The sequence below is a fragment of the Harpia harpyja genome, chromosome 2 (genome assembly GCF_026419915.1).
Source record: "Harpia harpyja isolate bHarHar1 chromosome 2, bHarHar1 primary haplotype, whole genome shotgun sequence".
In the NCBI taxonomy this organism is placed as follows: domain Eukaryota; kingdom Metazoa; phylum Chordata; class Aves; order Accipitriformes; family Accipitridae; genus Harpia; species Harpia harpyja.
In genome coordinates this window covers 40,914,444-41,202,801 of record NC_068941.1, presented here as the reverse complement: position 1 = coordinate 41,202,801, position 288,358 = coordinate 40,914,444, and the positions used below count along the sequence as shown (strand labels likewise).

The 288,358-nt window shown below is 43.6% G+C and overlaps 5 protein-coding genes and 1 long non-coding RNA gene across 11 annotated transcripts; 2 read left to right on the top strand and 4 right to left on the bottom strand.

Moving 5' to 3' along the window:
- Positions 1-80,304: 80,304 nt before the first annotated feature.
- On the bottom strand, positions 80,305-114,183 carry LOC128152572 (uncharacterized). Its single transcript, XR_008238699.1, has 3 exons — positions 114,084-114,183; positions 82,739-82,812; positions 80,305-80,493 (listed from the first exon to the last, which is right to left on the bottom strand). It is a non-coding gene; the product is annotated as an uncharacterized LOC128152572 (long non-coding RNA).
- A 3,047-nt stretch (positions 114,184-117,230) lies between these two features.
- On the top strand, positions 117,231-121,705 carry SFRP2 (secreted frizzled related protein 2). Its single transcript, XM_052777706.1, has 3 exons — positions 117,231-117,906; positions 118,575-118,655; positions 120,090-121,705. The coding sequence occupies exons 1-3, from the start codon at positions 117,414-117,416 to the stop codon at positions 120,392-120,394; spliced, it is 879 nt and encodes a 292-aa protein (XP_052633666.1). The 5' UTR covers positions 117,231-117,413; the 3' UTR covers positions 120,395-121,705.
- A 2,755-nt stretch (positions 121,706-124,460) lies between these two features.
- Positions 124,461-156,698, top strand: RNF175 (ring finger protein 175). The gene is given in 10 exon segments (XM_052781005.1): positions 124,461-124,679; positions 140,390-140,424; positions 142,229-142,373; positions 150,183-150,337; positions 151,228-151,264; positions 151,267-151,340; positions 152,968-153,088; positions 154,804-154,937; positions 155,781-155,880; positions 156,561-156,698. Coding segments are annotated over 10 exon segments (1,158 nt in total).
- Positions 156,699-159,640: 2,942 nt separating this feature from the next.
- On the bottom strand, positions 159,641-169,052 carry LOC128137061 (toll-like receptor 2 type-2). Of its 2 annotated transcripts, XM_052777693.1 has the most exons (3): positions 168,104-169,052; positions 167,815-167,994; positions 159,641-162,460 (listed from the first exon to the last, which is right to left on the bottom strand). In XM_052777693.1, exon 3 carries the CDS (start codon positions 162,450-162,452, stop codon positions 160,101-160,103), a length of 2,352 nt encoding a protein of 783 aa, XP_052633653.1. In that variant the 5' UTR covers positions 162,453-162,460; positions 167,815-167,994; positions 168,104-169,052; the 3' UTR covers positions 159,641-160,100. The 2 variants fall into 2 exon arrangements, with proteins under 2 accessions (XP_052633653.1, XP_052633644.1); XM_052777684.1 differs by having other exon boundaries at positions 167,815-169,052.
- A 458-nt stretch (positions 169,053-169,510) lies between these two features.
- Positions 169,511-177,882, bottom strand: LOC128137044 (toll-like receptor 2 type-1). Of its 4 annotated transcripts, none has more exons than XM_052777671.1 (3): positions 177,592-177,882; positions 174,119-174,250; positions 169,511-172,278 (listed from the first exon to the last, which is right to left on the bottom strand). In XM_052777671.1, the coding sequence occupies exon 3, from the start codon at positions 172,270-172,272 to the stop codon at positions 169,891-169,893; it is 2,382 nt and encodes a 793-aa protein (XP_052633631.1). In that variant the 5' UTR covers positions 172,273-172,278; positions 174,119-174,250; positions 177,592-177,882; the 3' UTR covers positions 169,511-169,890. The 4 variants fall into 4 exon arrangements, with proteins under 4 accessions (XP_052633631.1, XP_052633613.1, XP_052633621.1 ...); XM_052777653.1 differs by lacking the exon at positions 177,592-177,882 and adding an exon at positions 174,347-174,581; XM_052777661.1 differs by lacking the exon at positions 177,592-177,882 and adding an exon at positions 174,450-174,581.
- A 16,510-nt stretch (positions 177,883-194,392) lies between these two features.
- Positions 194,393-277,791, bottom strand: TMEM131L (transmembrane 131 like). 2 transcript variants are annotated; one of them, XM_052777626.1, is made up of 35 exons: positions 277,632-277,791; positions 277,134-277,204; positions 269,832-269,875; positions 241,527-241,598; positions 240,471-240,594; positions 239,291-239,407; positions 237,159-237,269; positions 230,829-230,906; positions 228,770-228,923; positions 226,429-226,487; positions 225,961-226,069; positions 224,907-225,012; positions 224,102-224,255; positions 223,281-223,451; positions 222,910-222,979; positions 220,833-220,950; positions 219,938-220,079; positions 218,832-218,941; positions 217,109-217,181; positions 214,834-214,976; positions 214,059-214,201; positions 213,538-213,724; positions 212,321-212,506; positions 210,590-210,739; positions 209,414-210,030; positions 206,915-207,069; positions 205,475-205,599; positions 203,863-204,020; positions 202,763-202,948; positions 201,599-201,677; positions 200,434-200,519; positions 198,984-199,104; positions 197,264-197,352; positions 196,282-196,424; positions 194,393-194,805 (listed from the first exon to the last, which is right to left on the bottom strand). In XM_052777626.1, the coding sequence occupies exons 1-35, from the start codon at positions 277,753-277,755 to the stop codon at positions 194,527-194,529; spliced, it is 4,854 nt and encodes a 1,617-aa protein (XP_052633586.1). In that variant the 5' UTR covers positions 277,756-277,791; the 3' UTR covers positions 194,393-194,526. The 2 variants fall into 2 exon arrangements, with proteins under 2 accessions (XP_052633586.1, XP_052633594.1); XM_052777634.1 differs by having other exon boundaries at positions 200,434-200,516; positions 219,938-220,076.
- Positions 277,792-288,358: the final 10,567 nt, after the last annotated feature.

Genomic DNA, 288,358 nt, shown 5'->3' with positions numbered 1-288,358 from the left:
CTTCCTCACGTGGCAATGCAGAAAAGGCTGGGAGACTCTTTCACAAGCCTCCAAACCACCCTGGTTGCTACGTACTGCTCGGTCATTTATAGTCCCATTGCACAGATGGAGGTGAGGTAGGTGTCGGGATCTAAAAAGCATGTTCTGTGTTTGACCCAAACCATTTCCACCAGCCTCAGGCTCTGTCACCTCTAATGCACAGAAATGTATTTCTCTATAAGTGTTTCACTTCCATCCATCCTTTCCAACCTCCCAGCCATGATTACTTACACAGGAGTTTTAGTTTTTAACTGGCAAAACCTAATTGTCTGCTGTTTCACACTTGTTTCCGAGATGTTGTGACCACAAGGCAAAAAAGAGGACAACTCATTTCGGAAATTAATGGCAGTCAGGGAATGAAAATACAATTTCCCAGCATATCCCCAAGCAGTGCGTATCTGACTTCAGTGACTTTTAGATGAGTCCTTCATCTGAATGCGTCTTTGTTGGGGTTTGTACATTAACCACACACTTCGCTGAGTTTTACTGTGCAAGAATAACATTACCAGATGTATATTCTACCTTCTGATAGCATCCTGCAAATGATTATGTAGTGAATTAAACACTCACTTAAAAGACTTAGCTTTGTGGTAATGAGTTGCTTGTCAGAAAACGTTTATGATAGGACTCAGTACAATTCACTGTCCATTGAAGAACTACTATTAAACCCCCAAACAGCTGGCATTTTTCACTATCATTGCACCCTCCGCAGTTGAGATGTTAATGAGCGATGAGCGACTTCTCTGCAAGATCCATTTTGTCACTCCTGTGTTTTGCATTCCCTGTGAGGGAGAGGTGCACCGAAGTGCTTTTGAAGTATTATTGCAACCTCGCAGTAGGGGTGAAGAGCAGTTTCACTGTGCATCTTGGACTGGCCTTGCCATCCGTAGCTGTGTGCCACAGCCTAGCATTAGGATGCTCAGTCCTTTGGGGAGCTCCAAGGCTGGTCTCGCACCCAGGACAGGTTCTGCCCACCAGAGATGCCGGGGGGTGGGGGGGCAGGAAAAAAAGCCCAGTTCAAAGACTTTGTTTTGTTTGCTTTGACGAAGGGATTGAGAAAGAGAAGCTCTCTTGAGCAGCACATAGTTTCACAAGCATTTCTCATCAGCCACAGTGGAAAATGATAACAGTGGAATTCTCAAAATAAGATTAATTTTCGTGATATTTCACACCAGGAAAGTTCTTGCAGAATCCTCTGTTTATTTCAACATCACCCTAGTAAACAAACTGAATCCTCACAGAGGTTCATAAGGCCAGTTTCTCTGCCAGAGTCCACAGAGGGTACCTCTGTCCCTTAAGAAAGAGGCTGACTAAAAATGACAGAAAGGAAGATCCTCCAGTGATACCCACTTCCAAACCTGCTCAGCTCTCAGTGTTGCTCATTCTTCATTCCCCTTCATCTCCCCCCTCCCCACTCCCTCTCTGTCTGGATAAGAACTATGGGACGTGATAAAGACTGAAGTGCTAAGGTTTTATACTCACTACTCTGAAATGGAGAAGGATTTCCACATGGGTGTTTGAAGTCATGTTACAAAATTTTCTACTTGGATACTTTATCAGTATGTGTAACACTTTTCAGCTAAACCCCCCAAGGGCTAAGTAACTCTAAGGTTACTTTGGCCATGATGACCTACACATACATTTGCAAGGGTGCATTTCTCTAAAAATTAGTTTCTTCTCTCCCCACAAAAACTGCTGCCTCTGTGGAAATGTTATTGGTCTCCGCTGAGCAGACTTCTCCCCATCTCCCTCTGACCCAGACAGAAGGCAAGACTCATTAAGCAAATGGGCCTGGCTTTAATGGATTTGATGAAGAGGAACTGTCCATTATGGATTTGGCAATAACAGCACAATATATACTGTAAGCACATCACCATTTTCCTTGGCCTAGGGAAGCTGGGTTCTGATTTTTTTTCATTTATTTAATCACAAAATGTTTCTTTAAAATTGAAAGTTTGTGTTGCTAGTCTCTCCTTTTTAACAGCCTGTTTTAGAAGAAGTCACTGTACACAAGAAGAAATTCCCAAACATTTAGCATAATAGGGGCTTGCGAACTACACAAACTGCAGATTTATTTTCAAATACCCACTGAAAAAATACCCCTTTTGTAGTACCCCTTACATAACTCCACATAAATATTTATATATGGCCTATATTTTAAAAACCCTTATCCTTCTGTCCCAGAATCTTTCAAAACCAGCTGAAGTGAATGCCTCCAGAGAGGTGACCTGTCCCAGCTGAAGCGCAGCCATGTCCCTGCTCTATCACTTAGGGGACAATGGCACTTTGTGGGCCAGTGCCCAGGAGGACCGTCCCTACCCTGAAGGGGCTGCCTGCTACAAAGCTTCCCAGGTTTCTGCATCCCACGCACAGCATAATTTGCAACTGGACCCTTTTCCGTGCGAGACACTTATTTTCCCTCAGAGGGTCCTTTGGCAGCGTACGCAGGGAGCGTGTGGAGCCAGTGCTCGGCCGCCTCGCCGCTTCCCACGTTTCGGGGCTTGTAGGCAAGTGGGAAGGCAGTTGTTGAATTTCAGCGGGCTCTATCAGTGGGCCACAGACAGGGAGGAGCGAGCCCCCGTGCTGCCTTCCCACTGGCAACCTGCCCCGGCCCAGGGCAGGGAGAAGTTGCTCTAAGACAGGTTTAATGAGTGTCATTGCCAATTTATGGCCATTCCTTCATGTCCTTTGCTTTTTTTTAATCAACACTTTGAAAAGGCAGCTGTGAGGTTATCGTCCCATAGAACATTATTAAAGTCTAGTGGAAGTATTCGTTTAGTACCGGCAAGCTGGGTATTTCATATAACGGCTACGTTTTCATCATACAGCATGTTATTAAGTGTGTTTTAAAATTGTGGATCCCATTTTACCAGTTGTATAACATAGATACTTGCCTGTCCAAGCAAAGCAGCCCAATGCATCGGTCTATTGAGGAGACATTTATGTGGGCAGGGTGCCCGCTGGCCTGAAATCTGCGTTCAGACATCAGTTTTCTCCAAGTCCGAGGGATTTCTCAGTCGTCCTTTTTAAAGAAGTTTTTATGGCAGTTTGTGCTACCAGAGAAGCATTAAGGGGCCGCTCAGGGCTGAGGGAGGAGAAAAGCAAAAGAATGGAAGTGACCACTTCCAGCTGGTCATGCCCTCTTCCCGGGGGACTTGGAGGAATAAAGGCTGTTTGTCCGAGCAGCGCTGCTCCAGGCTGTGTGCTCTTGTGCTGAGGTGGCTGCGGATGTTAACCCCAGAGCTTGCCGGGCAAGCAGCATGACTAAACCTGACTCCTTTATCTCCAACCGCAGATCCCTGCATTTTAGGGGCAGGTGGTCTGACTCCTTTTCCAGCTAAACCACTGTCAGTTAAACAACGAAGCTTTATGTATTTGCACCAGCAGCATCCCCGCTGTTGGGAGACCACTGCGGCTCGCCATCCCTCTCGTCCCAGGGGCTCCTTCCAGTGCCTGGCTCACACAGGGTCAGCAGGCAGGAGCTCACCGCACTCAGTATGGGGGAGCCGGAGACAGTATCGCGCTCTGTGCGTTGCAGCACATTACGTCATCGGGACTGCGATTCTCAAAACCCCTCACGCCAGCAAGAACAAGAGTATATTTTATTGCCTTGATGAGCAAAGGCAGCCCTTTGGGTTCAGAAACTCACAGGTGGCTCCACAAGAACAAGACCTTGCGTCTTAGCATCAAGCCCTGTACAGCTGGGACTCCATAAACTCCTTCCCCTGAGCAAGGATTAATAGTGATTCATGCCTGTGTGTATACTGTTAATGCGTGTGAGTAGGTTTTACTGAAGCTTAAAGGAAGTATGTGCCAAAGTACACACAACAATTCACTGACGGTCACTTTATAAAAGTTTATAATGAGATAAATGAGAAAAAAACACGTTTCCTTTAATTAATAGGCACAAAACTTTAAGCTGAGAATTGATCAGGTACTTTGAATGTGTGAAAAATGCACACTGATAAAAGAAAGGCTCATCTCGGCACCACTAAGACATTTGCATGCCCTGAAACCCCAGCCTCAGGCCCTGTTTCTAGGCAGATGCATTTTTCCAAGGCTAAACAGACAGCAGAATATGCTGCTGCACCACCCTCTGCTAAATGGGCTGTTATTCATCCTGCTAGAAATGTTGTGCTGTGCACTTCTCTGAAGGGCACCCAAAGAATCCGCACTGATCTCTCAGCCTAGTAAATTCAAAATGACACACTAACCCCAGTACATCACTACAGATTCCCCATCCTTTTCCAGGAAATGTGGGGGTGGGGAGCAGAGGAAAATACTCCAGCTTACTCTATCTTTGCAAACCAGTATCGTAATGATGAGCTACTGTCTACCAGAGCCCAGCTACCGTACCTCAGAAACCAGTTCCCAAGGGGAGCTTGCCTGTTCCTCTTTATGCACCGTGTAGTGCTGCATATTGCCTAGAGCCTCTTGAACGGGAGACTTTCTGTCCTGTAGGAAATTCCAATGCAACATTTGCTTTTATCTGCAACTGGAACAAGCTTTCCAAATGTCTGTTTCCCACAGAGGGGAAAAATCTAAGAGAAACATGATTTGAAAAAGTCAGAATAACCTATGACACTACCATGGACTAGTCCACAAAAGCAAGCGGCTCTGATATGGCTTTAAGTATAGCTTTAGATCCAGGAATAAACAAAAGTCTGGTGGCACAAGACCAGGAGGTGTATCCTCACATATCCTCAGTCACAGGCAGTTTCACCACAGCAGCATTTTAGCTTCAGCACGCACAGCCACTGCCTCCGTTGTACGGCCAGGACGTCAGGATCCGCAGTAACCAGGTGGATTTGGCAGCTGACGGCATTTACAGCAACGCGGCATTTTGGGGCAAGTGCCGAAGGGCGCGATGTCTGAGGTTCATCTGGTATGCTCCTGCATTTTTCCCTCTTTTAGCCACGAAGTAAGTGATGACTTTAATGTTTGTCTTTATAAAGTGAGTAGGAGTTATATTGGCTATACTGTTACTTGGCAGTCTTAATGGCACTACGCTCACGATTAATAAGGAATAACTATCTTGCAATTCAGCCATAGAATGAAAAGGGAAATTTCGGTAGCAGTAACCAAAGAAAATGTTGGCAGTGGGTGCTGTCTTTGGGCTATTTTTGCCTAACCAGACTAATCTGAATAGATTTTTTAAATGGTTCAAGCATATAAATATTCAAAGCGATGGCAATATATTTTATTAAAACCAGTACGTTACTTGCTAGGGCAGAAGGAAATAATGGCTCAAGGGTCTGGGAATGGGAGATGGAACCGTTTACGTCTAAGTCACTCTTTCACATCCAGCCAAGGTCAGCAGTAAACAAGAATCATATCGTTACCAGCTGGTGGCCCACAGAATGAGAAATAAATTGATAGTGTGAGTCCGGTTTCCATTAACGGAGGCAAATATCACAAAACCAGAACCAGAAGTGGAACTAATTGACACCGCTGCTGGCTCTACCTGGGAAGTTAAGGACAGAGCTGTGGTGGAAACCTGACCACCTTCTCAGCATGGCGGGTGGTCCCACCAGGGCCAAGGCGGAGCCCGTCAGGCAACGTGCGCTACCCTTCTTCCTGTCACGATAGCACGGTGCTGCGCCTTTCTCATCTGGGGCAGCATGCCCAGTATCCTGCATGAGCCCCGCAGAGATGCTAAACCCAGAGACCTCCTCCCAGCAGGGCAAGGAAGGACCCCCTCGCCCCCCTGTCTTCCCTGGGAACCGTATGCTCGTGGGACAAATGCCTGTGACCGACAGATTTTCATTGGCATTTACATCAGTAACAGCCTCTTCCTCCACCTTCCTATAATTATATGTCCGCTTGAAATAACAAAGTTTTGAAGTATAATACATGGGCTTGGACTGAGGTGGCAGCTGATGTTTATTATTATTTTTATTGTTTGTTTCTTCTGGATTTTCTGGTGTAATTAATTTATCTAGCCATAATATTTTAAAAACACAATCAACTGTCATTTTAATTTGAAGCCAAAAAATACAGACTCATAATATATGAATGCTTAAAAAATGATTACTCTCTTTTTTAAATACCACAAAGAGAACGTCAATTTAGCATAATTACATTAAAGAACAGTGCCGGGGGGGGGGGGGGCGAAGAGTAAAGACCTGGCAAAAATAAAAAGACTGCATGGGTCAATGGTCGCTTGATTACAATGTACACATTACAATATGCATGTGTATATATAAGCACATACATGCTTGTACCTAAACGTATATAAACCAGCATGCTTTAACACTTAGTTCCAAATTTATACTTTACAAAATGGTCCTTTCATAGGTATTAAGAGAGCATGAGATCCAGAACTACAAAAGGCAGTGTGCTGGTTTGTTTTTACTTTTCTCATATGACAGGCCAAATATTGCCTTTCTTGACGTTAATATCTGGAAATTTGTTACACAAGTAAGGTAGGGGGAAAAAATTAATAAATGGGACTCATTAAAGGTATTGCCAGAAAAAACTTACTAGATTTGGCCAGGCCACTGATTTAATCAACATTTTTTCTTATTGAAAGCAAATGTTCAAGTACTGTGGAGTTGAACTGGCTAACTGGGGAGTTTCAAAAAGCGGAAAATGAGTCTGTATAAATCTGCATATACCAAATATTAAATGGAAGATAGCTCTGTCTGCATATTCTGGGAAAAGTAGAAACAGGGACAAAAGGCAGAATAAAGCTCAGATGTCTGTGAAACGGTGCTCTCTGAGGAAGGAAGCAGCAGCTCTCCTTTTCTGTTTCTGGGCTGCTAGGGTGGTTGCTGGAGGCTGGCTACACCGTGAGGACAAAGCCACTGTGAGACACTTTTCTCTCTCCCCGACATACTTGGATTTATAAAAGGTTTTCCTCCAAGAGCTGGAGATGTACGCTGAGCAGCGGTCGCCATGGCAAACGCTCCACGCAGGAAGGCAAAGAGCTGCCCAAGGTACCCGGCTGCTCGGTGGTGGCCGGCTCAGCCGGCTGTCTCCGCACCCCATCACCCGCCCTGATGAGTCCAAGGGCGCTCGCAGCATCTTGCTGGAAGAGGTGACTGAATCCCAGCCGTGATGGATGTGTCTGGGGGCAAAGGGAGAAGCAACCGAGGTGGTAGGGGTGGTTTTCCCCCATCAGCCTCAGGTATTAGCACTCACGTGCTCCTCTCAGAGCTGGTGCCTGGCAGGGAAGTCCTGGTGGCTCCAGCTCCCTGAAATACCACCTGCAGCATGCGTGCACCTTTATGCACCTAAATCAGGCCTTATAGCGCTGGGGAGACGGGGTTGGCAGTCCTGTACATCAGCTGGGTGCAAATGTTATTGTCGTCTGTGCCTGTAGCAGGGAACCTCTCCTGGCTTTCTGCACCAGGGCCAGTCTACACCATTTTCTCTTTGCACATCAGTGCAGGAAAGAGCAGCATGTAAGATAAGATGAGCACTTCTGTCTCATTTCATTTCCTTGCCTGATATTCAGCAGAGAAACTGTTCATGCCATGCGATAACTGGCACAGCAATGGATTGAAGCAAATAAAAACACTAAGCAGAAGCTATGTGAAATGCCACATCTACAAGCAACCCCGTACAAGGTGGCTGTGCAAAGCTAAATATTTTCCTTACCCTTCTGTGCATGCAATCTGCACCTTGAGTCAACTATGCCACCTTGCTATAGACAAAGATTTTGTTTTATGTACAGGAGTCTTAAAAATAGCCTTCATCTTCCGAACCCCTTTCTACAAATGCTCCTCCACTTAGCCACAAGCTGAAGCTAATTTTCACACAACATCTGCTGTAATCAAAACCATCTGTGTGGCTATAAGTTAAGGACAGAGAATTTATGGCCCATGTTCTTCTCATCTGACACCGGGAAGTTTTGTGTGCATTGTCTGTAGGTCTGCATTAGCTATATGACTTCGGGTCCAGACACCCACACCGTTTCTTTTTCAAAAACACTTTTTTTTTAAAGTCAGCAAGGAATGCTCATTACCATGTTGCTTAGGAAGGAGTAAGCGATGCCAAGCTGACTCTAGCAGAGATGCAGGCTACTGTGCACAATTAGTTGTTAGGCACTGAACAGGCCTGTCATGATTTTTTGATCATCCAATGTGTTTTATAAAGGTTCCTCAGCTTGGACCAGCTTTCCTTCACTATAGGTAATTAGGAAAGAAAAATAAACGAAAGCAGGACTCCTTTGGCTGCAGGGGAGTGCTGTGCTCAACATAACCCCCTCAGCTGTACAGTGCCAGAGGGAGCTGCTAACAACACTGACAGTTCAGGGAAGTGATTTATGAAGCTTTTCTTTTGTGAAAAGTTGGCATCTAGACAAACTATACCCCCGCTGCTGCCTGGCAAATATAAAACCTGAGAATATTCTATAAACAGACCATTGTGCCCAGTGACTCCTCTTAAAAAGCATGATTAGAAAGCAAAACAGTTTGATCCATGTTCACTTAATATATGTATCGAGGATTATGGTACAGCAGCAGAAGAGCAAGGCACACATCATACCACCTGGTACAGGAGAAGATAAGTAACTATTTATTTACTTAGATATATTCCTGAAATTCTCCCCTGTGGAACATGTATTGCTGAGCTAATCCACTGTGTTATACTGAACACATTTTTCTTACAGTATGCCACTAATGAACAGTTTCTCTGCCGGTCTGATTGCGGCAGTGACAAATCTCTGTCCGTATAATTTCCTGTGTCCCATTCTTGTCACTTTTCAAAGAGCAGCAGTGTGCACAAACTTTGCAGATTAGTACAGTGACATGCACAAACTCATATATCTCTTACACAGTTTCTAATGTCCTCATCCAATTGCTCATAGATACTATGCACGAACAGTGTCATTAGGTTAATGGGTATTAGTGGGTATTAGTGCTTGCTTAGACACCACCCCAAGGAGCAGCCCATGCCCTCAGGCAGCAGACCATTGCGCTGTATTTGTGACATTTTAGAGTCAGTAAACTATTTTTAAGTAATCATTTGCTGGGAAGCTTAAAATTTAAAAAAAATCTGATACTGTATTTCTGTATTCCACAGGAAGGATGCAGTCCAGCTTTGTGGTCAGAGATAACGTAGCACTAAGGAGTTCTGCGTTATAAGAAATCCATTTCCATGCAAGAACAACTGCAGAGGCAGATGAGGAAGAGTGCTACATGCACCACTAAGCTATTGCAAGGCTGCTCATAATTTGGATGAAAAACAGTAATGGGGCTTTAAGGCAGCTTAAGAATGGGCTAATGTATTTAACCTACAGATAACTCAATCAAAGCTTTCCAGATCCTGCTGGAAAAGTGTGCAATATACTTAATCCAGTGCAAGACATGTCATCTCTGCAATGTCCACGGAGGTGTTTCTCTGCTCAGTTGAGCTGTTTTCACTAAGGTAAGTGGACTGCACCTTTACAATCAGCACTGAATCCACACACGTCTCCAGGCACGAGTTAAATTCCCCTTGGTGGCTGGATCCTGCTTATGCCGAGGGGATGGAGAATGATGAGAATATGAGATGGAGAGGGCATGGAGAGGATGAGAGCAAGTGTGGGCACGCTCACACTTACTTGCTTGGCGGCTGGGCTGACATAACACTAGCTGAGGAGCACCTCTATTGACCACGCTGGCATGAGGTCCCTGAGTGTCTCATGGCAGTGGTACCAGGCACAGTGGGGTCCTGCTCATCCCTTTTGCTAGCATGCCCCAAGCCGGTCAGGAGGCAGTGCTGGCCGCAGTGCTGCCTGGGCTGGACTGCACGGCCAAGGCTGGACCCTCAATAGCCCAGGCACTGGAGGTGAGGTCTGTGAGACAGCTGGTTTGGATTATCGTCCATCCGCGTCCCTTTGCCAATGCAACCCAGAACTGAACCCTTGTGTTTGTTAAGAGGAGAAAAATACAGGAATAGCATTACAAAACCTCTCACAAATGAAGTTGCAGTGACTCCCAGAGGGCTGTTTCACGTCACTTCTAATTCGTGAGTCTCTAGTTATTACTGGATGCTCTGGCTAACAAGGCACTGGACAACATCGGACAAGAATAAGGAAATACCTGATCTCCAGGGCTGGTGGTAACTGCTCCTCCAAAAATGTATTGAAAGGCATCTATAAAAGAGCAATAGTTGCTGACTTAAAAAAATAAAAGGTAATGATTTTGAGGATGCGTTAATATCAAATCCCTTCAAACTTTATAGCAAATGAAGTAACACCACCTTTAGAATATGGAAAGAAGGTTTCCTCATGGCACAAAGGAGGACCATAAAGAAATACCTTCTCTGGGGACCTAATTTAGGAGGGCATAATAACCTTTTTCCTACCCCATCACAACATTTGTCACCAAAATCAGATATAGAGGCATGTTTGGCTGGAAAGCAACAGGAAAAGCAAAATGAGAAATTAAGGTGGGCATTTTGGATGACATCCATAGTGGGATACCGTAGTTTCAGGGTGCTGTTTTTGTCAGCTTTGCACCTGTCCAGCCTGGGAAGCTGTGCAGACCAGCCTGATTAACATGAGTGAGTTTAATCAGGGCTCGAGAGGTCACCTCCCTGCCAAAAATCTGGGAGGTTTTTATAACCCACCTATGCCATCACATCAGCTAAATAAACTCTCCCTGCTCTTTCTGGAGTGGTGACAACATTTATTTGATCTGTTTGGCACCATAGATTAAATACAAACCTGCACACTAAAGGAGAGAATTTTGTTTCAATTACATTTTAGGTGAGATGGAGCAAGAGTAAGAGAGAGAGAGAAAGAGCAAAATCAAATAACCAAGGTGTTACGTTAGAAAAAAAGTCCTTTTCCTTGGCACAAAGTAATTGGAAGTAGAGCCAGGAAATTATGATTCTAATACCTACTCTGTCATCTGATTCCCTGTGTGGTCTTGGGCAAGTCCTTTAACCTGCCTGTCTAATTTCTTCAACCTGGTAGATGGGGGCAACCAACCACAGAGGAGTTTGATGAGTACTAGCAGATGTTTTCACAGCACATTGAAAAAATGCGAGAATCCATGGATGTGCTATTATTACTCCCCAGGAGTACACCTTAATGAAATGAATCTGAAATGGAAAAATTGTATATAAGATGCAAATAATGCTCCTCTTTCTGCAGTGGGCAATTTTATTTTATTTATTTTTAATTGAGTTACAAAAGCATCCTTACTAAGAATTCTTGCTCTAAATCTGGCTGGGAAATAGCTTGTTGCAACATTTTATCATCAGAAATTTCTGCTGTTTTGACTGGATCCCTGAGATCTGTGTATGTTTCTGTTTCTTAACTACTGGAGTATGACATTAAGGATTAAGTTGCTGGAAGAAAATACTAGAAAATTTGAAATTTGCTCAAAATTTGCTCATTCAGGATGAAATTCAATTCATCCCCTTCAAGGTAGACATGACTGGAGGCCGCATTCTGTCTCTTTGCATTTCTCTCTTCCTTCTACCAGTTTTGATAATAAAAGGCCCTCCCCAGAGGCCTCACGTAAGAGAAACGCAGGAAGGCTGTGCACATGGACAAATGGAAGATATAAGAAATTAAAATGGGTAGTCAGAAGGAAGACATGATGAAAACCTCCCCAGCTTTGCTACTTGAGCATTCAATAGCTTTCACTGCAACAAGATAAGCCACACAGCAGAAAGCTTAAATAAAGCAGTTTGATAAGTTAATATCTAAAAGTAGTGTCCTTTGCTCTTAGTCAGTACCTTACTATGGGTCTGATTTGCAAAGATGCTGACCATTTGCCAGTCTGCAGAGAAATACACGGGAGCTGAGAGACACTGAGCACGGTCAAAAAGCAAGCCCGTTGCCTAGGTGTCTCAGTTCAATGTGGAAATCCAACTCATGGTGTCTCTGCTTGAAATTTCTGCCTTAGATTTGCTTTCAAATGTCGTCTATGCTAACTCTAACTTTGGTACAAATCAGCAGATATAGGAATTTCTTACTGGCTCGAGATACACTGTAAAGTCCATTTCCAGCAGCTGAAGAAGGGGGTAGGATTTCTTGCAGTGTGCAAGTCAGGGGGTGACAGTACAAATTCAGGCTAATGGAGCCAATGCCGTTCAAACTTCAAACATTTACCATCCCCTGGAACAAGTGTTGCTTTAGACAAGTTGCACAAGATGATAGAAGGAAACTGGGACTTCACTGCCATTCTCAAACAAAGAGCGTATTCATTAGGAAAACTACCTCCTCTGAAGCACTTACACTGGCATATGTTTCCTATGGACAGCAAGGGCTTCAAATCATATCCTATGTTACTCATTTACATATCACATTAACCAGTGAAGACAGCAGAAATCTAATGTTACTTCCTAACCAGCTCAGGATCTCTCTGCAGCTTATTAGTCACCTCTTCCCTCAGAGGACTTGTGCTGCGCTGCATGGTTGCAGTTAAGAAGCCACCAGATGGTGTAGAGTCAGCACTCCAGCTTTATACACCAAAGCTCTCTCTTTTTTTTTTAAGCAACAGGTTATTTTATGACAGTCCAGCTAAATGAGGAAGAAAGGAGCCTCAGTTCGGGAGAGGAATGCATGTGTTGAGTGCATGCGTCAATCAGTGAGGACGGTGCCACCGAGCACCTGTGATGGGGCTGTTTGGTGTCCACGCAGATGGGCCAGAGGTGGAAAGAGCTCACAGCGAGATACCCCAACAGCACAGAACTCTGCATAACCTGTGGGCAAATGCATCTCACCACTTACCTTGCTAACAGTCCCAGGACCGTGCAACCTTGACTACCCAAGTGTTGGAAACGTGGCCAGTAAAGAAATTGCACTGTCATTTAATGACAGCGGAGCAGCTCAAAGTGGCCACAGAAACCAGTAACAAACTTTTAAGGAGGGAGGTCTTTCAAGGGAGCCCACTGATTTCTTTTCCTTAGAGGTCTCTGGGAAGAATTTAATTTCTTTGCCCCCTGGAAGAGAGTTGTCATGAGCAATAGTTTAAGTTTTTATGTGACACCGTGTTGGTTTCATTTAAACCACTTAGCAGCCCTGCTTGAGGCATCTGCTTGTGAAACCGACCCTCTGCTGGTGCTCCCAAATCTCCAGAATTCATATGCTGTTGTGCCAGCACACTGAACGGCTTCCCAGCTCCAAAAATTGTGCATTCACAATGCCTGAAAGACAAGCAATTTCTGTAGCTTGTCAAGTAAACTTGATTCAAGATCATTGTAGTCTAGTAGTGGGTTTAGGATATATGTCAATAGCTTTTGTTTAGTGCAGTTTAGTTGGACCATCATATATGTGATTGATGCATTGGGAAGTAACTTTGGGAGAGCTGAAGCAGATATCCGTTTTGGAACCATTTAGATAGGTGATCAGTCCTGTTAGAGCCGATGGGTTTCCTTAGGCAGGTAACTTTTTCAGGATCTTTCAGGATCTTCCTTTTTTCAGGATCTCACCATGGAGGGGGAGCTGGTGACTTCACCTGGAGCTCCACATCACAAAATGGGCAGTGTGTAGCCAGCTGCATTAGCAAGGAGTGACACACAGGTGAAGAATAAAATACCATGGCAAAGCTTTTCAGGGAAATTTACACAAACTGTGCCTAAATTAAGCTTGATTTAAGGTCACTGCTATTAGCCTCTCGCTTTATCAAGCAACTTATTTTAAAAATATGTTCTTTTTATAATACTTGGATATCAGAACTTTGTTTTTTCAGCAATAATCTGTTTTCTGTGTTGGGATTTTAAATTAAAACCTTTTGCATTGTAGTTTTTCCACTTAGCAAGTGGATTATTGCCACTTAAAACAATGAGAGGCAAGTATTATCCCTTGTGTTACAGAAGGATCTGAAAAAATAAAAAAGCAACAGAAATATGCCAACTTTTGTTTACACATGTGTGCATATCAAAGGTTTTCTGATGTAGGCACATGAGAGGAGGGCTGGGAAGAAAGTGCCAGCATGATTGATTGCATTTTCCTGTTCATGGTCATCTGTCTATGTGACATACATACAACAGTACATATGGTTAGCATAGCCCTCCTGACTCACTGTGAGTATTTCACACATATCCAGCTCAAAATCAAAGCTAGAACTCCTTGCACTTGTTTATTTTGCTGGGGTAATATATAGGGAAAGGTGACCCAAAGAAAACAAAATGAATAAAACCAGAGAATTCCATTTTCACTCAAAACTCAGCAAAACCCAGACAAAGTTTTCTGAGGCGTAGGGAAGATGAGGGAGTACTGTGGCCACCTGACCCTTTTCCCATGGATGCTGCCATCTCCATCATCAATCCTTTAACTTCTTACCTATTTTTGGAAACTGTTCTCACACTGAATTTCCAAAAGTTGTTTCAACTGTAACAGAATGAATGAAAACTGAATTAGGTCCAACAACTTGTCCTTTATACTGGTAATATATTTGGAGAAAGGACTGTTAAACCTTTTGTCTTGCACAGAATGAAGCACATTGCCCCTGCTACACAACCTGCCATAAATAACCACAGTCTTTCAAAGCTACTTTGTCCCCTACCTCGAACATTTTTCTCAGGTTTATATATCTTTTCCCAAGACTGCAGGAAGTATTGAAATCACCTTGAGAGATGTTTTTTTGATAATATTTCTGCTCCAATGCGAGGAAAAAACCAAACCAAACCAAACTAAAAAAAAAAAACAAAACAGAAAAGAAAATGGGAAAGATGGATCTGGAAATTTTGCTGCCTAGTTTTTGGCTTTAGATGTAGAGTTCTTGTAATTTTCTGAAGTGTAACCATACAAGATCTCTCCTCTTTCAGGGCTTTTTGGTTTCTTGAAACACAGTGGCCTTGTTTTAATACAGGAGCACTCAGACATATGGATGGTTGTTGCATTATACATTTCCACTGTTGATCCAATATTTGCATCAGCTTATGGACATGTCATTTAGAGAGACACCTCAGTCTCCTAATGGATATCATTCTGACTCTGGGTAACATGGCAGTCCAGCAGTGTTAGATTATACCCAATATCAGAATGTGGTGACTGTCTTCAAAATACACCTGTCTTTTTGTTTCCAGTTTTGTAATTCATTTATCAGAGAGCAGAGGACAGAAGATTTTGTACTCAGAGTCCCTAGGTCCACAGATGTCTGTTTTGCCCAAATACACATGAAAAAGTTTTTTTTCATATCTCCTTTTACATTTTATTTAATTTTAATTTAGTTTAAATTAAATTAATTTAGAATCAATTTAATAAAAAATAATTTTATTTTTTTATTTATTACTTTTTAAAAAGCTCACTCACACCCTGTTATCAAGAAGTATGTTAGACCCAAAACATAGCTCTTGTTTCATATGCAGTATGAAGAATAATAACTATTTTAAGAATAAAACTGATACTTGAACAAAATTCCGTTATACAATACTCCCCTGTTGGGACAAGAAAATAAGCCATAACCACAGCCTATCCACTTACTTTTTCCATTTCTAGTCTCTTTCTGTCTAAGGAACGTTGTCGACATTTTGCAGAGAGAACAAAGTGCCAGAGAAAGAAGTAAGAGGAATTTGATGGCTATCTTTCCAGCCATGTATTTTCTTGTCTGGTTATCCCCAGCTGTTTGATTCAGCTCTGTTTGGGAGTTCACTGCCTACTACCCTGTACAAATATTACTATTTTTGGTGCATGCTCTTAGGTGCGACTCCCATTTCCCAGGATGCTCGGTATGATAATGGGGATCTGTCCTACCTCTTCCTCAATATGCTTGGGCCAGAACCTCACAAGACACGTTTTGCTGTGGCTTTTAGTTCATACATACCTTCACTGCAGATGTCTCCCGCTCAAGTGCAGCAGCAGCATTAGCTCTCCCAAATTTTGCAGGCTCTTGTCTCATCTTTTCTAAAAAGAGAACAGCAGATTATCTTGACAGCCTTATTTTCATGTCCCTTTCCTCTTCCCTTTCCCCTTCCCTTTCCCTTACAAATATAGTGGACGTGCTTGTGGCAAGAGTGTTTGCTAAAACTGCAAGCTGGAAGATAATTCTGGAGACTATTTGCGGAGAGCACAGGGCTCTTACCCCACGGTCACAGGGATATGCCACATGGCTGATCACAACCAAGCAGGTTTGATCGATGAGCTCTTAACAAGCTGTTCAGGAGCTCTCCACAGACCACAAGCTGCTTGCAGACATTAAAAGGGGATGGACTGTCAGTGGGTAATACCAAGTGCCTGTATTTTTTGGAAATGCCAAATGAAAGCCCTTGTTTTCCTTCAAAATGCAGTTTTGCACTTGGCACCCCTTATACTAAGATACACAGCTGCAAAGAGTCTTCCTCCTCTGTGTGATGTGCAGAAAGGTTAGAAACCATTATTATCCTTGTACTAAAGCCTCATCTGCTTCTTCGGCGAGGGCACAGCAGCCTCCCAGCTGTGTGGCACAGGGGGTCCTGCGCTCCCTCCGCTACACCAGCCCACGGAGCAGCCCCAAGCCAGGGCAAGCTCTCTCTCCCTGCGGATTTGTGGCAGGAGGATGCACTGCCCTTCACACGCCGAGAGGCTTGGGGCGTGGGTCTGCCCAGAAAGCGGCACTTAGGACGGCCAGGCAACTCACTTAGTGAGTCACCAGTTCTTCTGGAAAAAGGCCCACCTGCTTGCAGGCAACTCACAAAGAAAGAAGGAAAAGAAAGAAAATTGCTGAATAAAGTCGTCCACTCAGATGGTTTTCCCAGCCTCAGTCATAACCTTCCCTCACCCAGAATTTGTTGCTGTAACCGAAATGTCACCGACCAAGCCATGGGTACACTGCATGTGGGAAGAGCAAGACGTCCTACAAAGAGGGGACGGGTGAGCACCCTGTGGCCCTGCAGCGGGCGCATACGTGTCTGCAGTGCAGACAGGGTCTGCCTTGAGGCCTCTGCCTTTCAAGACAGTCTGATAGGAAAAAGGTCCTCAGATCCCCCCCAGAACTCTTCTTACACTAACCAAGGAAAACACACGTAATTAAATTAAGGCGCTTTGTTTTTATATCAGTACAATTTATAAAGATACCAGTGTGACAGTTTCTAGGCACAGATATAGCGTTCATATTTTTTCTGGATGTAGCACATTGTTTTCTCAGCCAGAAAGCTGTGCTAGGGAGACTCTTGGGCACAAAGCAATGCTCCAGGCCATCTTCCTTGGTAACAAGAAGGGGTGGTATCTGCCCTGAAATTGTGTTTCTATCTAATTAAATTCAGCAAGAGTGCCTTCTTTAACCAAAGCCAGTCACATGGAAGTATTTGGAGTGGGGAACGCTGATATCTGATACAAAAGTTCACACCAGCTGTCATGCCTTTCAAAGATGACAAAAAGTTCAATCAAGCCATAAGCTGGACCGTTACATTTTGACAGCATATTTCCTGCATCCAGAGCCTCTGGTTGTAACGGGCATGTTTTCAGCGCAGAGCCAGTTCGCTTTGGGTGTAGGCCACTTTATGGGTGCAGTTACACACTGATGCAATGTGACGCTTAAGTAAGTTGAGAGCAAGATGTATCTCTGTTGCCACTTGCAGATCACCATGACACTTACGAGGCATTGCTATGGTGGCAGACTTTGCTGGCAAGGGTCTCCATACCTCCTGCCTCAATAGCATAAGGGGTTCTTCCCTTCCCATACTTTTCCCAGCAACACTGAGCACTGTCTTGTTCTGTCCCCTGTGCTCCCCAGTGGCTTTTTTTTTTGTTGTTTTTTTCTTTCCTGGAAAAGATGTGGAAATGAAAACCAACAATCAAGCAATAGCATCCTGACCAGTTTCAGATCACATCTGCAGCTGCAGGAGTGGGAGGTCCATTGGGGGGTAGCAAGTGGAGGAAGAAGGTGGGCTGAGGCTGATGCGCTACAAGCATAGAACATGTCCAAGGGAGAAGGCATAGGTAGAAAAAGCTTGCAAAGCACTGACAGCCAAACCGGTTATCTTGAAGTTTCCTCTTCAGATCCGTGGTCTCCTAAAAGGAAGGAGAGTTTAATTTGCTCTCGTCTTGCACCACAGGGAGATGATCCTGGGGACTGTGAAGCACCCTCTCCAGCGACCCATGTGGAAAGGCTGCTATAGCGGCTGTGTGAAAACAGCACCTCTGAGCCCAGTGAAGCACCCATGTGAAGTGGCAGTGGGACTACACTGGGGCTGGGGGCAGCCCATGTTACCTCAAAGCCCTGGGAGGAATTTCTCCTTCAGGACAACCCCGTGTACTGTGGGTCAAGCCAACACAGGGCAGGTGCCTCCACAGGCTGCCCCTCTCTGGGAGAAGGCAGGTATGTGGGCAAAGAGGTGCCCCCTCACCCTCAGAAGGAGAAACACCCATTTTTCTGGAAGACAGACGCTTGGGTATCATACGGTGCCTGCAGGCAGCCGCCAGCTGAAGTGCTGAGTCTGAGCCTGGACTGGCAGCAGAAATGGCCCTGAATGAAGGCAGAATTATTGCTGATGTCATTTATAAATTACTATCTTTGATGTTTAACAGAACTGGACACTCTGTAAATTAAATTAGTATTTGTTCATGGATTCATAAAGTGCAATCATTGTCAATTAGAGATTATAGCAATAACCCATAGGGGGTGCAGAACAAATGGGATTTGGCTTTAGTTTTTAATTTAGGGGCAGACTGCCATGTCCTTGTTCACAATGAAATAGTGACTAACTTTACAAAGATAATGTGCTTTTATTAGCACGAAGGGTCTTTGGAGTAGAGGCCTTGCAATCAGCCTGGCTTTGATATTTACTGAAAATAGAACTATTTCATGTAGTCCTTGAAATATCAGCAACTAGGAAATTGTGCTTGATTTCTTTTGCTACAGAGAATGAGCTGACCCAGTTGTGTTTTGGGCTGGTCAGGGTTAATGTTCTTGGTTGCACTGGGACTGAGCCTCTGCCAGATGTCCTATCTATATGACCTTAAGAGAAGAAAGGGCAGCAAGGATTATTTTGAGACAACCAGCTTTCTCATAAAGTAAAACTGGATGATCCCAATAAATGTATGTCACTTAATTTACAGCCTCCCACACTTGCCTGTCAGAGCATACTGTGATATCGTTTTGCTGTGGGAGTGTGTTGCACAAAATCTAATCGTTTCTGCTGAGTTGAGAAACTAATAAAAATAACTCAGGTACACATTTTATGTGCAATGTTTATGGAGTGACCTAGGCATATTGCTCCTAAAATTGTAGCCACTAAAAAACTAAGGTCAGGCTGAAAAAAATGAGGACTAGAGGTAGAAGAGAGGACCGTCACAGTATTCTTCCTAGACTACTTTGTCTTTTTGTCATTGACCTGCTGGAAGCCACTGGGTTGCTTTAGGAGAAAAGAACCTCTTAAAAGCAAAGTCCCAATGATCTCAGATCGAATTTACATTGAGCAAAAAGCAAAGCATTTGACTTTCCTCTTAGAGTTCAGCATCACACACATGCAATCATCCACCTGTTTCCTTAACTAGCTTTTAGCTAGGAAAACAAGAGCAGTGAAGTGGATTTTGTCAAAGACCACAGGAGGACTATAGAGCATTGTGTACCAAACAGCAAATATTTGCTTCAGTATTACAGTATATGCTTTGGCTTACAAGAGCAAAAGAGAGTATTTGAGTAGAGACCAAGGCCCATGGTCTTGGTGGGAAATAGAATTTCACCCGTGAACTGGCTTGGTACTTTGGCCACAGGCCAGAGGAGGCCAAGGAGCAATGCTAGAGGGTAAAACTTTCAACCCCCCCGCTGAAAACAAAACCACCTTTGGTGCTTCAATGAGTGTCTAGTACACCCACCTAACTTATAAGGCACCCAGCAATTTTAACAGCTGTGACCCTAAGCCTCCCTGGGACAGCATGCTGTCTGCTTAAGCCATGAGTCCAGAGACATTAGCTTGGGAATAAACTTCACATTTTCCAGGCTGGCTGGACTGGACTCGTATTCAACACACTCAGAGCCGAGGAAAAGGAGATCAGATATTTGAACCTCTGCAGACCTATTCATTGGCTTTCACTGGAAATGCTTTTGAAAAATATAACCATTTTATGACATGCTGTAAGAAAATAATACAGACGAGACCTTTTTTTTATCGTGAAAACAGATTGCATTAGGAAAGGAAAGGTAGATAAAGCTCTTTATGCCTCTTGTGCTTTACATATAGGCACATAGGGTGGGCCTTTGGCTTGAGACTATTTTCTCCTCCCTACATATTCTCTCTCTAGTGCCTGTGTTAATCCAGGGCTAGTGAAGAGTTATTGTCCATCTGAGTGAGTTGGAATGTCTTGCATCAAGACCCATATCTGAGAGCCTTATAAAAATGTCATATTGCATGCTCACCTAATATCTTGATCCTAAAAGGCTCCCATTTGTGGAACTTGAAATTCATTAAAAAGTCAATACATCCTCATTCATATCTTTAGTTGTTGAGAAAGAAACGTGTGAGGCACATTCTGAGTTTGGGGGTTTTTTTGCTTTTATTCGGTTTGCTGGGATCATGATGAAACACATCACTCATGTACCCCATCCATCACCTCATCATCAAAGTATTCATTTGGTCTTCTCTAATTGGGATCAAATTTTTAATAAGGAATTTGTACCTGTGTAAAGATAAACTCTTAAGCTCTGCATTTGATTTTTTTCTGTGTTTTCAAAGAACTGAAAACATGATTCATCTTTTTCTGCTTCTTGCAGATAATTTGATACAGGGTATTTTAGAACATTTCTTTTGTATTTACATTTTGGCACAAGTATATCATATTGTTACATTGTTCACAGTCTTTCTCTTGTCACTGCCAACTTCTTTTGGGGAAAATCAAAGAAAAGCTGAGACAAGATATATCAAACCACAGTCATTTGGCTGCCTAATATTTTATTGCTCCCTTCTTTCTTATTGGTTTCCAGTTCTCAATCTTGTCATTTAGTGCTTCTAAATAAACCACTTTTTGTGCTAAATAATTTTACAAGCAGAGCTGTTTGAGGATATGCATCACACTCTTCTTCATGTCACACAAGTTAAAACACTCTACAAAGCCACGCAGTGGTTGACTAATGTTTGGAAGGTTTCCTTTTTATGATGGTACATTCTAAAAAGAAAAGTGAAGTGATTTTCACTGAGCTTTCATAAAAACAAAGGATATTTGTAATGTAACCATTCTGGGATTCTAGGACTTTAATTGTTGAAGCCTCCTGCCTCTAGAGAGACTCACAAGAAATGAATGCAGTTGCCCTCGCACATCCATTTTCTCCAAGTGGTCTTACCTATAATTATGTCTGTGTGTATTTATATAAAAACAATCAGATCTCAGGGAAGGAAATTGCTTATTCACCCATATGTCTCACCCACAGTCTTGCAGCAGTCTTTCTGTTCTCAGGGCTTTCATGCATTCAGTGACATCTTCAGTGAACTGTTCGTGCCAACCTGACTTATTTCACAAGCATCAGCCAGAAAAATAGTCACTCATAAACCTTAAAGAGAGTCTCTGCTATGGCTTGGCTTACGTTGTTTCTCCATAACATCCAGCACAGCATAGCTGGTTTCCTAAGGAACAGTTCATTTCTGCCTGTGGTCCCTATAATGAATAGCCAAAGCCCACTCGAACTTATTCTAAAGATAGAAGGTCTGGTATTTTAGGGGAATAGAAAAATCCCTACAGTGAGGGGTATCTCTTCAGAAATTTAGGGTGAAGCCATATGAGATGTGGTGAGCCAACCTAGGATCTCGTGGCAGCCCAAAGATTTTGCTCCCTCCCACCATCTCCTTTGCACCCCTTTTCCGCATCACGCTCCTGTGGCCAAAAAAAGTTAGCTCAGATATTTCTCTGCGTTAGGAAGGCTTTCTGCCTCGAACTCTCCAGAGGCTCACAAAAGGTCCAAACACACGGGGTAATTTTGGGGCAGCAACCCAGTGAAGAATCAAAATGCCTTTGCTATCAGGAAAATGCTGTCACAGATCTGCTGGTTTGTGATTCCCAATGTGATGGGTTAACCCTGGCTGGATGCCAGGTGCCCACCAGAGCTGTTCTATCACTCCCCCTCCTTCTCAACTGGACAGGGGAGAGAAAAATATAACAAAGAGCTTGTGGGTCGAGATAAGGATAGGAGAGATCACTCACCAATTACCGTCACGGGCAAAACAGACTCAGTTTGGGGAAAAATTAACTTGATTTATTACAAATCAACCGGAGTAGGGTAATGAGAAATAAAACCAAATCTCAGAACACCTTCCCTCCACCCCTCCCTTCTTCCCGGGCACAACTTCACTCCCGGATTCTCTACCACCCCCCCCCAGCGGCACAGGGGGACGGGGATGGGGTTTACGGTCAGTTCATCACACGTTATTTTCTGCCGCTTCATCCCCCTCAGGGGGAGGACTCATCACACTCTTCCCCTGCTCCAGCGTGGGGTCCCACCCACGGGAGACAGTCCTCCACGAACTTCTCCAACGTGGGTCCTTCCCACGGGCTGCAGTTCTTCACGAACTGCTCCAGCATGGGTCCTTTCCACGGTGTGCAGTCCTTCAGGCACAGACTGCTCCAGCGTGAGCCCCCCACGGGGTCACAAGTCCTGCCAGAAAACCTGCTCCGTGGGCTCCTCTCTCCACAGATCCGCAGGTCCTGCCAGGAACCTGCTCCAGCGCGGGGTTCCCACGGGGTCACAGCCTCCTTCGGGAACCCACCTGCTCCGGCGTGGGGTCCTCCACGGGCTGCAGGTGGATATCTGCTCCACCGTGGACCTCCATGGACTGCAGGGGGACAGCCTGCCTCACCATGGTCTTCACCACGGGCTGCAGGGGAATCTCTGCTCCGGCGCCTGGAGCACCTCCTCCCCCTCCTTCTTCACTGACCTTGGTGTCCGCAGGGTTGTTTCTCTTACATGTTCTCACTCCTCTCTCCAGCTGCCGAATACCGCCGTCCCAACTTTTTTTCCTTCTTAAAAATGTTATCACAGAGGCGTTACCACTATCGCTGATTGGCTCGGCCTTGGCCGGCGGCGGGTCTGTCTTAGAGCCGGCTGGTATGGGCTCTGTCGAACACAGGGGAAGCTTCCAGCAGCTTCTTACAGAAGCCACCCCTGTAACCCCACCCGCTACCAAAACCTTGCCACACAAAACCAATACACCCAAAGAGGCAAGAGGGCACCATCAGGCATCTCCAGTGCTTCTTGATGGCAGTTCAACAGTGGACGCAAGTTGGCTTCATGTGTTAAGTAAATAAGACTAAATTGGACACAATTCTGAATGTGGTCAAAGCTCCCTTCTGAATCAAGCCATTCACGCAGTCTACATAGTCAGTCCCCTAAGGACCTCATTAGGCATTATTCCATTTTTTAAGCTATTCCAATACTATCTTTTTTCGGTTATTCTCCCCTAGAGACTGGATGATACTGTTTGTTTAGCACACATAAATTTTTATTTTTATTTTTATTTTTTCTTGCTTCTATTTTATTATATGCCTCTATTTAGCTACAGATTTAGTTCTAGTCTGACTCAATGAAGGTCTTTTTTTTTTAAATCTTTATCTTACACTACTGTCCCATCATGATTTCATCTACTCTCTTAGGAGTCATTTCTCCTTCATGCAGGGCAGTACTACAGCACTTCTCCATGCAGCAAAACAGAGTCAACCCTCGCTAAAGGCCCCCAGGGTTGATGAAGTTTTCAGAATCCCTTAGATGGGAAAATGGTCCTGAATGGGAGGGTGAGCTCGCACTGCCGCATGAGGCATCTGAGCATGGCCTCTCGTGACAGACGATGTGATACCCACTTCCATAGTGAATCCCTGGGGATTTTAATGTCCCTGAAGCTTTACACCGAATTTCGCCAAAACGCTTTGTATCGGCCTAATCCTGTCCACATTTGGGAGAGCACTTCAGCACACGCTTAGCCCGAAGTGTGTGCTCAGGGCCATTAAAGTTAATGATGCTTAGGCAGATTTCAAAGTTAACTGTGTGTTAAGAGCCTCTCTGCAGCGATGGTTTCCAATGGTTTGCCTGGAAGAAACTCCATAAAATATAGCTGGATTGAACTGCATATTGTTTTCACTGTGGCAAATTTGTTTGCCATGAAAACATGAATGGGGAAGTGTAAACCTCTGTACTAAATACTGCTAGTAGAATGATTTATACACAGTATTAAAAAAATATTGTTGCAATAGAATAGATTAGTATAAGCTCTCTGGGGAGAGACTATGCTTTCCTTGGGTTTTGCACAGTGCCTGGCATATTATAGATGCCAGAGTTAACAAATAGTTATTAACAATAATAAAATACTTCTACTGACAGAGTAGACACCATTTCTTTGTATCAACCACGAGTCAGACAGATAAATATCAGACAGATAAATATAAACCTGCTCAGATTAACTCTTTGTGAGTCAGTAATTTTTTTAAGATGGGACCGCCTCTACTTTGTATCTTTTTCCACCCATTACTCTGTCTCCCTTCAGTGTAAATACTCTTTTATCAGCCCAGAAGAGCTATCTGCCTGAGTCAAATCAACCAGCCTAAGTACAAGAGCATCAGCCACTCCTATTTCGCTATAGGAATAATGTAAACCAAACCCAAGTGTCAGCAGAGCACAAGCTGTGACAATTAATGGTTCTATGGCTCACATTGGACTTTTTTGCACAGCGTAGTTCCTAGACCTTAATTCGTTAGAGCTGGGAACGTCTTGTCGCATGTTCACTGCTTTACTGCCCAGCCATGAGACGTGTCGAAAACTCCACCCTTTCAGAAAGAGGTGACATCTGAGAGGGAGAGGGCATGTGCTCTCAGACTAATACTACCAAATTCAGGTGAAAAAGGCAAATTTTACTGAGTTGCCAACTGCAGCAAAAGTGTTGCACCGGGTCTTGCAAGCATGTGACAAGGCTGGAAGCGTCAAAACCTGACACACTGAAAATGCACTATTACGAGGTTTGAGGTGGAAACTTGACGTGAAATCAAGCTGACTTGTTATGATGTGCAAACAAGTCCTGTTCCAACTCTTCGGTTTTCTGTTGCCAACTGTTGCCAACATGACCAACGCCTGCACCAGCCCAGCCCTTGGGAAATGCCTGTGTGAGGCAGAGAGGCAGCAGCAGCACAGCACGTGGCAAGGATACCTTGAGCATGTTCTTGACTTGCTGCCCTGCTGTGTCACCTCGGGCAAGCTGTGCCATTGCCTCACACCTCTGCTAAAAGGATGATAACAAGACTGAAGCTATTGCAAGGCAGAGAAAAAATCCAGAGTTTAAAAAATAGACATGTCCCATGCCTGCAGTCCCAGCTGGGCTCTCTTTGTTCCCTTTCTGATTTTAGCACATCCAAAGCACATTGCATGTTTTCAAGCTACTCTTTCCACAGCCACAAGGGCTAGAAACTTGTTTTTAAAAAAATAAATAAATACGAAAGCTAGGATTCCAACCTAATCAAAGCGCTCTGGAGGTTAAGACAATAAAAACAACAAGGGAAGTTATGTGAGCCGCCAACGCAGCCAGCGTCACAGTTGTGCCCCCACCACCTCTAGCTGCCTGAAGAGACAAGCGCTGAGTTTGTCAGGCATTCGGCCTTCTCAAGAGCCCAGAAACGCTCACATGTTTTGAGGAAAACAGGATTATTTTGATGAGAGCTGCCAGAAACTAAAAGGTTCATACACGCAAGGAAGACTGACTCTTCTATTTACAATAAACTGGCCCAGCAGCTCCCAGCCCAGCTCCTAAGGGCTGTCCAGGGCAAACGCACAAAGAGGTTTTTTTGGAAGCCTCCATGTTGTCTGGCTGCCTCCAGGCAGCTGTCCTATATTTTCTCAACAGGACCCTCCCAGCCAAAGCAAATGTCCCTGGCCAGAAGTCAGGCACCCAGTGGTACCTTGGGGACCCGCCACTAATTGTGCACACACACCCATGCCTTCCTCTCCACAGCTCCTCTCACAGCTCCCAGCCCATCGCTTTTCTCCTCAAAACGGCACACGTCTGCCTTGCCCGTGCTGCCAGCATTGCAAGAGGGAGAGGTTGCAGGAGAGCAAGCTGTGCCTGCATGTAGCAGGGGTGTAAGCTGCAAGAAAGGGGCAGGGCTCCTCCACAAGCGGACTTGGCCCATCGTGTTTGCCTTCTGCCATCTACACCGGCTTTAAAAGCCATTTCACAAATAAATACATTAGTATGTGGAAAGTTGTCCTTAATAGAGTGTGTAAAGTGTTTTGGCACAGAAAAGGTGTGTGATAAAGTGCATTCCAAACCCCAGCCCTGAATTAAGTATTTAAGAATGTCTTCCAATGGGGAAAAGGGGTGAAGAAAAAAAGAAAGAAGCAAAAAGAAAAGAATCAAAGCAGTTGGCAAAGGCACAGATGAATCATGAAACTCTACGAGGAGCTGCCAAAGTTTCAAAAACACTCTTAGGTACAATTTACTAAACCAACCAAGTAAAAGGTGCTCGTAAATTACGGATGTACGCAGATGTTGGTGGACTCCAGAATTAACTCTAAGCCTATTAAAACTTTAAACACTCAATGTGCTTGACTGTCAACAAAGGTTTTAAATAGTGTTGCAGTTTGCAGATCACCAGGGATTCAAACTTTCCCAACTGAACACCTTTAGGCTGAGGGCTCAAGGGCTGCAGCCTGCTATGCTTTAACGGAATGCAAACCTCAAAAACGTGGAACGTACCTACAAATAAATCATGTCAGGGAAAGGTCCAGCAGAGCGGCTGAAACCATGACATGTCACATATTTAAGACTGAGATCCTTCTATGAACATTTAAGATGTTTTGGACGCGGCATCTGCTGAGATGTTTAGTGCATCACAAGGTACCTCAGTAGGGCACAGACTGGGGACCGCCCCCCTCTTCTGCTCTGTGTATGGAAAAAGGGTTAAACTTCCAGGAAAAAAAGATTGAGTCTCCCCTGGTGGTGTGCTTAGAGACCCAATCTTGTGCTGAAGCCACTTCTGCTCTAATGACAGCCCCAATTTCACCTGAAGTATCTCCCTTTAGGGATGGTCTCTGAAGAGGATGAAATTATTAGAGGGGTGTTATGATGTAAAAATCATGCTTAGAGCATCAAAAAAATGGACTATCATCTATTCCACTAACCAAAATTACAGCCCTAAAATCAAGGACCATTTCAGAAAGGAAGGAGGTGCACAACAAACCAGATCTGTAGTTTTTAGTGGGCACGAGCAGAGAGGCTCAGTGCTGATTTACACCATTTGAGCCATGGGCCTCTGGGTGTCAGCGACTCTACCAAGGCTGGCTCTGTCCTAAAGACAAAAAAAGGAGAATTAATGCAGGTACAGTATTGCCTTTTTTTTAACGAAGTCCACCCATGCTTTTGGGGAAGGGTGAAGCAGGAATCCTCCTCCCTTGCAGATCTTAGCTTTCAAACCTTTTTTTTTTTTTTTTTGCCATCTGAACTTATTAAAACCCTTTATACACTTATAAATTCTTCTGTGGTACATGATATGTTTAAAGCCAAAATAATAAAAGAATGAGAGTGTTTCTGCCCAGACATCCTTAAATATTGAATGCAAATTTCCTGATAAAAATCCTGAAGAATCACAACATAGTCTAGTGTACTATAAATTAGGCTAAATCAAATAAATCAGACTATATCATCCCTAGCGGCTCCTGCACAGTCTTTAAATATATTACCCACTCCTCATCAGTCCATTCCACTCAATAACCAGCTCTGTCTTCTGTCCCCAGGCCCGCTTCATTTTGAACAATATATTAGCCTTTGTAGTATAAAGGAGAAAGAAACTTCAGGAAGAAGATAGGCCAGCCGACAAATGAATCTCCCATGGCAGCTCCCTCAGACATGTAGGATGGATGGCTATTCTGAGCGGTCTGCGTCCCAAACACATCCAGGACAGTAAATCCTTCCCCAGCTGGCTGGCTGGCGGCTGGGAGCAGGAGTAGTCCCTGCCTCCGCCTCCCCCAGTCCTCACCCTCCTCAATACAAAGGCTTGCAGCCTCTCCAGCTCCTTTCAGAGGGCATATTTCATGGCAGACCTGGGAAGAGCAAATCCAGAAGCTCAGCTTCAAGGGAGAGGGGTCTCCCTTGGTGGGTCTCCCAGCATTGGGTGGCCATGGCCATTCTTGCCCAGGAGGTGGCCCTGGCTGGGCAGAGCCAGAGCCTGCATTTGCCATCCTCCCAAATGACTCCCAGGGCCATGCCAGGGCATGTGCTGGAGAAGGTGGATCTGAGCATCACCTCCCATAAGCTGCCCCTAGGAGGCTGGAAGATGGCAACCAAAGGTAGCCGTCCAAAAACCTGCTCCTCCCTGAGGTGTCTTAAAAGCAGGGACACTAAACTGCCTGGCCCCTTCCCAGGGTACAGGCTAGTGTACAATGTGGCTGAGATACAGGGTCACAAGCTGAAGGCTCGTGGTGCTGAGCCAAGGCTTCGCTTGGCCTTCCCCCGAGAAAAGAGCAAACGGCCCTGTGTCTAGCATCATAAAACATCTGGTAGGGCTATCAGGAGGAAGACTGCTGAGGATACAGTTTAACAGAGCTGCTGGGATTTTTTTTTTTATTGCATTTATTTTCACGAATCATAATAATAAAAAAAGGAAAAGTTGGAGTCCACTCAATTGAGTTAATGCTTTCGGAATTTTATTAATCAACGTCTCAGCATTCGTAAAAAAATGACACCTTTTAAAACCAGTGGAGAGGAACATTTCCAAATACTTCCAATCAAAAGAAATTATTTTAAAACTCACATTACATGTATTTTTAAACCAGCCCCTCAGGGAGATGGGTGTGAACTCTGAATTATCCCAATTAACTTTAGTGCCAGAGATCAAGGCCAGAAAATGCAAAGTCAGCTCTAAGCTTTCTGAGTAGGTTGCTGAGGGTGCTACAATGCCGGTAAAGCAGCGATTGTGCACAGCGGAGCTTTTTCATGCCCTGTGCCTGGGTCTGTTCTGAAGCACCACTAAGAAGAGATCCAGCATGGTAACACAGAGCATGGGGCATGGCAAATAATAAAACGGCACAGCCTGTGACAGCCCCGGTATTGACTAAATAAAATCTGCCCGGTGAGGAGAAAATGGAAACCAAATTATTTTAATGCCCATAAAAAGATGTTTACTGACCAAGCAAATGCATTCCTTTTGTCTGGGTACATGGTTAGCATTCACTTAAGGGCAGTAGTTTCAGTGCTGAATTAAGACGCTGTATTTCATGCCCAGGGCAGGGGTGAATACCAGCATTTTCACTGTGAGCCTGTGAGTAAGAGAGGGGACAGAACATTAAAAGTGCAAGCACCTTGTGATTCCCTGTGGGTCTTGTCCTCTCTAACTCCAAATGCCAGATAATACAGCACATCCTGTTATTTATGCTGGAGATGGAAAAATTAGCAGAAAACTCTAAATTTGAAGCAGCAAAACTGAAGCCCAAGGTCATGAAGGAATTTCTTCCAGGGCATAGACACAGCCAGTGGGAGATCTAGGAAGAAACCAGAGTCTTTACCCTTGCTAGCTGCATTTAAGAAGCTGTTTCCCCCCTCTTCTTCCAAAGCTTAACTTCTTTCTTTTTTTCAGTCTCTCTTTCCCTGCTATCTGACTGCTTTGCTCTTTCCCTCAGAGGTTCAGTCTCCTCCTCATCCCATGCACCTTTCTCCTCCTGCAATATCTCCTGCTTGGTCCTGCTCCCCCAGCCAACAGAACTCATGAGAGTTCAACCTGTCCTTCTCCAGGAAGGAGCAGCATCTCTGGCTCTCCTGCTGCCTGCAAGGGCAGTGCAAACAGGAAGGTAATAATAATGAAATGGATGTGGAGGAAAAGATTTGGTGGACCTGCCCCAAGTTCTGAGGGTTGCACCATGCATGCAGCTCAACCAGGCAGGTGAAAGAGTAGCTCTGATCTGTTGGGTAGGAGGGGAGCACAGGTCTGATCATGATCAAGGGACTTTTGGTGGACACGACATAGTTACTCTCACTGGAACATGACCTCCCCAAAGAAACAAAATAGGATGCAGGCCATGTCTTGCAGCAGCTCTCAGCAAGGTCCTGCCTCCCAGTGGCACAGCTGTCCCTGCAGGAGAGCTAGCGCAGTGTGACTGCACTCTTCTGAGCCACTTCCAGCAGGTCCTACAGAAACCAGACAGCCATTCAGAGCACTGACCCGATTCATCTTGTGAAATCAAATGGTGAAAGAGAGGAGTTGACAGAGGGGAGTGGTTGTCATCATCCCCATGAGATACAGGAGCTTTTTTCCGACTATGAATGAAAGAATAACATTCAGAAACTATTGAGGCTCTTCATTCATACACATTTAAACAGATACTATTGAGCACTATTCATGCCACAAAGGTTTATTTAACCAGAAGACAGTGAGGGTACAGGAACCAACAAACACAGGGTTTGAAAGTTTTCAAGGGCGCTAAGTTAAATTCAGAATAATGCCCTATGAAGGCTAACTGTTGTGCTCTTCACAGAAGTCCATTGTGAGCAGAAGTGTTCATGTGAGCAAACGTTACTGTGCAATGCTCGACATTTAACGTCACACAAAGACCAGTCCAAGAGTCACTCAGCTACCTAGGGCAAAAGGCAAGGTTTTTCCACAAGCCCCCATTCTTCAAAACAAGTTTTAGTGCGACAGGAAAGACTTGCTAGGGTACTGTCTGCAGCAGCAGCCAAATAGCCGATGATCCTTGGAGGGCCAGATTTCCGCTGACCATGTTGAGCCAGTTCTCAAACCCACTTTGCAAAGGGAACTTCCATTTGGAGGGAGTGGGAACCTACTTGCTTGGCAGCTGGTGCCGTTCAAGTAAGTGTCTGGGAGTAAAGAATTCAATAATTCAAAAAGTTGTTGGATCTTAACCAAATCCTGTTGACTCATCTCTCAAATTATTCAGCAGACTGCAATATTTACAGTACATTGTTTTAAGAAGATTATGCAAACTATATGTCTTTGTCAGATAAATTATTCACAGTGAGTCATATGACCCTGCTGTCATTCATAAATATAGCTCCCGACCCAGTTATTTCTTCTGTTGTCTAACTACTGCTTCAGTTACCTCAGGCTTTTGAGAAGCTCTAGGCTTCAGCAAAAATAATGCAGCCATTTCAGTTGACTTAGCTCTGCAGTGTCACAACTCCTTTGCCAGTGAGTCTCAGAGAGCTTTACAAGGAGGATTAGGATTGTTACCTTCATTTTATGGAAAAGGCAGCAAAGCCATGGTAAAGGCAGTGTCCTATCCAAAGATGAACAGTGGTCAGTGATGGAGCCAGGAGCACAATCCTAGTCGAAGATGCTCAGTCCTGTACTGAAATCCATACTTTTCCATTTAAGATGTGGCTGACAGCTCGGCCCCTTTGGCAAACGGCTGTTTGTGTTTTCAGGTGTCTGAGCTGCTATTAAGCTGTCAGGTTGAGACTGGAGTCCCACAGGAGGACGCTTGGGGATCCCAGCATCTACTAAGACCAAAGTTCATGATGGTCTGGCCACCCCAGAGAGCCCCAGACACCATTTGAAGACATTCAGGTCAGAGAGGCACGCAGAGCCTGAATCCAGGGGGAACTGTACATGGAGATACCTTTGCCGTGGCATATAACAGAAACCAAGCAGACAGCTGGCATTTGGAAAAAAAGGCCAGATCCATCATAAGCTTTCCTTGGAATGTTCAAGCTCTAGACTAGACTAGTGCCAGAAAGAGTAACATTAACATTACAAGGAAAACCACAAGAATCAGGGTGTTAATGGCTAAAATGCAGGTCTTACCAAATCGAGGAAGGAGAGGCAAGGAAGCAGAGAGAGAGCAGCAGCTGTCAGTGCATAGTCTTTGCAGAGGGGGAGAAATGCAGCCAAACCTTAAAAAGCTTCATTTATGTACATTATTGAAAGAATGTAACACGGAAAAATGGACTTTTCCCCTCCGAGGGGAGAAGTCTTTGGGGAGGTGGTTGATGCCAAATGTTTTTACTGTGCCTGATACAAGGTTTTGGCAGGTACCGCTACACAAATGGAGCACACATTTGTGCTCATTTAACAAAGGAGGAGACACCTCTTCTCCATGGGGATTGGAAGTCCAATGGCTTTCGTGATTTGAATGAATGCATTATGGTTTTGATGGTGTAAAGTGTGCAAAGGTTTACATAAACCAAGTTTTGATCAGAAGGAAAAAAGCAGGGGTAGAGGCTCTGCACAGGACTGAAAAAAACCAGAGTGCTGGCCTTAAGCTGAAAAATTAAAAATACGCTTTGTGTGTAATAGAAATAACATTCCTAGGAGAAAAATGAACACAGCAACATGGCCAGAGAGGTACGAGGACTAAGACCATCACACTCTAGGTATGCCAGCAGAGACGGGTAAAAAAAGGACAAGCATCCCTCAAAACACTGAATGAGAAAAGGAAATTTATGCTTAATCCCACTACTTGACCTGAGAACCTGAAAGTGTGTCTGTGCAGATAGAACCATAAGATGCTGGTTGCATTAAAAGGTCTGAGGTAGTTAATCAGAGGACTGTATCGAAGAAGTTCAGCCCTGAGCTGCTAAGACAGTAAGTAAAAAAATGAGAAACCCTTGGACTCTTCCATGAAGGGTATCAGTGAGGTCCTCCTGAGAGCGTGAGTTTATATCTCACGGATGCTGATAAAAATGTCAGCATGTTGTAACAAAGAGCAAGGTTTTGACTATGGTATTTGGGTGTCAAAGGTTTCATGTCTTCATCTACTGGGGGCTCGTAAATAGCTGGAAAGGACATTACGCCACCTGCTGCCACTGCTGAAAGGAGCATGACAAACTTGCCCTGGGAAGAGCAGAGGGGCTTTTTTGTTATTAGGAGAGAGTATTTGATTTGTATATCAAATAAAAACCTAGAAGAGAGATCATAGTCAGAAACACAGCCTCTAGAGCAACAGTCGGAAATGCAACAGTGCAAAGACCAGAGGTTGGTGATGTTGCAGTGACCTCCGGTGAAGGGAACAGCTACCTCCTCCTGCATGGGTTACAGTGCAGGCCAAGGCGCGCGCGAGAGAGATCTTCCTTTTACAAGGGAAATCTCCCTCTCGTCCCCAGTGAGTCAGGGAGGGGAGATCAGCCAGGCATCTTGGGGATGCTCTTTTGTTACAGATTTTCACAGGGACGTGGGACTTGCCCCGCTTTTACACCTCAAGCCCCAGCCCTGGGAACTGACCCACTCCAAGTTCTGCACCTGCAGAGTCCACCTCCTGGCACAGAGTATGCGGGGGCTGAGTGCCTCCTCGTACAGCTCAACAACACTCATCCCTGGAGAGAGGATTAGCAGGAGACAGCACCGCTAAACAAGGGGCTGCTCTGCGCTCTACCTGTACTAACCATGGCACTTTTCACATAAGAGTACCTGACCACAGGCTGCACCAGTGATCTGGAGTTTTAAACAGATTGCAGTGAAATCCCAGACACACAGCTGCAGGTTCCCTTTATACCAGCGTAATGGCCAGTGAGTGAAGCTACCAGAGTAATAAAGCACCTGTCGGTAAAGGAGGGACAGAGGTAACCAGATCGATATTTAGTACTTTTAAATTATAAAATAACAAGAGAGATATATGGGCTGTCAGCTGCAGACATTTTTTCGAAAAGAAATGAGAAATCGAGATTGCCTATGCTATTAGAAAGTGAGCTCAGAGGAATCAGAGACTTGCTGGTGCATGAAGAAATATTTAAGAAGCCAAACATAAAACACAATAGGTCATCGTGAAAGCTGCTGCACTGTACTGGAAGTGATGCCGTAGGTACCTGTCCATACAGGAAATCAGGGGTGGTTCTGCAGGTGTGTGAAATATCCATCCCAAGCACCTTATCCAGACCTTAGGCAGGAGGAAGATGAGGACTGCGTCTATGGCATTTTTGATCAGAAAGGATACCTGCAGCAGCCTGAGCTCCCCACAGCACTAAATGGTTTTGCTGGTGTTCATGGGGCCACACTCTGAAGACAGGAGTAACCAGAACCTCAGATGTAAATTGTATGATCATGGTTACTTAGATTGACGAGCAAATTATAAGCTTTTCATATCCTTTCTAATCTCAATACTGTTTGCTAAATGCCATTAGTACATTGAAGCTTAGCTGGAAAAGGACAAGGTAGGGAACTGTGCATTTACAAGTCTCTGGCATGACCTGGTTGGACTGACCACTGTCTTACACAATAGTGAGCATTTAAAAGCCAGGCACTAAAAGAAATCAGCTCTCTCAAACTTCATGGCCTCAAGGGCTTTTTGACCAAACACAGAAATGCCAACTGAATTATAGGAAACTTTTGTTATTGCACAGTCCGTGCACATACTTCTGGGGTCTACTTGCTTCTCTCTGTTGTCCCTAAAGGGAAGGCTGCAATACATTCAAAAGAGAGATGCCCTTTGAGAAAAGATGACGCCCAGAGACAGCACAGCTGTTTCTTCATGCAGATATCCCACCAAATATGCAGATCCCTAAACATTAAAGGAGTATTAAATATCTCCAGATCTGGCCTGATCTGGTCAGAGGAAGTCTCCAGCTCCTTTATGGCAGGCAATCACTGGAAGTCTATTTTGTTACTTGCTGCTAGAAAAAATACTCCCACTAAATTAAGTCTTGTTTGACAGGACAGTTGATGTTTCCATCACCGAAACATCAGTTGAGGTTTTGACATAGTTGAGGTTTCTATCACTGAAAGATGTGTCTCTGAATTTGCAGTTTCCTACAGACATTTGTAGAGCCAAAAGGCTCCCTGTCTCTATCACACAAGAGTAGGATGTATGAAAGTCTGTTTCCCACAGATGCCACCACTTTTGCAACACACACACACACACACACACACACACGGAAAGGAAGCACTCCTTCAGTTGCAACTGTCTGTTTTCCTTTACACAAACAGCAAAGTATGAGAGAAAAAGGAGTCCTGGAGGGTTATGCTGGTTTCACATGGGTGATCTGAAACCATAGATGAGCTTTCTTTGTCAAAATAGTAAAAATGTTTATTTCCTGTTTGCAGTTGCTTTGAGGGAAATTTGTAGCATGGGAGCAACAGTGCCCGAAGCCGTAGCAGACGGGTGCTGTGCTGAGAAAGGGGTTGTGTGTTCCCATCCCTGTGGAGTCATGAGTGGGCACAGATGTTGAGGCTTCCCTTTCCCTTCCTTTCCATATCCCTTCTTCCCCAGTCAGCCCCTCCTTGAGAATGCAAGAAGATAATTTGCAGAAAGAAAGATGCATTTTCCCCCCTTTGTTTGGATATAATAGCGCATTTCTCTTTCATCGTTTGAAATATGGATTTGTTCCACAGAGTCCATGGAGATTCAGAACCAGAAAATACCACGCCGTGACGACGGCTGATGGTCTATGTCTTGTGCGTGCCCGTCTCTGCCGGGCTCTAACCTACGCTGATACTTCATGTGCGGGCAAAGGCAGCAAGACCGCTTTCCTCAAGTGGATAGCAGCTTTATTCTGGTAAGACATGCCATTTAAAGCAATGTTAAAGACAACTTTCTGGTAGCTAGTTTGTGCGTGTATAAAAAATACAACAAACCAAATAAAATTCTTGGTGTCCAGCACAAAGTTAGTGGATCTCAGACTTGCTGGCATTTGCTTGTGGACTGAAGAGGGAAATATCTCTGTAAAGTTTCCATTGATCTATAAAGCAGAAACATCTGCTGGAAGTGTTGTCCCAGGCCGTCTCTGACTGCAGTCAGCAGGAGGCGAGCCTGCGGTTAATAAGCCTTCTCTCTCCCTTCCACAGTAGATGTCATTGCAATGAGTATGAAGCACAATAAGAAAGTTTACAGGATACAGGCTAACTCAGCCAGAAAATACAAAACACAAACATGGAAAAAAAGCATCACTGAGAAGACTGTCAACAGCTTTCAGATTAGTGATGTACTCCTGCCAAAGTGAAAACAGAACCACTGGACCAGCTACCCTGAACCAGCCCTGGGACTTGCCTCCGTTAAAAATGCTATAAGGACCATTTTAAAGCTCTCTTCTGCAATCCTATATAAAAGTGCTTGCAAAGCTGGGATTTAATCGGTAAAAGGCTGTCCTCTTTGGCAGGATTTTCAGAGAGTTTAATTCAATTTGCAGTGTAGTTTATGCCATATACCCACACTGAGATTTTTAATTTCCTCAGTGATGCTAATCGGTACACGCTTCCAATGTGGCCAACAGCATCCCACAGGTACCAGAGGAGTGGAAACTCCCCAGCACAGAGATGAGCCTGGGATTCACCACTGGTGGCAATATTACAGAAGTCGAGCAAAGTTTGCGCTCCCTTGGGCAAAGTATCTGTTCCCCCAGGCTATTTTTCACAACAAGATTGCTGGTTGTTTCTACCTACAGGAAACTTTGGGGGGAAGCCTCCAGCATTTCGGCTAGATACCTGCCCGGTGAGGCCGACGCTGCTCCCCCACTGCAGCTGTCAGCCCCATGACGCGGAGCTCCGGTGGGTCCTCCACCACCCCGCCGTGCCGCCTGCTGCAGCCTCCTGCACCCTGCGCCGCTGAGCGCCTAGCGCTTCATTTCCCCTGCCTTTGGGAAAACAGAGGGGGCAAAGAGAGGGTCAGTTATCCGCACCTGCAGCAGTCAATGAGCCCTAGACTGGCTTGTGAAAAAGGCTTTTTTCTGCACTGGAGGGACCTGTTAGTACAGCCCTCTGGCCAGCACATCCTCCTGTCTGCCAAGGCTGAGGTGGGTGCTCAGTGCTCGGGGAGGGCTCAGTTTGGACAAGCAACCCGAGGCAAGCACCCCAGCAAGGTCCACCTGCGGCATGGCCGGTGCTGCTGCCCCCAAGGGCTGCCGGGACCTCCTGAGGCTCTGCCACCCCCAATGCCCCGACGCCTCGAGGTCCTTAACAGCCTCTGGGTACCTGTCCTGCAAATGTCGCCGCTACAGGCATAGCCAGTGCTTCTGTGAGGCTTAGCATCATTTCCCTTCTCCCAGGGAAGAAAAGTTAGCTGGTACAGAGAACAGCCTTTTTAATAGCAGGAACAACAAGACTCTTCTTATTATGCTGTGCTGGTTATAGCATGTCACTCTGTCATCACCCTATCATTGCTCTGCTGCGCACACCACTTACTCTAACTTTAATGGTGTTACACTTACCAAGGTTATAATTACACATTATAGTGCGGCTTTCCTACGCCGAAAAAGGACTAAACGTACAATTACACAGCTCATAAATAGAAGGACGCCGTAGTACTGCATAAGCGCACATGCCCACATAAAACCTTTAATTTCGGTTGCAAATAGATTATAGAGATTTTACAAGGATGTTATTCTGACTGTGGTAATTGTTAGCACCACCTCTTGGTGAAAACCTCCAACTGCACGGGACTTTTCCCGGCAATGCCTCTCTTTCTTTACTAGGAGTGAGGACTATGGTTCCTGCAAAACCAGCCATTAACTAGAAAAGCGTCATGAAAAAAGGATTTGCTGGTTGTTACTGTTATTATTGTTGTTCCAAATATTTAAAGATAAATATCTGAACCTATGTGTACCTCTTTAAATTATTTTAGGATTTAGAAACACTTACTGACCCCTAATAGTCAAAGACATAGTCAAGTGAAAAAGCATGTGTGCCAAATTCAGTGACCTCTCAAAACTTTAACATTAGAGCTAAAGAGAAAAACATATGGCAAACACAAATGCCTAGACACCTATTGATACTAAGATTAACCGTCACTGTGACAAAATGAGACCTAAGTGCTTTCTTTCAAAAACACCCCTCATTGGAGTCATAAATACCAATCAAAGGGGATCAGAGGGCAAACCTCATCTCCAGTCCCTAGAGGGTTTCTGAGAGCAATATGCTGCGTGTTGTCAATGTGAAAAGTCATGATGAAACTAGACTCTACCAAGAGGATCTCCCACATATTCAAAGATTTGTAGCACTCAGTAGTTAGGTTAAAATAAAAGCATATTGAACAGTAATGATCTTTCTTAGGTACTCACTTGTCTAACAGCATTCAGTTGGGGCCATCCACATCTGAGGTTTCATGACCACACAAAACTTTTTTCCTCAAACTGCCGTGCCAAGAAAACCATGTACATCCCACCATATGTGTTCAACAGTGTCCTCGCTGTTGTCGGGCCATTAGCAGCACTGACTGGGAAGGCCTGGGTGACCAGCTCCAGCAGGCCTGTGCTGTGGTCATGGAGGATGAGCTGGTGCGAAGGGAGGGGGCAGAGCCTGCAGGCATGGAGGCAGAGGGGCTCAGAGGCACTCAGATCCCCCGTCCTGGAGGACAGCACCAAGATTTCCAGCGAAGGGAAGCCATTGCCCTTAGGTCTTTCCATGAAAAGCTCCAGGGCAGGCCAGGCAGAGGTATCTGGGCAACAATCTCAAATGACAACTCCAGTCATCCTATGGCTGCGTGTCTAACATCCACATGTTTTATAGGACTCGGGTAGGTGGCTAAATTTCATTGTTTAGCAAGTGACCACATTGGCAAAACATTGAGCTATCTGCCCACATGTGTGGATTCAGTCCATAGCATAAGAAGAGCGATATGACATGTTCAGTCTCATTTATGGAGGAAAGACCAAAGAGAGGAGAAAGGACAAGGGGCTGGAAGGAAAGAGAAAGAAAGGGAGAAAGGGAGGAAAAAAGAGAGAAAGAGAGAAAAAAAGAGACATAGAAAGAAAGAAAGAAAGAAAGATAGAAAGATTATGCTATTCATTCCTTTGTGCATTTAATTTTCAATTTTAATTGTGCAGAACAGGCAAATAGAAATGAATGACTGATGTTTTTGGAAATGTATAAAACATGAAAAGTATGCACTTCTCTTAATGTAGCTTTTAAATTACTTACAGCACACTGTTCTTATTGCTTATTGTGGTGTACAGAGTCCTGTGATCTACAAGGGGCATGAGTTTCAGGAATGGAAAGGGGTCACTACAACCTTTTCCTTCCTTCTTTTTCTCACATTAAAAAAAAAAAAAAAAAAAAAAGAAGAGGAAAAGATCTCAGTGTCTCTTAGCTAAGATCTCCTAGCTTTCCCTATGTTTTCTAGTATCATATTCCTGTGTATTACTCCAGGAGGGAAATTCCCATATCTTACATTTTCTACTTGGCTACAGTTATTGCATCTTTCTCCCTCTTGGTTCCAGCAACAAAAGCATCTGTTTGTAGGCTCACACAGGCAGAATTAACAAGAAAATACACGTATATACTGGGCCATTTTAATCCTGATCATGGATAGGAACATACACATGCATAGATATGGTCAACTTCTACCTCCCTTATTCATTGAGAAGTCCAACTGGAAGTACTTAACAGAGGGATATGAAGAAAGTGTGCAGGATGTGGGTCTGGAACTTGGAGGTAGAAGAAAATTTTAGTTCTGAGGGTCAAACAAGTTTGTGATGCCTTTTGTATAATAGCAGCAGCTTAAGTCAACATTTTCAGGAATGATTTTCAGTTCTAAGTGCTTTAAAATGAGACTGAGGCCTGACCTTTTTAAAGGGGCATGATGATTTCTTAAAAACAGACTCCCTGCTCTGGTCAAGTAAAATGCAGGGCAATCAATATCAACTCTCATTTTTTAAAACCCCACATTTTTGCTATCACAGCTCTTGGCTTTTGGCAATGCTATTGGCTGTGAAGTCTCAGCCGAAAGTGTGCACACTCATGACTTACCCACTTTCCTGCACGGGGTAAATTAACAGAAGGAAATGGAAGAATTTTACAGTATTTTTTTGCAACATGAATTAATTCTTTGCCAGGGAAAACAATGGGCAAATGCACATGCATTTGAGGGCCTCATGCCCTGGCTAGCTATTAGCTGACATCAATGAAAACTCCTTGCGAACCCTCACACTTCCATTTTATGCTTCAGTGGGACAGATTTCTAGTGGAAGAAGGACATCCCTGGGGGGATACAGGGGAGATTCAGTCAACAGAGGCCTTGAGACCACACTGGTGGTGTCCACTCCATCAGGAATGGAGGGAAGTAGGTTGGGCAATAAAAGCTGAGTAAGGTCCTCTCAGACTTTTAGAGATTGGAGCAGGACAATAAATAGGTAGAAAGCAGTCTCCCGAGTCTGAAGGCAGAGAAAGAAGAAGAAAGTCCCTGAGGGGAGGCACAGGACAGCGTTCAGAAATGAGAATTGGGAAAGAACTGGTTAAAACCAAATAATGAGTGACTGGGTCACTTCCACTCATGGATGAACATACATGCCAGTAAGACCTGTAGTAATTTGCAATGTTACAGGACACTTGAGGCACTGTGTTTGTTGCCAATGGTTCAGAAATTAACTGTTCAGTAAGATAGACCAATGGCATTGCTACATCAGCCAAAACAACACAAAAGCACTGGAGGAAAGAGGCCCACTAAGCTCATCTCCCCACTACACAATGCAATACAGCTCCTTACGGTGTCTAGGGAGTCACAACACGTTCAGTTCAGTGCTTCCCAAGCAAAGAGCTTGAGCAGACTGTCCAAGCCCTGTCAGAAGAAATAGCCAAACCCGCTGAATGGTGTTTACCAGTGGTTATAAGGCCTTAACAAAAACAGACGAGTCAGCATATCCTTTGACCTAAATCAACGAAACAAAGTGCTTGAGAGAAGCACTGTCCTATCCGCAGTGGACGACATCTTTCCAAGATGAATGCCCAAGTTTTTTCCCCTTTTAGATGCCGCAAATGGTTTTTGGCAGATGCGTCTACACCCAGATGGCGCCAAGTTAACTACTTTTATTATGCCTTTTGGATGGTAATCTTCCCGCAGACTTCCTTTTGGCATCACTACTGCACCCAATATATTCCAAAGGAAATGACAAGGCTACTGCAGCACCTGGAAAGGGATAGTTGCTTGTACAGACAAAGTCCTGGGATATTGCCATTAAGAAGAGAAACATGATAAAAGCCGGCCTAGATTTCCAGAGACACTTGGTATTTGGGTCTAAAATGCAATAAACATTGGGCTAGCTGAACTATTGAGACAACGTGCATGAAAACTAGGCATAAGGGCAGACTGAGAAAAGGTAAATTGGCCTAAGAAAGTAATAAATAAATGCAAACTCCTGAATCTATGTCAAAGTGAAATGAATGCTGGGTTATGAATGGCAATAATATACCCTTGGAATGAACTCCTGGAAAATGAAAGCACCTGATATTTGAACATAATATGAGAATATGTTTTCAACTGAGCGGAAGCCCTACCTGAAGCACACTAGTGCTCCCTTCCCGTAACTACTTGCAGCCTCCTGCTATAACTGCGTTGCAGATTACTGAATTATTGCAACCTGGTCAGACTGGCGGGGCTGCTACATACGGCTCCCGGACATTCGCTGATGATATAAATCACTCTCTGTAGACTGAGGAGTGTCTCATTGTAAAAGAAGCATGTGAAAAATGTATTAAAAAGCTCTTCCAGAGAGTCATTTCAACTTTTGACTGACCACAAACCACTTGTACCCCTGATAAATAGGAAAGACTTGGATCGTGTGCCAGTGACTTGTCAAGCCCTACTTAGGGCTTAATTAGGTACAATCCACAGACATAATACAGTATTGTGCCTGGCACAGCCTTGGTAGTTGGTGGTACCCTGTCTAGATACCTTGCGAATGTGACAGATGTAAGATTATTGCAAATGGCTGAGGAAATTAAAGCTTTATGAGAGAGGTCTGCAAGCCTTAAAACCAATGTCTGATTCATAATTATAACACATCTGACTGGCTACTACCAAAAATGTGGAGCTGCAATATTAGAGTGTGGGAAAAGTGACTGCCTTAAGTACATTAGAAACATACCAATAATAACTGGACTCTCATTCCAGAAAGAAGCAGCATTTCGGAGCCAACATGGTTATCCCAGCAAAAATATCCCCATGGTACTTCATTAGTGAGAGTTATGAATAAGCCAAGATGTCCGTTTAGTGGTCTGCTACTGGTAGAAGACATCCTGCTGCCGCAGTGTCCTGCTGATGGCTGAGATACCTGCCTCTCTCCTGTAAGTTAGGCACACCAGGTCCTCACGAGCAACCTGCTGACCCAGTCCTTGCCCACCTGGACTCTGCTGTGTTATGGCAGTAGTACTGGAGCATGCAGTGGAGCAACACAATTACATCCCATTTGTTTGGGGTTCTCTTGGTTAGGTTATTATCCTTAACACAATGACTTCTAAACTGGAATGCCCTTACTCAAATGTTTTAAGGCTTAAGCTTTCCAGCAAAGCATTGTACATCTCTATCTGACATTTTGTGTCCCCCTTCCCTCTCCTGGAATTCTTGCTTTCAGCAACCACATCCCTGGTTTTTGATTCCTGGAAAAAATTCTCATTTCTCATGGTGTCTTGCTCGATCATTAATGTTGACATGCCAAAAGCTTCCCACCGAGATCTTGTTGGCTTTTTTGGCATCCCACTTCTCCACATCTGGTATTTTATATAGCTATCCATAATATTATAATTCTTGTGCCAGTAGCTTGTCCTCTTCATATGCAGACCATATCTCTCACAGATTTCTCCCCAAATGGGTGCCTTCTCTGCTACATTAGCTCCTCCAGCCCCAAACAACCCAGCTGTCTGAAAGCTCTACGTTTTTCAGAAAACATAAATCACCGAGTCCCAAAATATCTGACAACCTTATACATAACAAAATTCATTAACAGAAAGTAACACACTCATAACTTGTGATTGAAGGCCAATGAAAATGACATAAGAAACTTTCCTTTCCCCCATGCTGTTGCAGCTTAAGTAGCATCCAGAAACTTCCTAATGACTGATGCCCACCAAAACAGGAATTGATGCTGTTTGTCAATGAATTATCAGGATTACTTTATATTTATGTTAAAGTGAGCTTCCATTTGTAGACCTTAAAGTGATACTGCACACCAGTCCCTTACAAATCAGGAGAAAAACCCAACAGTCTCTGAATCTCAGGTTATATGCCATTCTTTGTCCACATCATAAAAATTTGCCTTGAAAGACTGATGAAAACTACAAGAGAGGGATAAAAGAAGAGGGATCCCAGAACAGAGGAACACCATCAAGGGGCCATAGCGATCTTTTTCCATATTCATCAATAATACAAAATATCTTAATCTATAGAAGGCAATTGGATATGATCATAACCACCTGCTCTTATTCAAAATAAGATAAAAATTAACAATTATAGGCAACTTAACATTCACACTCATTCTACTAAAATTTTACTCATAGATAGTCTCATTTCATTCTGTGTCTTTCATGCTGGTATTTTCTGATCCTGTAATTTCTGTCCAGCCTGTTAGAGCTAGATTGAACCAAGCTGCCAGTAACAGCTACTCAAAACTAGTAAACTAATACTTTTACTCTTATCCCACCCTCTCTATGACAGTTATTATATGCTATCTCCTATATTATCTCACACTGCATGTTGTCCTACCAGAAAAATTTATTCACAGGTCTACAGCTGTCAGAGTGACAAGTCTATGATTTGTGAGACCTTACAGTGAAAGTGATTTTTTTTTCCCATTGTCAGTGTTAAAAGCAAAATCAGGTAAGTTTTCTGGCCAAACGTCACAATCAAACCCCCCCACCACCACCCCAAACCAAAAATCCCCACAGAGCCCCAACCCTCAAAGCAAGCAGCTAATGAGTCTTACAACAGAATTATCATTAAAAAGTCACAAACAGAAAGAAAAACTTCACCAAATGTTTGAAAACTTCAGCAGAGACTGCTCCCAGCCTTTGTCAGGAATTGCTCAACACTAGAGCAGGTCAAGCTCTGGAAAGCAGAAGTCTTTTATCTCCAGGCATGTGCACAGCTACCTGCATTTTAAGATGCCTAAAGAGTGAAGTGTCCAACTTATACCTGGGCTTTTCTGGGAGTCAGGAAGTAGGTCTTTTCTTACCTGTCTCTTGGAAGAAGGAAGAGGATTCTTCTTGCGGAAGAAGATTCTTCTTGCGGAAGGCAGTTAAGCACAGGAACAGACTGTCCAGAGATGCTGCAGCATCCCTGCTCCCTGAGATGCAAAGCTTCACCAAACAAGGCCATGGGCAACCTCATCTAATTGTCAAGTCAGCTCTGCTTTCAGCATGGGGTTGGAGCAGATGACCTCCAAACATCCTTTCCAATCTATGTTTTTCTATAGTTTGATGTTTCTAATCACTCACTAAATAAAAAATTAAATATTCTGCCAATGAAATGGTTCTGACATGTTTCTTCTGTGATACACTGCACCTCTGCTTTCACCACATTGAGATAGCAACATGACAGCTACTGATGGTTCTGTTTTGCTTACAGGAAAACATTTCTACTTATGCAAAAATGCTGTTCCCATCATTTTAGCATCTGTGTGCTATTTGGACAGGTTTTAACGGTGAACTGTGATAAATGCCAGTGCTTGCTTCACCAAAACCTTAAATTAAGTCTTAAGTTGTAAGGATATGCTTATCCCTGCATTCTCCTGCATATTGCTTCCTTGTTTTGTAGGTGGAGAACTAAGGGACAAAGGAAGCCTGTGGAGAGGTAGGCAGCTGAACCTTTCCTCCTGAATCTCAGTCCATTGCTTTCAAAACTCTATGGGCATATATAGTCTATGGGCAACTTCTTCCAGACATAAGAGTTTCTTCTTGTCGATACAACAGCTGATCTAAAGTATTCAATGGCAAAAATATACTGTCATCCAAACTGCTTCTGATGCACAGCTTAGTTCATGTTTTTTATAGCACATTTTGAAATAGGACACAACTGTACGCATTTACTTTGGTTGCTGCTTTATAAAGACACCTCTGTGAAGGAAGAGTGTCGCTTTCATTACAGGCCACTGGAAGAGCCAATTATCTCCAAGATTTCTTATCTGCTGGGGGCAAGGATGAGACTGAAAACACAGACAGCATCAGGTGTACGCTGACCCTGGGGACTGTGCCAAAGCATCCAAACTGTGCACCCGCTCTGCTTCCAGAGGTTCAGCGCCAGCACACCCCCAGGGAAGAGCTAGGCTGCTGTGCCAAGAGTCTTACACCTTTCCTGCCTCTCCCCATAGGGTCTCTGGTCCCCATGGCACACATCCTGCATCCCGTAGACCCCAGTGACCTCCGCTTATCTGCAGAATTTGTAGAACTTTCTGGGTTTTGTAGCCAGCCATTATTTTTGTTTGACTCTTGCAGCAGTTGCTAATAACCTCAGCATTACCTTTCCCAGCTGTCACACAAGCTATATGCTCTAAAATGTTATCCGTTTCAATAAGAAGGCTATCCCAAGGACACAGATGTTGAGCAAGTATCTAACTGCTTAGCTTTCTACTGGACTACAGAGGTTGTTTTTTGCTAAACTGCCAAAAGCGGAACAACAAAACTGCTTGCCAGATCCTGCTCACTTTCTGTGCAAGTCCCTCTTCATCTGTTAGAGACTGTTCAGCTCCAGTCAGGACAGGGTAGAAGAAACTGGTCCTTCTCTTCAAACATGATTACCCCATGGGGGTATGTACATATGTCCCACCCTGAATGTGTCACATCCTCTGTCACACCACTGACCATTGATATACTCATTCAGGTGAAACGCCAGTGCTCAAAACCAGTAAAGTCCCTAACTACCCTTGCGGCAGTGGAAGCAAAGTTTCCAAATACTTGCAGGGCAAAGATGGGTGTTTCCAAGGGCATGTACAGCAGTCATGTTCCCGACTGGGTGTTGTGCTTGAAAAAAATCTGTCTTGCATGTGTGAGCAGCTGGGGCAGGGCATGATCTCCCTCCAGGGACATCCTCTCTTTGTATTGTTTTCCCTTTTTAAGAGTACAAGTGTTGGGCAGCCGCCTGCAACTGTTGCTGTGTAGAATGAAATGAAATGAAATATAGTGTTATTAATAAAAGAAAAAAATAACTCGCACAATAGCAAGATTTAGTTAGGTTTCTGAAAAAGGAAGAGCAAAGAAGCAGTTCTCCTCACATCTCTAAGGCATTCTGGGGTGAATATTTAGCTCATATAGCTCTAAGGAGCTTGGCAACATATACCTAATTTCCAGTGGGACAGGCAGAAAGGCCAGTGAGAAGGGATGCTGACAGGCTAGGAATGGAGTAGCAATGTGGTATTTTAACAAAGATGAAAAGTGTTGCTCTACGTCTGAGAGCAGCTTTGTTAACGCAGTTGCGTTTCTCAGGCCACATAGCTGAACCATCAGTGGGTTTGGCTGTGTCACCTTGGTATAAGCAAAGCTTGATGAAATGTGAGTAATTTTTAAAAGAAAGCATTTCTGTGGGTTTGATTCTCTGTTTTGTGGTCATTGCCTTGGAAGGAACGTTAGTCATTTTGGGCTTTTGCACTTGCATTAAAAAAAAAAAAAAGGGGAAAAAAAAAGGTGGGAGATACAGAAGGTTTTAGCAATGGCTACCAGCTCGCTGGGGGCCCACAGCCAGAGTCTTGCTGACCCACAGGGACACCTGGCCTGCCGGTGACCAGCTGTGTGGGGACAAGGGGACTGCCTGCCCCGGAGCTCGGTGCTGGCTGCCCTGCTTTTCCACCTCCTCCCAGCCAGGAGCTGAGCCAAGGGTGAAGCCTCTGCTCAGCTCCCACGCCTGAAGGAGCCCAGGAGGGCATATGCTCGCTGCCCCCACCCCGCATCAGGGGTAGGCAGTCTCCCTCCCATGCAAACCTGGGTGCTGGGAACGGGCAGGAGACAGTGGAAATCAGCCAGCGCACGGCAGTGAGACAAGCACTTAAAGTCTCACCAACATCTACGCCCTGTTGAAGGAAGGCACCTACCTCCATCTGGGTTCCATGTCTGTCCATCCCCCTCTTAGAGCTGGTCCACAGATTGGTCCTGTACAACCCACTTTTGTCCAGAAGAGTTGACCACCGAGCAGGATGGGGAGACTCATCGTTCCTCAGCCCAAAAGAAAACAACTCTCTGCCACCCTGCAGATGCATCTGCCCCAGGGTTAAGGGCCTGGCAGCTCCCGCCTGTGGCCATACCTGGCAGAAACTCACCTTTGAGCTTGCAGAAGTCTGTCAAATCCAAGGCATTTCAAGAGCCTGGGTATCTTGGACCCTGAAAGCTGTGGGGAGGTTTCCAACAAAATTCTGATTTGCTGAAAGATTTCCAACCAATCCTAAGTGTGAGCTGTGTAGCTGTAAGTTGAGAAAAAGAAAAAAAAATTAGCATGGTCTTATTTGGTTTGTAATTGTAGGTCAGTTCCTGTTATCTGCTCTAAACAAATATTTTCCTTTGTAAAAATTCTTGAACAATAAAAAGATGCCTCTATCCCCCCCAAATGCAGTGTAAGCTTTGTAGCTAACTAGGAATGGGATCTGTAACATGTATTATGCCATTTGCTACATTCCAGAAATAATTTTCCAATAGCCTTGAAACAGAATGGGTGCAGTGCATATAAACAAACAGAAAGCTCTTTGGGGCTTGATCTTTAAAGTTTTACCTTCCAATTCTTCCTGCAAAGTGGTATCTCTGGCTCTGGTGCTCCTGCAATGGACGTGCAAAAATTCATATAGTTAGCTTTGTAACTGCCCTAAGCCATGGTTTTGATTCTCATGTGAGCCTTGGCTTGCTGATCCCTCGGTTTTAAAAAGTCTGCTGGGCTATACTTTTCCGACAGGTTGAAGGCTCACAACAGAATCATTTTAAAGGGCACGATTGCTTCATGGCACTTAGACTTGTCTCACAATAACACAACACCTTTCCACGAAGACAGCAGGGATGACAGCATCTGTCCTATGTACCCTGCATGTCCTGAGCATGGTGGCTCTGCTGAGCGAGAGATGCCTGAAATATCTATGGAGTATAAGATCCTGAAGCAAAGACCACACTCATCCATAGCTCAGGTGAAATCGTTGGCATCACTGATAGCTTCTTTTCTGTACTGTTGTGTCCACTGTAGTTGCTGGTGGGCAAAGCTGTGGGCAAAGCAAGCTGTGTGCTAAGGGAGGAGCAACCACGGCTCTCTGTCCAGAGCCAGAGCAAGGGCCACCCCAGGCTGAAGACGTCAGTCCAAGATTTAGGTCTCACTATACGCTAAGAGAGAGGTTTCTGTCCTGCCATGCTGGTTGTTTACATGCTCTATCCATAGGCTTAGGAAGCTGTCCCAATCAAGCAGCTGCACCCACAGCAGCAATAGAGGGAACATGTCTGTCACAAGTCATTCACAATTATTCACAACTTTTTCTCAGTCCTTAAGGTGGAAAGAGATTGAGGAAATCAGTGAAAGGTATGAATAGGCCCATTTCAGTTACTTTTCTCAGGTTTCCTCTCTGCATCTGCCTTTTGCTTACTGCAGATACTTTGATAGCAAGCCACAGAAAACACCATGGCAAGTACTTCACCAGTACTGGGGAAACTCTCAAGGGAGGGGAGAAGAAATAGGTACGAAATTGTTACTCTTTTTGCTCTCTGTGTTTATTTATTTTGGACCCATTGGGCTAGACCGCAACTAAAACTTTATGAACCTAATAAAATTCCCAACATTCTCAGACATGGGTCGTGATGTTTATATATTAGGCAGAATACAAAGGTGTATTTATGAGGAGATTGGAAGTACTTAGAGATGCTTGAGCTCAGGCAAGGCATAAAGCACACTTAAGAAATGTTTTCAAACTTAACACAGGTACAATCGAGCTAACTGGTGCTCTTCCCGCCTGGGAAGATGAAGATAAACCACATGACACATCAAAATCAGAAGCATTTCGGAAATGCTGTGCACCTCATCACAGAACCGTCCCACCTCCTCACAGGTGGTGGAGTACAGGGCAATTTAATTATTTTTCAATAGAAGTTATTTATTTATTTGCCTAGTTCTGCTATGGCTAAAATATGAGCTCTTTCATTTTGGTAGTGGTGGTAATTATACACACTAATAAAGAGAGGAAGGTTACAAGAGTAAACATCTCTTTTCCCTTCTGTCCTCATAAAACACACGGTATTCCCTGATTCAATAACCAAGTTATACTGTCTGACTCAAGTCGAGGGATAATGGGTCTTGGCAACAGATTAGGCTTTCCATCTTTATAAATAAGAAAAAGCTAGAGGGAATATACGCTGGGATTTATTTCTGCCAGGAGCAAATAAACAGTTCTGTCAATACACAGATAATCCCACTTCCCCACTTCACCCATCCCTCTCTTGTCTTTGGCCATCTCCACCCCACCCCCCAGAAAAAAAAAAAAAAAAAGAAAAAAAAAAAGAAAAAAAAATGTTATGTGTTCATTCTCCTCCTGTCACGCATGATTTTTTTACTGATTTCAGCATTAACTTTTTTGGATACTTCCTGTCACTGGAAGACCTCTCCCTCTCCCTCCCCACAAGAACAGCATACGTTTTCAATTTAGGTTATGTTCCCAGCAGATGTTGCAGGACGTGAAGGCCTTGCTTTCTCTTTCATTAAAAAGGCACTTGTAATACGTTTTATTGTCTTGGACGGAAAAAAACATGTATTGCAATGTTCAAAAATAAGTCAATGTGATTTCATAATCTCTATCTTAAAAAAATAATAATTGGTTAACAGAAAAAAAATAAAAACCAAGGCCTGTGTTGAATATATAGCCCTGAAGAGTATTTGTAAGCATCCCTCCAAAGGATCCTATGGAAGGAAAGGTTTAATATCTCAGGGACAGCTCTCCAATTCTAATGCCCGGTCATCCCAAAAAACACTTCTTGTTATTTTCATAATATTTTGCATGAAAATTTGGAGTACACATGAGTGCCTTTGGCTCGCCACATGGCACTCCAGGCCATCCTGGGTGCATATGGCTTTATCTGAAGTTAGACCTGTTAACACAAACCCTTCTGTTCTCAAGACATGACTCCGACACCCTGCATGGAGCCTGAGGTCTGGGTTAGAGTGTAACGTCCAGATACACCACTTGGGTGTTTGCTGCTGGCTGGTGGCCTGGCCAGGGACACATCACCCATGTCCTTCTTGCAGCAGGAGGACTAGCTTGAAATGGACCAGAGCACCCAAAACCTCAGTGCTTTGAACTGTCCTAAGAAAGATGGACCAGAGCAAGTGAGCTCCTGTCACCCAAGAGTAAGGCTTGAAAGGAAAAGAATAAGGCAGGCTGCATTAAAAATACCCAAGGAAATCTAATCAGAAACTCAATATACCAGCAAATGGTATGCTACGGTCTCTGAAGATTCCCTTTAAAAATCTTTAAGCCTACGCACACTAGGAAATTGCTATTGGTAGTCTGTAGGATGCTCACAGTGTCACAGAACCACCTTTTATCTGGTTTTGCAAATACCTACTGCTAAGCACATATATATATATTTGTGTGTATGTGTATGCATCTGTGTGTGTATACTTTACATACACTCATATTTACTTATTCTATCCTTTGTGTCGAAACTAGGAACAAAATGAGGTTATACCCTACGGCAAAACATACACAAACATAATGCAGAATCACCAGAGCTGCCAAAAAATCCCCGCTGTAAAGAGAAGATTAAGTCTAACAAAATGGAGAGCAAACCACAAGTTTCATACAGAAAGCTTGTTTCCCATACAGTTAGATTTTATCATTCCGTTGTTTCTTCCTGTATTATGGAAGCAATTGTTTTTTACTAAAGCGTAGGTATGTCAGAGCCAGAAGCAATGGTTCATCTAAACCTACATTTGTGACAGTAAGTAATACAGACGAATTGATATCTCAGCATCTATTCCCAACCACATAAATCCAGCCAGTGGCTATCTCTCAGGTTTCCTCATTTTCCATAAATTCGTCTATCTTCCCTTGAGCTGATATGCACCGCTTTTTATTGCTGACTTTGGAAATTGCTCCATAATTTAAAAATTCTTTGTGTAATAGAAATTCAGCTTGAATTATAACTGAGGTTGGTTGTTTCCACCTGGTGTATTGGGTTTCCTGATTACACACAGTAACTTTCAACTTCTCCCTTTCTGTAAGCACTTACAGAAAGCACTTACTGCTTTAGGTGGCTGGTGGTACCCCGGGACCAGCGAGGAGAGATTGGAGGCAATTTTGCACTGCGCTTGCCTCCTCCTGGCCATGGGCTGCTGAGTGTGGGTGCTGTCCCCGTGGTGGGTCCGTGCAGGCTGGGTCCTGCCTTCCTGCCTGCTCGTGGCCCCCAGCAAACAGCAGCAGTGCTCAGCAGCATCCTGCTCATCCCCGAAGCCCCCAGAATCACTCCCCAGTGGTTTGCTTCCTGTACATTGACTTCTTTCCAACCTGGGAGCTTTCTAGGCAAGGGAAACCCAGCAAGGGACACACCGAGCTCTGGTCAGCTGAAGAAATGGTCTCATTTTGACTGGGCGCTTGCCACCTCAGCAGGGGGGGCCTTCTGGGCCAGCATCTGTGCCCTATGGGGCATACCATAGCCACGCTCTGCAAGCCAGAAGAGATGTAGTGTCCAGACGATTGCAAGTGTGGGGCTGTCCCAGCAAAATTACTTCTTGCCGTAATTTTCCAATTCACCAAGAAGCAGACGTTTCCTCAAATCCTGGGGAAGTCCTGGCTCTCAGCTGGCAGCACCGAGCTCCTGAGCCACGCAGGTACCAGCGGCCAGCGGCATCCCCATGACGTTGGGAGCACTTGGGATTTTAGCTGCTGGGACTCCAGGCCCTGCAACCCTCAGCTTAGACTCACTTTCCTTTCTGCAAATAACCTGTTTCATTTTATTTTAGTTTCACAATTAATCACAGCAAAACCAAGCCTGAAAATCCTCCCCGTGGTGTAACAAGCCCTCTCCGCACCACTCCCGGTACCTGGCTGTGATAATCACCTTCAGTGGGCTGCATCCTGCTGTCACCGGAGCAGGGCTGCCCAGCACCGGTCCCGGTGAGCGCATGGCAAGCGGTCGGAGATGGAGCTGGCGTCCTTCACTCACACTGCCACCGGGGTCTGCCTGCACACCGAGGGACACCGTCCTGCAGGAGGGAGCCGGGTGGGCTTCTCCCACCCTTGTGGCATTGGAGGACATGGAGAGCAAAACCGAACTCAGTGCAGCAGGAGCAGCCCCAGCCCCTCAGCACTGGCCTGCTGCAGACCCACCAGCACCTCAGGTGGAAAAGCAGCCGGGGAGCAGAGCTAGAATGTGTCAATGCAGTGAGAGATGAGATTTAAATAATCTGTGTCAGAAGTACTGCTTACAAATTTCAGCTTGTAATAAATGATCAATGTGCAGACTAAAATATTCCCACTCTGGGGATTCCTTTTTTTTTCGGTTGAAATTTTTCCTTCTTCTGTAAATGCCAGTCATTTATAGCCCAGGAATTAGCATTTTCTGATATTTCTCTATGCCTTTTCAGGCTGCGTGTTGCTGTGCACAGCCAACCTTCTGTCTTTTCTTTCACACTCCTCACACTTCTTGGCACTGACACCTCAAAATAACTATTGCCGCTATACACGGGCTCACCTCTGCACGATGAAACAGTAGCACGAAGCAATTGGCAATGCTCATTCTGCACACTTTTCACAAACCCCCCCCAACCCAAACACCCAGCCCTTGGCCCCTCTGCCACTGCCAGGCAGAGCAGCATCAGCCCCAAGGGCAGGCTGGGTCGCACGAGCCTGGATGGGGCAGACGGCCCCAAGCAGCAAAGGAGGACGGTGAAGACAGCAGCCGAGGGGCTCGGAAGCGCAGCAGGGAGCAGGAGCAGCCATACGCTGGGACAAGGAGAGGCAGCCCCAGCCACGGGGATGGCCATCCTTCCTTCTCCAGGCCTGGGGAAGAACCTGCAGGAGGGCAGCCCGGTTCAGGGACCGGGACAGTGGGAAGGCAAAAGGTTATCCTGAGGATACGGCGGCTCCTCGTGGGCAGAACATCTGAATTGAGCGTATAAACATCCCATGCTTCCCAGCACGGCTTTAAATTAAAATAAACCCATTTTGTAACACTGCCAGAGAAAGGCTGACTGAGAAATTTATAGTCCAAAGTATCCAGGAATTCACTCTCTATTAATCCGTGAGCATTTATTAAAAATATAAAAATGAAATTAAAATGGCCATATTAGGAACATTTGATGCCCTTTGTGGACATGTATCTTTTATTTTCAGGACAAAATTTCTTTTCTTCCAAGAAGTCTGATGAATTCAAAGGTGGGAACTTGCTAAAATCATCCGCAATGGTATTGTATAGCACTGCTTTTGCTCGCTGTTAAGTAATATTCTGTAGTTCCTCCGTTACCTCAAGAGGCTGAGTTGACTGGCCTGGGTTAAGCCAAAAAGCCAAAAATAGAAATAGAAAACCACAAAATATTGTAACAGATATTCAAAAATCATAAATCTGTAATCAGCAAAGCAGAGAACCTCTGTTAACATCTTTTTCACGTAAAACAACTATTTGTTGAGGCATGCAAATAAGAAGAGTTAATGAGACCAATTTAAAAAGTAGTTTTTGCAAGCCCAAGACTTTTGGATTACTTGTATAAATATCCAGATTGCTGAAAGCCGGGCTTTTCTTAGGAATCCCTTAACCTTTTGACATCTCTATGCCGCGCACTTACATCCCTTTGAGCTGCATCGGTCCTGCCTGAGAGGGGCAGCCTTCCCAAGGGACCAGTCATGCATTTTCCATGAGCCGGCCCCCACACAAAAAGCAGCTCTAATCCCAGAAGCAGGGACCATCGGCCGCCAAGCGTGGACCTCTGCTGGGAGCCGGCCATGCCGTGCCAGGCTGCTGGGGACCAGCACCCAGGGTGGGCAGCACACCCAAAAAGTGTTGGGGAGCAGGGTGCTGTCCTCCAGCACGGGGAGAAGGTGCAGGCGGTACGAATGCCACGGAGACTCGGACACACGCGCCTTGTCCTGTCTTTCTAGCAAGCAGCAAAACAGCTGAAAGGGGCACCGGGATTCACTTTGGCCACAGTTTTTAGCACAGTTTCGCACTGCTCTTATAATTGGATCAATAAAATAAATTGGCCACACCGATGTCAAAATCTTCATGTGCTTCTTTTTTCTGAGACATTCAACTGCTCACTGAAAATGAATGACAGGAGAAAAGCTTTACCATGTGCATTGCCCTGTAGGAAAAACCATCAATGTTTGGTCTTGGTTTAGATTGTTTTTTTAATACTGCCCACAAGATGTTATCACTTTGATTTTTTTTATTATTATTACTACTTTCATTTCTAAGCTGGTGCATCTTCCAGCTACTCCTAAGCATGTTCTGTGGTCTTGCCCTAGGGTACAAGATTTCACCTCTTTCCTGGTCTTTTAGGGACTATCAATGAACATATAGAAACTATGAAATAATTAACCTGTAGATCAATCTCTTCTCGCAAGTGCATGATGAGGTAAGCTGTAAGCTCAGAAACATGTGCATGGTTCCCAAAAGATAAATATGTCTTTCTGTGTGACATATACTTGACAAATACCCAGCATGTCTGAAAAAAATGGCTTTATAGATGCTTCCATATGAATCCAGAAGTTTACCTTTAGACTCCTGTTTTTCAGTTTGCCGCAACACATATGTTCACCCTGAGAGTTACACAGCATCTAACACTACTGCAGTCTTGGCAGAAAAATCCTTGTTGATACTTATATCACTGTAAAATCCATTCATGCTGAGTGAATTAATTACTTACTAAGCTGGCAGTTTTTAAGATGGCACAAGATAAAACCAACCAAAAAAGCCAAACATAAAAAGCCAAATATAATCACAACGTCTGTTGAAATGTTAAAATAAGAATGGGATAATGTTTGCAGTGTTGAACCTTGGCCCTTGGATGAGTTTCTTAGTATTAGATTTCAAAATGCATTGGTGCCTACAGATTCATACAGGTTTCTCACAATGCTTTTCAACATGCATATCAGCCAGTCCCAATAGTCTAAAACCTCTCAGACCAACTCTGGAAACTATTTAGCACCTGAATCCCATTTATTTCCACATAAACGTCTCAGTTCCTTAATCATAATTGGGAAAACTGTACTTGTCTGCCTCTCAGGAATTATTTAATAAATTCTACATAAGATTTCTGAAGTCCGTTAGATACGATGGCAAGGGGAGAGCCCAGAGATATCCTGGACAGATCAAAGTGAAATGAGGAATTAAGTGAGGTAGATCAGCAGTGACAAGATGAGCTTTGCTTTGGCTCCTGGAAATAGACAGACAGATAGACAGCCTGTAAACACACTACTAAAAGCCTCAAATTACAATCCATAATTTGTAAAACACAGCTAACAGCATTTTCAGTGTGCATACTGAAACAGACTCAAAATTATTCCTAATTCATGACACTGAAATTTTCCTTAGTGCCACTTATGAGCTATCAAATTATTTCCATTATTCACTGGAAGAGAAAAATAGCAAAACTCAGAAATTCATACCAGAAGTTATATTTATGGAAATACTGTCTAATTTTTGGAGAAAACACTTTGTACCAGGTCATCAGTTCAAGACAGATGGCCTCATAAACCTCTCAGCAATGCATAAAACCTAAGGTTCTATTTGATGGGTTCCAGGAACTGCATTTCACACAGATGACTTGAGTGCTGCAGCAGAGGAGCAGAGGCCATTTACTGCCTAGTAATGGGATGTGAGCTGAATACACCCATCACCTCCGCATGATGCGGGGTGAGACCAAAACGGAGAGCAACCAAGAGCTGCTGTTGCCACTGATGTGCCACACTACGGCACGCTGCCAGTGGTGAGCTGCAGATCCATGAACTCCTAGACTTCTTAAATAATTTTTTTGCCATTTGCTCACCTACAAGGACTGAGTGGTGATGCTGAAACGAAAGCCCAGGGAAGCAGCACGCTTCACGGCATGCTACACAGCAGAGCCTGAATTTATATACCTGGCCCTGTCTGGTTCTTCAAACATTCGGAGGCATCCCTTCTCTATTATTACCATACACGGTAAAAGCATCAGACTTTGCATGACATATACTCATTTAGTGGCATTTTACAAGGGAACGCTGCTTACTTAGGTCAACATATCTACAGCTGAAATATTCACTCATATCTAAGAGATGGACGAGCTACACAGTGTTGAAAGTTTATCAATCTTTTCCAGCTTCATACTATTTTGGGCATATCAGTAAACAAGTATCACCCCCCGTGCCGCCACTCATAAAAGCGTAGCAGAAGGCACGGTATAAATAAATGTGGCTACCATATGGTACGTTGCTTTTGCCATTGTGAAGCAGGCACAACAAGCATTCTGTCATCTGTCTGATTTGGAAACCTCTCTATTATTTAACAATACCTGGTGTGCACTAATTTTGCACATAAAAAATAATCTCACACTATGAGACATCACTCTAAGTTTTAAAATAGAAAGCACACGTATATGTGAGAGGGAGAGAGAGAGATCTTTCCACATGTGAACAAATTACTGCCAACAGGGCTACGTTGTAATTTTGGACTGGGAAGCATGTGAGGGTTTTGCTAATATTTCACTCACATAAGTGATTCTGCTATTTTAATGCAGAGAAATTATGTAGCTGGAGCTTGCAACTTGTTTATTCATTGGTTTAGAAATATCTTGGTGTTGCTATAGATCAGCTGCCACTGGAAAGCATTAATGATGTTACTGTTTCCTTCCTTAAATAAACATAAAACTAGTATGTACACTTGTCCAATTGGTACCACTCAACCACTTTTTTTTAATATATACTACTTGAATCCAGCAATTTTGCTAATGATCTCTCCATTTTGCTACGGAAAAATTCTTTAAAGTAACTTTTTTGCTGAAAATGTTTCTCAGCATGCAGTTACAGCCTCACTAATATTAAGTTATAGGTGGGACTGGTGGCATTGCCCGTTACTGACTTCATTTGACTCTTCCTTGTATTCCCTACCTTTAGACGTTTACAACTGCCCAGGCCAAAATCTCCCATGTTACAAATCTGTTCGAGGTTTAATTACTCAAAAAATGCCTGGAAACCCTCTCTGAAAAAGTACAGCTTGCAGATGCTGAGGGATGCCCTGCCCCAGGTTCACCTTGCTCTTGCTCAGCAATGCTGCCCACAGCTGGGATGTAACAAGACCGTGCAACCATGGTCTCCAGGAGCCTGGTCTCCCCTGCCCTTCTGGTGCTTCTTGCTGGACTCGGGCACTGAGAAGGAGGAATCCACCAGGCTTCAAAGCAGAGGAGCACAGCTGGAAGGAGAAAGTCCAGGAGGAAATATTTCCAGACAAGTAGCCTGCAGAAAGAAGGTGGTGGGGAAGTAAAGCCAGGAAATTATGCACAGAAGTCTCTGTTCAAAACGTGTTACTGAGGTTTCCCCAGAAACACTGCTGAGGACGTACAGAATTAAAATCATCCATGCTATTTAATTTTGGCTTTTGCAAGTATATCTTCCAGGGACAGATGGGCCCTGAATGCCATTACCACACAGTACATTTTTCTCTGTCTCAACACGCAGGGCAGATAGCACTACCTGATGAGCAGCAATAGCAAAATGTCTTGTTCTTCAGTGTCTACAGCACCACTGGACTTCTGCACCTGAGCAAGGAGAAGCGAGCAGAGGTCTGAGCAGGCTGCCAGAGCTCTCTGAGGATGGGGACAGGCTGATTGCCAGTGATCTCCCCAGGCTTCTGCTGGCAGCGGAGAAATAGTGAACTCAGAAATTTTGCTGTTTTGCAGATCCTCAGGGCGCTTATGGGCCTTTCTCCCAGCCCTGACTCAACCCCCTGTTCTTCAGCTTGTTTTCATCCAGGACTGTTTCTTCCACCTCCTTGGCCAGACCCTTCAGGCTACCTCAAGCCAGCAGTGCCCACCTTCTGGGTGCAGACCTAAGGTCCTGGGGGGCATGGGCATGGCTGCCAACACAGCCTCTGCTGGACACCCAGTCCACCCTCCCCACGTCTACTCCTTCTCCAGCCTACCCTTCCTTGCACCCTCCCCTCCGAGGCACTCCTGGTCTCACCTGCCTCCCGTTTAGCCCTTGTTCTCTTGGGTCACCTCCTTGCACAAGAGTTTCCAGCTCCTGCCTATGCCGGGGGTGGGTGGGTGGGTGGCTGTCTGCGTGCTGCCATGGCTGAATACTTCTTGCAGAACACAGAAAGGGGAAGAAACATCAGGACATGTATTTCTATTAAAGCAACGAGTATATGAGATAGACAGAGACTATGGTTTCGTGGCCATAGGATATACATGCCAAGTTTTGCTCTTCCAGATGGTCTCCGTGTACATTTTTTTTCATCTGGGAGATGCTCTCTCATGATGGCCACATGAAAGATGGCAGACAACCAGACAACTGGGTGGAAATTCAGTGTGGGATCTCAGGGATGCTCCAGAAGGCTTTATGAGTTCAGAGTCGTGAATACCATAAACGTTACAGCAAGTGGCCCACTGACACATATTTGAAGTAGTCAGAAAAATTATATCCCCACAGTGGCTTGTGACTCATTCTGTAGCCATTGCTGTGCTAGGCAGAAGAGTGCTCTTGCAAGGCTGTACAAGCCTTGGTAGGAGTGACATTTTTTTGGATGAAATTGTCAGGAGTCCCTTGCTTAGAGAGGGTACCACCATCCTTCCCCATCGTCTGTTTCTTTGTACACTGGACACTGTCAGATGCATGCACTTTCATCTGCTGGTTTTTAAGCACTCTTGGCTTTGAGACATCTTTATTCTGTTTTAATCAGTAGATGCTTTACCAGATATAATTATGACCTGAAACCCCTATGTGCCTGCTAACGTTGTTTGAAAAGGAACTTGAGTATCTGCAGTGTGGGGGGTTTTGGTTTTAGCTTTCTCTCCTCTCAGTGATTATCAGGCTATTTCACATTTGCCCAGGATTCCACTAAAATACTTGTAAATGCCCCTCCTTGTCCCTGAATTGCTTTGCCTTGCCTAGCTTTAACTCATCATGGCTTTTAAGTCTCATTTTTTCCTGCTAGCAGTAACTTAGAGAATGTTCTTGTGTAGCTGCCACCTCTGTTTTCCATTTCCAGAACAGTTCATTTGTTAACCTCAGATTTTTTGAGCAGTCCCTTGTGAAGCCACATTGGCTTTTTTACTTGTTCTTTGCGTACCTTTTTTCAGAGGAATTTTAATCCATTGCACCCTAAATTCAGATTTCTTATTAGAATTCTCCAGCTTGTTTGCACACCCTTGGATCTGAGGTACTTCTTCTCATTGTATCCAGCCCACTAAGACCCTGATTTAACTAAGCAGTTAAGGATGTGCTTAATTTAAAGAATGTGTATAATCCTATCCCTGTTCAACAGAACACATATATCAATGGCTGTGCCAATGGGACAAAAGCACATGCTGAAAGTTACTGTAAATTTTTAAAAACTTCTATTCTTGAAATCTAATCCTCCAGTACTACTGCAGCACCTTCTGGCTCCTAAACAGTTTTTCTCTATTAAACAAAAGGAGATTTGCAATACTCTGTTGTTTTTATCCTTTCATTTTCATAGGACTTGTTACCTTCTAGGTTTTTAGGTCACAGCAGTTTTTTACATCCTCTAGAGAGAAGTAACAGCATGTTTTACTATATTGGGATGACAAGCCATCATGCTCTTGAAAAGCAGGAGACCCCTTATTCAGAGTAAGCAAAATAAAGCAGACTTTTTAGACCTCCAATTTCTGACTGGTAGGATTTGCATTTGTGGAGGAATCTGCAGATATCAGCTGCGAAGGCTCAAGCTTACATCTCTCCCTACAGGGCTCAGGCTGAGAGGCTGCACAGAGCCCATATGCGTTCAGGCCATGCTTTAGCTCGTCTCTCTAGTTAGGTGACTTTTTACCCTCCTGCAGAAAGTGACACCTACCATGCACACAGAAGTGTGTTTCCATGAGATGAAGGAGCAGGGAGAGGCTTCCCACCTCCTGGGGTAATTTGTCCCTTTCTCATCATGAGAGTCAAATGAACCATCCTGGAAGAGCAAAGCTGTGATTCAGTAGTATAGTACTGTCCTGGTGAATTTCTGTTTTCACCTCAAGATTCTAAAAATAGTCATTTTTGCTCTAGTGGCCAAATGCAAATTGAAAAGAAATGGAAAGGAAGTGACATGACCGAGCAGCAAATCTTCTTTTTACCGTTCAGCTTTGCATCATAAATTAAAGCTGACAAAGTAAAGATAATGCTTAAAAACTTTGCACCTTGAGGCAATCAAGTAACTCGGCATCCCCGCAGTCAATCAGATGCAGTACTTACAGCTTCACTCACTGTCTCCTAAGAAATATGTTGGTTTGCTTCTTGGCTAAACTGTTGACTTGGGATGGAACATGATTTCCAGGCAAAAGGCAGAACAGAGCACAGACCTCTTTGATTCCTGGCTTGGTGTCCTGTTGTTGGCTTAAACAAAGTTTCAGTTTAAATTTTTGGGGGTTGTCTTTTTTTTTCTTTCTTTCTTTTTTTTTTTTTCTTTTGTAGGTTTGCCTCATGTTTCAGTATTATCTGTTAAAAATACTGTGCAGCTTAATGCTATCACCCACACCCCAACAGCACTTTAGCACTTTATCACTTACTCCCTTTCAAGCAGAAGAGGAATTTTTCTTGGTGTTAATGGAAGTGCAGTCAAGGGCTGTGGGGGACCCCTCTGAGAAGAGAAGCACATACCATACGCTGAGGTTAGTTTAAATCAGGTTTGCGGCCTTTTTTAAACACAAAAATAAAATATTTTATTAACATCGGAAATGATCCAGAAGAATCTGCAGGCTACAAAGCAGCGTAATAGCCCTCAGATGGTACAATTACCCAGACAACTGGAAAAACTTGCAATTATACAAATACGGTATAGCATTGTGAAGCTGATAGCAACGTAGGAAGTTACAGAAAGGTATTGCTCTTCTAGGGAATAAAGGGTGAGCATGTTGCAATCAGCAGCCAAACTTGGATAACATGATATCTAACATATTAAATAAAGATGTTCAACATTTCTTCATAACAAAGTAGAGGAGTCATAAATCACAAAGTACTGATTCCTTTGGGTACCACAATTCTACAAGTATGAAGACAAAGAATATATCAAGTTTCATTCTCATTCTCATTATAATCTCCACGTAGTAACCTTGAGGTCAGAGAGAGAGGTGAGAGCCTATGGAGGTATGCCTTCAATGAGGGAGAAGTGATTTTGCTTTGAATTGCTTGGGTTTCTTAAAAGAAGAATCTGCCGCCTGAGTAATTGGGAGCATTTTGCCTCATAGGGCTGAAATAACAGAAAAATTGGTAATACATTAAGTAATTTGAAGATTATTTTGTAACCGAGACTGCCCTTTAAATTTATCCACTTTCCCTATCAAATCCTCCCTTCCAAGAACTAATTACTGAGTCATTCTCTTCCTGTGTCATGTAAGTACTGTTTCTTTCCATCTTCAGGGGGGTTTGTGTTTGCACAAACCACTCCTGTTTCTCCACACTAACACACTTTAGCTACTAAAAAAACCCGAACCGTAGAAGGGATAATTCAAAGTGACCAGACATCTTGTGTCAGAAGAGAATTAGCAAGCTCTAATAACTGTCTGGGCATTTATTTGCTATCATTTACCTGATCATTTCAAAGTACTTTTGAGCCATTAAAGCTTTACAACATCCCACGAGGTTGGTGTTTTTAACCTTCTTTCACAGACAGTAAAAATGATACAGAAATAGCTTAGCCCCTTGTGCTGTAGGTCATATGGGCAGTAACAGAGAGGGGTCATAAACAAGCTGACAAGGCTATAATGTTCCAGCCATTAGACAACACCACCTCCTTCTGGAATGAAAAGTCAGTAACACGGCTCTCCGCTGCAGGGGAAAAAAAAAAAAAAAAAAAAAATCACTGCAACTTCTTGCAAACGATTACAAGGCAGCCTTCCCTAAAGCTGGAGAGCGAAAGGTCAATTATGAAATACACCTTATGAATCACATAGTGTATATTTCTACATTAGCATAAAACCAATCAGGTGTTTAGCTAGTGTTCTAAACAATAGAGAGGGATTCATGAAAGAAGTGCCTGTACCTTGGCATCTGCATCTCCCAGGAGCTGTGCGGGTACAAAGAGCCTGCGTTTGCAGCAGGATCAACTGGAGCACCAAGAAACTGGGTGGGAAGGCTGCATCGTGTCGGCACATGAGCAAGCTTTCATGGGCTGCTCCATCTCAGGTCCACAGCGAAGCCGCACGCAGCACCGGCTCCTTTACCTGCTTGCTGGTTGGGTCTTGCAGCCTGCGAGGCTGCCTCCAGTACCCAGGCTGAGCAGTTCAGGGGCAGGTATGCTGCCGTACGTATAGCCACCTCGTCCATCTGGTGAAATGCCATGCGTGGTGGGGGGAGGAGGTTCTGAGAGTACATCTCAGAAACTGCTTCTGAAGTTTCAGCTCTATGGGGAGAAGACTATCCAAGCAGATTGCATCCAGCACCCGGGATATATGGAGCTGAGATCATTACAGTGTCGTGACGACCACAGCGAATGCTGAACAGAGTCCAGACCGTTATTGCATAAGACTCGAGCGCTTTCCTGGCAGTGACTGCGAAGAATATGAAAATGTTGAAACTGAATTTATTCTCAGTTTCAACATCATCTCTCAGAAAGAGTCAACCGGCAATGGAATTTCAAGGGGGAAAAGCTCCTATAAAACTAATGGCTTTTTACTCTCTCTCTCTCTCTGTCAGCAGATGATAAATTCCTGGTGCTGGAGGTGCATCTGAGCGACTTAGAACAGAGTTCTGGAAGTCATGAAGAAGCAAGAGAGGTTTCAACCAAGGCTTAATCATTCTATTCTCAGCCCTTGCTCTGTCCAAAGCTCTGCTGATTAGAAGCCAGCAAGAATTTTTCCTTGAAAAAGGCAAAGGAAAATATCAAGATAATCTTGGTTTGCAACTTGGGATCTCACATTAACAAGAAACTGAAGCAAGACAGATTAAAAGTAACATTTTTTTTCAAAAAGTCAGATGCCTGACGTTCAGCACCTAAATCTGTTTTTTGAAACTTGTGTGTCTACTCCCAAAGCCAGCATAAACTGGCTGACTGGGGCCTCTGAAACGTATGCTGCATAGGCTGACACATTAATTTGGAATCATGAGTTTAATTAGACTGACCCCAGTTAAAAAACTTTCTCTAAGTGACTCACCAGTGATTACAGAAAAAACAAGTCCTACGTCTCCTCTCTCCCCGTTGCTATGTTCTGAACACAAGAGCAAGCAAACCTATACCCCCCCCCCCTCCTGCAACTCCTCAAGTCACAGAAAACTGCACCACTTCTGGAAATACATTCCGCAGCCTAACACTAACTTGTGCTAGTCACTGCAAAGTAGGTCTCGACAATCTAGAGCAGAACAATGCAGAAAGAAGCTGATTTCAAAATACTTCCTGAACAACAATTTATAACAAGTACCTGCTATAAACCTCCTGCGCTACAGCTGAGAATACAGAGGTGAAAACATATTAATACTTTATCATCATTCTCTATAACTTTAAAAAGTATTAAGTATACAATATAGGTCCAGCATGTATGCATATAGATCAGATTATTGAATTTCTTATATTTAAATATTTTTACCATTTTTTAATAAGCTCCCCTCCAAACATCTGGAAATTTTAATTTTTAAAAAATCAGTCTTTTTAGCAAATGGTAGAACAGCCAAAGGTTTCTTGCCAATCAAAACATTCCCAAATACTGATTTCATTTTTTCCAAAATTTCATAAATATTTTCAAAAAATCCTCATGATCTTTTTTTTTTTTTTTTTCCCCTGAAATGGAAAAGTTTGGTTCAAGCAGCGCTGCAATTACAGAGAAAGACAGGAAAGACAGCCCTGTTCCTGAGGGAGACATTGAACAGTCTTCATATGCATTAACCATTCCCTTTCTGCGTTGCCCTTCATCCAGTCCATACTTTTGATTTTTGCGGTAGAAAAAGCAGGTGTCCCCCAGAAAAAAATTGCCTGATGCACCTCTGGAGTAGCTCTAGCCAACATATAGTCTTTACATAGAACTTGGTTGACATGCTATGGAAAAAATAGCTTGGGATCACCTAATTAAAGACAACTTAATAATGTGAGCAACCTTTTTTTGGCGTAGGAGGTTACATAAGGATGGCTCATCAAAGAAATTTGTACCGAAGTCTTCATTTCCTTCACCTTGCCCTTTGTGTTGCTATATTTTGTCCCATCTCTGACATGCCATCCAGAAGGTCCATCCATTTTCCACAGGATGATATTTCAATCCTTCCCTTGGCAGACAACGACTCCCAACTGGTTTCCTCAGCCCGTGCTTTTAGCATGCTGGGACTTCGGGTGACAAAGTTATCAATGGCACAATTAAACGGGAACGCTTTCCAGATGGCAGCTCTGTGGCCTCTTCTTTAACCTGTTCCTTACCACTTGACAGTCTGCTTACAAATCCCCATCTCCCTCAGGTTATTTCAGTCTTCCACACAGCTCAGTGGCACTGAAGTCCTGCTAGATTAAATCTCTACATTTCACTTCCTTTGAAGAGGAATTACCTTGTTAAAGAGAAATATCAGTTAACCTGGTACAATTCACCTTTGAAAAACTCCTGTTGCTTTTATTTTTTCCATTTTCTACTTGCCTTTCTATCTCTGTTCTCTATTGTTTCAAATCCTTGCATACTACTGAGGTGACACTAATGAGCTGCCCAGATTATTTTTCCCTTCCTTCAACAGAGGGTGTTACAGGCATTATCCCCCAATCATAAAGTGCTACCTTTGAGTTCATAGATTATTAAAAATCCTTTCTACCAGACTTGCAATTTCCTCTGCCAGATCTTGGACTATTATGAGATGGACATTATCCAGCCACTCTTCCATTGCAAACACATTCATTTGCACTTCTACAGTTACTCCTGACTACCTTTGTCCCCATAGTCTACCTTACAAAATATAGCCTCATTATAAAACAAAACCAAAGTATTCTTTAGTTTGAGGTCATACTTGGACTACCTTTATCTTCATTCCCTCCTTATTTGTCTGGGGGCAAGAGGGGATTTTTTTTTGACACCACTTCTAACCAGGGTGAAGAAGTATATTAATTTTGGAAATGGTCTCGTCTCCAGGGACAGATCTCAACACATGCCTTTTAAGGGTTCAGATAAGCCATTGATGGCATTGTGTTATGTGGCAGGAAGGTCCTCATACTTACAAATACTCAAATCTGAAGCTTCTTTGCCTGGGAATTGCACTGGCTGATACAGCAGTAATCATCTAAAACCAATATTTGGTCCAAAAGAGAAAGGAAAACCATTCCCACATTGATTTCAGCTTCCAATATATTTGTCATTTTGAGTATCTATGTCAGCAAAGACTGACCAGAAACTGTTTCAATGACTAGCTTACCTTAGGTGCTGCAGCATCCCCAGAAGGGCTCCATCCGAGTAGAATAGCCCCATCTGGGGCTGACGTGCCTGGGCCAAACCCAGTGTTTCTGCAGAGCATCCCTGGCCTTGCAGCTCACCTGGAGCACACCCTACACTTCCTGCAACCTGTATAGCCCAAGCCCACCCATCGCCCAGCAGACAAAACAAGTGCACACAGTAAATACAGGAAAAGTAGGGAGAGTTTAAGGATTATTTTATGTTTCTCACAGGGAGAGCCATAGGCAGCTATTCATTAAATCCTCAAACCCCTGTTCCAAGTCCTTCTGGCTTGAATGGATAAGGAAGAGCCTCCCTTCTCTGTCTGAAGCTCCTTCCATCTTCACCATGCCAAAACCCCAGATCAAGCCTCATTTAAGCAATATACAAGGAGCAATTTCAATCCACTTAATATGTGCAATCAAATAGCTCACTGCTCAGTATATTCCAGAGTTTGGGAATGCTTATGAAGCTGCCACAAAGCTTTCAGTGCACTGCAGAGCTCTGCTTTGAACTGCCAAAGAAACTGGAGGTTCTTGCCATAAAATTGAAGTCCAGTGTGTCACAGAGTGCACATTGTTTTGTCTAATTTGAACCTGGAAACAATTTTTATGCTTTTTTCAGAACTGGTGAGTAACCATTGAGCGACCAGATTCATGTCTCTATGTTAGTACTGAAAGAGATTTTCACAGTGGGTTTGGCCTTCTAAGAACCATCCACCCCATGATGCCATGTCCTCTCCTAATTTCCACCTATTAAATTTCATTAAAGAACAGCTGAAATGGAGGATGCTTTTTCCTCACATCACCCCTCTGAGGAAACCTTTTCTTTTAGCTTCCACAAGGATTTTATGAAAGACTGAGAGAGAGCAAGGCGTCCCCATGACAACCTCTGTAACACATTGGTCAAAATGGTATATTTTTAGCCGGTGTCCATAATTTTTTACATTTAAACTAAACGGTATGTCTGTGAACTATATTCCCATGAGAGCTGCCTAACCTGGCAGTGGCATGATGGTGTTCCCAGGTGCTACACGCTGAAGCAGCTCTAGCAGCAGACCTTTGCATCGGGATGCCTTTGGTACAAGGCATGCAGTACATGGAGTGCTCCTGGGCTTCTAAGGGCTTTAACAACATACAGACATGAGAAATGTCTTCTGGGGCCAGACCGGCCATCCACCTAGTCCTATTAATCTATCTGTGACAGTGGCTTTTTGTAAATAAGTGTGTACAAGTATCAATGCACTAATATATCTGGCAGAGCTTACTCAATTCCTGTTGTTGCAATCATTGCAATAGAGCACTCTTTTGGGATTGGCAATGTACACCTTTATATCATGATCCATACAATCCTAATGACCAAACAAAATAAACTTGGTCAGTTTAATCCCTTGAGCTGTCCTCAAAGAGTCTTTCTGATTACAAACAATGAGCAGGCAGCACCTCTTCATTAGGAAAAATAGAGAGAAATAATAAATGAGCATACAAAACCCATGGGTTAAACTGGCTTATTAAAATGTATTAAGCCTGGCTAGCATATGTCATCAAGCAGAGCCAAGAACATGGCTCTAAGTGGGCATGGAGGGAGTCTCTCTTTTGCTAGTCATCTTTGAAAGAGAGAGAAACCCACCAAAGTAAACTGTATGGGAAGGAAGAGGGAGGTCCCCACGCACCTCAGAAATCCCCTGGGGCTGCATGGCACGGCTGTGGCTGGCCTGAGGTCTCCTGGAGAAAGGACACCCTGAAGACTTCTCCTCCCGTGGTGCACCCCATCTCCCCTCACCAACACCTCTCTTGGGGGTGCAGTACAGGCAGAGGTACAGCCCCAGCTGTCAATCGGAGACATCAATGGGGTCATGAGGCAACCTAACTACAACAGCCACCAGGCAACACAGGAGTATACCCAAATCAAAACTTTTTTCTTCTTTTTTTCTATCAGTCCCTTTTTTTTTGTGAAATACTGGTAATTTCCAGAGAAAGCAGCCAGTTTTCTTGGAGGTAGGTGTTTGGCTGAAAATGAAGTACTTTTTGTCAAAAAGTAGGTTTAGTGAGGAATACTTGACCAGACCTTCTTCCAATTTCCTGCTCAGAAAAGCCTGTACTGGCCTGTGGTCCCTCTCTTCTTATCCCTGGACTCGCACGCACCGCCAGAACTTGTGACTGGGAGGGAGCTACCTCTCACACTGCTTTCTAGCTTTGGTCTTGTCAGCAGAGAGGAAAAGAGAGATGGAAAGGGAGACAGTACTCAAAGAAGGCAGAATCCATAGAAACAACAAATAATGAACACAGACAGACAACTTAGAAGTGAAATACTATAAAATTATATTGTCAGATGTTCTCAAAAATGGCCCACAGTGGAGAACTGGCTAGTCACACAGAGCTGGCTCTCCCTAGTCCCAGCTATTAAACTGTTATGAAGCTAAAATTGCATTAAATAGTTTCCTAACTTTACTTTTCCATGTATGTAATAACTATCCACACCACAAGGGTGTTTCACAACTGCAAATTGGGAAGAGGAGATATACACAAGAAACTCTGTATTAAAATGTGATCCATGCTATGAAAAACAAATGAGAACCCTGGATCTGACCTAACTGTGGAGTAATTTCAAGTGATAATAAGATACCAATGATGAATTTGTTAAATCTGGAGTACATGTGGAACTCATCTGAAGCATACAGCTGAAAAATAAATACACTAATTTCAAAAGTGATGTAACGTGACATTTTGTCCATAAGCAACTAGTTGAGGACAGTCTAGCCTGCAATTATATTTCTGTAGACATAAGTTTGGTAAATGTTTTAATACATGTTAATATTTCTTATTTACATAATAGTTCAGCAAGACAGCATTCCCCTCTTCAATTTAGAGACACCAAAAGTCACACTGCCTGGTACAGCAAAGGTCTACCAGCCCTAGAAGATACGTAGACACAGTGTATTAGTCTTTTAGCTCAGAAGAAAACCAAATACCAAACTCTTTTCATATACATCACAATTATTTTGAATCGATCGTGCATTTCTAATATGAGCGTGTTCAGAAAATGCCTAGATCCAATCCTTACTGTAACCGTGTTGCCAACAGGTCCATAGCAGAACCAAAGAAGTTAATCTTCTGAATTCTTTTCCAGCACGACATTTCTATGATTTCATCCCACCAAGTATGTGCTGCCTTGTTCTGAATCAAGCTCCAATGTGCCCAGACTGTCCTTCCTAGATTCTGTCTAATCTCTTCTTGAAAGACCTCAGTGACAGCAATTCGGCTACTTCCCAACAAAATCTGTTCCAAAATCTAAGCCTTCTGGATATGTCTACAGAGTATCTCTGTTTTCCATCTATTATGTATTTTGTATTTATAGTTCTTTGTAGTTCTTTGCAATTTTCATTACTGGCATTTCTGGACAAGGTTTTGCAATAATTTATCCCATTCTTATACACTGATTTCTGCTTATTCACTGGATAAGGAACTTAGGTCTCTAAGATGGATTTCTTTTTTTCTGTTCCCAGTGCTAGGAGCTTACAAGTCAGGTGTAGAGATGCTGAGCACTGAAGGACTGATGGATTCGGATGTAAGTACCTCTAGTCAATGAGACTCATCTAGATATAAATCTGTTTCAGAAGAAGGTACAGTTTGAAGTGAAAATAGGAATAATTCTATGATAATCCTATGGTTAGATAAGCCTTCAGTGGCTAAAATAGCATATCCCTTTGCGTTGGTTAGCTTGCAGAGAAGGAAAACTAGATGCATCCTCCTCATCATCAACAGTATAATTACTGTCAGGGTGCTTGCTGCAGGTTTTGTTTCTAACAGGTTTTGACTTTACATAACTCGAGAGCATTTGCCCACTTAACAGAGACTTCATTTTCACTGTACAGCAAACAGTTGAAATATGTGTATGTTGCCATGTCATATAGATAATGTCAAAAATCAAAACATTTTCTATTCCTTATTTTTTGCTCCATCTCCAGCGCATCACTCCTTTTCTTTCCCATAACCTAATACTAAAGTCTGAAGTCCAGGTAACAGTTAAGCTGTACTTTTATGCCAAACACTGATAATCTATCAATAAGAGGGGAAGGGACAGAGATTTACCAAAACAACAGATGACTAGTGACTCCAAAGTACTGTGACAATGAAAAAAGGGCATTCTAAATTTTCAAGCACTTTTTGGAAAAGCTATTTGGGATTGCCCCGTGGAGAAATCAGGAAGCAGGAGGCATATGTTACACTGCAACCTTTCACAACACAACAGCCTAAGGGCAGTGAGAAGATTTTCATACTGCTGAGGGCAAGCGGTCCGTGAGTCCTACGGTAAAATATTCTGTGTCAGGAAAATGACCTCAATCTTTGACCTCTGCATGATTCATATTCTTTCAAGTTAATACTGGAGACAAAACATATGAAAATAAAGTTGTGATGGGTGTTTAGCTGTAAACACAGGACTGTCTGGTCAAAAACACATGTAATTTTTGTTCCCTTTCATTTACCTTTGTCTTCCTGCACGTAGTGTTACCACTGAGAATTAAATCCCTAGTAAACTTCTGGATAGGTTTTCAGGCTACTCTCAGTTTATTGAGTATTCAGATGGATATTTAATGAACGTGGGACCCACCCTAAAACTCTCACGAAAAATTATCCTTTTAATCTTAATTATTTAACTTATAGCAAACATTTTCTTAAGTGTGCTTTTAGAAACTGAAAACTTGATCAAAAGAAATATTTCTATTGATTTCACAAACTAGGAGACATGTTACCTTTTTTTTAACATCATCTTTAAAGACTTACCATGCCTGTATGGCAATCATGTAGGCAAAAATTTCCCAACCAATAAATATTTGATAAGCACAGCCGCTGTAAATATCTGGTTGCACATTTCTAAAGAACATCATAGAAGACAAGCACTGTGTTGCTCCACCACATCTGAAAATCTCTCTGTTTTCGAAACATTATCACTTCCTTCCAAAAAAAGAACAGTCCAAAACAAATTATAATTCCAGTCCATATGCTGATAAGGTTTCAGAACAAGCTGATTTAGCACTGACAAGAAAGGCAAACAGCAAGTCGGACCCTCATCTACACCAAGTCTCTTTTATGCTAATTTAGCATTGTAAAAAAAGCCCTTTCTGATGTGCAATTTGTATTTCCACCCATACAAAGACCGTTTTACCTTGCCAGAAGAGTAGAAAGAAGCCCTGGTAAATGAAAACAAGCCCAGCATTTGTATATGAAGTGTAAGTAAGTGTCCCCTCTCTTCTCAGTCAATGGGACAAAGTTTACAAGTAGTACCTATTTTCATAACAGGAATCCCACATGCACACTCTTCTTTACATAATTGCTTACATTTCTATTATTATGTCATATATACGGGTAGGACTCAACATCCCACATGCAAATGCCAACTTTGCATCTTCAGTTACAGCAACTGCATGTCAAAAACCAGGCCTGGGCTTAGTATTACCCCTGGATTTCTATGATCCATACATCAGAACTGTAAGCCTGGTCTTGAGTGTCACCACTCTAAAATACTTCCTGGCATAACATCCCAGCAGCTACCAAAAGCAATATGAGTGCACCAAAGACCCCACCTAGAGCATGTGAAGTTGCTTACTTCTGTTTAAATTTCACAAGCATTTTCTTAGTGTGCCCAGGTCTGCAAGATCTGTAAACTCCTCATGGAGTTCAGCAAGTACCAAGTGCCTTGGGTCAGGACGCCTACCCAGCAAAATGCACCATCCTCCCCAACGGGGGGGATTAGCCCCTGCAGACAGGGCCTCTTGCAGGAGGCCCGCTGCAGAGAGTCTTGAGCTGCCCCATCCACGCTGGACTCCTTACAGTGCTGCCTTCTGCCACACAGTCACAGCCACAGTGAGGTGGACAGGCTTTGCACGCGTCTAATAAGTCAACGTTACGATGGGAAAAATTCACCCAATGCCAAGAGCTCCAGCAAGACCGTATAACACTTCATTTGTGTGCTAAAAACTCAATAGGGATTTAAATGAATTAGATCCTTGTCCACAAGACAAAGTTAACCCTTGCTGAATAAACATTTTTTTATTAGTGGATCAGAATTAGATAGGATATGTTTCTTAAAAAGCAGTTTCATTTGAATGTCAATTAAATGACTGACACACTGTGTCTTCAAATGTTTCTTTTTCATAACTTCTTTCTTCTTTTTTTTTGTTTTATGAGTGCAGTGCTCCACCAGGGTCTTCTTTTTTCTCTGTGTAGCAAACCCAAAGATAACTTCTAAAACCAGAAGAAATAAATCAGAACGCTCGAAGTCAAGGCTCTCACTCCAGTTTGACTTGAAACAGAGAAAACACATTACAAAGTACAGCAAAAGTTTGCCAAGTCTCTTTAATGACCCAGAAACTGATTATGATGTACTGAATTTTGCAAGTTAGTAAATCTGTCCACATACACAATAGCAAAACAAAAAGTTGGGACTCTGTCACCAACTGGATTTTCTGTTCAGAATTACACAGATCCAGCAGCCTAGTGACTCCTGGGGAAATCTCTTGGGGGTTAACTGGATGAAACCAACAGGCACAAGAAGATATTATCCGCAGACACCAGCAGATGCATCCTCAGTGGAACATTTCTGCCAGCCGTGCTGCAGAGTTGTCTACGGTCACCCCTGGCCCTCAAAAAGCTTTGGTGAAACTAGAGGGCTAAAGCCAAATCTCCATCCTGGTGTTTGTGCCTGCCTCCTCCTCTTGCCTGTGTACTCTTGTCAGTGTCCTTGCATGTGAAAATAATTGTGCTGTTTCGTGCTCCCTTATGGAGCAGTCAAGGACAAAGCCACGAAAGTTGCTCTCAGATGTATCATCTCTTTTTTCATTAGCACAAGGCATAATTAGGACCTGACCCAAAGCCATCTCAAACCAGCTGTCTATCCATTCAATCCTCTGGGCTTTTGACCAGCACAGGTTCCAGGTTGGCATAAAACACAGCACAATTATTTTCACACGCACATACACTGACAAGAGGCCACCATCATTTTAAAGATGTACATGTTGTGCCTATCAAGGCCAAGGGGTCTTAACCGTAAGAAATGACTAAATTTGTGTACACAGGAGGAGGCTGGAAAATGAAATTACATTTGCTACAGAAAATCCATCTTTGTTTTCCAAGCTGTTCTTGCTTTCATACTCAAGTGTTTTGTGCTTCCCTCATCAGTAACCACCATCACTTGGGAATGGCTGTGTCCTTGGGACACACAATTCATGGTATTATGGCTGCAGCTTCTATGTGTCTTCCTGGCAAATCTCTGTCTTAATTGTACTTCTTTCCTAAAGAAATGTGCTTTTAAGTCAATCAGGGTTTGCAAACATCCCACCAAGCCAAGTGAAGTCCAAGTGGGTGAAAGGCAGTTTTATTTTCCTGCTACACATTTTCCAATCACACCTATTTTTATGTTAGCAGGGGAAACCTCCATGATTTAATAACTACAAGCCATTTAACAAACATGAACTCAAACAAGCACTTGTAAAGAACAAAAACAAATGCTTCACTCTGAAAGGTATGTTTTCCTTTTAAACACTTCTTCCGTTAGAATAGAAACATAAATTTAACTGATTTTTACATTATTTTATTTTTTTTAACAAAAAGTTATTCCCTCCTCTCCCATCCCAGATGGCTAGATGTTGACTCAGTGCAAGGAACTTGGGAGGTTATACAAACATGAACCTGGTTTGACAATCCATTATAACTTGGCTAATGGCCCTCCGTCACCAATAATCAAGGCTCTGCTAACACTTTCATTCCTTTCTTTCTTATTTTTGCTGAGTACATTTTACTCTGCTCAGCTGAATCACCAGGATTTCTTTTCTTTCAAGAGGGCCCTTTTTTTTAAAGCCTCTCTCTTAAGGGAAAAATATTTATTTGTCAAATGAAGCCCTTGAAGGACTTTGCCTCTTGCAGGTGAATTTGCAGAAATGCAAGTTTTCAGAGCGGTTTCAGGCATAATTTTCTCTCTGCTCCCCCCTTTTCAAATGGCAGCACTGTGCAGGGAAGCGGTGCCCAGCTGTGGCACCTAACCCTGTATGTCTGCACTGCCCCAGCACTACTTGATCAAAAATCCGAAACTGAGATTTGACCCTAACAGAGATGCCAAAGTCCTGAGTCTGCCCCATACAAAGTTCCTCAACCCTAGTGGAAAACCTCCAAACAAAACAATCCTGCTAATTCAGATTTCCTTATCAGCTTCTTTACAGGGGGCCTGAAATATCAGTTTTAAAAGGATATTGGGGGTTTTTTTGATTGGTGGGGGGCACAGTGTCAGCCTGTGGGCTCAGCTTCTCCAACCACCCAAGTTCAGGCTCTCCCAGGGGAAACCTGGGGATCCCACCGGGACGCGCAGTGGCACGGTGAAGCAACAGTCCGGCCACTGACTCGCGAGCTTGCGTGGATCCCTGCAGAGAAAACATAACTCCACCGTGGCCTGTCGGTACAGGTGTCTCCAAAGAGGCTTCGGCATGGCCACAGGCTCTGCTCTTGCCCTGCTCCTGTGCAGCAAGGAGCTGTGGCCGTGTGAGGGATGGGGCTCCCAGGGACCGGCACCCCAGCACCCGTCTCAGCAAAGGGGCCTGCCGGGGGGCTGACCTGGCACACAGATCACGTGCAATGCCGGGGGGACGCATGTCCTGCTTCTGCCAGGCAATACGTCTGCCCTGGCTGGTTTCCAAAGCATGTCATACCCATGCATCTATCAGTGTGCTGCACCACATGCTGAGTTGAGGTAAGTAAAGCTTGGCAAGTTTGCATCTCCCTGCAGAGTATCGCTACTGCAGGCAGGAGCACCTCTCAGGCTGGGTGAAACATAACGAATGGGGCCCTCTGACTTCTCCCAGTTGGGGTCTCTTTGATGAAGCAAAGCAGGACTGAATAAATAAACTCGTCTTACCCAGCCTCTGTGGGAATCCAAACATTTCTGAAGATTTTGTCATCTCAAGTTGAGTACAGAAGTGAGGGTAACATCATTGAAAAGATCCTCAGGGAGTAAAGCTCTATTTAAAAGAGAAATTACTTAGGAGCTCTGGAACTTAGTCCTCCCAAAGCCCTCAGACGTAGGGTCTTAAATCACTTACGTGCTCTCAAAGTCTGGGAATTTAGGAGTTTAAAAGGGGTGTCAAGGCCTTCATCCAGCCAGTAAACTTTAAAATTGTCATATTTGGACCCTCTGCAGCATGAGGTTGCTCTGGGCAGGAGGTGACAGCGCTGGAATGGAGCTGACGGGATGGTGGTCATCTCCTGGAGACCAGTGTCACCAGCAACGTGGCAGGCAGAGGGCAGCATGCTGGCAGGGCTGGGGACCATGCTCTATGGGGCTGTCAGCAGGACAGGACAATGTGGTGCGGGCCCGCACGCCACAGCATGCTCCTACCTGCTGGGATGAGCGTGGGGACGGCCAGCTCATCTCCCACCGCAAAATAACAGAGAAAAGACCTACCTGCTGAGGCAATGCTAGCGTGCCTGCCTCACCTCCGATGCCGCAGAGAAGGAGAGGGGCCCAGCTTTCAACAGCGGGAGCATCCTAAAGCACTCACAGAGCCAAACATGTGAGCCAGGGAGCCAGGAGACATGTGGAGGGAGCCAGCGGAGAGAGCAGCATCCAATTCAGCAAATCCCTTAAGCATGTGTTTAAATGCTTTCCTAAATCCGGACCACAGGGCGTCCGCACAGATGGCCCTCACTGATCCTGGGATACCTGCTAGTATCCCATGAAGGGACAAGGAGGTGACTCGGTCCCCTGCAAAAACAGGCAATGGAAAGTAAAGACAGCATGGGGACACGGGCAAAGCCTGCAGCCCTCTAACAGAGACGATCTGCATCCAGAGGGATGCTTCTCGGAGCAGTTCACTTCTCCAGGCAGTCACATTGAGTTATTACCATACAGTATCTTTTCTCACTTGCCATGGGGTTTTTCATTTTTTTTTTCTCCTCCTTTTTTTTTTTCTTTTTTTTTAACTTCACCTAATGTTGTTTATTTCAAGTTTCTCAGCTCCACTCTTGACAGTGGAAAAGCCGTATCCTACATATGTTCTGCAGATTATTGGACCCACCTCCTCCTCCGAGTGTTTCAACAACAATCAGTTGTTTTCTGTGCAGTGAGAGGGATTACAGCCCTGTGGTATCTTTCTACATTCTTTAAAATCTTCTCTCCTCTCTGGGGAAGAATCTGTTTCTGATGTTAATGTGGTGCTACGTCTTTGTGAAGTGTTCTGATCCTGCCTGCTGTCACCACAACATGGTGATAAATTAAGAGTTTAATTTCAGTTTAATTTGCACATGCAGATTAACAAAGGCAGAGGACAGGGCATGGAAGGACAAGAGCAACTCTAATATCTCTGCCTCACTCAGCTCATGTGCATCTCTGGCGACTGTAACTGCTTCGTCCTAGTGTTGATACACAAAAAGCAAGAAACCTGAAGATTTAATAGAGTCAATATTATTTTGACTCAGATATTATGGAAAGAGAGAGTTTAAGAAAGACTCCTTGCCAACAGACTTAACACAAATCCTTCTCATTTGTTTTAAGTTTCTCCTCTTTGTTCTTAGTACTGCAAGAAGGCACAATGATGTGCTGCATTTTTGAAGTATGCCCTTAACCCCACTGAGCTGAAGGGTGGTGGATAAACAACTATTCCAGCACTTCGAGTGGATGGAAACAGAGGTGTTAGCAGGCTCTCACAGTGGAGGCACAAACCCTCCCAAGGCGCTTTGAAGGAGATGATCCCATCGTTGCCAAAGGCACGATGCAGGATGCAGTACCTCCAGCCATGGTCATGGTCACCCTTGCCATATGGACAGCTGGCCTTACAGACCTTTGCAAAGGTACTGAGTCACTGTGGGGACACTGTGCCTCTAAGGCACCCCATTTCTGAGTCCCTTAGAAGAAAGAGACGAGGTCAGAAAATGTTATAAAGAAAAGGATTGGAGCAGAGACCCCTCAGATCTTGGCAAGACAGTTTAAATTGACTAACGGGTTAAAAATGGAAGACCCACACTTTGGCTGTAATATATAAAAATGGTGCTAGGCATCAGGAACTTTTCAAAGAGTGCTAATTTATAGATGCTTTTCTAAGGAGGACAAGTGAGTATATTACTTTTCCTTTAAAGTGCAGCTGCAACAGCAAACCACACACACTCTGTAGGTTTTATAACCTTGCTAATTTTCCCTAAGTCTTGGGAGCTATTGGTGGTAAGTATAAAGGTATTTTGTTTCAACCTAAGAAGAAAAAGAAAACTGAAAACAAAAGAATTTGTTTTCAGAGAACAGCTAACAGCCAAACTAAAGAGATACCGAGTCTGATCTCCACAGAACAGCCAGCAATGCCAGGGAGACTGATTTATACCACTTACTCTTGATTCAACTAAAGGAATTGGGGTTTTATTTTTATTCCTATTCATATCAATGGGGAAAATGGGCACATAAAGCATGCAGGGACAAAATGACAACCTAAAGGAAATGCCGGATGAATCAGTAACCCTTTTGGCTGCATACAGAAAATCTGTAGCCATGACAAGAGAGATCCTGGGAGCATTGCACTAGATGAGGTACTTGCGTGAAGAGGAATCAAGTCCCAGCTCTGCAACACATTTTCTTGCTTTCACGTTCCCATTTGTAAAACAGGGAGCTATAAAACCAGTTCATTGGGATGTGCAAGAGGCTCAGATACTGCACTAAGGAGAAGCGTGTAAATGCTGAGACTGAAATCCTCATCTTTCGATTCCATCACGATCTAAAGTGCCAACCAGCCATTTTATTTTATGCCAGCTCTTAGAGCTTTGAATGTTGCTTTTGTCCCACAGGAGAAGGAAACCACATTTTTTGTGGCATCATGTCAGAATATCTCATCATAAGGGTACCAGTCTACAGTGGAGAAGACCTGAGTTCATCTTCCCATTTTACCAGCTTTAGGGGTAAAGTTTTGATGTGAGTCAGGAAGAAGAGATCTTTGACCACAGGTTTGCCTAACTGCCTATGCAGAAGGGGTGGAAGCAACTTTCTCTGCAACTAAAACATTTTCTGGGGACATAAAATGAAGAACTTCTGCCCAAACTCTAACCACAGTCCAGATTTTTAGCAAAACATTTTAGCCATGCCTTAATATGAGAGGACAGGTAGCGCAGAAAGGTTATTTGCCTGTAACAGCCCAAAAACGGAACTGAAGATTTTGCTCTCTCCCAATTCTCTGGACTTTTGTCTTTGCTTGATGGTCTAAGGGAAAAAATCCACTGTCAAACCCCTACAGAGGTCCAAAATCCTGCTCATGTTCCAAAATCACTAGGAGAGCTCACATAATAAAATATTTGCTGGAAAGGCACCAGGGCATATTAAGCATAGAGAGGCAGCCTTAACTCTCACTTTCCATACTTTCATGAGCCTGAGTCAGAACCGTAATGTTATTTGAACTATACCTATATGTTGGATTTAACTTAAAGCATTTCTTCACCCGTCCAACACCTTTTTATTTACTCCCGTATGTTATCCCATATTATCTCATTAGTTACGTTATTTTAGCTGCACTTAGCATGCAGGTGATATTGCCAAATCGCTACCTAGTCATAAAACTATGTATCCTTTTATTGTCATTGGAGTTTTCCAAAATATGCACTAATTCTACCATCTCAAGATATATTTCACCAGTTGAAGAGTACATTATTAAGCATTTCATTACCATAATAAAAATGAAAATGTATGAACAGAAAATCATAGATATTTTGTGTCCTATTCTCATTATTCTAATTTTCATTTGCTTCTGATTCTATATATATCCTGGTTAACAAACGTCACACGAGAGTTTTAAAACTAAACAGTCTGGAAACAGGAAAAGGAGTTAAGTAAGTTCATAATGGCACCCAGAGATCTGCTAAAATAATTTTTAAACTGTTCCCGACCAAGCTATAAAAGTACGTGGCTAGCTATACTCACCAGCACAAGGGCAAAGATATCATCAGCTCGCTAATACATCTTCCATTTTAAGGCCACCAGTGGTCAAACAGAAGAGTCAGCCTGTTGGGTTTGTTGCATAAGTAGTTACTAGCCACAGCACCGAGCAGAGTGAGGAAAGAATGTTAATGGCCAGGAATGAGTTTGTGTTGCAATGAAGGAGCAGCAACAGAATGAAGGCTATATGCTGTTTTGTCCTTACACTGAGAGATCATCCTCTGGCTCACAGGGAAAACACAAGACCCAGTAAAGTTCTCGAGACTCTCCTGCTTTCCACCTTGTATTACTGGTGTGAGGCCAAGACTTTTCAGGTGAGTTCAGCATAAAACTTCAGCAAACAAAAAAAAAAAGACAGTTATAAACTTGCATGATGAAAGTTGAGAGAGCTGTCTGGAACTTATATAGTCATTTGCTGAATTCAAAGAAAAATAGTTTATCGTTTAAACCTTTACAAATGAAAACTTTATATTTTGGAATTAGTCAGCACAGCCCACGATTCATGGTGGCTACTTCCTTTCTTAGACACCGAACATGAAAGTCTTTCTGAACTTCTATATATTCCCTCCTTCTGAAACTAAGCGCTGCTGCAGCATACATGAAATAGGTTTCCTAATCTACAGCATTCATGTTATATTCAAAAAAGACTAGTTGATAAAAGAGGACCACATAACATTGGGTGAGATGGCAAGTAACAAATTTGCTGAATTATTTCACAGAGAACAAGATTTTCTGTCTGTCTCATTGCTGAATTTTCAATCACGATTAACTTATTTAATAGAACTGGTGAAATAATAGGCAAAAGTAAACCACATCAGCTCCTTTGATTCATTATAGGCTGTATGGAAAAGTCACAATTTGCCACAACCCTATGAAAAGTGGCAGTGAGACTAAGCTGCAGCAACTGAATTCACCAAAGATCAAAGTAAAAATATGAAGCAAGTATCTTGCAGTGTTAGAGTTTAAAGTGTGGGTTTTTTCAAAATAATTTGCAAAGATAGGCCAAACGTTGCTGGTCTTAAAACAGTGTACATCCAGTCTGCCAAGTCAGTTCTGCTGAGCAGCAACAGATAGGACAGGATCTTCAAGCTCACAGCAGCTAACTTCAGGAGCTTATTTCGGCTCTAATGAACCTTCCCGAGTACATACTATGCACTGGAGTATGTACCCCTGAAACCATCCACAGCTGTACACAGCACCCCTACTTCCAAACAACTAAATAAAAAGGACAACCAGCAGGGCTTATCTTCTCCTTCCACCAGAGATACATACCTTACAATTAGCATGCCTATGGTTCACGGGGCTGGGGTGGGGGGGGACAGAATAACAAAACACAACAAAGATAATTCTGCTCCCAGAAGAGTGCTGTTCCAGCAGCACCATCATCTCCAGGCTCCAGCAGGTCCATTGCCAAAAGCAGACCAAAATCTTGCCTGTCACCTAGGCACAGTTTTGTGAAACCACGCATGCCAAAGCCTAAGAAAGATTGTGCAGAAAGTCAAACTGCATCTTTTCTGAGGAAGAGTTACTGGCACATTGTGTATGAATACATAGCTGTAACACAGAAATCTATGCATGTGTCCTTCATATGCAAACAAAACCAGTACAGATCTTTGTTACCAGTCCAAACCTGCACCCTTTTATGTACATCATCTCCAGCCACGCAGAGAAAGTTCAGCAATTATCCTCAAGTGAGGAAAAACATACGGTTCACACGCATTCCTTAAACCCAATGAGAAACAGTGCTCTGCAGTGGTTACTGCACTAGGACTCAGCTGAATCAAAATCTGTATTTGACTTTCCTACAGAGAGATCATGGGATCTTGACTATCCATTTCCTCCCTAATTTCTGAAAACAGAGGGTATGGATGCCAACTATACATTGAAATGTGTAAAAGCTGAGTGTTACAGCTATTTGTGTGTGGAATGCAAATCTTAAATACTATTAATTCCATAACTCTAACCATGTAACTCCATGAACATTGACTTTCATTAACACAGCGTGGAATTATATTCAGTGTCAGGGTGTGAAAGTCTCGTAAGAACCCTAAACTACTGTAACTGATAGGTCATGCCAAAAGAGAAGAATGTGTTGGTGATGCCTTCTAAATGATAAATCTTCAATTCTTCTTACTGCAACTAATACCCAGCATCACTTGCCAGTTGTTTCAGAGTGTTACATTTCTCAAAATGAAACCTACACCATAAAAGTCTGGTCAGGTGAAGCTCATTGATGTAAAGCAGCCTGCATTTTCTGTCACAGAATTACCTATTAGACCTTGCAATGTTTCAATTATATATTTAACTCTATACTAATCTATTTCATGAATAAGCAAAGAATTAAGATATTGCATAGTATTTTATTGTCAGCTGTCACATAAATTACGATTTTTCTGCTCCACAAACACAAACAATCCAGAGCTGAATGTTTCTTCAAGACAAGGTCAGCTGAAGAAATACCTTCTTTAGGAAGAAAGTGGATAATGCTCCTTTTCATCTGCTTCTGAAACTCCAGTCACCTTCTAGCTTGCATGGCACGAGAAAATACTTCTGAGAAAGGTTGCTGTAATATAAGAAATGAATGCTGGGAGACTTGGAATTGTTTAAAAGTGAAATAAAAATGTAGATATCAAATTCCTCAAAGCCACAGGCTTCAGCTTAGAGCTGGTCAAAAGCCCACTAAAATTAATATGAATTTACTGATTTGCTTTAAGATCTGCCTTTCATAACCATTGTGCGTGTAATATGAGCACAACCACATTTTTGATTCAGTGGGATATACCCCATTTCTCTTACCAGTTCCAGGAAAGGATCAGAGATATTACATGATGAATATGCTGCACTTAGCTGTGATTTTATTGTCCCTCTGTTTCTGCTGCCTTGTGGAATGTGCAGAGAAGCTGGTTTCTGTGATGAGGAGAACAATCCAAAATGAGTAGGGAATAGAAGTTAAACAACTATTATTAAATTCAATGTATATTCATAGGGCTCTTGTTTCTATCTAGTCCCTTGAATATTCTGGTTCAGCAGACACCCCTAATGTGTCACTAGTCTGCTTTTTCAGCAGTGCAAACAGAGGACATCACCACTGATGTAACTGGGTGTATGTCACCTAATTGATCTGGGACAGCATACTCTATAGATTTAGTATATGACTCTGTATGTGTTACTGGGTTATTACTGAAAAAGACATTAATCACCATGACAGACACAAAGCGGCACTATTCGCACTCTCTGAACTGAGACATCAAATAGACCCATTGCTAATTAGAATGATGACAGCCAGGAATTAAAGTTAAAAGCCTCTGTTTTTTCCCACTTCTTAAAATTATCCCTCTCTGTCCCATCCTTTCCCTTCTCACAAATCTGGTAGTAAAACATTAGGCAGTCTCTTCTGTGATTCTGCTAAACAGTTTCTTGTTAACGGACACATAATAACGATGATAAACGAGAGAGAAGAAAGCGGTCATTAAGCTATTAGAAGCTGAATGCACACCGTTCGAGTACACCCAGCATTTATCTTGCTTTAGCTTGCTTTCCTAAGCCAGGAATACAAAACGATAGAGAGCAGAAAATGTAAATCATCAATGATGTAATAGTGACCTGTGCGATACCTTGGAAGGGCTTAAGCATACATGAACATTTTCTTTACAAAAAACCCCATTGTCCTATCCTGACATATGAACGCCTGCTTACTTTCTTCATGGCTTTCCAGAATACATTAACCCTGTGTATCACTTAACACTACATAGGCCCTCATATCTCTGTCTGAAAAGATGCAGCGATATTTTCCTGCATGTGGCTGTGCAGCCAGCAGGTTTTGACTTATGGGGGATGGGACTGAATACTAAGAAATGTGGGGGGTTTTAAGTTCTATTTTTTAAACAACTTGTAAGAAACACTCGGCTATACTACCAGTGAATTATTCCTGGTGTTGGTAGAGAGAAAATGTAAAAAAGAAAAAAGGCAAAAAAGAAAAGTGCTTCCAGAGTGATTCGTCATGGGAACCTGGTAAAATCTTGTGTAAGAAATGCACCTAGCAGCATATAAAATTACTCTGGATGATTTGTCTTTGGCTTGCCAAAAGAGGCATGAAGATGACAAGGAACTTGACACATCCGTACCTGGAAGCTGCAGACACGGAGACCGAGCAGCATGGGAGAGCTTGCTGGGAGATCTGAATGCCCAAGAAGAGCAGACATGGGCAGAGCTGCCCTAAAAACCAGATGGTATCGAGAGGCAATGAGCGAATCCAGAGAAACAGCTGAGGTGAACCCCTTTCCAGAGATAACCCTTTCCCTGTTTCGTTGAGTAGGTTAATGAGCTGACAGATGGTGATGACTAATTTTTTTTTAAAAGGCTTTATTGGGGAGAATTTGGAATGTTAATTTCTTTCCTGTTTTCTGAAGTTTGAGGTTTGTGTGTTTGTCAAGTCATGCTTTGAAATGATCTTTTATCAAAAGTGGTTATGCTTGGGTTTTTTTAGACAAAACATTTTGATAACATGCTCTGAATATGTTTCAATAACCATTTCAGAACAAACTAGCACTGACATTTTCAGGAAGTGAAGTGTTGGAAAAACCCAGCTTTTCCCACAAGTATTGTTTTGCTGTGAAAGAAGCCCATGCTGGAATGAAAACATATTTCTTATCAAGCTTCAAAATGCTCATCTGGTAGTTTGGGGGGTTCACTGTTATTTGAGATGGTGATTCATTAGTAGAAGAAAGATCTACTCAAACAGAAAAGGTATCCCACAGAAAAAAAAGTTCATGAGTATCAGAGGTAGTCTGCAGCAGTGACTTTCTTACCTTGGTTAAATGTTCACAGGAGGAAGTCAGAGCAGAAAAGTGATGTCTTCAGTCTTTTTGACCAAAGGCAGCACCTGTGTAGAATTAAATGGCTTGTTAGCGTACATAGTGTATCATCTTCTTAGAATATACCTGGGTAAATAAAGAGTTACAACCTAGCTGCATCTATAATTTCATTGATGTTACTTTTACAAGTCAATATTGAATTAACTGCAGGCTGACAAAAAGACATAACAGAAGAAAAAGAATTTATCTGCCTTAAGTTAACTTAATATACAATTACAACAATATAGTGAGAAAGAAACAGTGCTTTACAATGAAAACATTCAAATAGTTAAAATAACAATGCATAAATTTCTGCATGAAGAAACCAAAACCCTTCACAGGTAATCTTGGACCTAAGCTATGAGTACAGGGCAGAGAAGTGAAAATATCCACTACCAGGACATTAATAACAAGGGAAGTTCAGTTTTAAAAGAGCCACAAGAAGAAAAACATGAATAGCTCTTAATGCTTCTCATAGCAATGAAACAGCCACTTAAATGGAAAATGAAAATTTAAAAAACAAATGGAGTGTAACTTTGATTAAGGATTTGTTTTTCAAAGGCATTCGTCTACGTTATACGACTGGTAGACTTCAGTCCCTGTAGTGCAGCATGTTCATATTCGAGCTCAGATTTTAGGGAGTACATGATGTTTTGATTGGAAACTGGATATAAGGCGACTCCTTCAAACAATAACCAAAATAAAGACATTGACATGAGGAATTCGGCTGTGGTTTCACATGCAGCCCAGGCAGTCTGGCAGCTCACTGACCAAGGCAGGGTTGCTGCTCTCCTCCCCCCAAACTTCCTTGCTGCTGCCCCAGCCCCAGCCTTGCCCCCATCCCAGGCTGCCCTGCTGCTCCTTCCCTCCACTGCCATGACTCACCAGAAGGCAGAAACCAACGCAAGATTTCTACTTTGGTTTATTTTTTCCTTTTGCCTATTTTCTGGCCATTTCAGTGAGTTAAACCAGCTAACAGAGAGGCCCAGCAAGTACCAGGGGGAGCACTGGGAGAACACATGGCACGGAGGAGGTGCTGGGGAAGGAGCTCCTTCTCCCCAGGTCGACACCGAGCTCAGTCCACTGAGGTCAACAGGGAGGGTCCCACTGACTCCAACAGGCACTCAATTGGTCCCACATTTGGGGGAGGAGGACAGATTCCTATGTGAAGCCCATCTTCACTCTACATGTGCTAGTGCACACCTACGTAGGTAGCTGTACCTGGCAGCCAGTCTCCTCTTTGGTGGTACGCTGTATGCGTCTGTTCGGGAGCAATGGTGCTTGTACCAAATTCATCATAAGGAATAAGCTATGGAAAGTCACAACAAGGCTTACATCCTCCTCTTGTCCACAATGTTATTTATCTAGAAGACCGATCCTATACATCTTTTGGCTCATTCCCTGGTTGTCTGCACGGCCAGGTAAAGACTTTGAGGTGCAGCAGGAGTCTGGCCGCTTTAATTTAGGCCAGAGCAGCCCCGCTGAAACCAGAGCCCATCCTTCATTTCATGGAGAATTTCAAGATGCAGAAGGTTAATTACGGACAGCGGCAAGGTGAGAATGAACAGCGGTGGCACCCGTCAAACCGTAAGCTGTGCTGGATTTATAAACAGGTCCTGTGCTCAATTAATGCTCTCGCCTTTGGCACACAGAACAAGTTTGCTCAAGAGCAGAAAAAGACTGAGTAATACAAAGCTGCACACTGCAGCACTTTATTCGTTTTTTCACATTGAACCGAGGACCTAATTAGTTTTGTTAGTGTAGAACTAATAGCACATTTGTTATAACGGCTGTTTCTTTCCTAAACATTTTACATAAAGCTCACAAGTTTGATATCACAGTATGCCAAAAAAAGTGACAAATGCTTTCCCTGCTCTTGAGAAATCTTGGTCTAATTGGGTTGTTCATTTTTCTGCCTAGATGCTGAACTGGAAAGACTGTCTTGGTTAGAATATATGATACCAGAAGTATTTATTCTTCTGGGTTTGAAAGTGCTCAGGAACAAATCCGTTCTAAACACTGATTTGTAATATTGAAGTACAGCAACTGTGCTTTGGTTAGATGTCCCATAGTTATTTGTAAAGCTGAGGATACTAAACAAGATACAAATGTGTCCATTGGTTTAAATAATCATGGGGCTGGCGAGGGGGAAACTCTACCAAAATAGTGATGTGTATTAATTACATCAGTAATTATATAGTATAGACCCCAATGTTCAAGGCCTCTTTTCCTTATTTTGCTTTGTACAGTATTTACGCCACCAAGACAGTAACTAACAAAACCAGCTTCCATTCCTGCTTGCTCTTTCAAAGATTTATACAAATATTTTCTGCTTGTAAGAAAACGCCTGCCTGTGGCAGCCCTTTTGCCCCAGCCTTCAAAGCTCCCTGCAGTCAGGGAGGGCACAGATATGACGAGGAATACATAGCACATATCTAGCCCAGCGCTTCTGCATGGTCACATTTGCTAATCACAGTACTCAACTCTAATAACATATTTGTCCGAAGACTTCCAGTAACGTGCTGGTGTTATTACAGCAAGAGGACACACTGCTGTAGATCATGCAACACTCGACAAATATTAACATAAACTTCACCACCCCGCCACCGTGAGCCCCTCTTTGCATGTGGCTATGAAAAGCCTAGAGGGGATGAAGTGCTTCAGGCACAGAAAGAGCCTAGCTGAGCCAAGTCTACACACTAGCCACCATTTGATTGCTTGACACCCCAAGCCCTTTTTTAAAATCACATTGCTGATGTTATCTGAGTATACCTGGGGTGCAAGCAGCAGGCGTGGCTCCTGTGTCTGACACAAATTTACAGCTGAATAGGTCAAAACCCAACCAAATGAAAATTAACAGTTGGCAACTTTTAAAAAGTGAGTTAAAGGCTCTTTGAGAAAGAGGAAGGAGGCACACACACCCACCATAATGATTGAGGCCAGGGAAAAGAAAGAAGCCAGGAACCGAATCTCTGTGCTCTGCTTAGGTGTCCTAACAAATGGCTGCCTTAATGTGAAGCACGTAAGCCCTCCTTCGTGCTGGACTGCAACCCAGAACTGTTTCCCCACGTGCACCCATGTTTTCCCAGCTGAATGCCCTGGACACTCAGTATCAAGTCACACACTTGTGACACCACCACCCCTTCAACGCAACACGATTTATTTTACGTGACGTGGCACAGCTTCAGGAGAAGGGGGCTGCCAGTCACCCTCCCCACGCTGCGCCCCAGCACCCCCTCTCCCCTGTGGCTACAGCTTCATTTGGCTTTGAGGCACATTGGTTTCCTTCCTGAAAGCAAAATGCTCCTATGAACATGCAACATGATAGGCATGCTTAAAAACACCTCCTAGACTGAGCGCCCCAGGAAAAAAAGCCTTGTCTGGATATTGCACGGGACAAGGCATGGAGAGGTGCTAAACTGCTCACTCAGCAGTGCACGGCAGAAGAGCTTCACGGTCTGAGCGGCAGCCCAGCTCCTGGTGCCACGGAGGTGCAGAAACCTGAGCAGGCGTCTCGAGTCCCCGACTTTGGCCTCAAGCACTGACATTAGGTTCTGGGCCTTTAAAAAACAGTCTTTAGGAACATAAATATACAGATAGATTTTTTTTATCAAGATATAAATTTTCCTTAGAAGGGTTACTTTGTTCTTTTATTATCTGTACATGAACTATGCGGGGCATTTGTTTAGGATCTGTAAAAATCTGTTTCCCATAAGCAGCTTGGCATTCTCTCTTTATTAGCTACAACATTCATAGAGAAAACATTGTACTATCAAAAAGAATCATTATTACTTTAACTTTATCACACCGGGTGATTACAACTGAGATAATTAGAGACTAATTTGAGAGGAACCGAAGGGGAAGTGGAAGCGGAGCTAGAAGTTAATCAGAGTGTGCCTGTATTTAAATCAGGAGTGCATGGAGATTGATTTCTAGCAGATTTTTGCAACTCAAACAGCTCTCCTTGAAGGACATAAGAAGGGAAAAAAAGTATAGAAAGAGATGGAGGAGAGAGGACTGGTGAGCGCAGTGTAGGGAAGAGCACATTTGACTTGCTGGGCTGGAGTCACCTTCCACGTGTGTGAGGCTCCCAGCTCAGACGGTGTGCTGCTCTCTCCCTCTCAAAAGCCAAGCGTGAGTCAAGCCCCGGGACAAGCAGCCCCTGAGCAGCTCCATGCAGAGCGTGCTGAAACGGGCTTTGCCCACCAGCACTTCCAGGTGGGAGCCTGTAGCAGAGCTTTCTCAGGAGGAGCGGGACGAGAGGCCCTGCCCTCGGCTGGAAGGATGAGTTGGAGCCGAAGCAGCAGGGCAGGCAGATGATAATCCTGCCAGTGGGAAAGCTTTTTTTTTTAAAAAAAAAAAAGAAGAAAATACAGCTCTGGCTCTGATATTAGGGGAAGGCGATAACTCTGAGGCACAGAAGGGGTCATCTGAATCAGAGCAATGGCTGCTGGAGGGCAGATTATGTCCTGCAAGCTCTTTCCAGAGTTGGCAGCTCTGAGGACAGTGCAGGAGCGAGCAGGAACAATCTTTTCCAAGCTCCCTCACTGAGTATGTCCAGAGAGCAGGCTGCCTTACTGAGATCCTGAAGCAAACTCTCACTACCACCCCTCTGGGGAGAAACAGGGAGACATCAACCCATGCCATACTAGTCAAGCTACGCTGCTTCCAGCGCCCTTGCCAGCTTGAGCATCTCCTCATAGCTCTGTGTCACGGCACACACGTGTACCCCTTTGCTTAGCCCAGCATAACCCACCACAAACATCCAGCCATGGCAGCTCCTGTGCCACCGCTGAAGCTTGTCTGCCCCGCCGTGAGATATGGTAGGGACTAACTCCTGGCATTCTTGCTTGCTGTTGAACAGACCTCTTAGAAAAGCTTGTTGCTGACCTTTGCAGAGGAGTCCTTCTGCCTCTGCAGGGACTTTCTGAGCCTGCGGAGGAGAGGAGGGCTCTGCAGGCACAGGTGGCACAGCAGAAAGCATCGCAAGCTGAGCTGGGTTTCACAGGAAATGGGGGATGCAGGACCATTTTTTCTGCCTGACTGTGCACTAGGGAATGTTTGGTAGTATATTTTTTTCCACCACAGCCCTCTCAGAAAATCCTCCTAATGGGTTGTTTGCTTTGCCAGAACACCATATAACGGGTCAGTGCGTGAAATAAGCTATTACCAATAAAAGCACTCTTATGATAGGATAAGGGAAATTTATGGTAGGGCTTTGGCTTGTATGGCAGTGCAGCTAAGAGAAGAATTACAATGGAAAAAACAGTGTTTGCTACACTTGACAAGTGAATAAGGCAGCTCTTGGCTCCTGTCTGCTTCCTCTAATAGTATTTCAAAGGGTTTGGGTCTGTAGGAGCATTGGTGCCCCAGTTAAGGGTTGGGGAACCCTGCCCTGCTGTCCGTCATCCCAGACTCTGCCGCAGGAGCAGCACTCCCACCACCGACATTTCAGGTATTCTCCCAATTACTGACCAAAGCCCACAGAAAGACAGGATGTCCTTGTCTCCATTGCGAGGAGGTTCAGCAGATAGACTTCAGCAAGGTGGGAACCAGGGACTTTTTCCTTCCAGACCCAAGCCCCATGAATCTCCTTTCTCCAGAAGAAAGCCTTCCTGTGCACGCCTGCTGTCTACAGGTGACGCAGGATTTTGCTGACTGCTTGACTTGTCTAAACACAAAAAGAACAAGGGCACAAACTGATACACAAGTGCTAGACACACTAACGTCTGGCAACTGCCCCATCTCTGTTTTCTTGCTTCCTGTTTAATAGGCCCTTTAGGGAAGTTTATTGCTGATCTGTGCTAGAAAATTACTCATATAATTGAAACATCAGTGTAATATTGTTTGCCCAGTATAACTTTTTCTTCAGGAATTTCTGGATGCAATTATCCCTTGTGACTAATAAAAACAATGGCTTAATTGCAAATATATGGTTAGAAATGTCATTTTATGTTTAAACATAAAATGCCTGTTGTCTCAGCATTTCAGATCAAACAGACTGTCCTTCCTGGGAGCAGCCAAGGGAATTTGAGGAGCAGAAACAAGGTAGGAGTGACAGAACCTAATTATCCTTCCCTCTGGAATTTTGCTGAGTAAGTGTTTCAGACCCTACCTACTGTTACAGTCCTGAGATGCTCCTAAGAGAGTCTCAGATTCATCCGAACCCCAAGGCACCTTTAAACCCACCAGCAATGCAAGCGATGAGCCTCCGCCAGATAGGGGTCTAAAGGCACCTCTGCCCCGCCGCCGTCCCTGTGCCCAGTCCCCACTCCCACCTGAGCAGGAGCAGGGCCACAGTATGACCATGGGAGCTGCTCAGCATTTGTCCCCGGGTTTCCAGCAGGGAATGAAAAAAACTACCCTGTAACTGTTTGGTTGGGCCATTTTTATTTTGCAAATTTTTGGATGAAATCCTTTTGATTTTATGTCTCTACATACATATACCAAAAATTCTACATACACAGAGATGTGAAAACAAGGAGGAAGAGGAGAGTGAATATTGGGTTTTGAATCCCTATAAAATCCCCAAATTGCTCCTTTTTAAATACTTGCATTATACTAAAAAGAAGAAAACTGCTTTACAGTCCCATGTTCTGAGAAATATGAGCTACTGGCAAAACATGACCGAGGCTCAATAGTTTTCAAACCTGGTACAATCTGCACAACTTCAGTAGAAACCAACCATAAGGTATTAATAATTTCTTTTCAAAATAACATTAAACAACTAGTGCTCAAACAATCCCAGGAAGTGGCCTAAAAATGGAAAGGTCGGGTACTCAGCCGTTAGCACTAAACATGAGAGTCCTGAGCTCATAAAGTGAACAAATCATGTCCTTCTGTCCCCCTCTACATGAAAGAGGATTCAAGATGAATAACATAACACTGTCCACATTCACTGAAATGGAAGAGAATTCCCACATTATGTCATCAAAATGTTTACTTATTAATTTAGAGAGTTTAAATATAATTCACTAATATTAAGATAGAAAAAAAAAATTTAAAAAAAAAACCCAAAATCCGAAACCTCCCAGACCTCTAAGTACAATAGCTGTTTTGAACTCCCTGTGAGATCACTGGAGTCTACCCCTGAAGTGCAAGGATGTTCTTTCCTTACCACAAGCCGAGGCAAAACTAGACAACATAGGAACTATAAGAAAACTTGGATCCCAGTTCTCATGCCCACTCACAAATGGTTCCTGTCTTTGCAAGAGGAGAAAACGGTCTCCTAGCTCCAAACACCACAAACCCGGAGGAAGCCCAGAAACACTCTGAAACTTTGCAGCTGATGTTATCCTTTAATTTATCATGCAGTGCATTCACTTTGGGTTTTGAATGATTTACTACCAACACAGCTTAACTCTACGAAAGTTGAAATCAACGTATTACCATGTATTGAAACAATTTTGGCCTTCCATTAGTCTTCAGACAACATAACTGTAAGCATTGGCACCAACTTCAGTGTCAGCAGAATGCACATTTCGATATGTACTCTAAATTAAATATGTACGAGAGCCTGAGAACCACAATGACAATTACTGCACCTTGGAATGAGACTTGGAATATTTCGTCTGGCAGAGTTCAAAAGACTTTTCAGCTGGGAGCAGCTGCAGCTTGGTTAGCGCAAGAATGGATTGATTGCAATTCATAACTTGGAATATGTATTAATGCAATATTCATGGAAAACTGCGTGTGCAGAGCTCCATATGGCCAGTGGAGCTCTGAAAGCATTTTGCTTCAGGGAAGAATCATGTCACCAGAATGCATTTGCCTTTACTCTCTCTGAGTTAGGAAGGAAGGAAGCTATTTTCCTTGCTTAGCTGGCATGCAGGTTGTGGAGTCTAAAACTCCCTTCACCCCTACCCAAGGAGGCTGGAACAGCCCTGCTGGTTCCCAAAGCAGGGTCTGGGGTTTGACTGCCTCCTTATTTGTGCCCTGCAGACTGCTTGATGCATTAGCTCTATCTAGAACATCCTCACAAATCCCCTGAGATGGCTCTCAAGATCAGACCTGCTGTCAATATAGACAACAATCAGGACCTACCCACAGTCCAGGTGGACTCTCAATAGTAAAAGGGCCACCACACATCAAACACACCTGGCAGCTTTGTACAGTATGAAGAAACACTTTGGTGACTGAATAAGCCAGCAGACGCACTCAGACAGGCTTGGGCAGATGAGATTAATGGAAAGAGAGCAGGCAGACTGCAGCACTCACAGTTTTCTATCAAAGGCTGAATAGAGCATTGCAACCTCCCTTACGCTGAGTACCAGGGGGAGGCCAGCCAAACTTCCACACTTCAGTTGTTTGGCACCTGCTTTCTTGTTGCTCCGGTGCTATTGAAGATCTTAAAGTCCAGACTGAACAGTATATCTGGCAGATCTCAGCTGGGGAGACCAAACAGAGGGGACAAAAAAGATGTGATGCCAAATCACACTTCTAGCTGGGTCCCCATTCTTCACATGGCTTTGTTTCAAAGCACTTCAGGAAAATATTAAAAAAGAGGATTTGTCCTAGATCACAGAATGTTTAAGGTTGGAAGAGACCTCTGGAGGTCATCTAGTCCAACCCCCTTGTTCAGGCAGGGTCACCCAGAGCCAGTTGCCCAGGATCATGTCCAGTCAAGTTTTGAATGCCTCCAAGGCATTCAACACACAACCTCTCTGGGCAACCTCTACCAGTGCTCAGTCACCCTCACAGTAGAAGAGTTTCTTTTTGTGTTCAGACGGCACCTCCTGTGTTTCAGTTTGTGCCCATTGCCTCTGGTCCTGTCACTGGGCACCACTGGAAAGAGCCTGGCTCCATCCTCTATGCACCCTCCCTTCAGGTATTTGCACACATTGATGAGATGTCCCCCTGAGCCTTTTCTTCTCCAGGCTGAATAGTCGCAGCTCTCTCAGCCCTTCCTCACAGGAGAGGTGTTCCCTTTGTCGTCTTCGTGGCCCTTCACTGGACTCTCTTCAGTGTGTCTGTGTCTCTCTTGTACCAGGGAGCCCAAAACTGGACACAGCACTCCAGGTGTGGCCTCGCCAGTCCTGAGCAGAGGGGAAGGATCACCTCCCTCAACCTGCTGGCAATACGTCTCCTAATGCAGCCCAGGGTAGCATTCACCTTCTTTGCCACAAGCACACGTTATTGGCTCCCCAGATCCTTCTCTGCCAAGCTGCTTTCCATCTGGGTGGCCCCCAGCGTGTACTGGTGCCCAGGGCTATTCCTCCCCAGGTGCAGGAATTTGCACTTCCCCTGGCTGAACTTCATGAGGTTCCTGAATAAAAGATGCTGTGCAAAGATGCTGCTGTTGGAATGAGTAACCTCCATTTGCTTTGCAAATTTGGATCACTGTGGTAGGCTTCGTGCACTGAAATTGTTCTCCTTCCAACAGGGTGAAATACTGCAGCTGCACTAGTACATGAGGCATCAATTTAACATTTGAAGTAAATAATACTCTTCTGAAAAGGAATATGCTTCTGCAGGATGACCTTGCAAGAAATGCAGAGTGGAATTACCTGAGTTTGAACTGAGCCAGGATACTGGAGCATGACACAGGTTACCACCCTCACCCTGGGGAGATCAGAATTAGTTAGAACAATTAGAAATGCCTTTGGGAGATAAGCCTTGACCAGACGAGACCACCTCCCACTGCTCAGCAGGAGGGATGCTGCTCTGCAGCACCTGCAGCTCACTCCATGCTTGCACATGCCCAAAACAGGAATCTCAGCCCTTCCAAGAGACATCAGCCCGCAAAGACAAAGTAGCATGTTAAGAGGAAAAGCGAGTTAATAACAGCAGCAGGGAGACACCTAATGCACTTCCCAGGCACGTATTTGTGGGGAGATAGTTAAGCAAACCGCAGCCCATTTGAAAATGTGGCCTAGTTCCCATCATTTCATTTCTGTCAGGAGGATTGTGCTAAACACACACTTTCAAAGACTTATTATAGGCATGATACCACCCAACATACAATCCCTTTTAATGACTTGATTTCCCTGTACACTACCGAGGCTGTTGTCTTTTCCCTGGGTTGGTTTTACTGGGTGCATGGTGCACCTTCACACTTTTCCCTGGTATCACTTAATCTCTTCCTACTTCTCTATCATTTCTGTATTTTCTGATGGCGTGCTAGCACACTGGGATCACCCACTTGGTTCAGAAGGGGCTGTGATCTCACATACAAATTTCCAGTAAAACCACAGTGTAGCTCAGGGAAACAGGAGTGTGCTTAAAGCAACTTGTGCAACTCGCCAGAAATCACACCAGCTATTACATGAAGGAAGGTGCAATTATTGCATGTTGTTGTCTGACTTACAAGAATTTGGAGGAGCATTGCTCGAAGTGAAAGAAAATCAGTGAAAGATCCCCCACCGATTTCAGAGGGTCTGCAGTCCAGCTCTAGGTGTTCAGCGCTCAAGGTTGATGCTTCCCTGAAGTTCTTTTCCAGAGGTTAAAAGTGGTTTTGGGGAAAATAAATCTCAAATGCTAGGACTCCTGTTTCTCCTCAGTGTTTAAGAGCTGTACATTTGCAGCCTTCACAGAACAGCCAATATTCATGTGATGCTCCTGAAAACAAACTTCTTACTGATTTGTTTCTTGCCAACAGCCCTGGCTGATAGAGGTTGTGATAACTTGCTACACACTTTATTGTGATCTTTAAGTTGATCGTTTTCCTTGCATCATGTCCTCCAGGGCATACTGAAATCATCTAGGATCTGGCAGATCTGATTTGGTGAGACAAAACGATCAGACTTGATGCTAAAGTGCATTCTGGTTTGTGTGTCTTCTCATTCTTTGCATAGCATTGTTTCAAAGCATTTTTAAAAACTAGGGTCTCTCCTAGATCCATGGATTAAAAAAAATCTTGTGCCTTATCTTCTCAGGACTACTCTACAACTACAAGCTTGCCTCATGTGGGAATACGTCACAAATAAATAATCAAGCTTTCTAGAAGTCAAGGCCATCCTCCCCCCCACCACTTTTTTAACAATATGTTGGAGGCTCTGTTTGTTGTCTTCTTAAGGTCATTTTCCCTGCACCCAGGTAATTCTTCCCCCAGGAGCTCCTGTGGTTTTCTGCACGCTGCATCTTCCGAAGACTTCCCTTTCCTAACAGCTTCAGAGCTCTTCAGGTGGGACAGGGCCATGTAAGGTTGTGGCAGATGACCCAGAGGTGGTAGAAAAAGAGCTAGAGGCTGCTGGGAGCTACAGGGTGAGAGCATCCATCTGATCTCCACCAGCAGCCGAGGAGCGGGGAAAACCTGCACTTTCCTGAAGTGCCTAAACCTCTATTTCATTGTCAAAGACATATGAAGAGCCTGCCTCTGTGGTACTGACATCCAATTCAGAAAGCAAAAGGTCACCAAAAAGCACCAGTATCACCCTCACACAAGGCAAAGATCGATACAGCCTGAAGCACAGTCTCTCTCTCCCTCTGTCTCTACCACCCAGAAATTCAGCCAAATGAAAAGCAAAGCCTTCCCTCCAGGAAAACCAAACAAAAGCCATGTGTCTTGAACCCTCATTGTGTCCAGACAGGCACAGGGAGTCTGCCAGAGCAAACAAGTTCCAGAGTCAAAGGATTTCCGCTCAGAGCTCTCTGCAACCAGTCCTCCTCGGCCCGGCCCCGCGCTTCCCAGCCAGCTCTCACTGCTCAAACCGCGGCAAAGAGGCCTCCCATTACAATGACACATTTGACAGCTTTGCCAAGAGCGCTTGGTGAGGTGCCAAAGAAAGAAGCAGTGCACTTTCCTGAAAAAAGCAGACACGCTGAGCAGGAATACTTGAAATGCTCCTTCTAGTAAACCTGAATGGCCAAGCGCCCATGCAAAGAAGCGTTTGGGTTGTTATCCCAAGGGAGAGCAGAGAACGGGCTCCACCGGGCTTCTCCCTGTCCAGAGCTTGCCTTCCCCTTCTCAATGGCGTTCAAGGCATCTGCACTGAAGAGTGACCATGTCCTTCTGCGCTTGGGCTCACTTCGAAGACATTCTTACCCGCTGAATTTCAAGCTAACTAATACCCTGCATTTGCCTTGCCTCAATTAGCAGTGCTTCAGAGCCCCGGTGCTCAACACAGGGCTTTCACTAGGTCTCCTCGTTACCCAAGCGAAAGCCCTAAGGCTGGCTCCAGCTGATCCCACAGTAAGGAGCGCCACAGCCACCAAGATTTCACAGCCCACATGGAAAAGCACCATGAGAAAACCGGAGATGCTCTTGAGAGGACACACGGTATTTGGGCAGCATCATTAGGGAGATTTCCGCTATGCTGAATGACACAAAGATAGCCATTTGACTCCAAAGAAGGTGTCACCCTGAGGCACCAATCCTGAGTAAGGGGACAAGGATTCAAAATAATCATACTTTTATGTGTCTAGACAGAGACAGAAGCCACAGCCCTGTCCAGGTTTTCTTACTGTGGGGAAAACCGCAAAGAGGACCAAATGCCATTACAGCCACTAGAGCACTTCTTCCCACACCCCACAGTGAAAGGACGCTTTCCAGAGGCAGAGTTTTAAAGGTCTTATGGAGCAAAGTGGAACAAACACCCATACACATGCATATGGGTGTATGGAATGTGCATATGAAATGCATGCATCATAAGGTCTCCGGCACCACTTTAGTTCTAAACTTGTATCTTTCAGAAAGGTTTTAATAGCATGACATAATCTAAGGCATGTACCAATGCCATTTTTAAGACAGTTGACTTCTGTCTGGTTTACACCCTCTGATTTTACACAAAGAAGTCAAGCATAATGGAAGGCTCTTCTTCCATTGCTTTTATGTGCCATATCCTTTCTTTCTGTTTCTTCTTTAAAACACATTGTTTTTTTTTTTTTATGCAGGATTGTGCATCCAGAGCCCTGCAGATGGAATGCATAATTGAACATTATATTCCACTCTTGAGAGACATACCATAAAATTAATATTTGAACCATATTCTTGCTGATCCAGGGGAAGAGAGCAAAATAACACAAATAAAATATTCTAAAGCAATTTGTGGCCTATCTACAGAATACTTTCCAGATATTAGCATAGTAAGAGAAAGACTTAACATTAATAAAAGGTGGGTTTTAATTCACAAGCAGCATCATACTGTGCTGGATTGCTTTGGGTAATTTTGCAGTTAAGGAGTCAGAGTGAACAGGGTTTGGGGTGATGGGGAGAAAAGAGAGAGTGAGAAAAGACCAGATTTCAAGCAATGGTCCCTATCCCCCCTCTCAGCCCCCAACACAAACACACAACTGTGCAGTGGGGAAACACAGAGCAAGAGGCTGCTAGATATCAAACCACATTGCAGATGGGACCACAGTGGGGTCAGCGTTTCACAGCATGGAGGTCCTGGCTTCATGAGAGGCATTTGAAATGCTCAGGGCAAAAGATTAGAGGTAACATTTGATGCAGTACTACTCTAAAGCCAAACAGAAAGAAAAAAAGAGGAAAAAAAAAAGGTATAAACTGTATTCAAGAGACAGTCAAGGTCAGGGAAAACAGAAAGGGGATGGCCATTACTAATCAGCTACTTCAGTCATTACCATAGCCATGAAACTAAGATATGAATTTGGAGTAAAAAGTGCCTCATATGGGGTTGTTTTGCCCTGGGATATTGGTGTGAACAAAGAGATGTCAAGTCATTAAAGTTTGAGCTGATGCCAGACAGTCTCAGATTTCAGAGTTAGGATCCAGAGTTTCTATTTGTGTCCAAAACTTTTTCTAGAAGTAGGAATAATGAATTTGAACTTTATCATAGAAGCGCTGATGCCTGGTCTTGATACCTGCTGGCATCCAAAAACATCTGAGTTCTGAATAAGCTGTGGTTTAGTGCATTGCTGGGGCTCCATTTTTCATTTTCACCAGAAGTTAAGGTTTTCCTTAGTTAAAATGTTGAATTCTGGTATTCGTGGCTGCAGAAACACATCTTTAAAAGCATACAATAGGCAAATGACATTGTTCTGCAGTTGTAAACACACAGCTTAAAATGGTGGCTGAAACGGAAATTTGCTTTTTTACTGGGCTGACATCTCTGCACTCCATAAATGGACAAGGAACAAAGAGAAGGTGAATTATTTCATCCTCAGAAATAGCTAAGGTGCATAACCATGACCAGCAATTGCCAGAGTAATTAATGCTAGAAAAGGTCCAGGCAACAGGTACACCTACACCACCACATCTGCAGTTCAGATGTTTATTAGTCACAACTTGACATTAAAAGGCCTTCTAATTGGCAAGGGTTTATTCCCTCTGTTCTCAGGAAGTTTATAATTGCGAGGGCCATAGACACAACACGAAGGATGTCTAAGTCTCCCGCCCTTCCTTATGTATTACAGAAAGCATGCACTGTAGTGCAGAAAGCAGGGTGGCAGTGAATAAAAAGCAGGTGAGCTCCCCTCTCTGTTCTACAGGAAAAAAAGAAGGAACCCCCCCGCCAATGCCCAGATTAGGTGTAAAACCTGATTTATCACACATAGCCTTGATTACCTCTTTGTGATTCTCTCCGGTGACCAGCAGCCAGCTCCAGAAAGCATTTTTGCAACACCGCCTGACACACTCCTGCTCCTTTACCCTGTGTGGGAGCCCACCGGCACCCCGCTAGTCCTCCTGACGGGGCGCGGGGGCTGCCCCGCAGCCACGGCGGGTTAGGGCACAGGTGCCCTAGTAACGTGGCGCTGGGCCGCACCGCATGCGCGCGCAGCCGACGAGCACACACACGGTGCTGCCCACACACAGAGCCGCGACGCTGTGACCGGGATGGCGCGGCGGCACCGGTTTGTCACCACCACCCCGTCACCTCCCTCGCTCGCCCTGGCGCGCCAGGCCTGGCCACCGCTGCCTGAGGAGAAAGCACCGTCTGTTGCAATGCCAGGGATGTTCTGGCAAGAAACATTTCCAGAGAGCTGCACATTTGAGGAGGCACTTATAAAGCCCAGACCTCTTTGTTTAAACTCCGATTGAAGACAGACCCATAAGCTCTGTATATTATTTATTAGTTATTGTCTTCTTATTTAATCCCCTTTGGAAAGGCAACAATAGAGGAGTTAGTTCTCCATTTTTTTCCCAAGCTAGTGATGTTATTCCTTTACTTAGAAACAGAAAGCAGAGTGTACCGTACATTTAACTACCAGCACAGACGGGTTACTGTGACCCACCACATTTGTCCCGTTCCTGACCCACTACCGGTCACCATTCGTGATGCATCGGTCACTGGTACATCACTTGGGAACATGGGCCTTTGCCCAACTACCTGAGCTCAGCAGGTGCACCTCTGCCCTCAAGCAAAAGTGCACCTTTCCCGATCGCTCTTGAAGAACACGAGCAGTTTGGCGCTGGGAAACAAGCCTCTGGGAGGCTGCAGGTATCTCGCCCCATGTGCACCACCATGCTAGTTTGAAATTCTCACCTCCAGGCCAGCCTACAAAGGAAAACCAGGAGTACAAAGGGGTGCTTGCGAAAGGAAAGGAGATTATCGCCAACCTAAGGGTGATCTGCTCGTGCTGTCATTGAGGAGCACCAACACTCCCACCAGGTTCAGAGAGACTGGGTTATCAGTGACGAACAGGAGGAGGCCTCTGTTTTTCACCATCAGCTTTCTTAAAAAAAAAAAAAAAAAAAAAAAATTAAACACACAAAACCCCCACACACCACCACTACTCTCTCATGCTAGGTAAAAGCCTATTAAACAAGTAGGAAGATCAGCAGACTTCCACTCTCCCTTCCACACTGAAGCAAACTGCCCTCACACACAGGGTTAGTTTAGGCACATCTGCTGAGATTTTTGTTTCGAAGAGACATTTGTTTTCAGGGAAGACGTGCATAAGAGTCACACTGCACCCTGAAATCAGATTTTACTCCTTTAATGGTGGGCTTGGGCATCTGGAGTGTATATGTGCAACAGCTAGCCTCCAGTTCAGCTTGTAAAATCTTTTTGTGGGGGGTAGTGACTTTCCTAGTATTTTTCATGTTAGAATAAATTAACTTAAGTGTGCATGGAAGGTAGGAATACATATGACTGAAATGAAAAGTCAGGCTAAAAATAGCACTAAACCAATTGCATTGTTCATAGTGAGGGAAAGGAAACCTGGGGGGAAAAAAGAAATATATTTAACAGCTGTCTCAACATAATGTCAGATTTATTCAAGATTTCTAAAATGGTCTTTGACAAGCCTTGACTCATTGTGTAGGGCTGGAAAGGGTATTGAGGGTGGACTATTTCTTGTGATTTATAAGAGACCACTGTGACTAGTTTGAAAAACCTGCATACAAGTGCAGTAAATTAAAACAGAAGCCTACATAAGACGTGTACCTTACAGACAAAAGGCTTAAAGCATTCTTCAGTCTGAATCACCAGAGTGTGGTTTGCAAAGGGAAATCAGTTTCAAGAATTTCTGCTAGCCAAAGATGTATTGTCCAATATTTAGAAGAACTAATTTCTTCCATTAGCACATTTTGGAAATTAAAACCTAAACTCATGCAGCTATATCATGCTTCCAAAGGCACTGCACTTGGACTATGTATCAAAAACTGCAGAAGTTTTCAGTGGCTCATTAACACTGGATCACATACTAGTCCCATTTATCGAAAAGGTTGCATGGCACATACAGCAACTTCTACGTGAGTACAACTTAAAAAGCACTAAAGTTTGCATGTGCAGAAGAGTGGAAAATGAAACCATGTGTATTTGATCAAAGATGGACGTGTTGGCCTTCCCCTTAGCTCTGAGAGATAATTGCACAAATTTTCACATAAAATTCTAACATTACCTAATTCATCAACAGTACCTTGCACAGGCTGTACCATAAAGAAAACACTCCAGACATCTTCACGGGAAGCAAGGGGGAAGTGAAAACCCCACAGCTAGAGGTGCTCTGCATAAGAAGTGTATTAGTTTCACAGACTGAAGAGAAGTCAGATTGTGATCTTCCTTAAAACCCTGGTTTTCCTTCTCCCTCCAGGCAGATACTCGCTCACATTCCCCTGCAGAGTCCAAGAAATTACTGAGCGGAGGTTCACTCCGACTCCCACAGCCCTCTCCAAGCCCCGTGAGTAAATCAATACAGGCAGCCCCTTTGGCTTCTACCAAATGTCTGCAGAGGTACGTGATCTACACCGAATAGTTTGGGAAAGACATAATACCTTTCCTATGAAGCTCTGGCACCGATTTGGATGGCCAGCATGACTGAACATGCAGAAGGGCCACTTCTCCTTGGAAGGGCAACACAGCACTTGAGATTAGGCCTGCAATCCTTAATTTTACATCATCTAGGGTACGCTAGAGTAATAGCTGGTGACATCCTACTGCAGAGCAGATTGGGGGAAAATGGCATCTTATGAATATGCTTTGCTTCCCGTTATGTTTTCATGATGCCAGCTGGCGATTTGTATAACACCCACCTCAAATCACATAGGGGAACTCAGGAGCCAAAACCCTCCTGTGACAGTTACTGCCCAGACTACATGACAACCCTGCAGCCTCTGTGTCACCATGCAAATCTGGGGGATCAAAACCAAGCAAACCTCCCAGAAACTTCTACACGGAGTTGTAACACCCCTTTTCAGTGACGGGGCTTTATTAGCTGGTGCTTATGGAGGAATGACCAGGAACAGACTAGCTGGTACTCTTAATAAAGGCTTGACAGCTCTTCTTTGTATAATAGAGTAGTTAATACACTTTGTATAATACAGCCAGGAAGGTATAGGCAAAGGGCTGGAGAAAAGGGAAGTCAGTCCAAAAGAAAAAGAAGAAATTCACAAACAGGAGAGGGAGCTGAGGCTTCCAGCCCCTTCATCATCTCCTGTTACACAGCTCATAACCAGAACACCATGTTTGGACCCCTTCTTGCCCGATGTGACTATTGCTATAGGAATTAAATATTTTCTTGAGTGCACCTGCTCCCATTTGCCTCGCACAACTACAGTCAAAAAGATTTCTGTATTAAACCTTGGGGGAAAAGATCCCCGTCCAATATTAAGTCATCCATGGCTCCTCCCTTATTCCACAGAAACTATCCAAGATAACACTTCAAAACTTGAGGAGTTATGACTGTCTATAGCAACTTCTCCCCTTCCTGTCAGCTAAAATAAAGGAGCCTGATTTTGAATTCCCATACAAACCCATGTAAACCTAGCTTCAAGTCAGCGCAGCTCCACCAGAGAAGAATTGCTGTAAGAGATTATAATCAGATGCAAAGTGTCTTTTATCTGCCGGACTTCCTACATGTTGCTCTGAAATGATGGGTCAATTATCTCAGCGCTATGTTCTTCCTGGACTGAATGAGATAGTAAGTTGAGATCTCATCAATCACTCCAGCTCTTATTGCTCCTGCAGAGAAAATTGTTATGGCAACAGGAGGCTGAAACCTAGGTTCACAGTAACTGAACAGATGGATTCCAAAAGTCTGAGACGTTCTTGCAGTGGAAAAGCTGATGAATTACAGAAGAAAAACATATGCCACTTATTTAACCTTCTGGTTTTCTTTGATTCATTGCTAGGACAAGCAAACAAATCTTAAGAGAAAAAAAAAAAAGGAAAGAATGAAAAAAAGTAAACAGTAATGCAACTATCATTTCTATATTTCATGCAGTAGTGATTCCTTCTATGCCAGCACACCAACTTCCCCTTGACCTTCCCACCTCAAAAACCTAGATTTTACCCTGATTTCTGAAAGGGATGGGACTTACATAGTAGCAGAGAAGGTGTCTCCACTTCCTCCCCCTAATTTTTTTTTCCCCACTGGCCAATTGCGTTAAAATTTGACAGAAGGGTAGCAGCCCAAGAGACTACATTTCTATATGAAGATTGGCAGCTAAGCAGGGGACAGAAACCCAAAGCAGTGTTCCCATGGTTAACAGCAGCTGCAGGAGCCTCCACACTTGGTCTCTTCCTCCCTGGGCAGAGGGAGGGCAGGGGACACTGGAGGCAATATGCAGTCGAAGGGCCTGGGATTACTGCAGGGGATGTAGGACACTTGGTAGGAAAGCCAGTTACACCACTCAGGAACAGATCTCTGTGTATGTTTGCACCAAAAATTAAAATGCATTTCCTCCCCACCCCCCGAAATAGAATAGAAAAAGTTGTGGAGATGCACTGTGATGAAGATGAGTATGCATGCCCTGTGGCTGTGCAAAACAGGAAGAAAACAACTTGTGCATTCAACCTTTCCTCTGTGTGTATGCCCTCACACATGCATGCACACAACCAGAATACGTGTATACACACACAGCGCGCACATACACACATATGTTCACACACACAGGGGAACAGTTAAACACAGGAATTATTGCAAGTATACCCATGCACATAGACAAAACCTGGGATTTCCTGCAAAGCTTGAGCGATTCAGTGTAATAAAAAAGGGCTCCTTGCAGCAAAGCACTTAACGAATGGCAGACTGTGTCCAAAGGGTGCCATTACCCAAGGGAGCCAGGGGATTTGGCTGGAGTGCACAGTATGAACAAATGGCCTGAAGATTTGTTAGGGTAAGGACTGGATTCAGCACAATCAGAAGGCTTCATCTCCTCTGAAGCCCTATATATTTCAGCCCCAGAGCAGATGAAGCTGCAGCATATTTCCATACTTTAGAAGTAATTTTTTTGAGAGGACTCTAATTTCTGAAAACTACTGTACCCTCCCAGTATTTTCAGAGTCAAGTTCTCCTCTGAGGCCCACTAGCAAAAAAGCCTGAACTAATACCTTTCATTTAATTTCATTATTAATTATCTTCTTGTACACCAACCAGGGAAAATTGAAAAACCTAACAAGAGACAATGACAACTTGCTGTTCTAAATGGCCAGTAGAGATAAATGATGGCTCTGACATTGGCTACCTTCTAGAAATCATTTTTTCACTTTCCCCTATAACCCATAATTTGAAGTATTTGCAACTGCTCTCGCCTTGAAGAAAATATATTATTTACAGCATATTTTCTATTCTGGGAGCTCAGAATTCTTCCTTGACTCCAGCTCATACATCACTTTTGTGTCAAACTCTGACCTCATCTCTATTTGCATTCCCTACTCTGATGGAGCAGCTATTTCTGATTACAGACTGGCAAAATAAATCATAGAAAATTGGAATTCCAAGGAAAAGAACACTTCATGTTTCGTCATGTTGTTGTTATGAGACAGGCGGGCTTTTAGTGTGATTGTTTTATTTTCACCAGGGGATGCTCAGCGCAAAGTTTTATGTGCTCTCAGAATACAAGCCCATGTACTCGTGGTGTTCCAAAACCTCAAAACCCACAGTCAATTATACTGCTCAAGAATGGTGACTCTAGATTCCTGACAACCAGTTTCTCCTGAGGTACTGCTGGCCCCATCTGTCCCATACAGCCGTACTCCTCCTGGCTTTAAAAATGCACTGACTCACAGAATGGTTGCAGTTGGAAGACACCTCTGGAGGTCACCTTGTCCAACCCCCCTGCTCAAGCAGGGCCACCTAGAGCCAGTTGCCCAGGATCATGTCCTTGCCTAGTCAGGTTTTTGATATCTCCAAGGATGGAGACTCCGCAACCTCTCTGGGCAAATTCTGCCAGTGCTTGATAGCCCTCACAGTAAAAAAGTTTCTTCTTTTGTTCAGACGGCACCTCCTGTGTTTCAGTTTGTGCCCATTGCCTCTGTCCTGTCACTGGGCACCACTGGAAAGAGCCTGGCTCCATCTTCTATGCACCCTCCCTTCAGGTGTTTATAAACACTGATGAGATCCCCCTGAGCCTTCTCTTCTCCAGGTCGAACAGTCCCAGCTCTGTCAGCCTTTCCTCACAGGAGAGATTTTCCAGTCCCTTCATCATCTTCATGGCCCTTCACTGGACTCTCTCAGGTACATCCATGTCTCTCTTGTACTGGGGAGCCCCAAACTGGACATGGTACTCCAGGTGTGGCCTCACCGGTGCTGAGTAGAGGGGAAGGATCACCTCCCTCAACCTGCCAGCAATACCTCTCCTAACACAGCCCAGGGTACTTGTTAGCCTTCCTTGCCACCAGGGTGCATTGCTGGCTTACAGTCAGCTTGGTGTCTGCCAGGACCCCAAGGTCCTTCTCTGCCAAGCTGCTTTCCAGATGGTCAGTCCCCCGTATGCACTGGTGCCTAGGGTTATTCCTCCCCAGGTGCAGGACTTTGCATTTTGCTTTCCTGAACGTCATGAGATTCTTATGGCCCATTTCTCCAGCTTATCAAGGTCCCCTTGAATGGCAGCACAACCGTCTGGTCTATAAACCACTCCTCTGAGTTTTGTATCACCTGATGTGATGATAGACTTTCTTTCAAACTTGCTGAGGGTGCACTCTGTCTCAGTGACCAGGTCATTAATGAAGAGGTTAAACAGAATTGAAGACCAAGGTGAGGAAGGCATTGAGTACCTCATGCATTTCTGTGTCCTTTGTCACCAAGTCCTCTGCCCCATTCAGCAGCAGACCCATATTTTCCCTTGTCTTCCACTTATTGCTGATGTACCTGTAGAAGTCCTTCTTGTTACCCTTCATGTCCCTTGTCAGATTCAACTCCAGGCAGGCTTTGGATTTCCTAACCCCCATCCCTGCATGCTTGGACAGCATCTCTATGTCCCTCCGGGGTTACCTGTCCCTGTTTCCACCTCCTGTATGTTGCCTTTTATGTTTGAGTTCAGGTAGAAGCAATTTGTTCTTCAATGCAGGCCTCCTACTGTCTTTGCTTGATTTCCTGCTCATCAGGATCGACTGTTCTTGAGCTTGGAGGACGCGATCCCGGAAAAAAATTACCAGCTCTCCTGGACCCCTCTTCCCTCCACGGTCATATCCTATGGGATTCTTCCAAGCAAGTCCCTGAACAGGCCCAAGTTTTCTCTCCTGAAGTCCAGGGTTGTGGTCCTGCTATTTGCCTTGTTCCCTCCTCTCAGGATCCTGAAGTCCATCATCTCATAGTCACGGCAGCCAAAGCTGCACCTGACCTACACCTCCCCAGGCAGCCCTTCCTCCTTTACAATATGAGGTCCAGCAGAGCATCTCCTCTCATTGGCTCCTCAGTCACCTGCATCAGGATATGGCCATCAATGAACTCCCGAAACCTCCTGCATTGCTTGTGCCCTGCTGTGTTGTCCCTTCAGCAGATATTGGGGTGGTTGAAGCCTCCCGTGAGGACCAGGGCCTGTGAACATGAGGCTCCCTCCAGCTGTCTGAGAGCCTCACCTACTTCCTGATCAGGGGGTCACAGTTAAAAATATTATTTACTACATACTAGTTTGTAGCTTGTAACATTTCCACAAGTGTTTCTGTACAATGGTTCTTCACTGGAATATGAGAGAAATAAAACCTAATGCAGGAAATACCTTATCTCTGTGTAGTCAAGCCCATCCTCTTTTTTCCAGTCACTTCATCTGTGGGACTTGCAACTTGCAAAGGACAACCAATAATTAAGAACACATTGTGCTGAAATCAATATATAGTAAGTCTCAATTTGGGATACCCAGACTTATACCTTCAGCAGCAGTGCTTGATTTATGGATGCTCGGCTTGAAGATGTTTTGCTCCTAAGCTCCCAGCCACCACATGAGGACTGCAGTGCATAAAGTCCCCTCCTCCAAAGGAATATGTTTGTAAATACTGAATGGCATCACCCACGATGCACTGCCAATTTAGGGAAGGGAATAACTTTTAAAAAACAGTCCTGATTTGGTACCCACAGATGGGAAGAAGCTGTACCTTGTTAATGCCATCACAAGAAGTCAGGTCCTTTTTCAATTTATGTAAATCTAACACCAAAAGTAACACATAGCTACACATTTCTATCACCTCCAATTTAAGCACATAAGAGTAAAGTAACTGATGAGTGTCAATGAAGTAACAACTGATACACTGCCTCTTCTCACCATGTGCAATACCAACAGCATGATGCTACCAGTGAGTGACCCAGGTTCAAACACACATTATGGCGCAAATGCTCCTAAAATAGTTCCTAAAAGCAGAGCCATGTAAAGTAGTCAGAATTTGTCCCCTCCTTATGAAATTAGTTCTTCCTACGCAAAAATCTGACTATGTTTAAAAATAATAAACTGTAAGCAGCAAGGTGACACCTTCCCTCATAGGCAGAAGACATACTGTCCTAAAAGGGCAGAACTGAGGGGTTTTTGCTTTATCTGTGAACATTTGTGCAGCCGAACCCGAGCCTTGCTTAGACTGGTAACAGGGCTGAGCATCCCTGTGTGCTGGGCTAAATAATAAGGTAAATTCCAGAGCTCAGTGCTGGGGCCTTGGGGTGCCATAGGGGGTATTAGTGAATTAACTCTAACAATGTCATAACACCCTTTACTAGAAAACAAAACATATACAGAGATATGCAACAATTTGTTCAAAATCACACTGAATTAAGCAAAGTTGAAAATAGAAGCCAGGTTTTTCCCAGCCCCGTGCCTCTTTCATAGAGCCACTCCTCTGCTTTCCCAGAACAAGGCAAGCTAAAGAGGGAGCATATGCACACATTGCTGTAAAGCAGAGAAAAGTAGCTGGGAACTGACGCCATTAAATCAGTGTGATCTCATCTGCTTAATGTATGAGGCAACATATGAAGGGAAACCTCAAGAAACTGCTCAATAGTCATCATTCTCCACAATCAAATAGCCAAAGGAAAATCTTCTGCTCAAGCACAAGATAAGTATACACGGACATATTGCAGATACAGTTAATAATGCTAATACGTCTTCTACAACAACAAATAGGCCAGAGATGCCAGATGCTTTTCTCTCTTCTTCACAAAATCAAGACGTCTAGAAAAAAAAACCCCAAATTCAGAGACATATCCCAAAAATAGTGGCAGGCGTTTCAAATATGCAGCTAGCTCCTATGGCTATAGGCACAGCTGCGCACTGCATAGCATTACAGAATTAAAGCTGTTACCTGCACACATTCTAAATGCATAGCCAGCATTAATGACACAGGCCATCTAGGAAGGATTAAGGATTAGTTATCATTTCAACCCAATGAAAGAAGATCTATATTTCTCTTTTAGACACGTAATTCACAGGAGAATTGTGCTTGCCAACACTCTGAAAAAATCTTTCAGAATTCTTGCAAACCCACTGTGTTATGATTTCATCTCATGAAATACAACACCTTTACATTAAACCTCATAAAACTAAATCCTGCTGGATCTCTTCCAGGCGTGGAGAATAAACAGCTATATCAGTGATGCCTAGAACAGTAAAATCTGGCCCACTGTCATATGGCATGTTCCCATTTACAGAGGGGAGCAGGTCTGCAAACAGCTAATTCACTTTGCTATTACAAAATCCTCACATATGATGAATTTCTCACATAATTGGTCTAAGAAATACTTCAAGGGAAAAAAAAAGAATGCTTTGAACACCATAATACATATTTATTTCTACTAGTTGGGGTTTTTTTTAACCTATTCTCTGCATTCCCCTCAATGAAGTATGTGCTGCGGAGCTGCTCTGGTTTTTAGCGAGCAAGAGCAAGTTTAGTTGCATCTGGAATTCTGGTAGATAGCAAAGGGGGGAAATTTGTTGTCAAAACAGTTCAAAAGCACAGATGAATATATCCAATGAGATTACTTTGTAAAGCCCCATTATTTTCCCTTTGCGGTCAGAAGTTACACAGATTCCTTTCAGTCTTGCCGGTCCCACCCAGAGCATGAGTAAGAAGGATATTAAAATAACCAGTACAAGTACGATTATACCAGGCAAAACAGATCTAATGCAAAAGCCCTCCTCAGGAACTCCGGGCAAACATCCTCCATAGATACAGAGACCAGTGTATGGCCAAAGAACAAAACCCATTTTCTATGTGAATTAGGTTTTTCCCTGTCCTCCATGTAGAGCTACGCTTTAATCCCCAAATCCGGGCAGAGGCTGGCACGTCTTCACGCAGGAACTGCAGTTACAGACCCAGATACACAGATGTCACACGTTCCTGCCATCTTTCCAATCACTTAGCCGGCTAATTACGTCTCAGGCGAACTGCAGCCGGATCATCTTCAGTGCCGAAGCACATTCAGTGCAAGCGCAGGAGCCAAGGCTGATGATACCACCCCTCACCAGGGCCTGAATTAATTTTCCTCCGTTTTGACCACAGCAGTCTGGATTTTAGTAGCCATGGCTGGAAGACGGTATTTCTATAGTAAAAGGGGGAGGTTAACAGCACCGTAAACCACCCGTGGCCAGTGACACAAAGCAGAGGAGGGATCCCAAGGCGCGCGGGGAGGCAGGCCGCTGAGGTCTCGGCCGGCAGGAGCCTCAAGGGAAGGGACAAGGTTCCCCGGGAACTGTCAGGGCGTCCTTTTTGAACTAGAGAAACGTCCCTGTTAAGATGGTCGATTAGATGATATAACGGCAGGGTGAGGTCGCTGAGCCCGGCACTGGAAATAATTAGGAGGGGACGTGCACTTGGAGGGTGGTAGATTGCACCTGCAAGCTCCCCGTCAAGCAGAGGAGTGTGCAGGACACCCTCACCACCCGGGGGACATCACGTGCCCGCTCTTCCCCCGGGGTAGTGAAGGCTAATGCCCTAGGAAGGCTCTCCGTGGATTTGGGGCTATCCCGACCAGCAAGTGACTTCTGTTGGAAAACTGCCGTATACATAACGTCTCAGCGTGCACCAAGGCTCGAGGCTGGGAGGAGGGAACGGTGGCTGTTTGCACGCTTGACCACATAAGATGCTCTAACTCTCGAGCCGGCTAATGCCTCCGGCCCGAATTAGCCGCTCTTATTAAGGGCACACGCAGGCTGACTGTGAAACACAGCGACAGGTGAAATCCAAGTGTCCACAGGGGCCTATCATCCTTAGGGGAAGAAAGGAAAAAAAGAACAAAACACAGGTGACAGAATACCGGGCTAAAGTGAAACTCTGATCTGACCTAGTACTACCATTCTTAAGGGTTTATTCTGATATTTCAAGCAGCATTTTCAATGCAACTTGTGCCGAACCAGATTAAGGTAACACAACTTGGTTTCAGCTTTGTTCATCTTTTCCAGTGTGAACACTTCCAAGCTCCAAATGTGTAACTCTATACATCGTTAAGTAGCAATGGACACATGTCTGTAAATCGTGGTACCTTCATTTTCAATGTTTATAGAACTACTCAAACCAACATAACTTCACCATTTACTCACAGATGTAAATATTAATTCTAAGATGACCCTAACACACTTTCTGCTACAACTTGCAGGGACTAAACAAACCTTGTTTGCCCTGAAACCTTATGGGAAAAAAAAAAATTACACAAGTAAACCAGAGAATTACATTCTCACCTTTTTTTCTAAACATGAATCTAAGTTTTCCCTGCAGGGGGTCAGTCAAGCCAGCTACATATTGGTTGGGAACATGGGTTGCAAGACACTCACTTCCCTCAAAACTAGCACAGTTTCAACCAGACCAGAAGACCAAGCATCGACTTGGATGCCAAGGTCAGATCCATGGCTAGGTTTAATTCACTGTCAAGTCTCAGCTTGCAGCACTTTTGTACTCAGTACAGGAGCATCTGAATAAAGCTGCACAATAAAACTGGCAAGCAAGCTTTCTGTCTCGCAAAGCTGCTGCTCTAACACATCGCAATCTCTCGAGAAGGAAATTAAGATAATAAGGTAGGAGAAAAGCACGATTCTTTTTCCCGATACTTACATCGCGCCTCCCTTGCTGCAGTATAAATGCCATGTGTGAACAGCCCCACTAACTCACACAGAAGTGCCCCTTTGGTCAGGAGCAGGATTTCTGCCTCCGCAAAGCCGCAATGAGCTTTGGGGTAGGACAGCAGCCTTCTCTTTTGCAGACGAAGAAGTCAAGCTGGTGCACGGCAAGGAATCGCACCCCTCCTCAGCATGCTGTTAGCCTGCCTTACCCACACCCCTTCCCAGCTACCGCCTCAGCCACGATGGTTCATGGTTCAGCTCACAAACTATTTGGGCAGAGTCATCACGTCTAGTAAAGTGCTGAGCCCTATGGCTCTGACCCAACAGGCTTGCAGAATATAAATGTTAACTACTAGACCGAGCACTACTAGGTAGGGTTGAAACTTGAGTGAACCAAGCCTCAGGTTGGAAAAATGTTGTGAGGAAATCTGCATTTGAGCAGAGGGAGGCTGAGATGGATTAGTCACATAGACAACGGAGAGCTGAGAATATTGAAATTGAGAGAAAAAAATTAATAATTAAAGGTACATGAAAAACCCAAAGTAATAAATAAATATACTGGGTAGTTCTAAAACTTACCTCAGCCTATATTACATGTAGGCATTTCAATGTACTGAGAAATTAAAAATACATGTGGAGAAGAAAACTGTTTAAAATGTATTTCAGACAAGGGTTTCCTTACGAGCCTCTCCAGGTTTACTTTTCTGTGACAAGTCCAGGAAGGCAAAACTGTAATTTTCTAGTTTGAAAGCAGAACAGTAGAGGAAAGAAGAAATTGAAGATGATGATTGAAAGTTTGAGTATATTCCTTATTGAATAAATGTTAAGTGCTGGTTGTTGCTGCTTTTTTCAATCATTTCTGAACTTAGTGAAAACTGCAGATGTAATACCATCATAAGCCATGTCACTCAAACTGCGTCTGGGTCAGGTTCTTCAAGCATCTGGATTTTTTTAATATTTCGAAATACCAACTTTAGAGTCTGCAAATATATTTTAATTACTGATAACTTGCCTACTAGTTTGATTATTTAAACCACTTTGTAATTTAACTCCAATCCAATACAGAGACTAATTTGTTGATTAGGTCAATCTGACATCATGATCAGATTGCTTCATTGCTTTATTTTAAATCACGCTTAATAATATTTTAAATAGTATATCTTTGGGCAACAGGCTCTCTTGATTTTACTTTTAAAAAATGTTTTACTACAAATTATTATTTTAAAATATTTTTTCTTTACAAGTAACAGGTGTCCAAACCTTGAGGCCATTAGACTAGCTATCTACCTGCAAACCTGACCATTTCTCTACAAGAAGCAATTAGTTCTGAAGATGAGTTTCAACACCTGCCTCTCTCATACACTCATTTATAGTCATTTTCTCTGTTAAGCACTGCAGAAGCAGAGAGGTGGCTAATTTTTGCCCATGCACCTGGAGAACTATGTGATCCCACAGCACATAGACCCACGCCAAAGCTCACCAATGTCCACAGTTTTGGTCACTCATCAGGGGAAGTACTGCGGCAACCTTGGACGCAAATGGCCGAAACCTGCCTAAGTCCTGATTTGGGGAGTAAAATTTGGAGCTAGACCCCTCATGACCGGCCACAACAACAAAACTCTTGCTGTGGCCAATGATGGCAGAATTTCTGCCCTGTGCCACCCTGCCCAGGCGGAGGCAGCGATTCTCCTTTCTTCCCTTCTGCGTGCCCTACCCAGAGCCCAAACCCTGTGGTATAATCACCCTGTCGTTCTGTACGGCTCACAGAGCGGGGCCCCGCTCTCTGCTCAAGGTGCTAGCTACTGCCAGGCTGCATGTAACAGCTGGAGGGGGAAGAAAGGAAAGATATATTCCATTATAGCTTTTTAAATAACATACACTAGGAACACCAGGTACCACGCAATTGTAGTCCTCTAGGGCATGGTCCCTGCTATCTTTGTCATCCAGCACTTAGATTAGATAGACAATAAAGGGAGCGGTAATCACAAACAGACCTTCTACATGAGCAAAAATGCTCACCATGACAAAAACTGTAGCCAGATATAGATGTATGTCAGATAAATTTGAAGGATCATAACTTGCTAAAGCACTAGCATGCAAATAAACCTAGATTTATATACATATATATATATGTTTGTGTGTGTGTATAATATACAGCATCCAAGCACCTATATTTACCATTTAATATAAACTGAGGAAAGTACTATGCAACATTAAAAAACAGAGGCTTGGAATAATATTTAACAATGTTCCTATGGAAAACATTGCAAATTGGAAAAACTTGCCTGCAAATTTTAAGATACTAAATGCAGGGAAACTATTGAGGGAATGACCACTAAAATAAAAATTAAAAACCCTAGAAAACTCCTTGTGGCTTGGATTTGTTTCCATTTGAAAGTAATCAGCCCCGGTTTGATCTTTCCCCTTCATGACATCAAACCCTGATTAAAGATGGTCTAGAGTTTCAGTCCCTGAACACAGCATTTCTGGAGAAAAGAACGGCAGCAAGCAGAAATACAGCGTGTTGGAAGATCGATACTCAGTGTCACTGTGAAAAGAAAAAAACCCGACATGGTGTGCACAAGCGCCACCAAGAGGTTCTTCTTCCATAGCCCAAAAATGATTTTAAATGATTTTTTCCCCCTGAGCAGCACCCTGTGCCACTCGGGCACACGCTCAGCACCCTTCGAGCGTGAGCCACTCACTCGCACCAGGCATTTACTGCTGCATTTTCAGTCAGCGTTGCAAACAGAAAGAAAAAAAAAAAAAAAGGATAAATGATTTTTTTAGGGTTCCTTTCAGAATGGGGGGGGGGGGGAATGATATATCTGCAGCACATGCAGTTTTTGACAACGGAGCTTTTAAATGTTGTGGTAACAGAAAACAAGACTGCTGCCCAGTCCTGGATCTGGAAAATGTTAAAATCCACCTTATCAGCCACCAAAACAGAGTCAGGAGGGATCTGTTGCTGAGCTGCCTCCCGTCAAAACCTGTGCAATCCTATTTTTTTCCTACCAAATGCAATTGCGAGATTCAAATAGTAATAATGTTTTGGTAGTGTGATGCTGGAGCCCATTTTTAAAGGTAAGCAGACCCTTTAATCAGATTTTTTTCACCATGGGGAGAAAGTCAGTTTTGTCGTCACCACTGCCATTTTATGGGCTGAAGAGAATGAGCTAAAAAGCCACAGATTTTTCACTCCTCTACAATGTTACTAACCAAAGGGTAAATCCTCAGGCCCCAAGTTTATGCTCAGAGAGCCCCTGAGGTCAGTATCTCCCTAACCTGCTCAGCCTGGCTACTCCCACCAGTGAGTGACTAGTGGGGCTGGACCCTCTTCAGGGGTGAAAACAGCACCTAGCCGCTTGGGAAAGGTGGGTGCTTCATGCTGGGTAAGGCTTGGCTGCCCTGCATGGGTGCGTGCCTCCCTCTGCAAATCGCTGCTCTCAGTGTGGCCGATAACCCATCCCATTCTTCCCATCTTCCACAGTGGGAAACCAACCTGCGGGCTGCCCAGGTTCTGAAAGCTCGGAGTTTTCTCCAAGAAGGGGAGGGAGGCTGCAACACAGCCTTGAATTGAGCCTCTCAGGTCCCAGGTGAGCGTGCAGGCACCCCAGTGAGGGCTCAGCTGGGTAAGGCTGCAAGCCACCTAGCTAAATGCTGAACTTGGAGCATGGGTTGGACTCGATGGTCTTCTGAGGTCCCCTCCAGCCACAGTTATCCCATGATTCTGCAACAAAAAGGGGTGATGCCGCCTGCAGGTCAGTGACAAAGGAATATGGGGCTCAGGCTGGGGACGCCATCAGTGATGGCAGCTTTCACCTCAAGCTCATCACATCAGCAAAGCATCTCAATGGGTCAGAGGTTCTTGGGGGACTGGGAGTGGGTGGGTGCAAAGAGTCTCCCACATACAGTACATAGCCAGGTAAGGGACTAAGGGATCTCAAGGCAGCGGGTTTGGAAAAATATGCAACAGACAGATTAACAAATTGATAGTATTTTTCACTGCCTATGTTGAAGCAAGTCTTTCCCACTCTTTAGCAGACAGGCAAGTGTCAATATATTTTCTCTTTTCCGCTTCTCAGCTACCAGGACTGGCCAGGAAAAGGCACAGAAGATCCAAGTTCACACCAAGGCTTGAGAGCAAGAGGAAGCAGCACCATGGTTTTAACGTAGATAGCACAGACCAGACACGCTCTTTGGAACACAATGGTACACTTAACTCCCTGCAAGCACCAAGGACTCGAGTCATTTTCCCCATGGTTCATTTATTTGCACCACCATCCATCAGGTAACTTTTACTGAGGGATGGGGGGGGAGTACTGGAGGACTGGAGTTGGGGTCTTTTTTTCCAGGCAGCTCATTCTCTCACCTAACTCCCAAGATCTAAGGTGATTTAAGCACTTAAGGATTAAAGGCATTTTAAGAGCTTATATTGCTTTAAGCATCTACGGTGGCTTAAACGCTTATGCTACTTTCAGGGGTTTAAAGCGGCTTAACTGTCCACGCCACTTGATGAATTTACGGGAGCTCAAAAGCCTATGCTCCCTTTAAAACAATAAAAACGTACCATTGTATTCTAAGAGTGCCGTCCTGCTTGGCTCCCCCCAGGTCGGACCAGGAGGCCCAGGGCTTTCTCCGGGAGGGTGCCCGAACCCTCCAGCCCCCGCCTATTCCTTGGGGTGGGGATCTTAGCGCCCTTACCCGGCGGCAGCAAGCTCCGGGGAGAGCGGGCCCTCCCCCGCAGGCGCCGTCCCGGGCCCCGGCCCTGCCTGCCCGGGCGGCTTTAGGCCGGAGCGCCGGCCCGGCGCGGGCAGCCGCGGCTACGCTTAAAGGGCCGGGCTGGCCCGGGCGGGGGCAGCGGCCGCCGCCGGGGGCTGCCCGCCAGGTGGGGGTCCGGGGGAGGGTTAAACCTCTCCGGGGTGCGGAGGGACGGCACCAGCCGAGGGCCGTAAGGAGCTCATTAGTTTCATTCCCAATTAAGCGTGAAACAGCGGCTGTTTATTGGCCTGAGCGCGTGCAGCGGGACCCCCCCGCACCCCACCCCCCCCCCCCGGGGATGCTCCCCCGGCCCCGACGTGTGCCCCGACAGCCGGGGAGGGCAACGGCACCCGGGGCGGCCCGAAACACAGCCCGGCTCCCCAAGGGCTGCCCAGACCCGCCGTTCAGCGCCAGCCCCATCCCTCCCAAAAGGGGAGGCGAGCGAAGCGGGGCCGGCCCCGGAAGGCAAGGCTGCGAGGTCTCCCTGCCCTCAGCAGCCACCCCATAGCCCAGGGACCCCCGACACCCCCCGTGGAGACAGCCCCATGGGTGTCTCCTCCCGCACTCCCCCACCCCTTGAGCACACTTGCGCGGACACCCAAAGCTGCTCTTCCTGCTTAGGCTTTGCTTGACTTCGAGCATTTAGCACAAAAATCACCCAGGCCTGGGAATGCTGCAGGTTTTCTGGCCGCAGCACCCAGTCCCTGCAGCTTGCACCCGGCCTGCGATGGTGCATGGGCCCTGCTAAACCACAGCGACTGCAAACAACATTGGGGTCCGCAGGCTGGGAATGCCGTACCCCAGTTTGCAGCGAGGAGCACTGATGGCAGCCCCGCACGCCGGCGCTTTCCCTTGCAAGGGATCAGAGCAAGAGCAGTACTGATTGCTCGGGTCTGCAGGCTTGGGCTGGTTTTGTTTACGTGATCTCAGATCGTTTCAAATTTATGGTAAGTGAGTTCGCCAAAGGTGATTAAAAATGGAAATAATAAGGTCTCATAAGGCCTCGTTTCAAATCAAAGCTTAATTCAGGAAAAAAGTATGTTTTTCCTCCTTATTCCTGTGGGCTGGAAACAAACAAGCAAACAGTTCTGGTGAAAAAAATGAGCAAACTTCTGTCGGAAATGTCTCATCCTCCACCGCAGAAAATGGTTATTATCTCTAGTCTAAACAGAGTCTGTTCAGATTTGGGTCCTTGCTTCCACGCAGCCCAGCTGGCTGGATCTGCGGAAAGAGGTGTACGTGGCTACTGGGAATTTACGGAGCAGGCAAATTGTCTTCTGATCTTGCTGAGATTGACCTGAAGGGATGTCAGTGACTCCAAAATAATGAGAAGCAGTGAAAAAAGGAGAGAGAAAAATACAAACCACAAACTTGTCCATTTTACAAAGACCTGGTGAATAGCCTGGCCATTCAGGGTAAGAGCAAACGTGCTGGTAGGTCCCCTTCCACTGAAGAGGAGGTTGGGGACAGAGGCCAGTGGGACCAGCATTGGCAGCTGGAAGGGACATCTCCTGCAAGTGGCAACAGCTACAGCCTCTGGCAATCCTCAGGACTTGGCAAAACGGGCTTGAAATGGGGACCATAAGTCATCGGTGGGGCTCAGTGCCATGGAAGGCAACTGAGGCCAAGAGCTTACAGATTTATTGTTTAAAGGAATGAGATGAACACAAATAATAAATGGCAAGAATATGTGGAGCTGTAAGAAATAGACTACTTTTAAGCCCTTCCACAAGTGGTATTAGACATTCAGGACATTTATTTTCCAGGTATGAAACAAATTTAAGTAAGAGAGAAGCTGGCCTACAGGGAGATTACGTCCATCAGCGTGGCCCGCTGGAAAGGACCTTGAAAGCTCCTGTGAAGGAGCTGGCGCTGGCCTCAGCGCGTGACAATGGCCCGCCTGGGGCAGCACTGCGACCACTCCAGCATGGCAGCCCCGTGCCTTCCCCGTGGGAATGCTGCAGGTCCAATCTCTTTCCTACACCACGAGCAGCGAGTCAGACCTCCGGGAAGCTCAGTCTGGAAACTAGACATATAGGGATCCTGCAATTTACAGAAGTCATCGTGGCTAAGGCTAGCTAGCTTCCCATAAAACATCTCTATAAGGAGATACATTCAGTAGCTGATTAATGAATGTGGTTTACCACAAAATGATACTACACAGGCCTACTCTTTTCAATAATAATCCCATGAATAATATTACTAAAAATCCAAGAAATATCCAAATTGCACTGAAGCTGCATTGCAATCCCAGTGCTTTGCCTGTTGTCTTCCCCTTTGTGGTAAATCAACACAAACATAATTCTTTAAGGGAGTTTCTAGGTGAAGACAGGAGCGAAGGGAAAGGGACATGCCTACGCTGCGCAGAGCCAGGCCTACGCTTTTAGCCTTGGAAAAACGTGCCAGGTGACAGCGTTTCAAACGCACTTGGATGCTCCCAGCAGGGGAAAACCCCCTTTGGCGGTCGGAGGCCATCCATCTCGCAGGGGAGAGCCAGGGGCTGGGGGGCAGGAGGAGGACCCCGCAGGGCAGCCCCCGGCGGCTGGGCGCTGCCGACCCGGGGCCGGGGGCGGGAAAGCCGGCAGCCCCCAGCCGCTGCCTGCGGCTGCCAGCATCGCGGGGAGGGGGCGGAGGTGCCAGACACCCCCCGGGGGCTGAGGGAGCAGCCAGCCTGGCCCCCTGCGTGGGGAACCGGCCCGGCCACCTCACGCACCCGCTGGCAGCGAAAGCACCAAACGTGGGCAAGGGGAGAGAGGGGGGGTCCCGCCGCTCGGCAGCAGCTGTGTTAGCGGCAAAGCTCACCTCCAGCTACCGCGGCCTGAGAGCGGCCCCTCTGCCCCTGCCCGGCCGAGGAGCTCCTCGGGCTTTGGTGGCTCTTTGTTCGCGGGGATCTTTCCCCCGTTCCCTTCCCTTCCCTTCCCTTGCCCGTGCTCGCACGGTAACGTTCCTTGCAAGGATTTCCTGCCAAAAGACAATCCCCCTGAGCAAAAGCAGACCGAGAAAGTAGTGACCAATCCTTTCTGGATGGCTGTCACCAGGCTCCTCCCAGCCCCCGCTCCCCCTGCCATTTGCATACAAAAAAATCCTGAAAACTCCCGTTTGCCCCCGCATCTCGCTCAGACCCTCCGTCCCCGTCTGGCAGGCAGGAGCCCGGGCTGGGGGACGCTGCCTACGGCTGAGGGCAGCGGCGCGCCGCCCGCTCCGCGCCCCGCCATCGCGGCCCCCCGAGCCTTTCGGCAGCCCCCCCCTCCCCTCCCTCCACCGCGCCCCAAAATGCAGCGCCGCCTCTGCGCCCTGCTCCTGCTGGCGTCCCAGTGCATGGGCTCGGCCGCCGGGCTCTTCCCCTTCGGGGAGCCCGACTTCTCCTACAAGCGCTCCAACTGCAAGCCCATCCCCGCCCCGATGCTGCTGTGCCGGGGCATCGAGTACCAGAGCATGCGGCTGCCCAACCTGCTGGGGCATGAGACGGTGCAGGAGGTGCTGGAGCAGGCCTCCACCTGGATCCCGCTGGTGCAGAAGCAGTGCCACCCCGACACCAGGAAGTTCCTCTGCTCCCTCTTTGCCCCCGTCTGCATCGACGACCTGGACGAGATCATCCAGCCCTGCCACTCGCTCTGCGAGGAGGTGAAGGAGAGCTGCGCCCCGGTGATGTCCGCCTTCGGCTTCCCCTGGCCCGACATGCTGGACTGCAGCCGCTTCCCCAAGGACAACGACCTCTGCATCCCGCTGGCCAGCAGCGACCACATCCTCCCTGTCACCCGGGAAGGTAAGAGGGAGCCGCCGGGCAGCCCCCGGGCCGGCAGCAGCTGCCCCCCGAGGAGCCGCCCCGGCAACGGGGTCCCTCCCCAGCTTTCTGCCGGCCAGCGGAGCCGCCTCCCTCCCGTTGCAGCACGCCCCGGTGCTCCGGGACGGGACGGGACGGGCCGCAGGTCAGGCTCAGGGAGGCTTTGCCGAGGGGACCGGGGAAACCGCAGGCACCGGCGGGGTGCTGGCACCGGCCCGCACCCCCTGGCCTTTGCCGGTCTCCGTCCCCAAAGAAAAGGTCCGGGACCCCGGACTCGAGCCGTGCGGCTCGCAGGGGAACAACCTCCTCCTGCAAAGATCATCGCTGAAGCGTGGGGCTCGGGTGGTTTGTATCGTGTGTCCCTCTTTACGCTTTCCCCCGTAAAAAAAAAAAACAAACCAAAAAACAACCGCTTTTGGTTGAAGTGTGACCTTAAAAGCACACCGTGCCCCCCTCCAGCGGGTCTGCAGCAAGGTAAGGCGTGTCGAAGTGCTCGGGCAGCGCCGGGGCTGGGGTGGGGGTGAGAAGGCGCAGGGTCTGGGATGGAGGGTTCGAGGGCTGGAAAACCCGGCGGTTCCCGAAGGGTTCCCAACGCCACCTGCTGTTCCTTTCTCCCCGAGCCTGACGGGGACTGTCCCTTGCATTTCCAGCACCCAAGGTCTGCGATGCCTGCAAAAACAAAAATGAAGACGATAATGACATCGTGGAAAACCTCTGCAAAAATGACTTTGGTAAGTGGAAGCAGAGCCCCCCTTGGCTGAAACGTGAGGGTTCAGGGCCAGGTAAAATTCCCAGTGGAGTCAGTGAGAGATGCGCCTGAATAAAGGCAGCGCTTTGTCTTATCTGCAGATGGACCCGTCTGACCATTGGGTCACAAAACACAAAATTCCACCTGGGAATGAAAAGTAGCTCTTTTTACAGTCCTTTTCTGTTTGCTGTTTTGAAGTAGCGCTCTTTTATGTGGATGTTGCTGGCAAGCCAAATAGAAAGTAAAATGGAAAAAAAAAAAAAAAAAGAATCTTTCATCCAGTCTATTGCCTGGGGAGAAGTAGAGCAAAGCTTCATTTGGACGTATGAGAGAGCCGCATGACCAATCTCACGTATCGTAAGAAAGACCCTCTCCGCAGATTAAGAATGAAGCTCTATATATCATTTGACAGAGAAGGTAATGCACAGACAATTGGGGATATAAACTTAATGGGAAGATCTGGGGTTAGAAGAGGACAAGAAAGCCCCTTCGACACAGAGAACTGAACGGCACATTATCCACACATTAGCATTTCAAGAGAAAAAGGGAATAAGGAGGGGAATCCTTTTATAATAGGCCAATGTTTATACCTGGAAACAGATTTGTAGTATAAATATCTACAACAATTCAAAAGTCTTTCTTTAAAAAAACAAAAAACCAAAAAAACAAAACAAAACCCACCACCCAAAACCTGAAACCGTGACTACGGGACATAATTGCTAAAACAACCAATAGCTTTGGCCTGGCAAATTGCGCTCAGATAAATCCTCCTAAAGCTAAACATGCCCCACAGATTCTTACAGAGCCCTGTATCCCCCTCCTAGTTATTTTACCAAATCGAATGCAGCTGTTGGACCAATTTGCCCTCCACAGGATCTATTCTTTCAAAAAAACAATGCATGTGAAATATCATTTCCTTACAGGTTTGCCCCAAATCCTCTCTAGCCTAATAAATTAAGTTTAGAAGTTTTCAGCCGCGGCAGAGATCAGGTTTCAGATTAGGTCTAGGTACTCGCTTCCCCACCTCCCCTTCAAACTCTAGTTTCACGAAGACTGTCCTCTCCCAGCAAAAAAACGGGGCTCTGCTTAATGTAGCAAACCCACCCTCTCTCTGTTTGCAAACAGGAGAAAAGCGGGAGAAAAAAATTAATTTAGAAAGGAAGGAAAAAGAGGGGGAGGGGGAAGAGGCAAAAAGAAACCGAAAACCCCTCAGCCTTAAGGTTGATTCAAACTGAAATGACTTGCATGCCCTTTGTGGCTTTAGAAATGGAGCCACCTGCTGCCTCTTCTGTCAGCCCTGACAGTTTAATTAGCAATAGAGCACCTCCCTCCCCAGGTCCTCTTTATGTGCACTAATGGGAAAAAACCTCTCAATCTCTCTCCCTCTCTCCCCTGCCCCCTCCCCTCGCTCTATTAGCCTTGAAGATAAAAGTGAAGGAGATTGCCTACATCAATGGGGATACCAAGATCACCCCCGAAACAAAGAGCAAAACCATCTACAAGCTGAATGGGCTGACGGAAAGGGATCTGAGGAAGATCGTGCTCTGGCTCAAAGGTGGCCTCCAGTGTACCTGCGATGAGATGAACGACATCAACGTCCCCTACTTGGTGATGGGGCAAAAGCAAGCTGGGGAACTGGTGATCACCTCGCTGAAGCGGTGGCAGAAAGGGCAGCGGGCCTTCAAGCGGTTCTCCCGCAGCATCCGCAAACTGCAGTGTTAGTGGCTTCGGCTCTGGCCACCTCCAGCAGCCGCCTCTGTCCCGAGCTCTCCGGGCCTCCCGCACCTTCTTGCTTCGGCCCCTCTGAGCCTCGAGATGCCACGGGCATGAGACATGGTGACCGCTCTCCGGGAGGGGAGAGAGCCCTCCATTTTTGTACATAGGTTAAAATGTAATAAAAAAAAAATCATGAATATTTTTGGGAAGTATTAAAGTATCTCGCTTAAAGCTTTTTTTTTTTTTTTAACGGTTGCAAATGTGACTTTGGTCTGAGGTTTTTCCCTCTTCATTTTTGGTAATGCTGGTTCATTTATATTGCTGCTTCTCTGTATACATGCATGTCTGTTGTGCAAAAGTAGGAGATGCAGAGAAAGACAGCCACGCGTGCGACTGGCCTGTCACAGTGGGTACGACTCTTTCACCGAGGTGAAATGGCTTGCCATCTATATTAACACTATAAAGGTCATGTTACGACTCTTGCATGTGATACATAGGCACCAGTAAGAGTATATTAACCATTCTCACATTTTATTTTCCACAAGTCTGAGCCCTTATCTCTCAGAAAAAAATGAACAAGTTTTGGAGCTGGTTGATCTGAATGCAATGGATTTTTTTATTATTTTGCAAATTAAACCATCTGTAGCCTAACTGTAATATACCTAGTGGTTAACCTGAAAGAGTTGTAAAATATTGCTTTAATTAACCTTGTAAATACTCCAGATAAATGTTATATTCTTGTATATAAACTTTACATCATAGTTTACCCATCGTCTTGGTCTGTATTCACTTTAATCTGTTTTGGGAGAACTGGGAGAAAGCTGTCCAACTGGACTTTGTCATAGCAAAGCAAAATTTGGCCTTCTATCCCAAGTGGCCAGTAGAGAAGCACAAGCAAGCATCCAGTGCTACAGTCAGACAAAACATAGTGGACATCATTTCCCCAAAGATGAACCCACGAGACATGGGACTGAGGTTCAGTCAACTCATTTCAATATGTGTCTGTTGAGCTCTTCAAGATGAAGAGTTTTCTGTGGCTCCTTTGTTCGACTGCCTGCATTTTCATCTCATCTTCTCAGAAGACTCTGCTTTTTGCTGATGTGGAACTGCAATGAGACCATTTGTTTAAAAATCAAATCCATTCATCCATTTCTTAGACCTGAAAAAGACATATTAAGGAGTGCAAGAGTAGACAGAAAAATCTCATTTGCAACTAGCAATTCAGAATAATGGTAGAGCAAGGCATGTTTTGCGTGTATGTACACTCACTATTCTTACTGAGAAAGAAAATAAAACCTACTTAATAGTGTAACTAGAGGAATGTTTTTCAGCATTTTTCTTACTAATGTTTTCTGATGAAGAGCATTACCTGCTAGAATTTTACTGTACTTATCCTGAAAAATAGTCTTGCTTCACAGTGCTGTCACACATAAAAAAATTCCTCTTAGCTTCACTGAGAGGATGAGCGGTCCAATACTCCCAAGTACAATGTTTTATGCTAACCATTAACAGAGAGAATGCAAATCCAACATTAGATTATTCTTTTTAAGTAAAAAAATTGTATTAATGTCACATATTTAGTGTGCTTTTTTTTTCACCATCAGGATAAAAAGATAAAATCTAAAGATCCAACGTGTTAAATTTGTCTGAGGAAAAAAAGGATTGTTTGCCCTTTTCCAAAGTCTTAATGCACTTGCTACACCTGGTACAAACAACAGTAGGACTCTGAACAAGCAAAAAAAGATCAGTCCTCACAAATACCCTCAAAATAATAATAATTAAAAACCAACTAAACAAAAAACCCCATTCCAAACTGGCTTTTTAATGTCATTGAAGTTTTTCTTCTGAATGGACCTGGCTTCCCAGGAAAGAGATCTGAGTCTTTTCGTGCTATGGTGTAATTATTTTAATACCAGCACTATGTCCATAATCTTATAGAGACATCAGCATCCAGATGTCACATCGCTCTACCCATCTCACTCAGCACATAATGTAATACCTGTCCCTGAACAGCCTTGGTTTTAGAGGGAACGAGCTCACAGATACAGAGGAGCTGGCTGAAGATGAGCCTGCAGAAATGGGCTTGTGCTGCTTGGTAGAGGAAAGCACTTGGAAGAGGCAGTTGTTGCAATGCAGTCTCTGGGGATGGAAAACGAACAGCCAGGACTGCTCCGCTCAGCCTGCCTTACAGATACTGTCCTCCTACAGCAACCATAAAATTATCTTAATTGGGCTGTTCTAGAAGGCAGCAGTACTGACGCTGATGAGGACAGACAGGTCACAAGTTACTCACTCTGGGGTCATGTTAAGGCCAAGACTACATAACAGATTTTTGCCTAATCACTTAGATGCATGAAGACACATTACCTATGACCAATATCGCTCTGTCTTAAAAGCCCCCAAACATTCCCCTTCCTCCATCACAAAATAAACACCGTTATACCAGCAAAATCCTGTTCCTGCCAGGACAAATCAGGAGAAGAATAAACTAGACTGGCAAACATTCAATTTTACTAGTATAATCAGCATCCTGGATTAAGAGCATCCTTCCATACAGCATACCCTTACTGCTAAAGCCTTCTGCATGTGGCCCTGGGCTGAATAACTGGGACTATCCACCCTCAGGGTGAATTGGCAAAGGCGGGATTACCTTTCAGATAAACAGGATTTAGGCAAATGTGAAGAGTAATGGGACTCACATTTTCCCAGTTTAGTTCCATTACCTTGTTCTAACAGCATCCTATTAAAAGATGGATCATATTCACCTCACTAAGGAAAGGGAGTATCAGTGTTTCCTGTACTGCCTGTTTCCAAAGGTGTATAAGCCAGACATTGCAAACTATTCAACTGAAAATTAGGATTTTAAAGTCACAGCCTGGGGAAACTTAGTCTCTCAGATGCTGGCAAAGAAGTAAACACATACATTTTTCACATTTTTACCCTTACTGTTACTTGCTCAACAATAAGTGAAAACCTTCAACTGTGCCAGATAAATAGTGAACCAAACACGTAACAAAAAATTATCTGAGCCTGTTACTTCTGATCTGTGTGTTACATATACTTCAGAGTAACTTTATTACCTGATATGGTATGGCATGGTTCAGTTCTAGCAGAATTTTTTTTTTTGCAGTTGATGAAAATGGCAACCCACTGTTGCATTTTTCAGACACTTTTTGTCTTCTTCTAATTGAAACAACATTGTTAGGCAGCCAATTATGTAGCTCCCATTGTATTTGCTTTCATAAAAACTATAAAAGCAGTTGACTACAATGGATTAGTTTAAGAACAATAATAATGATACTTGACATTTATACAGAAGTTTCCATTTAAGTTTCTCAGACTGCCTTCACAAAAATAGGCATTAATATCCCTGTTTTGCAGATCAGGAAAATGAGGCACAGTGAAGTGAAATAACTCATTCAAAACCACCCAGCAAGTCCTTTACAGTCATGAAAAGCAGCATATTTTTTGCCTCCAAGTTTTATGCTCTAATCACTAGGCCGCAGCAATCAGAATGGTGTATAATCAAGGCAGCACTTAGATTATAATATGAAAGCGTAACGGTAACCAAGGCTCCCTCCAACATCTTCTTCCCTGAGTGTGTAAAAAAAATGACTCCCCAAATTCAAATTTAAAACCCATCAGAAACGTTCCTTGCAGTCTTTTCCTTTCTTCCTTATTTAGCGTTCTCTCTATTCTTTAATTACTTCTTAATCCTTTCTTTTCTCCCTCACTTCTCATTCACTTCAGACACCCACAGAGAAGCCACTCAGCCTCTCTCTCGTCCCTCTCATACAGACACTTTCGCCCTCGGTATGGTTTATTAAAGAACTCATGCAGTATAACTACACACAAGCCACAAAAATCCTAATGACCAGCTTAAGACATAAAAAGACCCATGCGGGAAATTCAGCAAGAGGCATTTAAATTTAATTAATGATTTTCTGTGAGGACAGGAGGGCAGTTAGATGCCACAAGAAGCACCACAGTCACATGCTGGTCGCCTCAGGCACGGCCACTATTCCTATTCTGCAGCAGGAGATTATAAAGATATTTAAAGAATATAGCAGGCATGAAGAACACACAGATAAAGCACACCTTCCCCTGCACGGCCAGGTCTCCCGCGTATCTCAGCCCCGTTGTTATAACCCTGTGTTCCCCCCTCTGGGGCCATGGTGCGCCTCGCTCAACCTTCTCTTGGATGTCTCGCTACCTCTCTTCAGCCATCGAGGGCATCAGCCAAGAGCGGAGCCACCGTGACTCAAGAATGGACGGTCTCATCGTCCCCCAGGTGCGTGCTGGGGCATGAGCGACCCCTGTGCAGTCAGCAGGGCAGCTCCTTTTTTGCTGCTCCTGTGGCCTGCTGCCATCCTCACCAAACCTACCAGCCCCGTGAGCCCTCCTGACGTGCCCCCCAGTTGGCAATACCAGAGGAAGGGCGATGGATTGATTGCTACCAGAGCTGTAGGCGGCTTTCCTTAGGTCAGGCAGCCCAGGCTTTTGTTATTGGAGCCAGAAGTTCTTATTTCTAGGCTTCAGAGACATGCCTGTATGATTTATCTAAAAGTTGCTTTCTTATCAGCAGATGTAGGTTCAGTACAGCCTAACTGTCTGATGAAATAGCCACAGGAATGGGTCTTGTTTGCCTCTGTACGAAGAGGAGAGTGCAAGATACTCACGTCACAGGAATCCAAGACCCCAAGCTGTTTTACAAACATAAATTAGCCTACACTATATCCCTTTGGGGTGAGTTTAATAGGGTAACATTTTCCAAACGCATCAACCCCCTTCAGGGTGAGCCGTGGGCTCCTAAATCACCTAGATGCCTTGGAAAATATGAGCCGCTATCCCCCACCGGAGTTAAAGCCAGTTGGCCGAGGTCAGCCGGCAAGCCTGTCACCCAGCCAGGAGGAACACCTCAGCAATCAGCCAGCCAGCCCATCGCTCTCACGACTGATCAAAATAACCAACCAACGTGGAAAGCTGCACTGCGAAGCAGCTGATGGAGCAAACTTCAAAACCAATTACTGCACGCACAGAGAAGCTGTCTGGCCAGAAAGACCAGCACAGATTAGGAGGTATGCTTAGTGTCTTACAGAACAGACCCAAGAAAGAGCATGTATACCTTCTAAGACCCACAATAAGGCAATACTATTAATGCAGATCTTTCAACACCCAAATGCTGCAGATCATCCTTTTGGAGTAATTTTCAATCCACAAAGGTGATGCTAAAATGGCAGAGAATTTTCTGTTTGGGCGCAACAGGTTGTCATTAGAGGCACAGCCAAAACTAGCAGCAGATTGAGGAGTGATCTGAAAGGGTAGCAGAAATGCTAATTTAAGCACACTTTCAACTTCCAGATCTTTGTTTTCAGAGCTGAACCCTGGCAGTCTTCACTAGACATTAAACTTTCCATACGGAGCCACTGTGGAAGACCAATTTAGGAGTTTTCCATTGATACCTGCTTTTATCAGGCAAGAGATAACTAATCCTTCCCTGGCAATTTCCCTGTATTGTTAGTTTGCTTCAAATCCCTAACATTGTCTAATTGCCTTTTTTTGTTTTGTGAATCTCCAGCCATGCACAATAGCAAACCCTGGCTGGTTACACACTGAGACAGGTGCTTTGGTGGCTGCAGGGCTCACATCATTAGGCACACACAGAGCTATTAATCATTTCGGTTTACTCTGAGGCAGAAACCTGAATTAAGTCAGGCCACTTTCCTAAGCAAAACAATAGCTTAATTGTAATAGGTAAGGTAAAAGTGTTTGGAGAGGTAGAGTTTCAGAAACTAGGGCAACTCCCCCCCCAAAAATAATCAGGCAAGACAAGAAAATACACTCTAATTTAAGAATTAGGAGGTTTAATAATTTGTTTTCAATAAGGGAAGAAAATGATTTTGAAGATAATCTTATAGCTTCACACAGCCTGTTTCCTTCAGACGCTGGATTCTTCAATATGGGAAAAATTTTCAGTAGTCTCATTTACATCCTGTGATCTGTAGCACTGCAATCATCCCAGTGGTATGAATGGTGGGTTTTTTTTTCACACAATGTGGATTTTTAAATATAGCATGGATTTTCAAAGGAGTCTATGAAACTAAAGCGTAAGATCAATTTCCAAAGTATTCTTAGGTTTTGACCTTTAAGTAACTTACACAACGAAAAGACAAAAAATTAATTTTGTTGGAAGCAACGTAAGAAGGCATATTTAAAATCCTGTTAGATGCTTACAGATGCTTATCTGTTGCTTGAGGTACCCACATGTATTTCAAAATTTGGCTGCAACACATATATCCTTGGAGAGTTTAATGTACTTGGCACCCAGGGATTTTGGAAATGGGATCTAGACTGTTGAAAATATTAGCAAGTAGTAGTACCATAATCTGTCCCACACATGTGAAATGTTAAAATTGTCTTAACCCTTTTGTTTCCTCATATTCTAGTCAAATGATACTTACTGGGAGAACTGAAATAAGACATCCTGGCTTCCCCACAGAAACAGACTTTATACATTCATAAGGTAACTCAGGAATTTTAAAGCTAGCTCTACCTTCACGAAAAAACAGTGCATGGACATCAGTCCCTCAATCCAGAACTAAGCTTGCTGGGAGGATTAGCATCCTTTTCAACTTTGTACTGTTACATTAAGTAGATGAACAAGAAAAGATTTGTATGAAATAATACTGTTTTCTACAACACAATACAGCAGGAAACTACATTAACTGTTAAGACTTGCCTTGCAACTGCTGCAACTAACTAGCACATAGCAAGGAGTAATACAAAAGTCAGCAATATAGTGATATATAGTTATAGTTCATAAAGGGTCTATTATTTAATGAGATTTCTCAAAATGGAAGATGAAAGAGACACTGCATTTTCTCCCATATGAAACTCAAAAGGATCACTGGAGACATCTAGAACATGGATTACAATATAGCACATCTCCTCTGCTAGTAGAGTGCCACAACCTAGCTTAGGGTGAAGTTCACCTAGCAATAACTACACTTAATGTGGGCATATTGTATCTAAATGTGAGCTGCTCCACAGAGGCTCCATTTTCTGCACCCCACCCCCGCCAGCTGTGTGCTCCCACCACCTTCCTCCACCACATGAGGCAGACAGTGCATCAGGTCAGCTCTTTTACTCAACCCCAAATGAACCCTGAATGAAAACAACTAAATACGATGAGTGGTTTGTGGTGAGTTCAGCAGCCGAGCAGAAGACCCACCTAGTCCCATAGCTGCACCATCTGATACATGGGGAGCAGATGGCAGGTAGGTCACACAAAGCGCATCCTAAAAATGGGCCCTCAGCCCAGACGTTTGCAAAGAAACAAGTATGTTAACAGCAGGCTCAGTTTCAATTTGCTGCTGTGGCTTGCCCAGCACCAAGGGAAGTTGGTGAGGGCTATTGAAGAGCTTGCAGTATCAACTTTGTCTTGGTATAGCCTTTCCCTGCAGCACATGAAAGGGTCCCCCAGTGACCTGCGCCTCGTAGCAGGCAAGGAGCAAGGGCTGGGGTGCTGCTCCAGCCCTTTGAGCTCCTACAGGGCAGGAGTGCAGCAGGCTGGATCCCTTCGGATGGCAGCCTAATGACCATCTGCAGGGCAGGGCTCAGCACGCTTGTAGCTTGGACATGAAAAATACACCTTTTCAGCCTTACGGTAATCTTGATAAGGCTGAGCACCTGAGGCCCAGGCTTGCTGCGTTTGCCAACTGGGCTCTTCTGCTTGCCTGTCTCCCACACTCATTCTATCTTTGATCCTCTGAAGGAGAAAAAGTATCTAAAAGAGCTTGTGGAAAACTTCACACACAGCAGCACTCGAAAAAGAGATAAGAAAAAGGTGCTGGTGGATACTGTAATGGCATAATCTACTTCAGTGGGAGATTCTCATCTGGCTGATGTATTCCATTTCTGACACACTACTGAAAGGATGGTGCAGAAACAGAGCTTTAAAAAAAAAAAAAAAATAAAAGGACAAGATTTGCCAGGGAATTTGGTACCAACACACATTCTAGGTAGATTTTATGAAGTGTGAAATGATGACCTAGAGCTGGTCCTAGGGAAATCAGTGGTAAAATTCTATATACATTAACAGAAGCAGAGTAAATCCAGTATTGACTACTTTTGAAGAGTCTGACTCTCTAACAGTAAGAATATTTATTTTCTAAATGTCATGCTATATATAAATTTAGGACACCGACAATTCAGAAGAGTCACTCCTGCTCAAACTCCAATTAGAAGAGAAGCATTCTGAGATTTAATGGAGCCCTACTGAAGCTACTGCTCTAAAATAGTATTAATACAATAGCTGACTAAGTCTGAATGAAACACGTACTTGTATATAAATGCAATAGCAGCAGCTATCTGGAAGAAAACACAGCAACCCTGATTGTCACTGTTTCAGCACATAAAGAGGTGGACAAGTGACTGTGGTCAGGGTGAAGTCATTCTCACCGTATAGCATCAGGCAACTGGCTGAGTGCAAAGCTGCCTGAGGTTCAGTGAAGTCAGCCTGGTGACATGTGGAGCAGATGCTGAAAGTCTGACAGCTGGAAATGTTGGAAGCACTTGTCATCAGGAGGTGGCAGGAAGCTTATGTCAGCTGGAAAAGAGCCTGGATGCTTGTTGCTAGGGCAGCAGAGAGGGTTTTGACAGCTAAAAGTGTTGGTGAGCAATGACTAGAGATAAGAGTGAAGATCCCTGGGAAGGCAGAGGAGGGCTGGTTCCTCAAGTTTATCTTTAGAGATAGGGATACAACAGGTCACAGCAAACCCCCAGTTTGGGGCAGAGTCCTCATAGCCATCTGCCACTAGCTTAAACTCAGAAGGGAACTGTTACTTTGACATTTCATGCTCATTCTCAGTGTTACAGTATAAATGCTACAGCTAGCAGGGAGGTTGCAGATGGGGAAGAAAGCAAGGGGTGGGGAGAAGAAAATACTCATCTTTGGGAAGAGTTAGATTCGCTAGACTTGACCTCGAGAACCTGAATGACCAAAGTTTGCATACACTTAGGTCTGTGCCTGGCAAAGAGCCTTCTTTTTGTATTTTACTTTCCTGTGGAGGCATTCAGAGTAAAGCAACAAAGACATAGCAGATGTGTCTTTGAGTAAACCTTATTTGCTCCTGGAAAAAATAGAGGGGAGAAAAAAACCAAAGGTTCTTAACTGAGATTGCTAAAATATAAGTATGTTAAAGAACAGGAAGAAAACCTGAGGACTATGAAAAATGCATAGTCTTCAGAAAGACTGAAAAATAAGACCTTGTTAGTAGCTGGGTTTACTCCAAACCCAGTAAAAATACTAGAAAACAACAAAGAATAGAAAGTCTTCTGCAAGTTTTTTTTTTTTTTTAAAAAGTTTCCCCAAATGGACAATATAGCTCAGAGATTTTCCAGTGCAAGAGCCTCTTCACAAAGTGTTATAAAAGTTACAGTATTGATAGCAATTTCAGATAAATGGAAAACCCAAGATCTTTGACAATTTTCGCACTATGAGAAGTTCCTTTAACCAAGTACAGCTGGCTGAACTTTTTTTTCATTAAATGGTTTATTGGTTAGGATGACGCAAATAAATTGGGGAAATTCACCTAGTGCTGTTTCTTTTTCATTTCCAAGGTTGGGAGTGGACATTACTGAAATTAAATATTCCAGTTTGGGTAGCAAACTTGCACAGTCACTGGCATTATCTATATTTACTCATGCATACTCAAATAGATACATGAGACAATATGGCAAACACTTGCCTAGGCTGTGGGAGATCCGGGTTTAAAGCTGTCCTCTCGTCCCCTCTATGCTCTGTGCCCCAGTTCAGATGAAGAGCTTAACCAGTAACCAGAGATTTTGGTAGCTACACACTTGAATGGGGAGTATGCTGGGTGTTTCACTCTCAACTTTTGCTACTGAAGCTTTTCCAAATTGTAGAAAATTACAGAATAAATCAGATAGAGAAAGAATAAGCTTATGGCCTGATGACTAGGTTACTCACTTTGCACAGCAGCAGGAGAACATGAAGAAGAGGGGTCAGAGCCTATCTCTGATCCTCAGCCTCTCTCTTGCCCCTGTAGATGTGTGCCATGGCCCCACATCAGACTCATAAACGGAGAAGATCCAGCACAAGAAACCTGACCCACAAGTTCTGATTTTGCTTGCTTGATGCATTGGAGTTATTTTTTAATCTAGGCATCCTAGGAAAGAAACAGAGCTCCATCCCAGAATACTTCATTTCCAGTGTTAAGACTTTCATCTGAGTGTTAGGCGAACCTTACTAAAAGATTGAAGCAGTCTGGAGTCTTGAATTTAAGTTGTTAACATCCCAGGTAAATTGCCCTACTCACTCAACCAGTAGATAAAACGGGAGATCTGGGACTACTTCCCTCTCATGTTTACGATCCAGTCCTTTGCTTTTATTAAATGTACCTGAAAACCAAATGAAACAGTTTGCCGGGTGTTAAAAAATGCTTCTATAACCTCAAATCAATCCTTGTTGCTGTGCTGACAATTCTAAAGAAATGAAGTTTCCATTCAGTCCATAACATTTTTTTCAGTTCAGCTGCCAAAATACTTTAAACCCAGCAACTATTCGCACAGCCCTACAAATTAGGTTTACTAAAGGAAACAATTAGCAAGCCTGTAGCCTACAGGAATTTCAATTGGTGCTGCTACAGTGCATTGTTTAAGTAATTAGAAAATGATTCCAACTATTGTAAGTATTTGCAACACAAATGCGGAGCCCATAGATGCTGTCCTATTAATAATGGGAGCTATAAAAAGATTGAAAAGCTAGTCTGCAGAGGAGGTCACATGCTTATTAGTCTAACCAGTATATGCTTTTCATTGTCACTGAATAGCAATATTTAAATAAAATAGGACCGTCCAGGGAAGCATGGTCCTGCACCGCTAATTTTTTGAGCAATCAAAAGATACAGATGTGTCACTTACTCCATTCAAGCTTAAACAGATGAACACCTGGATAAAGACATGAATATAATAATCAGTGAAGTTAAGGTGTACCACCAGACTAGAATTCTGTATGAAATACTGAGCAAAGCTGTAAAATCAGCAGCAAGATGTCATGAAACCAAAATGAGTTTCCAAATGAGTGTCTATTTCCAAATGGAAATAGCATCAATCATAAACGTTGATCTTGCGCAAACTAATTTAATGGGAAAACTCAGCAGAGATGCTCAAACCACAATTTAATACACTCTACAATCCTGAAATGCAATTAATCTGCTTAAGATGGTAATACTTCCAAGTAATAATTGGCAGCCTTAAAAAATTCTTCACCTCAGATTTAGCTATTAAGCTTTAGAGATGGGCTAGCAGCCAGATGTTTATAAACTCTTTTCAGGTTACAATTTAGTTACGGTTACAGGGTTAGACAATGTACTCTCATTTAGCCCTTCAACTGACTAGCTTAACCATTATTTGCCACTACACTAGGCATATGCACCCTGCTGGCTGCTACTGTCCAATGCCAAGTCATCTATTTCCCCGCTACTGCTAGGCTGAGGCTGTTCCATTCATCCCCTAGACAGCCTCCTTTCAGGGGAGCATTACAGGCTCAACAGACCTCTTTGTTGGAGTTCTATTTACACCACCATTTTTTGTTACTCAGATTGTGAAAGGAAACAACAGGAGATGGAGAGGAGACGGACTGCTAACACAGTGGACCAGAAGTCATCAACCTCAGTTCTTTGAAGTGATATGCACAGTAAACATGGAAACTATACCAATATGTGAAATAACCTGGTGGTCTAAGTGCAGTTCCCCATAGACGCGTGGATCTATATCTACAAAAAGTCAGCACCATAATCAGCAATAAGTGGCAACATTCGCTGTTATTTACAAAGAACCGCAGTGTAATTATTCACCCGGCTCCTATTGATTATAATGGGATTTGGCTGGATAAATCCCCATGTAACTCTTTGAAAATTTGGGAGCTTTGGGGCAGTTGCTGCTCAGAGGTGCAAAACCGAACGCACATTCAGACGGAATGTGCTCCCTTCCGAATACCGCCAAAATGCAGCAGCAAGTACTGTGAGCCTTTGACTCGATTGCTGCTGTCTCAAAGCTGTTGAGAGAGAGAAACGCAGCTCCCTGCAGCACGACAGCATGATGACCGTGCACCTCCCAGACCCAGGAGTGCTGGAGCACATGCTGAACTTTGGAGACGTGTTTAATTCCCTTTGATTTCAGTAAGACTAAAGCACGCACACGACTGCTTTGTGGCATGGTTTTCAGCATGTGGCCCATGGCGTAAGGCATACGGCAGTGGCCCAGAGGCCTCGGGTTGGCTTCGGTTGTCAGGTTTTAGCTGGGGAAGCTGCTTTTCATACGCACCATGCTGCTCAGCAGCTGCCTCCCCAGTACGCCACGGGCTGGCGCGCTCCTGGCCCGCACCACAAAGGCTTTTGCAGCCGCATCGCTTCACTCCCGCGATTTGCCCTGTCGACTTCGGTGGGAGCAGCATTGCATTTCAGCGAGCGATAGCAAGACTAAGGCTTTACATGCCGAGGTGAAAGACACAGTATGTTGAACCACAAGCCGAGCAGGCATAAAGGGCTTGGGTTCAGCAAACTCTGTGTCATTCAGGCATACTTCCTACACCAGATAGCAACTCCAGCAAGGGTACGTGTGTATCACTCATTTCTTTGCTGTACTCTGACTGGAATATACCTGTTATTCCCCAGCTGCATTATCTTCTTTACTTAGTGCAGCACCCTATTGCCTAGCTTCAGCTTTCTCTCTAGCCCTCAGCTATCCTACTCCTTTCTGAGCTTCCCTGAAAGGCAGCTCCATGCTACTTCAGTTGCCAGATTTTAAGTCTGCAAGCGCATGGCACCCCGCTCCCAGTGGCCATGTTGTCCATCAGCCTTCCCAGCACTCTCCCGCTCTCCGCTACAATATTCCGGAGCAGTGATGCCTTAGACAACATAAACACCATGAGCAGCAAAAGTAGCGTTGCTTCTCTGTGATAATTATTTCCCATTTCTACAGTGGGACAGATGCCAGATAGGCCTGTTGTGTAAGATAGGTCCACATGTGTTGCCTTTACCATGAGTCCACCAGTCTTTCGAAACATTTTACTGGTGCCCGAATTCTGGGGTCCTGGGATGATAAAGGTCTCACTGCTTTCGTTTTATGAAATGTGCATTTTTAGACTTTCAGGAAAAAAAAAAAAATTGAAAAAGAGAACCCTAATAGCTAAAATATTAAAAGTGACTAAGAAGAATTGTATTGCTATTGTGGAAAATTTTCTATCCCTAAACCAGTCACATCATTGGGGCAACAAGGTGATTGGCTGTTGGATTTTCATTATTTGAAGTAAAGAGGTTTGCTTCACTAACTTTTGCAGATATGAGGAGAAACACATTTTCATGTCCTGCTTTACGGCAGATTAACTTACTATTTCTCCCTTGTCTGGTGTGCTTTTTAAGAGCCCCTCCTTCACAAAATAAAAATGTTCTTCTTTTATCTGACAATATCCAGAGGCTGGACATAAAATAGACAATGCACAGAGCACAGTGTGTGCATGCATGTTTCAGTGCATAGAAATTTGCACTTTTAATTTTAACCAGTGCAAATGACAATTAAAAGCAATAGCCTTTCAACTTTTGCAAGAAGAGGTCCCATTTTTGTATTTTATGGGGTAGTTAGAAAAACAAAATTTTATTGCCTGTATAGGGGAACAATTTTCAGTGATTTAAGCTTATAGTGAAACCAGCTGATGTCCATCTTGCTTTATCCGTATTGCTTTTTTCTTTGATCATAAATGTATCCAATGAATATTTTATGTTATTTTACATTCTTGGTAAATTGCGTGCATCATGAGGTAAAAAAAAGTATACTAGTTACTATTATTTTCCTGACGGGTTTTCCTTTCCAGTACAGCATTGTATTGTAGTTATCACATTGAGAATTTGCCAAAATTGTCTGACAGAACTGCTCTGGAGCTTCAGCAGTTCTGACATTCCCACAAAAATTCCAAGAAGAAAAAAAATCCATTATTTTTTGCTTCCCAGGAGTCCCAGAATCCAGCCTAGTCAGCCAGAAAGAGTTGTTCCCTTGTAAGGCCAAAGCAAGCCTTTGAAGCATATCAAGTTTATAAAAACATAGACAAATCCAGTAAAGCAGTCTTTAGGGAGGAGCTCAAAGAATAAATTTTAAAGTATTTTTTGTGTTCTGTTGAATGGTGGAGTAAATCTAACAACTGACAGTGCTGCCTGGTTGTCAAGAGATTGAAATGGAAAAACAGGGCCCCAAATGTTAATTGCACATATCATTCAAACTGCTATCTTACACAGCTCCTTGCCTTCGATTAGATTTCTGCAAAGTGCTCTGAGACTCTTGTTTGATAAGTGTTATAAAGGTACAGTATGCGCGTACTGAGTGTGGGCACTATTAGTTTATGCAGAAACATTCCTCTATCACCTAGTCTCATTTTGGCTGCTTAGCCCTATTTATTAAAACACTGAAGAACAAAAGGGGAAAAGTAGGATAACAACGTATACAAGTTTTCCTTTGAATATTCCTGCTTTGTCAGAGGTAAATGCCCTTTAGCCTTCCAACTTTCAAAAAAAAGACATCCGGCTGTTGCATTTTAAAGAGCACTTAGAAATATAAAACTACTACTTTTATAACAGAAAAACATTTAGTGATTTAAGCTTATTGTGAAGGTTTTGATGCATATTCTGGGTTAAATGGCCAGTATGGAAGCAATACAATGAAACTGCATAACATTATGACATGCAACCCACTGTATTAAAATATATATATTAAATATACAGATATATATCTACTCATAGGGAAATAGCTAGGAAAGGTACCACTATCTTTCCTAGAAAAGGCCTGCCTTTCCCACCAGTGGCTGATATTAATTAATTATATTACTGTAGCATTTATTCAGGCACACTCTAGGGGCTGCACACAGCCCTGCCACACAGGGAGAACTTTGTGGCAAAGACTGCGCAGGCCTTGCTGGCAGGAGACTCCGGCTGGGGAGTCAGCCAGCTAGCAGGGAGCAATCTGTGAAGCTGCCATACCTGAATGGCACTCAGTTGCAAACCCAAGCCCCAGGCTGCTCTGAACTGGTGCAGAGCCGGGCTGCCCTTGGGTTACTGCACAGCATGTCACACGATCAGGGTCAGCCCCTGCTTCCCTTCACGGCAGGACTGACGTCTGCTACGTGTGAGCGTGTACTGACTAACTAGTGGTATTTCTCCCCCCATACAACAGAGACACACTAAAAACCTCCACCTGCACCACACAAAAAGTAAAGCACCACGTACAAACCCTCGGCAACCTTGCCGCTTAGAAATGAAGCGCTTCATGGCCGTTCAGGACTTGCGTGGGCGGCCGTCTTTTCAGGATCCTCAATAACAGACTCAGAAAGGGCCAGAAGACCACAGACCACCTCCATTTCGGTGTCTCATGTATCAGATAACAAAATTAAGTAATTATCTGGCAACAACAAACAATAACAAAGCTCGATTTGCTGCTGCCTTGGGAGGCTTTGAGCAGCCTGCTCAAGGGATCTCTAACAAACAGGCCACTTCCCCACAGCCGCTCATCAGGCGCACAGAGCAAACCCAACAGGGAGAGTAATAAAGACACATACGTCCCCTCTTGTGTTTTAAATGGGTAGTGGAGGCGGGAGAGGCCAACAGCGGCGGTCTGGGCTGCACAAGCCCAGCCGAGCGTTGGGGTGAACGGAGCAGGGTGCTGCCTTGTCCGCTCCTGAGGCCGGCCCGGAGCAGTGCTACCGCCACAGCCACGCCAGTGAACCTCAGAGGGAGAAAAACCCCAGGTGTTTTGCAGAACGCTTCCATGACTCAGGCTGGGGGATCAGGGACAGGCGGGCAAAGCTGAGCCAGCCCCGCACGCCCCCGCCCCAGCACCGGCATCTTGGGGCTCTGTGTACCCCCCGCCGCACCGCCACCAAATGGCCGCCCGCCAGCACCGCCGCTGAAGAGCCGTGGGCTCGGGCAGGCACCCGGCGGTGGCACCTTCCTTCCTGCCTGCGGCTGGGGCACGGCTACCACCACGGCTGCAGTGCGGGTCCTGGAGGTGCAGCAACGAGGTCGGAGGGAGGAGGAGGGAAGAGGGCAGCTGGAGAGGGGCTGGCGGCGATGAGGGGTGTTTGGCTGCAGCCGTGTGTGTATACGGGGGGGGGGGGGCGGTGTGTGTATACAGGTGCATGTGTAAGAGGTGGTGTTGGCCGTGTGATGAGGAGCCACGTTTTCAGCCGTGTCACCCTGCAGGCGACACTCCCCAGAGCTCTCCAGACGCTCCCCAGGCCTCCGCAGGAAGGAGCAGAGACAAACCCACACCTCTACACTTAAACCCAGTGCTCCTGCCCCAAAATACAGGGCCATTCGTGCTTCTCAGCTCGTCGGCTTGGCATTGCCCGCCTCTCCTGGCCCAGCTCAGTGGGGTTGGGCACACCTCCGCCAGCCTGCTCCTGGGGAGCAAGGCTGTCAGGCCCTTGTTTGCCTCTATGCCTTCTGCCTTTCCTCTTGGAAAATGGAGCCATCAAGAAACTTTCAACCCTTCCCTGCCCTTGTACAGCTTTTGCAGAATTTTACGACAGCTGGCACAGGGTGAGAAGGTAGCTCTCTGTACAACTCTATGCATTAATCATAATTACTCTTCGTTAGGACTGCAGTAGTATCAAAAAGCCCAGGCATAATTTTGGGGTGCTTAGTGGTTAAAGCATACATAAGAACACGTGGGCCTTCCCTCAATGACCTTGCAATCTAGTTTAAAACAAGACACAATAAACGCTGGAAAATTAGCACAACACTGCAATAAAGGTGAGATCAATGATAATGAACAATGCAGGTGTATTTGGAGAAATTATTTTTTTCAAGATTAAAAAAATCCCAAAACTCTCAGTCACTCTACTGAAGAAGTTAAAGCGCACATCAGGGCATCTGCTTGTCTGCTCTGAAGTTTTTATTTCACCCCAGTGTAAAAAAACAGGGATTCACCTGGACTGTGACAAGAAAATAGTTCTTCTACTCGTACAAAAGCCCATTCTTTTAAGCCAGTATTATTTTCTTGTCCTGTTCTGTCCAGTTTTAGGTGGATAATGTTAGATTACACCTCATTATCAAGTACTTTTTATACCCAGCAGCCAGAAGAGAGGCCCTGACTCCACAAATGGCATCTAGTCTTTATCCCTGTCTGCTGCTGACAGATGCTGTGTTTAGAAAAGAGTTTAGCATTTATAGCAAATACTTTTTTGCCAGGTCACAGTTTGCCACTACTGAGGGGACACAGACAAGGGCAAGGTCATGCCCATGGCCATACATTCACTGATCATCCATTATGTACTGATGTTACAGTCCCTAGCTGCATCCAAACCCTTTAATTGTCCTTTTCCTGGGGGTCAAATAAAACTTTCATATTCCTTAGTCTGTCTACACCTTAAAGCAGGACTTTGCTCTCCTCTCCCCATTGCCAGCACCCACAATAGTCTCCTTTGCTCCCATGCCACACAGCAGCCCCCAGTGCTCTCCCCTACATTGTGTACCCAACCTTCACGGCCAGGGTTGTTCAGGGTTACTGCACCCACTGCTGCACACACAGCACTGTGCTGCTGTGTAGTATTTGCCTCTACGCATCGTATTTCTCCATGGCCACCATCAACACACTCCACTGTGCTTCCTTGTATACACTACTTCTGTTCTTCGTTCTCCCAACCCCTGCACCATGAACTGCAGCAGCCAAGTAGCACCATCCCACGGTACTTTCCTTAGCCCCTCCTGTCCAGTTCTTCACCCTATGGACAAAGCCCATTCTAGCTGCCTTGTTGTAACAAGCCTTCACCTGCTCCTCTGGTCTTTGCCTCATGTGGCACACCCACCTAGTACAGGGCAGCCCTCATCACAAAGCCATTGCCACCACCATAGAGGAGGAGGAGAACAGTCAGAGGTTAAAAAGGGAAGTCTGGAGATGCAAGGATTCATGTGGCTATGCGTTATCCAAAATAAAGTTAAAATCACTGCATGGACTGTAATTCTGTTTCCATTTTTCAACCACCTCCACATCCAAATTCTGGCACAGATAGGATGATACTTGAAGTGTTATTATCAGTATGTGTTGGGGAAAAAAATAAAAACAACAACAAAAATAATCAGTATTTTGTACAAGTTCTTCACTTTAGTAAGTTGGAAAGAATTATACTAATAGAATATGATGAAACACTAGCAAATGGTCTACTGTCTTTGAAATAAAACTAATTTTGTTTTTAAGGCTGAGTAGCCTTCCTTTTAACTGGCCCCTAGCTTGCTACAGTCAAAATGCTACTGTGTGCACTGTTGAGAAAAGTTGGATCTAAACTATCCCAAGTGCATTTACAGTTTTATTGCATAGTAACAGAAATCAGGTTCAATTAGCAAGATACGAATGCTTTTTCAGAATCTGCAAGTTCTTTGTTACTTGCTAGCTGGTAAACAAATAAATAATGCAGTGTGAACTGAAACACGTCTCTACTTTGAGCTATATAATGTAATTGTTGCAATTTAATTCAGCTCTAATGAGACTAGAGTTTGCAGATGTGTAGTCCAATACTTTTGTAAAGGTACATTAGCATACATATGAACTACAAAAGCAACTCTCTGTTTTATGGTATTTGCTGACTAAGACTAGACTGTCAACACCTTTACTTGACTCTGCAAAAGTATGGTAAACACTTTTTTCTTTTTTTCCCTTATTCCCTCAATTCAATCCTTATGACCTCCAAAGGTGAGAGATCAGGAGCCACTCGCCTCATACTTTTTCTGACAGAAACAGCAAAAGGAGCTGAGGAAGCAGAGAGTGGCAGCTGGGCCTCTAATGGGTTTGAAGTTTCTGCTAGGTACAGCTACACCTTTTGGTACTTAAATTCTTCTAAAACTGTATGTCTTTCCCAAAGTGAATGGTGACTTGCATTCCCTGTTTCTCCCTTAGAAAAGTACAAATGGCCACAGTTACTTAATGCGGATGGTAAAACTGTAGCAAATCCCTCAGTACTCAGAGCAAAATGCAAGGACGCATCACCCATAGGGCTAGGATGTACATGGCAAAACCCAGCATAAAGTGGCACCTTGACACTTCAAGTTATATTAACAACAACCACCACCACCAAACATGGACATTTCAACTGAAAAACAGCAAACATTCATAAAAATCAGAAAAATTTATCCCCTTGAATTTTAGAATTTTTATAGAAAATTTAAAGACTTATTTACAGAACTGGAAGATTTTGAAGGAAAAACAAGAACTAAACACTATCTTTGATAATGACCTTTTCTGATAGAACCCAGTTTGGAACCAGAAGAAGTACTACCTTTACACTTCATTGAATACTTTCAAATTCCCCTTTTCAGCCTTTTTTGTGTAAGCTATTCCACAGGCTTTATCATGTACCTGTACAGCTGCCTAATTAGAGTAGCTGGAAGATCAAACCTAGACCTTTTTGATTAGGTCTAGGAGATATTTCGTTTAAACCTCAGCTTGCTAATTTTGTTGCAGTGATTTTGTCCCCATGTATTGAAGAAGAGAATTCACTGCCACAGGAAGCCCTGAGGAACAACGAAATATCCATCCATGGAGATATTAATAACTCAGCTGGACTCAGCCCTAGGCAACCTGATATCCTTCACTCTGTTTTCACTGGAGGTTGGTCCAGATAACTGCTAAGGTCCCTTTCGCCCGAAGTTATGCTGTAACTGTAGGCCTCTAGAGCACGCCATAGTCCCTGTTGGTCAGTCACCCTGAGGGAATTCATCAGCTGCACCCATCGTACATCGCAGCCATTGAAATTGTGAGACCGCCATCCTCAGCGTAGCTGCAGGTTTCTTAGCAGCTTCCAGGCAAGAGGGGTAGAGGGAACTTGCCAACATGTCCAGCAACTCACAGGACGGAAGGGGTGGTGAGGGTTAAAAGAAGAAAAACCATCTGGCTGTTGTTCACCGTGAAGTTATAATACTTGTTTTGAATGTGTTTCAGGAAAATGATTTATTATCAACAGAGGAACAATGGAAGTAAGTTAATTTACATACTGCTTGCAAATGTTTTGTTAAATGAATTGTACATTTATAGCAATACCAGAAACCTTTAACATTTTGTTCACAGAAGTGTAGTTAGTAAAGAATTTTCTTTTCTTGAAAAGTTTTACTGGAACTTTTTATTCTGTCAGTTTAATCAGTTCCTCAGCAAAATGAAATAGGGAACAGCTTTACAGCAATCATTACAGAAACTGCTGTTGTAGTACAATGTTTTCCTTTAGGAACAATAAATATAATGCTTCCCGTCCTTGCAAGTCTAATATAAAGAAATGGTCCTTTAACCATCATTTTAATGCCTGCTTGGGGGGTGGGGGTCGAGAGGAAAAGCTTGTTATCTCCCTGTTGCCACCTTCCCTTTTCTTAGGATGCACATTAATTACGCTACCTCCAGCTGTAGGCTTGCCCCGCCAGTGCACCCGGCACCAATGCACTGCCCGTCAGGGGCACCCTTGATTGCAGCCTGCGGGACACCGAGTGCATCGCACCGGTGAGCTGCTTTGAGGTACTTCATGCAAGCACGCTGTTGGCAAGGAAGATGTGGTACTTGCATAAAGCTGGGAAGAAAGACATTTGACACTGGTATGCGTACTCACTTCAATGCTGTGGCATCTGAGTGCGCCATCCATCATGTAGCCATTTCTTTTTAAATGGAAAAAAGCATGGCTACTGTTGCACTTTTGCTTCTGAAGAAGGACTGGGAAAGATCCACGTGTTTTAAACCTATATCTAGATTTCTGCAAAGTCAAAAGTTTTAGCTGGATTCAAAGTTTGGCTAACATGGGATAGCACGTAATAGCAGCAACGTATAGATTTGGGCTTGCTCAAAGCTGGATCCCAACTGTTTTAACACTGGCTGTATCTGAACAGAGTAGCTGCGGCCCATCAGCCACCATGACACAAGGTCTTGATGTGTGAATCGTGCAGGGCAGGCATCAACCAGAACATGCTGCAGCTCCCTTCCAGCCCATATGCATGATGTTTCTCCCCACAGGGACCACAGCATGGGAGGTGAAGGGAGACAGTGCATGTCTGTCTTTTCAGCCTCATTTCAGGGTGCAGTTGGGGTGCACTCAGCACATACACCGATCTAGAAGCCAGGAGGTGCTGTTGAGTCCTGAAATGTAGGCCCAGAAAGCTCCAGGTCAGAGGAAAACTAACATCCAGGTTAATTTGAGTCAAGCTCAGATGAAGATCAAGATTCTTACTACAGGGGCATGAGGCTCCCATCTAACATAGAAGCTCGCTCAGCTTTAGTTATGAAGGAGGCTGATTTATAGCTCCAAAACAATCCCCTCATTTCTTCAGGGCTCAAGGAAACTTTCATTAACTCTAGAAGGAAGATAAATGCCAGCTACAGTTCTCACTTTATAGGGAAGGAAGGTGAAACAGGGTTTTAAGCCCTCTTCTGATTCTGCATTTACCTTGGGCTAAAAGATTATGTGGGACTCAGATCTGTGACTATGAAATGCCTGCTTAAAATTCATAGGCACTATGTGTTTGTGACTAGATTTACATTCAGTACTGAGTCACTAGAAAAAGAAAAGAAAAAAAGACAACTCTCCGTCCATTACTTTACATTTCCTTTTTCAGGATAATAGTTCCAGTTACAAAGACCAAGTATTCTCATCTAGTTTGTTATGTTATATCTTCATGCATAGCAACATTAACCTATTTCCTCATAAAGTGTCTCTCATACATGGGCTTACTGTCACCTCTAGGTATATAAAATCAATCTAGACTTTTTTTTTTTTTTTAAATAGCATGCATATTTTCTTTTCAGGTTGCAACATTGGAAGATGCATGCAAAGCACCATGGCTGTGAAGCAATGCATATGGAGATGGCTCTTGTTCTCATTGCAGCCTTGGTTGTTGCCCAGATGATTGTGCTTGTTCAGTGGAAGCAAAGACGCTGTTGAACATAGAGTGTGAATAGCTTGTCAGAAAGACAGCAGTTTTGGAACTGTAGTGGTTAAGACATCATCTTTCTCGGGTAACAACTGGGAGTCATGACATACTCTTAAAAGTTTACATCTAGCAAAACAACTGAACCTCTGTGGAGAGCAGTGAGCCATGGCTTTTGGTCAGGTGGAGAACAGCTTTTATGCAGGAAGAAAAAACAACTTGTATTTTATTTTCTGTGTATGCATACTGATGCTGCGGTCAGTTTTTACCAGGTTAAAGCTTTTAAGGAAAAGGCTTTGAGTTTTCAAACTGTCTAATAATGGACTAGGTAGGAGAATAAAGTCACTCCCCTTACCTAGCTGAAGTAATGATACAGAGGGTTTACTGAGGGAATCCAAGGCCCCCATTCATCAAGTTACTCATGCACATGCCTAATTAGAGAGAAAGCTTGTCTTGTGGTTAAGGTGCTAAAACTGGGGCTTATGGTGCTTCAGCTCACTTCCTTTCCCCTACCACAGGCTTCCCTGCAAACCTGAGAAAACTAGTGTGACATGATTTCCACCCCTGACCTCCCTATTCAATATTTTTTATAAAGTTAGGCATCTCAGAAAGGGCCAGTCCTTAAAAAGCAATGTGAGTTTTAAGGAAATGTTAAACAAATAATGGGGATTACACAGGTATGTCAGGCAGAATTTAAGCACACAAGCAGCTTCTTAGCTTTTCCATCTTCATCAGCTGATGAGTGCCCTAAGCCACCTGTAGATTGAAATCCAATTTTTGGTAATTGAGCTTCTTAATAGCAGTGATATCAATAATAACTGTCATGATCAATACTTCATCTCTTGACAATTGCTCCTCGGACTCTGAAGCATCATACCCCCTGATTTGACAGGTCTGTTAAACACTAAAGGATGAAACCTTGATACAATTTACAGAAACTGTTTTAGTAAGGGATATAAAATCAGCTTGATCTATGACAGTGTCCTGGTTTCAGCTGGGGTAGAGTTAATTGTCTTCCTAGTAGCTGGTATAATGCTATGTTTTTGAGTTGGTATGAGAAGAATGTTGATAACACTGATATTTTCAGTTGTTGCGAAGTGGTGTTTAGTCTAAAGTCAAGGATTTTTCAGCTTCTCATGCCCAGCCAGCAAGAAGGCTGGAGGGGCACAAGAAGCTGGGAGGGGACACAGCCAGGGCAGCTGACCCAAAGTGGCTAACAGGGTATTCCATACCATGTGATGTCACATCTAGTATATGAACTGGGGGGAATGGGGGTGGGGGGATCGTCGCTCGGGGACTAACTGGGCATCAATCGGCGGGTGGTGAGCAATTGCATTGTGCATCACTTGCATATTCCAATCCTTTTATTATTACTATTGTCATTTTATTAGTGTTAACATTATCATTATTAGTTTCTTCTTTTCTGTTCTATTAAATTGTTCTTATCTCAACCCAGGAGGTTTACTTTTTTTTTTCCCCCGATTCCCTCCCCCATCCCACTGGGTGGGGGGGAAGTGAGTGAGCAGCTGCGTGGTGCTTAGTTGCTGGCTGGGGTTAAACCACGACAGACAGCTTTACTGTTGGTGGACTTTCACAGTGGCATAAAATTGCAATACAGACATTGTGAAGCAGGCTCTTCAGCTATACTTACAGAGTTAGGAACAGTGATGACATGTTCGTCATGGAAACATATATACAGGTGAAGCGTCTAACGAAGTCACAGGTAGAACAGCTCATTGAGGATTTTAACTTCACGTCACTCTCTACCTTTACACACACACACTCCTAACCCTGAACACACAAAATACCTAAGTACATATAGTATAATCATACACAATACTACTTTACCATTATGTTCTCTTTAACTTCTCTTCTAAACCAGTTCTGCTGTATGATTCAATCATTTTATGTTCATGTTAGCATCTCAGCTCAGAGCTTTTCAAGTATTTCTTTCCTATTAATTTTTGCCTCACTGATTTCAACAGACATTTAGAATAAAGAACACAACACTGAAGTGACTGAAATCACTCAGACTGTCCATGTCTTTGTTTCCCATTGAAAATATTTTGCATGAGACTGGTATTGAATCAGTGCTGAAACACACTTGAACCTAAGTATGCATACAATAATGAGCAGCTGGGAAAGTCCCTGCCTGCCTGGGAAAGCCTGTGGGAGTCTAAGAAGCATGCACTCTGTTGCTTTGGCATTATTCTCCTTAGCAGTACTTAAAGTTAGTTAATGTGTACTACATAGACTTAACCTCTGTCAAAAATGCCAGTAGCCTACAGTTGTTACAGTCCTATTACTTGTGTAACTTAGTCTTCAGCAACTGAAGCTTCCTTCCCAACTATTAGTTTACAGGAGCCAGTCACACCTACAAAGTGACATAGCCAATATGGAAAAAATATACTTTTAAATGCATTTAGTCTAATTTAGGGAGACTCCAGTACAACTACAACCATCACAAGACTTTAATAAGACTGTGATGGTCTTTGTGTTTTTGCAGTGCATTTTAAAATAAACAAAATATCTGCACCAGAAACATGTTGGAGCCTCAGTTTCCAGTGCATAGCTGCGTGGCTGCAGCAAGGCCTTCTTCTCTGGTAAAAGAGGAACTGAAGCAGAGCCTGTTTCAGTAAAAATAGTAGCACCAGAAGCTGAAGTTCACTTTGCACTGAGTTTCAGCAGTTCCGCTTCACGCTCTGCTTAGTTGGGAGAGTAATATATTCTCACACCTACAATCTATCTGTGTATGAAGTTACTTCATAATAGTGAACACTACTCATAGTGGGACTCTGCCTGTAGATGGTTTATTGCATTTATTCCACGTTAGGTAGCTTAAGAGTGTTTGTCACCAAAACAACTTACAAGTTTGTGTATTAAGATATAACTGCCCTCCTGTTTCATGTCCAGATACTTTTGTATAGTTTTTGAACACAGTGTCAATCTCATTGCATTAGCTTACTTTCTTTAAAAGCATGTCATGCAGCAATATTAAAATTACAAATTTCTACCAGTATAGTAACTGCCCAAATCTGATCCACTGTACTTTGAAGACTAACAAATAGGACAAACATTAAGATACAAATCTGAATGATTAATGAGATCCTTATGCACAATAGATGAAAAATAACTAGTATACATTGTTGCATCAGATAAGGAAACCTGATTTAGGAGCAGAAGCTGTAAAGATGGTCACATTTAGGATTTCAACAACTTAGTTAATGCATATAGGAAATGGTCTATGTGATATAAAAATAAACAACAACAACAACAAAATTTACTGCTCCCCTAAGTACAGGCAGGTCTAGACTTCTGCATTACAGTTCTTCCAGGTGGCAGTTATTATGCTTGTGTTCACGTTTGATTTGATAGGAAACACTTAAATATGTCAAAATTTGAAAAACAACCACATGCTCACTGAAGAGAAAACAGCCCTCTACTTTTTCTTGCTTACGCATTTCTCTGACTCGCCATCCAGCTTGTGACCACTTTGTTTATGCCTGTAGACTTCACGTATAGGTTATGCGCAACAGTGTCTAATACTGAAGAAAGGAAACCAAACACTTTCCCCCGCCTGTAACAACATACTTGCATCTTTAGAGAAGGGAAATCAGACAAAGAGGTAGCTCACATTATTTTCAATGGGAGGGGTAATCCTAAGGCTCCTTTTCTCTAATCAAAACCCGCTTTCTTTTCTATTTTCTGTCCCAAGAGATCAATGAAACAAGTAGCCAGCCCTCCATTGCATATCATGGCTTGGAAGGCAGCATCAGGTGACAAACCTTTCTGTCTGATTCTCTGAGATCATGGTGGGTGTTGGCATGTATACATCCCTGCTCTGGATACTCATGCTATTCTCAGACATAGTAAGAGCTCAGAGAGAATTGCACAGTCATGTTAGTAGAAATAAAGCAAAGGATTGCAGTGATTGACACCCACCCTCCCTTTCAAAGTGCTTTGTAAACATGTAAAAAAGAAAGGTTTTGTTTCTTTTTGAAAGAAAAAGGAAACAAAGGTCAAAGGGAGCACAAAATCAGCCCTAAATGGAAAGCGCATTCATTAGCTTGCTCAAAAAGACCAAAAAAATAAAAAGCGGCAACTACTTACTAGATGCAACAGCAACAGCCTGTACCTTCCAAAAGAGCCTTATCCAGGCTTATCAAGAATGTAAAATGTCTCCTGAAGAAAAAAAAAAAAGGCATGTTGGGGAAGGCTCCTATTTCAAAGAGGCAAGAGCAAAAAAGTTGCAGCAAAGCAGCCAAGGCTCAGCTGTGGATAATTTTGGCAAGAGGGAAGAGATTGCCCTTCACCAGATGGCTACATATAAAGTAACATGGGTGTGATCCCAGCACAGAGGAGGGGGGAGAAAGAAAAAAGGAAAAAAAAAAAAAGGGGGGGGGGGGGAGAAAGAGAGGTAAGGAAGAGGTTCCAGTATGTCTTGGCCTGAAATAAAATGTAGGCCACTCTGACAAATGTGTTTTTTTCTTCTAGATGGTAGCTGACAGTTTGGGGTTAGCTTTCAGATGATGAGGAAGCAGATTATAGAAAATGATTGTTTCTCAGATACTTTTGAGAATTTTGTTACCATTATTTGAGATTTTAAAAAATAAATATGGAGCCTGTGTTCTGCTAATTTACATTGTAAAAACCTGATTTTCAATTTGTTTGCATCTGTGTTCAGATACTGCTCTCATTTCTCCATGTCACTCACAAATTTTGCACTCTAACTCAGTGAGGTGCAAGAATGCTAGTCAGAGAATTACTATCCTTGAAAAGCCATTCCTATCCTGTCCTAGCCTATCTTATCAATTTTTCTCAACACAAAGCCAGCAGTCTAGCATATCAAATGGGGAAGGAAGGAAAAATCTTATTAGTGTTCTGACCCCATATTTTCCCAAAGGAAATTCTGACTATCAGGTACTCAGCTGATTCTTGTAATGCAATTTTTTTGCTGTTGGAAGCTTCCCATTGATGAAAATTAAAGAAATATGATATATGTGGACAAAGTTTTTCTCCCCTGGCATAATAGAAATCTTAAAATATCTGACAGATGGAAAGGCAGATTTGTCATGGTCTCAGAACAATCTCAAACACAAAAGCCTTACTTCTCGTCCTGTAGGTGGTTGCCCGTTTTACTGATTATATATCTTGTGTGTGTGTATATATATGAGAACTTACTTTGGAACATAGTTGAAAAATGAAGCAGCATAGTTATGGCAGCATTGATTTATATACCTAAGTAACGAGGCAAATCTTGAAAATAAGGTTGGTTGATTTACTTAATATAGAAATCCCTGCCAATTTCCAATGTACTATCAAGTATAAGCATATTAATTTAAACCTTAAAAACACCCAAACAGCTGATTTATTACTTCTTCCATGCATATGTTTTTGAGTATTTGAATATGTCTACATCAAAAGAAACTAGATTTTTAGAGGGCCAGTTAGCTTGCATTGCCAAGTTAACAAGTTCTGGTAAGGTCAGTCTCTCACAATAAATCTAATTATTACACAGTTATTTTCTTTATGTATGCAGTTTTCACCATATGCTATAAGATGGAAAGGATAGTGGAGTAATGCTCTTCTGTTGAATTTGCTGGTGACAGGCATTCTTACTCGCTCAGAGTGGGGGAAGTGTTGTGAGGGAAGCAGAGGACAGATAGACATTTTTCAGCTGGTGTTTGTATGACCTAATTAATCTGCATAATTAGAAAATGCGAAAGTTGCCTATGACGCTGTTGCTGACTTCACTTCTAGGTCTTTTTGAGCTCATTTAAAGTACGGTAATGAGAAAAACATTTTACCTTTGGGCAGCAATCTGATTTGTCAGGAAATTCCTCTTGCTATGATGGGTGGATGAGGAAAATTTGGAATAATATGATCCAGATGTTAAAGCTCCCATTTAGCAGCAATGCAGATGTATTATTTTATGGAATTGTCCAGATGGTGACCTTCCAGTATTAATAATAAATCAATACTGGGGTTTTCATCTGTATTACTCAATTCCTGTCTTTGTCCTCATTTACATGACAAAATACTCATGCTTTTCATGTAGAGGTAATAGTATTAAAATTAACGATCTGGAAGACACAAAAATCAACAAGGAAATTTGAAACAATTACTGCAAGCGATATATACCAATTGATCTGATAACAACATCACCCAAGAGAAGGTTGTGATACCATTTTTTAATTAATTAGCATTTCATTTTGCAGTTAACACGATAACAAAGTTCTGTTATAGATTCATATTAGAAAGTAGCTACTTTACTGAAGATGTGTGCCCATTCAGTTTTGGCTTTGCCACTTAAATTCAGACTTTACTTTCAGTCTCCTGAAAAAAAAGCAACCCACAGTACGTAAGCAATTGGAGAGGGATCACGTTGGACAGTAACCAAGGCAGGCAGGCAATGGGTAGCCTTTCGTGACCTCAGGTGAAGGCGAGGACACCTCAGGCTCCGCAATCAGGGATGTGTAGGGACCACTGACCTGTGGCATGCCAGAAGGGCTGCGTGGCACGGCAGGAGCTCAGGCACTTTCATGGTCACAAGCAGCAGGCTGTGGTCCCGTAAAGCCAGGGCTGCAAGGTGGAGAAATGCGTAACAGTGATGTAATCTAATGATGCTGCGTCATTATCTTTTATACGTGTTTCTATCTGTTAATTTATTTAATCTTGTTTTGCGAAATACCAGTTTGCTCAATAGTTGTATGCTTTCTAGGGTTTGGGGGGATTTTTTTTAAGAGTTTCTCCTTTTTCTTAGGAGAAGAAGAAGTATCCAGTCCTGCTTCGGTTGAAATCTGCGGCAAAACTGTGTTAGGTTTCACAGGGAGAAACACACATTCCTTCAGAATTCTACTTTTTGGGTTAAGGAAGGAGGTTCATCCTCCATAGAGACAGCTTTTTACTCTAGATGGATTGTGGGGGTTTTTTGCTTTTAAAAAAATCCCCCCCTCCCCAAACCAAACATAAATTTGAAAACCAACTCCCCTCAGATTTTTTTTTTATTTTCAGTAATCTTTCTGTAAAGATGCAGGAACTAACTCTACAAACACATATTGAAGTCAGGCTTGCTTTATCTTTGTCATCATCAGGCTTCCACAATCCCAAATCCATGGTTTATTAATGTGATTGTGGAATGAACAGACATTACAGGGCTTTTGACTCTTCAGTGGGTTTCAAATATTTGCTTACTGGAAAAGAAGTAGAATATTTCATCACTGTGGGCAATTCAAGGAAATATACATATTAAGTTTAATATAATTTCATTTAGAAAAAAAGGCTTAAAAGTTTAAGCCACAGCATTTTGCTGTACTGTAGAAAGAGTTTTTAAGAAAAACCTTCAGTAGTGTGGTTATGTAACTGAGTGGCATCCCAAATTAATGCAGCCGAATGTGCCTTTCTGAAAGTTTGTAAGAGCAGTTCCAAGGATTAAAGGCCAAACTGCCTCCACCAATTTCAGAAAACTTGCTCCCAAACCTTTAGCCCCGTGGTCACCATATATAATTTGAGTTAGAAAACAAACTTTAATGGTTTTTTTCAGTAGCATTAATTCTCTCAATAGTTTAGTTTTCTGAGGATAGGATGTGGGGGTCTGATGACTTGTATCTCAGTGTTATAACCATTTACTCCAGTGGGATTACTAATTATTTACAGGGTGCAAGGCAGACTAACATTGTTATTCCAGGGTCAAAGGCCCTCCTGTGTCAGATGCTGTACAAGTCACATTTTTTTGTATGAATTTTACAGTTTGGCAATCTGTTAATCCACCATGCAAAATGGAACCATAGGATGTCATTAGTTTGAAACGACTGTCTCAATTTTGCCAACAGTTAGTCACACTGCTGCAGATGTGGGTTGTTCATCTTTATTTCACTGTCAGATTTTACTGGTGGAGATCCCTGCCCACGTGGGGAATGGTCTCAGTTATTACCAGTTACATCAATTTCAGAGCAACCTGCAAGCCTCTCTTGGGAAGAACACCACAGTACATCCTTTTTTTGTTGGCTTTGCCTTGTTTTGGAGTTTTTTGGTGTTGTTTCTTAAAGGAAATCTGTAGAAGGAGAAGAGCAAATAAGAATTTCCCTGGAACAAATCTTCACAGATTACAAAAAGGGCCATTAGCAATTGAAGTTGAAGGAATCTTCCAACTGCAGTGAGAATAAGTTCCTCTAAACCAGTGTTTATCAAACATGACATTCAAATGAAAAAGAATTAAACCAGTTAAAATTAAATTCATTCCATCAGTTCCATCTTGGTTTTTCATTCTGCAGACTTTTACCATCAGCAGTCATCCTAGTTATTATTGAGCCTGAAGAGCTCAATTTGGTATATATACCAAATAGTCTATGAATTTATTCCTTAGAGCCCCCTCTGCCTCCCCAAAGAGAGGTCTGTATTCTTTCTTCTCCAGTCTTCTGAAACTCTGCCTTTTCATCCTGGGCTTGCAAAGACAGTTGTTAATGGTTCAGAGATTGCTTCTGCTAACCTTTAAGTATTTTAAATAAATTTCTTGGTGGTATACTGACTTGACTATATCTAACTTACCTCAGTTGTTTTTTACCTGTTCTTGTCCTGTTCTGGTCTATGCTCCCTGCTTCAAAACTCCCGACTGTTAGTTTTAATTATGTTAGCAATCTGTTGCCAATTACCATTTCTTGTGAAGACTGAAGCAAAACAAAAAGGGTTGGTTTGTTTTTTTTTTCCCTGTACTTCTTCCTGTATTATACATTTTTATGCACCTTTAAATAAGGGAGAAATACAGAAGTGTAAAACTTCCATTGAATTTATATGTATACTTCAGTAGAAGCTATGTATGTGGCACTGCAAAATATGCAAGGTCTTGAGCAGTCTTTCTTTTCTCTTACTTATCCATAGGTTGGTCTACAAATGGTTCCTCCTGATCTGAGTTGATAACTGAGTTATGCAATTGGGATTGTGGGTTATCTAGCCATAATGTTTACCATGTTTGGATTTAATTTATTCTTTAGGTAGGTATCTTCAGGTAAAATTGGGACTGGCAACTGTTATGATTTCCTATTTGATAGATTTTAGTTTGTTTGCAGTGAAATTGCTCCAGGCTGGTCTCTTCACCACCCACCTCAACATATGAAATCCCTTTTACGTTGTGTAGCTGTAGATTCTCTTACATCTTGATTTTTATTATTGCATAGTTAGTCTGAAGTTTCACATTTAGTCATTTTAAAACTTGTGTTCATAGTGTGAAGAGAGAAGGTGAAAAAACTTAAACTTCATACAGCCACTGTGTTCACTCATTTAATCCCCTAATTTAACTGCTGAGTTTATGTACCTGAAGGAGATGAGACATAAAAAGGCTTGACGTAAAGGATAAAAAAAGATAAGCACATTCATATCAAAACCACATTATAATTCTTTCTGATAATTATGATTTCCCACTTTACCAGGCTATATTGTTGCTAGGAGGTTCTCCGCTTTCTATTTTGACTATTGCCAAAGACAATACCATATGTCCAGATGATTCTCAACCTAACGTCTTAATCCAGCTAGAATTTTTGCCTGGGTTTGTCCAGGATTTCTGTCTGACTAGCAGCCCAGAGCTACTGTGCTGGACTGTTTGAGGTGCTGTCTGACCAGAAATTCCAGGGATTCCTCAAGAGCATGTAGATCAACGACATAATGCATCTGCTGTTAAGTCCAACACTTCTTGGAGGTATTGGAGTACTGCACATATGTAAATCAGCTGTTCCTTTAAGTGTCAGATTTATTGCCCATACGTTGTATAGTTGATCAACCCAAAAGCACATAGCTCTGATGGAAAATTCTTGGCAGAAAGTTAACAGTCTTGTGTTACCAATACCGTTAAGCTTTATTCTGCTGAAGTATTTTATTTAACCAGCTAAATTCCACCCCCCGTGTATTTTAAAGATATAACTACAAAATTTGTTAGCTCTATTTTAAAGGTTCTTACTTTGTGCCCTGTTGCAGCAGAAATGACAAGTCCTTCTTAATGTTGAGAAGCTCCAGTTTTATGAGTATTTGTTAGCCAGGTTTCAATCTCCCAAGACCTGTAACACACACAATCTCAGAGAGATGACAAGAGATGTTAACATTTTTGCAGACTCTATTGGGTTGGAATTTGGGGGGGGGCAGGGCATTAAATACTACCTGCTGTAATTTAGCGAAGATTTTATTCTGAGGAATTTGTATTCAGGAGGACAGTGGGCTCTTTCAGCTACAGAAACTTAATATTTCTTTGACTGGCATCTTATACTTGATGGAGATTTGGCTGATCTTTTTGCTTCTGCAAAACAATTAAATATATCTAATTGTTCTGTATAATAAGACTCTAAGCAAAGTCCCTTTCTTTAAGAAAATGTGTCACCTTGGCCTTCCTATAACAGAGCTGAGTAGCTGTGGCTCCAAAAGCAGTTCATAGCCTACTTTCAACATTGCTTGCTGTCAAGCATATTGATACTTCAAGTATGAGGGTGTCTGCTGCTGCAAAAGAAAATGGAACTAAACTTGCAGCTTGAAGGAAGCAGGAGCTAACTGGAGTAAAAATCTTGTTGATATTTTATGCTGGTGTTTTGGTCAAGAACAGTCTCACCTGAGTACTTTTTTGTGGTTTCATGACAGAACGGAGTCTGATGACTCCATGGATTTTGCTGTGACACTGCTTTTTTATGGACTGTACTATGGAATGATGGGAAGAGACTTTGCAGAGACTTGTTCTGACTACATGGCCCCCACCATCAGTGTAAGTGCTGGGGATCATCATCCTGAATACCACTTGCAAGGACTGGAAGTGAGCTCTTGAATTTCTTGTGCCCCTGGGTTCGTGAGAATAAGGTCTACTGGATACTTTTGAAGTAAACTAACCTCACTTTTCCTTGAGGAGAGATGTTCTTGTGCCATGGACAAACTGTTGAATTCCCTTGTCAATCTTATGATTAGAAGAATAGCCTTAATGAAGCAGTAGCCTGTATTGGGTTTGCGTGGCAAGGTTTTGGTAGTGGGGGGGCTACAGGGGTAGCTTATGTGAGAAGCTGCTAGAAGCTTCCCCTGTGTCCGACAGAGCCAATGCCAGTTGGCACCAAGTCAGACCCACCTCTGGCCAAGGCCGAGCCCATCAGTGATGGTGGTAGCACCTCTGGGATAATGTATTTAAGAAGGGGAAAAAGTTGCAACAGAAACCGCAGCCGGGAAAGAGGAGTGAGAATGTGTGAGAGAAACAACCCTGCAGACACCCAGGTCAGTGAAGAAAGAGGGGGAGGAGGTGCTCCAGGGGCTGGAGCAGAGATTCCCCTGCAGCCCGTGGGGAAGACCATGGTGAGGCAGGCTGTCCCCCTGCAGCCCAGGGAGGTCCACGGTGGAGCAGATATCCACCTGCAGCCCATGGAGGACCCCACGCCGGAGCAGGTGGATGCCCGAAGGAGGCTGTGACCCTGTGGGAAGCCCGTGCCAGAGCAGGCTCCTGGCAGGACCTGCGGATCCATGGAGTGAGGGGCCCATGGAGCAGGTTTTCTGGCAGGAATTGTGACCCCGCGGGGGACCCACCCTGGAGCAGTGTGTGCCTGAAGGACTGCAGCCCATGGAAGGGACCCACACTGGAGCAGGGGAACAGTTTGAGGAGTCCTGCCCCTGAGGAGGAAGGAGCAGCAGAGACATCGTGTGACGAACTGACCACAACCCCCATTCCCCATCCCCCTACGCCATTGGAGGAGAGGAGGTAAAGAAAATTGGGAGTGAAGTTAAGTCTGGGAAGAAGGAAGGGGTGGAGGGAAGGTGTTTTAAGATTTGGTTTTATTTCTCATTACCCTACTGTGATTTGATTGGTAATAAATTAGACTAATTTCCCCAAGTCGAGTCTGTTTTGCCCATGACAGTAATTGGTGAGTGATCTCTCCCTGCCCTTATCTCAACCCACAAGCCTTTCATTGTATTTTTCTCCCCCTGTCCAGTTGAGGAGGTGAGTGATAGAGCAGCTTTGGCAGGCACCTGGCATCCAACCAGGGTCAAACCACCACATAGCCAGTGACATATGCCAGGGTCTGATTTGGGGTTTCCAACAGGCAGGTCCCTATGTGCAAGAGACTACATAACTTTCCTAATTGCCATAGGAAGACAAGCTTCTTCCTTCCCCAAAGTCTGTGAAAGACTTTTCTTGCCCTTTCCTTTTTATAGCTTTTATCTTCCCTTTCCAAATAAGGTGATTATGTCAGCACAATTCTCTTATGTCCCAGTTACTTAAAATCAAGCAGACAGTTGCTAAAAGTTCTTGCATCAGCAATAAGATTTTAATTCTTTCTTGGTAACTATGCGTCCTGGCACTAGTAAACTAAGACAACTGTAGCCATTTTCCTGCTGCCTTTATCTTTGATGGCATCTAAAATGTGTAAATGCATCTTGACTCTAAGCAAATATTTTGTTGTTCTTTGGATTCTTTTTTTCCTGTAAACTTGATCTTGACAGTTTTACAACATCAGTGGCATACCAACAACAAATTTGTCCAACAACATCTGTGCAGTCTGCACACAGAAAATTTTTGTGGATATAAATGAAGAAGGGATCATCGAAAATACCTACCAGCTGTCCTGTAATCATGTGTATCTCTTCCGTGCAATTACGGAACTGTTGTTTTCTCCTCTTTTCTGCTGCATTAAAAAATAATAACAATGACAATAAATAGCAAGAAAAAAGGGAACGAAAACCACATTCAGAAACAACATAGCACAAAAGTAAAAAATAGGAGCATGAAATATATTTCAGTTCTGTGACGCATGTTGAGGCCATGCAGCTTTTTGACAGACAAACTAATGCAAGAGTGGCCATAACCCTGCAGTTTCAGGCCTAAATCTGCCTTCCAGGTACTTCGTGCACAGCCTGTGTGGGTGTGCCTGGCACTATGTTAGACCAGGCATGCTGACCTGGTCAGGTCTGCTAATTCAGGCTCCCATGTACTGCAGAGGATTTCTTCCAGCTATACCTGGGGCTGTGTTTGCTGGGTAGTTTTAAGGCAGATGTGGAACCCTTCTCAAATGATGGCACATACTTACCCTACAGCCTGACAGAAGACCCAGTGTCTCATACTCAGAGGTAGCAAACAACTCAGCATTTTGCGTTCCAGAAACTAAAATGAAAGGTATGGCATACATGCTGGAACAATGTCACTAATTACCCCCTTCTGCAGTTCATAAAAGTATCCTTGCTTCCTGTGAGCTGGAAAATATGAATACCAGTCTGGATGCTCAGGGCATTGGATTCAACTTTACAATAGTTCTAAAAATTCTAAATATTTTCAGTAATTTGAAACTGCTCAGTTATAAAACAAGGCAGTATCCATAATCAGTCTTTAAAATTATCTATTGATGTTTTGACTAGGTTTGCAGGTGTAAGCACTGGGCCTTGTTTATAATTGAAAGATCCCTTAACAATGCACCTGATACCAGGTTTCATGAATCCTGCATCTGTGGTTGGTGCACTGTTGGCAAAAACCAGACTTGCTCACACTGCCCTGAAAAAGTTGATTTGAAGAGGATGTTAAATAAAGTAATCCATAACCTCTCCCTAACAAGTGTGCTTTTGATTTGGATTTTCTAAACCATAGCCTGATTACTTACTAATTCTTGTTTTGATCTGCAGTGGAGGGATGAGATGGCCGTATTAAATAAATGGAAAACCAATTATTATTAAGGAACAATTATATTTAGGGAAGATAATAGCTCTGTTTGGCTTTATCTTATCTAAGACCCCAAGCAAGCTAGGAAAAGAAAAGTGCATATATATTTTCCTTCTTGATCTTAAGACATCCAGAAATCATTTGTATAATGAGAGGAACATTTTAAAGAATGTAAATCACAGTTTTAGAAAGACCATGCAGCAGATTTTGTTCTTTAATGCAATAACAAAATTGATATAATCCACTTTCAGAACAAGTGCTGGTTTTTCCCCCTTCTCTTAGTAGTTAGTAAACAACATTTTTCCTTTAGCAAATGTAATAATAGTTGAAGATCTGATGCTGCATCTGTAGAAACCTGCTTGAGTTGAAGCAAAGTTTGGCTTACTTTTTTGAAGCCCAATTTAACCATATGTGGGAAGGATATTTAATTTGTTAACTGAAAAGAAGGCATTTCAAAATTTTAACCTAATACTTTTTCTTTGATTCTGGCTAAGAAAAACACCAAGATTTACCTATCGTTGCATTTTGTCTCCAGTTTCCTTAACAACAGATTAGGTGGAATGCACACATATTGTATGGATGACTTTTGGACTGGCTCTGCTATCTGGTGGTTTGGCAATCAGTTGTTATAGGCATCGTCCAAGGCATTAATTACTCACTGGCTCTAGAACAGGACTCAGATCATTAGTGAGAATGCTAAATGTTGGATATTTACCTGTCTGCAATAATGTGCATATTCTGTACTTAATTTTAAAAGACTAGAGAAAGTAGCAGTTGGTCGAACTCTGGTATGCTATACACCCTTTTGCAGAGTAGTGCTTCTTTTTGCATTACAGTAAGACTGTACAGCATGCTATTAAAGCATTTTTTATTTTCTCAAAGTAAGAATTAAAAGAAATTGCTGCCTTTAATGGGAAGGTTGCACTGGGGGGGGGTGGGGGTGGGGACACGACACGACTTATTTCTTAGAATTAATATCCCCTAAAAAGGGAAAAGAAATATTTTAAGTTTGTTTCATTATTAAATATATTGGTAGTGGCTTCCAGTTGAAATTCTGACTACAGAAAATTGTGCAGCAGATAAGGAGAATTTTAAGTCAAATAATGGCTTTGTATACAGCAAATTCTGAAAAATGGCACCCAAACAGTTTGTTCATTTGGTTAATGTCAGGTAATACAAGATCACCATTAGCTTTTTTTTACCTCACCTCTTTCAAGAGCTGTTGTATTGTAACTTGTACATCTTCCAATGGCCATTTCCGAAAAGCGCTAACCATGGCAACATTTATGGTGTGCTTGGTAGTCAGATAGGCCTGTATGTGGAGGTCCTATATTAAGTCCTCTTTGACTTACTGTCACCACGCTCAAAAGGTCCAACTTCCAATAACCAGCTTCTCAAACACCAGAGGACAAAGTTACAATCCCTAACCACCAATTCCATATGTTACTATTGCTTTTTAAAAAAAAAAAAAACCAACAAAAAAAAACAACAAAAGAAACAACAAAAACAACCCAGATCAAAATGGACGCATAAGTCTTGCTGCTTAGCAGCCGAATGTTTGACACGTATACTGCCCTGGCCACATTGTGAGGAATTGAAACGCAGCATGTTTATGCAAGAACGGGCAGTTCTGCTTAGGAGTCAGAGAAGCTGGTCTTAAAAGGTAACTAGCCCAGCTGAAGTAGCTTTTGAACTCAGATGAAATATGGTCAGTACTTTAAGAATCTTTACATTGTTATTAGAAATCAGAAATACAGATTAGCTTAATTTACACTTTAATATATATATGAGAATAAAGCAGAGATTGCGTGAAGCCATCTACTGATGAAGGTGAAGTTTAGATGCTAAAAATAGGAAATGATGCAATTAAAAAAACATTAAGTAAATGAAAGAAAGGGCAAATCTTAAGTACATAGAAGAAGGTGGCTTTGTTTGCTTAGATGATGTAGCAAAGTTACTAATTCTTACAATGAGTTATGCCTGTATTCATATATGCAAAAATGCACGTAAATAAAGCATTCATTTGCGTTACACTGTCAGAGTTGCCTGATTGTGGGTGTAATGGAAGAATATTTGTCCTCAGACTTCGCAATGGCTAGCAAAGGACAGGGGGACTTCTGCTCTCACTGCCACATTGGCTGTGTGGAGAAGAACTTCCTAAAAGCAGTAATGTGACAGGAAACTAGCTGTGAGATGAGACTTCCAATGTGCCAACTCAGTTACAATTATTGAGGTGTTCGAACAGAGATTTTGTATGTGTTAGATGCCCAAGACCAAAATGCAACAATAAAAACACTGACTTGGACATGATCTCATCACAGATACAGCCAAATCCTGTAGGTGTTTCCATGTGAAGGCCTTTAAGGTCTGCTTCTGCCCATGCCTGGAAATGTCCTACACTGTGCCTATCCAGAAGTTAGTTGTCCCTCTGGCCTACCAGGTTCAAGCTGTTAGGGCTCATCTGAAATTTCCAGTGGCTGCAAGGCAGGTATCACCCAAGATAACCCTTTCTTTTTAAATTATCTCTGAAGGAAGAGCCTGGTGCCAGTGCCTCCCATTTACTCCACTTTTTCAGCAATTAGAGGCCTTGTCCCAGCAATCTTCTCAAGAAAACATGGCCCCTGACAGCTGACAGCAAACACAATGTCTGAGGTGGGATGCTCTCTACCCCCTCTGGTTTTGTGGACTACATTTACAGAGAGAGCAGAAAGGTAGGAAACACCCTTTTAGGGCCTCTGCTAATGCTGCTGATCAGAGAGAGGAATAAGGTGTTGGATTCAAAGACTACTTATATATTAGTGTTTCCCACATTCTAGCTGAGAATAGCTTAAACTCCATTTAAGTCAGAGGAGTATTTGGACCCTACTCTGAAGCATCTATTCCCACATATGGTACAATGAAACTAGACAGAAATCATCCTCCATAGGTGTCTTTCACCGAGAAAGTTGTCAGCCATAGAACATACATGATACAACAGCCAGAACTGCAGTGTGAAAGCACATTTTTACATTAAGCCTTGCAGCCACAATCCACAGGAGATCTGGACATTTAACATACAGTGATTGTGAAATACTGCTGAGAATTAGTCCTTAGATCCACTAACTAGGAGAGCTAGGACAAAAAGCCTTGCTGCATAAACTGACTTTTATTGCATTTGATTAGAAGTGGTTTATACAAAGAATGCAGAAGAACCCTTGGCTAGGCAGGCTCTCTCCTAAAGCTTTTGCAAATATAAAGATATATAAACTACATAGCTGTATACCTAAAGAACTTTGCATCATTAAATATTTAAATGAAACAGCTTTTGTTAACACTGCTGATTAATGTGTGTAGACAATTGTTGTGATTTAACCCCGGAGGGCAGCTCAGCACCGCACAGCTGCTTTCTCACTCCCCCCGCAGTGGGACAGGGGAGAGAATCGGAAGGGTAAAAGTGAGAAAACTCACGGGTTAAGATAAAGACAGTTCAATAGGTAAAGCAAAAGCTGCACGCAAGCAAAGCAAAATAAGGAATTCATGCACTACTTCCCATCAGCAGGCAGATGTTTACCCACTTCCATGAAAGCAGGGCTCCATCATGCATAACAGTTACTTGGGAAGACAAACACCATTAACTCCAAACGTCCTCCCTTCATCTTTCTTTCTGACAACTTTTATTGCCAAGCATGAGATTATATGGTATGGGACATCCCTTTGGTCAGCTGGGATCAGCTGTGTCCCCTCCCAAATTATCACACACCCATGGCCTACTCAGTGGCACAACAGCGTGAGAAACAGAAAAGACCTTGATACTGTGGAAGCACTGTTCAACAATAACTAGAACATCCCTGTGTTATCAAAACTGTTTTGGTCACAAATCCAAACCACAGCACCACAGGAGCAACTATGTAGAACATTAACTCTATTCCAGTCCAAACCAGTAAAATGATTCATGACCATGGCTACAAAAAGAAAATAATCTCACAGCAAGTAATAGAATTTACAGTAGCTCAGCTCTCTATTCTCAAGGTACAGATAGGTGATGGGATGAACAGGCAAGGGAAAAAATCCAGAGTACATTTGCTACATATTCATTCTTTAATGTCCCTGTCTAGGATTTTAGAGCTATTTTCAAATTAAACCAAAACATCTCCTGCTGCTCTTCTTCAAGAGGCCACTCCAGGTAGGTCTTTGTGTTCATGATCTTCCGCAGCTTGCAGAACCTCTTGGGAATCGCTTTGCTCTGGATGGGCTCCAGGAGGATGAGAATCGCTGCATCGTTGTTCTCGTCAAAGAGGCGGAAGTGCGAGAAGTCCAGCTCGTATTTGCACCACTCGCTCTGCACAAAGTGCTCGGACAGCACAAAGAGCGTTTTGTGGCTCTTCTCTATGGAGTCGATGATGTTGTCCACGATCCACTTCCCAGGCACAAAGTCCCGCTTATGGAGGCAGAGCCGAAAGGGGGGGCAGGCCTGCTCCAGCTCCCGCACCATGATGTTTTCCACCCAGTCGGAGTCGTTCTCGCTGTAGGAGACAAAAGCGTCGTAGCAGATGTCCTTCAGGGGAGCTCGCTTGGGCTTCCGCTTGGCTTGGAGCCATGCCCAGGTCATTCTCAGGTACCAGACCGCGTGGTACTTGTAGCCGACAGCCACGAGGATGAGGATGACCAGGAACAGCAGGACGCAGATCGACGACACCACGAGGGACCTGTGGCACTCCATCAGGGAGAGATGCACTGCTCCAACCTGCGTCCCTCTCACTGCCAGCGGAGAGTCACAGACATACTTCTCTGGCCACCCCACCAGCACCTGGGCTATGCCGGCCTCGTGGTGGATGAAGGAGAGGAATTCACAGGAGCAGATGAAGTTGTTGTCGCTGGCGTCCAGCAGCTCCATTTTCCTGAAGGACTCAAACTCTTCCCTGGAGAAACTGTTGAGCTTGTTTCTTCTGATTGACATGGCCACTAAGTTAGGAACGGGTGCGGCACCAGGCAAGGCCTTCAGCTGGTTTTTTGCGAGGTACAGCTCTTTGAGAAATGGGAGTTGCAGTCCAAACTCCTTCAGGTTGTTAGCGCTAACATCCAAAACTTCCAGCGTTGGGGGAATGCAAGTTGTTAGTTTAGGAATTTGAGTGCTGGAGAGGTTTAAATATTTCAGGGTTTGGGGCCATTCACACACATCTGGAATCTCACCAAAATTATTTTGGCTAATGTCTAAGAGAATTAGTTTTCTTAGATGAGACAAACTTTTAACCGTCATTTCTAAGTCACTCAGTGAATTCTGACTTAAATTTAGAGTTTGTAGTGAAGGCCAACCACCTTGACAGGCTGAATGCTCCAAACTCTGGTCTCCGAGCAAATTTGCACTAAGGTCGAGATACTCTAATGACAGAAGCTGTTGTGAAAGTCTGCATGGTACCAAAAACACCTTGGTGTTTTCAACTGTGACTTTGGTAAGAAGAGATAGTAGACCTTGCACAGCCTGAAGATCTGTAAACAAATAAAATTCTTCTATAGATAATTTCTCTATTGTCAGAACTCTAAGAGTACGTGATTGGTTTGCTTTAATATGTGTTTGCCATCGTCCAGTTCCCAAGAGTCTACAGTCTATCATCTCCACCTCCACTAACTGTGGCATGTCTTCTAAAATGCTGACAATCTCAGGCACAGTAGCATCTGTTAATAAGGTCTGTTTAAAAGAAATTTTCTTTGCAAAAGAAGATGACATAACTCTCAATAGTTGCATTTCAGCAGGTATACTGAATGCTATTTTTCTCACTTCTAACCAAGTGACAGAGTGCAGAAGGTCCCTGACAACTGCTGAGAATATATTAATACTTCTTACGTTTATGATCATGTGATTTATCTTCTTAATTGATTTCAAACTTCCTGGCTCATACTGACTGAGATTGCCACCATCAATCCACAACTTGTCAAGAAACTCAATGCCCTCAAAGTTCCCTTGCCTTATCGTGGAGAACTGTGGGTTGCCCAGGTGGAGAGAGCTCAGGTTCCTCAGGCTAGAAAAGGGGGAGCTTTCCCCCAGGGCTCTGTAGGAGTTCCCTTGAAGGTGGAGGTGCTGGAGCGAAAAAAGGTGCCCAAACCATGCAGGGTACAAGTGAGCCAAGCTGTTATTTGATAAGTCCAAGAGCTCCAGTTTCCCAAGGGAGCGAAACGAGTCCTTGTCTATGGAGCTGATTTTGTTGGACTGCAGCAGCAGGGCTCTCAGGTTCACAGTCTGCTGCAGATCCTGGGATCGGATGTGCTTTATCCTATTGTGGGCCAGGTTTAACACTGTGATTTTGCCCGTGAGCCCTGGGGGAACAAAGTCCAAGCCCATGGAAGAGCAGTTGCAAAGCTGAGTGGCATCGCACGAAGGACAAGCCTGCTTCAGCACTTGCTCTTCAGAGAGGTTTGCAGCTAAGACCATGTAGATGGCCCACACTTGCCAGGTATGTGTAGTCATTGTTTTGCCTAAAATATGAAATACAGTTAGAGCAAATATAACATGAAAGTTCCAGTTTTGAGGAAGATACATTTTGGATATATCTAAAGCATAACATACTGTTCTGTCAACATTTACCGTTGAAGGCACTAGAAATATATTTGGTTTTAACACAGTTCAGAGATGAAAAAATTAGTCAAAAATGGCATATTGTACACAAATATTCCAGAATCATTTGTTAAATGCTACGTATATTGAATTTACTCTTTTTTTCCCTGTGGTTTCTGATTTTGGAATGAGGACTATCAAATCAATTAACAGCTGCACAAATCTTTTGCAGATTCAGCTAAGCATCTGAATAATCACAACATTATTACTAATCTGATCCTTCGCCTGTTTAGGAAATAGTCCCCATACATCCCCCCCTCAGCCCCACCTTAGATCTTTTTCTTCTGGATCTGTGAATATTATTTTGTATATTCATTTTTTACTACAGGAAGTCTCCTGTATGTGTTTCAAATCCTGGTTACATCAAGAAGAGTCAGCGTCTTGCGGGAGATAGTGATGTTCTGTCCTGGTTTCAGCTGGAATAAAGTTAATTTTCTTCCTAGTAGCTGGTGTAGTGCTGTGTTTTGCATTTAGGATGAGAATAATGTTGATAACACACTGATGTTTTAGTTGTTGTTAAGTGGCGTTTACACTAAGTCAAGGAGTTTTCAGCTTCTCATACTGCCCTGCCAGCAGAGGCTGGGAGTGCACAAGAAGCTAGGAGGAGACAGAGCCAGGACAGCTGACTCAAATGAGCCAAAGGGGTCTTCCATGCCATATGATGCCATGCCCAGTATATAAACTAGGGAAGTTGGCCAGGGGACACCATGGCTCGGGGACTGGCTGGGCACCAGTCAGGGGGTAGCGAGCAATTGTATTGCACATCACTTGTTCTGTATATTCTAATTATTTCTTTATTATTATTGCATTTATTACTATTATCATTATCATTATTTTCTTCCCTTTCTGTCCTATTAAACTGTCTTTATCTCAACCCACAAGTTTTACTTTTTTTTCAAGTCTCTCCCTCATCCCAGTGTGAGGGGGTAGTGAGCGAGCAGCTGTGTGGTGCTTAGTTGCTAGCTGGGGTTAAACCACAACACATTCACATTTCACACTCATTTCAAGCATATGTCTAATCTCAATTCTGACAATAGGGAGAAGAGGCCTGCATATGTTGCAGTCCCTTTCCTCATTTTATCTGCCTTTCACTATTCTGATTGTAAATGTGCTAGGAGCAGGGAAATAAATATTTGTCTGGATGTCTGTTGTGGCGGAAAAAGACTTAACTGCAAGGTTCAGGCAAACGACTTGAACTTCACTCACAGACTTAACTGCAAGGTTCAAGCAAATGATTTATTTGAACTTCACTTACAGACTTAACACGCCACTATTGCAGGTTTTACAGATACAATGCAGGAATGCACTATCGCAATTTTTAAAGCAAGAGTAGTACACTATTACAACCACAAGCGATTCACAGACAACCACAAGCACACATGTGTTTACAAACTTAAAGCATAAACAATATTCCCTTACCCCTCCAGGTATGGGCTCTCGATCCCAGGGAAGCTACCTCGACCAGCATCCTGATCAAGAGGGGGAAGGGTCTCCTTCACAAGCCAACTATACAGTTGGAGAAGTGACTCCCCGATTTCCAACTTGAATCCTAGAGTTTTTATCCCCTGACTTGTGGAATGGTGTGTATGACTATGTCTGAGTGGATTATGATATATGCCTAAATGGATTATGTATATCTGAGTGGAGTTTCCCCTTATCTTTCCTTTGCTGGTCTGTGATTATTTGAATACACAAGGTTGTCATTTGAAACTGAAGCTGAGACCCTCCAGTTGTTTTTTTTTTACCTTGCTTCCTCAGGCAACTGAATAGTGGTTGGACTGAGACTCAGGGCATACTATTTGTTACGGGATTTCAAGGCTCGGTTCAGGTTTTGGTTCTTCGAGTGGCACAGCCACTGCCCTATTTAGTTTAGGGTTTATCAGACAACCCAGGGCTAAGCTGTCTATACAGCTCCCGGTGAGTCAGTGAGTCGTCTCTGCAGAGAGACAGGGCCTCAAGGCAACCCAAGGCTGAGTCGCTTTTGTAACCCCCCATGAGTCGCCTGTGTGCACTAGACATAGTGAAACTTATTTGTGAACTATGAGCCGGACAAGTCACACATCTGTGTAGGCCATCGTTATGTTGCCATCTGTGTGACACTTGCTAATGAAATTTGAGCTGGGAAAACTGACCATTGTAACCTACCGACTCTTAGCTCTTCCTTCTTCCTGCCGCATCCTTCTCCTCTGCCAGTGGCTTTTTCTGCTTTGAGTCTCTGTGGCAGAAGGATGCTCAGGCCAAGCCATGAGGAAGAGCCAGGGGCTTTTGGAGCCTCCTGCAGATCAGATCAGCTGGATGGACTAGATCAGCTTTTTCCAGCCCCACAGCCTGTTCCTCATCTTCTGGACTGAAATGATTCAAGAGAAACCACACAGCTGTGGATCCTGTGTCACTTCCCTCTCCTCTCACAGTTGTGCCTTTCATAGTACTGATTTGATGTGCCTTTTTGTGTTACAGAGCTTGCTGCAATATCCAGCCTGTCCTTACTCCCACCAACGTGACTTTAGTTCTTCTGTCCCTCTGAGGAGTTGCAGAAACAATTCTTGAAGCCTGAAAGGGCTCTTTTCCCTTCAAAACCCTTACTATGCATTGAATTACAGCCCTTTTTTTGTTTATGCTTTCTTGACAAGGATCAAAGAGCACTTTTAAAGTATAACTTTACCCAGTGTGTCACAACCCCCCCCACCTCAGTAGGTATCTTACTGAGGGTGAAAAGAGTGAAGCAAGCCCAAAGAGGCCAATGAACAGGTTCCCAAAGATCATCATGGGCTCTGTATCAGGTTAGTGGGGTTAGACTGGCTCACTGAGAAGTACTTTCTCCTTCAGTCATCCCACTGAGACTCTGTGCAGAAGATCTACTGTACTTTGAATTCATACTCTGATTTGTTTTACAATAGCTGACCCACACAGACAAGTTCATACAGACAAGTCCTACCCTTCTAGTTGCATTATTTTTAGCCAGAGTTGCTTAAAATTATTCAAAGGGTGCAGAACTAGCTGAGATTTTGGGGGCATATGGGGAGAGAAGGAAAAGTTGTGGGTAATTTTTTCAATCATTCCACCTCTTCCCACCTGAAGGACTATAAACATTTTGACCTCTTGTGTTATTTTCCTCTAATCTCTGTCTCTCTCTGATGTAGAGCTTTGGGTCTTGAAGGACACAGTCCTCTTCCCTGTCTTTAGATGCTCACAGGTGAGCTGGTTACCCACCATGTCCTCCAAAGTCAATAGAAAGAAATAACAACTTTTAGGGGCAATTCACATCATGTTTTTTGAACACCCACATTAAGATGTGATGACTCCAAGAGAAATGACCACATTGACTTAAAATGGAGCATCACGGTTTAGATATCTAGATATTTGTCCATGTGAATCCCACCCAAAGAATTGTGATCTGCAGTTACACTCACCTGCTGTACAGCTGAGGCTCTTTTACGGGACTTTTTTGGTCTTGCAAGTCTGACTGCATAACACAGTGCTGTAGGCCATAGGAGCAAAGCTATGAGTACGATGAGTTTCACAAGCAACACATTTATGTGGTATTTTTAAAGTTGCCATCAAAATGCTTAGTGTTAGAAAAAGAAACAACCAGGCAACGTGGCCGATCAAAATCTGTCTATGGGGAGGTTATTTACAGATGGAAAATTGGCAGCACAGAAGGGAACTGGGCAGGTACCGCATGGGAAATACCAGCTGAGGCTAATGGCTCTCCACCTTACCAGCCTGAAACCAACCAGGGACTGCAGGACTGAACCCCATTTGGTGGTACAGGATGCTTTTCTTTATTGTCACTTCCCTGAGCATCTTTTCCAGGTTTCTTTGCTCATCTGTAGTGTGAGCAGACACTCGGGGAAATCCCATTCCCACCCTCATTCATTTTCAGCCAATGTCTTCCCCTTCCCATTTATGTCTAATAACTCAGCTTAAGACCCTGACTTACAGGGTTGTTTCAGGCCTCTCTGCACCCACTCAGAAGTATAGCCCCAGTCCACAATATCATTGCCCTACCAAGGAATCACTTTTCCCTGTTGTGCTGGGAAGAAAAAAAGCCACACAGAGATTGAAATGCAGCTAAAAATATGGAAACTTGCAGAGATGCCCTTATACCGTAAGATGCTGTGATGAACTAGACATTCAAAGTGTTTCTGGGTTATGGACAAAGGGTCTGAGCCATCAGACATGCTCAGGTTTATCTTCCCTGGCCCAGGTGAGTAGAAGTATTTGAGCAAATATGCACATATTCTTAAACAAAACCATGAGTGCCAACAGAATGAGGTTCTATAAATGCTAACAAATGCTAAAGGCTAATGTAACTGATAGTAAGGTGTGCCAATGGTGTGCAAATTGATTCTAGCTTGGGGAGTGCTATCAAGCTAAATGAGGGCTGATAAATTTGAGCAGTGCTATGGAGTCTGCAGCGGGAGGGCCACTAGTTGGTGAAGGGATTGACCCACAAGCAGACTGGGGAAAGCTGCTGCTTTCCACTTGTTTGTGTGTGGGTTACATATGTCCTCGCTATCACCCATGAGCATTGCCTTAATAGAATGTATGTGTATACACACGCACGTACATATATAGCATGCCTCTTCTTGTTTCTGACACCTAGGATCTGCAACAGGGCAGAGTTAGGTGAGGAGATAGCTGACCCACTGCCCTGAGACTATTGCTCAATGAGCTCTTTCCTGATTGAATTCCTAACACAAATGCAGCCCACCTTCATGCCCAGCCTTCCCTGGGCAGCCAGTATCAACACACAAGTGGGACAACATACAAACAGGACAAAGCACATACAAGGCACCCCCCCACAAAGAAACTGAGCAGAAATTGCAGTCTGACCCAACCTGTCTCTTTTTCATTTGCTGCTTTCCTCTCTCCCACTTCCTGAAAGACATTGCTCCCATCAGCATGTCTTGGCTTTCCCAGGGAGCCTTCCTTTTGCTGCCTGCCTGCCACGCAGCCCTGCCAGCTGCCTGCAATTGCACCTGCCTGCTCCGCTTCTGCTAGAGCCAGAAATCCCTGCGCGCCCTGCACTCCTGCGGGAGCTGGCCTCTGCCCAGCAGCCCCAAGCACCCTGAATCCCCCATTCAGAGGAGAAGGACTCGGTGGGAGAGATTAGCTGGCCTCCTCCCAGTGCTCCCTCCTTGCTTCTTGCTCTGGCATTGCAGCTCCACTCTCTTTCCCTGCACCTCGAGCCTCCACCCGCCTGCGGACTCACCTCTGTGCAGAAGAGATTCCCAGGGATGCCAGCTCCGGTGCCTCCACGCCAGTTAACTTCTGTTGTTTCATCTCTCTCTTGCTGATTGCTCTTTACCCAGCTTCCTCTTATGCTGCTGTTTCCCTCCCACTTCAGATCTCCGCTTGGCTATGTAAACAGGGGAATTCCCACCTAGGAGATCTGATGGGCATAAAAGCAGTAACATTATGAGTCCTTTTAAATGTGCTGACCCACAGAAGTCTGGGTCTATGGTAAGAGCATACTGTGTGAAAGCTAAGGCTTCTCCTACCTCTCTCTCTCACCCTCTCTTTGAAATGACCAGCAAGACGTATTTTCCTCCTTACCCCTAGGCACACAGTCTCCTAATCTGTTTTATCAATGCTCAGTGTTTGCTATCAGACGATTCACTCATCATGTACCTGGAATTCAGCCTTGATTAGTCCATGAGCTATTCTTCTCCAAGAGAGTGTACAGAAAAATCCTTTTGTAGCAGACTTTGAACTAATCCTACAGATGTAATTGTAACAGGAAAGTAGAACTGAAAGTGGTGTTGCAGGCTACACCCACATAAACTATTAACTCATGCATGTATATATGTATACACATACACACAGGAGTGTGAATATGTACATATGCATAGGCATGTATACAGATATACATATATATGAATATACACATATATACCAACACACAGGCACGTGTGTATAAGCAATTTTTCCCATTTTTCAAATACTCACTCAGTCCATATACCAATGTTTTGGTATTTCACCACAATATAATTGCATGTATAAAGTTTAATAAAGATTCATTTAGACTCTCCTGTACTTAAGCTCCAGCAACACAAGCAAAGTGCAGCATGGAAGTGCCTAGTTAGAGAAACCCACACCTAACTTCATGCCCTCAGAGACAGTTTCAGGTTTCCACAAAAATACCTGAAGTACAGGAAATCCACAACTGTGACTCCAGGCACTCAGGGTAGGACCAGCTATCTTAATATAAACACCTGTATCTACTTGCTTGTTTAAATTCTCTTTATAATTGGTGAAGAGCAATACAGTAGTTCTAGAAGATATACTGAAGTAGAAAGATGAATTGTCTCTTATCAGTGTGATTTTCTGCACCAGTTACAAAAGAAGGTATGTAGAGCTATAAGGGCTGCATGGCCCAGTGATTACTTAAACGTGCTATGCAAAATAAAAGAGCAGAAACAAGAAGTGAGCCAGTCCGCAACACCATCTAGCCCACTCATTAGAAACACATCCTTACACCCCACAAATGGAGGCTTCAGCTGTTTCCATGGGTGGGTAGACAGGAACATGGTGGTGCCCATGGAGGGAGAAACAAGCATTCACAGGGAGAAAGAAGCCTAAGAAAAAGAAACCAACAGTGATTTAATGCCTCTGGATTTCACTACAGTCACTGTACAAGGTGCCGGGATGCTTCCTTCACAGGTATTGAATAAACCCCAATCTGTGCGTGGTGGTATGGACTCTGATGTAACTAGCCAGAATAACAGAAATGTGAATAGAGGTACGTACTCAATACTGCCTTTTTTTTGTGTTGCACAGCAATGGTAGGGCTTCAGAGGGCTTGTTTTAATATAAGTCCTCAGGTTTTTTTTCAGAATTTATTTTTAATTACCCTGCTATGCATGATGGCACTGCAAATAAACTACAGGAGAACAACAGACACAGGGGAGTATTGAAGCCCTTGGCTTTTATTTTCCTTTGTAAATTACAATGGCATTGTTAGGAACCAGTCAGGGATGTGGTAACAGGAGGAAAAAGTACAGAAATAACGTACATTCAGCTATATGTATGTATAAAAGTGTATGAAGTCCAACATGGCTTCCAAAAATCATAGTTATGGGCAGAGATTTTTAAAGATCAGAGTATCAACTCACTGAAAAGCCTAAAGTGGGTCTTTCTCATGCAGTAAGATGATAACTATTTCTATACACAACAAAGCAGGTTCTCCTTAGGCAGAAAAATAAAAAAAAAAAAATTTCTTGGGAGGAAGAAACACTGACATATCTCCTTTGTGGAAATACACTGAAACAGGGGCTGCCAACTTGTTCTATGACTTCAAGGCCCCTTTCAAGTTTTCCCAAAACATCTCCTGCTGCTCTTCTTCAAGAGGCCACTCCAGGTAGGTCTTTGTGTTCATGATCTTCCGCAGCTTGCAGAACCTCTTGGGAATCGCTTTGCTCTGGATGGGCTCCAGGAGGACGAGAATCGCTGCATCGTTGTTCTCGTCAAAGAGGCGGAAGTGCGAGAAGTCCAGCTCGTATTTGCACCACTCGCTCTGCACAAAGTGCTCGGACAGCACAAAGAGCGTTTTGTGGCTCTTCTCTATGGAGTCGATGATGTTGTCCACGATCCACTTCCCAGGCACAAAGTCCCGCTTATGGAGGCAGAGCCGAAAGGGGGGGCAGGCCTGCTCCAGCTCCCGCACCATGATGTTTTCCACCCAGTCGGAGTCGTTCTCGCTGTAGGAGACAAAAGCGTCGTAGCAGATGTCCTTCAGGGGGGCTCGCTTGGGCTTCCGCTTGGCTTGGAGCCATGCCCAGGTCATTCTCAGGTACCAGACCGCGTGGTACTTGTAGCCGACAGCCACGAGGATGAGGATGACCAGGAACAGCAGGACGCAGATCGACGACACCACGAGGGACCTGTGGCACTCCATCAGGGAGAGATGCACTGCTCCAACCTGCGTCCCTCTCACTGCCAGCGGAGAGTCACAGACATACTTCTCTGGCCACCCCACCAGCACCTGGGCTATGCCGGCCTCGTGGTGGATGAAGGAGAGGAATTCACAGGAGCAGATGAAGTTGTTGTCGCTGGCGTCCAGCAGCTCCATTTTCCTGAAGGACTCAAACTCTTCCCTGGAGAAACTGTTGAGCTTGTTTCTTCTGATTGACATGGCCACTAAGTTAGGAACGGGTGCGGCACCAGGCAAGGCCTTCAGCTGGTTTTTTGCGAGGTACAGCTCTTTGAGAAATGGGAGTTGCAGTCCAAACTCCTTCAGGTTGTTAGCGCTAACATCCAAAACTTCCAGCGTTGGGGGAATGCAAGTTGTTAGTTTAGGAATTTGAGTGCTGGAGAGGTTTAAATATTTCAGGGTTTGGGGCCATTCACACACATCTGGAATCTCACCAAAATTATTTTGGCTAATGTCAAGATTAACCAGTTTGGGTAGACGAGTTACAGAATTTGCAGTCTGTTTCAGAGATTTTAGAGAGTTTTGACTTAGATTTAAAGTTTGCAATGAAGGCCAAGCATCTCGACATATTGTCTCATTTAAGCGATTATTTACAAGCAAATTATCATGAAAGTCCAGATACAGAAGTGACGAAAAATGTTTTGCAAGTTTGCATGGTACCATGAAAACTTTAGAGCTTGCAATGGTGAGTCTTTTCAGCTTGTTTATTTGTGACTCCATACCGTCCAGGTCAAAAAACAAATGAAAATTCTGAATCATTATATTTATTACTGATACTGTTTCAACAAAACTTTGCCCACTGCTTGCGATTTCTTCAATATCCCATGCTCCTTTCCCCTGAAGCACACAATCAATTGCCTCAATCTCTTGCAAAGATTTGATTTCCTTCAGTAATACTATTATTCGGCTAATATATTGATCTGTGAATGAAGCATCTTTAAACGTAAGCTTTCGTATCCTAAAAGGAAGTGTAGAGTTCTGCACCATGCTTTTTTTTTCAATCTCTAATTTGATTTCTCTCACTTCTAACCAAGTGACAGAGTGCAGAAGGTCCCTGACAACTGCTGAGAATATATTAATACTTCTTACGTTTATGATCATGTGATTTATCTTCTTAATTGATTTCAAACTTCCTGGCTCATACTGACTGAGATTGCCACCATCAATCCACAACTTGTCAAGAAACTCAATGCCCTCAAAGTTCCCTTGCCTTATCGTGGAGAACTGCGGGTTGCCCAGGTGGAGAGAGCTCAGGTTCCTCAGGCTAGAAAAGGGGGAGCTTTCCCCCAGGGCTCTGTAGGAGTTCCCTTGAAGGTGGAGGTGCTGGAGCGAAAAAAGGTGCCCAAACCATGCAGGGTACAAGTGAGCCAAGCTGTTATTTGATAAGTCCAAGAGCTCCAGTTTCCCAAGGGAGCGAAACGAGTCCTTGTCTATGGAGCTGATTTTGTTGGACTGCAGCAGCAGGGCTCTCAGGTTCACAGTCTGCTGCAGATCCTGGGATCGGATGTGCTTTATCCTATTGTGGGCCAGGTTTAACACTGTGATTTTGCCCGTGAGCCCTGGGGGAACAAAGTCCAAGCCCATGGAAGAGCAGTTGCAAAGCTGAGTGGCATCGCACGAAGGACAAGCCTGCTTCAGCACTTGCTCTTCAGAGAGGTTTGCAGCTAAGACCATGTAGATGGCCCACACTTGCCAGGTGTGTGAAGTTCTTGATTTGTGTTTTCTTTGGTTGAACATTTTGCTCTAGGAAACAGAAAGGAGAGAAGGTAGTGTCGACTTTTAGTTTTGAATAGCAACTGAAAACAATTGAACACCTGTGCAATTTTATTAGGAAGATCAGATTCAATTTTATTCTTGTAAGAGATATCCTCTGACATCAGTCTTCCCCTCTTACTTCAGCTGCTCAGTCCTGCAAACATGGCATTCTACTTACCCCTGGATTACAGCCATATATGTCTCAATTGTCATAAAGGACCATTCTCAACAGCCTGCCTTTTCACAGACGTATTGGCTATGGCCCTTGCCTCTTACATCTCTTGCATTATACTGCCTCTCAGCAACAAAGCTACAGCTGGATGTTTCAACCCTAAACAGGGGAAGATGGCTAGATCATCAATGATCTGGATGAGGGGATCAAGTGCACCGTCAGCAAGTTTGCAGACAACACCAAGTTGGGAGGGAGGGTTGATCTGCTTCAGGGTAGAAAGGCTCTACAGAGGGATCTGGACAGGCTGGATCGATGGGCTGAGGCCAACTGTATAAGGTTCCACAAGGCCAAGTGCCGGGTCCTGCACTTGGGTCACAACAACCCCTTGCAGCGCTACAGGCTTGGGGAAGAGTGGCTGGAAAGCTGCCCGGCAGAGAAAGACCTGGGGGTGCTGGTTGACAGCCGGCTGAATATCAGCCAGCAGTGTGCCCAGGTGGCCAAGAAGGCCAATAGCATCCTGGCTTTTATCAAAATAGTGTGGCCAGCAGGAGCAGGGAATTGATTGTTCCCCTGTACTGGGCAGTGGTGAGGCCGCACCTCAAATACTGTGTTCAGTTTTGGGCCCCTCACTATGGGAAAGACATTGAGGTGCTGGAGCGTGTCCAAAGAGGAGCAATGAAGCTGGTAAAGGGCCTGGAGCACAAGTCTTATGAGGAGCGACTGAGGGAACTGGGGTTGTTTAGTCTAGAGAAAAGGAGGCTGAAGGGAGACCTTATCACTCTCTACAACTACCTGAAAGGAGGTTGTAGTGAGGTGGGTATCAGTCTCTTTTCCCAAGTCACAAGCAATAGGATAAGAGAAAACAGCCTCAAGTTGCTCCAGGGGAGGTTTAGATTGGATATTAGGAAAAATTTCTTCACCGAAAGGGTTATCAAGCATTGGAACAGGCTGCCCAGGGAAGTGGTGGAGTCACCATCCCTGGAGGCACTTAAAAGACATGTAGACGTGGTGCTTAGGGACATGGTTTAGTGGAGGACTTGGCAGTGTTAGGTTAACGCTTGGAGTCAATGATCTTAACCTAAATGATTCTATGATTCTAAATGCTCAGAGCCTTCACAGCATTAGCCTGTCCTTCTAGCACGGCCACCTGTGAGGCAGAAGCCTGACCAGAGCATGTCCTCCCTCTCAGCCCTTTGAGTAGGCTGTGGCTTCTGACACCGCAGGCTTTTCTGGAAGAGATTTTGGGGTCCCCCGCATGGAGTCTCACCAGCCTCAGGGCTTCTAAAAAGCAGAGCTGCGTAGGCTCCTGGCACACCCTTTTACATACTGTGTAAGCAATTTACATTCTTTACTGGAAAGGCAGAACAAGCTGATATGCAACCAAACAAGTCTATCGCCCTTTTCTGTAAATCAACACTGGTAATAGACGGGAACTGGATGTTACTGTCACCCTATAAACAGTGGATGTAATTAGAACATTACTGATTTTAATTTACAGAAGGGCTGTGTTTCCTGCCATGGGTGCCAAAGAACATTTCACCATTGGCTACACCAGAAAATGTCACTTATTAAAGCTCACAAGCTGCTGTAAACAGCTCCAGTACTGCAGACAAACAGTATCCCCAAATCCTGAATATGCAGAGAGTAAGTACTTACCTTGTCTACTGCATGCTGTGTTTCAGTCTCTTCGTGTGCTGATCATGTACTCTGGGATCCAAGTAGTCACCTCCTACCTTCAAGTACAACAAAAGCTGGAAACCCTTTGGCAGGTCTGATGCGACGACAGTCCTGGAGTGAGAAAATATTTCAGCCCGTGCTCCTCAAACAAAACTTTATGTTGACAGTTTCCCAACGTTCTCTAACTACTCAGCCAGTGAAGCATACCAGTTTGCCCAGCTTTTATTTAGTGGCTGCTTCCCTAAGGAGACCACGGCTTCTGAAGAGTTCAGCATTGTTTGGCCTGCACGACACTGCCCTTCAAACTCACATTTCAACCGCTTCTATTGCTGCTGCTGACTGGGGACACAAAAACGATCATAGATCATGTTTGCACTCTCTTCTTTGCAAGCTGAAATTCAGTGGCAGATCTCTCTCCTTTTGTCAGTCATTGCCCATCACTGGAAAGGCTGATGCAACCATTTTGCGCAAGTCATTCTTTCACAATCGCTTCCTCCAGTATTAAGTGCAAAAATAGTTCCCAGGCGGAACTGCATTCACCTTCCTGTATCTGTGGTTTTGATACTTATTGTTTGGTATGAACTGGGGGGATGTTAATTGTACTGAGCAACAGAACATCTCGGCACACCCAAGTTATTTTGTTGTGTATGTTCTGTAAAATGTTATTAATATATAGATTGATAAATAAATTATATTGATATAAATGTTGGAGTCAAATTGTTTAGTCAAAGAGAGTACTATAGAAACACTCAGTATCGTTTCCTAGGACACTGCAGTCATATGTTATCAACAAATACAAAATGCCTAAGAATGGGAATGATATTCTGTCTGAAAAAGAAGCCACAGTTTGTAAGAAAGTATCCCTCTGTAAATATCCAAGGCAATTTTGAGAGGTGGGGGTTGATGATTTTTATTTTAGCCTGACTGAAGGGAAACACACAGCTGGTCAAATGGCCAGGGATACTGCATGCATAAAGGGCTAGGGAGACTTCCTACCAGCTCTGAAAGGGAAACCCATTAAATCCAAACACCAAACCTTCCTACTACATTTTCCATTTTTTTTCTGTGCACAGAAATTGTCACGGTCTGCTGCCTACTTGCACCGAGAGGTACCTGCCTGGGAGCAGGCAGACAGACCGATTCCTGCAAGCTGCTTGGCCACATGTCAGAGGGCCCACGGTGGCTTCTGTGTGCTCAAGGGTGGCAAAGCCCAGGCAGAAGCCTGAGTGTGTCTCATAATGACCTTCAGTCCTGCTATGTTAAAATTAGCGCTGCACATTAGGTTAAGAACTCGATGCCTTCCAAAAAAAAGGAATTGAATGACTGAGATACCCTTGTATTTTCTGTCTGTTACACAGGGTAGATGATAAGCCTAACAACATTTTCAAAGCAGTTTTACCGGGGGAGTGGGGAATAGAGACAGAGCAGGGTGTAGGACACAGCAGAGATGGGAAATGGTGTTTTAGTGAAGGGATGTCATCAACTTCCCCAAAGCTGCCTCTTCCCTCTGGCATCTCTCAGCTGGAACAGTTCTCGTTCTTAAAAAGAGAAGACTTTCAGTTTTCAAAATGTTTTAAAATGTTAGTTCTGAGTTTGACGCGACTCATTCCTATATGTTTTTGTCATGAAACTTGCAACTCCTTGGTAAAGTTAAAATAGTTAAATTTGTGAAGAGCTTTGAAGAAGACAACCACGTACAAGGCCGCATACTTCATTGAATGTGTAGCAGGCACACTTTTTTGTGTGTTACCGCTTCACCACCACACATTCGTGGAGACTTGAGGTAGGTGCTAGCTATTTTTTCAAAAGTACTGACTTTCTCCTAACATCCAAGCTCAGCCCACTCTCATTCTACTTCTAAACTGGGCCTGGTTTCTGGTGTGTCTCAGAAAGAGACGAACAGAGCGACCCTGTCCACCTTCCCATGCTGCAGTTCACAAACCAAGCAGTTCAGTTCAGCAAACTGCTTAAAAATCCAAGAAATCAGGGTGGGCCTTCTGCTTGTTTCCATCAGCAGGGAAGAAAGTCTATAAGCAGCACAACTTCTCTCTCTCATTCCAGGTCAATTTATCAGGATTTATCAGGTTATCTGGAGTCAGGAAGGTCTGAGGATGCTCAAGGTGGCCAGAAATGCCCTCCACAGGCTGCCCCACACACAGAGGCGAGGTACCAGCCAGCTGCCTTCCAGAGCATCAGCTTCCAAACTGAGCTGCAGCCTGGACTCAAAACAACTTCTTTTGAAATGAAAGAGTCTAAAGTAGGAGAAAACTGCTGTCTTTTAAGGTGAGAATACTGTTCATTTGTTTTTTCTCCAGAGTAACCGCATGTTTAGCATTGAACAAGGTTGCACCTTGTGGGTGCTTTCTCTCCTCCTCCAAGCTTAAGCTATGATTATCCTTCCTCTTTTGTAGTGTTTAAAAAAGGCACATACCTCCACCTGTGCCAGTACATTAATTTTTCCCAGCAGAAGGACACAGATCTGCAACAAGCTTGTGCTTTTGTAACAGCAGATTGTAACTGGTTCCAAGCCAAGGCACGACACAAGCAGATAGATAGGGCTGAAACAGAGCTGTGGTCATCATGTTTGAAGCTCTCTTGCTTTAAATGTTACTGTTTATCTGACAGCAGCATAAGAAGCACACATTCCCCTTGTCCAGCTCTTTCTTGACCCCCTGGTACTGCCTGCTCAGCATCCCTGCCTCCTGCAGCTCAGTGCCGGGTCCCTGCATTGCCTCTGCTGGCAGAGGGACAGGCTCCTGCCACAACCCTCCTCCTCTAGTAAACTGCTGCTGCTAGACAGGGCAGTGACCAGCGATGGGGGGCTGTATCAGATGGGTGTTGACCAAAATAGATGTAGAAACAGAAATATATTTATGTGGGACAGAACCCCATGGGAGTGGACTTGCTGATCAAAAACCACAAACCAAGTGGCAACACTAGTCCTCAGTCAGTCTGCCATCAGTTACAAGCGTTTTTTCACCGTTATATCCCCACTACCTCCTCTTTCTGCATCTGTGTCGTGTTACTCAGGGGAACGTGGCTTTAGAATCAGGCTCCAGTTGCTAGAGCCTTGCAGCTGTCTCCCCTCCGCCAGCCAGAGGTACTGACTCCTTCATCTCCTGCAGTACCTGGGCACGTCACACTCTTTAAAGCACTTCCCCTTCCCAGTCCCACATGACAGGATCCTGCAGCCCGTCTCCTCCCTTCCTCTCTTTCCTCCTCTGTGTCAGCATCCACACTCACAGCTGCTTTTTGCTTTTCCGCTGAGAAAGGACAAGTGAGCAGTACAGAAGGGGCCCAACCCAGACGACACCCTGCCCCACACCCCGACCTCGAAAAAAGGCAGAAGCAGTAGAAAAGGAAGGGAGCTCACGAATCTGTTGGCCAGCTTGCAATAGGAGCAGAAACGCTTTCCAAATCTTTGCAAGCAGCGCAAAACTGCTTCCTGATACCCCTGGTAAGCAGGATGCGTCAGCGCATCAGCTGGGCTGCAGCGGTGCCAGCTGGGCTGAGCCTGGGGCACTCTTCTTCCACCCCACCCTGGAAAGGGCTGGCGAGGAAGAGCAGTCAAATCTATGCTTGCAGTCTTTGGAGCAGGAGGTATAATACTTGTGTAATTGAAAGCAGAACGGCTTGGCATCCTTACACGATCCTGGAAGCAGGGCCTTGGCATGCACCGCTGGTGCCTACACTTTAATCTGACTTGCAGGGCTTTGGGTATTCGTCTTTAAACTACAACAAAAAGGAATATTATAATGAAAAAGAAACAATTTTAACTTTGTCATGTTCCGTATCAGGCCTATCCTGACAGCAGTTCAATCTCCTGGTTAGATCTTCAGACTGAAAGTTTAAATGCAGAGGAGCAGATTCCCTTTATTTTTCTTCTGGGCTATCCTTGCCCTGCCGTTGTGGCAGAGCGTGATAATGCTGGGTAAATGGTTACTTATTTAACAGCCAGCCTTCAGGACTGCCTCTGCCAAGGAAGCACGGTTGTGGGGTTTTTTGTATCATATCCTTTCTGAAAGCGTTCAATCAGAATAACATGACACTGATTTGCTGCCTTAACAGAGGACATAGCAGGGAAGTTTGCAGGCTAAGACACCAAAGTTTATTCTAATAATATGGAAAGTTTTGTCTTTCTAGAACAGTTGCATCAGCATGACTCAGCAGGAGAAAAGCCCTAATTTCTCCCAAAATAATCCTGTTGAGTATTTGACTCCCAAGGAAATTGCATCAACAGAAAGCAGCCTGCGTGCTAGGCAAAGCTGGAGAACACAGTTCCTTTCTTACTTTGCACTTTCTTAGGTGGGGTGAAAACAATTTGTTTCTGACAGGAATGTTAGTATTTTCCATTAATACACAGCTATAAAACAGTAAATACTATAGCAAGTTTTGGCACCCTGTTCTGAAGACCACTATGACAAACACACAAAACCCCGTTATCAGCATCACACCAATTTTTTACTCCAAAATGCAAACTCAGGGACAACACACCCAGAACGGGTCCGCCCCAGCCATCGCTGCTTGCTCCCCAGACTTGCGTGGGACTGGATGCCAGTCAAGCACGCTGACAGGCAGCTCAGCCGCACACAAACGCTGGGCACACAGCGGGATCATAGGCACCCGCTTACGAGCGTGCCTGCCACCGGACTTCCTGGCATGCTGCAGGGAGTAAGGCAAAATATAAACTGATACCAACAACTAATGAAACTCCCTCAGCGTGTGAGTGGGGGAGGCCTGTCTGGAAATATATCTGGTTAAGTATAACTTCCTCTGAACGCCGCCCAGGGCTCCCTGCATCCCTGTGGATGGGGTCCAGCTCCCAGAGAAGATGCAGGGATGAGAACCAAACATGGAAGCAGGTGCCCAAGACCCGTAAAATCTTGATCTCAGCTTTTCTTACGGGCTAGCTTGGCTGTATCAGCACTTATGTTTCCCATGTTCATAATCCTGAATGTCCACAGGCACTCCACAGGTTGCCTAAACAGGCTGTAGGACTCGGGAACCTGAAACACAAACATCATGGTACCGGGACGTTGGAGGTCAGCCCAAATGTACCTCTCATCACCTGGGCAAACAGGCTCCAAGCTTGCTGCTGCTGAGGATCCATGCCCTGAAACGGACATCATCTGGAAATCACGTTTTCTTTTAATATATTTACTGCAATTTTCATACTGTTAATTGGTTCAACATCATCAACGTACAAAGCTACTTCTTCAGTTTTTTAGACACCTTCAGGAAATACTTCTGTGTAGCTTTCCAAAGTAGCACTTGCTTAGTATTTTGAAGGACTTTTTGCGTATCTCTACATATATCGCACTCTTGCTGTGTCAATCAGCTTGCTTTGCTGTATCCCAAACTACATGAGAGAGCTCATCTGTTATGGGCTGCCCAGGGAGGTATTTGGAGACGTAAAACATATTTCCAGTTTTTAAGAAAATGAGGTGCCAAACTTATTTCAAAATAGGGATCTTGCAGGTTTCCGGATAGAGCCGCAACCCCCCTTGGCTCTGGCCTCCCAGGAGGCACTAAACCTCCCCGTGCTGAGACGGCACCGTCCCCCCAGCGTGGTCCAGCCATCGGGGCTGCTGCAGGTACCCCAAGGTACCCTCGTGGACCCTACAAGGCACAAGCTGCACTACAGGGGGGTTGCGGTGAGAGAGGAATGGGATGTCTTACGCTCACTGTTGGATGGTTTCTGCTTCATTTCAGCTCGCCGGCAGAGAAAATACCCTGTCTCAGCCCACCGGGTGCAAGCCATCACCGGCAGGCTGTTGTGAGGAAGTTAGGGTTTAACATCCCAGCACTGGAATTTCCTGCAAGGAGGAAAAATGGCTTCGCTCAGCTCCAAGGAAAAGCTCCTTCGAGAGAGGCTGGGCAAAGGGATGTGTGTGTCGGTGCGCTTCAGTGCAGGAAAGGTCCAACAAACCTCGTCTTTCCTCGTTGAGAGGAATGCATAGACACATGTCTCGTGCCTAGGTCTACCTAGTGCTAATACACTGAAAAAGCGCTTTCTTTTTTTCTTTTTTTTTTCTCTTTTTATTTTTTTAATGGAAGGGCAACATTCCCGGGAATGGGACCAAGTCATTGCAGAACCAGCTAGAGTTTGTTTCCTCTACAGAGATAGAAAACACTGTGCTGGGATGCAGAGATACGTATTTAACTGCTTATTATACAAAAAAAAAAAAATTGTGTTTAACAGTTGGGCAAGAATCTTAGCAGGAAATGAATCAGATCATTATCATATGCCATAAAAATATCAAGATTTTTGTATTTGTTCCAAAAAAAGACAATACCAGGATATATTTTGCACAGGTAGTTCAGGCATTCAACTGCTGCCTCCCTCTGTACCTGATGCCATGAAATATTTCAGACATGACAGTGCATTTCAGAAAGAGAAAACCAGTCCATTCCAAATCCTTATTTTCAGTTATTCAAGACCTCAGAAGCTCTTTCTTCAGTGCAGGTACTTTTCTTCATTTATCTCCTATCAAAGCTCCTTATTTTAAAAAATTAGGAAAAATCTAATGAGCTATTTCCAAGTTTTTCTGCATTGGAAAAATGACATGTTTTGTGAGTTTCTTGCAGGGATTATTTCTATTGTGTACTTTCTCATCTGTATAATTTTTTAAACCAACTTTTTAGATGCTTGAATACAGCAGAGTTGTAAACACCCATGAAAAAATCATTTTTACTAAAAATGAAAATCCTGATCATAAAATGATGTCAATAAGTATTTGAAAAGTGTGTGTTGAATCTGACAGAGCCACCAAAACATCTTCAAATAATTACATATTTCCAATATCTGACCATTCTCTGACTCTCCAGACTTGAACATGATTGTAAACAGACATCCCAAGCTGATTTTCAAGTACACACTCAGCTATTTTAATCATTCCTCCTAAATTATCCTCAGATTGCATTTCTTGCTCTTCTGTAAGTGTTCTTGAGTGTAGCAGTACCAGCTTAGTTATGACAGATTCAGAACAGACTGTGTAACTCTTGTGCCTGTACTGCAATATGACTTTTTGTCTTTATCACAGTATCTACAGAAACACCCCATACTAGGGGATCAACCCCCCAAACAAGGTGCTTTCTACTACTGTGAAATACCCACATCTACAAACTTTGAGTCAAATTCCCCTCTAACATTCAAAGTTACCTGGACATGGCACATAAGGCACAGCTGTGCCTTGGTAGTGCAGGTATGTCCAGGATGGTCTGGAGACGCTTGCAGCAAGCACTGCCGCAGCCAACCATGCTCTCCCAGAGTGGTACACTTAGTCAACAGCTTTGATGGGAAATGCTGTGCTTTTCTTCTCTTTTCTTTTTTCTTTCTTCGGGTTTTGTTTCAACCCATCCAGGTCATGGTGTCCATTTGAAGAAAGGGAACACAGGCCAGGCAGCAACGGCATGGACTTGAGAGGGAATAGTCCTTTCTTAGCAATGCCCCATTACTCCAATAGTGATGGTCCAGAAGCATTGCCAACTCTGTAGACCTTTTAGCAGGACTTAGGAACTCCAGCAGAGATCAAAACCCCAGTGCAATAAGTGATTGCAAGCACAGGGTGATGGAAAACAAAAAAAACCCCCACTCTTCACTTGAAAGCAAGTAGGGAACTTATACAAAGATTGCCATAGGGGGTTGTAGTAACTGTAAAAAGACTTTTGTAGATCTCTAATAAGTGTAGGATGCATGGTAACTCATGCTTTCAAGTAATTTGCTCTGTAGTTTGCAGCATGGGGACAGAAGAGTTATTAAAGGAAGAGGAATCAAAGGAAATATCATAGGCAAAAAAGCAGTAAAACCAACCAATTTTCATCTCAACAGCTGGACAGGACAAGAATAAGTTGGTTCAGAGACAACCATAGGCTAGTAAAATTTGTCTACCTTACATCTGCTCTACTGTGGGAAAAAGCATCAAATTAGGTGTGCTCTCTTACCTTGCATCAATTCAGGTGATACTCTTCCAACTCACCATGAGGTTTACACCTGCAGGCACAAGAAGATCTTTGTTTCTTTGGGTCTTAGCATCCAACATTTAACAACTCTTACCCAATAGACTGGCCACCTGGTTTGTTTTCAGCTTATAACTTACACAAGTGTTGGTATAAAGATTCTTTTCTATTTATAGAAATTATGTTACATTTGCACTTCTTTCATGTGCTATTTTTATGACATCATTTTAAATTAATTTCCTCTATGTTCTATGATTAATAGGTTCAACAAATTTCCTTTAAAATCAGTCCTTCGGAGTACTTTATTTCGCTGGGGTTGGTTCCTTGAACTCTTTGTTCCCAGCTCACACCTGGGACCGAAAGGCCAAGCAAAGACCATACTGAGACGCACGACCCTCTGTTGAGGGAACTCCCCCGCAGTCATCTCTCTGGTGTCTCCATGTTTCCATCTGATAGTATCCTCTCTGATGTTTGGAAAACCTTCCAGTTGAGTAGTATCTTTCGAAAGTCACTAATAAAAATGCGGGGAGTAATGGGAGGAGGGATGGATAAGGTGAAGGTTGGCTGGACTCCTCTCTCCTACTGTTGAGAGGTCTAATTTTTTCTGTAAAATAAGTTTTCCTCACAACTTGTCACGATGAAAAACAGCCTGTGAGTGGGTTTGACTTGTTCCCTGTTTCTGCAGGTGGAGAAATCCTGTCTCCAGGCTGGGCAGACCCTTCTCTTTCATGGGGAACTCAGCAAGGAGCTAGCAAGCTGGTTTGCTGGACAAAAAAACTGTGAGCTCATAACTTGTCACCGAGTAACAGGACAACATTGATACCACTGACTCACCCTGGGTAAATCAGGTCTGCAACTGGATTAAGGGCGGAGGGAGTGTTTCCGTCCGTTTTGGCTCCGTACCGCTCCTCCTGCTGAAACAGCCTCCCGGCCGTGAAGGAACTGCTTTGTGTTCCACTCTGCGTTTTACTCCTGCTACGAAGTCCCCAAAAGAAACCCCCCCATCCCCCAGGAACGCCACCGATCATAAAATAATCCCTCCCCATTTGCTTTCCCTAATGCTGCTGGCACGATGACGACTACACACGCTGCCAAAGTTAACAAGCAGGCACGTTAATCCCTCCTCTTGCTAGAGAGTCTTTCCAGACCTGCCTAAGCTTTCTGCTGGTGGCTGTGTACGGGGGCAGGTTTCTCTCAGGGCGATCCCTTGTAAGCCCATCTGCGGGAGAACGGCAAGCGAGCACCTAATCTGAAATGACTGACGCGCTCGAGGACAAGGGACCAGCTTTGCCATGCGGCTGGCTTTTTCATTCGCAATTTTTCATTCGGGTGGTTTACTTTGGCCGGCCGTCTTTGGTAAACACTGAAACCAGGAAATACCCGAAAATAAATAAAGAAGTGGTGATTGCTAATAGATCTTCCTTTGTCTTCCCCAGGGTCAGCCTTACTCAGGTCAGATCCTGCCATCCCAAGAGGAGCAAAACCTCCCGGGGTCATGTTGGGGGTGATGGACACCCCAGCATGGGGGGCCGCCGGGACGGGAGGGGCCTTGCTGGGAGGCCGGCGGGGGGCTGCCAGCCTCGGCACCGCCGGCCTTACGCAACCACCGCCACGCCTGCCTGCACAAGCCTGTGGAAATGGCAAGCTGAGCAAGGGCCTCACCCCAGCTGCCCCCGAGGCCCAGGGAGACGAGAGGCTCACCGCCGTGCCTCCGAGGTTCCTCTGTCCCGTCTTGTCCTGAAAGGGTCACGCATCCCGCTCCAGAGTTCAGCCGGGGGTTTTCCTGCCCCTCCAACCCTTGCTTTTCCCTATCATTTTTGTATGAAAGAGAACAACTTTGTAGATAAAGCACTGCCTTTAACAGTGTACTTGCTCTCTAATTAGATGGAGCCCTACTGCATTTTATAGAGGAAATCAGATAGTGAAGGCGCTGAGGTGCTGCAGGGCCGTCTATCTGGAGGGGGGCTTGCATCCACCCCCCCTTGCTCCCTTCCCTCTCCTCTGGGGTGGAAAGCCAGAAGACAGGACAGACCGGGGAAAACGAGATCCCCCAGCTCCCTGTCCCCTCCGGTGGGGAAGCGGCCAAGAGCTGGGTCGCCGCAAGCATGTAGATTTAATTTGGCCTGCATTTGGCAGGCAGCGGGACAGGAGTGCTGCTGCACGCAGAGGCACTGGCTTTGCCTGGCTCCAGAAAGCCATAATCTTCTGTCCGAGAGGCTGTGGCAGGGGAAAATCACCAAGACAAGCTGTCACGATTGCTCCTTCTCCTACAACAAGCAGAATACATACAGAAATTCAGGGCAGAGACCCCACGCCTGCTCCAGTCCTGTGGCAGAGGGGATTTTTTTTTGAACCCCCACACCTCTGTGAAAGCTCCTACAACTGAGATACAGAAGAAAAGGAGGAGGTACTTTCCCCTCTTCTGGACATGTTTTCTGAAGGAGCCAGGTGATTAGGAACTAGATTAAGCCTTGCAGAAAAGGTGGGCAAAGGAGATAACAGTGAGAGCTTAACCACAGGACACCGGCAGGGACGGTCAGCACCAGCTGTGCTGAGGCATCCTGAGCATCCTCAGAAGCAGAGCCAGAGACCCAACAAGAACTGCGGTATCAAAACCCCAGGACCCCCAGATACAAGGTGCCAGCTGAATATGGGACACCCGAGAACTAAATGCTAAACTCTTCCATGTCTAAAAGGCAGCGGGATCCCAAATGCTGCCCAAGTGTCTCCCTCTGTTGTCGCTGAGGTTAGACTGTGTTGTCTAGTTCTTAAGGCATGTTAGAAACGTCACTAAATGTGACCCGCTGATGATCTACCTACCAAAAAGAAAGCTGACTTTCTTTCCTTCCGTCTTTATTGTAGGTGATACATTAAGGTCTAATGGATAAAACCAAATTTGACAAAACATCCCTGCCACAAATCTATGCACAGATTTTGGAGGTGACAGTGACCTCCAGCTTCTTGCACAGGCCTTCTAGAAACTTGACTCCAGGCCATTTTGATGGGGAACGCAGAGGAAGGGTACCATTACCAGATCTAGGGGTTTCTTAACTGTGCTCTGTATTTCCATTTCCACTGCCAAAAATACGCGTTTCAATCAAGCTAAGAAAAAGGATAGACTCCTTAAAAACAAACAAACATGCATGTAACAAACAAACCAGGCAAACAAAACAGAAGCCCATGCCCTGGGAAGCCAGGTTTCTGTAAGGTAAAAGGAGCTAAGAGTTAGGGCGCACGCAGCTGCATTCCCCTCTGATAGCACAGGGTTTGGCTTACAGAGCAGAGCAGCGAGGCACAGGAGAGAGACAGACCTTAAACCAGTGTTCAGTGCTTGCAGAAAGCAGAAGCAGCTGGTTTGCAGACAAACTAATAAAGTCGGCATCTTGTATAACAGCAAGCTTTAGCTCAACTGTAACTCTAATATTCTAGCTTGGGAGAAATGGCCTCCTCTGCCCTCAGAATAAATTGCACAACCGGAAAAGAGTTTTCAGAATAAATTGTACAACTGGAAGCCAGTTTTCTGAGTTTACAGCAGCTGGCACACAACACTTCCACCTGCTGCTAGGCAGCACTGCAGTTCCCGTGGGTTCAATCACATTAGACATCATACGTACAGCCTGTCTGAGAGACCATGTTGCAGCACAGAGCCAGCTTGTACCAACCTAAGGCAGGCATGCTATGGTCTGTCTTCTCCCCATCTTTTTCTGGAAGTTAAAACAGATCCCCATGAGTAAGTGGATTGATCTAAATGGGTGGATGCTGACGTACTGACCCCCTTGAGGAGACCTGGGCAGCTCCAGAGGCTTCCTACTGCTTCCTCTCATGAAACGCTTCCTCACCGGGCTCTCTCTCAGGCCCCAGACTTGCAGACTTAATATCTGAAGTACGTTTGAGGCAACACTGGGTCCACAGTAGTAGTAATTAAAAAACCAAAAAAACAACAAAAAAAACCCCAAACCAGAGCAGTCATTAGGCTTTATTCACTGCAGGAATACATGGGGTAATTTGAAATTGGCAAGTCAGTCCCATTACTGTAAGGATACGTCTTCTATTAAAATGCATGGCTGTGTGCACCTGGCAAGTGCTTCAAAGTTGTTCTTTTGATCTTTGCAAAGATAAAACTATAATATTTTTGTAGGTATATGAGAACATTAGTTACTGGACTAGTTAAAAAACACTTAACTTTTGAAACCGGTGCCATCTGTTTCCTATTTTTATTTATAGAACTCAATATTCAGTCTCCTGAGGACTTCTCTAACAAATGCTCTCTATACGAAATATCAGTGATGCTTTCGCCAAGACAGCTGAACTCCTGCTTGACAGTTCTGTGGATAGGGCTGGTCAACTGACAAAGGACTCTTCAGACAAGAGGAAGCAAGGAGAAGGGTGGAAGGAATGCCACTTAGGAGCCTTTCACTCATCCCTCAATTCAGCTCTTGAGAAAGAAGAATCCTGTCTTGGTTAGGCTTCAGGTTTCTCTATTACAGCAAATGGCATAGGAGGTTCTTGTAACCAAAACCAAACCTGCAGCTTACTGAGCTTCAGTCATGTAAGTCGTTCTGGAGGGTGCTCACAGGCTTACATTTCACTAAGGAAACTAATAAGTAAGACCTAACAGACACTTTATATCTCGCTTAAGGATTTTGAAGCATTTCTATAAGCCATTATTCGGTCCTCAACAAACTGTGTGACAAGTTTTAGTCCTTAGACTGATAAATTATTAAAAACCTTTCAAATGAACAGAAAGGTTCCTTTCTTAGGAAAAAACAAACCCTTCACCAACCAGTCAATGTGCAGGCCTTCTATAAAAGGCACAAAGATATCTCCCTAATGACATTGTGAGTTGAGGGCTTCCAAAAGTTGCACATTGCTGTAGGGTATCGACCTGAGTCATGAAGTTCAGCTACTGCAAGAGAAACTCATAATCTTGCCTGTGAACCTCGCCCAGAAGGCAGAAGGACTTACAGACAAGAAAAGCTTCTGTCACCGTGAGCCCAGCCCCCGCAGGCTGCCCAGCCCCGGCATCTCCATCAGGTCTTTAATTTGTGTCCCAGGATTCTGCTTGCGACCAGGAGCATCCCACCTTGCAAGCCACAGACAGCTCAGGCCAGACCACACAGAGCCACAACGTTCAAGACTGCAACCAAAAGTGTAAGCAAACCCTGCAAGCCGGGAGAGAGGGAGACCAGCTGCGCTTGCTGTGATGTAGCGGTGGTGAAAGTGATAGCAAAGTGCCAGGAGAAAATTGCTCAGCAGCATCTGTGTTCACTAGAGCGACGGCGTGGGAAAATTGTACAAATGAGCCTTGATTAAGCAGAAGATACCTATGGTCTGATTTCCTGCTGCCCTGGCAAGAGCATTACATGACAAGGACGTAAAGATGGGAAAACCCAAAACTCAGTACTCAAAGCCGTTTGGTGAACAGTACTAACAGTGGGAGCCCAAAGATGTCCTCAGCCAATGGGAAGGGGTGGTTGGTGCCTAATTAAAAGCTATTAACCAAAGGAGGAACACAAGCTGTGATTAAGCAGAGGCTTTCATCAACAGAAGTAGGGCTGGCACCTTCTCCGGTTAACAACTGCTTGCTGTCCGCAGAGAGACCGATCGACCTGCAGGCAGCTACGGAAAGAACGGATCGATACATAACCACAGCTGAGCTCCAGAAACAATTTACACCACAAACCATGGGTCGTGCAGCTGAAAAGCACGAGGGGAGCTGATGGGGAGCGAGGGCTTCCCACGCTGCTCCAGAAACAGGGCAGCAACGAGGTCATTTTCCATTCCCTCATGAGCTCCACGCGCCCCATCCTGGAGGTACGTGCGCTGTCACGAGCCGGGCTGGAGGCAGGGTGAACCAGCCTGCGTGCAAGCGGCTGGAGGAACGCCGCCAAGATACTGCCTTTCTCATGCGAGCGCTGCTGAGAAGAGAGCAACGAGGTCCCACAGCCACACCACCATCTCACAGGTCTGAGGAGAGCGGTGGGAAGGTTACGGCATTTTCTGCCGTTTCTGCAAGGTTCCCTTATCAGCGTCAACATCTGGTTTGTGCTCTTCAGCATTTCCTACACCACGCTGCAAAACACCTTTGATCTAACAAGGCTGTGTTGAGCAAATGAAGTGAAACATTTCTCTCCCTAAATCAGAACCAGCAATCGTAGCAGGTTCTTGTAGGGCGTTGATGGCCAAGCACGTTGCTGCAGCACCTCAGCGTTGCGTGAGAAGGAGGTTATTTCTAGTTTTGAGACACCCCCGCACCACAGCATCTGCTGACCCCCAGCCCAGTGAAGGCAGCCCGCCTTCCACGTCGCCGTCTCCGAGCGCCAGAGCAGGTCCGGTGCGCTGGCTTCCCACACATCTGTGCTAACGAAGACGTGCGAAAGCATTAGCTTCACTTTGCAAACTGTACATTCAGTCAAAATTAAAACCAAACAAACGGCTCCCAGCAAACCGAGCGTTTTGCCAGCGTGGTTGGAGAAAGGAGGTCTGGCAGAGCCTCTCATCCCATGGGTACGGCAGCCATACCCCACAGCGTGGCAGGGATGGTCAGGGGTATGGCCTGTCACCTTCTCGAAATCACTGCACACAAGTTGGGTTTACTGAAGAGGACGGGGGCTTTTTGGTCACTCATGGAGGCAACGTGCTCCTTCCAAGAGACGTATACGTATGCACTGGGTTGCAAGCCAAGCCAGGCTGCTGGTAGTTTAGCTGACAATGATTAAATAACTGGTTTATGCTAGATGAGATGCTTGTCCACACCAGTTAGAGAAGCTCATCTGGCACCGGTTCCTACACCGGGGAGGCCCCTCATTCCACGCCAGCATGGTCCCCGCTTGTGCAGGTTGCTGGCAGCCTCCAAGCAACAAAAGCATCCAGAGAGGTGTGTGGGGCTGCGTGGAAACACCAAACCACCACCGCTGCCTCTGAACAAGGCTGCTAAAACCCCAAACAACCCAGGGAGCAGCTCCCATGCACAACCAAGGGAGCGACCAGGAACAGCCGCCCTTCAGAGCAACCCCAGAGTTAGTAAAGATTTGAGGGGTTGTGCTGCTGCTGTCATCATTGAAGAAAGCAGCAAGAAGCAAAATACAGCAGGTCAGAGAAAAAGCAAGTCACATGGTGTGCAACCCACAGCAACAAAGGAGGCATTTTTGTCAGACAGGCACAGACAGACAGCTTTTGCAGGGAAAACCGCTCGAGAGATGGAGGGAGGAGCAGCAATATTCAGCTTACAGCAGCGGGGCAGCCCCTGTGTCCGTGCATTAGTGATGAGCTGCAGAGGTGGCTGTGAGCTCCCAGGACCTCAGTTGCAACACCGCCTTATAGGGCTGGGACAATAAATCCTCCCCCTGCTCTGCTCTTGTCACTCACCCACAATGGGGCAGAGTACAGCTCGCCCACTGCCTCCCGCTCCTCCACGTCCCCCAGCTCGCGGAGACAGGGAGCATCGCTGGGTCTCGTCCAGCAGAGCCTCCTCCAGTGCAGGACTGGCCAACTGCCCCAACCAACACCAGTGAGGTTCTTCGCCAGCTGGGACACCTACCTCTGCCAACCTCCCACCTGTCAGAAAGGCAGGGTGAGTATTGCATTACCACTGCGACAAAGGACGGCCGCAGCAGCACAGCAGTCCTGGGGAGACAGTGAGCCCTCAGCCCACCCAAGGGTGCTGCAGAAGAAGATGCAATAAGCCCTGCCCTGAGCCATTTCCCCCGTGGAAGTGGACAGGCAGACTGAACAATGGGATGGGACAATCAAAGGTACAAGTAAAATGCGCCCATGGTGACGGAGAGGTGCCGACATGCACCTTTTCCACAAATTGCTGAAAGCAAGGCGAGTACGTGGAGAGAGCAAAAGAAGATGGAGGCGACTCGATGACTAAGAAAAATGAACAACAGGTGTTCCCTGAGGCTGGAAGAGAAGAAAGCAAATGCCAGAAAGCAACACCCAACCTACCACCGTAAAGAGCTCACCTGGAAGGATAGCCGTGCCAGCTCTGCGGGAACCTGCGGTGCTGCTGAGACTGCGGCTTTCCAAGAGGCACCGGGGCTTCTCCCGAGGCAGAGAGAAGCCGAGTGCTGGAGCTGAAGGCACTGCCAGCCCCAAGTGCAGGTGGTGAGCACCTCCCCTGCTTCCTCCCCTCCCGCCCTCTTCAGCAGATTAAGATAGTTAACAGCTCCCTTTAATGAGTACATTTGCCCCCGGCAATCAGATCTCTCAGAGCTTTCGGGCTCATTTCTGCAAGCGCAACATAAAGCTGCGTGCTGGTCATTGCTCCTTCGAGCGGCTGGATGCCCTCGGTCCTGCGTGCCCACGTCCAGCTGCAGGAGCTGTAGGGACAGACCCGCCAATTGCCACCATGCTCCTGACAAAGTCACGAGAGCAAGCAACAACCATGCTCCCCAGCTGAGCCTGCCTTCGGGGACTCGTACCGTCCCCCACATGCTTTGAACCCCACAGGCGATATCTGCAGCTCAGTCTGGCCGGTCTGTTGTTCCCCAGCAGTTCAAACCCGGCTCCCAGGCTGGACCAGTGGCAGCCAGGCTGCTGGGTAGTCCAAATCCCTCCCTGCAGAAGCAAGCTCAACACCTTACCAGCCCCACTTACCAAGAAACAGGGTCCCAGTGGAGCACTGCCCTCTCCTGCAGGGAAGCTGCATTGGATGCTCCTCTTCCCTTAGCTCTCCAGCTCAATGCTACGAGGGGCTTGCGAATCTCAGCTGCAGGAGGGGCTTGCTGCAGCCTGGAGAGGCTAGGGCAGCTGAACATCCCTGTAGTAGATGGTGGCTTTGTCCAAATGCTGTCTCTCATAGTACCTATAAACCTTCATGAAATGTGCCAAGAATATTCTCTGGCTCCAGGATGGAAATACTGGACCAACCAGGCAGGCTTAGCCAAGATGCCCTGTGCAAGTGAAGGACAGTGATAACTTGGTAGCCCCAGTTCCCAATGCACGTATAAGAAGCCACAAACCTGCTGGGAGCGGGGAGCTGGGGTGGCTGTCGCTTCTCCCAGGTCTCTTCTTGGGAAAACACTGAATGTCCTCAGTTTATGTAGCATTCACACTGTGATAGAAATCAACACTGAATGCTTGGAACTGCCCATAATTTTCACCCCTCTCCAACCCCAGCCCTACTAGTGAACTGTGCAAGCTATTCCTCTTTTATACTGGTATTTTTTTTCTTCCCTTTGCAATCTTAAGCATTTCTTGGGTTAACCGAGAACTTAATTTGCTGAAGTTTCTCAGAAAAAAAAAAAAAAAAAGCTACCAGTTTCAGAGAGATCAGTGAAGCTCCCAATCCTGCTATAAGGAATTCCCACCACAAGGCAAGAAATTAGGAATTATTTTGCTCACGATAATGAGATGTCTTTAGAGCAACCTCTTCAGTTTCACTCCAGTAGCATTATAATAATTTTGGTAGAAAGAAATCTGTAGTGGAATTATTTATTTCATCTTCCCCTTTACTGTAGGAGGAATGATTTTCAACTGAGCCCAAATTCACTTGCATTCAGTGGTTTGCTAATTAAGCTACAGATGTCTCCTGATGGCAGCAATTATTCCTGGTAATCTTAATGAGCTTGTTACATTCCTTAGTTATTGTTACGAAAAGTTATATGAAATACTTTGCCTAATACTACACAGCTCCCGGGGGAATTACTTCTTGATCTGTTCTGGTTTGATTAAAGAGAATGATCGTTTTCTTTCTTAGCATTATTTCTCAAGTTGTTTGCGGCTCATTTCCCTTGTCTTTTGCTGGCACTTTAACTACTCCAACCAACTTTTTCGCAGAGGTCATCTTTTCCAAACATTTCTAACTTTTTTTGCTCTCCCTGAACTCTCCAGTGTCTTTGCTTGGTTTATCGCATGGTTTTTTTCTCTCTATCCCAGTGATTTATTCTGTCTGGAACATACACATTACTTACAACAGGGACTTGGTGCCGATCAGAACTCTGTGGGGTTTTGCTGTTGTTACAGTTTGTTGCAGATATAAGAAAAGCATCTCCTCACACTGGTAATCAAGGAGAACCTTCACTTCAGTGCACAGAAAATACAGATTTCCTTAAAACAATTAACAGAATTAACAGAATGAGCTGAGTAACCTAACTAAGCGCAGCTTTGCACGTACTCTCTCCTCTCCTGTGCCTTTGCACATCCAAAATTCAATGAACATGCTATACAACAAGCAGCATTATCCAGGGAATAAAGAACTTCATCGCATTTCAAACCAAATGACCACTTTTTTTTAATCCGTATTTATTTTGTTCGCACTCCCAGTCTATTCCTCCTGAAGTCTCCTGCCACAGGCAAGAGGTGCACAGAAAGCATGTCAGTGGTTATGACTATTTCTCATGGCTTAGTACTGATTTCAGGAGCATCAAAGTTCATATGAACACGTGAAATTTCCTTCAGAATGACAAGCAATTATGATTAAACTCCAGAGTCAAACAGAATCCTGCCCAGCATGATGCATCATAGAAAGCAGCCAAAGACTCCAGGCGCTAGTTCCTGATCAAGCAATTAAAACACCACGGTTTGGAAAAGCATTCAGTGACGATCCCACTTTTCTGACATTGAAACCAAAGGAAGGCTTAGGAGCACCTTCTGCATGAGCAGCTAAAGCGGGTAAACATAGCACCTTTTGAGCATCCCACCCAGTCGCTACCTCCTTCTGAGCTAACTCAAACGCACGTGAAAGCATAGCTGGCAGGACATCTTTCAGCAAAGCTTTCTTTGCAGGAACTGTTGATTTACTGAAGCAAACTTTTTGCAGAAACGCGCTGTTTCCAGTGAAACACTTCAAGACCTGGGATGGCATATCTGGCTGAAATCGGCAAGTTGGAGGAGCTGGTCCGATAGCTCAGCAACACAGTGAGAATTTAGGTCTGGGAGCCCAGACTGTGGAGTAGCCTTGCATGCAGGCTGTCAGCTATTTTGCAGCGCCTTTCCTCCGCTGCCTTTGAACAAAAACAAATGCGAAAGCCTCAACATCTTGTCATCAAACAGAGTTCTTGTCGTCCAGTCAGTCTGTGTTCAAAGGACAAGAGGAAAACAATTGAAGTAGCAAAAAGTAAGGAACTTGCTCAAGTTCATAGAATCCTCAAAATGGTGACTGGACCCTGGTGGTCTCTAATCCAACCTCCCACGAGGTCAGACTGCCACCACCACTACAGCAGGTCATGTGCGGCTTCGTTCAGCCACGTCGTGAACACCTCCAAACACAGAGATCTGTCCACCCCTTGGGGCAACCTGTTCTGCAGCACCACCCTCCAAGGGAAGTCTCTCTTCCCCATGTTCAACCTGAAGCTCCCATGTGGCAACCTACGACTGCTGCCATTTGCCACAATGCCTGCAGCCACCACACAGGCTTTGGTTCTGCCATCTTTATGGCTCTCCTTCAAGCAGCTGTACAAGGCTGCTACTGGATCCCCCTTCACTCTCTCTCCAGGCTTAACAAGTCCCCTTGACGAAGACATGTCTGAATCTAAGGGATGCCTTCCCCTCTTTGACACCTAAAAGTGAAGATGCCCAGACACACTCTGCCATGCCAGAAGAAAAGGCTCTACAGGAACAGTAAGCAGACAGCTTGCATGATGGATTCAGCCCTGACATGGGTGGCAGTGCTTCCCTGGTTGCCTTTCCCACTACAAAGACGCAGTCTCATAACATGAGCTAACACAATGCTGTTCTGTTTTGGAGAGTGTGAACTCTGCTCTCAAAGAAATATTTGTTCCAGCTCAAGCTCTGGCATTTTAAACAAGGGCAATTAAATGCACTGAAAATGCTATTGCAACATGAAGGCTAAAAATATAAATGCAAAATGTCAGGAGTCACTTGCAAGAAAAGCTCCTGGAAGAAATGCCCACTTACCCACACTGCACAAGCATAACATCGTCCAAGTGACAGCTTGCATTTTGAAGCCAGATAAACAAGCCACAATTCAGCCTTTTTTCTACTGCCAGAAGTTTACACCCACAAATAACTATGTCAGCAGTAGAAGTGGCACCACTTGGAAAATCTCTTATCTGCATCACCAGGCAGGTCCCCAGTGTTACTGTTTGGTACAGATGCGATTACTTACAGGTGTAAGTTTGTACCTACAAATGCTAAACCACTCCTAGTTTATACCACAGAATGTAAACTTCAGAAGAAACATGTGCAGTACAGGTTCGTGAATGCTTTTAAGAATCTAATACTAACCTTATTCTTGAAAAAATTTGAGTTTTAAATTTATAGCCTTCACCTGACAATAACAGCATCCTGAATATGCTTTGCTTTTTAAAATGCACTGAATGCTCAGACTTCAGTAAAAAAAATTTATTTTCAATATAAAAGTGCCAAAATATCCACCAACATTGTAATCTATTCAACAACCAGCTTACTCTAGTAATCAAAATTGCAAGCATCTTTATTCACATTTTTAAATCAAATGCCTTTCACACATTTCCACAGTAACCCGAGTCCCTCGAAAGTGGGAAATTTGCATTTCGATTGGCTGCTGTAGTCCATATGTCCAAGTTCATGTAGGCACGGAAGGGGTTAAACCTCGGATAGTATTCCTGCTTACACATAACTGCCTGGTTCTCCACGTGGGTTGAGTGTTGGGTCGTGGCACTGACGGGGCAGCAGCTTTCATAAACATCACTCTGAGGTGCCCAGATGGAACCAAAAAGTCCAGACATTGGAGACAAGCTTCGGGTGCTTGAGAGGTAGGGCTGTAGGGCAAGATAAAATCAGCATGGGAAACTGCAAAATGAACCATTTGCCAAAGAAAACATGGAAGCGTAGTACTGAATGGGAGGAAGCAGCATTTATGCAGAGAATTTAGGAAACACACAAGTAGAAAACTGCACGTGAGTTTACAAAGCAATATGGTTGCAGAAAATATTACAGCAGCATTTGTGTGTGTGTGTGTGTGTGTGTGTGTAAAGGCACTTCACTAAATGAAGCCATACGAGCTCCTCCCTGCATGGCATCAATATTACTGTAACAGGAGTATGATATTCAGTTCTGCTCAGGCTGTTAAGAAAAATAAGGGAGAAATGGAAGACACGTGAAGAGCACCATGCATGTTTTGAGAGTTAAAATTAAAAGAGAAGGACCCCTAAGAAATGACAAGAAAAAGGTTGAAGTATGTGTCAGTACTGAAAGAATATGCTCGCCAGGAGCAGAGAGGGATATTCAGTATGGAAGAGAGACTATAATTGGGAGCTAGGGAATTTAGTTAGAAAATTTCGAAAGCTTATAAAGAACCTCCTGGAGGGCAAGATGTGTTAGTCTGTGAGGAAGTCTCTCAGAGAAGGTCATGGAAGTCTTGGGACTTTTAAAACTGAATGAAACACTGAAATGTATTGTGGGGAAAAGCTCGCCAGGGAAATGAACTGAATTATCTAATGTATTTTCCAATCTCTACCTTCTGTGTTTCCTGGCATTCCTGAATAAAATATGAAATAAAGCCATGTTTATTTTAGGAAACAGTCTTCTACCAGTTTTGCCACTTTTTAACACAGCAGAATTTTCACTTCTGCAGTTGGAAATATTTCTTGCTTTATTTGGTTAGTTTTATTCAAAATAAACCTACTGTAAATAAAAAAAAAATAAAATTCTAAACCAGAAGATTTTGAAATATGAGCAGAAAGGCCACCTTGAACTGAAGTCACTACATTGCACTATGGGATGACATAAACATGGCTAGTCTGGAGTGTAACAGGTCAAAGTCAGCATTCAGAAATCTGCACAAATCCAGCTTAAATCACTTGGATTTCCTAGCAAAAAAAACCTGTCAAAGTCACTGACAGCAGCTGTCCATTCAGCTCTACAATTTCCAAATCTCTTTGGGTTTTGCTGTCAGCACTTATTCTGTTTTACCCTCATCTGGAAAGGTTGATTTTGATAGGAAAAGGTCTCAGTAGACTACATAAGTCCAAAATGTTTTTCCATATGCAAGTTGATTTTAGTCAATTTTCAGGCAAAAGGATCTGTCTTAAAATTTCACAGACAAGGTCCAGTAACAACCTTGACCAACAGCTGGGAAAAAGCCACACTACAAATGCCAGCATCAAATACATACATCAGGCTACTTGAAGGATTCATGAAGAACGTGTGACCAACAGGTAGGGGAAAGACAGGAATTCACTGGAAAGGCTTTGAAGAGGCACACAAAGGCAGCGCCTTGCAGTGACAATACTCACTGTGGAGCTGACGTAACTGGCAGGCTCCCAGGTAGGTGGCATGTTGGGAGGCGCGTTCCAGGTGGAGGGACAGTTCTGGTCAATGAAGGCTGTATTCTGCACCGCTGCAGTGCCCGGGAAGCCACTGGGGTAGTTCATGTTTTCTGCGGTTTACAAAAACAGGAAGACAAAATAAAGTTTTTGCAATATAAACACTACCAACATTTCTGTGGAGGAACATTGAATCTTCTCGGAGTGAGCCAGGCTGGAACCGACCTAAACCTTCAGTGACTTCAGGCAGCTTCAGAGCAGCACAGCAGCAAAGTGTAACAATTTCTGTTAACAAGACTACCACTATGTATTAGGGACCTACTAACAAATTGCTATCAGGAGGACAGGATAAAGAGTTGGCAATCTCTCTAATGGAGAACAGAGTCTTTATTAGCCACAGAACGTGCATGGCAGAGCCTACCCAGGCTTCACTGCCAACATGCCTCAGCTCTAAGCACCCAAGGGATCACCGTGCTGCCTGTGATACTGTAGCCTGACCTTTAATTATTGCTTAGGTAATGCTAAAGAATTCTAGGTTGCTGCCAGTGTGCTTCCCAAGCCAAGAAACTCTAGCCTGGAAAGGTAATTGGTCACAAGAGGCGTTCTGTTTCACACACTAGAAAGCAGAAGTCTGCCAGAGGGGAAACAAAGAAAATTGTGCAAAAAGATTTGTGTAATACTGTGGTCACAAGCATTTCTCTCTATTCCCTCTCAGACAGAGTCCTGTATACTGGCTTTCCAGGCTTACTAACTCCATACGAAGATCAGTCTTCTCATCCGTCACATGCAGACATTGTTTATTACCACAAAGCACCCAGTCAGCTGGAAACCGTAAAGTCCGCTTAAGCAATGAACGCCCAGATGTTTATAGACAAGCTCAGCCTTTTGTTCTACAAAAGGTGAGAGAAAAAACCATGCTCAGTGATAATTCATAAGCTTTACTTCATCCTACCTTCTGGGAAAGCACCATATTCATTCATCTCTAGTGGACAATACATGTTGGAAAACTGGCTGTCACAAGCTGCATTCCAGTCAATGAAGCTGTCCCAAGAAAAAGAAAAATCTGCTGTCAGAAACAATTTGCAGAACTTCTGAAAATTATTTAGAAAAACTTATTCAATGTAAAGCTGTTGGATGCAAAATGCCTGTAACTGACAATGAGGCTTTTCACATTCCGCTTGCCAGTTCCACCAGTACCTACTCTGTGCCACTATGTAATCATAGCGATTCTCTCACTGAGCTCTTTTTCCTCTGGGAGGATAAACAACTTGTAATGACAGCTACCAGAGTCCTGCAACACCTAACTGGGCTCAACTTATTCCTCTGTAAAAAGAAAATAATTGTACTTCTTTCCCACAACCATGTTAATGGTAGATATAAAGTGAAATAATGTGTCTTTAAATAGAAGAAAATGTAATGCATTCTCAAGCGTTTGGATGCCTGAGAATAGCAATTAAAATGGGGATTTCTACTTTCCCTACCATGTGTTAAAAGTCCTGTTAAACAATTATGTTTTCTAAACTACACATTAATTTGTAGGGACTTGTTTTCATTAAAATAATTTCAGAATCTCAAGAAGACTTTTCAAAAGTAATTCTTAAAGATATGTCAGAAGTGTAACAAGCCCCGCTATGCAGTGAGCCTGAAGAAGTCCAAGTTTGGACCTAGTCTGGACAAGGCAGGCATACAAAAGGATTTCACATTGTGCTAATTCAGTTTTACTCTTCAGGCAAGAAGTTACTCTAAGTTATCACTACTACATATGAATAAATAATTACATGTAGTTTTGCATATGAAGCCCAAATTGAGATGGGCGTATGAAAGCAAAGTAGCATAATACAGAATCTGCCACAAATCACCATGTATTTCATCTGACTTGAGAGTCGGACAGACTGCTGGCCATTGCTCCCAATCATTAGGGCTGCAGTTTGTTGACATGACAGTTAGAATTGAGGTTAGCAGGCTGGTTGAGATCACAAGACCATCACTTGGGGATTTCTGCGTTACCACTCTGTCATTTTGAATGACAGGATATGATTTGAAGAACTGGCCATATTTCACTGCTGTGTGGTGGCAGAGTATTTCTTCTCACTAGTCAGAGGTGCATCTTTCGTTAGTAAAATTTGCGGTGTGGAGAGTCTAAAGTACAAGAATTACTCAAGTTCATTACTACAGGAAGGTCAACCCAACACAGAGCCTCAAACAATCAGACCAACTTGTATCCTTACACCACCTTCAAACCGGACTATTTGCCTTTATTTAACAATGTCTGTTCATGCCATTTAACATGAGTACACACTGCAGAACAAACCCCATGATATACAGAAGCTATGTATTTAGCAAGAGGGCAACGAACCTAGAAGCCAGGCCTTATGCAAAAGAAGTGGAAGAAATTAAAAGCTTTCCAAAAAGTATTTAATTAATTTTGAAAGAAGTTCTGGAATATCTGTATATAAGCAGGAACACCAGTGAATTTGTCTTAGCAAAATTAATCATGATGTACTAATGGAAGAGCATAAACAACTAGAACTAAGATTGAAGCGACAGCAAGAATTTTACTTTAACTATCACCTGCCTTACAAATATTATAAGATAAGCTCAAGTACAGTCCTCTGCATCACAGAAACCTGAACAAAGCGTTATCCATACTATTTACATAAAACATAACTTGCCTGTTGTGGACAGAGGGGGTTTCTTGGATCATGCACGGTATATTATTCTCAAGGTTGTAGTTTAAACTGTTTGTCAGGCAGACTGGCTGGGCAGGCCACAAGTCTCCTGCTGGGTAAAGACCTAAAAAGGGAAAAGGGAATGAAATGCAGAACAACAGGAAGGAGGTTCCACAAACTCTGAATATCACAATGACACTTTATTCTTATGCTAGATAAAAAATCCGGTATTACTAACCAATTACATTTTTTGTGATGAATGTCCATCTTTAAACAAACCTCAAAATTTCTATTTTTTAAAAATATATATATAAAAAAAACTTGAACCAAGAAGCTGAAATTCAGCAGAACAGGGCAAGAAATTCCTATAGCAAGTCCTTAAGTCATCAGCTGCCAGTGCCAAGGCAGCACCCTTCCTCACAGCAGGACAGACAGCAGGGAGGTGGATTCCCCACCAGCCTCCCCCTCAACCCCACCCATCAGTCAGTAACCATCTCTGAAGTCCAACCGCATGAATGCAGCAGGAACAGGGACGGGTTTTTAATAGACAAGAGCCATTCACAACCAAACAATACATGAACTTGTTACGGCTGTATTTAGCCCCTAGGGCAGATATTCATTGTGCTGCTCTCTACAGACTGAGTCCCCTGACTACCCGCAGATACTTGGTTCCTATCAACTCTGTGAGAACAGGCAGCTGGAGAAAGGAGAAAATCCAAAGGAACAGTCTCCATGAGACAACAGTTGCAAAGTTAGCTCTATTTCATTATTTCACACAATAGATATTATGAATATTGCCACCACAGAAAAAGTTTAATCAGCATTTGTATCCTACCAGACACAGGTTAAACCTACAGCAGAAAGGACAGCCATGGGCAGGCAGTTCTGCTGCCCAAAGAACCATGTGTCCTAACCAGCTTTCAAAGTCACCATGTAGCCTGTTGCTTTTATGAATCCCACTCAACAAGTTAATATTACTTCCCTTGGAGATACAAACAATGAAAACTCAAGACTTTTAACAGCCCAACCCAACCTCATTCATTATTGCTTTCAAAGAGAGCAAGTCCCAACTGTGGAAATTTAGAGAGAAAAATGGTCATATCTGATTTGATGCCGAGCTTCATTTTAACACAGCAACCAGTGCTCTTGATTTCCCAACCACATTACTTTTGGACATAAATCTGTGCAAAGCAAGAGGAGGAAAAAACAAAGAACACCTAACATGTGAGTTGAAAGCTAAATGCTGTCTTCACACAGAGAAGATGCAGCAAAAAATGTCAAGATTTTAAGCCTTCATTTGCTAACTTTGCTCTTAACTCGTTTAGAAGTAAGTCAAGTTCTAGTAACAACATGTCTTACCAAGTTGGTGTACACAAATATTACTAGCAACATCACTGAAACTGCTTGACAAAGTGTGCAAAAAAAAAGTTCAGTTGCTAATGAAGTAACTGACCTTTATTTTTGTCGGGATCTGCAGCTATGTCAGTGAAATTCGGACATAAGGTTTCAGGATATTGGGGGATGCTGTTCATGTCTCTGCTGAATGAAAAGAAAATTTGATTTCTTAAGTCTAGACACTGTAATGTTTCACAATGTAAACTATTTCAAAGGAAATATACAGAGATGTAAAAAATATTCTAATCAACATCATGATTGCTATTGCTTTCCCACTCTTTTCTGGTTTTTCTTATTAACCACTGTACAATTTTTTAAAGTTTTTTCCTCCAATTAAAAGCCAGCTACTTTATACATATGCAAAATGAATAAAATTAATACGTCTTAATTACCCCACTTTTATTATCAAAGTATCAACCTATTGCAAATTAATTCAACAGCTCTTCTCTAAAATTGGAAAACAAGCTATAGTCCGTAAAGATGAGTAGGATCTCTCATAACGTTTCAATGCTCCAAACAACTTTCAGGCAAGTTTACTTTTATGTGCCCGAAAACACATAGGCACACATGAACATCAATTTCATATTCATCGAATCCCATGAAAAAAACTAGTCAATGTGAATGGAAAGGGAACATTTTCAAGCACCAGAATACCAGAGGAAAAGGATTAAATTACTTCTGCTAGTGAAAACAGACAGTCATGAATGAGAAGTGAAATGAGGACTCGTAGTAATAAAAATTGGAGATGCTATCTCTACTACAGTAAAGAGGTAGAAAGGAATGTGGGGGAGGGGGGAATCAATTTTCATGCTGTATATCCTAGGAGAACATTATTCCCATTAAAAGAATAACATCAACTTGAAAGTCTCACTCCCACCTTTTTTTTTTTTTTAAACCATTATTACTTTAATATAACTAAGTGGTAATGGAAATGTAGTAAGTTGCTAAGATCTGGAAGAAATGAGAGGGGAAGAACAATTTCCTTTTTTCCCCAATTTTATTTTACATTTGGAAGCATTTATCGTATTTCCCCAGCATAATCCATTTTGCATATATCTTTTAATGTACTGAAGAAGATTATTCTTCTTCCAACTAGTAAGTACAATTAGATTATCACAAAAAATGGCAAGACAACAGGTAGGTATAATTTAACTAATTGAGACAAAATTTCAAGTTGGTGGTGTTTCTTTAATGTCTTACAGGTGTAGATTCAAATTTTTTACCTGGTATTGCAGATGTTATGAGACAGATTTAAAGTGATAGGAGTTTCAGATGGAAAATCATTTTGTGAAATATTCTCTCCTAAAGAAAAGAATGACCGTGAAAATCAAAGATCCTAAAAAAAGACGTATGCACAGAATATACATACACATAAACAGAATCATCAATGATGTTAATAAAATTTTCTCTCAGACCGGAGTATCACTAACTGCATTAATTTCAAAGCGTGCTATTTACATCCACATGGTCTTAAATGTATTTTATGACTTGTAAGTGATTACCACACTTAATGGAGAGGTTCCTTGTTACTACCAAATTCATTTTGAATTTGAAATTACTTCTTTTCTTTTTTTTTAAGAGGCATTACAATTTGAACAAACAGAAAAGTCATGTACACACAATTTGTTATCTATTGAATCGTAGGTTCAGATATAATATACTTTTGGTAATGCAAAGTTTTATACATACACAAATACATGTATGTGTATGTAAGTGCATGCATATTTTTAAATTATTCAAAACAGCTTTTTTCAGGTAGTCAAAGCTGGGTTTACTTTTCTTTATTCTTCTTTAAAATTTACGTCTAGTGCTACATCAATCTGGATAGTGATGGCAGTGACAGGGCTTAGGCTTTCAACTATTTTAATGATATTCAGGCATTCAAAAAACTGCAGTAATGAACCACAGTTCCCATTTCTCATACTAGGCAAGTGGCTCAGGTCTCCTGCCTACTTATGCCTCAAATACAGCTATCCAATCCCAGCATCCTCAGATCTGAACTGCTTTCACACATTTCTCATTTGTGGATTTCTTAAACAGCTATAACGTTTTTAAAAGAATAATGTGATGTAACATAAATTCAAAGGCAAAAATTGCTTTGACTGGTGACTCCCAGTTCTTCCATCTTTCCATGAAAAATAATTGTGCACCTTCCTCAGTGAGGAGCTTGACACTTTCTCTGTAGCCTGACAGCTCATCTTCATCCCCACAAAACTTGTGGTACTTTTTTTTCCAAGTACCAAGTTCTTTAAATCTCTCCTCGTGTTTCTGAGAGGTGCCCTATAAAAGGCAAGTTACGTGCCCCTCGCCACAGCACCCCTTTCCATTCAGAAGGAAGGCTGAAACTCTGCCCACTACTGTGCAGAGGTGGTATTTGCAGAACTTACTGGATGGAAGAAAATGCCTGGCAGTAATCATGGGCTTTTTATCTCCGTCTGAACTGCTGGTACTGCTCCAGCTACCCCAGCTCCCACGACTGGCACGAACGCTTCCCGATGAACTTCCACAATCTGAGCTTGAATCAGAACAAAACTTCTCCAAACACTTCTTTTTGGTCCGTTGATAAAAGCTTTCTAAAGAAGTTGAAAAAAAAACCCCAACAAACAAACCCCAACACAAAACGTTTAAGAAAGTGTTTCAGCTGAAGATTCAGCGAAAAGTCATGTGGAATATAAATTTACATGGATTCTCTGAATTTACTGATAATAGGACAGAAAATAATATTTACTCATAGCCTCAAGATAAACGCACCAGCCCTTACCATGAGGAGCTTATGACCTACACAACATCCCCAGTACAATGAATGCAAGTGAGGATACAGTGCAGTTAGAGGCAATAATTTGAAATAGGAAGCCCATACTGTTCTTTGAAATATATAGTTAATATTTAAACATGAAACATAGCCTGGCTGTAGGAACATGTATACTAAAAGCAATGACAAATGTTGCAAGCAATGAATTCATAAGCGATAGATTTTCCTTTCTTATTATCTCATCAGGGAAGCAAAGGACAATCCTATAAACATTGATACCTTCTTCAGCCCTCCTCTTCCCAAAAGCCTGGGAAAACAGCTGATTAAAATCCTGACAGAAAGGCAGGAAACAGGAACCCAAGCTAGTGGTGTTTTTTAAAAATGACCTGCCTATTCTAAAGGTGGCCTTCGCAATACAGCTGCTTCAGTTAATACCAGCTTTAATTTGAACACACAAGCAGACTGTCAGTCCTTCACCCTGGACTGATGGATATGGCTTCAGACTGATTCATCTTCTGATTTGCACCACCAACCAACCCCGTGGAGAAAGCATGCGGAGCACTTCAGAAGTGAGCAGGTATTATTTCAGGCACTGCGTCGTGCCGGTCCTGCCATCTTCGCGTCAGGGTTCAAAAGGAAGAGAAGCACAACTCTTTCAAGGAGGGAATACAGCTCTACTACCACAAAAACCACAGTACTTTTTTTCCCCTGTTTAAGACAATTAAGATTTCATACCTGTTTCTCCTTGTATAGACAAGCTCCCAGCTTTTTGGTCTGCTTTACAATTTTCCCCGTTACCCTGAGGACACCAGGCTCTTATTCCAATATTCGCTCTCAGATCCGGCCTTTCAAATTCACTGCACATATGCTTCAACTCGCTCTGCTCAGGGACCCTAATACAACCACACCCAAAGAAACATGTTTGCATTTTACATTTCAGCTGCATTTTTCCTTTTCAGGCATTAAACACTTCAACTCACACGGCTATCGTAGCAGGATGTGGTGCAAGGAATAGGTTTAGGAGTCTTATTCCCAAACTTTACAGAAACCTAAAAAACCTTTCCCAAAATGCAATATCCCACCACACAGATGACTGCGTCTCAGGGGGAGAAGCAAAACAACATGTGTATGTTTAACTCCATTCTCTAATGCACCTGCAGGAGGCAATCAGATGTTATAGTGATAAGCACAGTCTAGCACTGTACAAAGATCTAGATACACAGAAAAATGTGCCCTACGTCTATTTCATTAGCATAATTATAACTAGAATAAAACCATCATCTGAAGTAATCTTAAGTTTTTGCTAGTAAAACTGAAATATCTGGATCCAGTATCATAATTGGAGAGTATTAAGGGAAAATGAATAAAATCCAGCTGTCAAGTTTCTACAGGAAGGAAACAGTTACATCTTAACTCAGAAAGCAGCAACTGCTGAATCAGTTCAAGGAACAGACACCAAATTTCAGTATTTTATTTCCATTTTTTTATCCTTCCTACCTACAAAGGTGTGCATCCTGCAAAGATTTACACACGTGCTGACTTCCCACACAACAAATAGTAATTTGTTTATAAGGAGTTATAACAACCCCTTCAGATTTACAATCTCCTTGTTAAGTCCACTGACCTCAATAGGACCACTCGCAATAAAGATTAAATCTGTGAAGGCTTTGTAGGATCATGACCTTAATTCAAAGGGCTGGGGGAAGGGAAGGAGGAGGATTTTCTCCTCATAAGTGTTTCTATTATAGCAGCAGTTTATAACTGGTATTTTTTAACAACCACCAAAATAACTTAAATTTAAAATACATGAAAAAATAATTAAGAGCCTAGTGCTGCTCTAATCTTTTCAATCATTGCAGCAAAAATGCAAGCCACTGTCCCTTTTCTACATATTTCTCTTCCTCTTCCAAAACTACTAGAAGACAACGTTCTCTCAGTTACTCAATAAAGCAGATGATTCTCCTGAAGGTGGAATCATATCAATAACTTTGTTTTCCTTTTTTCACTGAAGAGAATACATGACTGGCTTTTATCCACACAATACACAATGGAAAGGAAGCTAACTATCCAAACTTCAGAGAGCAAATTCCAGACTATAACTGAGAGCAACCACTGCTATGCAGAATGGGGTGTGTCTATACACATGCAGATTTACAAATGGAAAAATATTTTTTTTTTTTGCTGGTGTTACTTAGTACTGCACATTCTTAAAAATAAAGGCTCTAGCCAGGATTAAAGTGTGTTTGTTTAAACAGATAAAGCAATCCTGCCTAATGTACTATGCAAAACCTGCAGAAACATTACAGCAACTCTGGATTTCTTCATGATTTGGTGAGGCAATACATACCTTGCAGATATATTAACATTCTTCTTCTTATTTTTTCTAGATGCTCTATTTCTATTCCAATTCATATTTGGTACATTTCCTTCCTTCTTCTCCTGAGGTTTCTTCTTCCTATACGCATCTTCTTGCTAAAGGTAAAAATATGAGCTGAGACAATACCTACATTATAAAATGAAGTTAACTTAGTAAATGAACTCCATTGGATTTTTCTAGCTAAATTTCTCTGGAAAAAATGACCCGACCCAAATGCATAGTTACTTCATGATTTAGTGTCTTTCCACAGCACATCATCTTTCCAGCACCATCAATTTGACCAGCCTTTCCAAGACTCTGTCCTTCAAGACACCAACAGATGATGAGAGAAATTTTTGAATTCCCAATGTTCGCATTTTCCCCCTCACAGCATCTAGCTCTGACTTTCAGGGAAATAAAAAAATAGAGGGAGAAAAACGAAAGCAGTCAATAAAATTCCCAATGTGCTAAAACCAAAAAACATCTGCCACATTTATGATCAGTTTGTGTGCAAGTTCAGCAGCAATAAATCCTCCCTTTCCTCAGCAGCTGGGGGTTGGGGGGAAGCATTCATTTGAATTACAACTGAGGAAATTATGGGGTAAGTTAACCAACAAATAATAGTCATTTTAAAAAATGCAAGAAACAAACTGAGCACCATCAACCACACACGGAAAGAAATTTGTAACAACAGCTCCCAAAACAAGACTAGACCCTGTCTTTTCTGATACATATTCTTCAAGCATGGTAAGCAATTCTTCCTTACACCTTTCTGCCATGGGATTCCTATCCAGTAGACAGGACACAAACATAATCCAAATTCTTGGGTTTACTAATTACCTGATGAAGTTTTTTAACTGTTTTATGCTGCCTGCAACAAAGGCACAGTCTGCTGTGTTTATCAAGCTCAGAAACCAGGAGTGAAGAATGATCCTACTCAGCAGCTTCACAATCTGTTAAGGGGCTTCTGCCTGCTGTATTCTGACATGAAAATTTCTGATGTAAAGCCCTGTATTTGGAGATCAGGTCTGCCAACGAAGGCTGATATGCCCATCTAGGACACGTCTCCCCCAGAGTATGTTCCCACATCATTACTGTGGCTGACAGCTGGCATTAGATTCCAGTACATTTATGCCTGCTCTGGCAATAACAAAGAGTATCTCTGGTTGTGATACAGCCAATATCACAATACAAGGACTGTTTTAATTATTATGCAAACTGTTCATCATCCTGTAAAGCAGCATTAATATGAAATGGATGTGGGACAGCATGTCTGCATACTTCCTCGTTCATCTGATTTACACTCTTTCAGATCTGTGACTGTATGTAATAATCCCTACCTACACATATATACCTATAGGTGCATACATATATAAAAAAACAACAAAAGATCATTTTTAATTTGAAAAGCAGAAATATCACAATACAAACCTCAGAAGAAGTAACCTCCTCTTTTCCGCAGCATGGAGCCTCTTCCTTAGGTCCTTTATTAATCTTTTTCTCCATGGAAGGCTTTAGGTTGATCTGCTTTTTCAAAGTCTCACAGTTTTCTGTTTCATTCCTGAGAGGCACTTGCTGGCTATTCCCTAGAATTAAACCGTAACATCCATTTGATGGGGAAGGGAATGGGCTCCCAATCATAACCGCAGTATCTTCTACCTTTTTTTAAAAACAGACTTGTGTTGCTTTCCAAAAGACTAGGAGACTAACCTCTAGGCTGACAATGCTGAAAATATCAAAATCAAAAGCTAATGCTGTATAAAAATTTTTATAGCAGTTGCAAAAAGTAGCTCTGTATTGATTCATGCTTATGGGCCCACCACTCCTAGCACATACATAAATTACCCAAGTCCTGCTCATCTCATCTGAATTTGAGCTATCTGAGTCCCAGCCACACATCTGTAAGGCAGAATCTGAAGCCAGAGAATACTGGGCTAAAAAACCTGCAAGCTGGGTGGGGAGAAGACTTTTCAAAAATGGGTAGATCAAAATAAGGACAGCCTTTATTTGGTGCTTTATATCTCCTAAGCGCCCTCTACATTCACTATGAACACAAAGGGAAGTCATCCTTTCTTTAGGATGAGTTCTGCGTTAAAAATTCATTTTCTTGAGAGACTTTTGAGGAAGAAGAATTAGTCTTGTCTAACAAAATCCAGGAGATGAAGAAAATGAGAAGCAGCCTGCCTTAACAACTAGCTGAATTGCCCAGTCGAGTCACTGTCCTCCACCTGGGCCCTGCCAATGCTGGACAGGACAGAATTAACTTCAGCTCTGATCGGTTTCAGGTATCTCAGATATCTGCAATATGTCCACACTGATCTGCTACTGAGACTCTCGGCTGCGCTGCACGTGAAATGCCATCGCTTATTGCATTGAACTGGTCTTCTCAAACGGGAAAGGTACACCCACACATTTTTATGATTTCCTATACCAACTACAACGTCCTAGCTCTGAGTCAGCTGCCCTCTCCCCTCTGGAGCAGGCAGTCACAATGACTGCAAAAGGAGCCCATGTGAATGAAACACCGGAGACAGCCAGCAAGTGAGGCTGCCAGAGCTCTGAAAAGCGCTCCGTTGCTCTCCAGCATACAAACATGCGAGTACCTGAGGTCTTGAAGACTCCCTGTTTGTACAAAACCAAGTCTGTAACTACAATCAAGACACAAACACTGCAACATGGTATTCTTTAGACTTCATTTATCCTACCAAACTTCTTAAAACACAGAAATATTCACACTCCTGACAGTGCAGAAAACCACAACTGCTAAAAGACAAGGCGGCAGATTACCTGTAGTGCTTTACCACTGAACACAAGTAACTGTCAGTACGCCAGAAACACTCTCTCAAGGTGGAAGTTCTGTCAATGAAAATGAGACTAGTATCTCCCAATTGGATTATGTATAAACATGGTATCTGCAGCCTGTACTCAAAGTTACTTTCCTGTGCACGTAAATGCAGTTAAGACATAATTACTGGTTTTCTTTTTTCCCTGCCATCTGATTTCCTAATTCAAAGCAAAGAACGAACAACACTCTGCAGTTTAGGAGCACATGAAGAATGTTAAAGTACTTTGTAAGTATGAGTGAAATTATCCTGCCTCCACCTGAGACAGCACACTTGTACCTGCTGTATCTCACAGATAATGACACAATGGGAAGCAACGGGCCCAGAGTAACAACTACACACCACAGTAGGGCCTGAACTCCCTCTATGATGGCTCACTCACTAAAGAAACTCTGCCACAGTTACAGCAAATGCCAGTCTTCAGCATTCAACTACTTTGCCAAGCTTCCAGAGGACACATTCTCCTACCCTGCTCTTGATTTCCTCCAGGTGCTCTTGGGCTGTTCTTAAAATTTTGAGTTGTGAAGCTAAGAGGTAAGACTTCCCAGGCAGCTTAGTTCCACAATTTAAAAAAACAAAAAAACAAACCAATACAGCTATGCAGTTACTAAGAGAAATGTTGATCTGCAGATTCCTACAAAATATAATTTCACAATACTCTGGTGTCAGCTTTTGTTCTTTTAGGTGGTTTTATCAAAGAAGTTCTGAATATCCAGTACTGAACATGCTTGCTTGGTGACTCTAGAAATCAGGTATCAGATTTTCAGTGGACCTGAAAATCGCAAACTGGGATGTTTCTGAATATTTGAAAAGGGCACTTCGTGTCTTACAAGCAGATCTATGACATCAATTATTTTAACCATTAAAATACTACAGCACAAGCTTGAAATCTGTAAACCAAGGCAAATTTATGATACAAATTTTAACGCAAGCTGTTTCCTTAGGAATGTAAACAGATAAATCATAGTGAACACGTAAGAAATACCGCATCTCCTTGTCCCAAGCAAAAGACAAAATCCTGATCACAGTGAACTCAACAGAAGATTTCATCCACTAATTTCAACTGACAGAAATTGAAAAAAATTACCACTATTTTTCCTAGAAATTTCTTGCAGTTCCGGCTGTTGCTGAGGTGAATTTCTGGACAAGTGACTTTCAGGTAGCTTCTTGGACATCTTCACAGGACAGAACTCCTGTTCTTTGAGCTCAGCTAGATTTTCTGAAGTTTTAAGGTTAGTTTCCTTAGGAAACATACATGTTTGAAGATCTTCTTTCAGATCACATTCTGAAGAAGTATTTTTAATGAGAACTGTATTTTTCAGTGCACTTTCTTCTTTACCCAGAAAGTTTTCTGGAAGAGTTAAATTCTTGTTAACATTTATGCCATTTGCATATTTTAGAGTTACCCAGTTTTCACTGACAACATCAGTGCAAATGTCCTCTTTTGGTGCTGAGATTTGGTTCTCTGCAATCTGACTTTGTTTCTCATCAGTAGCTGCAATAGCACTGCCAGCTGCTGTGTTTGGTTTCTGCTTACTGTAGTAAACTGAACATTTGTGTTTCTTCTGAGAGTGGCTATAGGTCGCAGGACTTCTCTTTGCTGCATTCTGACTTCGGCTGGATGAAGTGCCTACAGACAGGAAGCCCTTCCCTTTACCTTTATCTGAAGAACTATAGGAATCCATAAATGTCTTGCAGCTTCCCCTGGTGAAAAAATAAATTATTTGAGATTTGTTTTTATATACAAAGCTATCATGAATTGTAAGAAAAGAAAGGGGGGCATATTCACAAGCTGTGAAATTGCATTAGGTCTTCAATTTATCATACCAGCTAAGCACATTCTGATTTCAGTGGGAGTTGAGCAAGACTCTAAGTATGTGCTTAGACTTCAAACGCTTATATGCTTCAGTAAGTGCCTAACTGACCACCCAAGAGAGTCAGATTTGAGGACCATTGATGTATTTTCCATTCTTTCCACGGCTGCTGCACACGGTCTGTCCTTTACTTCCATCACACAATTTCTACCCTATGTACCACTGACAATATACAAGATTAATAAACCCTTTGAGTTCTTCCATTTCTTTTTTGTGAAGATGAATATACACTACAACACTGAAAGCTCTCTGAAGGAGTTTGCTTGGAACACTATCTCCTCTAAACCAGCCCACAGTAATATCAAAATACAAACAGATGGAAAGCACCACTCTACAATAAACAGGGTACAAAAAAAAAGCAATTCAAAAGAAGAAAAGAGTATTTTTACTTGTAGGAATCAGAGCTGATTACGTCAACAGAGTTGCTGTTCTGCTGCGGTGAAGAACTAGGATTTGGCCTCTGTCTTGATTTCATGAACTCTGCTAGAATGTACTGGGCTTGCTGGAAGGCTATCAGAATCACTCCGAGCAGGGACAAACTGCCAAAGAAAACAACAGATACTGGTGTCTACAATTTTCAGGAGTATTCAGTGAAAGAGTTAAAAAGCTTCTAACAAGATGCACTTTTCAAATATTTAGTTAGTAAATTCTAAGTAAGACGAGAGATGAGAAAACTCAAAATACGGTTTAAAATAAGTAACAGCTGTAACATTCTTTTCCTTTTTTCCTTATAGCCCTTGCTAGTTATTCTCTCAATAACATAACTCAGCCATGAGCTTTACAAAGAAAAAATCCATTCTAAAAAAGCTAATACTTGATTTGAAGATCAGTTAGAAGTAAGCCTCACTACAACACAATAGCAATATATCATAGTATGATACTTATCAGTCCTCTGAGTACCTTCTATTTATTCACGATAGTTATGTCATTATTTTGATAATTTATTTAATACTGTCTCTTTCTTTTCCTAGAGAAAATGCTGGCATAAAATGGACTACAAATGCCACCATACTTCTGAACTAAAAGTGAAGCTGCAAAATATCTTCTCTTTCTCTATGGTGTATTAACTGCACCAAATATAAATCAATCAGAACAAGAATCTTTGTAATTCATCAAACCACCTTCTCAATCATGCAGGATAAATTTTGTCAGCAGGAAAACAGAATGAGAAATTCCTGATTTTTCTGATCCCTGTAGTCTCCTTCTGTTGCATCTAGAACCATGTAACGTGGTCATTATTGCTGCTTCATTTGTTCTCTGTTTTCAATGTCAAAACAACAATGCAAGTAGAACCACAGTATACATCAGCATGTCAGTTAGTTATGCATCGACACATGTATGTATCACCATGACAGTCACACTCGCTGCTTGTTAGTACTGGCTGTAGGAATTGAGGGTTGGTGTGACGAAAGCACTGGACATCATCTGAGATAAACACAACATTCAGTTCACACTACACAGTGTGAAAGGTTAGTAAAGGATGACAAAAAAAACATGCATAGGAGCAGAACCCTTAATTGTTGTCCTCTTAAAAGCAGTTTACCATGTGCAAGCAATGAGTCAGCTAACACAAGCCAAATCATCTTTCTGGGATAGCCTGTTTAGCAGAGTGCCTAGCAAAATCTAACAATAAACACAAATATTTTTTAACAAGTGAAAGAAGGAAAGAAGCAGAAGGAAAAGCAGGTCCTCACTCAGTTGTCTGAAACTTTATAAATTAAATTCATGTTTATTTTCAAGAAATACTTAAAGATAATCTACCAGTCCACTCAATTTTATTTATGATGTTCAGATACTAGTATGTTACACGTCCATCTCTACTGCAGTGGGAGTAAGTCTTCTAGCAAGGGGAGTATCCAGTGGGTATTCCTTTTCCTTTGCAGCCTTAATGTGGAAGTTTATCAGGAGGAGAAGCAAGAAATGCTTGACAACTCCATCACCAGCTACTGCACCACATCTAAGCTGTCACAGCCAGCTGGCAGGACTCTCGGGAGACAGATGCAGTAAAGATTTAGGCCCTATCACCACTAAAAATCTAACAGAAGCCTAACAACAAGTGCTTGCTGATCTTTCACTGGCGGGTCCCTTTCAAACTGGTGCAGGGGCCCTGAAAGCATTACCTTACGAAGAGGACAGTAAGCCTCCAAAAAGACTCTTCCCAGCTGGGTCCTGGCACCACATCTGCACATAGTGGTAACAGATGGTGAGGAAGAGTCACGTTGAGCGTGAAGTGGAACTCCAAATCAGCAGCAGTCACCAGCGTAAGCTCCCGGATTACCCACGAAGATGTAAAGTCAGGAGTGAATCTGTCAGGAAAAGCAGACAGACCTGATGTTATTTTCCCATCGCTGGGCTGAAGTTCATTTTCTGAAGTCATGCTGATACCAAAAAAGACAAAAACCCTTCTGCTTTAATAGTATGAAAAAAAGACAATGAAATAAGTGACCACTGTCTGCTTAGACTATGCAGATGGCATTAGCACCTAACACAGGTAAGACTTTGAGGTCATCTTCAAGCAGTAAAATATGTGTTTTATTGTGACTCTTCACAATACTCATTACTGTGACTCATTTTCCTTTTTTCAAGGAGGTGCACATGATCAACTCATGTTAACAAAAACACTCTTTACCAAAAGCACAGCTGTCAAGCATACAGGCAGCATTACTTCAGAAAGGGTCAGGTACTAGGGTAAGTCTAGAACAAGGCTGGAAAGATAGGGAAAGCAGAAGAAAACATCATATCTGTCTCCTTCCATTTATTTCCCTGACCTATACCATTATTCTATTTGACTGCCATGGGTACTGCTAGAAGGTATGACTTGCCTTTTCAATCAGTAGCGGTGACACTTGTTGCATATGAAACCACAGTTACTGTAATACAGTATTTATTAACTCTACTTACGCTTAAGTCATGACTTTCACTCAACAGGATTTTTAAAAGAATCAGTTTTACACTATGTGCAATATTAGGAAAACATGACTAGACTGTGGTCAGGCTACTTGCAACAAGCTAGAGAATAACAATCAAAAAAAAAAAAGGCAGTGGCAAAGCATTTCTTACTCTCTTATTGTGACAACTCTTTAATTTATTACTTCAAAATGCACTGACAAAAGCATGTATGCTGCTTTGTAAAAACAATGGAGTCTTATAAAGAAACATTATTATAGTATCAATTTGTTAGTATTACCCTTACTGAAAAGGGGAAATGCTTATGAAATTTATATTCCAAGGTCACCAAATTTTGTATGCAGGTGTGCTACTGGAGTGCTTGTGACTGAAATTAATTATTTTAAATTTCCACTTAAGTTAATTTGTCAGCAAATTTGTCAGTGCTTACACAATGCTGATCTCTCGTGATGAGTTCTGAGCCAGGAAAAATTCTTGACAGTCTAACACTTCAAATCCATATCCTTGGCAACTGTAACCATTGATTTTCATTGATGAAATTGTTATAGGAAGAGGCCCAATATTCTCTACTTTGAAGTTCTTCGTAATGGATAGAATTTGCTTGCTGTCTTTCAGTTCTTAAAGGAATAAAAAAAGAATAATTATTTTACAGTGCTTAAAAATTATTTTCTTACTTTTACAAATAAATTGCTATTTTTACTTTCAACCTAATAAAGAACTCGGAACTTACCAACATTTTAATAAAGACTGTTTTGCAGTAGTGTATTTCTAGAATTTGTAACTATCCTCAGTCAGTGTTTTGAGAAAACAAAATTTACACCTCTCATGACCAAGCTCTTCAGCTTTTTCTATTTCAACATTCTGTTTACTTAACATTACTGTACCGTATCAGTACCACTATGGAGTAATGCAGCCAGCTACAAAATCAGAGACCTGTTTCTTCTTACTCACGTCGTCTGCAGTCCATTAGTGTAGCTTCTGGCACCTTGAATCGAAGAGACCCTCCTGCACCGGGTAGTCTTCCCCCTACTTTAAGCAATTCTTTGGCTCCAAAGCCTTCTACATTGACCACATCCAGAACAGTCAAGTTGTTTCTGCCATAATATAAAAATCAAGCAATCAGCCACTAAAACACAAATGAAGCTCGCAAAACCGCGACTTTACTATCTAGGTGCCCATCCAAGACAACAGTGTTTCAGTAACAGAATCACTGGCCACACCTGGATAGGTTTCCCCTAAATACCAACAGGATCACTCTGGAACCAGTCACCAGTGAATTTCACACAGTGAAGGACCAAGCTTTGTGTCCACTGTCACTGGATAACAACAGTGCCACCTAGTTAAAAATGGTTGCTGCTTCCATAAACTCTGTTTTCCTCCAGAGGTAACCAATGTGTGGCTGCACATTAGACTCACTGGATACTTAAATCCTATCATTATGGATTTAAGTTGAAAATAGCAAAGCCACCCAATGTGTTGCTCTCAACTCAAAATTGCCTCAGTACATTCATATGCATTTTATAAGCCACTGATCGCATATCAAGAAAAAAAGGCTCTATTTTTTAATGACTGAGACATAAGACACAAAGACCATTTAAGCAATTTTTATTAAACTGGAGGTATTCTGACTTCCAAATTTTGACCATTTGTCTTTGCTCCAAGAGTTGGCAAATTGATTTTTACATTGAGTTGTTTGATTCTCACTTACAACTGAAACTTGTCTTACCTGATTAAAATAAGGGAAGCTACTCTTTTGTAGTCAACTGGTGTAAAAATTACACCAACTTTTCTGGTTTCCAGTGGCTGTAAACTTAACCAAAGCAGCTCAGAACTGCATTTCTTGTTGATGAGATCCTCTTGATGTGCATTCTGTTAAACAAATATGCACATCTTATTCACAGAAAACACGTGTTTAAAGATCTCTATCAAGAAAGCACTACATCTTTACCTAGTACCACACAAGGTATTTTTGGCAAGGTGCAATAACTGCTAACTAACTTGTTATGTTATACAAAAGTCTTTCAATTTGACAACATAAAACATCAGATAAAGTTGTTTATTTGAGCAAAAGTTCATATTACTGCACTTATTGTTATGAGGAATGTATTCATTTTTTAAAACAGCTTTTATTTGCTCAGATGGAAAAGGATATGTGTCTTTCATATTCAAGGAATCCTGAAACACTTCACAACACAATGAGAACTGACAGTATGCTGATTGCACAGGGAAATGTGGCAACCATTATCCCCTCAGCGTAAGACTTGCAACTTGATTTAAGTGAGAAAAGGACTGTTGGCAAATGCGTTGATCATTTGAGTCACTGGAAACAAGCCAAAGTGAACTCCCTACCATATTAATTGAAGACCAGAACTACCAGAAGTTCACTGAGTCTGGAAATAATGTACATTTGTTTGTTTTTTTGTTTCAATACTGCTGTTTATTCTTTTTCCCATTAAAAAAAAAGAAAATAGCCCTAAAAATTTCTATTCCAGAACTGGGGCGTCTTAGAAAGGGGTGATCAGACACCTATAGCAGTCAAAACAACCATAATCATTAGAAAATAGGCTCTTGCTTGGTTGTTTTTCAATTCACAGCTGTTGTACTAATGGCTTTTCTGATCTTTTCCAGTCTAAAATGTTTTTATTCTTAGCCTATTTTGTGAAAAAAGAACATACAAAGAAGTTTCAGAACCTGCATTAACAGTCAATATTTATTAAAAGCAAACCATGTACAGCATGTGCAAACTTCACCCTGTCACTCCCTACAAAGATACGCATGCACTCAAATGTGAGCCTAACAATTCATTACACATGTATGTAAAGTGACTAGGCAAATGATGACAAATTAAAAAATGTAAATATTAACAACTAGTGATTTGGTTAACAAGGCAAGATCTGTCTCATACGTGCTGAATACCTATCTAACCATACATGTTCCCCTTAGCTCCTCAAGTCTCTAATGAAAAACAGATATTGCACACACTCATGTCAAGATCTACCACTATTTTTCCATTTGGTCAAGAGTATGGTATATGGGACTGCGGAAACTCAGTCCTACCCATGTACTAGTGGAACTACCTTATCTTTTTCAGCATGTGCCTACAGGCTAGGATTTATGAACTGCTGTCTCCTCTCTTTTACAACAACTCTTACAACTGTTGCCAGAAAGGAAAGGTCAGCTTTGATTAGTGTAGCAAACATAATCTTTTCTTTTTATAAGGTACTAATCTTTCATTAAGGTCTTAAAGCATATGTGCAGAAATGTGTATCTACATAGGACATTAAAGATGTGGCTGCAGCATGCCCAAACAGCAAGGAAAGTATGTTAATTCCAGGCTTTTGCGCAAACTAGAAGTCTAAGAAGAATTCTCCAGGTACCCTGGACAGTACTCTGGTCGTCAGAATATGCCAACATCCCTGATACAGCATCTTCTCTATTTCTGTCATCCATGACACAACCCCCCAGGGTATAACCACAGCTCAGCACTGGTGTGACACAGTCAAGTGTTATCACAGTCATGTTAAAAATGAGGCAATCAGAACCAGAGAGCCATGACATTCCAACCTGAATCCCGCAGTTGCAATGAGACTGAGGTGAAGTGTAGAAAACAGCCTTCTCCTCCCTTGAACTACTGGACAGTATTTCCCTCTACTGAAAAGATTATAAGCTAGCTTCTGACAACACCAACTCAAAAGCCTTACACTTCATGGTCAACCTGGGGCTAAATATAAGTCCCAACACAGAATGCAAAGGGTGGCCTCTTCAACACATACACACATGCAGGCAAGCATGCACAGGCTCCCTCCCTATAGTTGTTTTCAAAACAGACTCAAACTTTGAAAAAAAAAATTAACTGCAAAGATACAAGCCTGACAGAGAATCAAGGAAACACTATTAAATTGCTTTAAATAGCACTTGGGAACAACTCATATGTAGTGTAGCTAGAAAAAGTTTTTTCTAGTGTGTCAGACCACTTCTTCTATCAAAATTAGCCATCTTACCCTGTGAGAACATTCATCCATGAGCCTGAATTCAGTGGTTGTGAAATTAATAGCTTGCACATTTATGTCGAACCTAAATAAATCAAAACAAAAAAATAAGCACTTCAAACCTAGTCTGTCAGAACTACAATGACTTATTTTCACATGATGACATTTATTCTTAAATAAAGAATACTTTTACAATTGCATTTTGGCATATGCAAAATACAGTGGAAATGTCAGTCTGAATTTTAACAGAATACACTACAAATCAGTTTTATGTGGATTCCACACATTTGGAAAACAGACAAAAGGCTGGGCATTTTAGATCTCTCAGCATACAATATTGCAAAAGATCACAATCAAGAAATACAATTTCTAAGGCACACAAACACAAATGCCTGGAAGCTTTTTCTGCCCACGTAAGTGTTAAGAAATAATCATTATCAAATCTCATTAATTTACTCAAATATCCCTCCTTCTGCTCATGATTTTTTTCAGACAAACTCCTGTTTTCTTTCACATACTTTGCAAATTCAATTCACTTACAGCAGTTGATTATTTGCCTGAGAGAAAATTACAAGCATTTGACATTAAGGTATTAAAAACAATAGGTAAAATTTAGATTACAGAGGACTAATAGACCTCCAGACACTGAATTGGAAATTCACTTGCCACAATTTTCTATGACATTAGCTTAAAAAGAACCAGTTAGTGGACATGATTTCTGGTAAACCTAGAAGATCTGTAGAAAAAAAAGTGTGCAAATACAGAGAAAATGTAATTTCAAACCACTAGAAAGAGTCTATGTGGAAATTATATTTAGTATGCAAACAGATGTAGTTATTAATGTGCATATATATATATACACACACACACATATATATATGCACATACACATATGTATGTAAAGAAATGAGGTTAAAGAAGCAATTACATGGGGATTTGGACCCCAAATAAACAAGTTACACTTAAGCATGTGAGTAGTCCCACTGGCTCCAACCAAGCAAATAGTCCTAGCAACTACACAGTTTTTCGAAGTTAAGTGTAACAGCCAGGGCTTATTTTCATGAACTTCAGCCCACCTCACCATGACCCTTTATACTGTTCATCTAACTCTTATCTAGATTTCTCATTAGATCTTCTCAGTTCTAAAACAGAAAGTTTAAAACAATGTAGAAACATTGGCTTAGCTGGCCCTAAACATTTACTGTGGGGTTACTGGCTCTGGACCTGAATTTTTCTTCCTGGCTCCTGTTTCCTCTTCCTCAACCAGGGTTTTTACCTAAGAAAAAGCTAAGAAGAAAATTTTTTCGGGGGGGAAGGTTCAGTTACCTTCCTCCTCACTGATCAGTCTATAGACTGTGTACTTCCCAACCAGCCTTGCAGGGAGATGCACATGCCCAGTTCTGCAAGTTGCTCACCTCACCTGGGCAGCCTGCACAAGCTCACACTAAGCCTCAGATCTTAAAAGATGACCAATTATAGCTTATGGCTGGCAGACATAAACTTGATGAAAACATGCTCAATTTGGTTTTATCAATGATCAGGTACATTATAAAGTCATGTGTCATACAGGGAGCTGCTCTGAACATGATTATATCTTCCAAAATGGGTCAGAACATTGTCCCCACCCAAGTTACACTTGGAAAAATTTAAACAAACAATAAGCAACAATCATAAGGCATGGCAAATAGATCTTTTAAAAGGGAAAACAGTATCCTGAGATAGTTATACTCATTACCATTTGTTGAGCAGACTCAGTGAAGCTTGGGGATCAGGGTAGTGAGAAAGAGGCAGAAGCTGCAACGTAACTGGGAAGGATGAAGGGTTTCTTAGTACGAAATATTTTACCTAAATAGTTTGAAGGGGAAAAGAAAAAGTTAAAAACTACATACTTGAGAACAAGAAGGTAAAATAATTCAGCACTGGTAACATGATCTGCATTTTCAAGGGACTTCAACCTGGCTTCTGTCTTAATGCAATATAATCATATGTGCACAAAACTGCATGGAACAACAGGACATGTCACCACAATGTCATCATTTGCAAAAACAGCTAAGAGTGCATGAAGAACCACACGTGCAAAAATAGAGAATTCCCCACCCCCAGACAACCCTTTCATTTGGATTTTGATTACACATGCAGACATGAACAAAGCTCTTCCAAAGAAGGTGAAGTTAGTGAGGTGCCACCCTTTCTTAGAGAAGTCTGAGTGCAAGCAGGTTATACACATTGCTATAATGACTGGCAATTAAATAGCACAAATGGAATATTAATGAAATTCACAATATGTGCATATGAAAACTATCTCCATATGATTGGTTCTGGCCCAGGCTAGGTTAGTAGTGACTTAAATCTGACAAACAAGGAAGAAACAACTGTGGTTGGAAGACACATTGCTCTGCTGATCTCTCAAGTGTGTATCTCTTGCAAGTGTTTTACACGCTTCTGTTACATAAGGCAGCTGCATGAGGAAGGCCATCCCATAACCACATGCAACATTAATGACAGTACATCCTACCCCTAGTCCCTTGTTCAATTATTTTACCACAAGCATGTAACTTATACAATGATTCAAGGAAAGCTTTAACAACCATGAACAATTGTTAGTTAAGACTACACTGCTTTACTCCTCTCCTTGTATTAAAATATTACAACTAGGTAGCTAGAGAACTTATCAAAGAGCCAAGGGGATACAAAACTGGTGTTTTAAATTAGAGTTCAAAACACTAGTCCACAAGCAGTATGAAAATGCTAAGCATCACCAAATATTAATCACAGACTTTGTTATTAAAACAAGCTAAACATACATCAACTCAGAAAAAGCGTAACAACAACTATCCTTACCATACTACTTTTAACTGCTGTGGCACTGAAGTTGAGCGTAAGGCCAGGCTCTGTAGTCAACCGTGGCAAGAAAAAGGCAAAGAACCCCTCTTCAGGCTTCTTCTGATGAATAAAGCGAGCCGATCCTGAAATACTTCTCCTGCTTTATTGGCAAAACCAGAAGGCTTTGTTAATTTTATTTTCTTTTTTCTTTCAAGCAAAGAACAAAAAAAATGATGATTTGCCACGACCTATAATTACGTCAACTAATCTTTCCTTGAAAATGTTCTTCACAAAATAAAGCCCATAAAGCTGTAACCTAGTAGTAGAGAGTCAGTGTAACTTATGTGCATCCCTTCAGTCTCCAATTTTCCACCTGCAACACGACTGTGGTTTTCACAGCTCTACCTCCTTATTCTGGAAGGGGCTGATGTCACCGATGCACCATCTCTACAAGAATTGCTCAGTCACAGTGACTGCTTCCTTCCCAGCGCCCCCGGTATGCAATATCCATTAGGCCAAGGACTAAAAACCTTAAAAGCTATTCAAAGACCCTGATCCTGAAAAGACTGCTATGTGACCTGTTGATGAAGGACTCGTGCAACTCCCTAAATGATCTGGTAGAACACGCTTTGACTGCTTTCATATTGGGTAGCTGTGGTGAGGTTATTATAGTCAGAACATTATTTACATTCTGAAGTTCGGGCATCTGAAACGTTTACTTATGGCTGGCAGTGCCTTGAAATGGAAGCTGGGGGTGTCTGGGGTGCTCTGATACTCCGGGTGCTTCAAGATAACTAATTTAAGTGTAGGAAGGTCAAAAACGTTTGTTCTACTTAAGAATACTTCAGAACAGAAATATTCTTACAACACTGTACTGGCTTGAATTAAGAACCTCAAAAGATTCTGTACAGACCTGCAGGCTTCCCCACGTCTTATTTTTTGCCATCTTTCATAAAGTTCACTTGCAAGCTCAGAATCCACATCCCAGGCAGAACGGTCCAGAGAGAGACTCTTCTGCCAAAGCAGATTTGCTAAAACAATAACAGATTTTTCATATTTTACAGAGATAACATTTGCTCCTTCCATCAATCTACTTCTGAACATGAGTAATCAGTATCTGCAAAGGGTCCTGACACAAAAATACAAAAGGCAACCCCCTTTTTCCCTTCAGAGCAAGCATATGTGAGGGTATATATGTTATTCTCCATACCTGGTTTGCTTAGAAAAGTACATCTGCAAAAACACAGTAATTCTACATGTAAACAAGAGTATGGATGTCGCACAGGCTTTCTACGCTCTAGTAAGCCCTTTTTACTGTTGCTATTTCTAATGGATGCCATTGAAAAGTCATTACATTATCAGTAGCCTTCACACAGAACCCTCCACTGATGCCAATAAAGCATCAGGATCATATACTATTCTCTACACAGTGGTACAAAATTATAATATCACAGCACAGCAGGGAGCAAAACAAATCCCACAGTTTGGCAGAAATGGTGTTTTCATTTTAGCTTCACTTTTCAAGGTGCTGATAATTTTCTCAAATTCTTCTTAAGATTAAATTGCAAGGCTTTACATCAGTCTAAAGGTTAACACCTTTTAGAAAGTTAGACTCATATTGGTTCAAGCATTTTCACACAGCAGAAAGGAGTTAGAGAAGCAAATTTCTTTTGAAAGATAACAAAAATGGCTTATTTTGAAAGTACATGTACTTTATTTTACAATCCTTAGTGTTTAAAGTAGCCAGTTGAGATTGATGATGACTGGAATAATTCAGCTACAAGTTCTTTGGATCAGTATTTTTCAGGCTTGTGCATTAGACTATTTAACAAATATTAGTATCCTAAATTAGAAGGCAGAATACCTGTCCGTAAAGATCCGATTATGTGTATTATTAGAACGGAAAGCAAGCAAGCAATGAGGGCTCACTTCTATCAGCAATATTTCTTTATAAAGATTTTTAAAAAACTAACAAAAAACCAACACTTACTTCTAAGATAGGTACCTAAGCATGTACATGTATCAGTAATTCTTCAAGCCATGTGTTTTTTACATTTGACTGACTACTACTGCCTTCTTCATATCCTAATACGAAAATATATTTTAGGAAAGCATCATCTTAAAAACACATTCAGGAGAGCACTCACTGAAACATTTAAAGCCTATGGTACTCAGCTGCCTACGGAACTTCTTTACTGAGCAGAGATTATAAAAAAACCCCCACTATTCTGAATCAGCTTTCATCAGATTCAACATTCTTCAGGCAGCATCGTGTCTATTTAATACCTAACACTGTATTTTGGTAAACGCCAGCCAGGTACTTAAAACAGCTCCCAGCAGTACAGTATCTGGAGAGAGATTCCTCAGTTCCAGAAAGAACGAGACCCATTCTTCTGTTGCACATGATACAGCATTAAGGATGCTCTTTTATAAGCCTGATAAATGATCTTTTGCAGAAATCTATGAAATTAATGCTGTGAGAAAGAGATAAAGAGAAGGCCTTCAAATTTAACTCTAGCTAAAGGCAGGATATTGGTCAACATTTATTTTTTGTTTTTCATCAAAGACTTCCCAGGATCTGGACCCAGATTATGCACATTTTCTAATCACTTTGAGCTAGTTGACAACTTTATCATTCTACCTCAACATCTCAGAAGAACATGCATATGAAGAAAGCAAGGAGCGGCACACCACCAATGAGAACTTATAGAGGAGTCGTAAATATTAATTCCAAAAAACTGTTTCAAGACAGAACAATAGCTTAGCATATGCTATGGAATTAGAGGCCTGAAATACTGCACAGTGTACTTAGTACAGGTTACTCAAAGCCATTTATATAATCCCAGAAAAGTGGATGTTTTTAAAAGACATAAAACTTGGTACTTGCATGAACAATCTCAATATTCTCATTACAAGTCTTGCTACATAAAATGAATTTTCTACAATAAAACTACCGTCGGATGCCTAAAAAAAACCCAAGATGAGCATACCTGAATCAGACTTTCCCAAGTAACACTGAATATCACAGTGGGCAATCGCTTCAAAATTAAGATCTCCCTGCTGGAAAAACAAAACAAAAACTACAACTGACTATATGACAAAACAACAGGACAAATTCCAGTTTCTCAGTGCATAATTTGGACGAGTCAAAGAAGAGAATTAAGGTTGCCTAGAGAACTGTAATTCCATTGCTGTTCAACTCTGGGGGCTTAATTTCTCAAGCTACAGAATGGTTTCACAGATTGGTCTGGTACTGAGTTTTTCTTTCAGGACTGAGGGACAGATTTCTGGCCTAAGAAAGAGGCTGCTGCAGTTTGGTTTGGAGTGCATAATCACCATTCAACACAACTGAATACAATACCTTGGACACAGTCGAATATATCTGCAGAGGTATTTCAAACATTACTCCCACATTTGTGGCCAGACAAATACTAGAAAGCACATTTGTTACAGCGTCTTTCACACTGAGCTTCAAAGAAAATACATTCCAGCAGCCTGGAGGTAGAGTCAAAGGTTTGGCAAAGTTCAGAATCTAGAAAGAATCAAACAACTGAATTAAAATCAGTGCAGTATTTTTGGTGCAAGCGGTACCTTGAAGAATGTAAACTTTCTCTTCCATCATGTTTTTGCTGTTATTACACACACATATGCACCCATAACTGATCCATACAGTGCACATATGTAAATCTCCTATCTAAATATACCAAGAGCCAATTAGATGCCTACATCACGTGCTTATTCATAAACCAGATTTGTCTGGTTTGAATCAAGCAATTGCGCGAGTAAATTATTGGCTTCGCCTTCTAAACTTCAAAGCTCATCTATGTACTAAAGACTTCCATTACAGCCTGTGAAGAAATGCTGAATCCTATAGAGCACAAACACTGCAACAATTCTGAGAACAGAGCAATGGTCTATAATTTGATGCATCTGTAGCTGCAACTCAAATGAAAGAACAGTTGCTAATAAAAAAACACAAAAACAAGCCGGACAATGAATAATGCCTACCGAGAGAGTAAGCTCTTCAGGACCTAACAGTTCCAGGCATACACACACCTTTATTTTTAACTTATTTCAACCAGCTCTGCGAACATCGAGTTCTTCAAAGAATCTATTTTGTATGTCAGAGGATTATCCTTAAATCAAAGACAAAACATTATATGAAGCAGAAATAAAGCTTACCTTTAAAATGTTCTTCGTTTCTCTCGCTATGAAGACTTCATTCAGTTCAATGCTGAAGTCAAAATTGTTTGTAAACCATATGGACCAAAATCCTGAAGTATTATGATGTGGTTCTATATGAAACAATGCTGCAGAAGGATCTACGTCAAAATACCTGAAAGTAAATACAGAAGAAAAATAAATACATCTGCAGTTGTCCTTGAACACACATAAGCGGTCCACGCAAGAGCAGATAACTGTAGTATTCTTGCATAATGAGGCTCTTCTAAGGTTTTAAGGAGAAAGAACAAAATTGTTTCCTTTGGAATACTTACATATAATAACAGAGTAAAAACTGACAAGAACAATGTAGAAGAGGTAGGCAGGTAATCACTCTACCCTCTTGCTATGCTATATTACAACATTGCCTACTGCTTTGTGATATGGTAGTTTGGATGAAATTGGCAATAGAAGACTGAACAAAAGACTTCACGTTTTTTCTATAATTATCCTGCTTTTGTGTTGGATTAATAAGGATGGTGGAAATTTTATCACAGACTCTAAGCAACATTCATATGATACGAGCTGCTAAGGCACATCTTTTTACTGGGTCCTAAAATTTTTCCTGGATAAAATACAGAAATATTGCTTGAAATGTCACAGGTCTGTTTTGGCAAATGACACAGCAACAATAGGAAGAAGCCTCTTCACTGTCCTTGGAATTGTTCAGTGACAAAGCAAACTAACCTCATCTCTTACAATAGGGTATACAATATTCTTCTTATATCAGTGAAAGTTAACAAACAAAAATCCACTGTCAACCTACCCTTCCATCACAGGACAGGAAAGACAGGCTTTTAGTGTTGTAGTGCCTTCCAACAGATTATTATTCTTGTTGTCAGCATAAGGACTTTCACTGCCACAGGATGCAGCTGTGCAAAGAACAGACATACAGGAGAATACAACATCAGCCAGAACAAAAGCACATCTGCAATGATTTTCATGTGAGGACTTGGAAGAACACTACAAAGGGGAACATTTTCTGGTCTAATTCTCAGAGGTGAGCAAAGCATCTAATTGCTTATGTCCTAATTTTCAGAGGTTCCAAACCTTGCTTTAAGAAGAATTTATGAATGCTACACTTTCAAAAAAAACACATGCACAACAAGGCTGTGAAAGGCAACCTCACCAATTTTAACCACGTTGTCACTGGCACAGCATTCTTACTTATTTTAATAAATGAAAAACTGTTCTGAAAAAAAAAATCACATAACATATAGTCCCTTCTTTCTTCTTATTTACCCTTTTCTGCTACAAAAAACAAGTCCCAATGTCATTATGAAAGCAGTCTGTTTCATAAATGTTTAAAGTCTATGCACTGCAGTCTAGCGGTCAGAATAGGAAACAGGCTGGAGTCAGGAATGCTTAAATGTTAATCTTTGCTCTTCCACAAACACGCCTGGTCTCAGGCAAGCCTCTTCAATGATCCTGCCAAGAAATGTCATAGAAAATGACCACCCAAGCACAATAGCCTTTTAGAAAATACATTGGAAACAGAAAAATAACCACAAATTATAAAAGGATGTTGAAAAAGCATATTCAATAATTATGCTTATTGTAAAATCAGCTTACTTTTTAGCAAATGTTTTCTTCCCCTTTTTGAAATACATATAGCTTAGAGCCTTCGACTGGCATAAGAGGAAGCACATATACACAAAAATGGTAGAAACTCTTAGCAGAAAGAATTCATCCTCTTTCTCAAAAAAGTCCAGACAAGTTGATTTTGAGATCTTTCAGTGTCTCTATCTGCTGAAAAAAGCTACCCTTTTATAATCAAATCCTGTTTAATCATATTATCTATAAGTATATGTATCCTGTACCTTTACAAGAAATAGAAGCAACTTTTGTAAAGTTAGTAGATGATGAAGATAGCAGTACTGGCTCAAACTCCACAGGTGATGTGTCTTTTTGTGACAATTGCCGTATTTCCTGCATGAAGACAAGACACAATGATCCTTGTAGCAGTACTACCATTATTATTGTAGCTCCTGTATTAGTGTATCTTCTTGTCAAATTTGCAAGCCAATATCAGCCATTTTCTCACATCTTCTAAATCAATCCATGGATTTTTAGTCAAGTTAACAGCTCTTATGTTTTTTAAAAAAACAGCCATCACTGAACTACAACTCGTCATCTAGAAGATCTATTAGGTGTTTGGGCACATTTTAAAAATACAGAAGCATCACATTTGCCACCAGCAAAATCAATCTGCTATTAGAGAGCAAGCCAGTGGGCTAATTAATTCCCCAACCAAATTCAACACCCTAAAATATGAAGCCCACGATTACCTGTATATGCACAAGGCTGTTCCCAGAATGCATGATGTACACATCTACTGAGGAATCACCTGTCCAAAAGAATGAACACTGAGGTAAGTTCACCAAGGATGGAAGCACTCTTGCTTTGTCAGATACTCATATGAGAAATAATCCTGATTTAAATTTAAAAATCTTTGTGCGACAGCTACCCTTGTAAAAAGGAGGAACTATTCACATCTTGAGCTGGCAATCGTGTCATACAAGAGTAAAAATCCACTCAACAAGATTTTTGGCCACAAACACGAAGGCAAGCATCAATAGGGAATCTTCCTTCATTATCTCTTAAATGCTAGATGGAGCACAACTCTCCCCTTTCCTAGGGGCAGGGAGATTGGAGGCACGGCTGAAGGAAAGAAGGATGGCTGACACTGCCGTAACTTTCTAAGGGCCAACCTATCAACAGCATGAGAGAGTCCGGCAAAAACTCTTCTGTATACACACACAGCTACGCAAGATCCTGGCTCACCTGCTTTGAACAGCAAGCATTCTCAGGAGACAATGTGAAGCTGAATTTGGTGCTTACCACCTTTTGGGCTTAAAAGAGGAATGGTCCTATCACCTGGTAGGGTAGTGACCTATTGACTAAAGCAACAGAAGATGGGTATAACTCCACTTTCACCTGCGGATAAGGTGGTACAGCTATATTGGGTAACCACCCTTCATCACTGGCAAAGCTATGTTCCCGTCCACAGGACACCAGGAAGGTCTAGAGGACCAAGAGAAGAGCAGCAGGACAGAACAAGAGCTGACTATTATACCAGGGTGGTCGTCACACTTCCATGAAGGAAGACAACCTGAGTTCTTGCTCTTGCTCATACTTGAATTACATGAGTAGATGCAGGCTGACGTAAAAGGACATTCTCCCAGTTCACCAGGCACAACTTCTAATAATGAGTGTGCTTTGCTCAGGTGCTTGAAAGCAAGACTACAGGTGCCACCTTCCCAAAGAGGGTTCAAGATGCTGATTCTGAGTGAGCAGATGCTCCACATACCCACAGCTGTTTAAACCACATACTCTTCTTCAACCTTTCCAGCTGGCTAGCTCCCCTGTGCAGACCTTGCCTACTGCTGTCCCACTCTAGGTGCTAACACATGTGCTGTACACTGAGACTAACACAGCACCAAATTCCCTTTTGTTAGAGCCTTCCCTCAAGACCAGGTCTCTCATTTAATTATACAAACAGAAGGCAAGCAAGCATTGCTGTTTGATATGGTAAAGCCACCACCAGTACTGATGGAGCAAGACACGGAACTTCCCACTGACAGCAAGTCCAAAGGGCTTATATGATCAATCTCTAACACAGTGAGGACTTATAATTGCATTATATTTAATAGAAAACAGCCTTAAAAGCATACTTCTAGTACTTTAACCATCAAAAGTGCTAAGAGCAAGCACCCTTGACACGACAGATGTGAACAATTCTCTACCAGCATCAGAATAAACGTACGTCCACAACTCAACATAACAAAGCACTGGCATCTCACCAGCAGGGAAACTAGGTTTACAGTGGGTATTTCAGTTTCAGCTCTCTGTAAATATCACATCACAGAACAGGCAGAGGGGGAACAGCATATGTTGTTTTGTGATAGATTTTTAATCAAACTTCTCAAAAGACAAAAAGATCATGTTCTTTTTTTACTGGTGTGTTAAAAAGAATTATTTTGATCTGGATTCTTAAGCAGTTCCTTCTTTGTCTTCAATCAGAAAGTAAAAATGGCAGAAATGTCTAAAAAAAGCTATTCAGACTGCAAAGCTCTATAAATAATTAAAAATCCCCTTGATTTAGAGGATTTGTTCACCCAACAAATGTAGCATAAAGAAACTGCAAGGAGTTGATTGTTTTGCCTGTGGAATTCTAGCTTACAAGAACAAATGATGCATACATCTGTATTACCTCATTACCTGACTTTCCACAACAGCCACTATCCCCAGCACTGTACAAACCATTCTGCCTTCATAGTCCTATTATGGTTAATTTAATTAATGGAAAACCAGAAATGCAGTCATAGAAATCAAAGGACCATGACATCCTTTCATACTATTTAAGCAGATGCATAAGCATGGGGGACTAAAGACTGAAACTGATGTAGTTTACAGCTTTACAATAGTTACCTTTTTATAAAGAGGACTGCACTTGCAGTAACTCTGCCTTAAACAAAGTGGCTGACAAGCTGTGTTTAACTAAACTGATTTGTTCTCACTTACTCGCAAAATTTAGCTGTTGCTGAATTTGATTTAATTTAGCACATCAAATCACAACTTATGTATCAAACCAAGTTCTATTACAATTAAGTCATATTTAGGACTTACCTGAGGTCTTCGTTTTTTCCATTGCTACATAAACTACAAAAAGATTCTCCAGTAAGTATTGTCTGTGCTCCACAAAATCTTGTTGGGCATTTTCCATTCTTACCGTTAAGGTCATTTCTAGCAGCATTGGGTCATCGGACATAAAACAGCAACTCTGGAGCGAGACAAGGGGATATGGTGTGTGTGTGTGGTGGGGGAGGGAACGGAAAAAAATTCATTACAGTAAGGTATCTTGAGAACTTAATCAAAGGTATTATCTAACAGACAAGGTTTCCAGCACCAAAGTGCTGGCAAAATAGGAGTAATTAGGACCTCTGCTAAAATCTCAGCAGAAACCAAAGACAGTGCAGGTACAGACAGCACAGCAAAAACAAAGACGAAAAACAACTAAAAAGGACACTGAACCTTGAAAGAATGCAAATTTATAAACTGTCTTAGTCAGTCTCACCTCAGGGACTGCAAAACAGTTTCCTTTGTTAAATCCTCTGCCTTCAATAAAATGTGCCATAAACAGACTGATGCATGTGTCTTAACGGTAGGAAGACAGTTCATGTTCACTGGTCTGTTTATAGTTAATTTTTCCAAATCCTGTGTTTTTTGTCTCCATTTCTCACTGAAGTAATTTTAAAAAAACAAACATACATGTACAATTCTTAATAGAAAACACTGTCATCTGGCTAGAATACTTCAGATAAATACAAGTAGGATCTTATTTCCTTCTGTAAGTAGGGGCTGCTGTTAAGACAGCTGAGTCTTAGCAAATACAAAGACACAGACACCATTTCGCAAAAAATTAAAGCCGACAAAGCAAAACAAAAGTAGACAATCAACAGCGAGTAACATGAATTTGTCCTGCATCACGCCATGAAGGTCGCTAAACTGAGGCTCCGATGCCCTACCAAGAGGCCTAATTTGCTCAGGAGGAGGAGGAGAAAACCTCCACCCCGGCACGTGAAGTGGTCTGGTGAAGCGGCAGCAAAACACCTTCAGCTCATCTGAAGCGCCGCAAGGAGGTACAGCGGGAGTGGGGAAGCGTCTCGGGGAACGGGATGCCAGTTCACCGCTCACACAGCATCAAAGGAAGCCTCAGCACTTGAAATGGCTGCCAGGAGCAGGAGAGGAGGCTGCTGTGGAGACTGGAGCACAGGGACGCTGTGCCCTTGGGAAGCTCGCATCAGAGAGCGGGCAGCTGCACTACATGTAATCTGAAATATTCGGGTTCATCTCAAACCTAGGCTTATTCACCAAAGCAATCCAAGAATCAAACAAGGGAGTAAACCAGCACAGGATCACTGTAATGTGTAACGTACAGAAAAACAGCTATGGAGTCTGGGTCTTGTCACACTTGATAGAAGAAAGGTGCTGCAGTCCACAGCATGGGCCTATATATCTGATCCAACAAAATACCCCATCGAGTACCATCATCGCTGGGAACCAACACCCATTAACTGTGTAAGGACATTTGAGGAGAGGGGGGAAGAGGAGATTCGGACGGCACTGCCGAGGAGGAGGAGGAGAGCTACTGTCCTGAATGCTCAGAGCTTTTGGAGGGCACTTTTCTGCTGACGAGCTTGCCCCTCCTCAGCTCTGCCCAACGCCAAGGCCACCTTCGAAGCCTCCTGAGCGAGCACACGGCCCGAACAGCCCAGACTTCAGCCTCTCAGCTCACTGATCTCTTGTCAGTGTGAACCAGAAACTTGTGAAACGTTTCTGGAGAAAGGAAATTACAGGAATCTTATCACTTTTGTACACCGTGTAAGTAATACAACACCTACACGTTAAAACGCTTAGCCTGTTGGGTTGGGGTTTTTTTTTGGGGGGGGGGGGGTCTTTTTCCATCTCCCCCTCTCTTAAAGCTTATATTGTGATGTGCGTGACATTTAATTTATACCACAGGATATGGTTTTATAAAAGCATAGCTAAAAGCACAATTCCCCTTTAAACTGAGACATTTGAAATTGCATTGCTGCTAAAACTTCTAGAGCTCTGGGAAGTGCCCCTCTAAACTCGGATTAAAATAAAAAGACTTAAATAGATATGAAATTATAATAAAACATACCTTAACTTGCTGATATGCGTCATTAGGTAAACTGCATTCAAGGTGAACACGTAAGAGACTGGCATTCATAGTTTCTGCCTGTAAGAAAGAAAAGCGAAGAAAACATCAAGCACATTGCTTCAAAAGGTGTTATCACATAAATCCGATTCACACACCACAACTTATAAACATAATAGGACTGTTTCTGCATATGCATGACACAGCAATGTAAGAAACTTTTTTAAAATAAATACAATTACTCTGTACAGTAGGCCAGCAATCAATCTCCAATTCTCAGGAACTCCATCAATATCTACTTACTTATCAAATTATTATTATACATGATTATTAAATATTTGTACAGCATCAACATGAGCAACCCTTATAAACTTTCATATGTCAATAAACTGTATTCAACAAAGCCTTTTTGTATAATTTAAAAGCCTTGTTTTCTGTATATTTTCTTTGCTGATTGGACACTGAAATAGTTACTAGGCCTAGAACATAATGCTTCTTAGACACGGCTTCATGCCAAAATGGACAGACAGAAAATACTTGTTTCGCCTTTTTATTGATTGGAAAGGGAAAAGAAAAGAAAAGATGATTGTGCCAGTTTGTAAAGCACTCAAATCTAACAGGGCAACAGCACTGACAAAGCTGAGCATAGTTCATGAAAGCTATCTGGAAATCTGGACTGTCAAATTACTCGCACAAACTGCTGAGCCAGTATATCTTGATTCTAAATTAAAAAAAAAAAAAAAAAAAAAAAAATTCAGAGTGACAGACCTGTCACTCTATCAGTGCCTTAATTACAGCAAAATTACCTGGTGATTTTGAGACTGATGTGGACCACCCACCCACCCCCAGTTTCTCTTGCAATATGAACTAAATATCTGAGTGGGGTATCTGCAGGTTCAAGTCTCTGACAGTGTTGATGCAACTGACTTTAAAGAATTTCAATAATTTGATGCTGAAAAGTAAAACTGTGAAGAAAAGTTTTTGAAGTGTCCAAACACCCTATTTCATATCTCCCTGGGACAGGCAGAAGGGGGCAGGGTGCATCAGAACAGAGAGTAGATTTACCACACGTGTGGGGTCCAGTTTTATAAAAGCACAGCTAAAAGGAAGCCAACATGCATTCTGCATTCCCGATTCAACCAGATTTCATACCAAAATGACTGGGGCTTCACACAAGAGGGCGATGTAACCTCTGCAAAGGTGGTTAGCAGCGACCCAAACCCTGTCCCCAGCCCAGCTCTTCGGGGGACATGAACCCCTATCACCTCCTTTCTTTTTTACAAATGCTTTTGTCCTCATCAAATTTTGAGACCAGAAAAAAAATTTTTTTCCAAAACATGCACCACTTACTAACCTCTCATAGCTACGACTGCTAGTGGAGCTTTAACGAGGCAGTAGGATTATATAAAGAGCAACTTTGGGGGTCACTTTTCCGGTCAGATAAACCTTGATGCTTAGACTTCCCTTCTCAGTGGTTCAAGCTTGAGAGAACACTACCACTTTCATGGTCCTAAATAAGGAGTTGTTAGCCCTTATTCAATGCCACTGTAGTTTAAAGCAGTTTAAGACCCCACACCCCTATAAAAAAAATTAACTAAATCACTTTTAACTTCTTAACCTGGCATAGATCTACATGGGAAACTGCTGTCACCTTAAAATTGAAGCTGCTAATGTAACGTGTGCAGAGGGGAAAAAAATGTTATTGGGGTGTATTTGATGTTGATCTGTTTTCTATGGGAATTTTTTATTTCCTTTTGTGAAGCTGTCTTCGGAAAAGGAAAAGCATTTTCAGTTATCTAAGGCAGACAATAGATGCATAACTGTCATGCCCCCTATCTTCCAACACTGGTAAGACAGCTGCGTTAACTATAAAGAGAAGATAAAGCATCTGAGAAGAAAACACTGTCAGAAGCAGTTTCCAAGAAGACAAACCCAGGACCATGTTCACATCTCCCAGCAGTGCAAGCACTCCGTTTACACTGTAAAAATCACTGCCTATGAATCAGAGCAGAGAGCTGAGTTATGCAGCGTATGTTTGCACCAGAGGCGAACTGAAAACGAGAGGCATGGCACAAGGGGAAAAGCCAGAAAAAGCACTGCGAAGCAGTACAGCCGATGCCACTTCATTACCTGGTGCCTCTATTTTGTATTAGGTACGCATGCATACATACTTGTACGTACACACACACTCAGCACCCACAAATCCTATATGAACTGAACAGAGAAGTCTGATAGAAGCCCCATGAATGAAATTCTTACGAGTTTTGGCAAGTTCTGCATTTAAATTTTAAAGAAACAGAGGCCTCTTTCAAAAAAACCCTAAAAACCTGAACCATCTGATCCGCAAGGAGCCCTGTTCTCCTGGTGAAGGTCTACGATTCTCGCTGAGGGACAGTACAGTAGGTAATTACTTAGGAAATAATTCATCCATCAAAAGAGAGACAGAGCATCAACAGGACGGCTGGCACAGGCCAGCTCAAGAGCCACCAAGCAACCACAGATCCATGGTCATTTTCAGGGGAAGAATTCCTTATTCTGCCCTAGGTGCCCTGTCAATCAGACATGGCTCTATACAAGATTTTCAGAGATATTCTTGCATCATTATCAGGACTGTAGAGTTCAAACCACTTCCTGGAATTTGGCTACAGTATAATTAAAAAAGAACAAACACTGAACAAGCCTCCCCTTCTTCCTGCAGGCTGATACTTCAAAGTTTCTGTCCTGGACAGTCCCTGGCCCTAGAGAGATATTGCCACTCTGAATGGTGTTAATAAGCTGTCCCTGTAATAATGATTCAGCAGAGTTCCTTCAGTTTTTTGCAGGCAGTTATCAGGCTGGCACACCAAGAAAACTCTACTGCCCTATTACCTTCCTCCTCCACACCCAAGCACCACACTCGCAGACATTTGCTTCTCTGATACTCTGTCCACCAGCACAAAACACAGATTAAAGGAGTCTTGGGTTCCTGACAGTACTTGCAGTATTTCCCATGTTGTTGGCTCATAAACATCAAACTCCCGTGCGAAGTCAGCAAAGTGATGCCTATGTCTCCTATGATAAGACATTCCGCCCTGCAGGTCACTCCGCCATTGACATTTCTAGTGTGTTTGCACAGCATTTTGAACACAACGAGGCAGTGACGTAGCTGCCCTGTTAGTGCCATCCAAATATTAAACAATGCCAAAAAACAGGCAATTGGAGCAAAGACTACATCCAGAAGCTGGATAAACAAAGATGACCTATATGGGCTCCACCATCTGTTACGGCTTAGCGGTAACTAGCCACTGCTGAATGGCCACGTGGACGTACTATGAATTCACAGTGTTGGACACAGCTCTTCTTTCCTCCTGACAAGTGAGCCAGGAGCCCAGAAATCCTGGGATCCAGGACCACAGCCAGAGCATGCTGATCCTGAACCCTTCAAAAGCTGAAATTTTGAAAAGTGTAACAGAAAGAGGGTGAAATTCAACAGTAGAAAAGGTAACTTTGTCTTTCTTTTTCTTTTCATTAATCACAAGAATTTCTGCTAAAAAACCCTGGGGGAATGATGGAGAAAAAAGAAAGGCCTGCATACCTTTTCCTATTAAAGCATAAAAACAACTCACAAAATCAACTGAAGTTCATTTTCCACAAAAAATGCAAACACAAACCTGTTGCATATTGTATTTCTAATGGAAATATTACTGTAGAGGGAAACTTTCGTCTGTAATTCCCATCATATTTCCAACATAAATACTCGGTAGAGGCAAAATTTCATCCACATCCATATGTACAGTTCTGGCCATTCACCTTCCAAAGAAATTTTACAAATTGGAGAAGCTGCAGAAGGGGGTTGTCAATTTGGTTAAGAAATGGACAGCCCATCACTGAAGAAGATAAGATACTACAGAGCACGGACCATTCAGCTTGGCAAAGAAAAAGCTGAAAGAAGTGATGCCACCTGCAAATGCTTCTGGGTATAAGCATCAGAAGCAGGAGGAGTTATATAAACTAAATGCATATCTTAACAAACAAATATAAACCGGCCACAAAGCAATTCAGATTGAAAGTCAGGTGTAGGTTTCCAACCATCAAAGGAGTAAGAACAACTATTTGGGGTTATGGTAACAATGCCTCCAGCAGTTCTGAGAACCCATTTTACCAAGCACATGATGGGACTAAATGACGTTACCTTTCTGGCCTTGATGATCAAGGACATCAGTATTCAAACAGCTTAAACACAACCACTTTTAAAACAGGAGACAATAGAGATAAAAAATAGACACACACCATGCAGCACTTGGTGAGCCTTCTCCCAGGTTTCCAAGCAGTATCAGTAGACTTCAGAGGTAAGGATACCTTTAGCGTATCAAACCAGACATTGTTGCCCAAGGTTACAACTCGCTTCATCCCAAGATGACAAGGGATGTGTAAATGAGGCTTACGCTATCCTGAACTTACACTGGTATTTACTTCAGTTAAAAATAAACAAGGGAAAGCAAATGTGGACAGTTACGTGAGTATGACTGGTTTGTTTTAAATGTGTTTTCACTACAAATCTCCATTGTCTGTTTAATAGTTACATATTCTTAAGTTTGCACATATGTAGTCACTCACTCAAACCTCATAGACCTATCTTCCTTCCACAGCTTCTGAGCCTAAAATATAAACTGGACAAAACAGAATCATACCAATTTTTATGGGATCTGGATCAGAATATTAGTAGAGTGAATTGAAGAAGGCGTTTCTGGAGAGGACAGCTATCCATAGAGCAATATTTTTCTAAAAGGAACCCAAACTCAAGCCATAAGGTCCTCTTCAGTATTTAGATCTTGTCTACCACCTTCTAGCAGCTGAGGAGCCTGTCCCACTGCTGCAGCATTTCTGTCCAAATCAGTAACATTCGGCGAACTGAAGAGTAATTCCTCAATTATAGCCCGGCACAGGAAAATTACACCCACAGCTAAGAGAACTGAGTCAACACTCTCTCACAACTCATGTCCTGCAACAAGACTGGTGCCAGGTGGTACCTGCTGCACTGCCAAACATGACCTCAAGCTTGTACTTAGAGAAATAAAGCACAGGAAAATGTTCCTCACTATACAGTAAGGAAAATGTCAAATGCTCCCCCCAAAACTTCTCTACTCAGGAATTCAGTTCTGTCTGAGTCTGTCAAACTTCAGACAGTACCTGACAACAACCCATCGAGCTACACGTAAAGATGCAAACAGACATGTCATGAACAGCATCCAAAAAAACTGTTCTCCACTCTAACCCTAGCACCCCAAATTACAAACCATGAGGATTTTTGGTTCCTTTGCAAGAGTCTGTCTGTGTACGCCCACAAGCAAGCACACTTGTGTGATTACAGAAAGAGACTGGTACAGAGGAAAAGAAAGGAAGAGAAGGAAATTGTGCATTATGCTCGGGCAGAGGTAAGATTGACCTAACATATACGTAGCAGACTGAAAAATACGATCTGAGCTGAGAATTTTTCTCAGGTAGAACAGCAGACGACATCACGAAGGCAATCAATACAGCTTACATTTAGATAAAAGATTAAATTCTGTTATGTGCTAAGATATTCTAAATATGTTTTTGAAAAAACTAAGTCTCTGTACAATACAAAAGGAAATTTGAAAGATCGATTTTTCCAGTTAGTTATTCATTTGAAAGGTTCTGTATGGCCTGGAAGACTATGAAAATACCTGCAACTGCAACCAAATGACAGAAATCGTTAAAGCTTCTTTCAGTTGAAATAGTTATGCCTCATAAATCCACCTTGCTGTATTCTCCACAGCTCCCTGCTTTAGTCAAGCAGCGGTAAGTGAAGCTGGTATCTTCAGCACTGGTATGGGCAGGAGGGGATACTCCAGCCTGACTCCCAGCTCTTGTTCTCATCCATGCAGCATGCCATGCTTTTTAACTGTGGCAAACTGTTGGTGCAGCCCTGCTGTGAACTGGCATGGGGAATGGGGTCTGAAGTGAAAAACAGAACAAACCAAAACAGCCTCCCCCAACTTCATAGTACGAAGTTTATTTTTTTTTAGGACAGATCAATTCTCCAGTTTAGTTCAGAGGAGGGCCCCACAAATAGTTTTGTCGGCACAACTGAGAGGACAGCACACTACAAGAGCATGAACAAGAACAAGTGGAAATAGTTTAAATGCCGAAGACTGTCTCATAAAACCAGAAGACCAGCTATCACAGCAGCCCTGTATCTTGCGATGTCTCTCCTGCAGTCACTGGTACTTGGACTTTTTGTTAATGTTCCCTGCATCCCAACAACCTGACGACAAAACCCTTTTATGTCTAAGTTTTATGTTTCGTCTCCATTTGAAATGTATACTATACCAGTGTGTGTGATGCCTGGATGTTTTGAATGTGTGGAAGCAGTAAGTAGGCATTTGATAGCTGCACTCTAGGTTCTTCTGGAGAAGACGTCAGAGTTCCTGTTCCAAAAACCTGGTGTTGAAAAAAAAAAGCTCATTACATCAACACCTAGTATTTCAGTTATCACAGTAACATACGGAACTATTTTGCTAATAATAACAATCTTCCCAAGAAACAGATTGGTTTTTCACATTAGATCCTTTTAAAAGACAATTTATAGATATAAAGTTCCAATGTGGAAAGTAACTATACACATAAATGGTACTATAGCATCTTTGCTCATTCAGGCACTATTACAGAAAAAAACCAAAGCACTTACTAGCAGACCATAGGTGATCTCAAAAAGAAAGTATCTGAGCTCTCTTATTATTCTCCAGGCAATTACAATACACATATCACCATTTGGCAGTGCAGTAATTTCTGGAAAAACTTTGTTACTAGTCCAGCTGCATATTGAATTCAATGGTTTTGCCTTAAAAATTGAGTAAAATAATTTTTGATCATTTTCTTTTTTAAAGTCTGCAGTTTTCAGAGCACTATAAGATTTGCAAGTTGAATGTTTTTACTGCATTCATATTCCGTTCCACCAAGATTAGTTTATGACAATGAGATTCAAGATAACAAGGGAAAAAAAAAATCATTGAGGTTAATAAAAATGCCTTGGGGTTTGCATCTTGTATGCAAAGATATTTTTTTGTAATAGAAAAAAACACATGTTTTTAATTAAGAGGATTATACAATGCATTCTATGTTCACTGAAGATCTCTGACTACAGATACAAAATAGCAGATCAAAGGGAATATGCCTTTTTTTTTATGGAGGCATTTACAAAGTACATTTTACTATAATGGTACCTCTTCTCCATTTGGGTGAATCTTCTGTACATACTCTTGCATAAATGCATTAGAAACATCAAACATGTTTCAAGGCTTTTGGGTTCTCAAGAGCACTGTAACTGTGCATCAACCACTCGAGTTATGCCCAATTTTGAAACTCTTAAACTTAATGCAAGCTGAAATCATGGGCAGCTACCTCCTCTGTTTCAGGTGGCTGGTGGAACTGTCCATGAAAACCAGCCCGTTACTGATTTTAGCAGCAGTCCAACAGGAGACAAAGTGATTTTTTTGGTGGCACTGGCAACTGCTTCCCCACAACTTGTTGATAAAAGGCCCTGGCTGAGCTGACTGGGCAATAAATCAAGGGGTCAGGAGGGAGTGCAAGGAGAGGAGAGATGTCAAAAAGAAAAGGTCAGTCACTCTATAATGCACTCTTCCCTCATGCTTGATGAAAAGTTCCTGCCAAACGCAGCATTACCTCTAACAAATACTAGATAAATGCAACATTGGTATTAAAACTCACGTATTTCAGTTGGACTTACCTATGCTTCAATTTAAGGAGCTTTGTTTTCCAGCACAATATCAAAGTATGGGAATAGAACAGCTGGATGGTTGATTAAAGCTGGCATTGTTTTTAAATCACTGAATTCAGAGTTAGATTTTTCTTTAACAAATTAATAAAAGCAAAGAATTTGGAGCATATAATGTCCCTTATAAAAATAAAAAAAGCTTAAGACTTGCTTGAATTCACTAATCAGGCAACAGACAGCTTTAATGCACAACCATTACTTCAACTTTCCTGTTTTAAGAGCCTAAACCTCCCACCCTGTGCTACATCCCCAATGTGTTTACATAAAATCCTGCAGAGTAGCTGAAAACCACCTAAAATATTTCCTAAATAGGTTTTTCATGACAAATGCATTCCAGCACAGTGCAGTCTAGACTGCAGTATTATATGAAACCAACTAATAGTGACAGGACCATGATCTTGTAAGTACACTTAGTATACAAATACACTTAGTTTTACTACCACAAGTAGCCCCACTAACGGTAGTAATTTTAACCCTATACACGTATATGGGATCATGAGACTAGCAAGATCTGGTAAAAGGGATGAATTGTAAACATTACCCCACCTGATTTGTATCAGGAATTCAATGAACTTGGAAAGTCTCTAAGTTCAAAATGTATGAAAATCACTTTTTAAAACACAAGTAAATCCAAAACTCAATCCAAACTAAAAATAAGAGTAGTTACCTGATATGAAAGTACTCCATGAGATGAGGTATTTATAAATAATGAGCTTTCAATACTGCCTTCTTCTGTTGGCAGGAAGAGTACTCTGAAAGAAATTTTTCCCATCGCTGGAATCACCTGCAGAGACCACAAAGAAGCTTGCTTGCTCGGAGCCAGCGATCACAACACCCACCATTCAGTTGCACGGCCCAACAGACTTTTCCACATGTACACCCCTATCTGTAGATCCCACTAAGCAGAACCTCAGCCCTGAGAACTTCCATCTGTCCACAACTCTCGACTCTTACTATGGAGAAGAACTGAGACCATGCAGCAACTCGCCACATTATGGCTGGAATTTCTCGGCTAGCTCAGGCCTCGTCAGTCAAGACTCCTTTTGGCACGCAAGTTAATCACGTAGCACCGACAGCCTCTGCGTGCACAAAAACACTTCCCCGCATGCACATACCTATTACAAAGTGAATCAATCCCCACTGTGATATATAGTCAAATGAGTCAAAGCTGAACTTGGGCAACACAATTAGTAACCAAATAGGTCTGAAAGAACAATGACGTTTACATCTGCACAGTGTCTTACCCATTCAGCCATAGTAAAAACACAAATCAGATGAAAGCCTAATAAAAACCCTTTGCACATCAGCAGAGGATAAAATCTGGGCTTCATCAAACTGAGATCACAGCGATTCATTCTTAACATGTGTTATATTGTTATACATTGTTAAAAAAATTCCGAGTTAAAATAATGGTCTTAGATCATGAGGCAATTATGCTCATAATTGCAATACAAAATGCATAAAACATTTCACTGCAGTTTTTTTTGAGGAATATGCAAGACCTAAAAGACTAAAAATTCAAGGCTGTAAAACACCCACATGCCTGTGGATTACTGCATAATGCTGCATAAAGCAGAATGTGATTTAAACAGCCTCTTTAACACTGAAAAATTCTTCTCTTTCTCTGTTACTGTAAAACACATTTCCTACTGTAGGTTTTGGATGTCTTCTCCCTCACCAGTCTAAGCAGAAGCGAGCAGAAAAAATGCTAGCAAAACAGAAAAAAAGTTGGAGGTCCTACAAAAAAGCACGAAGAGAAAACACAGAATGAAAAGCTTAGGCCAAAGGAAGCACGAAGGCTTGGCACTTGGCCATTACATAGTTTCCAAAAGTACATCAACACTTACCCGGCTATGAGCAGGAGACACATGAAACTGTCTAGTAGCTGTAAACACTGAATTCACTACAACTTCTCTATCTCTACTAGGGTTGTAGGCATGCAGCATTTTAGCTCTGGGTAACCCCAGTAATCTAAAGGAGGGGGGGGGGGGGGGGGGGAAGAGAAAGAAATTATTCACTTTATAAGCACAGGCAATGTACAAAAAAGCAACAAACACAAATCACTCTAAAACATGTTGATATGCAACAATTTCCCAGTTGTAACTATTCTTTGGAAACATGTAAAAAAAATTTTGTCCTTTAGTATACAAAGGCAGATCAGTAACATTGGGATGTAAGAGGTGCACTTAGCCAAAACTCGTTTGAGTCACCAGGAGTTTAAGAAAAAAACCAACCCTTACGAGGCACAAAGTTTCGAATAAAAAAGTTTAAATAACCAAAGACTTGTTTTGTCAGCTAAAGCAACAAGTCTCTTAAGGCTTTTGCTTTAGCTAATACCTCCTAAAACCCAGCACCTTATACATTCATTCTGTGCATCCTCTGAAACATTCCTTTAACTTAAAAGGGGACCATGTTTCTTTTTGGTTACTGATGGACCAAAGGCTGATTATCATTTAAGAATAATTTTTAAAGTTTTCTTAGAGAAGAACTAAAAAAAAAAATTTCAAGCATTCTACCAGTATGTTTTGCCTGGGACTTTCTGGATTTTATTTTCAGAAGTTAAAGGAAGCAACAAGCTCCCCCAGAAAGGCAATTTTTCAAGAAATGAACCACCAGCATGAAGAACTGATTTGACATCCATGCAGAATCACCTGAAACGTACCCAGAATGTGTTATGGTTCCCTATTCCCTTTTCGTCCTTCCTAGAACTATGTTGATTTTCATTTACAAAGTACTGCAAGGCAAGAAACACAGTTCCACCTCCGTGGCAATTATTTACTATTTCTCTTTTTTTCAGAGGATGGCATGATCTCAGCTAATGCTCTTTACACAAATGTAGCCCAGTATAGTTGTTCCTCCCCACTTCGTTATTAATCAAAAAAACAATAACATAAGATACTCACTGCATTCCAAAATGCAGAACTGACGGGTGAAAATGTAAGGCCTTCCCATTTGGAGGCATCTTTGCTGAGAAGCTGAAAAAAAGGGAAAAGAAGCCACAATTAATATTTAGTGGGCATGATGCTACACACTGCAGGGAAGGAAGATACGTTACAGGCTCTGACTCTTTGTATTCTAAACACACTCTATTTCCAAACCTTTTCATGCCGTAAGACTGACCTTTTAAGAAGGTTTCCGTACAACAGCACATGCTGGAAAGCTCATGCCAATAAAAGTGCAGTTTGAGAAGTATCCCATTTTAGAGGTAATTCTGGCTTGAACAACCTCCCTTCCTTGCACATATCCCCTCAGTCATGCTGATATACCTTTTTATGGGGCTGCACAGTGAACTACAGAGGGAAAACAACTTAAAAGAGTCCTGGGGAATGAAAATTACATCAGCATGGAGCAGATCCCCAGTCTTGTCAACTCGACATTCACACAAGCACTGGTACAAGCACACCTGAGAGATACAGAGGTAGAGGAGTAAATAGCTTGGGCAAAAGCCGACATCAAAAGAAGTGCTTGCCTAGCTGTGGCTTTAATGCAAAAGCCAACTCATTTCTTACATGCAAAAGAGAGTAAGAAATAATGTGAAACACACACATCATCATCTTTCCTTTGCCCTAGGAAAATTCTCAATAAAGTTCCCATCAGTTCTAGCACATTTTTAGCTTATTTCAACATGAGTTGATGCCCTGTAACATAGAAATCCCAGTGTATCTTCACCACTTACTCAATTAAAACTTGTCCTCCACAAGTCCCAACAACCACAGCAGTAAAAAACAAGCCCAGCACTTGTTCGTTACATCTACGCACTCAGTGCTATGCTGTTAAAAACTTCCCCAGAAGCAGTCTGCATGTTGCATAGCCAGAACCAGTTTCACCTTTACTGGATGATGCTAATAAGCATCCTAGCAAGGATGAGTCTGAGAAGGGAGGGACAGACTGTGGTCTCATTAGTTATCCAGCTGCTTTGCATAATGTGTGGTAGTACAGTTAATTGGTCCCCAATTTAAAAGTGTAGTTCTGTAACATTACACCTTTAATATATTAAAGTACCTACATAATTCTGTTGTTATATTCCAAACCAATAGAGACATCATAATTTATTACCAGTCAGAAAAATCAGGTTTATTATTATGAAAACCCACAACTTTTATGAAAACATTTCTCATACAAGGGAGCAAACTCCCTTGCTGCTGTAGCAGGAGGAATGCAATATATCCAGGCAGCGCTTCTAGGGAGCTGCTAGAAAATAACGAAAAAACAGATGATGCATAACTACAAAGTCTGGCTGAATGACAGTCTCCTTCCAACCACCTTGTGTCTACCCCAGCCAACTCTTACTCCTTTCCTAGAAACACCGCGGCAACCAGCACCTTCTTCCCCTTCCAAAAGTCAGCCTCAGAGACATACCCAGAAGGAAAGTCTGAGTACTGTTGCTGTAAACACATACAAATTTAAATTACTACTACAGTAAAAGCCCCAGACATTTGGGGGAAGGCACATTTCTTAAGGTTCCTCAGATCCTTTTTTTATATGCACACACATACATAGCAAAACAAAAGTTAAGCCAGTGGTTTATGTACTACAGTATCACCCTGAACCCCATCACAGCTTAAGTTTCTAGCATCTTACAGGTACTGCTTGAAATACCTTTTCCCACCAGAAAAACCTTTGCTAAGAAGGGCAAGAAGCCGAGTGCTCTTCTGTGCCAATTCGCATAATTGGCAGTGGCTCTCCGCGACTTACTAATCTTCCTTCTGTGGAGCTCTAGCAGAATCAGCTCTTTTCCTCTCAACCCTCACTCTCTGCAATAGGTACCCAATGCACCAGCTGGGTGCAAACCCAGCTGTGGATGTAGCAGACTGCATTTCATTTTGGTTTGAGTGAACAAGGCCGTGCTGTAGCACTGGTTCCTAAAAACGCACTGTATTTCTATTCAGGCAACAATCACAGTCGACCCTCTACTAGTCAGAAAAAGGGAAAAGCCCTGTGAAAGCAGCAGCAGCAGCAGGATCCCAGGGCTGCCGTCCCATTCCCTCCGGAGAAGGCAGCCTGGACCTGGGATGGCTGAAGCTAATGCACCCTGCAGGCTCTGAGCTGACTCCTGGGCAGGGAGGCAATTTCAGAGCAACCCTGTACACCGCTCCCCAGCAGCCCCAAGAACGGGACCGTGGTTACAAGACATCCAGCTTCTGCTCTGCACCCCACAAAAGCTGCCGAATTGCTCCAAGCCCCAGCCTGGCCCCGAAAGCAGAACAGCCACATTCCTACGGTGTTGCGCTCATAACCCTGCCTGCTGGCCAGCTCCAGGGCGTCTGCACCGCTTATCAGCGGCCCCACAGCAGTGCCAAAAAATAACTTGAGAGCTGAGTTTATTCAACGGCAGGACTAGTGGAGAGAAATCCACCGCTGTTTGGGATTCTTTTTTCCCCCCAAGGGAGAAAATGACAGGTTGGAATAGCGGGAATGGGCAGGGGATCATTCTGTCCATCACACCTGAACAACCAACAACCACGATGCATTTTAAAGCCCACTACTATAGAGAGAAAGGAACAAGCCCATCTACGTTAGGAGCGTACTTCTCCAATGTGTTACCGCAATTCTCTTAAAGCCAGCTGGAAGCTGGCAGAACACCCTTCTGCATCCCCACGCTCCAAACACAATTGAACACATTCAGATCTCTGCAGGCGATGTGACACAGAAATAAACGTCAAAGGCAATTTACTAAAACATTTAAAAGTTCAAGTCAGTTTTTAAAACAAAGTATTTACATTTAAAAAAAAAAAGAATTCAAAGAACCTCATCTCACTAATAGATTCACCTCAAATTACACCAAAAATTTCTCTTTTGGCTGCAGGCAACATGTCCAAAAAAGTACACAGGTCATTTCACAAGAGCGTTACAAGCCTGGGACAGACACACAAATATCAGCCTAAGAATGGAAGTCTTGAAACAACAAATGTGGAAAAACAGTCCTCTTTGCAACAAAAAGCCTAGTTTCCAACTACTCTTTAATTGCTTTTAAAATCAGCTAACATCACATTAAGCACGCTGTCTAACAAAACCAGACTCCACACTAAATGGCATCTCTCTGTTTTTTCAGGCCGGCCAGTTGAACGCCAACTTCCGAATGATAAATTTTGATACAGCAGGTCAATTCTAACATTTCAGGGGACATTTTTAAGGACAAGTGAACAGAACAGGAGGGAAACAGGAGAAAGAAATAGAAGAGGGGAAGGCAATTCCCGGCAACTACTTTGAACACTTAGCAGTAACTGTCTTTGTATCAAAAAATCTACTTTAACTGGCCCCATTAGCACTTGCCAGCCCAGCAATTCAACGCCCTTCCTCCTCTCCATCCTCACAATATATTTAAAACGCTGACACCCTGAACCATCCATCTCCAGGAAAAAAGGACAGGACCAGCTGAACCACTGGGGAGGCGAAGGAGGGGTCCGTATGGTCACCCAGAGCACCCAGGGCAGGGGGAGATGGGGGGCAGGCTCTGGGGGGAAGGAGAGGCTGAGCCCGAGAGACCCGCAGCTCCAGCTCATCACCCCGATCCACAGAAAGCACCCAACAGAGAGGGACAAATCCTGAGCGTGCACACGACTCCCAGCACCAGGGATGCTCGCCGGGGAGAAAGGCGGATGCGGAGCAGACAAAAAGTGGCTGGAGGGGAAGGCGCGGTGAGGAAGAGGGGTGACACCAGGGGAGAAGAGCAGGATGGAGGAATGCAGGAACCCCCGACCGCCTGCGCAAGCAGAGAAATCTGTCACTCCAGGGCAGCAGTTTTGGTTTTTTATTATTGTTTTTTAAAAGAAACATGAGCTGTAAAATCTTAAGCCATCATCTTCCCTCCACTGAGGAGACCCAGAGGTGCCTATCTGTAGGGAAAAGGGCATCAGAGACCACGGAGAAGTTCCAGCCTTTTACAACATTTCCTGCTCCAGGAAAGAACGTTTTGGTGTCCTATTGATGTGGGACTACCAAAAGGGGATGCTAATACAGGGATGCTGAGAGCACTGTTAAATACATAGTTGAAATTGTTTTGCCCTCGCTTCTTTCAGTTCTGTTACTCTTTGATGTAATTAGTAAAAACAGGTAAACCACCAGGTCAGCATGATTTTATGTGTTTATTCACAGGCCCCAAACCTAATATTTATATGCAATATAGCATTTGATCCAAATAAGCAAAGACCCTTTTATTTCCCCCAAAGTCCAACAGAAAAAGACCTTTCTTCATAACAGATTTATTCATACTTCACTGGCCAAAATCACAAGATAAGTACTACTCCTAAAAATCCAAACAAAAGACCAAATCTACTCTAAATAAGTTGCTGGGTTTTGTGTTGGGTTTTTTTGGTATTGTTGTGCTTTTTTAATAAAACTTTGAAACTGAGTTAATCTAATTATACATATAAAACATTCAGCAATCTGCAGAATAAGCTGCATCTGAGCAGAAGCGAAGGTACATTTCCTGGAAGGAAGTTTATCCCAGTGTCCCTTTTTCTTCTATCAGCTCCTTCAACTCCTGCTTGTATCTTTATTTCTTTAATTGATTACTTTAGATTATCTTAGGATGCATGTTATCTGATGATTCAGATAGCAATGTCTGTAGTTGAGAATAATCGTAATTGCTACTTGGTGCCCTTTCTTCATCCTTCCTTTTTGTGCCCTTTGTTCACAGCAGATGAAGAAAAAGCAAGTTGGGGAAAGCGTTTTATTGTTGGGTCTTTTTCTTTATGGTTGCAGGGTTTTCTTGGAAGCAGCAGGCAAAAAGGATGGGATTCTTTAATGTACAAGAAGGCCTTTTTGAGTGAATCTGCTTAGGCAGTACTGTTTTATTTTTCAGTATATTGATAAAAGCAAAGTTTGACTTAGGTTTGGCATTTTGGCACTTCATACGTTCAGTGCAGGAATATTAATGAACCCACAGGATGAGGTTTTAAGATATGAAAGCATGTATGTATTGTATAGGAAAGCACAACTTTTATATGTAAACTGAAACAGAGAAATGAAATTAAAACCCCTCATTTACTGACTAATTTTAGATTCATTCCTCTAGACTACACCTGATAAACAAAAAGCAGACTAAGAAAATGAGATTGACACATACAGAGACAACCAAACCCAAATACTTTTAATAGTTCTGATTACAGCTGATGCAAAGAAATTATTTTGACAAATGAAAATTGTTAATTAAGAGGAAATTAACGTAGAAATAAAAACAGAACCCAGCAGCAGCTGAACCAAAGTCTTCTGCAGAGCTGATACAAAGTTTTGGTTTGTCACATCACCTAGTCCCTCTCTTCTCTCAACCTCCCATTTACTAAAGGCAGTAAAAGCACCAAGCAGTAGTTATGAAGGTTGAACTGCAGCTCCTGGAAGACAGACACTAGCTTTAAAAGAGGTGATAAAATTGTTTGGAAATACAAAATTAAAACTTTTGTTTACCATCAAGGCAACTCTGCCAAAAACACAAACAGGAACATCATTAAACTATGATTTTTTTTGTAACCAAACTTTTTTTTTTCCTAGAAGCAGAAAGAGTAATCAGAAATCAGAAAATAAGTTTACCTTGCAACAATACAGCTCACAGGCAAGCTATATGTGCAGCACCTGGAGAAGCGTGGCTCCCCATGGCCTCAGCCCTGCCATGCTCACCACCTCGGCTCTGGAGACTTACAGGACTTCTCCTGAAGCCCCATACCTATGTAAGACTCAGGTGATAACAAATGAACCAGCCTGTGGGGGTTTTTTTGTGGTTTTGGGGGTTTTTTTTGAGAAAAAAAACATCCAGGAGGTAAAAGAACAAAAATGTGGATTTTAAACACTGGAAACCTAGAAGGCAAAAAACTCTGGTATTTTTAGCACCGCATTGTTTAGGGAAGAGGGGGAGGACTGACTCACTGCTGCTGAATGCTTGGGGATTGGCAACCCATCCCTAGGAATTCACTTACATGCTTTACCAGGGAGCTGTGCTGCTTCTGGAAGAAGAGCGGTCGTCTTTTTCTCTGAACTACGCTACATACATCAGGGACCGAATCCTAGACTGTAGAAAGCAAGAAAGGCCTAAACAGTGCTGCCCATCAAATAATATGTGTGCATGCATGCCTGCTTTTTTGCATGTTTTGGCTACAGGAAAATAGGTAAGGGGAGCTAAACCAAAATAAACCAGTGAAACAGACAAGACAATCTCTCTGAAAACAAAACCCACCATTTATGGCCAAAGTCATGATTTAAGGGGGCAGACAGGTCTAGCTATCTTTTTTTTTTTTTTCTTTTTTTAACTTCTGAAGTTGGCAAAGCAGCCAAGACCCGCTCACTGAAGTTTTAATGGGCTGATACTTAGCTTATTTTAAAAAGTACCAAGACAAAGAGGTATGTAAGCCTAGCTCAACATGTAAAGCACAAACCACTCTCTGTTACTTCCATTCGGCCCCTTGTGCATCGCTCTCCTTCAGCAACTGTGAGCAGCCTCCTCAGCTCCTTTCCTCTAGCCCTGGTATTTCCACTACCATTAGTTGTCTTTCTGGGTAACCTTCTCTCCTCTCGCTGCCTGTGCTCCCTCTTCCTATAAAATTCTGCAGTAATGTTCATACAAACCCTTCACAGAATAGTTAACCTAAGCCAGCAGTGCTTCAGTTTTATTTATTACAAAACTGCAACAAAATTGCAATGATCAAACTCACAGTATTGTGAAGTTGCATTTCTCAACGGGATGTAAACGGAAGGACACAGATAAAAAAAAATGGCTTTTCTCCCTACCCTCACACCCAAACAGTCTCCTTGAAAAACATCCAAAGAAGTTAAATGCAGACCACGATAAAAATCAGAATAAGAAAAGAAAAAGAAAAAGAAAATTTCGCAAAGAAATCTAGCAGAGGTGATGAGCAGTGAAGCTCGAAGTGCTGTAGCGAGCACCCTGGTGAAAAGAGAAGGCTTTCTTCTCCAGATGTGCCTGTGGTTTGTATTTTAGCAGCAGCAGCACAATAAAGCGTGTTTAACAGCAGAACAGAATTATTCCCTCCTATAAATCAGTCCTCAACTTCTGAAATAACTGAAATCTGTACTAAATTAAGAAATTAATTCACAATGACTTGAGTTCATTTGAAATTGTTTTCTGAAACCTCTTCTTTCAAAATCCTTTAGCCACCCAGATATCAAGCAACAACCAACACTCTGTAGAGATGGTCCTGTATTTTTTAGGCATCTTGGACAGTCTGCTTGAGCAGAAAAAAAAAAAAAAAGAAAAAAAAGAAAACAGAAATTTTAAAAATCAAAAGGTATATAAACCCCTAGAACCTCCCAAGCACAGACCTGGGAGAACAGTAAGTGGGTTATCAGTGAATTGGGCAGGCAAGTCAGGCACCCATGTGGCCTAAGCTGAACCTGCAACTACTTGTGGACACACACACAAAAAAAAAAAAAAAAAAAAAGAGTCTTGTTTCAGCTAGGCTGAGAAGTATCAAGTTATTTGTTTTGGATGAGTGTACAGGGCCCACTAGTTCAAAATGCACATCAAACATTTCCCTCTGAAGCATCTCTACCACTGCCAGCAAATCCCAAATATCCTGGCAAGCAGAACATCCACCTTCATTTTCCTTTTTGCTTCATATAATTTAACCATTGCCTGTTCATTTTGCAATATTTCATAAGGTGATCTCTAAGTACTTAAGACAATGATAACTGGTCTGAAATAAAACCTTTATTTTGCCTTTTTTTTTTTAAAGCTTCTTTAAAATTCAGCTTTTTTTTTAAGAAGTCAGCAACCTTCTGTTAAACAGTTAAAATCGCAGAAACAATAAAGTTTTACTCTTTTTTTTTAGTTCTTCCCCAAACAAATTAAGAGTCACTTGCTTAATACAAACGCACACTTTTGGCTCCATCAGAAGCCTTGGCATTCTTGACATTTTATCTTGAATTACCAGGTCCTAGACTTCTGGGGTTATGAGAAAATACTGCATTTCATGTCTTCTTAAAGAATGCTTCTAGCCCCCTGAGTACGCAAAATAAAAACACAAATCCCACAGGCACACAAAGCAGCTCATACTATTTTTTTTTTCCTTTTTAAACCTCAAAGCTTTTTAGCCAAATTGACTTTTTTCGAGTAATTTGCTTACCCTGGAGTTACCAAACCCACCAAAAAAACTCAAGCACCGAAACCCTTTAAACTGCCTGCATAACCCAGGTCTGTTCTTCAAAAACTGACACTAAGATCACAAATCATTTCTGAGATGTTAACTTTTGCCTATCTTAATTAACAAGCATTAAGAAAGGCAGTCAAACCTGAAAGCACCCTGGCCTACTTTATACATGTAAATAAATGACTGCTTTTTGAAAGAACACTGCTCAACTCTCAGCTCAAAATCACTTCAAGAGGAGCTATGAGACTCTACACCTCTGAAAGATCATGCCGTTTATCCAAGCTCCTGCCCAGAGTCTCTAAACTGAAAATGAAACATTTAAGTGGAGATGTGCTGCTTGTAGCCTTTTTCAGACACTTTGAAAACATGAACCCTAGAGAAACAGCGCACAGAGAAGTACCCACAGAAAAGGCTTCCACAGTGTCAGCACGCTGCCTTCTCCAGCTAAAAGCAAAGCACTAACTGCAAGCCTTGTGCTGAAACAGCATGAAATTTAAATGACCATTCCCTACCCACAGTTTTCAAGGCATTTTACTGAAAGCAGTCAAATTTCACAGCGTGGCCCCGTGAAAGAGGTAGGATAAGAGAACCTTAAGAAAGGCAGAAGACAGACCACAAACCCACCTGCCTCGTACCGAAGGAGAGCACACTTATTTTTACTTACTAGGCAGTGAAGTATTTAGTTCTGTCCCTGCAACGGTGAAACCATGGCAGAAGATTTTAGTGGCAAGGGCTGTTTTTAAGCCTAGTCCTGCACTAACATAATTAGGAATCTAATAAAGGAAGAGACAGATATTCCAGAAGAAACAAATACCGATTCTATCACACCTGCCTCAACTAAATTAATTCCCTTATAAATAACAATGAACTTGTTTTCTGTTCCTGCAGAGTGTCTACAGGACAATTAGCAGTGTAGAAGGAAGGGATCCAAGTGAAAACAGACTTCACCTTTTTAGTGTATCAATTGCAATTCTGTTTTTACCGGCTAAAATAAAAATTTATCTCATCAAGCACACACAACTTTACTCAAAAAACCTCCCCAACCTGAAGAGCAAAGGGCCAATTTCTGTCAATTCAGCAGCAGCCCTCCTTCAAGTGTTTCACTTTCACATGCCGGAGCAATGCAGTATTTCTCCGGCTCGGGGAATCTGGCTCCCGCCTTGAGAGAAGGGGGGAGGCATTGACAGGAAACACAGTGGGGCTGCAAAGCTCACAGCAATAGGAAGTTACATTCTTGTCAAATATCATTGCACCCAACCATTTCCTCCTACTTACAGCCACAGCCAAAAACTTCCATCTTGACAGAAAGCACTTCAAGTTAGAACAGTTCAGCAAAATGCATGAAAGAGCTCTGTGGTCGCTGATAAGCTTGACCTGCTTAATAATTAAGAGTGATAATCTTCCTACAGCAATTAAGAGTGATAATCTTCCTGCAGGAGCCGCCTTTTGCTATTTCTGCATTAATCCAAGCCTTTTCGTTTCTTTTTATAATGAAAGAGTACAGGCCTGTAGGACAGCTAAGGCACAGATTTGTTTGGTAAATCTTAACAGCCCATAGGAAACCTTTACACTGAACACATTAAGTACTAAAAATCCCCTCCCCTTTTTTCACCACAGAAACAGAAAAAAGAACATAAAAGGAAGCTAAGCAAATACAAGAAAACCCAAACCTAGGCCTTTAAAAAGTAATAATTTCTGCTTTTAATTTATTCCATTTGGTCTGGACAATGCACCTGATACCACCCGCCCTCAAAAGAAGCCATGGAAAAGTCGGTAAGTTCACATCTCAAAGCTGCAAAATCCAAGTTTAACACAGTAGTGGAAAACATCAGCCCGGACGTTGTATTTCTTCTCTTTTGTGAATTTCTGCCCAAATCTTTAAAAACAAAGCGTAAGCTTTGAGCATCAACCTTTAAGCATGGTAATTTACCTGTGAGCATCCATTCCTCGTTTAAGCCAGCGTGTGAAGATAGACAACCAAAATGGATTCAATATGGAAAACTGCACAAGTTATATTTAGACAGTACTTTATCAGATTGCTACAAATGTGGAAAAGCAAACAGTACAATATATAGTTTAGATGCATTAGGCAGTAAATTGTTTTACAAACTGGTAAGACACTGTGGAAATCTCTCAAAAACTTAAATACGCACACCTCTTTCAAAATCATTTTACCAAGCATTTGCTTGAGAAACACACCGAGACCAGCTTTCTCAGTGCTGTGTTTCAGTTTTAAAAGGAGAAAAACTATTGCTGCTATTGATTGCCAGGCTTATTAAAAACTTAATTCTCTCCTCTAACAGATGAAACTTCATACAAGACTTTCTGAAGCATGTGCAAACTACCCAAAATTTAAACTACATATACTCGCACTCTAAGGATACCAAATTTTTCATGTCATCGAACAGCATCTTCACAAGCCGTTAATATATGAATGCAAAAATACGATGTGAAGAAGAAATATAAAGAGAAGGAGCAAGGCTACACTCTTCTTAAAGTTACTTTAAGCACGGTGCTGCAGGGTAAAGCTGTGGTTACACAGTCGTCCCGTGTAGAGCAGGGGAACAAAGCTGCTCTCCCACACCCCAGGGGCCACCACCAAATCTTAAGGAGGAGAAGTTAAAGATAAGTTGGAAACCAAATAGCAACACCAAAAAAACAACTTGAGGCCCCAATCAACACCTCCATCTCACAGGAGCATCACTCTCTTGTTCTCATTTTCCACTCCTCCCAGTGGGGATGTATTATATCCTCTTTAGTTCCCCCCCCTCCAAATATTTTGGTGTCACTTGACAAAGCTTTTTTTTCTGGTGCAGTAACCTGCTGGATTTATGCCATTTTACAGATGTGATGTGTAGTATTATTTATTAGACAGGACATGTATTTTCTCCAGAAAAATACAGAACTTTTCTGTTATGAAGAACCTTTTAAAATTACAACAGTGACAAAAAAATTGCAGACTACTTACTGTTCATTCATATTTCATTAACTGATTGCACTGTGCATTTTTATCTTCATCTATACACTTCAACAGTCCAGTCATATATACCTAATCTTAAAGTAAAAGCTTTTCTTTTCCAACTCCCCATACAAAACTCTGGTTCTACTCCACAAGTACATCCCCTCCTGCAGGCAGAAAAAGAATGGGGGAATCCTCCACAGCATCGGATCATTTCCACTTCTCACCTAAAGCCAGTAAAGCCCCATGGTGGCAGGACACCATGCAGACAGTCTGCTGAATTCCCCCAGCTGCCCCTTTTGAAAAGAGCAGCTTGCTGCGCTCGCCTGTCTTGTGTCACTCAGCACTCTGGGTCATGGTATGCAAAATGAAAAGACAGCTCCATGATTTAGTGCTATTAATAAAAGGGAGCACTCTCACAGTGTATTTGTGACCCACTCTTAAGTACTACTGTGTATTTATACTTCATTAGATTACGTTGTTAAAGAAAACATAGCTATGAAAAAATTTTTATACCAGAAAATTCAAACTGGCAAAAATTCAAAAATTTTGGCATTACCAGGATTAGTAGTTACAACTCTTACTGCAGAAATTACCAGGTCCTTACAAAACATCTGGGATCTGTTGAAGCCAATGCACAGCATATGCTCTGAGCCAATTTCTTCTGACATACAAAATGCTGCAACCTTCTGCTATTAAACAAAGCAGAACCGTATGAAACACACCCTGTTTCACAGGTTTATTAACAAAATGTCTACCACCAAAAAAACCTCAGGTATGTTACAGCTGGCACGTTAACCTCTAGAGCCCTGATTTCCAGCAAGGGGCACCTTGAGCCAATGAGTTAACATTTGCTTCCTTCAGCAGGATAGCTGGTGGAGGAAGGAAGAGGAGAAAAATGAGCTGAAAAAAATAGCAGGAAGTCAGCTTTTGATTATTTTGTCTCAGTTAAAAAAAAGTCCTTGCAATCAAGTACTATATTAAGACTCCATCTCCCCTAGATTCTTGCATTTCCTCCTTTATTTCAAAGCTGAGAAGCTAATCAGAGTTCACCAACTTGAAATTTTCACCTGTAAAAATTTTTAGTTTCTTAACGAGCCTCAAACCAGAGGTGTGCTTCCACTTCAAGAAAGGATGCACTTTGCTTCTGCACGTTCCACACGTTAACCTATTTGACACAGAGCTTCTCAAGCTGCCCGTGAGAGGAAAAGCTCCTTTGGACAGGGCAAAGATCTCTCTGCAGCCCAAAGGTGCATTTAACCGAGCTTGGCCATATGTTTCTCACCACTCCTTCCTCTGCAAGATAAGCAAATAAATGTCACAGTCCCGCGTGGGAACCCAATGGGACCTGCACAAAGTTCTGCAGATCTCTGATTGTTTCAAAATGGAAGACGTGGCTTTTGGCAGGAGTATGGCAAAAGGCAGACGGAATAAGGAAGTGTGAGGTGCTGCCCCGAATCACTGCAAGCAGTAGGTAACACATGGATTTGCAGCTACCACAAGGTCATGTTCTCAACACCTCATCTTACCTTTCCACAGCTCGTCAAGTTGCAGCAGATAGAAGGAAAATAAAAAAGGTGCGAGCGTTCAAACCAAGTGTCATCGTCCCCGATCCAGCACTCACACCGAGCACGACCTAACCTCCGAGCCAGACCTCGCAACAAAGGCACAACAGACACGGGACACCTTGCAGTTCTCGAAGTCCCAAACGAGCTTCCTCAGTTTGGGAACAAAAGCAAAGGTCCCCATCTTAAAATTTGGAAGTCCTCGGTCTTTACGGCTGGGCACTGCCCTCCCTGCCCTGCACAGCAAACATTTCAGTAATTATTCCAAGAACAAACCATCCACCAAAACGCAGCCCACCACGTCAGTGACCAGAAAGCATTAATAATTGTTTTTATTTACAACGGAAAAAAAAAAACCATCCAAGCAAGACTGAAAGCATGGGGACCAGGGCAGGGGTGTGTTTGTTTTAAAGTGACTACCCACATCTGCGGGATCAGCCACATTATCCCAGCAACACTGGGAATGCTCACAAAGGCCAGAAATGCCCCCTTTTCAAAAGGGCAGTTTAAATGCTGCAGAAACTGGGTCAGCAACAGGCCACAGAAATACCTAAGCAGGCAGCAGGCACCTCATGGGTTGTAGGCAGCAGCCTTGCGGCAAAGGACTCTAATAAAAGACACAACACACCAAGACAGAAATCAGACAATAGCTATTGAAGAAAGGCAGTTAATAGCAACAAAGCACATAAAGCATGGGTCAAGGAGTTGGTCAAGTACAGGCCCTTCAACTCCCTACCCTCCTCCAGTTGCCAGGAATCAAGATTTAGACACAAACCAGCAATGAACATGGCACACAGCACTAGCAGGCAGGCACAAAAATTAAGCAGGCACATTAAATCCACAAAACGATAATGAACCACAAAACTTTTTCTACAATATTACATGGCTGCTCACTTCCTGAGGGCAGCACAGTGCTCCTTGTTGTTCCAGTCTCATTTAAAAAAAAAGTAATTACACAATCTATGCTTATATATGGTTAGCATATTCATCATCTCTCTGTTCAGGTCTTTACTGTTTGTATGTTTATTGATGTGTTTATTGCAGAGACCTTAATTTTAAAATGCCAACCCACAACTTCAGTCAATAGGACAATGTAATTCAGCACAAAAAAAAAGTATGCAGGCAAAATGTAAGAGGTGACCTACAGTGTCACTAGGGAGGTCTGACTTGCTGACTGCTTTGTACCCCGTGTCATAGCTGACATTAAATCAGAGTGCAGCAGGACTGTTGCACACTTCTGCCAGCCAGAGTGGGGAGACTTGATTCTGTTTTGCATGGACCCTTAAAATCATTTTACATAAACGGAGGTGGTGGTTACACAAGGTGCAAGCAGTTATGAATCAGTCACTCTACCCTTTCTCTCATTTCACTTCCCTTTTGCTATTGTGTATCTTTCCTTTCATCCTTAGATTGCAATCTGCTGTCTCCCTTATCAGTTTTGCCTATCACTTATTATAAGCAAGCTTTCATTTTTCCCTTCCTACCAGTATCTTTGTTCACTTTGTGTTTTTTATCAGGGACAGCTTTTTTTTTTTTCTCTCTTCACAATCTTTAGTCATTTTTTCTCTTGTTACCATACTTGCCCCCCCCCCCCCCCACCTTTCTGGCAATTACACCCCATCCTTCCCCCATGTCGTGGTTTAACCCCAGCCAGCAACTACGCACCACGCAGCCACTCACTCACTCCCCCTCCGTCCCCGCAGTGGGATGGGGGAGAGAATCGAACGGAAGTAAAACTCATGGGTTGAGATAAAGACAGTTTAATAGGACAGAAAGGAAGAAAATAATAATGATAACGATAATGAAATGACAATAGTAATAATAAAAGAATTGGAATATACAAAGCAAGTGATGCACAATGCAATTGCTCACCACTCGCTGACCGATGCCCAGTTAGTTCCCGAGCAGCGATCTGCCCCTTCCCCCCTCCCAGCCACCTCCCCCCAGTTCATATACTGGGCATGACGCCTTTGGCCAGTTTGGGTCAGCTGCACTGGCTGTGTCCCCTCCCAACTTCTTGTACCCCTCCAGCCTTCTTGCTGGCTGGGCAAGAGAAGCCAGAAAATCCTTGACTTAGTCTAAACACTACTTAGCAACAACTGAAAACATCAGTGTGTTATCAACATTGTTCTCATACTGAACCCAAAACATAACACTATACCAGCTACTAGAAAGAAAAGTAACTCTATCCCAGCCAAGACCAGGACACCCCACAGCCAAGTTCTAGCCCAGACAGGTTCAGTATTGCATCTGAGCGGTTTCCAGGGCCGTGTTAGGCAAGATGTCTCACCAGCATCAGGTGCAACTCGCCAGCTGCCCAGCCTCTCTCTCCCCAGACAGGCGACCATGCATGGATGGCAGTGTCCGGTTTCGGTAGGGTTTTGCTTTAACCAACACGCTGCTCAGAGCTTCATTAAGAGGCAGCTGGCTGAAGAGGGGCACCCTGTGCACCGAAGCGGACAGGAGCCATAAGCAGCAGCTCCCTGAGAAAGGTCTGGTGGTTGCAGGGGTGTCCTTTGCTTCTGCAGGATAAAGTCCTGCAGTACCCAAGGTGCGGACTTCCAGCCACAGCCTCTGCCCCAGAACAACAGAGACGGAGGCCGGGCATCTCAAGTCTCTGAACTTGCACGAAAACCTGAGCAGAGAGGGCAGGCCAGGCTCATTGTGCAAGTCAGAAATGCTGGGGGTTTGAAAAAGTTACTGCAACTTCACCTGCCGCCTTGCCCTCTGCGACAAGGGGAAGCTGCACCCGACGGGAAGCAGCGGAGGCAGGAGAGCTCGGGGGGATGCGAGCGCTCCCTCACCCTGGGCTCTGAAATTAGGAAACCTGTCATTCCCCCTCCCTCAGAAGGACTGGGAAAAACAGCCTGCTCCTGAGGGTGATTCAAAGCAGCTAAATTAAACTCCTTGACCATCCTCTGGCGAAACCTCTTTCACTCTCGCTGCAGAAGGAGCTGGAGGTGACCAGCCTCCCAACATCTAAAGCTTTGCCCCAAAATTACTCCTCCACCACCACCCAGGTGCCCAGGGAAGGAGCTTCCCCACAGACAAGACCACATACTGGTGGCGGGGACAGATCTTGCCTGTCACCAAGAGCCAGCTCCAGGTCATAGGGCAGGTGAACCTTACCTGGCTGCTGCCCTTACAGCTCTTCTCTTGCTTTGAAACACATTTTTGATCATGATTGGTGCAATCTGACCACCGCCATACCCTCTACATTGACCTGCTTTCAAGCAACAGATGGGCAATGCACAGATGCCATGATGGCACTGTAAGCATATGGGATACCGCACGTAATTACAGGGCAACAATACTGCAAAATAGTCTCATGGCCTCAGTAACACTGCTGGTTTTCCCACTTAACCGCTACCTTGCTGCCACCTCCTTGTCAGATGCACAGCCCCTCAGGCTCTGGATCCCCATGAGAGTGGGACCAGGCTGCTGCATCCATGGGGTTTGCAGCAGCCTCTCCGGAGAGAGCTGTGCTGGGACAAGGGTCTGATGAGCCCGGAGGGGATGAAAAGGGGAAAAAACAGCACTCAGTGCAACCTTGCAGTGTAGTTTGTTGCGAGACAAACACCGCCAGATGCCCAGCCAGCCAGTGGGCACTTAATGAGTGGAAAGAAAACTACCCCTCCTCCTCCCACATCCCGCAGCAAAACCCCACTGCCTCTCCACGCAGAGGTTTAATATCAAGACACCAGTGTAACCATGGCATTGGGCAGTACTTGGTAATACTGATAGCATCACTACTTCAAAATGCTCAGGATTTGCGGCTAGTGCGTGGTGCAGGAGCTGACCCGCTACAGCATTACTTCAGCCAGGAGCTGGTGCCCGATGCCCAGACTGCACCCAAACTGTGGGTGTCCAGCCCTGCGGTTGATGACAGGTACTTGCCAATAACTTTGGTAGAGTCCTAAGGCAAAAACATAAACCTTTTATATTTCAATTTCAGATGCTTCTAAGAATCCTTGTTGGACTGTTGCTACTTTTCAAGCAGCGAGCAAACAACTTCACACAGTGATTTCTGCATTAACTTCTACAAAGGCAACCAAATCTTTCAGGATGACATCTATTATCTACAACTCTGAAATTTCATGCGATGTACATCTTCATACTCTAAGCAGTGTCTCAGTAGCAGCAGTCACGAAAGTGTAACTACTTTAAAATTACAGCTTTTATTTTCTACCAAACGTAACCAACTTTTTTTTAATGAATCACTGCAATTTATCCTCAAAGAAAATAAAACTACTGTATTGTCAGGTAATTCAGTAAAATTTAACCAGTCTTGCTTTTTACCCAACAACTTTCTTAGGATTCAGCTCTGTTGTGCAACAACTGCTCACACTACGATGTCCATGAAGATGGGTTTCAAACAGTGAAATGTACCCATAGACCCTACCCGTTTATAAAACACCCAGCCTCTAACAGATGAGTAATTAACAGCTTTTACATATTCCCACCAAGAAAAGCCTTGAGAACACTGTGCACTTTGCTCTGGCACTCTGACGCAGAGCAGCAAGGAGGTCCGAGAGCCTTAAAAAATGGCACACCAGCATTTTCAATTGCTTGCGGAAACTGCACCTCTCATCTGAGGGCACTACAGCGATGGAGTTAAAAGGCAGCACAATATACAGGAACCTCAAGACCTTGGAAACCATACAAAGGATCCTCCTCACAAATACTACAAAAGCAAGCATGCATCTGCTTTTTCTCTCCAGTGCTAAACACATCAGACTGAGACTGCTGGCTCAGAGTCAAAGAAGTCTCCAAAGTCCCTCTTTGTTCCAAGTGTATTCCCAACGGCAGCGCAACACACTGCTCCGACAAGCGTGGACCAGTGTCCTAAATGCCAGGAGATGGCATTCAAGCACATACACATGTATTCATATGCCCCGATTTCAGTTTGATACATGACTGCTGAACCCATTTCTGTTCTCACTGATAAGAAACAAATACCTACAGCTGAAGGACTGCAAAGAGTTGCCTGATCCCACCAAACCCACGTGCTGCCCACGGAGGAACTCTTTGTAAGTGCTCACAGGGGAAAGACCACCAGCAGGAAGGAGGATGCCAGGTGGCTTTTTTTTTTTTTTGGCTTAATTTTGATAACCAGGAATCGCAGAAATAATTGAAGCAGCTTCAGAGGAAAGGTCAAGACCTCAGTGCACCAACAAACTTAAAAAAACATTAACATTTGGATCCACTGCTTGCCAAGCAGTGTCAGCTCTGGAAGAAGTGTGCAGGAGTTGATGGCAGCACTTGCAGTGACTCAAAGCTGGTCTTCTAGAGCTTTGGGAAGTCTGAGAGTCTGTATAACAATTCCATTTTGGACCCTCTCTTAGGACCCGCAAAAGCTTTTCAAGCAAGCATATACCCACCACACGGGTGACCAGGAGAAGCCCTCCAGTAAATGAGGACAGGAAACAGGGCTCTAAGAACATGGCAGCATTCAGGGGGCACAGAGAAGAACAAAGAACAGTAAAACAAGATTAACTTTCTGCTAGATCAGGTATCGGCATTCACTCACACATGATTTTAAAAAGCTGGGAAATTCCCACTCAGGAGATAAATACATATGTGCTACCAACAAGGCAGATAGTAGCAGAAACTAAGATAAGCAGATTACAAACTAGTCATCTATCTCTATCTACTTTGTAAAGCTGAGACTGCTTATTTAATTAAAAGTTAACTTTTTTTTTTTGAGACAGAGGCGCAGAGATATGTGACAATTATGCTTCGGTATGTTTCAAATATGAATTACGCTTCAGTCACTCAAAGAAAATAACCAGGTCCCAGAGAGAAACATTAAAACAATGAACAGCAATTAAAAAAATTAGAAAGCAATATATAATGATTTATATATGCAAAAGAAATAGTGAGAATGTATGTCACAACAATTTTGACTTAAGGTCACATTTTCTTCTTCATATATATCAGTCAGGTTTCTGAAAGTCCTTCCAGGCATTTTGAAGCGTGTCAAATTATCATCCTATTGATATATAAGCATCTCCAAAGGCTAGACCAGTTTCAAATCTTAGGACTGCAATTGTACTGAGGTCTTTCATAATGCAAGCTCAGCTATATTATTACAAGTGTCACCATCCCATCATCAGAAAGAACCGTTTCTAGGCTTAAAAAATAGTGAGTTATTTTCAGCATTTCTCATGTTTCCTTAAGGAGCATGCTGTTACGAACAAACATTTCAACAAAGCTTTTCCTTGCTCAGAAAGCCAAACTTCTAACTGAAATACAACAAAACCATGAACCAGAGTCAACACAGCCCATGCTTTCAACAGCACTGAACACGATACACCATCTTAATTTTCTCCTTTTTACTTCCAAGCCCTTACAGCTTCTTCATGTGTCTTCACAAAGTTCTGAAGTAGAAGTTGGCTTTTATCAGGCAGTAACAGAAAGCATTATTTTGCATTTCAGACTTAATTTTGACATCTGTGTTCTGATATCCAGGTGGGTGAGATGGTAAACCACTGGCTACAGCTCACTTGGTAGCGCAACAGTATCTTGAAGCAAAGAGGCTATCAGAAGACAAGAACTTCACCAAAAACAAGAACAGACGGCTACTTCTCACCCTCCTCTTGGAAAACATTTTCTCTTCTCTCTCCTTTTCCTCATAATTCTGAGCAAAAAACCTTCTTCACGGTGATTGTTTTTGATTGAGGAATTCCTGTGTTTAATATAAAGTCCATTTGTTCTACAGAAAGCAAGGTCTGTTTTGTACACATACACAAAAAATATCTTGAGTTGTCTTTGCCTAGTATTTCCATTGCACTTTCTAAAAGTTACCAAGACACACAAACTGCAGCTTTATTTGTACACCACTTTGTGGGCAGGAGGTGGAGAGGAAGATAAGGTGACTATTAACACAGCCAGCTTTGCCCTCTATCTTCCTTAACTCAGGTGGCAGCCTGGACGTAACATAGAATAGTGGACCCCTAAGAGGGCAAGCAGACACCTAAATTATTCATACTGACCATGTGTTTCTCCTACATGATTTGCTTATTTGATTAAAGCAAACTTTTCTACAAATATAAAGCAAATATTTGCAGTGAGTACTCGGAACTCTGCAAAAGAGTTAATACACACTGTTGTCACATGCAAGTATAATATTTGACGTACTTTCCCTCTCCCTGAAGTGGACAGGACTATTTTGTCCTGATGAAGAAGGGAGTTGGTCATTCTGCAATAACCACCACAAAGAAAAGGTCTCTTCCCAAAGCAGCTACTGAAGAAAGTGGATTAAAAAAATGTTTAAGACAATGTAACCAAGATGTTTTTTAAAACTTAGGCTTGAATTTATAACCAAGACTGAGCTGACAGTGGTACAGATGAGCTATTTGCTTTGTTTTGCTGTCCATGTTTTTACTTATGTTACTATGGCAAATACCAAAATTACTGAAAAGGCTCCTTTACCTACTTGCCTACAAGTCATGCACGCAGAGCCACTGCCAGGGCATGAGCGCAGCTTTCCCAGAGCACATCTCCTAGTCAAATAAAAATACGTGAGGCATTATAAGCTAGGTTTGTGTTACCTTTGAGTCTCTAACAAAGATGAGAGGCAGGTAACAGCATTGCCTGTAACACTTTATTACACCACATCAGATAGATTTCAGGTAACTTTATTCTCAGCTTACAAAAATCAAACCAGCATGCTGGGGTTGATGATTCAGAAGTGGACTGTCTGCAAATTCCTGGAAGTAACGACAATTTATTAATAATAAACATATAGACAGATATAAAGCTAAATCTCTTGTGGCCCACTGCCCACAAATCGGAATGATTAGCCTGAGATTAACACACATCTGAAATTCATTATTAGCGTATTAAAATGTAAAAGTAGAAACATAAGAAGAGAGTTCCTATTCTGAACTACTTGTATTATAGAAGCAGCATGTATGAGCTAAGGGGACAGACACTAAGTTTACAATGATTAGGACAAGGACAACATGCCACAGCAGCTGTTTGCTTTTCTTTCTTTTTTTTTCCCTCTTCTCTAAACATACAAAACGTGTCCTAACATACCCTTTTTCAAAACAAGTCAGGTTAAGTTTAACAAGAAAAATGCCATGTTCCAGAGCAGACTTGCAGAGCACTCACAGCACACAGCTGCTTGGCATTAAGAGCTGACCTTCTGCATGTGTTTGCTGAATGACTATACCAACAGCCTGTGCCACAACGAGATCTGTCTCTGCTCCTGCACAGCATTGCAGCCAGTACTGAAACAAACACAGAATGGGAAATAAGACACCATATGCCCTTGTCCCACCTGCTCAGATCAAGATTGTCCTAACTCTAAAGACCGTGCATTCTGGGTGGACTCTGTCCCAAAGCATAGGCTACAGGGGTTTACCAAGAGCCCGAAAAAAATTAAAACTGTGCACAACGAATGATGTATGCGTGTGTGCACTTGTCTTCAACTTTCCACGCAGTGGCAGGCTGTGTGATTCGGCACACCATCCACCCAAAACCCATCCAAGGCCTCCAAGGCTATCCATCGCACTGATGCAAACGCTTTACCCTCTTCCTACCCAACAGCTGCTAATTTGGTAAGGTGCTACTCCCAACATATAAGAGGTTCTCCCTCTTAGCCCCACACTTTTGGGGACTAACCTGCCCGTCTATCTCACCAACAGTGAGCAGAGCAGCAGATTTGGCTGGGCTCCTCCCCAGCTCCTCCTGCACTGCAGTAGATAAGGGAGCAGAGAGTCAGCCTTGGCATGAGTATCACCATGCAACCACCCACCCCGACAGCAGGCCAGAAGGAAGAAGATTGGGGACAGAAGGTCCGAGGAAAGAGCAGGAAGACGCCACGAGGTCTGGACCAGAGCCGCACCAACACATGGGCAGGCCTCCCTGGAGCAGCTTGGGAGGAGCACGGAGATGCTGGCCCGCAAGCCAGCCACGTTGCCACACGCGGCTCCGCTGGCGGGTCCGGGTCCGGCACCCATCCAGCACAGCGGGAGGAAGAGACCGAGGCAGCCCTTTCGTGCACGTTTGCAGCTGACACTGCCACAGAAAGCAACTGGGAAACCCATCAGACAATGATCACACGTAAATGTTAACCTGGCAAAAATAAAACAAAGCAATGCTTTTCATCCAGAGGAGTTTTCTGATACAACTTGTAGGGCTGCACAAGGCAGGGGACAGCACCGGGGAAACGGAGGGGGCAAGACAGACTCTTCCTCTTGCGGTACAGAAACTACAACCGTTTCAGGCATGGCCCAGATAGAAACTAGAAAGAAAGAAGAGATGCCATAAGAAGGTACGCAAGAGATCTACGGAAAAGACAGAAAGCTCAGAAAGTGGGAAAAGAAAGTGAAGAAATTATTAACAGAAGAAAAGAAAGCCAGATACAGGACACCAAAATGCAAAGCACAGTTTACTTGTCCATTTAAAAGAGGTCATTGCATGTGAGAAAGTTTACTCCAGTAGCACATATCCACAAATACAGCTTCTTCACATACACTAATCCCTGTGCAAACAATAACCTCACAGCCCCAGCTGGGAGGATACTGTCACTGCCTGCTATTTTTAACAGTATAGAAACTGGCATAAGACAGCCTGTGTGGCTTTTCAAGGCAGCGTGAGCCACATGAAAGCACAACTGCCAATTCTCAATTACCACACCAAGATGGTCTTTGTTTTTCAAAGTCAAATTGTCACCCATAGATGAGAAAGTCCATTTTAGGTCAGCATACAAGCCAACGTACAGATCAAACAGTCACCAATCTGACCATGGGGCTTACAACAGCAAGAGAAATACATACATACCAGCACAGTTTTCTCAATGCAAGCAGACAAGATTTTGACCGTGAGTGGGATTGCAACACCATATCGAAGAGTAATTAAATCTGGCCACGCATCACCTTTAAAATATTTCAGTTAAGGTCAATTAGGACATACACCGAGGACAGAAGTTTGACAGCTCTTTGCAAAACGCAGCAGAACTGTCTCGTTTGCCATTAACTCCAGATCCTAAAAAGCCATAGCTCCTCAGTCTGGTGTGAAACACAGTACAGCTGGCCTAGGCCACTGCTCTCATTTCAGAAATGTCTGAAAGCAACTAAGAAACAAATAAATAAATGGATAGCTGACTCATTTGCTAGCACACAGCACTGGCATGCAATGTCCCAGGAAAAAAAAGGAAAGCAGAACGGTTTATTACTCCCTGTATCAGCAGACAAGCAACACAATTCTGCAGAAGGACCGATATTTTGGAAGAAGCAATGCACACGAGGGCACAGCTGTCCCTAACAGCATTTAATACAAAGTTCAGCAAGGCAAAGTTCATCAGTGAATGAATTACAACACATAAAACAGAGATAAAAGATTAAAAGCAGCAAGAGTTCGGCCTGCCACCCTGGCTGTGCCTGCCAGAAGCGTAAGAACGGAGATGAAGAGTAACAATGATAGTTCCTTCCAAAACAATGTTTCTTCATCTACAAAAGATCCCCCAGCTTTGTTGACCTTCTAGCAATTTTCTTCAGTAACCTTTTTTTATTCTAGCTTCACATTATCCTCTGTGTTCCCTACAGGGAATTCCTTAGGGATTTTCCCCGAAGCATAACAGGTAGGTGTGTGCATCTCATTTCCACTGCTTTACTTCTAAGGATTATATAAAGTAAATTTCATTTCTTTAGGCATCCAGTAAAACTTAAAAATCAGTAGTCCCTTGGTGATCTGGTGAAATTGTAAGTAGAATACAACACCAGTAATTTATCAATTAAAAACAAGTGAACCAATATTGAAGCAGTTTTTGATGCAACCCAGTAAAATCACCCATTCTGTGCATACTATAGAGATGTGTTACTTTATGCAAGTGCATTAATGGTGACTAAAAAGCCTTTTCCCAAGAAATGCACTTTTTTCTTTTCTAATACACACAGATTTCTGCTGCTTTTGCAAAAAAATTTAAAACACTATTAAAAACTTAATAAAAGCAACTTCCGCTATTACAAGTTAGGACCAAGCATATATCCTAGGAAAAGTCTTCATGTAATTTTTCAAATACTTTTGGGGGGTAAGTTTAATGACAATCTAAACAATTAGTGGTACTCAATAGAAGCTTAGCTTGAAAATATTGGTTTAGGATGGTTCTTTTCAAACAGTTTAAGCATTCACCGACACTCTCAAAAGTACTTTTCAGCTTTTCATTTTGAAACACTTTCTCAATGGATACTCAGTTTGATTTTAAAGATGTTTAAAAAGGGAACACAACATAAAACAATTTTTTTTTTTAAATATTCAGACATTTGTTCTGGCACAAAATCAATTTTATTATTTTCAGTGAGAAAAAGCAGAAGGAAAAAAAATCTGGTTGATCCTAAGCTATTTTTCAGTCTTTCTTTTCCTGGCTTAGCCACCACCCAAGCTAGAGATCTGGTACACAGGCATACCACCAGTCCCATGCCATTACTTTCCAAGAACTGGACTATCAGAAATTACGGCACTAAGACCACAGGCTTTAAGGATGAGTCACCTCTGAAGTGTCTTAACTGTCCATCCACAGCACCAGACTCAATCTGTGTCTCTTGACTGGAGATGAGATGAAGTTGTGGCCAGTGAGAAATTGCCACATAGGGCCTCACAACGTGAAGTGGGTTTATTCTCCCCAGCCAGTCTGGATTTTTCCTGAAGCAAACCTTATAACAACATCTCTTAAGTATCCGCTAAACACCCAAGTAATTTTGCAGTCTGTGCACCTTAACTGCTTACTAGTTGCCTGAGAGACAACAAAGCAACTCCCTCGCTACCTTTACCTTCCAATTTCTCTTCCATGGCTGGAGCACTATTTCACAGACACAGCAAAAGTCACAGGATTAGGAGTAATCCCACCTGGCAATCAGGAGAGGTCAAAGTGCTGGGCACCAGCTGTCACTCCCAGGGCTGCACTATCACCCTAGCAGGAACCCACTGGGAGCTGATACCATCTACTTGCCCCAAGCAGCTCCAGTCCACAGGGTCAAATGCTCTCCCAGTGATCAAAGGCAAAGGTTCAACAGAAATGCTCGACTGAGCTAACTGCATTACACTTACAATTTTCCTAGCAGTTGATACCCACTTACTCAAAGCAAAATATGCCCTGTCACAGGTAAAGGCTGGAAAATGTCCTCTTACTTGATAATTACATACCACACTCTTAGTATCGTACAGCTTTCCTTTCTCGTGGACTATTAATGCACATCACATATTAAAAGTACATGCTCCACATCTTGAGTACAGCAGTTTATTCCAGTGCAAATGTTCTTCAATGTGTCAGCTGGGAAACTGGACCCTCAAAGGCCTTTCTCCAGAGGTCCTCAAAACCAAGGATTAAGAATATCATACATGTGAAAATTTATTTTTTTTTCTTGGTAGTCCAACGTCTACCCCCTTGAAGTAGAAAGCTAAAAATTTTGATAGCATCATTTGTGCACATCACCTAACAGTATTGCCCCTCAATCTGTGCCAGACCTCTGCATTTGACTCATTCTGCTGCTTTAGCACAAGTGAAATAAAAAAAGCAAGCACTTAAGTCTTCAAAATTTGCTACTGCCAGCTGTGGCAAGTGAACAGTCACCAGCATGAAAAAAACCCCCAAAACAAACAAAAAACCCCCAAAACAACAAAAAACCCCCAAAACAAACAAAAAACCCCCAAAACAAACAAAAAACCCCCACCTTTCTGTCAACACCTGTCATTTGAGTTTCTTCTAACAAAACTTCCTGAACCAAAGTTGTTCTGGAAGGCATCTTTTTACTGCTGCCTTTCAAATGTAAGAACCAGTCTTTTAAGGAAACTTGAACCTTTTTTAATAGGCTAGTCCAAATACATGTGGCTTTAGTTCTGTCAAAGACTGTGGCCTGAAGCAGTACATCCAGCAACTCAAGTATCTACTGCCCAACACTTATTATTTCAGAGTCTGATTCAGAGACACAAAACAGTGGAAAGCAACCTATGGTAGAGCATCCAAACAATCAGAAAGGCAGGAATCGCAGGCTGGACATTAAGGACTTGCTAATTACCTTTTTCTCACTCAGGGCAGCTGCAAACCCAGGGACCTCCAAATCAACCATTTCTCATTCACCTCCAAAATAGCTCTTTACAAAAACTACTATTTTGACAATGTCTTTTCACCTCCATGCAAACTTCTGAACTTGATAAAGCTAAGCCTAAGGCAGAAATAATGAGACTACATCCATCCCCCTTGTGACCTTGCCACAAAAACAGCAGCAAACCAAGAATCCCACCCAACATGGAAGATCCTGCGATGCACATGCACAGGAAGTCAGTTAACAGACTGTTAATACTTTTTTTTTTTTTTTTTTTAAAAAGTAGGTTAGCAAGCTCCCAAAAGAGCCCATTAACCTAGAATTAAAAACTGAATGAAACAATGTTTTGGGAAGAGACTTTCTCCTTTATGCCCCAAGATGCTGAACTCTCTCTACTTTCTTCAGCTCTGGGGAAAATTTTGAATTCTCTATCTCCATTAACTTCTGTTCGTACTGCTACTTTAAGGTGCTTTGCTTCTAGGGGCTTCACATCAAATTTCAGTAGCTTTAGCTGATTTCCCTAGGGCATGCTGGCAGACAATGAGATGGAGATGCTACAAGTTCTCAGGTTTTGCTGCTACAGGAAAAGGAAATCCCCACAATTTCACCATATAATAATAGAAGCCAAGGGAATGAAAGTTAATCTGGAAAGAAACTAATAAATTCTAGTCTTTCTGACGTACCTTTGCTAGGTCTTCTTCATAAAGTCTACACTGCAACATTCCTTCAGCATACAGAGCACACACAGATCGGTGTTTACATACAGCAGCAAACCAACAGTTTAAAAGATGCACACAAACCACTGCTTAGGCAAGTTTCCTGAAGCATTTCATTATGACAATAGAAGGATGTTTCCATGCATGCAAATGAAGCTTATAAACTTAACTTTCAGAAAACAAGTTCATTTTTGGAAATGAGTAATTACTAGAAAAATCTTTAAGCACCTGAATGACCAAAAAAACACCCCCCAAAAACCCCCAAACCAGTCAAACCACTTTTTCCTATTTCCTATCTGAGTCTCAAGAACTATTTCTCTTTCAGTAATATTTTTATTATTGCCATAGTAGCCAGTTACTCCATCCACCTCCAGAGATAAATAGGCAGGCAGAGATTTTTTTTTTTTCCCCTAAACTAAATCTCTCTGCCTACTAACAAAAATCTCAGAAACCACCTTAAGTACAGCACTTGAGACTGCTGTCTTCTGACTACCTCTCAATAAAGAAAGCACACTTAGGCACACAGTGAAAATTTTGCATCAAAACCTTAGTAGTCCCCAGCTGAAAATCAAGAAGTTCTGTATTTGTGCAGGGAAAATGCCAGCTTTCAATAGTTTACCCCTTTTTTCACAAAAGGGAAAAAAAAAAGAAAAATCCCCTAAGCAGGTAGGAATTGGGGGATGTAGGCAAGCACAAACCATCAGCACCAGCTGTCAGAGGCAGCAGTAATCCTCCCATCCTGTTTCTACACCATCTTTGCCATTCCCACGGAGATGAGGCACAAAGCCCTAATGTGATCCTGGGTTTGGACGAGAAGGCTCCCAATGGAGCAAAAAGAGGGGGAAAAGGCGTGTGGAGAAGCGTTGCAGTGCAGGACAGACCCATCACAACCATCCCATTCCCTGCCCCAGGCTTACCCCTTCTGCCAGCTCCCAGCAAGGCTTGTGTTCTATCAGATCTATGCGCTCTCAAACCCAAGCTAAGGGCAAAGATGGGAGATAAATAAGAAAAGCATTTCTGGCTAACTGCAACCATCGGAGCACGGTGGTGTTACGCGTGTTTATTTTAAGTCTTGTGATCTTTCTGGCTGGCATGCCACTGAAAGCTGTACCCACATTAACACATACCAAAGGAAGGAAGTGTTTCACTGGTAGATGTCCAAGCATTTTAATCTGGACGCTCAGAGGAAACAAAATGTGTATTTAAAAAAATAATCTGCGATGCTATTTACCCAACCCTTCAAAACAGAGGAGGCCTGATATTAACAGAAACAGCAGAGTTGAAACTACAGATCTTAAGAGCTTTATTATTTATCTGATTTCAAGAAATCAGGCAGGATATTTATTGTTCCACAGCAACACACTAATAAGCCTTTGGCTCTAAGTCTTCTTTACCACCCTCCTTGCCTTGGTACACATTCACACTCCAAGACTACTTACATTTGCAAATTTTGGAACAGAAAATTGTCCTCTTGTTTAAAGAAATTAATTACAAAATATACAATAAAGCAGAATTAATAAACACGGAATTTTGGGGGTAAAAGCAATGAAAAGCAAATGCAGCTTAGAGATAGAATAAGGAGAAAGACGCAAGAAGGCATTTCAGTCTTGCATATGCCGCACGCTGTTTTCTGGTTTTGCTAACAAATTAATATTAACATTAGTTGAGAAAACTGTAAGCCACAAATAATGAAAATCTATTTAACATGCAGCAGAAAAAATAATTTTTAGTAGTCTGCCCAATTACACTTCAGTACTTCCTAAAGCAAAAACCAAAACAAGCTTCAACACTCTTGTTTTCATTTTAGTTTCGCTTACCTTTGCTCTTGTGGATGCTCTTCCACAACTTCCTCTGAATCAGCCTGACAAACAGAGAAAATACTACGTAAGAATCTCAGAATTGTGACAGGGCACACTGAACATATGTACCATTTTTAACTCCTCTGAAGGTGGACTCTCACATGACTTGCTTGCAAAACAAACTCAGAAATCTAAAATTCCTACAGCAATTCCTTTATGATTCAAGTAAGGTGGATGCTGGCCATCCCATTTGGGGTTTCTGCTCATTTTGCCAAGATAAATGGTGACTTAACATGGCTACTCCATTTTTTTTTTCCAAATGTTGATTAAACAGACTCATTTTCTATTTATATAAATGCATCTATACAAAATTCTGTGCGCACATACAATTTCAATCTAAAACCATCTGCCCCCGTCAGTAAATTTCATTAGCCAGTACCTGAGAAAATCGGATGCAGAATGCCTTGGAATTCAGACCACGTGGTAGCGCCAACAGCAAAGGCAAGGTACCACGTTCCAACAGGGATGGCGAGATCCCAAGCCCAGATCTTATCAGTGATCAGCAACACGTACAGAAATCAGAGAGAGTAGAAGCTTTAAACACAACAGCTTAGCTCAGTTGCTTGGACTAAGGTAATTTTTGAGACATGCAGTTAACAAACTGTGCCAGCTTGCAGTTCCCAACTAACCACTTTGAGCTGTCTACAGAAATGAACTCAAGCGTTGGTTCAATGAGCTCCCTGCAGGAAATCCATTTAAAACAAGCAGGTAGCTGCTCTGAACCAGCCGAGATCTCCAGGAAAGCTTTAGGTACAACTCAAAATGGAGCATGTTACAGCCACCCGACCCGCACTGATGAAACCAGGGGACAGCTTTAGGGAGATTAACATTTTTCAGGAAGAGGTCACAGTTACCCTGCCAGGAACAGCTGGTAAGTTTTCCCAGCTACTGCTTCTGCAGGTGATGGTGGCACAAGACACAAGCTACAGACCTTAGCAACGAAAAGGTAGAAAAAAAAAAAAAAACCCAAAACAACCCACACTTTTAAAATTAAAAGAGTGCACCTTCCACCACCCCTCCTACACGTTTCCCATCTAAGTGCATCACGGAACAGGGCCCAAGTCACTCACTTTGACTCTAGCTCCTATTTTCTAGTTCCCCCCTCATGAAGAGGGAAAAAATGACAACCACACTAAGGCAGCACATATGGGTAATATTATTATTAACATTATTATGGCTAAAATAATGACCTTATGGCTAATATTACAGATCTTGCCGAAAGCTACCAGATGCATATAAACTTCAATCTTTTGCCACAAGCAACTCATCCAACAGAAGCAGCACGGCCTTCTACCATAGCATAACCAAATCTGTAACAAGACTGACAGGGAAGTACAAGTTAATTTGAGGACTTGACAGTCTTTCTGTACGCCTGCCCTTAAAGGGAGGTTGGAGACACTGTGATAATCGTCCAGAATCTGCAGCACAGCTCTTCAGCACAGACCTACCTACCCAGGGGTCCTAGCACCTGACCCTCACAAAGACCTGGCCATCTCCTCTAATGACCGAGCTAAGCCTTGCTTTTAGACTCTACCAGTATGGCACAATACAAACCCATCATCTGATTTCCAGCTTCTCCAAGCTCCTTTTGTACTTCAGGGACCTCAGCACAATACCAAGCAGAATTAGAGGATTCCTCATCCACCTCCTCCAGAAACAGCTTCCCTGCCACAACAGGCTGGCAAGCTATCCTCATTTTAAATGGCTTAACTCCTCCTTTAAATGGCTTAACATCTGCCAGGCTCAGAAACCTGGGACTGTGTCATTACACAGTGCTCACCCTTAACACTAGCTATCTTAACCATTTTTCCTCTTCACTTTTTCTCAAGCAACAATGAAAAAAAAAACCTTCCCAAGCTACAGTGCAGCCACAGCATAAAATCTCAATTGTGCAAGAAAGAAAAAAATTTTTAAAATCACCCTTGACGCTGAGCACACACACAGAGCCCCATGTCCAGCTTTTTCCTATGTTCTCTCCTCTGTATGGCACAGGCTACATGTATACTCGCACTGAGGATTAAAAAAAAAAAAAAGCAGGCTTTCTCAAACTCCCATATCGCCAGACAAGTACTACAGGGGGATGGAAGGAAGGGAACGACTCCTGAAGCCAAAATGCAGGTCCCAGCAGCCTATCCATGACAGGAAAAAAAAAAAAATCCCCTTCCTCCAGACAATATGGGCAGGTGCTTATCTCGTGCTAGAAAGCCCCTGAAAGTGCCCCTCTCCTGTCACACAAGTCTTAAGAGCCTGGGCTGACAGCTTCTGCATAATCTGCATGGCCAACCAGCCCCAAGTCCTATCAGCACCATCCAGAAGCTCAGCTGGGAGGCTGGAGGAGCCTTTTAACAGCCCAAAGAGGAACACAATTCCCACCCCAAGTCTGTCTCAGGCTTTCACACAAATTGCGCGCCTTCAGACAAACCCTGCTTTGAAGTAGGTGACTCCGTACATTCAATTTGTGCATAGCTGATGGGATGCGCCTCTGTTAATGACACACTGCAGTGCCGTGTATCTCAGATACATGAGATCAAGGTCTTCATCAGCTTTCGAAACCGGCAGAACAATTAACCTTATTAGCCCCTGAGCTGCACTGAAGAACAGGAACTGAAGGCGAGTCACTACTACATGGGAAAAGAAAAATTAATAAAATAATCTTTCAGAACTGAGCAGAACCTTTAAAGTGAAAACCGAGGCAGCAGCTCTGTATTTGCCCAGTCTCTGTAACAGACTATGATACAGTAAATATCACGGTATCTTCCTCCAAAATTCAAGCACCTGAAACATTATCACAGAGTAATCTGAAATAAGCACTCGCTGTAATCTCCTAAGTATCTGCAAGCAAACTGAAACATACACGAGGCGTTCCTCTAATGAAACATCTCACTAATCTCCTACATGCAACACTCAGGAACAGTAGAAAACCCATCACATCAGACAGACATGGCACTGACACCACAAAAAAGTTTGGTGTATGTTGTCTTTGATGACTGTCATTTTCAATCATGATAACAAGACCTACAACTTAACCTTCATTATTTCATTTTAAAGTAGTTCCTCCCTCGCAACTGAAGGGGTGGAAAACACTGAATGCCCTGCTCTGCAGGTACCCAATGCGCCTGCCCCTGCCTTCAGATGCTCACAGTAATCACCAAAGTGGTTTCTGACGGACAGAAACACACGACGACGACTCTCCGATACCTATTTTAAGTGGTGCCCACCATAAACTACAAATGGCATTTGTGCTTCTCCTTTCATACACTTGTGGCCATGGAGACAGCAGGCCTGATACCCTTACTATGCTTTTTCTTGGGCTCTTTCCTCTCCTCTTCAGAAAAAAAAACCAAAACCCAAGAACGTAACTAACCGCCTTTCAGCTTTGCACTGAAGTGCTCCAACATGGCTGTTTATATATGGAGTTTTTTCAGCCTTTAATGGTGAAGGGCTTGGGTGTCGAGTCCTACACAAAGGAGCTTTTCTCCCAAGCATTTTAGTTAAGTAATTATAAACAAGTTACAAACAAACAAGCAAAACCACAAAATTACAAGGAGTCTGAATAAAAACTACAACTGCTCTAATCAAGCCTCTCCCACTTGAGATTTTCCACGTGAAAATCCCACTGGTTTTCCACGCATCTCCCAACAATCAGGGCAGGCAAGACTTTACATTTTTCCACATTGAGGACAAATGATGGGAAGAAAAACAAAAATCCAGTCACCCACCCAAGGGACGTTTGCTATAAAAAGGATGTCAAGGGCAAGGAGGAGAAGGAGAGCAAGGCAGGAGCTCTGCGGCTACCCCACACTTCACATCACCTTCAACAAGAAGAGAGGAACTGGGCACAAGGAAATACGGATACCACATCCAACCGGGAAACCCAGCTTGTCTCAAAGCAAAAACGGAACCCAGGAAGAAACATTAAAATGCTGGAGGAAGCTGCAGACGGGTGGAAGACTGTCAGCACGCTAGATATAGCCAGCTCCTCCTCAGCTCCAGCGCACAAGCCCACGCACACCTTCACCGACTGCAATGCTCTGGGCACCCTTCAGGCTCGGCTGCGGAGCAAGAGCAGTAGGTGAGCCATCCCTAAACGGCTCTGCAAGCTTCAGAGGAAGCCGAAATCAAAAGATTACAGGCATAAGGGGGGGGGGAAGGAAAAAGCACAAATACATGTAAGAGGGAAGCTGGGAGGGGGCACGCAAGAAGCACAAACAATGAAAGGGAAGCAAGAGGAAACAGAAGGTAGAACGACCAACCGGGGTGGAGGCGCGGGGGCCCTGGGCGGTTGTGCTCCAGCATGCAAATTCATGCAGTTCACGTAGACAAAGCGATGCTGTGAGAGGCCTAGAAAGCAACTACAAATATTAAAATGCTTTGTTTCCCCTCCCTCGCCTCTTAACACGACGTCTTTATTCAGTATGTGCTCTTGGAACAAAAGCATGCGCGGGCAACCCGACGGTTGAATGGGCTACTGACCCATCCAACTTTCATCCTCAAATTCTGCAGGCAGCAAGTAATGCTCAGAACTGCTCTGTCACAGGCAGCTGATGATGCATGGAAAATAAGATAATAGCGCAAAGCCACAACAGAAAGGGAAAAACATCCATCAGACAGAGCATTGGTAACCCGCCAGAAACAGGCAAAAGGGCTGGGCAGACAGGGCAACCTAAACCATATCTCTGCTCAGAGCCTGTGACACGCAGGCGGGAGGGAGGTGCTTTGGGAGAGGAGCATGCATGGTTCCTTCCCTGGACTTTTCACTTCTGCATGCAAAGTCCTCGCTTTCCTGTGCTGCACTCCTGCCCGCGCTCCTTCAAAAGGGAACAGGAAGAACCAGATCAAGGAACCAGGACACTTCCCGTTCCCAAAGTCTTCCCCGAGACCTATCCTTAAACACGTGAATGAAGCAACCCTTGGATATTCCCTACCAAACAATGTTTATTATCCACTCAAAAGCAAGAAAGTTCTTCCTCTTACTAGACCCTCACCACTGCCGTGGTACACGAACAACGGGCAAAAACCCCCTGTGAAGGTTCAAGTGAGAAAGCCTGTTCTTGCAAGGAAGAGAACATGGACAACCTCCTCGTAGCAGTAAGTGAGACCATTTTTTTAGTGGAGCGTGGAGACGGACAAGCAATAAACCTCTTACAAGTTTAAGCATCCCCCTAACACAGAAAGGGCAGTCAGATGTTAACAGATGAAGCAGTTTTCCAAATCTCTGGAGCCGATGCCGGCGTCTCCACCGATGCCCCTCACCAGTCCAGAATGGTCGCCCAGGAGGGCAACGATGCCGAATTGCCTTCAGGACCTCACAGATGTCACAGGGGATCGCGGCAGGGTGGGCAACCTTCAACTCCTCGGGCGCTCAGAGAAGAGCTACAACCAGCCATCGCAGAGCAGTGCCACCACTCCACGGAAGCGGTGTTGGAAGGGTCTGTCGCCACATCCACAGGGACAGATAAGGAAGTCTTCTTTCCTCCTCCCCCTGACAACTGGAAAAGGTGGCTTCAAATTTGGCTACAGGCCCAAGAGGTGCTGGGTAAAGCCCAAGCCCGCAAGGGAACAGATATTTGGGCATCAGGGTTGGGCGTAGAACCAAGCTTTGGTCTTAAAACCTGTTTGAGGAACCCAGGCCCTTCTGCTTCAGCTTGAGCAGTCACACCAATGCGTCAGATGCTGCTGCTGTCCCCAAGCTTGGAGGGGAAAGCCATGCAAAACAGCCGCTGTACCACTAGTTCTCAGAGACTGGTTCATCTGGCTTTTAACGTCCGCCTTTTATTTCAGCAAGCCTCTTGTGATTTTCACTTCTCGCTCTGTCACAACTGAAACCAGAAGATCTGTTTTCTTTCCTGCATACCTAACACAGCATCTACAGAAATGACAGAGGAGCAGCAGCCTCAGCTTTGCCTTTCACTGCTGCAAGGACTCGGCAGGACCATACATTCAACGACGCCATTCGTGCCTGGTTTTCCTTCAGCCACGCTGCAACTTATTTTTATGAGGATGCTCAAGAACAAAGTGTTTTCCAAGAGGACCTAATCTCCTCAGGAAGTAAACATCACGTCATCATCTCTCGATTGCAGCTTCGCTATGAGAAGCGACTATAAACGACTGCATTACACGGTTCTACATCTAATGCATCTTAATGTCTTCAAGGTAAAGAATGTATAAGCAAAAGGCTGAGTTCCTTAAACATCCCTAGGCAGAGACTCTGCACCTTCCCTTAGCTACTATCACATCTGTATCAGGCAAATTCTGAGCAGCATAATAAATTTTTTTTTTTAAACGATCTGTTTATACAATAGATAATACTTTCGTAATGCCACGATACAAAATGCTAGGCCCTGGTAAGCAACGTCAATTGTTGGCTAGTTGAGGAAAGAAATAACACTTCTGCTATTTTTTCCTATGTTAATGGGTATCAACGGCTGAGCGCTAAACAGAGAATGATATAATGGCTTAAGAGAAATAAATTACCCTCTCTTCCCTCTCACATAAGACAATGTCCCCAAGGACTGCTTCTTCCTATTTATGAGCCTGGTGCCTTGAAGTCTAGGAAGGCCCAGCTCAACATATGGCAGAGTCCGTCAGCGCAAGTTAAATGACTGCCTCAAATACCATAAACTCCAGACCACCGCTTCCAGCACCCCTCCTCGCTTACCAGCCCGGCCACGCATTTTACCGTATTGGCTCCTCTTGCCAATGCGGAATTAAACAAATCTTGCTAGCATGCAACAAAAGCGGCTAAACAAAACAAAAATGCGCTAGGACGAGAGGAACAACATCATAAATGATGTGTCATTTGAGGGGAAAAAATGGCTTCACCTGAGCAAGTCTGAGATATAAATATATGCATATTCATTACAGGCACATCCAGCATTTACCGTGCACAAATATATTCATTAAAAAAAAAAAGTAAAGAGAAAACGGGGGGGGGGGGGGGGGGGGACGGGGGACACCAAAGCCGAAAAAATCACATTGCTGGTCGCAGCCCCGGTAGCAGCAAGGCGCTGGCGAGGGGGGGGAGCCGCGGGGACGGGGCTGCGGCGTGACAGCGGGCGAGGCCGCCCCCGCGGGCCCGCGCCCCGCCGGCCCCACCGCGGCCCGGCTCGCCCCCCGCCGCGGCCCCCCCAGCGCCCCCCGGGGCCCAACCCAACACCCCCACCCCGGCCCCTCGGGCCGCGTAATGGCCCCCGAGCCCACCTCACCCCCCGCCGCGCCCCAAACCGCCGCCCCCCCCCCCCCCCTCCGGCGCCCCCTCACCTGGGCGGGCAGCAGCAGCTCCCCCTCCTCGGCTTGCCACAGCTCCACCACGCCGGGGATGGGCTCGATGGCTGCGGGGGCAGAGAGAGAGAGAGAGAGAAACCGCCGATGGGCCGGCCGCGCTCACAGGGGCCGGGACCGGGGCCGGGGGGCCGGAGCCCGCAGGCGGCAGCGGCCCGGGGCTCCCCGCGCCGGGGCAGGCCCGCAACGACGCCCGGCCCGGCTGACACCGGGACGCGGCGGGCACCGCGGGGCGCAGGGGCGGAGCGGGAGGGGGGGGGATGCGAGCCACGTCCCGAACCCCTTTGTGTCCCCGGGCTGCCGCCGCGGCAGCCGCCCGAGGGACGGCGGCGGGGGCGGCGGCCCCGCTCGCACGCCCGGAGCGGTCAGCGGCAGCGGCACCCCCCCCCCCCCCTTCCTTCCCTCCCTCCCTCTCTCCCTCCCTCCCTCCCCCGGCCCGGCCCGGCCCGGCCCGCCCCGTCCCATCGTCGCCCTCACCTTGTCCCTGCGCCTCGCCGGGGCGAAAGCAGGGCAGGAGGACGTGGAAGACGCCCAGCAGGAGGTTCATGGCCGCGGCCGCGCGGCAGTAGCCGCTCTGCTGCGGGTAGCGCAGCCCCGCCATGCCGTGCCGCGCCGTGCTGCGGCTGGGCGGGGGCGGCGGGCGGTGGGGGGGGCGGGGCCCGCGGCTCCCGCGGCCACCGCCCACCGCCACGCCGCGCGGCTGCGCGCCGCCGCGGCCACGCCCGCCGGCACGCCCCCGCCCGCCGCCGGCAGCGCCGAGCACATGGCGCGCGGCCAGGCGGGGAGCGCGCCCGCCCCCGGCGCGCCCGGGGGTGCCCGGCCCTCCCCCCCCCAAAAAAAACCCAAGAGGGGAACGGGGGAGGCGTTGGGAGAAAATGATGCAAAATCGATTTTATTACCGCGTTTGTGCCGTTGGCGCGCGGCTTGCGGCGGGAACGAGGGGTCCTCTTCCTCCCTGGGGCCCGTGCGGGATGTCACCGGGCTCGGGGCTCCCCGGTTATTTTTAGCAAAAAAGAAAAGCATTAAAAGAGCGAAGGAAGAAAGCCAGGATGCAGCGTGAAGGGGGATGGGAGAGCACAGATAGGAAGAGTGAGGGCAGGGCGAGAGGGGAAAAAAAAAAAAAACCAACCCCGATCTGGTGACCTTAGCACAGATGTTCCTAGGGAAGATGCTGCCAAAGCGAACGGCGGGTGTACGGTTCGGAAAGTAAAACGGGCAGCGGGGTTTATTTGCCTCAGTATTCCTTGACTGCTTAGCAGCGCTGTACGTCGGAGGATTGCTGCCGCTGTTCTGATCCGTTTCAGTTTTAAGTGACTGGTCTGGTGCCTGATGGGTCTCTCCGGTAATTATGGCGTTTATAAAACAGGAGTGTAGAACAGAGCCCGGCAATAGCTCTGCTCGTCACACGGTGTTAACATGCATCTCACACGCCCTTCTAATCGTATTTTAAAACACTTCTCCTTTTTGCTCAAAAAACAAACCCTCAAATGCTTAAATTACAGGAAAAAACAGTCGTTAAAGTAGTTCTGCAAACCTTGAGGAAAAAAAGAAAGCAAATACTCCACTAACGAGGTTTGCACAACCCCCAAATTGCGTCTGGTTCTCTCCTTACTGATCGCACACGGTAACTCACATAAACAATGGCAACATGGTGCTTACTCACCAAAGGCTCGTAAATAAAGCCAAACAAATGACAAAACCCATTTTCAGCCCCGAACTGAGACAACACACAAGGCCGTTGGAGACCTTGGTCCCCGCCGGCAGCAGGACAGCTACGTGATGCCCTCTCCCCTTAGCGGTTGTAAAAGCTTTTCCCTCCCAGAGGCCGTCCAGGTCCAACTGGAGGTGAGGGGGGGTCTGTGTGCGGGGAGCGCGTCTCTGCTGGCAGCAAAAGCAGTGCTGACCCCCTCCCTAAAGGAGAAGGCTTCGGCGTTTGCCAATATTGCGCAACAGCCAAGGTATGGCCATGCAGTCTTGTCTCCTGCCCACATCCTCTCTCCTTCTTCTCTTCCCCCTGCTTTTTCCTGCTCTCTGCCTGTCAGACAGGTCTTTTGGTTTCCACCCTGTCCCTCGGCGCCTTTAATCGCGTTGCACGCGCTTCCCCACATGCAGGCAGAGGGATGGCTGCCCCGGGTGTAGGGGCGCACCCCGCGGCACCCCTCTGCCTGTGCCCCAGCACACCCCGGGGCTTGCAGAGAAACGGCAGCTTTTAAAATGGGAATGGTTGGATGTTTCTCTGCCGGCCAACGTGCAGCCACGCTTGGACAGGTGCTTGAATAGCTGCTTTAGAGAGAAAGAGGGTTATAATGGCATAAACTCTCTATAACAACCCCACCCAGGGGCTGCATGGCACCGTGAACATACCGTGCATTCAGTAGCGAACTGTTCCCACCACTTTTGCAACTGGTCCCCGTTGGAATACCGGTTAGAGCCATAGACTGAAGTTATTTTAAACTATTAGCTTTTTCTTGCCGAGTTTTTAAAAACTGATGTCAGCACAAACTGATGATTTTGCCTGTCAGTCTAGAAGTCGACTGCATTTTCAATGTCTGCAGAAAGGTGTCTGGCTGGCAGCAGGTAGGGGCTTAGAGAAAAAATCTCCTAGACAGTCTTGAGACTGGTTTAGCTAAAGAGGTTTTAAAATGTTAGGTGAGAGAGGTGGCCTGAGATGCAGTTGGGGCTGGGACTGGGCTCACGTGGGAGACGCTTCCCCTGTGAAAAGCAAGGGGCATGTTTGCAGGTTTGGAGGTTTGGAGGGGGGGGGGGGGGCATGAGGCTTTCTGCAGTTGTGGTAGAGCCACCCCAACTCGACAGCACAGCTGAACACCTTGCTTTCTGGAGGCTTTTTCAGATGCAACAGGCAGGACTGGGAGGAAATCAGGGCCACGATGCAGATGTTGCGATCGGATGGGAAGCTACGTGTTGTGTAACAGATATCACATGGGAGCAGGCAACCTAATTACGTTCCTGTTCTTGTGCCTCCGTGCATCCCTTCACCAGCAAAATATGCCTGGGACTGTTCTTCATGCATGAGATGAAATGAAACGTACCTGCCACTAAATACGCGGAGACGCTCCTGAGCCAGTCCCAGGAAAGCCTGGAGAGCTGCCGCCCACCATTGGGGGCACAGGGGAAGACAGGGCAGGGACGATGCTGGGTGGGCAGAGCAGAGTGGGAAGCAGGGGGGGAAGCTTTTCCTCCCAGCTAAGGCTTGAAGTGACTTCTGCAATGATAAGAGAATGGATATTTGGGTTCCTTCAGGCTGAAACGTCTGCCTTTATTGGCCTCGGTTGCGCAGGAGGGAGCCCGAGACCCCTGTGTCCCGCAGCACCCATTGCCCCACTGGTTTCTGCCACCCCATCTTCTCCCATCGACACTCGGCAGGTGCCAGCCCCACGGTCCCCCAGGGAGGGTTCGCCTCCCCCCACAGCATGTGGGGGCTGCGCTGCTCCTCCTCGCCCGCAGCGCTGCCTGCAGTGAGACGGCCTGGGACACGCAACACCGCTCTCTGCTTGCATCGCCTTTAGGCAGCCTGGGCATCCCTAACACCGCATCCCTCCCCGTCTGGTTATGCGCACATCAGTGCCGCCGCCACCAGCTTTCCAACTGCATCCGACCTACATTTGCCGCCTTCTCGCCGTCGCAGCTTGATTTTATTTAGAGCAGCCTCACTCCTCTATCCTCGCTGCAGACCAGTCGGCGAGAAGGAGCTCGGTGCGCAGGATGCAGCAGGGGAAGTCAGAGGCTGTCAGCATGTCCCTGCTGGCCCTCTTCAACGGGCCACCATGGTATTCTTCTGTTCCCCAGAAATTAGTGGCTAATCCAGAGCCAATAGATTCACGCCGCTCAACCTGGAAGAGCAAACAATGGCTAAAACATTTGGATGAGGAACTTGTTGGGTGATGTACCAGGAGGAGATGGTCCCACCGCATGAACCTGGCATGGACCAGCCCATGCAGCTCCCCCAGCTACCTGCAAATGTGTCAGTGCTCTTCGAAAGCTCGCAGACCTGTTGACGATGCTGTTTTCCAGCTAGGGAAGATTTTTTTGAGGCTATACACGTACTTACTATTCATGTGAAACAAATCCCTGCACTGGCATATTTTAAGATCTTTAACTTGTTTTTCAGTACTAGGATGTGCTGCTGAAATACTTACTTTTGCTGTTTCCCTTGCCCTTGAACTACAAGGAAAAGGAGCTTTGTTTTACCTACAGCAGTCTGGAGATACTGCTGTAAACTTCTGCAAATCGTAAAGCACACAGCAGTTAATCCAGCCCTAAATGCCATTACAAATCCCCATTACTTGCAGCATGGGAATAGCTACTTGCCTTTCAAAAAAGATGTGACACTGTGGAAACACTAGGCAAAATTAATTTCTGGGGGAACTGAGCCCAGCAGAAGCCTTTCTAGTCAAAGTACGCAATCATTTAATTTGCAGCCACGTATTGCACCATATGTGGTTAGTGCTTAGCGTAAGTGTGCTAGTCATCTATTTAGGGGTTTCCATTAGGTACAGTTTGAGAGATGGTGTGCACCAAAGGTGATATATTTTTAAAAAAAAAAAGGCCCAGAGAAGTGGTCAGCCCCCTCTGGAGTATTATCTTCACCTTGCCATGCCCAGCCGAGAAATTGGCAGTGATAAGCCCCGTCAGCGTGGGCTGAACTATGCCCGTCCTGGGGTCTGCGGCAGTCTCCGGTGGAGCCCAGAGCCTCTCCTCGCCCTCCCCGGCACCTTCCCTCCCTCACTGGGCTCCGCTTTATCGGCCCGGCGGCTGTGCGTCCCCACACCCACCCCGCACGCCCGGGGCTGGCCCTATCGGCAGGTGCAGCAACGGCCAGTCCCCCGCCGATAAGGCTACAAATCCCAAAGAGAGATTGAGGGGGGAATAACGCCTTCACTTGGGTCATCTGCTCACCCAGCTAGCTCATTCTTCATCAAAGGGGCGGCAGTTCCCCAAACACCCGCCGCCGGGTGACCAGAGAAATCACTGGGGGCTCAGTCCCACCCAAGGAAAGCCGAGTCCCACCGACCTCTGCCGTAGGGCTACGTGCTCCCCAAAGACCAGCTCACGGGTGAGTGCACAGGGAGGACAAAAAAAAAAAAAAGAGAAAAAAGAGGACCTGGCAGGGCACAGCCATAAATTTCTGTGCTTGGTTCCCTGTGTGACAGCTGACGATAAGCAGCTCTCCCTTTTCTCCCCGGTGTTTGCCCAGCTAGCTTGCATAGCCAGCCAGCTTTCTGGGAGCAGAGACTCTCCTACCATCTCAGTGTTTGTGTAACTCCTGGCGGAGCGGGGCCGCGATCTCCGTCAGGGTGCCTCCACATCATTAGAATAATAAAACAATATGGGAACAAGAGATTCTCTTTTCCTCCCGGTGACAATTACCGTCGTGCACCCCCCCCCATTCCCAGCAGAGATTTTTAGGGAAGCCGGTGAGTGCTGGGCTGAGCCTAATTCTTTTAAAGACTAATTCAGCCTGATAAGAGTGCCTGGGACAAAGCCTGCCCAGGCAGCGTAATTAAAGAAGTACAAATTGTTTCTAAAACCTCACACTGGCAGAATTTTTACAATTAATGACCACTTGTCACTGTTGGGGCTTGTTGGGAAGGAATCACTCTCCTCTTACGCGCCTGATCTGGGTCAGCAGCCCATCGCCTCTTTGAGGACGGGAAAGCGAACAGGCAGCACGGCACTGCCCCAATAAGCTGTTAATGACACCGTGCTCATTACCACAGATGACAAACATTGCACTCTTGTTTCTAAGCAGAGTTTTTGCCAGCTCGCTTTGACTTTCTAGGCTGTGATTAAACAGAGCCAGAAAAATAGGGTGCTTACCTGTCCTACTTTTTCCATTTCTCCCCCCTCACATGTTTTTCATCAGAAAAATCTGCACAGTGAAACAAGCGTCTATATGATCACATAGAAGATTTGATGAATGTAGGACAATCTTAAGTTATTTTAACAGTGCAGCTTATGAAAGATTGAGGGAAAAAACCCCCACTTTTTATGCGTAGGAAATCTATTCAAAAAGACCCACTGGCTCTGGAATCTCAAATAAGAAAACAGTATATATTCATCTATATCTGTCCCAAACTTCCGTGCGTACCAAGGAAAAAGAAAGGATAGTAAATTATTGTTATTTGAGAAAGCAACATTACTGTTGTGGTATTAATCAAATGCTAGGTAATTCAAAAAATATGCTGACACGCTCTGTCCTTTCCTTGCCCTGCTCTGCCTACATTTTTTAGCACATACAGTGCATCCACTTGAAAGCGTGGTGGATCCTTGCACACAGCAGGATTTTGCAGTCTCCTGCGGGACCCACCATGTTACAATAGCGTTCAAAGCTTTATAAGCTTCATTTAGTTTCAGCAAGCCTGTTGCAGCATTGTCTGTGCTTAAAGAGGCATTTAAAACTAAAGCGAAGCTTTGAAAGCTTCAGAGACAATGACGCTGGACTCCCTAAACCCATGAGTTCACTGCATGGTTTGAAGTGATGGCATCATGTAGAAAACATGACACGCGGCTCTGAGCGCCCTGCGGTACCTAGGCACGAAAGCGGGGGGGGAGCAGAAAATCTGGGGCACGCGTTGAGTTTCTATCACTGAAGGTCACGCCTGTACTGAGGAGAAGAGAAGCATCCTTAATTTTTTCCTGCCCTTGAGATTTGTACCCATGCATATTTATTCTCTCCTTCTGGAATGATTTCTAAGCCATTGCTATGTGCATTTCTAAGCTGTTACGAATAAAAGAAAACAACGCCCGCAGCGCGCACAATAAAACAAGCGGCGACGCGGCAGCCGAGCCACGAGGAGACGTCCGGCTTCTGCGACTCCTCCGTCCTGCAGCACCGTGCTGGAGCAAGCGGTGTGCACATCCCTGGATGGAGCAAAAGGCAGCATTTAACGCAGAACTACGCTATCTACAAGCTGAGGGAAATAGCTGCAGAACAGGCATCAGTAAAGCTGTGCTTTCACGAAAGGCACTAATTTTTCAGCGTACAGCCCCGCCTGTCACCATTTCTAGGCAAGGGCAAGTCATTTGTATAACCACAGTGATTAACTGCGCCAGTAACATCTCAAGGCGAGAGGAAAACATCCCCTTGAGTCCCAAAAATAAGCGTCCACCCTGCCCACGCCACCTCGCTCGGGCGGTGAAGGTCACCTGCATCCTCGGGCTGCGGTGGCACAAAGTCCCCGCTCCCGCCTCGCAGGACTTCCCCAGTGAAACCCCCAGTGCTCGGCTGCGGGCGGCAGCCTCTTGGCCACCTTGGCCACCAGCAGGAACGATGAGGAGAGGGAGACCCATGCAAAAATAGGAATGATCCATGTAAAACAGCACCTTATGGATCAAGTCAGCTATGTGATGCCCATAAGCAGATCGAAAGGATGGTCTGTAGCAAACAGGTGTAATAAATACCAGCTTTGTGAAAAGCCATCAGGCCTGAGTGGGTTTAGAAATAAAACAGCAAAATAGGCTTTCATAGCATGACAAATACTGTCAATAAAAGCTGGGTGCACCCCAGTGCCAAGGCAGCGCTTGGAGAGCTGCGTCGTCGTGTCTCGTGGGCTGCACCTTGTTCGTTAAGACCACAGTATTTCATTGGAGCGCAGCTGCAGGCAAAGCTTGATGGAGCGGAAAAGGAGATTGCGTGAGCCACAGCAGAGTTACCGTGCAGTTTAATTTTCAACTCCAATAGCTGTAGAAGATTTTAATAGGGGTAAAATGTAGTTTTACTTAACCTCAGTCCAGCGGAGCTGTTTTTCACTGCAACCAAAAATAAGGAAAATAAACCAGTTGGAGGCAGATAACGGGCATGGGAAATTTTAGTCAAAAGGGTTAAAGCCTAGTAAAGGTGTAAAAAGCAAGCAGAATCAGTTTAGTACTGCAGTATGTCAGAAAAAAGCTGAGCTGTCAAGGATGCAGCAGTTCCACCTGTGTGCAGACGCGTTTGAGGGAGGAAGATGCACTGACAACATTGAAAAAACACAGCACAAAAATAAGAAACATTTCAAAATAGATCCAAATTGGAAACGCTACCGTTAAAAGCTTACTTAAACACAGTAAAATATTGCTGTAGCTCTTTTTTGAAATCCTGAAGTGCTACTATAACAAAAATAAACATGCTGATAAAATATTAGAGAACAGCAATGCCAAACTCCCAGAGAAGTGAATGACGGATTTGCCCGAGCCATGCTTCAGGCCTGGCTCCAAAGCTGGCTTCTCAGCCCAGGATCCGAGGTTAATAGGTTACAGATGTTCTCCTGTAAGAAAAAGAAGTTGAATGTGTTTATTTGTTACGTGGTACAGGCCAGAGGGCAGTTAGGGGAGCAATTGGAAACCTGCAAGTTGCAGTTACTTGATCGAATAACCCATCTGAGAAAAAGATGTTTCCGTGCAAAATTATCCTGCCCCCACTTTCAACAGCAAGTGAGAGTTTCACTTCCGTCTGAAACTGAGGGGGGGAATTTAGGTAACCTAGCAAAACAACGTAATGCGCACTGTTTGTGAAGTACCAGGGATTTTTCATGCCACAGCCTTAAGGCTATCTCTTTTTTTACACCCTCAAAGCAGCTGAGGGGCCTGGCCGCTGCCCAGCTCGGTGCCAGGGCATCACGATGCACACGCAGGTCAGGCTCTCCAGCCGGGGCAGAGCTCGCTGCCTGCTGCGCGGGAGCTGCGATGAGGCGGCATCACCTCTGGGCACGACTCGTCTTCTTGGCTCGCCTATCTCCAGATGGCTGGCACGGCTGAAGCCACGAGTTTCTCACCGAGTGCCCTTCCCCAGCGCCTTGCTCTTTCAGTAAATTAAGTGAGGGGCTAATCCTTTAGTGAAAGAAAAGCCGGAGTATTACGAGGGAGAAAATAAATCTGTCCCTGAGGACAAGGACCGCTATTACAAAGCTGCCCTGACCACCCCAAAGCATCGGCATTTCATTTTACTGATGTCAGGGCTGGTTTTAATGGGGGATGAGGAGAGGCACTGCCTTGTACCCGGGCTGCGCGGGGAGCAGTGGGATGGGTGGCAGGCTAAGATAGACCGGTACAACTTGTCTGACATGAAAATGGGAAGGATGATGGGACCTGAGCTCAACCCACATCATCAACCACAGTCCTTTCTGGATGCCTATAATGCAAAGAGCAGTAAAATCCTAGGCAAGAGTTGAGTATCTCGTGACAGTCCTGCAGATACAGGGTATGGAAGTCCTCTCCAGGGCCCCAGTACCAGCGCCACTGAAGTCAAAAGTCACGTGTCAATGTGGGAAGCTTCCTTCAGGGGTGACAGGCACGGGTGCCCAGCTACAAACAAGCATTCCTCAAAGGGCACAAAATATACGTGAATCCCCACACCGCTGACGGACAAGCGAGTGGTAGCCTGCAGACGGCTCAGCCGAGGAAAGGTGGGGAGGTGACTGCGTTAGAAGCCACATCACCCCCCTCACTTGAAATGTTTGATTTCTGGAGGAGTCCCTACAGAAACCCTTACTGTGGCAGACCCCAGAGCACAGCGGGCAGCAGGGAGGCTGTGGGAAGCCAAAAGAGCACCTTTTTTTTTTTCTCTTATTCCTGTAGCCAGGGATCAGCCTCGATACTTATGGCTTGCTAATGCACTTTCAAATGCTACCTAGAAAAGCGTTGCAGAAAAATCAGATGATTTGGACATTTTGAAGTTTTTTTTATTTCCCAGAAAGCAATTTTAGGCTTGTTTGTTTCTTTTCACAGAACATCTGCAATTCCCTGCAACTCTAATTGCTCTCATTGTCTTCTGAAAATGACACTGGCACTTGTACAGCGTCCTCCCAAATAATTGCAGGTACTTTCACTTCCTTAGGGGAGCGCGTTTTTGATGCGCAGGGCTTTACCTCACTGCACCTTTCCCCAGGGATGTACATGCATTCATTTGCTGTACTGACATCCCAGGGGCCGTGGCCCTTCGCTCACCAGCTATTCCCAGTGGCACAGCACTCACAGCTGGACGGGTACAGCTCCGGCACAGTCTGCATGAGGAGCCACGCAGATCCCATCAGCCACAGAAGCCGGGTGCCTAATTCTCCGTATGTCATGGCGAAAATGTACTCTGCCAGGTGCCTGAAGGCCATGCAGTGTTGCTTTTCCAAACCTATCATATACGCTGGGTGATGCTCAAATGAAATGCAACTGCAGTATTGCTCTAAAGCGCTTGATAAAACATTAAACAAGTAGACCTCTGAAAACAACGCATCCATCCTAGGAAATACATTTTGGTTATTCCAAGGAATTACGTATTTACATCCAAAATCTGTTTCGTTTCCAGCAAGAAAACAGAAGATGGCTAACATGCAATATTTCCTTAGATTCTGCCAAAACAGCCATCTGGTGGCTGGGTAAATGCAGAAGGATCGGGACTTTCTTTAGGATATTGAAGACGATCATACAATCAGGTTACAAATAATAGGTTGTGTTTCTATGTAGAACTGTTAGACTTTTAACATTCAATGCTCCGGCTTTGCCCTCAGCTTTCTGAAGCGTTATTCCTTATGCTGCTGACTGCACACTTGCACTTACATGTTTTCTTATTTTTTGGCTCAGTGGAGCAAGCAGTCAGCTTTTCCCTCATTCCTGAGGGATATCAGGTTACAACAAATGTTGTTCTGCTCTTATATACTTACCCAGTGGCATATTAAAAATGCATATTTTCCATTTGATTTTTCTCCTTGCCAGAGTTGAGTTTAATGCCACTTTTCTTCTCCCACTTGCTAGGTACTGTTAACAAGGTACTAGCTTATTCCCAGCTGTAAAAAGGCAGGCAACAACACACGCCCTGTTTAACCCCAGTTGGGGATATGGTCCCTGCAAGTCACAAAAGTGCCAGTTCATTTTTAACTAAGGAAAATCCTACTGCAACCCTGCAGCTAAGCTATTTTTGAGTGTATTAATTTTTTGAGGAGGTAGGCAAGAGACGGTCATAGGAAGGCTGCCTGGTAACGCGACAGCCTCCTGCAGCTGCGTGCATGCCTGCCCCACTGATGGACGGCACGCGTTCCCGTCGCAGGCCCCGGAGGGGCTCGAGTCCCTGCCGGTGGGTACCACGCCTGCCCCCCTGCCCTGCCCTTGGGCCGCCCGGGAGCCGGCTGGCGCACGCGTGGCCACGGATGGGCACCCAGATTGCCGACGCTCTGGGGGACGTTCAGGGCCCTGTCGCTCTCGGTTTTGTTCCAACT

Excerpts from the sequence above, each read along its gene's own strand:
- SFRP2 (XM_052777706.1), top strand. The coding sequence starts at position 117,414 with ATGCAGCGCCGCCTCTGCGCCCTGCTCCTGCTGGCGTCCCAGTGCATG. Across the intron at positions 117,907-118,574 it reads CCTCCCTGTCACCCGGGAAG|CACCCAAGGTCTGCGATGCC; the intron begins GTAAGAGGGAGC and ends TTGCATTTCCAG. Across the intron at positions 118,656-120,089 it reads CCTCTGCAAAAATGACTTTG|CCTTGAAGATAAAAGTGAAG; the intron begins GTAAGTGGAAGC and ends TCGCTCTATTAG.
- LOC128137061 (XM_052777684.1), bottom strand. The coding sequence starts at position 162,452 with ATGACTACACATACCTGGCAAGTGTGGGCCATCTACATGGTCTTAGCT.
- LOC128137044 (XM_052777671.1), bottom strand. The coding sequence starts at position 172,272 with ATGTTCAACCAAAGAAAACACAAATCAAGAACTTCACACACCTGGCAA.
- TMEM131L (XM_052777626.1), bottom strand. The coding sequence starts at position 277,755 with ATGGCGGGGCTGCGCTACCCGCAGCAGAGCGGCTACTGCCGCGCGGCC. Across the intron at positions 226,488-228,769 it reads GGAAAAAACGAAGACCTCAG|GTGATTCCTCAGTAGATGTG; the intron begins GTAAGTCCTAAA and ends TCTTTTGGACAG. Across the intron at positions 214,202-214,833 it reads GCTTCCCTTATTTTAATCAG|AAACAACTTGACTGTTCTGG; the intron begins GTAAGACAAGTT and ends ATATTATGGCAG.